The sequence below is a fragment of the Falco biarmicus genome, chromosome 8 (genome assembly GCF_023638135.1).
Source record: "Falco biarmicus isolate bFalBia1 chromosome 8, bFalBia1.pri, whole genome shotgun sequence".
In the NCBI taxonomy this organism is placed as follows: domain Eukaryota; kingdom Metazoa; phylum Chordata; class Aves; order Falconiformes; family Falconidae; genus Falco; species Falco biarmicus.
In genome coordinates this window covers 4484222-4772579 of record NC_079295.1, presented here as the reverse complement: position 1 = coordinate 4772579, position 288358 = coordinate 4484222, and the positions used below count along the sequence as shown (strand labels likewise).

General features: G+C 45.1%; 3 protein-coding genes and 1 long non-coding RNA gene across 5 annotated transcripts; 2 read left to right on the top strand and 2 right to left on the bottom strand.

The window, feature by feature from the left end:
• Nucleotides 1-29750: 29750 nt before the first annotated feature.
• NABP1 (nucleic acid binding protein 1) lies at nucleotides 29751-38985 on the top strand. 2 transcript variants are annotated; one of them, XM_056349819.1, is made up of 6 exons: nucleotides 29751-30046; nucleotides 30142-30280; nucleotides 33226-33297; nucleotides 34722-34794; nucleotides 35062-35128; nucleotides 36594-38985. In XM_056349819.1, exons 1-6 carry the CDS (start codon nucleotides 29956-29958, stop codon nucleotides 36779-36781), a joined length of 630 nt encoding a protein of 209 aa, XP_056205794.1. In that variant the 5' UTR covers nucleotides 29751-29955; the 3' UTR covers nucleotides 36782-38985. The 2 variants fall into 2 exon arrangements, with proteins under 2 accessions (XP_056205794.1, XP_056205795.1); XM_056349820.1 differs by having other exon boundaries at nucleotides 29764-30046; nucleotides 35068-35128.
• Nucleotides 38986-66847: 27862 nt separating this feature from the next.
• LOC130153944 (uncharacterized) lies at nucleotides 66848-119465 on the top strand. The gene is made up of 11 exons (XR_008823550.1): nucleotides 66848-67042; nucleotides 67969-68095; nucleotides 68982-69082; nucleotides 71879-72047; nucleotides 89780-89836; nucleotides 90427-91511; nucleotides 91808-91949; nucleotides 96676-96722; nucleotides 110404-112255; nucleotides 115217-115378; nucleotides 116110-119465. It is a non-coding gene; the product is annotated as an uncharacterized LOC130153944 (long non-coding RNA).
• On the bottom strand, nucleotides 84078-94512 carry CAVIN2 (caveolae associated protein 2). The gene is made up of 2 exons (XM_056349445.1): nucleotides 94072-94512; nucleotides 84078-86693 (listed from the first exon to the last, which is right to left on the bottom strand). Exons 1-2 carry the CDS (start codon nucleotides 94462-94464, stop codon nucleotides 85899-85901), a joined length of 1188 nt encoding a protein of 395 aa, XP_056205420.1. The 5' UTR covers nucleotides 94465-94512; the 3' UTR covers nucleotides 84078-85898.
• Nucleotides 119466-122568: 3103 nt separating the features above from the next.
• On the bottom strand, nucleotides 122569-253653 carry TMEFF2 (transmembrane protein with EGF like and two follistatin like domains 2). Its single transcript, XM_056350265.1, has 11 exons — nucleotides 253473-253653; nucleotides 252033-252142; nucleotides 245872-246001; nucleotides 242840-242866; nucleotides 176764-176860; nucleotides 156354-156502; nucleotides 155096-155155; nucleotides 131967-132090; nucleotides 130271-130429; nucleotides 124524-124610; nucleotides 122569-124115 (listed from the first exon to the last, which is right to left on the bottom strand). The coding sequence occupies exons 1-11, from the start codon at nucleotides 253651-253653 to the stop codon at nucleotides 124019-124021; spliced, it is 1221 nt and encodes a 406-aa protein (XP_056206240.1). The 3' UTR covers nucleotides 122569-124018.
• Between the last annotated feature and the right edge of the window lie 34705 nt (nucleotides 253654-288358).

The window sequence follows — 288358 nt, the reverse complement described above, 5'->3', positions numbered from 1 at the left end:
TGGCCTCTCTGGGGTTAACGTTCTGCCTAAAATCCCCGCAGCTTCCTCCTGCGAGGAGGAGGAGGAGGAGGAGGAGGAGCAGGAGGAGGAGGAAGTGAATTGTTTGCAACAGAGAGGTGAAACCACTTAGACTTCCTTGAACAAAGAGGGTAGGGTTTTCAATAGAAAATATATCTTGTACATCTTCCTATGAAGCACTGCATCCGTGACACCCAGCCTTGCTTTTTCACACCTGACGTCTGTGCTTGGGAGCCTCAGCCCCTCGCTCAGCCCCTCCCTCATTAGCGTTGCCCCTTGCCTGTGGTTAGGCTGCAGAAGGCAGAAAACCTTCTTAATGGATGCGAATGAAAGAGTCTGGCATTCTACAAAACTATTTCGGATCACATATGGAGTTGTCAGGTCTATTCTAAGTCACACAAAAGTTAATTTGGTCACAGCAAGACAGCAATATTAACAGCGTTTTAGGTCCGCTTTTCAGTAAGGTTGTCCCACTTAATTTCCCTTGGAAAATCCCAGCCCTGATGATTGGCTTTATTTTCTGCAGGTCTTTCAGATCTTTGCTTGTCTCTTTTGAATGTTTGGCAGCATTTTCAGTGACACAGGCTGTAACAAACTGCTGCAAGGGCCTTCACAATCAGTTGCTGCTTTGGAAAAAATAGGGGTCTTTGTTTTCTCGTGTGCCGTGTGCCCCCCTGAGTGTGAAATCAACCCTTCAGAATACACACAGAGTCAGGGTGCAAGGGTGACAGCCCACAGATCGTTTTGTATTGCTCTTAATTGTTAGGGCAGCAGAGGAACAGTAATTAGATACACGCGATGTTCTATTTCCTATCTATACTGTGTTTTTTCTTATCCAACTGGCTTGCTGGGAAGGCTGAGTTCTTGAAGCTGAAACCTGGGAGACACCGGGCAGCTGCTGCTGACGTGTGCGGGCTGAGAACCACTGAAATGTTCCTCCCTCTGCTTCCTCTGAGCAGTCAAGTCAAATAGCAGAAGTAATTTGTGGGCTTTCTCCAGCCAAGGTCATAGGAAAGAATTTTAAATAAAAGCAAACAAAACGTCGGCCCATTTTGGAAAATGCAAATGAGAAACCTGCTTTATCACAGCATCTGAATGGGAGCTGCTCACAAAGGAAAAGCAAAGAAAGCCAGAGATGGGAAACTTCCCGGTGAGGGCGTGAGGCGCTGGGGCAGGCTGCCCCGAGCAGTGGTGGCTGCCCTGGCCCTGGGGGGGTTCACGGCCAGGTGGGCCGGGGCTGGGAGCAACCTGCTCTCGTGGCTGGTGGCCCTGCCCAGGGCAGGGGGTTGGGACTACATGGTCTGGGAGGTCCCTTCCTGTTGCGACGGAGGGAAGACACAGTCACTCAATATGAGTGATCAGCAGACTTCGTTTATTGTACCTTACAGTCACCTTTTATGCCTTGTTATAATTAGCTCATACATATTACAAAAGTTAAGCTCATTATTGGTTAGTTGCCTAAATATCAAGCCCGCCCCTAGTTTCTCTTCTGTAGTTTTCTGTTCCCACCTGCAACATTCTTTTCCCACCGAAATCTTCCTGTTACTGTGTAACAAGGACAGCCAAAGACAGTGTATTTTGCTTTACTTCAGATAAGCTGAGAGTGATGTGCATTTTTGTCCAGCCAGCTGGACTATGTCTATGTGACCCTTTTCAGCTAGCCAGTTATCCACACCTTCCCACCAGCCAGGCTGTGGTTCTGTGACCTTCCAAAGCTTTCACCCTGGTGACAAGTGGCTCTCTGTCACTGGGGGCTATTCACTGGTGTGGCCACTGCGACAAGCCCAGCAGAGTCCTTTCCTTGCCAGCTTCCTCACCAGTTCTTCAGAAGAGATCAGAACAGCTCTGCTCAGATAACACCATGTTTCTTTTCTTTCCTTCCACCTAAAGATCTCTTTCAACATCTCCTGTGCTGGCTGCTGCAGCCTCTTTTCCTCTTGCATCCTAGTATGCACAAAACCTCCCTCCAATCCAGAGAACACACAGTTACATTGAGCTTTCTGCAGTGACCTTGTAACTTCTTCTCTCTTTGAATTCCTGCATGACCAAGGAATGCTTCTTTTCAATGTCAAGATCTTTCACGAGTCTACTCATCTTTGGGTTTTTTTTTCTATGAGCTCTCCTGTGATCCAACATTGTCCCTCTTTCTATTCCTACACAGCATCTCTGATTATTTTTATTTTTTTTCTTCCCATTCCCATTGTACCTGCTATACTACTCTGTCCTTTAGATAGTTTGGCAGCAGTCTCTTGCAACCTCCACCATCTAGAAGTGTCCCTGGCCTTCCTCAGATAGAGCAGCTGATTGTATCTTCAGTGCTTTCAGGGATTTGAGGCCAGTCCAGCATTAAAGTAGAAACCAGTTGAGGTAAAATAAAAATGAACTTGCATTTTTGCAAGCTCAACTAGCTTACAGATTTATGGAACTGTGTTTAATTCTAAACCCTGGAAAAAACATGCTCTACCTGGTTTCTGAAAGTACTAGAAGCGTTGTGATGGAGCATCTTCAAAACCAATTTTATTTATACAGAGGTCTGCCGTTTATCCAGGTTGAATTGTTTGTGATGCTTTTAGATTTCACTGATCAAATACAGTGTTGGAGAGAAGCTCATTCGTTAGTTCCATTCATGTTTAGTATGGGTCAGTGTAACATCACTTTCTTTTTATGGAACTCATAGGCTGACTTTGTATACTATATGCAAAGAAACGAGCTTTTCTATCCACTCCACTCTTGTTGTTAATGATGGTTATTACAGCAGGCACAAGAAACAGGCAACCCAGGCTGAGGTCCCATTGTGATGCACGGTGTACGAACACGGAGTGTTACACTGGCCCTGCTTTATATCACAGCCTAATTACAGCCTGCCACAGTCAACAAACCATTTTTTCCATAATGGAAACCACATATACTGTGTATTACACAGTATGCTCAAAGATCTTGGGAGAATTGGAGAAAAAAGCCCTTGACTTTTCGTTTCTGATGAATTTTTGTTGGTATGTATAATTTATCTGTTCAATAAAGGGTAGTGATTCCCATATTGACCTACAGGATTTTAATAAAGGATAACCGTAAGCTGACAACCTTCTTCAAACTCCTACTTAAAAAGTAACAAATCATGTTACTATCATGTATAATATTCTGTGAACAGGGTTTTTTGTAGCGTTTGTTTTTTTTTTCAATGAGAGTTTTGTTTGGCTTTTTAAAAGAAATGGGTTAATTTACACCGTTTTTCCTACCTCTACCATGTGTATTTTGAAGGCACAGCTCAGTGCTTGTGCAGAACAAGGTGTTAGGGCATGAAGGGACAACCATACCTCACACCAGCTGAGCAAACCAGGCTGTGTGAACCCCCTTAGCCCATCCCAGCAGTGAAGGAGAGCCCCTTCACTTAGATAACTGTTAGACTTTGGATGGCAAAAGTGCTTGCTCTGCCTGTCCTCAGTGTCTCGATGGTGTGTGATCTCCTGCTTTGCTGTTCTCTGCCCTCAGCACAAATCACCAGTGTGCTCGGGGGCTTCAGTTCCTTGGTTGAGGACTGTAAAAATAACGCTGCTAACAAAGCCGGGGTGTGTGTGTGTGTGTGTGTGTTGGTGCAAGTAAGAAACACATCGTGTTGTTTTGTCCCTGTTCTTTTCTGTGGAAACTCCTGTGTGAAGGGTTCTGCTCCTGTTTGTTGTTGCTAATTTGATATTTGTATCAGCGCTGTGGTTTGTCCCTTATATCCTGGTATTCTGCAGGGGGGAACAACAAAGGATGCTGCTTGTCAGCCTAAAGTCGAAGAAAAGAGTCTGACGAGGAAGGTTTGATAGCATTGGAGTGGCTGGGGATAGAGGGAAGGGAATGGGCAAATATTAGCAAGGAGAGTATAGATGAGCAGGGGGATGCTCTGAAATGCCAAGATTCTGTATGAGTTTGTAATTTGTTTGTTAACTAAATGAAGTGACTCTGAAGCACAAACACTTGGCAAAATCAGATCAGCAGAGGAGGCTCCCCTCCCCGTAAGAGCAGCTTTCAGCAAAACAACAAAAAAACCCTGGGAGACCCGGACCTCATGTTCATCTTTGCTGTAGCATCTGCAGTGTCGGGGGACTTGCTTGAAACTTGAGGCACCAAAGAGATTTGTGCTACAGCTCCCTTTCTCAGCCAGCGCTGCGAGCCAAGCAGGTCAGCTACCGACTCGCTCTTCCCTTGGGACTTCATCCCTCTGAAGTCACGGGGAGTCTCTGCGTTACCACCAGCTTCACAGACTTTGGAGCAGGCTCTGAAGCTTGTCTTCAGCCAGCTGAACCCTATTCAAGTTCTAAAGCGTAATATTTCTTACTGGTTTCTTCTTTCCCGAGGCTGTGAACACTCTTATGTGAAAGACAGGGCTCAGGGACTTGAGTCTGAGCTACTCCCTGAAGTGCGCGGGAACAGAGTGGGGCTCCCGATGCACCTTACCCACCGGTAAATGAGGTCCTGTGATGCCTCTCACTCGAGTGAGCAATAAGTGGCTTCGGCAGCAGCAGCAGGAGCTTATCACCATCGTCTCCTCGGCTGACAGCCACCGCAAAAGTAGAGGGTGATGTTTTGGTGCTGTTGGGCTGGCACAGGCAAAGCGCAGAAGGCAATACTTGAGCGGTGCTCTGCTCCATCCCCACAAAAACCGTGTGCTGCGCTGGTTCCAGGTGAGCATCTTCTCCTCTCTCCACCGGGAAAACGATCTGAGCCCTTTATGTGTGCCTGAGTTGGCTTTTAATTCATGTCTCACTGAGGAGAAAAGAGGAAGGTGAGGTATCACTTCTAAGCATTGGCGGCTGCTGCTTTTTGTAAAATTATTTTTAAGGCAGTAATCATTTTACACAGAGCTAAACCCAGCTAAGCAACATTAAAAGGAAGACAGTATTTAATGCAAGAGCACAGCCTCTGCAGGAAACAAAGGCAGCGCAATGCAGAAGACTGGCACAGTGGTTGTTCTAGATCAGATCAGCATCTTTCTGCTCCGGCCCTAGTAGCAGTCGAGAAGCACGGGCTGTTCTCTGCCAATATCGAAGTGAAGTCAAACTAATTGAGAACGATAGGGGAATGTGACTGTGCAGCGAGAACGATTTCATCTGTCTGGATAGGCAGCGTGAAATGGGAGCCCACGAGCACACAGCTCTGGCACCCATAGCAGTCAGGGTACGGTTAGTGGTTTAGGTGCTAATTGCTCTTCCTAAAAAAGGAGATGGTTGTTTGGGGTGGCCTTTAAAAAGAACAGTAGGGCTGTTAGGAAGCTAATAGTCATCCCTGTAAGTCACATCTGATTCAGCTTTGCTATCACTTGGAAGGAATGCAGGAGAGCAGCCTCTCCCAGGAAAGCTTGGTTAGAAAGAGCTACTAAGGGAGTCTGAAGCCACCCGCTCCAGCAGGGCCGATCTCTGCTCCAGGCAGACTTTAGCAAGAAAGTTGTGAAGGAGGCCCTTGGCCGAGGCTGGTGGGGCTGCTCCTCGGCATGCAAAACCACCGCAGACGTACTGAGGAACTGGCTTGGTGGCAGCCACCTCTGCGTAGTGCTCCAGGGAGCCGTTCCAGTAGGAGACTTGCGTGGGGGTAAAGCAGAGCTGAATAGACGCGTAAAACCCTGCATAATGCAGAACTGAGTATAGGCATATGCTGCAACACAGCTGTGCAGCAGCACGGCACGAGCTGCGACAAGCCGTGATAGAGTGCTGCACGGCTGCCCCAGGCGCGCAGCCCGGAGCGCTGGCTGCATCTCCTGCCACTGCTGTCCCCCGGCTGAGATGCACTGCCGGCGGGCAGCGAGGCAGCCCGTGCCGAGCCCCCACAGGGGGCTCCTGGCTTTCAAGACCTGTTTCTGCTGCCTGGCAGGCTCCCCGTGAGCTCTGTGCTAGTCCTGGGTAACGTGAGGGGGGCAATGGGTGCCCCAGACTGCACTCCGGCTGCCGGGAAGCCACCCAGCCCTGTTTGCATCAGCAGGTTGCATTTCCATTGCTGCAGAAGGGAGCCAGCTCAGCCCCTCCGGGCAGAGGAGCAGGGCAGAGATCAGAAAGCCTGGCCAGCTGCTGGCTAAGGAGGTCCACTACAACCTCCCGCCAGGTTTTGGTGGCACCAAGATCTTACCCACCCACCCTGCAGCTTCTGCTTTTTTCAGGTCACTGTGGTGCCTGCTCTCCACGTCCCGATGTCAGACAGGTTTAGCCCTAGTTTAATGCTCGCCTTGTAGCTGTTTGGTGAGTGTACCTACCTCTGGTGAGTGTATTCGACTTGGTGTATTTATGTCTGTGATATGGCTGTGGTGGAAATGACTACCATGTTTGCTATCAAATGTAAAATACATGAGCTACTGACCAAAAAAGCTTGATGGGAAGACAAATGATAGTTCTTCACTTAATTCAGAGAGGCCCCTCTCCCCTTGTTCTGATTCCCCCTTTTTGTGCTTTACAGCTGCTGTGATGTTTATGTTATTTTTGATACATTTGAAAGCATAGCATTTTGGCACAGCTCATACAGGAAGATTAAATCCACCGTGGGAAAACTCTAGCACCCACTGCAGCCGGTGAAAAACCTTCATGTGAATCCACTTTGGGACACTTTCTCTGCTTGAAATGGGCTCCTGACAGGCAAGTCCCTTCTTTCCTCCCCAGTACCAGGCAGGCTCAGCAGGTCCGGCCCTGCACAGGCAGCTGCCTGCAGCCCCCTGGGAAATGAAAAACCCTTCATGCACAGGTAAGAAACGTAAATACACAAGCCAGCTAAAAGCAGAAAAACAGAATACCAAATGACCTCGCAGCATGTCTAACACCTGCTCGCTGGAATTACAGAAGCAGAAAAGTAACGCAGATTTGTTGCGTTTCCAGGTGTGCACAGGAACAACCAATATCCAAATACCTGCCATGCTGAGGGATTTTTTAAAAGGCAAATCCAGCATCACAGCTTGAGCCTCTCTTTTTAATTTTTTTCTAAGTAATATTTCTTTGCTTGCTGCTGGAGCCAACCTGCAGGCTCTCTAGTGTGTGCAGGCATCCCAAGAAGAGTGATGAAGAAAACCAGGCAGAGAGGGCTTTTTTTCCCTCTGACTTCTCAGATGAACGGGGGCAGGTGAGCTGGTACTTCTCACAGGTGGCCAAGCAACCAAGCAGACGGTGGGGGCCAGGTTTTGCAGCCCTGGTATCGCTTTCTAAAATCAGTAGTGGTTTCCTTCATGCTTTCTCTTGCCAAGCTGCAGCCTGCCCGGTAGCCTGCTGCATCGGAGGGGAGATGTGGTAAAGGGCTTGTGAGTCCTTCAGATCCCTGCTAGAGTTAAGGCTGTGTGAGGCTGAAGGCTTGGTCAGCCCAGCCTGAGTTTCAAGTCCTTTCCCAGATTTTTTATATTCGGACTTGAGGCAGGTTTTTACGACGCTGGTTTTTAATCTACCTGAATGTTTTTTTCCAAATTGCAGAGGAACACATACCTGTTTGTGTTTGTGCACATGTGTACAGGCACTTTGAACATTTAGCCCACAAATGTCAGGCTAGAGCTGCTGCAGATTACTGTAACGTGCCTTTGCAGTGAACCTTCAGCGGCTGCCTACCTGCTCCCCTAAGCCTGCGATAGAAGGGGGTCTATCAATTGGATCCTGATATTTATTTTCAGGTAAAGACAGTTTTTTGTCAAAACACACAGTGAATCTCCTTCTGAGAAACTAATACAGTAAATCCTACAAAACAAGTGTTTTCTGTTGTTTTTGACGTTCCATGGTTCAGTGGCTTCTAAGTATATACAGCAGGCTGCTACAGGGGCTTCTGCTTCACAGAAGGTAGTTGCTAATAAGGCTTCAGTGTTTCTCCTTGCATGCCTAGACATCAATTGAGAACTAAAGCCATAACCTTATATTAGGCTACACTTGATTAATGAGGTAGGTCCCCTCCCTGCTGCAAGCCCCTGGGTAAGATGCCTCCTGCGCTGCTTTCAGGATGAGAGTGCTTCCAGCTCCTGGCAGAGCTTTTGGTGGGGTTGAAGTGACCTCAGAAACTGAGCAATGCGTTGCTCCTTGGCAACCAAGTCTCATGAACTCTGCTGCAGCCTAAGATGAGCTTGCTGCGTGATGGAAGAGGTGCAGTGCTGTTAGTTGAGTGCTTTGTCCCAAACAAGTAGGATCCGCTGCTCATCTGGAGTTACTGTCTCAGGTCTGGTGCCATGTTATGTGACTACAGTGTGTCCAGGTGGCAGAGCAGAGCAAGTCCTCCTCTATCTGCCTCTGATAGTAACGGAGTAGTGGTAAAAGCACAGGAGGTGGGTTCCTCATTCTTATTATATTCTTATTATTCCCACTGTTATTGCCTCTCGTGGGAATCTGAAGACCTGAGATAAAAGGGTATACTCTGCCACAAGCTGTGAAGGACATCTGATGTAGATTATTGACCGCAGGGCAAGGACAAGGGTGTGAGAGGTGCCCAGAGCTGTGGGACCCTGGCTGTGGGTGTACTGGGTGGTTCCGCTGCCCCGAAGGTATAGACCTGTATTAACCCTGCGCTGTGACTCTCCGCTGATGCAAGTCCAAATCTAAATGAGTCATCAGATGCCCCAGTTATGTGCAGAAGAAATTAGATGTATTGTGGGATTTTAGGAGCAGCTTTGGAAACTGGGTATCTAGCGGAGTAAGTGAGCAGGATTGAAGTGCACATCTACTTAATAATAAAAATTATTAATACTAAGACTTTGTTCCAGTGCTCTGTGATAGAAAAAAAAATCATTAGCTTATAGCACAAACAAATGGAAGATTGTCATTGATTAAAATTATAATTAAAGCACAGGAACAATACTGGCACTGCAGACATCTCTGCAGACTATTTGAACAGTGCGTTAAACAAAGTCAATCATTTCTTTGTAATAATGGCATTTACAGTAACACAATGGGAATGCAAGGCATTTCACTGCAGGCAGCCCAGTGTTTTGAAATACACTTACAGCATTAACATCCAGAAAGAATAGGTACGGTCTGTGTTGAAAAAATGGTTAACGCTGCAGTTCAATTTACAGATGCCAGGCTTCAGTATAATAAGCAGCAGCAAAAAAATGAAAATGAGGGAGGACGTTGAACAAGGGCTGTAAAAAGAGGATTTGCTAGAGAGAGTTTAGAGCAGGATGATTTTGATTATGTTACTGTACTAGATAAAATGACGCTGGGGGGATTCATAATTATAAACGTTATAATCCATGAAAAATAATTTAAAGATAAGGTGATAGAATATTATTAGCAACTTCAGGCAAAGCCTTCCTATTTGTGGTCATTATTAGTTGCCCTCTTTGGATCAAATTAAAAAGAGAAAAGACAAGATACAGCTCTGTTTCAGCACAGAGCAGGAAAGGAAAAACTTTTCTTTTGCTCTCCAGGGCTAAACTCCCTTCTAACTGGATGATTTTTTTTTTTATTTTATTTTTTTTTTTTTAAAAGGAGGTTTCAAAATTGGGCTACAGATTTGTTAATAGCCCTGGGAAACTTTGTAATGTACTAGAATAGAATAAGGAGTGCCACCACATGCCATGCCACGCTCTGCGATATTGTGAGGAGATAAGCAGGTGCTCCATGTCCATTTTCTCTTTTAAGGGTAAACAGGGGACATTCAAAGATAGGAAAACTGGGAAGAGTTAAACCAAGCAAGCCACTAAGTACCACTTATCAAAGAGGTTGGTATGGTGCAGGAGAGAGCGTCAAGTGAAGTTCTTGCTGTTGAGTTGTACCAGCCCTGTGACATGCCTGCCTCTTCTCTAATATATTTAAGAATTGCCTTTTCTGTTTGGTATTTTTGTGGAAGAACCTGTTACCTTTATTTTTTGTTTCAATCCAAGCAGTTGCTACTGCTCGCTTACAATTTTGGGTTGTTAGTCTGTGGTAAGAGTTCCCACACTCCAGTTACCTGATTTAAAAAAACAAACAAACAAACCAACCACAACACAACCAAACACTACCCAACAGATTAAATATGTAAATCTTTTCATCTGCTTTTTATTCATAGGTACAGATCCACCTGATAGTGAGGCTGAGCTAGCAAAGCTTCATTGTTTGTTTGGAAAAACCACGTCTCTGCTGTTCCAGCCTGCCGGGGACTCTCCCCACTTTCCAAGCTGGTCTCTGCGGGAGCCTCAGCACAAAGCTGAGAGCTTCCTCCACAGGGCAGAGGTTTGAATTCAGCAGCCTCTTCTAAAAAAGTACTGGTGCCCCCTGAGGCTGGTTCAGACAGATGTGGAGGAATGCCAGGATCAGTGCACTGCGTTGGTCAAGGAATAAATTCACTACGATATCGCCTCTCATTAGCAAGGCATAGAGTGAAGGAGCTGCTTTGCATTGAACCCTATGCAGCAATGTCATCAGTCAGTATGTCTGTCATACCCCATACAAGGGGACCCACGAATACTTCGGTGACACCACTGGAAGGCTAAACTTCTTGATTTTGGGTGTACCAAACATTGCTTTGGGCAGGTTGTGGGCCAGATGCTGATCTCCCTTACACCAGTGAATGTTGATTACAGTTGAGTTACTCCAAGCTAGAACAGCAGGAACAGACCAAAAACGGGTAAGGTTTTTGGCCATGTTTCAAGACATATCCACCAGAAGACACAAGCAACTAATAGGTCCTTCGCCTTGCGTGCCAAGTTATCAGAAAAATACTGGGCATACAGAAGACAAGGGCAAGGGACCTTAAGAAGGTTCCTTAAGGATGCTGATACCTCCTGTAACTGTTTTGCTTGTGCCTTCAGAAGGCAGACCTTCCTTGGGTGGAAAAAAAAAAAAAGCATCATGGAGCCCAGATGGTTTTAATGCCCTTGAAATCTTTTAGTTGGCTTTATAAAAAACTGAAGTGATGGAAAAAAATAGGTGTGGTGATGTACAGAGAGAATGGGGAAGACAGCATGAAAGTGCTGTTAGGAGAGTGTTGTTCTGTGCAGAACAGTGGTGAAAGAAAATATAGGCAGGAGGAATGTTCAATTAAGGTAGTAAAAGGAAGCAAATATTTGAGGAACCAGTAAATCAACTAGATAAGGGTAGAATAAATGTAATTCAAAGACCAATTTCTTGTTGTAGTATGTTACAAACATCAGAGCGCAGAGCTGCATTTGATGGGCTATACAGTACAAAGTTGGGGAAGAGGCAGTAGCTCTCTTTAAAGCTTGCTGAAAGATAAATAAATCACAAAGGTTATTGTATCATACTGTCAGTGAGGTTTTTAATAAGCAGGTACAATTATTTTAGGGATGAAGAAAATGTAAGAAATATCTGCCCCCAAGGGCTGTTTTTTTCTCAACAAATGTGCTGGCAGAGAAAGTCACGCAGAGACATAAATATAACAGGATGGGAAACCATGTGTTGAGGAAAAGGAGTTTGTGATCCTGTTAAAAGTGCCCACTACAGAGAAGCAGATCCCAGTGGAAGATTTTCATAGAGAGGGAAAAACACAGAGTTTTACATAAAGCAATGAAAATGGAATACAAGGCATGAAGCTAGGCATCAATAAATTCATACGAAACATCAGACTTACACAGCATCAGAAACAGGCTTAGGACAATCTCTGCAGTTGATCAGTGCTGTGGTGGGAGGTGTGAAGTCCCACTCGCACACGTGAGGACCAGTTTAGAAAGCCTTTGCGCTTATTGGTCAGCATGCAATGCTCATCGTGCTCCATCTGGGGTGAATAAAGGCTCCATCAGTTCAATTTTAGGCCAAGTGTGATGGCTCAGAGGAAGTTTTTCCCAGGTAATGACTCCCTGACTGGAGGATTAGAAGCATCAGAGAATATCCCTATCAGCAATATAAGTACCAATAGAGGGGGAAGTTAGGAGATTACTGAAGGAAAAATAACATTTATTTCTCTGTTAGGGAAAGTAAAGGTAAAGCAATGGAGAAATGGCTGAAGTAAAGAAAGATAAATGTGGCACAACAGGCTTTCACACTTCAAGTGTCAAGTCAAGTGGTATGGGTAAGTGGGAGGATAAATTAAATGTACAACTTGAATTTTGAAATAGTCCTAGCGACTTAGGAACGTGCCAGCTAAGCGCAGTCTAATGATACACTGTAGAGGGCAGTCCATGTATCTTGTTTACAGGGTGCACGGCAATTTCCAGTCCCACACCAAGCTTGCTCCTGGCCTACCAATGAGAACCCTAAATTCCGTGGTTATTACTGTTCTCCTTTTCTGTAGCTATTTCAGTTAGGGTTTCATTTGCAGTCTTTTAAACTTGAGCATTGCATCTGGAAGAGATTTGTGGAGAGTTTTTTTGTTGTTTTTTTTTAAGCTCTGTGGCAGCCCTGCGATGTCAGACATGGGTCCTGGGGGGTGCCACCACTGCCCACGCGTGGACCAAACGCTGCTGCCACTCTTCGTTTCAGGGCTAGTTTGTAGAGCCTGGCAGCGGCAGGTGTTTAAAGCATGTGAGCTGAGCATACTTGCAGTTTGAAGGGAAAAACCTCCTCTGTCTATCCCTTAAAAAAGAAAATCACTGTGGTTACTGTAGTAACCGTGATCTCATCTGCCAGCAGACACCGACTTCTGAACAGTCAGTACTGCAGTTGTGAGGTGTTGCACATGCATGACTGTAGCAAACAGGGCTTGGATAACATTTTCAAAGTCATCTAGGCTCCCCCTTCCCCCCAGGCCATGACTGGCTTTACCTTCACCAGGCAGGTGTTTGTCAAACTCGGTTTTTAACATCTCCAGTGATGGGGAAGGGAATGTTTTTCCTTGTCGCAGCTGTCGGCTGTTTCGTAGCCTGCAGCGTGAAAAGGCTGGCATTTCCATGCAATTTTTATATTCACTGGTGTGATCGTAGCTCATCTCTCTGGTTATTTGATAGATTACACTAATGACCAACTATTTGGGTAGTGATCTTTGTCACCTTTTAATGTGGGAGTCGGAATACAGTCATGTAGTGCTTAGGAGGTGCTAAAGAGCAGAGCTGTCCTCTTGACTTCTCATGGCTGGAGAGCACCTGGGCAGACTCAAAATAAGCCTTTTTCTATCTAGTTTATTGGGCTGTATTCCTTTATTTATAGAATTGATTCTCTCCCAAGCTTGAAGTAGTACCAAATTGTTCTAGTTCGCGACTCAGTTCCTTCATTTTGGCTTTTAAATCTGCTGTCACCAGTAAATAATAAATCCAGGATAACACCGGTTTGTGAGAACATCTAGGTCTTGAGGAAGAAATGGCCACCTAAGTAACTGCTGACCAGAAGGTGTAACATGTTTATCAGATGAAACAAGTCAGAGGCCATCATGTCCAAAGAAGAAAAAAGGATGGTTGTTTTGACCAGGTTGATACCTGCAGCACGAGCAATTCACCCGCTTGTTCAAACAGTTCAGCTTTCCATTACTGGCATGCTTTGTTTTCAGCTAAGGCGCTCCCGATTTTCAGGCGTAACAGTAAGCAAACTAGTAACAGCAGGAGAAATACCATTTCAATGAAAGCGCTCCAATCCTGTGATAATTTTTTTTCTTTATCAGTTTGAGCTGATACAGAGATTCACTCATGAAAAGGTAGACAGGGATCACTGCCAAAACCATCGTCCTTCATGGGAGGATAGACCTTCACAGCAGGGAGGAAGGGATGAGTGTGGGGAGCGCAGCAGGAGGTAAGGGCCAGGTCAGGCACTGCAGTCTGAAATGGGCAGCCTGGCCAAGGAAGTCCAGAACCAGGAATGGCATATGAGTGCAAAGCCCTTCAGCCCCTCACCGAGCTGCTGCTCCCACCAGACAACCCGGCAGAGCAGCCCTGTGACACCCTCGCCCAGCTGGGTGGGACGGTCCCCTTGCCAAGCGAAGGGGTGGCCGTGGGAGCACACGCCTTGGCTGGCTGAAGCCTCCTGTCCATGTTGTAGTGGGCCCTTTGCAAAGGACAATCCCCACCTGCAGATCAGACTCCCTCTCGTTCCCTGAGTCATGCGATCACCAAGTTTAATTTCATTTGTGACTGGTCAAGAGTTGAGTGATTTGATCGGCGCAATTCTCCAGGGACAAAGCAAAGCCATTACTGCCACTCCTGCTGTATTTGACTTTGATAAAACAACCATTAGATATCAGTGTGGTAAAGGCATCAGCTGACCGGAATTTTTGGCTGGAGTATTGCGTGTTTAAATAATAATAGGGCTATGTGAACACCTTTTGGTTAAAGGTACCTCCTACTTAATTAAGTGTTACATAAAAACTAAATTGTCCCCAGACAGTTTTAGTCGGGAGTATTTGGGTAATACACAGAGCAACAGCTTATTAAAATGGAAGAAGCAAACAAAAATAATAATGATGAAAGGGATCCTTGATTCAAAACAATATTGCTTGCCTTACAGCATTGACATTTGTGTCAATACTGTATTAGAGGTAATCAAATTTCTCATTGTCTGCTACGGTGTAACCAACTCCTCGGGTATAAAACTCCATTAATCACGGAGGTGTGCTCTCTGTGCCTGTGTTGGTGGGAAGATAAATTAGGTGGCATTTTGCAGATCTGCTGAACGACAGGAGGACATGCATTGAGTATAGATGGAAAAGGATAAGCAAAATCTACTCCTAGGTCTTCTTCCTTGACATTTCATCCATGCCAAGCCAAAGAATGGTTCAGAGACGGTAATCTCATTAACCATCCTGCATTGTTTGCTATCACAGTTTTCATTTTAGAGCAAATGAAAGTGTATTTCTATCCTTAAGGCAACAGGTTGCAGGGGGTGAGTTTCTGTAACTCTGCAGACCGTACAGGCATTTTCCACCACCTTAAAATAGGAGTAACACTACCAAATGTCACAGTTGTCTTGGTCCTGATAGAGACTGCAACACTGTCAGCAGACTCTGGAGACCTACGTCTGCCACGGCTCCGCCACGGACCTCTTGCATGACGCTGGGTAGGTCACTTCATTTTGCTCTACCTCGTTTCCCCTGTCTGAAATGCAGGTAACAGCACTCCCTGCATGCAGAAGGCACAGCAATAACAATGCCATGTTAATGTTCATGTTCATGAGACAGCGCCAAAGAAAGAACTTGTGGGTATGGTTTTTTTTTTAATATTCAGGTTTCTGAAGCTGTGTGAGATGAGGATGAGCTGCACGTGGTAGATGTCAGATGGCTGGATGGGAGGTGTTAAGGGTCTGCATCCCTGTCCCTGGCCTTCTCTTCACAGCTCTATGTACGTCCTTGTCCTTGGAAAGGCCACTCAGCAGCCGTGTAATCAGCAGGCTGCTTTGTAAATAAATGTGCAGTTTTGCTGCAGCTCAGTTTACATGTATGGGGAAACTTCACTCCAGGGGCCTTTCTTCCCAGTAATCCCCCTGTAATTTTCTACAGCCTCTTCTTACACCAGTGACTTGCTTCTGTAAGGTTCACCTGTGCTTCAGCCCCAGATGTTGTGTGGCTTATCTGAAGGGGCTGCATGTTTGAGTAGGTCATTTCAGGTACTAGAGCATTTAAACGGGTGGGGTTTGCCTGAGGGATCATTTTTACCTACGAGTGATCATACCGTCAGCATCCCCCCGTTGCAAAGCAATGACAATGTTTTTTACCTTCTGACACAGAGCTCTCGGTAATAAAAATGCCAAGCGTTGTTGCTGTGTATAGTGTGACAGAGCTCTGCTTCGTAAGAGAGTTTAGAAATCTTTGGTTGTCCATAGCAACCTGAAGGCATTGAAATATCAGCTTGCACATGCGTGGGGGTTTGAAACACTGCTGCTACTGGAGGCTGCTAGGGAAAGGCTCTCTGCTTTGTCCCTGTGTTGGTGTTCTCCTCATTGCTCCTACCCACCCCTTTGAGACTGGTGCTCTTGTCAGCACGGCGGTTTGTAGCAAGCTGCAAGCCACGCTCCCTAGGAGGTGTGCATTGTGTACGGTCAGAGAGAAGCTGGCACCAAGGTGACATGCGTAGGGAAGTTCTAACCAGAGTTAGCCCCCATCCTGCAAAGACCTCCGTGCTGTGGTGTCCACGACTACGAGGCATCACAGAAGACTTCTGACTTTACTGGTGGTGGGTGCATTGTAAAAGGGTGCCTTTATTTTAGTTCAAAGTAGGAGAGAGAGACCAGCGCCACTTTGTCTCACGCTCTCAAGTCCCTTCTCCGTTCCACAGCTAACAAGTGGGGGGCAGGGCAGCATCCCAGGCTGTAGGCAAGTCATTGGCCCAAAGTAGTGGCTGTGTGACATGAATCAACATTGCAGGGTCCCCCCTCTGCTGCAAACATCTCAGATTAACACACTGGGTCATCCTAAACCGACCTTGCCAAAGGTTGCACCCCTTGCATGCTTTGGGAGGCCCTCATGCCAGCCAGCTCTGGTAGGCACAGAACAGTGCATGCTCTGTTCTGGTGCAGAGTGTTGTGACAGCCCTGAAAGGGTGACTGCCACGGGTGCTTCGTCACAGCCTGCCACTGCCTTACTCCTTCGTACACTGCTCTGCTGGGAGCCAGAGCCTGGAGCAACTGCCCAGCTTTGCTGAGCCACTTTTGCAGTATTAAGAGTATGAAGACGTTTTCAGCAGCTTCTGTGCTTTTGGCAGCACCCAGTCCCCGCTGTAATTAGGCTTGGGTGTCTTCCAAAATGGCAGAAACTTCAAAAGCCCCAAGTCTAACCTTGGGGGAATGTAGGTGGGGCTGTGATCTCCAGACAACGTCATCCTGGGATTCTTTCAGCTCCAGTGATCCGTTTACATAGTCAAGGTCTGACACAGCAAAAAAGACACTCACAGTCCAGCAACTTCAGTTTTTTAATCCCTATTTCTACCAGTAATCCTTTTCCTGTGAGTAGGCCCTACTCGTGGTGCTCTTGGCTTCAGTGGAGTGTCTTTGACCTGCCTGTATTTAATGTAAACTAAGACTACTTTTGGCATCTGTGGAATTCTAAAAAACTAAAACAGCAGAGCGTGATCCAGGGCAATGGGCTTTATAGACCCAGGAGGTCATGCTGGAGTTTACATTTCCTGCTGGCAATTCCATGGGGTTCCTAGCACAGGCACAGCAGATGGATTTCCTTTCTGACTTCAGAATAAACATTGGATGGGGTGTAAATATGAAAGGAATTACTGTAACAGAGTGGAAAGGGAGGAGAGCGCCTTTGTCTGTTTACCTGATGTCCCCACACAGCAGACACTGCTTATTGGAGTGTTTTGGAAGCCAAAAGATAAAGCCCTAAACAGGGACAGCCAACTGCAAAGATGAGGAGCGCTCTTCCAGCTTTTCAAGTTTTGTGTAATTGTGGCCATTGCTAATTTGCATACCATGATGGTTTAACAGTTCTGTGCCTGTGATTGTGCAGCCTGATTCACATGGGAAAAGCCTAATAAGCCCTAAGGTGCTCATCTTCTGTGCTACCATGGCAACGGCGGGATGCAGGAGAGCTGGGAGGGCTGTCTGCCAGGAGCTGCTGCACCTTGGCAAGAGAACTGCCTGTTGGATGTCCAAATTGGTTTAATTACCAGCCCTGGAAAGTATTTGGTGTCTAGTGACGGAGTCGTCAAATAAGTGATACTTCCCTGAGCAGAATTAACCCTTTGGGTGCTGGCTTCAGGTGCGTTCTGGGCCTCCTAGCACAGCTGTGTGTAGTGGCGGGGAGGCAGTCCCAGGAGGGACTGCGCTGCTGCGCGCAGTCTGGTGGCATTCATGCAAAACTGTCAGTCTTGAAAAGGAAGTCTGCTGAAGCTTCACTGATGGTGTTCTGGCATTCAGTGTCAGATTGTGTTTTGGGTTTCTGTTTTTACCCCGCTTTCCCAGTGACTGCTGATGCCCGTTCCCTTTGGCTGCTGGCAGGGCGTGTGCTGACCTCCAGGCAGGGCTGAGCGGCTCTGCGCTTGTGGCAGGAGAGCTGATAACAACTAATTTTGTCCCATGGAGAGCTCTGGTGCTTTGACACTTATCTTCCCCCAGGGAAGGGACAATGACAGTCATTTTCCTTGCTGAAAAAGATCATGAGTCTGAAATGCTGAAGCTGTGTTTGCCAGGTCAGCCGGCCAGAGAAGCTCCCTGCCTGAGCCATGGCAGTGCCCGTGGGATCTGCAGCTTGGATGCCCCGTGTTCTCAGTTCTCCTCCATGACCCTGGTCACCAACAGGGCAGCATCCCCTGTGCTGCGTCCTGGCCAGGGAAACCACATGAGGCCCCGTCACTGCTGAAGAGGGGACAGCAGGATGGAAAACCGAATGGGGGAACATGGTCTATGTAAGAGAATGGGCACATGAAATAATTGAATTGTAATACCTATGAAGTACTCTGGCAGCTTGGGTAGATACCTGTTAATGCCAAGCTGAACCAAAACTAACTGGTTTTTTTTATTTCATTTGAAAAAATGAAGCAGTGTGATTGAATTCCACGGACCTGAAACTGTTTTGCCGTATCTTTACTCATGCTTTGGTAAAAATTAGCATTTCCCACTCTTAGGTCTTGACATTAAAGAAAGCAAGTGTTTTGCAGGACCCACCACAGCTGATTTCAGCTGCTTGATGTGCCTTTAGCGATGGGGTTCCTGCCACTGTTACACCTCGTGCTGCTTGGATGAGGGGAGTGATGGTTGGTGTGGCCGTGTGACATATGCTCCACGTGAGCTCTCTGCACCCTCCCCTGGTGCATCATTTGGCTGAAAATAGACAATACTTATTGCTAATTATGTGTTGCTCTAATACTGGCTGATTAAGGAAGGCTGCAAAGTTGACAAGTGTGTTCTCTGGGGTAGTGACCACCAAATTCAGTGAATGGGGAGGTGAAGGATAAAAATTTTAATAGAGAGAGAACCTGGAATGGCTTATCCAATAGCGGTTGGTTGGTTTATTGTTTGGGGTTTTTTAATCTTCTTCAGGATGTACTGATATTCCTGTTCAGAAATATAGCAGTATTGATTGGGATAAATGTACGTAAATGTCACAGTTCCTAACTCTAGGGAAGTGAACACTACCTGGTAGGAAAAACCATTTCTTCTTATCTGGTTGGAAAAGAAACCCGGTCGTGTTGGCACGTTTTGGAAAAATAAACAGCAGGGAGAGAAACAACACCGTGGCTCTGCGGGTTTGCGGAAGGGCCATCAGAGGAGGGAGCTCCCTTGCTCTGCAGGCTTCAGAGAAGGCTGAGGGGAACGGCAGGAGTGGCTCCCGGTGCTGGGAATTCAGTGGCGTTCTCTGGGAGTGGCAGCCATGGCAGGGGCTGCGCTGAGAGGGTTTCTGTCAGGCTAAACAAACCCCTCCATCTCTGCAATGTCTTCTTGGTATTACGTGATGGTCCCTGCGCATTGCAGATGGGCAGGGATGATGAGACGCATACCTCTCTGTTATGCTGGACTGGCCATGATTTCACCTTGGTTGCTAGGCTGGCGAATGTCATGAAGACTTTTCTTCATATAATGTGAATGTTGCAGTTTCGCTATAGTTCCACTATAGGTTGGCTGGCTTTCTAGCTTTCAAAACCAGAAAGGTGCCATCAAGCTTCTGAAATTAACATCTGGTTAAAGGCCAGCTTATACAAACATTTTAAAAACTCTTGTAACACGAGATAAAAATAAGCTTGAATATGGAAAACCTATAAAAAAATATTCATGATGCACATCATTATGCACCTTCTTTCATGTAGCATCTGATGATGAGCAGGATCTAACTTACTTAGGGGGTTACTGAACCCTGTTATTGAGGTACTCATGTCTCTCAGTTCTGCATCACAGCAGCTGAAGCTCAGTCATAAGAGACGGATGACGAAATGACGAGCGGATGATAAGCCTCCTAATGATCCTATGGGCAGTAAGCTACTGGACAAAACAGAAGATCTTCTGGGCACACAGATACGTCCCAGAAAGTACCTTCTCAGTTGGACTCTCTGTGTGTGAGCCCATGTGGGAGGGAGAGGCAGAGTAACTTTACCCACGCCTGTAAAATGTGCTAAGGATATCACAGGAAAATACTTTTCATCAGAGAATGAAGTACTACTGCTCATGTCAGTGGTGAGATCGTTTTGATAGTTTGCTGTTTGCTTCCTTTGGAAAGAAATAGCAGACATTGCAATACAACTGGGGAGATAGAGATGCAAGTCCCAAACTGAGCAGCTACCCACTTTCCGTAATATCTCCTCATCTGTTAACCGAATACAATATCCATTAATTTACAATCATTTCAAGAGGTTAAATTAATGTACCGTGTCTGGGTTCTATCCAATGGAAGAATGCCAGACAGGTATAAAATTTATTCATTTCATCAGTATTGCAAGATAAGTGGGCTGTTCTTCTAGGATTTTGTTTTAGTTTACCTCACAATATGTTACCAGTGTATGAAACAGCAGTTTAACAAACCTGCAGTCTAATTTATTGGAAAAAGTCCCTCTTTGCACAGGAAAAATCAAAGAATGCAGCAGAAGCTAAAACACTGCTGTAGAAGGAGGAAGAGAAAACTTTGGTAATAAATGTGTACTGGCTTTAATCTTTCACACTAAAGACCAGGGTACAAACAGGCCCAACAGATGAAAGACTTCAATTACACTAGAGCCTTCATCATATGAAGTAAATCAACACAGCAAGACCCATGCTCTAGGCTCACGGTCACCGGCCCAGCAAAAGCTCTGCTACTCAGCCATCATCTGGAGTCTTTTATGAGCTGCCTCCAGGTGGCTGCCACTTTAGGAACACCCCTTTTTTCTCTGTTGTCATTGACACTGCTTGCTCTCCACAGTTAGTCTAATCGTTCCAGAGATGTGAGAGAAAAAAAGGACCAAGTTTCAAATTTGAAGTAAGGTCATCCAGATTTTTCTTGCCGTCACATTCAGCCTCCAGAGCAAACGCTAAGGGTATTTTTTCTGCAATGGCTGGGTGGAATTTCTAAGGATTGGCTCCTCCTGGAGTTCAAGGTGCCAGACACAACCCTCCAGATTGTATCAGGTGGAGGTCAACATCCACATACAGTAAAGATGACTTACATAAAACAGTTGGACTGATACTCTTGTATTTCTTTATAAATTATAAAAGAAGCTTGGAATATCTGTAATACAAAATAGTTTTCTTGTACGATTTTGGTATTGTCTGGCTTGCCTGGAGAATTTAATGAAACTATGGCATTAGTAGATAATGCAACTGCAAACTGAACAACCTAGAGGAATTTTTGGTCCTCCGGCTACGTAACACTTTTTATTTTCATTTGCTTGTTAAGCTTAATTCCAATAATTAATTACGCTTTTGCAGAAAATATATTTTATTAAGTACTATCTAATACTACCCTGCAGCAAAGATGAGCCTCTTAGAAATAATCTTCAAATGTAACCTCAACAGGTAGATGTATATTGGCATCACTGGTGTCTTCACGGTTAAAAACACAGAAAAATTCAGTCCATGCAATAACCAAATTTTAACTGTCCTTTATATATATACAAAAGTAATAGGAAGGGAATAGAATGCCTTGGTACACAATGTGAAGACAGTATCTGATATTTTACTATTATTAAAGCCTTTTATTGGTCAAGGAGACCCAGCAGAACAGAGACTATAGTTATTTTATAGGAGAACAAGTTTTACGGTAGCAGAAATGCAGACAATTGGTAAACCCCTTCAAATAAGAGCAGCGAAGGTATCTCATGCCTTGGGATTACCATTTCTCCAGCAGTGCTAGTGAGGAATGATGCCACTCTTTCCTAAAGTGACGCTGCATTCACTGAGACATCTGATACGGATGGGGTTTGGGTTTTTTTAAGCCTGGGTAAAATCCCCTTTGACTAGGTGCTGCCTTCCTCTGGCACTGCCTTCTCTGCAGAGCTCCTGAGGACTAAATCAGGCCTCTAAAGGTTAACCTGCTGGTAGGTGTAAAATGCCAGGAGGGAATGATCACCCAGCTGGTCTGGGGCAGATGACTCCTGAGGCCAGTAACCTGAGAGCCTGTTGCACAGCTTTTGGGCCCCGGAGCTGCTGTGGGATCATAAGGAGCTGGACGGCTCAGTCCCTGTTTGTGCAATGCCCGAGCAGCTCGCCTGTGTTGCCCTCCTGAGTGTATGCCTTTCAGCTGTGTCTGAATTCAAAGTGCAACACCTATTCAGAGTAACTCCCAAATTGGATGGTCCTATTCTGAGCTGCTCTGCCTGGATTATTCAGGAATATCTGGGTACATTTGTTCCTACCTGTCAGTCATCCAAAACCTGGGAAGCCCTAGGAAGCTTTCCCTGTCCTCCATTTATTTTTCCATTCTCCCCATACCCTAACACAACACCAGGTGACAACACAGGCTGCCATATAATGGTTCCTAGAAACATGTTACCACAAGGAGTTAGGCTTTTTTTTTCTGTTGTTGTTTTTGGGGGTTTTTTTTTGTTTGTTTAAAAATATCCCAAACTACAACTTGGTTTCAAACAGTGCCTTCCCAGAGGCGCTCATCACAAAGGACCACTCAGAGTACCCATTTGATTTCAAAATTCATTGGTGACTTTCAGAAGGAATAATTTCCTTTGTCTTCCTATCTGGACAGGAATGTTGATGTTATATATGGTCAGAAAATGGAAGTGGAAATGGAAAACCTGGGGTACAAAACCTCTTCTCATTGCCAGTGGCACTGGAAATGTGCTGCACTGGGGGTTTGATGTTTGGAAAGAATGTTTTTTCATCTGCTGGCCCTTTTGGGCCCGGGTGGATGGTCCTTAGGTCCTGTCCTGATATCGTAAAGGGCAGCGATAATATGCAGCCTATGGAAATCTGCAGCAACTGTTAGGTACTCATTAGTCACTGACACAAAGCTTTGCACATTAGAATCTATCTACAGGTGCCACAGGGAGAAGGCAAGGAAGAAAAATGTGTCATACTTTGAGGTAAACAGCTTGATTCCCTATTAGTCTGCCGGAGGCTGAATTAGTAATTTATGAAGCACTTTGCCACAATGAGATTTGTTTAGTCCACTTAGGATTTGTTTTTCACTGTTAACACAGAACTAAACAACTGAGACTGTGTCTACATGCTCTTCTGCAGATACGAGCTTGCTCTGTGCCCTGTGCCTGCCAGCTATAAGCCACATCACTGGCAGCACGGCCGCGCTGTTTGCACAGCATGGAGGGTAGGGCTAATATTCCCACAGTTACTCATCCCAGCACCGCACCTCCCTTTTCTCCACCAGGTGTTGCAGCCGCTTCTGACTTGTTAGCGAAACGGCAGGCACACCGTGTGTCTGCCTAACAGGAATGCAGCGGTCACACATGGAGCGCTGCAGGGAGGTCAGGGAGCAGGGGTGGTGACTACCCTGGGCAGGGTGGGGGCCATCACATCGTCATCCAGCTCTGTGACAGTGCGAACAAAATGTGGTTCCTCTGCCTAGGGAACAGACTTGTGGGATCGTCTGTTTTTCCATCTTTTAACACGCCCTGTTGCTTATTAAGATTTGAGAAAGGTAGAAGTCCATCTTGTTAAGACCACCAACAAACTTTCAGGAAAAAGCAGACACTGCTACAGAAAAAAAAAACCACCTCCACCCCCCCACCACCCCAAAAACAACAAAAACAAAAAAAAAAAACCAAACACCAAACATCGAAAAGAAATGCAAATCCCCATTACAAAAAAATAAATCCAAACCAAATTAAATTTTCAAAGCCTCCCTTCCTGGACATAAATCCTCTATTTTTCTTTTGAAGGTCAGCATTAGATGATGCAAAACCAACGCTGAACTTCCAGCCCATTAGCCTCTGCAGAGCCAGGCAGCCGGCAGACAGGGTGATGTGGTATGTCTGCATTTTTCCCCAGGCACTGGAGAAGTCAGAAGCAAAACCCTTCCTGGGGTGGGAACAGTTAAGAGATCCTCTTCTTTAAGGGGGTCTGTTACAGCCCTGGGGGCGTCATGGGACAAACCGGTGGGCTAGCCTACAGGAATCACCCCTGGCAGAGACAGGGCTGGCAAAAGGAGAAGGCACTTGCAAAGTGTTTTTGAAATGTTGCCTCCCCTGGGTAAAACCAATAGGAAAGGGCTTGCCTTGCTGGTATTTTAAGGGTTTCTGAGCCACATCAGACACCTCCCTAGTGCTCACAGCCCTGCGCTGAGCCATGTGAATGAAGCAAGTTAGTCAGCCCACTGAGGGGAAAGGCAGAGCTCTGCGCCCCACAGGGACTGCTTTCTTCTGTGACTTGAAGCATTTGCCTCTTGTATCAGCCAACCAAAGATTGCAGCAGGGCTAGTTTAAGGGATCACTGCAGGTTTTGTTGGTGTAAAGCTGGTATCTATTTTCCCTATGTAAACAGCGGTTACTGAACCGGTTTAGGTGATTGTGACAGAGTGGGGGTTATTCTGGCATAGCTACAGTGGGACAGTGCTAATCCCCGCCCCCCCCCCCCCCCCCCCCCCCCCATCTGCACTTGTTAAACCTTTTGAGTAAAGATCCCTCAGATGAAGAAGCAAGGTTGTGAGGTCTGGGGTTTGCTACAGCACTCGCTGGAGACCCCAGAAACAGCAACTGTGAGTGTTAGTGGGCTTTCTGCCCACAAATCTTTGAGGTTTATTGTGCATAGTCCTTTGGATCTCTGATGGAAAACATGAGGAGGCACCAGCTGCTATGCCCTCCATCTGTACAGGGCAAATTTAGATCCAGATTCCTCTGGTCCAAGCCCAAATTCACAGCTGAGCAGGAAAGGTGCCCTAGAATTGCCCCACATCAGGGATTTCATGTAAATCATCCTACCGGTGTGCACAGGATTAATCAAAAGAGGGAAGTAAAGAACTTTCAGAAACACCTTGCAGGACTGGGCTCTCAGGTGAAAAAAATTCTGCTAAAATGCATGGAGCCCAGGAAGAAAAGGCTATGTCGGTGCTGCAGGACGCACAGGTGGCTCCTCTTGGAGAGAATGCTGTGAATTCAGGACGTTTACTTAGCGTTTGGGGTTTTTTTCTGTGGTACATTACAGTGCCCTGGTACTCAGTTGGCTTTCTTAGCTAACAGCTAGGTAGGCACAAAGCTGCCTGGAATCCTGGCGACGGGCACCTGGCAGTCCTTCCTGCTTCAGGCAACTTGCAGGTACACTGCCCTGAGGTGGGGTGGGGGGCAACAGGCAGCTCGGATCTGTGTCCCTGATCAGGAGCAGGACCCCAACAGAGTGGGGATTCCCCACTGCATCTTTCCCACTGACTTCTTGCTGAAGTTCCTCTCAGGCCTCTGTGGCTTCCCCTGGGGTCATTCATATTTCCTGAGTGAAATCCTGACCCTGATGGCCACATATGGTGTCCTCAAGAGATGCTGAAGGTACCAAACCACTGTTTTCTGGGGTCTCCAGAATGCCAGTCTGGCTGCCAGCTCATTAAATGGGCACTGAAGTGTCATCAGGGAGCTGAGGTGTCATTAACACTAAAACATAGCTGACCAAACCTGTAGCTTAATTTAGGAGCTTGTCAGATGTATGGTAATGGCCTGATTAGGCTTGGTTAAAGGTGGTGTTTGCAGGCTTCTGTACATTTTTAATCTCTGTATAATAAAATATTAAACATCAGCTCTTGCTCTTACTGGCGGATTTCTTGCGGGAAGATCTACTCTGGGACTTCTTTAGCACTGAATACTGAGCAACTGACAGAAAAAGGGGAGTTTGGACCAATGTCTCTGCTGGCGTAACTCCATGACAGCCGGAGGGTGGAATCCCAGCCCTGGGACTTCTGCCAGGCTTATGACTGCTGAGAACTCTTTTAACAACTCAACCCTGATTTTGCTTTGGACTGAAACCTCCATTTGAGTCTTGGCCTATAAACACTTGCATCTCCCATACAGAAGAAAAATGCTCTGCAGCAAGCAAACGAGCTTGGAAACAGATTTAACTTTGTCAGTGGAACCCTTGCTGTAGACATTCATTGAGGGCTAAATTTGGCTTCTGTGGTAAGACACTGAGTGGCACACAGACATTCAGCTCCCTCAGTGATGGAAAGGCTCCTGCTTTGGCTGCAGTCACAGTTTATTTGACATGCTCCCTGTCGCTCCTGTGAACTGCATAAGCAAAGTGTTGGTGCTGCCTCTCAATGAGACCCACTCGTGCAGTCAGTGCTCATTAACATTTTTTTAAGACCAGGAACCCTTGATACTGACAATGCATCTCTCTTCTGTCTTTCCATTGCATACTGCTGTTGCAGCTTCCAGACTTTTTTTTAGGCTTATGCATTGTTACAGGGTATTTGCGAGTCTTTTGGAAGTTCTTGTGGCTGAAGATAACACCTGCATCAAAGCCCTCTCTGTGCTCTTCCTGTTTGCGGAAGACTGACTACACCTCCAGCAAGGAGGTCAGAAAGTTGGTGCTTCCATCACCCACAGCAGAGACTTGATAGCCTTATGGTTCTGAGGTTTAAAAAGGAGGAGGAAAGAAGATGCTAGAAAACCAAAATAAATTAATAATAATTCTGATTTCTTTATACTTTATAAAGAAGCAAGGGAGAAAAAAAATGGTTTGCTTTGCAGGTCACCTTCACAGTAAATAGGAATTGTTCAATCACTGCTGGATAATACTAAGGGCACTCTCAGGGGCTGGCAACTGGAATGACGATTAAAAAAATATGAGCAAGATTTTAAGTGTCTCTTTGTGAAACAAACAGAGCAAAATTGTTCATCAGTGGCGGAACAGATACTGTAAACACTGTCTTAAAACAAATCTGGAAGGAACGCGTATCTCTGCAGAAACAACAGAGAAGATGATCAGCTCTGTCTTCCCAGCACAGTCCCAACCCCTTATGGATACAGAGGGAGTCTGTGACCTTGCCTTCCTACTCCACGTGTCGAGCTTTCTGAAGCTCCATGTCTCTTTTTGCATTTGAGAAGACAGATAGGAAATATTTCACAGAATCAATGAAGTTGTCTGGGACCTCTTGTGATCATCTAGTCCAACCTCCGTCAAGCCGGGTGAGCTAAAGCAAGTTGCCAAGGACAGTGTCCAGTTGGGTTTTGAATGCCTCCATGGAGGGAGACTCCACAGCCTCTCTGGGCAACCTACTCCAGTTTTTCAGCACCCTCACAGAGTAAATAAAATTTACTATGTTCAGATGGAATCTGATGTGTTTCAGTTTGTGCCTCTTACGCTGTCATTGAGCACTACTGAAAAGAGCCTGCCTCCCTCCTGCTGGCTGTGCTTCATCTCCTGCTTGTTGGGATGGACCTTCCGTGAGCCTGGAGGAGGTGATCTCTGAAAGCCAGCTCAGAGGACCCCTATGCTCTCCACGACTGTATCACAAGCAGCTCTCTGAAGAGGCCAAAGTCTGCTCTTCAAAATCAGAGTTGTGGTCCTGCCGTTTGCCTTAACTCTCCCCTCTTATCATCCTGAACTCCACCATCTCATGGCCACTGCACCCAACGTTGACCCCGCCTTCATGTCTCCAACCAGTTGTTCCTTGTTTGTAAGTATGAGGTCTTCCTTACTAGCTCCCTGATCACCTGTGCTAGGGAGTTGGTGTCAGTGTACTCTTGAACTCTCCTAGATTGCTTGGACCCCGCTGTGTTGTCACTTCTAGTTTAAACCTCGTCCTACCGGCTCTAAGCTTAACCTTAGCATAAAATACATCCATCTCCTTCTGGGCTCACTGTTGGTCCCTGCACTCCCTGCTGCAGGCCTGGTGGCTCCATGCTAGCCGATGAGCACCAGGTGGCCCGGGCGTAATGTGTTGCAGAGAAGCGGTCACACACACTGGCGCAAAGGTAGTCCATCTGCATGTTTGCAAATACACTGGCTACAGCGGCAAGGCGGCTCAGTAGCCCAGATCCTTTGCACCTCTTCCAGCTGCAGCGCCGACACCTGCCTTCCAGGACAGATGTTCACTTGAAACTTAGTAGTGACACATCACTAGAAGCACATCTGCGGTGAAGCGGTTCTTAAGTGTTTTCTTCTTTTGAGCTAATCACCCTCGTGACTTCCTCTCTGCCTAAGAGGTGAGGATTCTTTTTTTTTTAACTGCTTTTTCTGGCTAAAGGAAGGATTGTCCTCAAATCTCCAATGAGATTTGCTGTATGATCCACTTTCTCCTTTTGTCTCTCCTAATAAGTCAGAATGCAAGAGCCGGGACTGGAGATTTTCCATGGGGTTGCTCTCCACTAGGCAGAGCAGCATACGGCCTTTGGCTGCTCTGTCCCAGACACCGTAGTACTGAGAATCATGTTTTGTTTTAATTGAGCCTGGTGAATGATCCAGGCACAGGGTGCTACTGTGCTTGGGGCTGAAAACACAGGATAAAAAATTATTCTTTCCCAAGGACTCTAAATTGATGGACCAGACAAAAGGTAGAGGGGATGGCAGAAAAACCCCAAAACATCTGTACGGAAAAATTCTACCAGTTCTATGGATAAAAGTGTTTTTGTCCAACCTTTGCCAGGGACATTGTCATTCCTGGAGTTTGAGCTCTTCCCCAGGTGACTAAATTAAAGCCATTCATGTACAGTTGATCACCCTAAAGGTTTCAACATTACCAGATTAAAGTTATAGAGCTAGTCTGGAGAGAAGCCACCAAGGGAGTCTGTCATCCCCGCCATCTGCACCAACAAGGATTTGGGACAGAGGTGGATTAAGCTCTTGGGGGCTTTAAGTAAATTCTCTTGTGGCTCAGGCTGCCTTCCTCTCAGATTCCTACAAACAGCACATTTTATTCTGACCACCCATTTTATTAATGAGTTTCACCCAGCAGGGCTGCTCCACTGCCTACAGATAAACATTGCACAACATTTGTTGGAGCAGAGCTCCAGTGTGGCGGAATGCATAGCCAAGCATTTCACAACTGTCATCTATGGATTTCTGCTTACAGAAATAGCACAGGAAACCCCAGCTAGCCAAGTCTGGCTCTCAAAAGGAGGAACAAAGTGCACATATACTGCTCTGCTACCTTTCCTAAGGGAGAGAGCTGAATTACAGAACCATCTGCATGTCTTTGGGCTGTTCTCTGCCAGGCAGCAGTTTCCTGAGGACCTGCCAGCCAAGGATGTCACAAGGCTGATGCGGCTTGTGGCTGGTCCACCACTTTGATGGCTTTCCCCTTGGGGAAACTACCCTCCCCTCATGCCTGACCCTGCCTGTAGCCTCGCTCAGACACTTAACATCTCCCCACAGGAAGGTCCTGTCAAGAGTTCAGTGCGCTTTGACAGCCTTTTTAGTTCTCAGCAGGATTTAGGCTCACATCATTGGCACTGAAACCTTCAAAGCTTGGTACTGCATACCTACCCCTAGGCTTTCCATCTACTGCACATTTGGTGCCAGGAGCGTGAGGCCGTGGTGCAGCCCCCAAAGCTCTGAGGTACTATGCAGCACCACCGCCCTCCCGCCCAGGCAACGGCAGTTTCTGCCTGCTGGAGACCAAATCAGACTTCACCCTCCAGCCGACATCCCAATGGATGCCTCCTCCTCCTAAAAGTGTATTTTTTTTCCTCAGCGAAGGAGGCCGAACTGCTAGGAGACAGCTCTCCGGGAAAAAAAAGATCTCTGTGACAAGACCCCTCTCGGCGTTACAAATGGGTCCTAAAATGACGCGTAAAGGCGGCAAATCGTTCCCTAACTCTCCTCTGTCCCCCTGCCGCGCTCGCGGCTGTTTTTCTGAGGGGGGGAAAGCGAGGGACTGAGGGCGCTGAGGCACCGCGCCCAGCACGGGGACCGGTCCCGATCCGCCAGCGCCCTGAGAAGAGCAAGATGGCGGCGGCACAGCCCAATCAGCGCGCCGCGCCTGTTCGCGCCCGCCTTTTGCCCACTCCCGGCGCTCCGCGTGCCCCGGACGGTTCCATTCAGCACCCTCCCCCCCCGCCCGGCGCCCGGGGTGGGCCCGCCCGGTCGCTATAAAGCGGAGCGCAGCGCACATGTGCTCCTCAGTGCCGGCGGGAGCGGGAGGGCGGTGGGGTCTGGGTTGGTCGGGAGAGGGGGCGGTGGGGGTCGGGCGTGCCGCACGGTCACCGCGCAGCCCCTCGGTGCTTGTGTCCCCGTCCCCTGTGAGGGTTGCCGGTGCCCCCCTGCCCGGCCCTGCGCTGCCGCCGCTCCCCCGCGGGATGCGGGCTTGGCCCGCCCCGCCAGTCCTGCCCCCCTAGCCGGCCGCAGCATGAGCGCGGCGAGCGATACGTACTTCCTCATAAAAGACATAAAACCCGGACTGAAAAACTTAAATGTCATCTTTATTGTGCTGGAGATCGGTAAGTGGCGTCCGGCACGCCCCACCCCCGGGCCGCCCACGCGTGTCACGCAGGGGCCGTCCCGTGCCCCCCCTGAGCCGCGCTTCTCCCCGCAGGGCGAGTCACCAAGACCAAGGACGGGCACGAGGTGAGGTCCTGCAAGGTGGCGGACAAGACGGGCAGCATCACCATCTCCGTGTGGGACGAGATCGGCGGCCTCATCCAGCCGGGGGACATCATCCGCCTGACCAAAGGGTGCGTATGGGGCCGGGCCCGCCCCCCCCGCTGCCCGGGGGCCCCGTGGCGGCGGGCGGGGGCGCGGGGAGCACGGCTGGCCCCGGCGCGGCGGCACCCGCAGGTCACTGCCACATTAAAACCGCCTCCCCCCCCCCCTCCCCCGCCTAGCAGCAGCGTGGCTAGGAGGGGCTTGTATTTTTAATGAGGAGGTGGTGTTAAGAGACCTGGCTTTTTTTTTTTTTAAAAAAAAAAACAACACAGCTCCTTAGGAAAGACTTCTTTTGGGGGGAGGGTTGTGTGGGGGGCGAATGCAACAGACTGTCCTGGTCTGTAAATCAAGCATGTTATTTTTACAGCCAGTTCTTTACTCTAGCAGGCAGCTCCTTAATGAAAGAAGGGGATGATTAATGTGTCTGGTGCAGAAAAAAGTTGCTTTTCATTGCAGTGGGTTTAAGAGAAGTGATGGGCAGAGGAGGAGAACCTTGTCAGCTTCACTCTGAAAATTCATGCAAGGGCTTCACTGCAGAGCATGTTAGCTTGGTTAGGTGCAATTGATTTATCTCAGAGGTGGTTTAATTAAAAAAACACACACACACCCCTAAACATGTTTATTAAGTGAGAAAGGGACTAGATTCAGTTTGAAAATCCTCTTTCATGTCACTTAACTTGTCAGTAGCAAAACAATAGTCACTTTCATTTGAGTTCTTCATGCCATTTCAGTTATACTTAGAAATCCATTACACTGGCCCACAGCACTCCAAGAGATGGTGTGTAAGGTCCTCTTAATTTCTTCTTATGAAGAAGTAGGTAAAAGGTGACTGGGTGGTGCTGCTGACTGAGCTGGTCTTAAGTTGCTCATTTGAGTGTAATTCTTGGTTTTGGCGTGAAATGGGCTCACCCTTGCCACCAAAACTACAGCTGCTTCCTCCTATGCAAATGTCCTTTTACACGAAATGAGCTGTCTCCTCAGCAGGGGTGGTTCTGGGGAAGCCTGCTTGCGTGGAGAGCACGTGGAACGCTGCGCTGGGTGGAACTGAACAGCTCTGGGCCACTACAAAGCCCTGTGCACAGACGACATTGAAACAAATTAATAGCGATACTGTTCAGCGGCGTTACTGTGCTCTGCTCTGACTAGCTGGCTGTAGTTGCGCTGGTGTTTCAGTGCAACAGATGGGAGGGTCACTGCATCCCTTCATGTCCAAAAGTCAGTTTGGCTAGTATAAATTAAATTTATGAGCTCTCATTGCTGTTCCTGGTGGGTGGCTAAGTCATGCCCTCATTTGCGTGAATCGCATGCTCACTTAGGACTGCTTAGTGAGTGAAATGGCAAAAGCTAAAGACATTCTGGTTGGCTCTCACATTAAGAGAAATGCCCTCATGCTGGCATACGAGGTTCTCAAAACACCATTTTATACTTAGACAGGATTAGTTTGGGTGTGTGATGTTGCCAGTGCAAGGCAGGTAAGTTGCAGCTCTGTAGGCTACTCTGACTTCAGTGCAGGGTGCTCGCTGTTAATAGCAGAAAGGCTTGGCTGGGCCCCCCATATAAGCATGTCTTTCTGCTGAATTTCAAGCTGTAGATGCATTCCTTTGCAAAAGCAGACACTTGCTGATTTTTGTCATTGGCGGGATGTTAGTTCTGGAGTTTAGTGCTTTTTTGGCTGGCTCTTTCCGAGACAAAAACAAGGGCTTGCATACGTGGAATAACTTTGTGCTGGAGGTTATCAGTCGCATGATTTGCTGGGTCTTGTCCCAGGAAATTTATGTTTGACTTACATTTATCATTTCGTAGCTCTTGTCCTTTGTGCTCTGCTACAAGAGTGTCCCACTAGCTGGTTATTAAAGGTTAAGCATGGAGTTAAAGCATACTTTAAAGTAAAAGGTGGTGTTACGAAGTGCATTAATCCTGCTTCTGGATGGAGTGCTGCTGAGATGGGTACCCAAGCTGTAGATACTGTGCTGTACTGCTTGTGCTGAAGTGCGGGGAAGGTTATCTTTGCATTGGCACGATGGTCCTGTTCTGCCAACCGAACTCCTCCCCGGTGCCTCTGTTTGAGGCACTGTGTGTGGCTGGATGGCTCCCAGGCTCAGCAGATAAAGTAAAGGGCAAGAGGAAGGTTTGTTATCTATGTTCCAGAGATAGACCTGGAGCATAAGGAAGTGGTGACTTGTCTTAGGTTATCGGTGACTCCTGAGAGTGCAGTTGCTGGGGCTCCCTCTTCCTTTGCTAGAAGACACCCATATTCCTGTTAACTCTTGCACTGCACCTGGGTTTCTGGACTGTATTTTCATTATTTTTTTCACATACATGATGCCCCTCACTGAAAGAAGCGATTATGCAGAAAGTTTTGCATAACCCGAATCCCAATGCTTGAAGTCAAGTGCCACTATAAAGACTGGAGTGCACTCGTGCTGTCTTGTAAGTGAATGTTTCCGCCATCAGAAAATTATTTCACTGCATTTCTATGTCAATTGGAACACGATGATCAAACTCGTGCCTTTAAAAAAGAAAATCTGGTAAGGACCTATACTAAAACAGCGAGCGCTTCCTATTTTACACATTCAATAGCAGTATCTGTATTATGCAGTGAACAAAGGTAATTCTTCCTGGCTCCTGCACTGAGAATTGTCACTGAATGGTAACACAGATACTGCTTTCGGCAAAATGCCTTTCCTCTGCAGGACCAGTCATAAGGGTTGCTCCAGCCAAGGGAAGAGCATCCAATCTCAAAATGATTGGCTGCTTTCCTGGAATTCCCAAAGGAGTCAGCTGAGCTTCCAGTACCTTTTGCTAGAAGCAAAATGTGGGGAACTTTGTGTGGTGAACTTGGGGTCCCTGGGAATTTCTTCAGTCCTTTCATGCTGATACTTACTAACTCTTAGAAGAAAGCATGCTTCTACTTTTTTTCAACAGTGGTATTTCTTATTTGCTAAGAGACTGCTTTGCTTCTTCCTTTGGCCAGGTATGCATCTCTGTGGAAAGGATGCCTGACACTTTACACAGGACGAGGAGGCGAGCTGCATAAAATTGGGGAGTAAGTATTGAGTGTTCATAGTTGCAGTGTGATGTCCTCAGCAGAGCATCATGGTAAGTATGAGACATGGTGGCTCTTAGTAAATGGAAGCTAGGGCAGCAAAAAACTGTGTTGATTGGTCATGGGTAGGTACAGTACAGACAACTGTGATGTGTGTTTACACATGCTGTTGTGTTAATGAGCTCAGACCCTCTCTGGATTCTAGGTATGTTGAGGAAAACCAGCCTCCAACACTGGCACAGGTCTGAGTTTTACTTAAGGAGGAAGAGTTTAAATGACAAGAGATTTAATCTGCATTGCTTACCTAGGCCTCAGCTTGACTGACTAAATAAACTCAGTTTATTTTGGTGGAAGCCCTGTGTGTGTATCATGTTTGAGAGAGAGGCAGTGCAAAGAAGGAAGACAAAGGTAACTCCAGTGAATCACATATAAACAGAAGGAAGCCTCATTAACCTTCTTTAACCTTCCCACAAACTGAAGCAGTGGCGACTCCTGACTAAGAACAAACATAAGTAACATACTTGACATGCAACAGGAAAAACAGCAACGTTTTCTAACCAGAAGAGCACTTCCGCTGTTGCACAAATGCCGTGGGAGGCCTTGCAGTCATCAGGAAAGTGGGGTTCTGGGGTGGCCACCTCTCATCTTGGATAGTTCAGAAATGCCCAGTGTCCAGCTGGAGTTTGTGAGGGATGACCTGTTTTTTCGGTTTTCATGATTTGGGTTTTTTCGGTGTAAAGCCACCACCTCAAAAGTGTTGGCTTACTCTGCAGCAGGCTGGATTGAGGTGAGCCCTCACCTGGGCTGGGAGCTCTGCTTCTGCTTAACCAAGCTGCTTAATCATTCAGATCTTTCTTCCCCTCTGCCATCGTTTCCATGTGGTGAGTTGGTGGGGCCTTTTCCTCCCATGGTCCCTTTGAATGGAAAAAGGTGCTTTGAGTTTCATTCCCTGTTTTGGATGCTGTGATGTTAATAGGGCACTCCGTAACTTGGGAGCGTGTAGGAGCATTCAAGCTGTCCCTAGAGAGCTAAAGCAGTCCAGTCTGCGAGCAGGCTGGGTGACTCTGTGCCTCAGGTGACCTTGTGAGTGGGTGTTGGACAAGATTGCACAGCTGGAAGAGAGGCAGAGGGAGCCCTTTCATCACCTTTTGTTTTCTTTAGGCCATTTTACCCTTTAGAGTAAATATGTACTTGCCTCTGCTTGACTGAAACACCCTTGCCAGGAAGATGTGACAGGTTCACCGCAAGCTGTAAAGGGATCAAAGAGCCTTTTAATACCTATGAATGCTCTCTGAACTTTGGGGTCTGGATAAGTTACTTCTAGGTGATGGGATATGTCAAAGACACATGCTCTTTGAGCTGTGGAGTTGAGAAGTCTGTTAAACAGCTTTTAGAACTTCCTCATAATCTTAATTTCTCCCCAGGTTCTGCATGGTGTACTCAGAAGTGCCAAACTTCAGTGAGCCTAACTTGGAACACACTGGGCAGAACAAACTGGTATGTTAAACTTGTCTGAGGCTTCTGTCATAGTGCTCCTTGTTCTGAACACTTCGCGTTAGGCAGTGATCAGATGTGACTCTTCTGGAAAAGTGGACTTGAAGTGATACATAGATAAAAATGAGCCAATAATTAGAGTAGCAAATAAATTTGCTGTGGAATGACTTTAAGAACGTGGGGGGGGGGGGGTGGGAAATCAGCGGTTTTCTGTAAAAATGTGAATTTTCTCTGATCCTTGTTTTTTGTTTCATTTAAATTTCTCCGAAGGTACAGGGTGAACAGAATAATAGTTCTGCATCAAGTAATATGGGTTCTTGTACTTTCGGGCCACTGGGTAAGTTTTTTTGTTTTGTAGAAATGAAAGGATGAGAAACACGTAACGGGGGTAGAAAGAAATTTATCTTGCTAAGGATTCTTTGTTCTGGGGCAACAGTGTACTATGGTCTAAAAAGTCTTTTAGATTGGGGCATGAACCTGCAAGCACAGAAATGTGAACATTTCCTGAATAATGGTTTCAAGATTTCTTTCCTAGAAGAGGGAGACATTAGAATATTCAAGGTGCCTGTATCACATAAAGGGACTTCTTTTTTCATCCTAAACTGATGTGATACTTGTAGAGTTTTTGCAGCACTTGAAATCCTGTTTTTGAAACCACCTGAGACCTTAGCTTTTAAGATTACTTCTGTTAGTCTTGCCAGTCACCACGGCTGTCTTGCCGGGTTAGCTTTCCAAAATAGAAGTGGTGGTAATCTGAATTCCAATATTTGACCTGGCTGGATCATTTTGTGATGTATTTAAACAATGAAGCTTAAATGAGAAGATGCTTCAAGGACTCGACTGGGTGTGAGCTGAGAGGGAGCCTTAGTTATGGCCTGCCTACATGATACCTGGCATTGTATAGCTGAGCCCTGCTGGTGGATGGCAACAAACTGATTCTGTAATTTGCTGTTCAAAAGCTCTCTGTCACTTCAGTGACTGGCTGCTTCCTCTTGAACACCATGATTTTGATTTCTTTTCTTTCACTTCTCTTACGAGACCTGTCTGTTCCCTTGAAAATAAATTATTCTGAACAAAGAAGGGCAGTGCTTTTGGGCCAGTCTTCCCTCAGTGCCAGGGTGAGGCTTTCAGTGTGTAGGTACTTCCTTGGTGGTGTTGCTTTGGGTGGTGGACAGCTGCTTTCACTGAGATTGTGCACATCTTCTTAAATGTCTTTTTTGTCTCTTCCTGCTTCATATTCTTTAAATGCAATGATTTAATTTTGTCTCTTCCTTCCTGTCGTCATTCTGCCTCTCTTTCTACCAGTAAAATGTGAACAGAGAATGAGAACTTGGTGCTAGCTGAGTTGCTTCTGTGGCTGGACTTCCCAAGGCAGCTTTCTGTTTCTGTTTACGTGGTAGTGGGGAATGATGCAAGGAGCTCTGTGTAGCCTGCTCTTTTGCTGATTTCTCCTTGACTTCTGCCCTGCTGTCTCTAGAAAATCTTGGGGGGTGTGTGTGACCTACAAGCCAGTGCATGTTTCTGAAAGCACCAGTTTCATGAGATTCCATGTCCTGGGGAAAGAATCGGCACGCAACTCTGACCCTTCTTGCTTTAGTAGAGTGAAGTGTAGGAATGGAGTGGGGTTAACTTGGGAGCAGGGGAAAAGGCAAGCTGTGGTTTGGGGTCTTGTGGTGCCAGAGTGGCTGCTGGTGTTCAGGGTTTGCTGTAAACTCCATGCGTTCCCGCTTGCTAAACTTATGTAAGGGAGCAGTGATTTCAGCCCATGGAGCTCGTGATAACCTTTTTTCCTGTCTTTTTAGGAAATGGTTTACAAACTGGACCTGAATCAAGTGGATTTCCATTTACGTATAATCATGGCCACAGTTATGCAGGTAGTGGGAGAGGCAATGGACGAGGACCTGTAAATCCAGCCCCAGCTAACAGTGTTCAGCCTGTTCTCCCTGCTGTCAGTAATGGGAGGGACCCACGCAGAGCCTTTAAAAGATGACTATGCCAAATGTGGTTGTACAGCTTGCTTAAACTCTAAACTCTACTTGAACACTTATTGCACTTTTATTTATAGTTAACTGTGAACCAGTTTGTCCTTTGCTGTTTTTTTTACCTTTTGGTCTATGGAGCAATGTGATCGATTTCTTGTTTTGCTTAGGGAAGCACAGTGAGTCTTCCCCATATGTTAAGGGGGTAGGGGGAGAAGGTGGATGTAAGAAAGTAAGGGTAACGGGTTGAAGAGTCTCATTTAAAACTCGGTGCCCTTTGCTAAATGGAAGAAAATTTCAGTTACATGTCTGTATTTTTTGTTTCTGTTGGTCAGCCATATAGCCTTAACAGGTCTATTATGTCCTGTGCGTGCATATGTTGGCTTCCATTAGGGTTAATGGGAGTTCTTCGTATTGGAAGGGGAATGAGCGGGAAGAGCAAAGATGCTTTAGTGAACTAGGTGTCCTTGGAATGAATATAGCTTGCAAAAGCAATAAGTATAAGGAAATGGTGGTGCCAGCAACTAGTGGTGTTTCCTGAATCGGAGAATGGATAGCTTGGATGAAAGTGGAAGACATAGTGAGTGTCTTGTACCTTGACTTCTGATTCCAGAAAGGTGTGCGCTGCTCAAAAATTCTCTATGAACACCATTATCACTGTCAAGGAAAGTGACAAGACACTTTTTTTTTTTGCTTTTGATAGAAGCTTGGATATTTGTTCTTGCTGTGCATGACATAGCAGGAGAGGAGAATCTAAATTCAGACAATATTGGGGAATACGCTGTTTGTAGCCACTCATTTAAAAGCCCAAGGTTACTTTGCAGGAGTCTCAGTTTCCAGGAAAGAACTAATTTCAAATGCTGTATTACCCATCCCTTCAATGAGGCTGCCTATTTCTCCTTCCTTGATTCACTTTTCCAAATGAATTATGTATTAGATGAAGCTATATATATGTGTGGATTGCAGAGGTACTGGCCAAGCGCACAGCTGCACTTCTGATGCTGTTAAGCTGCTAAGCTTCCCTTCCTCTGTGTCACATGAAATAGGAATTATCCCTTCAAGAACACCACCACCACCATCTCCTGGGGGAAGATAGCTGTGGTTTGATTTCCAAGATCACAAATGCCTTGACTCTAGGTAAGGGTCCAGTGCCATATTTCAGATCAGGTTCAAAAACAACTCGGAAGCTGAGGTGTCATACTGGATTCATCTGTTTAACTTCTCTTATAGCTGACCTCTCAAATAAAAAATTGCACTAACCATTTCAAAAACAAATCTAACTTTCTTTCTGTCAAGCCATAAAGACTTCATTGACAAAAGGCTCTTTCTAAATTGTGAGTTGTTTCTGTGGTTGTTCATGTTAATTGAATTTACTACTGTGTCACTAATGTTTACAAGTTATTTACATTTGATACTTCTGCTTTTGGTACTCTATCATGAGGACTTGTTGAAAATTGCTTCTAAGTGGCAGAAGTTCCTTGCTTAGTCTGAAATAATGAACTTCCTTTTAAATGCAAGCAGCAGTAACAACAGACTTCTGAAGGGAGGTTTACAAAGCCCCGTGTGCCCAGACACCCGAGGGCTATTTGCCTCCAGTCTGGGTCAAGTGCTGTCTTGGTACCTGCTTCCAGACAGAACTAGGAAAACTTGTCTTGGACAGAAGAGAGTGGCACACCTTGCGAGATCACCCATGGGTGCTGTTATGGAAGAACAGTGCTAATGGGTGAACCAGAAAGCGTGCTGCGACTTCTGGGGAAATGGTGTAAGGTGGCGATGTGTAGCTCAGGGACTTTAAATTGCTTACCTATTTAAATAAGTCATGTATAGTCTAGATGCATGGACAACCTCTTAATGCTGTGCTGCATTAAGACACTTGATATACTTGTGAGAAGGAAGCCAAGAGGACTTCCAAACCTGTCAAGTGTGTATATGGCATGTTCCAGAGGTAAATGAGATGTAAGTATGGTGTGAGACGTGCTTTCCGGTAGTAGCTGTAAAGGTAGCAAGTGAAGTGATGGTGTGGGGGGGACTTAATGTTCATTGGGGTGTCTCCACCACGGATCTCAAATCCTGGTGGTCTTGTCTACAGCATAAAGAAGGTTGAAATAGGGGGAGAATCCTGTGTTGGTGTGTGCTGAGGTGCCTGATGTTTGTAGCTCTATGCATTTGAGCTTTTTTGAAGCTAATAAACTGAATGCTTGTTCACAAATTCCAAGTAAGTGAGATGATTACTGCTCGTAAGTGGCGTAAGATTAAAAACTTGCTGTCAAGTGGATGACTGGTTTGCAGTTGAGAGGAAAGAAGCAAGAGGCTGGTCTTCATGTTCAAGGTTAGTAGCATTCCTGCCTCCCTGTTTCTGATGTGAAACTATTTTGGTTTATTAATGAATTTTTACTTCTTTGCAGGGGAAATCTGTGCCCTGAAAAGTCACGTGGACTTAAAGTAAATTTAACGATAGTAATTTTTCAAGGTCTTCTGATCTTCCAGTGAACCTAAGACAATACCTCTGACTACCTCAGAGGTATCGGTGTCAAGATGGCAAGTTCTCAGCTTGCAGAGGAATCTGGAAGCCTGCCTTACATCTGTTTGGATCGTACCACCTCTGTGTACAGAGAGACAGAGATGGTGCATTTCTCAGTGTAAACAAGCAGTTGTCACGCATTACTCTGACACAACCAGGCAGTTCATAGGTGCCCAGCGGTTAGGTCACTGGGGAGTCTCTGTACAGATGTCTTACTGAGATAAAGGTAAGGCTTGCAGCTAGGGTAGTCTCATGCTAGATAGTACAGATTGCCAAGGCGGGGAGAACCAAACCCAACCCTCTGGAAGGCGTTGAGGTGCCCAGACACAAACTGTGCGGTGCCGAACTGCAGCTGAGCAGTCCTGATACCCCCCCAGTCACCGGCAGCCCTGCTCTCCTTTCCCCACGAGCTCATCTCAAAGGGCTGATGGCAGGCTGCAGCAGTGTGGCAGCGGCGAGTGTTGCTGTACCTCTGCTGCAGTCCTCCGGGTGTTCCTGCTGCCAGTCGTCAGCGTGAATCTTTCACCTTGGTCCCAAAAGTGGAAAAGCAGTCCTGTACCATGAAATACTCTCAACCGTGGATGCGTGGTAGTCATGCACCCTATGTCCACAGTGGAAAAGGGGAGGTGCCGTAACAATAAACATAAATGCTGGACCAAGGCATGCCAGATAGAATCTGCTTTCACAACTCCATTAGCTTTAGCCTTAACTCGAACCTGGGAGGTTGCAGTCCTGTGTGCTCCAGTAATGCTGTCCCTCAGCATCACGTGGATTCTGGTAAGGAGATCTGCAGCTAGTGCTGCTTGTGATGAAACCGTGTTTCTACATCGGTGCAGTCTGCACAGATGACACCCTTAGCAGCACTGCAGAGATGTCAGCCATGTCCTGGATTTCTCTCAACACGGGATTGTTTACTAGACAAATCCTTTCTTCTAGCCCTTTGGGACTTTGCATTTTTCACAGGCGTAACTGCTTGTGTTTTGGTAATGACCTGGCTGTGCTATGGTCATCCTCTGCAACTTGTGTCCGTACCCCCAAAACAAAGGATCCTTTCCTGTTCTACAAAGCAATTTTCATCAGCAGCTTCTTAAGTGCTCTGTTAGGACTAGGAATTGGTAAAAACAATGAGGTTTTGAGTGTTTCTGAGGAAGTTTCCTAGGCTGTGTCATGGCCCGTGCATTCTCAGCTGCCAGGTTGTTCCCCTGCTTCTCTCCTGTGTCTATAGATTTGCCCTTTCAGATGTGCTGTTCATTTTTAACCCTTGAGCTGAGCAGTTATTTGCAGAGCTGAGTGTGGTCTCTGGCAGTGCTTCTGAGGGGGGATCTGGGGAGGTGCCCAGCTTTCTCGCCGCAGTGCTCGCTAGCAGCCAGCTCTGGAGCTAGAGCTGGCCCATTTGAGGGATTTCCCCTTAGTTCAGCACCAGTGCATGGTACTGAGGAGGTGGCAGGGCTGTGGCTCCCTGTTGCTGGTCTGATGATGCTCTGTTGATGATTCTGGTAGAGCCATGGATTGCTGTGTCTTGGCCAGACGCTGCCCCTGTCATTTGATGCTGTGGGGTGAGCTTGGCCCTTGCTGCTGGGGAGCGTAGGGATGCCAGGGGATCCCTGGCCAGCCTGGGCTGGGCACCCTGCTTGGGGTGGCCCGGAGCACCCCCAAGGGTGGGCTCTCCAGCAACCCCAACCCCTCCACGCTGTAGGTGGAGTGAGGGGCTTGGGGTCTGTAGCTGGTCCAGGGCAGTGCATGGGTGCTGGAGGTGCTGGGCTCTGCAAGGCTCCTGCTTCAGGCTGCTGTGTTTGCTCGGCCGTCTCAGAGGCATAGCACGGTTTGAGTTGGAAGGGACCTCAGAGACATCTAGTCTCAACTCCCTGCCCTGGGCAGGGGCATCTTCCACTAGAGCAGGGTGCTCCCAGCCCTGTCCCACCTGGACTTGAGCCCTTCCAGGGCCGGGGCACCACAGCTGGTCTGGGCAGCCTGTGCCAGCACCTCACGCCCTCATGGGGAAGAAGTTCTTCCTGATATTTAATCTAAATCTACCCTCTTTCAGCTTAAAACCATTACCCCTTGTCCTACTGCTACGTGCCCTTGTAAAAAGCCCCTCTCCAGCTGTCTTGTTGGCCCTTTTAGGCACTGGAAGGCGCCGAGGTCTCCGCGGAGCCTGCTCTTCAGGCTGAACACCCCCAGCCTCGCACGGCTGCGGGGGCTCCGGGTGCTGTGGCCCGGGAGCTTGGGGGGCTCTGCCTGCCGCCGTGGCTTGGCTGCTGCTCGGAGTTCCCAGCTGGCTCCGGTTGGTGTGGGGGGAGAGGGTTGCTCCCACCCGTGGAAGCACCCAGACCTCGCAGGGCTGTGCCTCTCCTCTGGTGTGCTTTTGTTTGCTTCTGCATAAGTGGGGAGATTGGAGCTGGCTGAAGGGGGAACTGCTCATGGGGACGTGGCTTCAATTAAAACAAATAAACAAAAAGCCCTTGTGTTCCCACTGGAAGACACGTACCAAACCAGGGGGAATTGCCTGAAAACTGAGACTGATGTTTTCAGCAAAGTCCTTCAGGAATTCATTCAGAGATGCACTTTCTGACTTCAGCCTTAATCATGCTACTAATTCCTTTATTCTCGATTCCGGAGAATTTGAAGTTGTTATGCCTCTTTACAAGGATTATGCTTTTTGATTTATTCTGTGATGGACATTTGTGTGTGTGTATACATAATATCTATAAACACACACAGCATCTTGTAAATTGGAATGGAAAAAAAATAATCCTAAACAAGCTGTTGACTAAAATTCAGAGGATGTAGTTCAAAGAGATTAGAAAAAAAGTTTGGAAATAACTAAGGGGAATACTTCAGGACTTCCTTTAGCTTTTAATTTCTTTAAATTGCTAATGTTTTTTTCTGAGGAAGAAAGCAATGCAGTTATAAGATCCTCATCTAAAACTGTATTCCCACAGCCCCTTCTGTTAAAGACTGTCCGGATTTGTACATTTCCTAGGGAGCAAGATTAGGGAAAGGAGTGAAGCATCAGGATTTAGCTCAGAAAAGGAAGTCTTTGTACTGTAAACATACCTTCAGAGCTAAACGTTTCCTAATTAGACAAGTGTAAATGGGACCGTATCGGCTCTGCAGAGGAGTGCAGTCACTGCAGGGCTGAGTAGCTGCTACGTGTCAAACTGACATATAAAAGACAACATTGGCTTACTACATCACTGACTGAGACTCCCCAGGCGTGCAGTTTTGTGTTGTAGGGCAGAGCCCTCTACTAAGCTTTCTTCAGGTTCATAGCCAGAGGGTAAAATGGCCTTGCAAAGTACTGGACAGCTATCTGGGAGGTTTGCAAGCACGCCTGCCCAGCTCTGCTGTATGCCTGTTGGGACAGCCGGGAGATCCCACTGACTTGAAGCATGATTTGGATCAAGTCCTGTGCAGGTGGTAGATTCTCATCTGGAAAACCAGATTAAGGTGGTAGAGCAGATCTATTGGGTGCTAAATTCATAATTTATGAAGATGCTGAATGCTGTGGAAAAGCTGGAAGCCACAGCCAACGTGCAGATGTTTCTTTCTACCTCAAGTTTAAGAATATATACTCCTAAGCTCAAATTCTTTATAGTTAGGTGGTCGGGTTTGCTCTTTTTCCAGAGATGCCAAGGGCTGTAGTTCTGTGCCCAAAACTGGAAACAACCCACCAGTCATGGAGAGCTTGCTGGTGTGACTGGGAGAGGCTGCCACTTCCTTGGGAACTGCCTGCCAGTGCTGCCTCAAGGAGTGCTTTGTGCTGCGGTTGCACGGCTCGGGCTCTTGCGGTGCCAGTTCCTTGTGTGGGGTCTGTGGGTGCCTGTGTGCCCCAAAGCAGGTGGGGCGAGGCTGTCCCTTCCACCCCCGTGCCAGTTACCGGTGCCTGACTGCATGGTGGAAAGGCTGTGGCTCTGGCCGTGGCAGCACCGGCTGCGTGCCGTGCACAGCCGTCTGTGCAGGACCTGCCGGTGAAGCTTGGGGTTATTGCTGAAGAAAAGGAAAAAAACCCATCCTCCCAGGTGGGAAGGGCAGCCATTGGCAGACCTGTCAGAGCTGGTGCGTTTGGTTCGGTTGGGTCCTGCCGCACGTTCTCAGCAGGGCGGGGTGGTGTATCCCAAATCCGGGGGGCTGGAGGGTGCCGGGCAGAGGTCTGTGGCAGAGGGGCTGGTGGAGCCCTGGAGGACTGTGCCTGGTGGCTTCTGGGACCTGTGGTGGTGTTAAATTTTTAAAACAATTGGACAAATACCTGTCAGGAGCGGCTTGGGGGAGGGGGATGTGTTGATTCTGGTGTGGAACAAGCATGAAGATGCATTAAATGATCTCTTGTAGCCATTTCCACCATTATTTTCTATGATTTATGCATTAGCTTAATTTTTGTAATTTCCTCCTTCCTAGGTTGATTAATACTAAATTTAATTTTCTGTAATCAACTTGAGCATGTAACTTGGAGACATGAGGTTTAGGCTGATTGCAGTAAAAAATCTACCTATCCAGCCTAGCTTGAATAAAGCAAAACTATTTTTATCCCTAAATTATGCACTATTTTCATGGAGCTCTGCAGCCTACTTATATTTAACCTTTGAGTGGAGTGCTCTATTTTTTCCGATCACCTAATGCAAACTTTGCAAATGGGTTTTTTAATTATGAGAAACCCACCTGCATGCCATCAACCAAATTATTAGCGAGGCAGAGAAGGATAACCAAGAGTGCTGTCAGACTTAAGCTGAATATGAAAAATGTTTAAAAGCCAAGAACAGAAGTTGCCAAGAAATAATTTTAAGCACCAGATGCTGGGGGAACAAATTAATACAACTTATTTTATTTTTAGAAATAGTGCGTTGAAGCCTGATGCAGATAGACATTTTGATGTGCAGCAGCAGCACTTGGCTATGCAAGAGGACTGACAAAATCAACACAACCTTCTGTTAACAGAAAAAGGAAAGATCTAAGTTTAAAAAAACTCTAGGTAGGGGGAGGGAGAAAGAGAACTTGATCTGCCCTCTACTAGTTGTAAGACTCCGGTGAGCTGTAGTTGTGCTGTTGCTTATCAGAGCTGTTTGTGATGTGGTTTGGGACGACCTTGAAGCCGGAGACCCCTGTGCAAAAGCCAGTCTTGAAAGCCTTTCCCTGGTACGCGCAACCTAGTTTCATTTTGCCTCTGCTTTATTGGTGGCGGGGCCCATTGCTAGGGACAGTGAGTCTAAATGTTCTTGCTGAGCTTCTTTTCCCCAGTGGTGCTGGGAATCAGATGTAATTTCTAGAGGAAGCGGGACCCAAAACATCCGTAAGTCAGTACCAGGAAGCCAGTAAGGAGGGCATGTCAGCTTGGGAAAATTGCTGCAATAAGCTCCTGGTAGCTTTCTTAGCAAAGTGGATTTGCAGAAGCTTTCTGTGCAACTTCATCGGTGTTGTAGCTGAAGGCGTGAGTCACAAAAATCTGGGTCTTTCTAGTAGATGCAAACAGCTGGAAGCTACGTTGGAAGAAAGAGAATCATTGATGACGGTTGTTTTATTGGATGTCTAGTGACTGTCAAACAAAAAGTGGTAGTAGATCTGCAATGACCTGACGTTTTTGTGGACAGGCTTCAGGAATCTGTTTTCACTGTACTAATTCTGATTTTTCTAGGGGGGTTGTGTGTGTGTGTGGTGGTATGAGTAGATAGCTCCTCCTCTGCCCATGGCTGCTTTGATGTCCACAGCTGGTGAGCTGTAGTTGTTACCACAGGCGTTGTTGTTGGTCCAGGTGTTGAGGTGGCCCCTTAGGAATTAACTTCAGGGACTCAGGTGGTATGTGCAGCAATTTGGGTGATGTGTGTAGCCTGTGATCATAGAATCATTCAGGTTGGAAAAGACCTTTAAGATCATCAGGTCCAACCATTAATGCAGCATTGCCAAGGCCACCACTGAACCATGTCCCTAAGCACCGCATCTACACATTTTTTAAACACCTCCAAGGGATGGTGATGTCACCACCTCCCTGGGCAGCCTGTTCCCGTGCCTGATCACCCTTTCGGTGAAGAAATGTTTCCTAATACCTGATCTAAACCTCCCCTGGCGCAACTTGAGGCTGCAGTTGATGTGACCTACGAGCCTGGCAGAGGGCCCCGCTGTCATCAGGGTGCTCTGCCAGGGACGCGTGAGAGGAGGTCTCCTTGGGATTGTATTTTTAGGTACTGCAGATGTTTCTTCTTCCTCCAAAAATGTTTGGTTCACAGTGTGCGGACTTTGGGTTTGATTTTTGTCAAGTTGCAGGTGAACTTGAAAGATCCTGGTGTGCAGCTCTGTGTTTTCTCTGACTACCCTCTCTTTACCTGCTGTCCTGCTGAGCCTTCCCCTGCCTGGTGCTCACCTTGCTGTGTCATCACTTGCGCGGCTGCTTATGCCAATATTCAGCTGCTTTATCACAATTCTGATTTGCTTCTAATGTGTCACTACTTATTGGGTGTTTGACAGGTCTGTCTCTTATTATTTCTGCTTGTTCCAGCTCATTTCCGTACGACCGAAGCCATTTGCAGGCCTGCCCAGTTAGAGCCCCCACCTCCCTCCCCAGGTCGGGGTGACATTGCCTGCCCTCCAGGGTAGCAGAGATCCGCCTGCAATGCCATTGATCAAATCCTCCCAGGCTGGAGAAGGCATTTCATGCATCTTTGTAACAAGTTGTTCACAACTCCCTGTGTGCTGGGCTTCAAATTCAGCCTTTCAAAGGACTTTGATAAAGAAGAAAGGATCATTTTTTTCCTAGCTGCTGCAAATGAAAAAGCTTTTCACTTGGGAGTCGTGGGTCATATTTATGGAAATGAGGAGAGCACTTTCAATATTTATAGTGGTTACAGAAGCGATTGAATCTATCTTTTATTGATATGTATTTACATGCCCACAAAAATCTTATTGCACAGTAGCTGCGAGAACTTTATTTAGATTTAGTATTTTGAAATAATTTTTTAGTGCTTCTTTATTATCCATGGAGTGCGAGATTCAATATTTCAAGTAGGACTGTCACCAAACAGCCGGAGGTTTTTAAAAGATTTTTATTTTACATAAAGATAAATGTTGAAGCCACATTTTTCAGAGGCACCATCTGTTCCGTGTTGACCTTAATTTTCTGGATGAGTGCTTTTCTTCAAACATTTTAAGTCTTGTCTACATTTCATTTGGTTGGGAGTGTTTAGGTTATTTGTCGAACAGGAAATCAGATATTCAGAATGCAAACACACCACTACATTGCAAATTATTCCCTTTGTATAATTTAGCAAACTGCTTTGTAAATATTCCGCAGACTTGCTGGAGTAGCTCTGACATCTGGTGGGTCGGTGCTGTGTGGAGCTGGATTTCTTTCGAATGTCACCATCATGCAAGCACTGGGAGATGGGGCACGGGATGCTGAGTGACAGCTGTGGAGTACCCTTTTAATGGGTAGTTTCTGGAGACAAGGGTTGGATAATGGTTTGTCGGTTGGCTTCGTGGCCTTAAAAGGATTTGCTGTTCAGACTGTCTAAACAGTACCTGATCCTACTGAAAGGGGGTCACTGAGATAGCTCTGTGTCTACATATGCATCGTTCCCACGGGGAAATGTGTCCCATCCTTCCTCCACATTCTTCTTGCTCCCATGTCTTCAGCTCAGGTAGGCTCATAGGTGATTGTTGCCTTCCTTTGCCTCTAGCCTTGCTTTGTGGCTCGTCCGAACTCTTGCTGCTCAGCAAGTTCAGCTGCTGCCCCTGCCACCTCCAGGGGCTTTCAGGACCTTCTCTCCACTCCTTCTGCCCTGTATCGGCTTCGCAGGCTCGGCACCTTGCCCCTTCCTCAGCCCATCCCTTGCCAGCCCCATGGAAGCTTCTTGGCACCGCCGGTCGCTGTCCCTTCCAGGGCGCTGCAGCTGAGACTGGTACAGGTCTATGTGAGATCTCCTCTATTGCTGTGTGGTCCATCTGGGCTAACGCTGGCCTGCAGCAGCAACTATTTTAGGGACAAAATGTACTCCTGGCAGGGACAGTAGCATCTTAGTGGCTTTGGATTGCAAGTGGGACTGTAACTCTGCCTTTATGTTTCTTTTTGTAACGTAGTAGCCCCCTTGGCCCCTGCAAAGTTTGTAGCTGAATGCAGAAGGGATATCAAAACTTGTTTTCCCCCTCAGAATATGGATTTGGAAATAAAACTAATGATGTAGTAGAAAAAGTGATACAACTTAATTTTTTTTTTTTTGTGTACTTCAAGAAATTCCCAGAGGGGAATGCTGTGAGGGCGGCGTGCTTTTAAATTAACCATCTGGTTTCTTTACAGCTCTGCTCTGTAAGTGCCTAGTAAAGCCCGTTTCAATGAGGTGCCAAGATGAGGGGAAAAGAGCTGAACAAATAAGAAAATACCTGCTTAAACCAAGACTACAGTGTTTCCAAGTACCAAAGCCCAGGGTCTGTCTCACCAGGCTGTCTGGGTTTGGAAGTGCCTATGGCTACACCGATGCTGGAGGGAGGTGATGGAGCAGCTGCTGGACCTGTGGCTCATGCCGGTGGCTGTTTGCTCTCCAGAAGGCGAGATAGTGCTCTGCTGCTGGATATTTAGGGGGTTCTTGGATGTTCTCATGGTACGTATCGTGGCCAAGGCCCTGTGGAGCAAAGGCAGTGTGCAGCTGGGGTGGAGGAGGCAGCGGGTTGGGTTGCCTGCTGTCCTTCCTCCTCACCGTGCCCAGGGGACCAGACTCTGCTGGGAAGTTGGGATGTCGGTCTCTTGTTTTAACTCCAGGCTAGCTCAACCGATTTTAAAAGGGATGTTTTACTAATCTGCGCTATAAAATAATTACATTAAATGTAGAGTGCGTAAGTTTTGTCTCTCCTGGTTATTTCTAGAATCTAGATTTGTATCTCTGTATGCAAGGACCAGAGTGATTAGTACTGGAGAAAATGAAGTCTGCTCTCCCTCTACCACAAAAATGAATATTTTTCTGCTCTCTGCAGAAACACTGAGTCTTGTAAATGGAAAATAAGAGCGGTTTGTGGTGTTTGGTCTTGTTTTGAGGCAGTGATTTATAAAATAAAGCAAACTGCACATGTGTAAATGGGTGAAGAGTAACTCAATGGGAAGAACTACAACACCAGAACTGTCCCTTGCACCTGCAGGACAGGCTCCTTCAGAAAGCAAGATGTCTGGCTTAACTGCCGGCAGGTCAGCTGTTCGTTATTACTGTCATTAATCTCAGTTTGATCTTTTTTTTTTTTTTTTTAACCTACTCAGCAGTGACAGAAGGAACTGTTGAAGAAACCCATTAAAACAGGACTCTTCAGCAGAGCAGGGAGCCGTTCCCAGGCTCTCCCGGGGGTGGGCAGATGGGTGAGTGCTCAGGAACAGCACTTCGGGCTGATGGCAGCATTTAGGATCTCAACTACTGCTCTAGGACAGGTTGAAACCTCCAAACTATCAAAAAGTCGGACTCTGCATTTGATGTGGGAGTCTCGGGTGAGACAGCGGCATCCCAGCGTGCTAACTGCCCCGGTGGCATGAAGCCCACTTCACGGGGTTCCCATTCAAGGGTCCTGGGCAAAATCTGGATATCCCAAGACAGCCTGAATTTGCACTAAGAGGCTGTTGGAGACTACAGCAGCAGTGGGGTAAGTGAATGAGCAACAGCTGTGTCCTTTTCAAAACAGATCTAAATTAAAACCAGTATGTCTTTCTCTTCAGCGGAAAAATGTTTAGTTTTACAGGATAAAACCACATTCGTTTCCAAGCATCTGCCTTTCTACAATTGCTTAAGATGACACCTAACTTCGGTAGCGTCATTGTAGAGTAAGTGTTTTCAAATCACTTGGTGTATGTTTATCATGTTTCTGTGGATAGTTCCGCAGCATGAAGTTTGTTAGGCTTTGAATGAATAATTTGTTTGAGACAAAATAACTCACTTCTATGTGATCTAAAGAAGGCATTCTGCAAGTATGCCTTTGCTTTGATATGGTCATATCTGCACCGCGTGAGTAAGCGTATTAAAGATGATCAAAAGTATGCTGACCTGCTGGGCTGCGAGTTAAATATGAAGTCACTGTAAAACTATTTGGGAGACTACAACCTTGTTTCTTAAGCTGAAAAGAGAGGGCTGAAAACTGAGTGCTTATCCATGGGAATGCCTGAACCACCACCACATGATTTTAGATGTAAGAAAGAAACGTGTTGCAAATCTGGGGGAGCTAAGGGGGGAATCTGCTTTCCACTGGCACGTAGGATAGGTCACAACTTGCAACAACAAAAGCAACTCTATCCACTAAAACCTTCAAACATGGCATCACACTCCCAAAATTCTGTGCTGGCTTTTCATTGCTAGCACTTCAATGTTTGTTTTGTGGTGAAATCCAATGCCCTGGTGCCTGTTTAATTTTTGAGGGAGACCGCTGTGCAGTCTGTCTCATGTGGTGAAACTCTGATGCTGAAAAATCTAGCAGAAAACTGGCAGGTCACATGGGGAAGCAGTACAGATGTTGCTTTTGTTTGTCAGGGTGAAACAAGGTGTTAAATAATGGGAGGTTTTGTGTATTGCTTGATTTTTGTGTATATGACTAGGCTAACCCCAATGTGCAGATCAGGAGGATGAACTGGTAGGCAAGTGGGCAGCTGGAGTGATCGGGGAGGGGTGGGGGTGGTGGTGTGTGAGGGGTCATAGGGAAGGTTGTTAAGGACACAAGCTAATTTTTTTGATTCTCCTGGTTTGCAACAAGAAAGAAAACCTTCACCTCTGCTGATCCAGTCACGGCCCTGCCACCTTGCTTGCATCACTCCTGATGGGAAAATGAACCCTCTGACCATGATCTGCCATACAGTGCTGGCTGCCCGCGTCTCACCTGTGGGCTATTAAAACCCTGCGTCAGCAGTGCCCCGCACTCCCCCAGGGGCTGGAGCTGCTCTCCTCGCTGAGCGAGGGCTGCCGGGGCTCCCGCTACTCAGTGCAAACCCAAGCTTCAAAATGACTACCCGATGTTTGGAAAAGAGTGGCCAAAGAAACAGCAAGGTTGGTTTCCTGGGCTTCTAAGAACTGTTTTCACATTCACTTCTCACAGGTAAGAATTAAAATTGCAATCTTGTGTCCGTAGTTCTTATAAAGCAAGCTCCCCTCTAAAGAAATTGCCACAAACCCACATGTTCAAAAGCTGAACATCATTCTTCCTTATTAGACCATGCTATTATCCCATGTAATCTCTGGATTATAACTAATTAATGTAGCTACACCTAATTATTGAGTTAGCTACAGGTGAGAAGGAGCTTATTTTTAATGAGATTTTTGTTTGATGGAAATGAATGGATTCTCCAAATGGCATGTCCTTTCATCCAGAATTATTTACGAAGAACTGGATGTTGAAGTGATATGGGTTGCGTTTTGTTTTCTTTTTTTTTTCCCCAAATATGATGCAAAACGTAATATGTGGTAACTTGCTTGACTGCTCAGGAGTAAAGGGTGCTACGTGTGAAGAGGCTTTGAGCATTTTGCTAGGATTCCCGAATGTAAGAAACTTGTAGTGCAGAGATGTGGCAATAAATTCACTGCTTGGAACCTCAGCACCTAGAGGAGATGCACCATATTTATCTAGTGTGTTAAACCCCCCCTAGAATAGGGTACAGGTGCAGCTTGTGAGCAGCCCCCAAATGATGTTAATTCATTGCACAGTTGTTCTGATCTAGAGCAGGCTGGTGCTGCTGTGCCATAAACCATTTTATCCCTCCCCTGGCTGGCATTAGCACTTGGGCTACTTCAACCAAAATCTGAAAGAGAGAAGGATGTCCTTTTTGCTAGGCTCAGTGAGATCAGAGAGTGATATGCTCTCTCTATAGCATCTGTGTCAGTGATACACTCTCACTAGAACACTGGTGTCACCAACTTGAAGCCAGATTTAGGCCTAAACATCATTTATTGGTTCATCTAAATGCAGATGAATAGTTTTCCCAATTATTACAGAAATAACATTGTTTACTTGCCTTTATTATACTCCCCTCCTCAAGATAAAATGAAGATCTTTTGATTAGCAGCAACAGTAAAACGTGACTGATTTATTTGTGAGAGTTGCTGTTTGCCAAGTACATTGCTGCAGCAAAAGTACTGTTTGTTATGACATTGTACCGAGTCACTTGTTGATGCTGTTTGAGGGAGAGAATTCAGTTAAAAGGAACTGGAACAGGATGTTCATTTTATTTCAGTACTCGTAATCCCGAGTCATCTCTGATAGCTGATGAAATACAGCAACTTGCATTTTAGACAGGGCTTCTCCTAACATAATTTGAAGATGCTGTAATTTGATAGAGGGCAGAAAAATACACAGAGCTTATTTTATGCAGAGAGGTTTATTTTAGTTGTCACTCTATGTTGAAGCACTCTTAAACTTTACACATCTGTGGCACTTTACCACGTCTTTAAATACTTTGTAGTTAGGGTGAAACAAGAGCCGATGTGTGGGTAGCACGTGGCTGTGTGGGTACTGGGATGTCGAGGACTCTGTCCCAAGTGCAGGGGGTCTGGCTGTGGAGATCAGTCAGGTTGCTCCTTGGTTGATCACGCTGGCTTGCCTCATGGTTTGCTTCCACTGCAAAAACAGGAGGTCCAGAAGCATTTGGTTGTGTGCGTGGGAAAGTAAGGAAGCAAAGGGGAAGTTTATTTCTCATGTAAGAGGTTGAGTTCAAATATTAAGTGAAATTTTGGATATAATTCTATGCAAGCCTGTTCATCTGTGAGAATATGATTATTAAGGCGACTATCAGAGTAGTGTGAACCATCAAATGTGTGTTGTTATTATTTCCTGTATGAATTTATTAATGATGGTAAGATTCTGAAGTTGAGTGTATTTCCTCTTGGCAGCATAGAGGCCTTTCAAAATAATTTGCGTGTATCACTTCAGCTTCACTTTGGGGGTAGCAGGCAGCAAATCTTTAAAAGCACTGAGTACTTATGGGCAGAAAATAAAGAATATTGACTCTGTTTAAAACTGTGGGAAGAATTTATGTTGGAAGAATGTAATTATTAGATTTGGAATTTGACCGGCGTGCATGATACTGCCTTGAGTGGAAAATACTATAGGGTGAATGTTGATCAGAGGATATAAGGATGTAGTTTCATTTTTAATTTGCATACGTGCCTGTTCAGTAGTGCAGTTGATGTTCTGGATACCAAGGTGATGAGCTGGCTGGGAAAGCAAAATGATACCCCTAATCTTGTGCAGTTGGCGGTTTTCTTTTGAGATCCTGAGGTTTCAGGATAGTCAGGTTTGGTCTGGCACTGGTATGGCAGTGTGCCTGTCCAAAGGCTTCTCCTTGCACCCCTTTGCCTCCTGACATTCCCAGGAATGTGTGGGACCAGGCAGCAAAGCAGCTAAGAAGTCTCTCCACCCTTTCATAGGAAAGTACAATGAATACAGGGAACATAGGTAAAACTGTACATTTAAATTATCTGCAGTCAAGTAGTGAAATACATTCATCCCTTCTGGCACTGTTGCTAATTTATATTTAAAGCAATATGAATTTCATGAGCATTTTAAAAAATCATATTTTTAATTCAATTTGCTGTCAACTCATTTGATGTTTTGTGTAAAGTCATTTCCCGTAAACAGGTTACTGAATATCAAAAGACTCGTCTCACACATAAGTTTGGAAAGAAATAATATTATAATAAAGATGAGAATCTGGCCCTCATGTGAGTTGGCAAGCACTTTCTGGATCACTGCAGTTCTTTGGTGCTTGCTTTATCACAGTTAAAGGAGTGTCCTGGGCGAGGAACATTTGGGGAAACAGTGAACAATAATAATATTTTCTAGGCTACAGTAGGTTATTCCGCAATTAACTACTAATATATAATATATGAAGAAAGACACCAATGTATTTTTTTCAAAATGTCAAAAAGAGAGTTGGAAGAAAATGGATTAAAATATCTCAAATCTGACAGACCTTTCAAGTTGTAGAGCTCACGCAGAGTAATGGACTGTATAATATTAATAGATAAGTTGGAAAGCTAAGACATGTTTGTTAAAAACTGTTGAAGAAATAACTGCTGTGTTTTCTTGGCATGGGTTTCTTACCTGTGCTTGGAGATTGCTGTCATTTGGCAGATGCTGCGCTATGTAAAACTGAGCATCAAAGCTGGTATGAAGCTGCATTCTTTGCAAAAAGAAATAAATTGGTCTCTGGATGCCACCAATTTCTCTTCCAAGTACTGAGTAATGTACCCTGGGTGTAAGCGTTACAACATACAAGTAAAGCTGCTTGAGCTCTCACAAAGATTTGATAGATTCCTATCATAGTAAATCAGGCCAGTAAGGTTGAAATAGCGTTTTATTTATTCATTTCTTTGAGCAAGCTCTGTTGCGAAAGTGGGCTTCTCCCTCTGTCTTTGAAAACTGCTAGAAAAAGTAGTTTGCACATTTTGAATTCCTTTGCATTGTAGTTGCATGTGATGCATCAACAAAACATGAACACTGAAATAGCCTCTGTTATATTAAAGGTCATTAGTGGATGTCGCCCTGAGTACAACTGAATAGTACTTTTGCCTTTCTCCAGCAAACTGGCTTCTAGTTGATATGTATGATGCAGTTTTACACCTTAATAAAATTTGAAGTTAAACTTTGAAATCCCAAGCTCCCAAATTTTCCCAAATCAATGGTTTTTTTCCCAGCTGCTGATTGCCCTGGAAGGACTTGTGTGTTATTTCAATTAGGGAAGGAAGCTTCACCTAATTGCTAAGAGTTGAAATGGCCTAAAAAGCAGAATTTCTGAGCTTGAGGCAGCTCAGCTGAAGCCACTGAAGCATTCTGAAACAGCACCATCATGTCGCACCTCTGAACCAGCGGGGCCCCTCTCTGGTTGCCTCCGAGGTTTGCTGTGTATGTCTCGTGGCACTCAGAGACGTACAGGGCTTGGACAAAAGAGTTGTCCAGCCTTTCCCCTCCCCCATCACTTCTGGGCTGGCTCCAGATGTGGTACTTGTGGCCAGAGCTTTCTTGTTCTGAGCCAGAGGTTTCAAGCCTGGTCCTGCCTGCTGCGAACCCAGGGGCTGAGCTGAGGGCAGCGATGCCCACATACGTGTTTAGCCTCTGTCAACTATGTGTATTTCTGTATAGCGTTAATGAGGTCAGAAAAGACTCGGGAGCCAAAAGGGTTTGTAGGCAAGGAGATCAAAGCAGACCCGTGCTGCAGGGAGTAGGGGGGGAGAGAGGGATCAGTCCTGGCAGGGGCTGAAGGAAAATCCTGTTTTACTGCAGGAGATGGAGAGTGGTGGTCACCACCACAAGGAGAAAACAGCAGCTTGTCTTTGCACTCTGCATCATGCCTTTTATTGTTGTTGGGCAAATTCTCACCTGGTGGGGATTGCCTCTATTTCGTTATCTTCAGTGGAACTGATGTGACTTAGTGTGTGTGTCTGAGAAACAGATTCATTACAAGGAACAGGGAGGTGCCGTACAAATCCTGAGTGTTCATGCAGTGGCACATTCCCCTGTGTTCCTTTTATGAACAAAATGAAATGAATCCCCGAGGGTCACAGACATCTGGACCTAGTCTGAAAACGCTGACACCATTGCCTTGATTTGATTCTTGGAAAAAAATTCAGAGCAGGTAGAAAGTGGAGCATGGGCTAGGCAGAACAGGGAAAAAGGGAATAAAACCAGCTTTCCCCAGTGAGTACACAGCTTTGAAGAAGTAGAAGCATAGTGTGTGCTGGTAATGCTTAAGCCTGCAAGTTAAAATTGTTATAATATGAGGCAAATCCACAATACCCACAGCAGGAAGCTCAGTGCATTACAGTGGAATTAATACGCTACTTCTGTGGTCAAAATGTGGGGCATGCTGAACAGCAGCTAAATTGTCTGGGAAGAGCCTAGCCAGAAACCCCGTATTCCTTTTGAGCTCTCGCTCTAAGGACATTCGACATCTCCTTTCCCACTCCAGGGGAAAAGCAAAAGCAAAGCTTCGCAGCAGCCATGTGTGAGGCAGGGCTGATATTCATCTGGGTCACACCAGCTCTGTACTTTGAGAGGCCATCGTGTCCTCAGGATCACAGAGATGCCTCCTCCGCAGAGACCATGGCCTGAGGGCAGTGAGTGGTGGCCAAAGGTGAGGAAGAAATAGCATCCTTTGGTTCGCTGGTAGGCATTGTGCTTGACTCTCCATCCTATTCAGAGCTCACAGCTGCAACTGGTATTTAAAGTAGTCACCTGGGAAGGCCTCCCAAAGTAACTGTAGCTTTCTGCTGCACACGGAGGATAGATGATGCTGGGAGAAAGTTTTATGTTATTTTATGTTATTTCTGATGATACCGATGTCTGAGTGCCTGCTGTGAAGTGTGCAGAGAAGGCTCAGCGGTGCAGAACTGCCAGGGATGTATGCAACCTGCACAAGGGATGGGCATCCCTTCGCTGCAGGGATGGTGGGGTAGGGGTAAGCTGAGAGTTTCCTATATGGTAAGAATAAATTAAATTGGAGAAGACATTGTCTTTGAGTCCTTGAAACACATGGGTAGGAGGAAGAAAGTTAGTTTCAGGCAGAGGAAGTTCTCTGTTGCCAGGGCTCTTTGTGACAAGGAATCCAGAGGTGCCTGAGCCAGAGGTGAGGAGGCACAAGACGTCCTCTGCAACGCACAGTCGCTGACAAAGGGGCAGCAGCACACCTTGGCTACCCTGGGTTCTCCAGGCTCGTCCACCTTGCTGGAATAGCTGGACATGTAGGAGGGCAGAAGATACAGCCAGGTCAGGTGCACCCTGGTGTCTGCCAAACAGCTGGTGAGATCAAGCACTGGTTTTTTGAGGCATATTGTAACGTAGGGTGCTGGAAGTACAATGGTGATTTTCCATACGAAGGAGCACGGCTGCTTTGTCTTGTGTTGGGTTTCTGGCCCTACACCAACGCCTGCGCTGTGTCGTGTCGATAGGTGGTGCAAGTTTGCTGCAGTTTCTGGGTAGCCGGAGTGTTTTTTTGAAAGCTTGCAGCATGCATGTTAGGCTAATAGTGGGATCAGAGAAGTAAAAGCTAAACACTGTGCCAGCCGTAAGTAAAAGCTGAATCTTAAATATAAGCACTCTCAACGGTCTGGGCAGTACCCAAACAGCAGAGGTGGTGTCATGTCGTGTACGTTACTTCCATAGGTGCTTGGAGTTGTGCCTGGTAGATGGCATTTAGACAGGTCTTGCAGCAGAGGGACAGGGCAGACAGTGGTGGACTCCCAAGGGTAATGACCGGCTCGGTGGGAGCCCCGGGTCTGCTGCCGGGGGCTCCCCCAGCCTCGCCGCACGGCCTGGCTGCGGCAGCTGAGAGGGGTGAGCCACGCTAGCTGAAACGGAGCTCCTGGAGGAAAAAGGCTGCAGCAGGGAGGACGGCACAGCAATTAGACTGTCTCCACGTTCTGCATAGCATTAAGGGGTTTTGATGGAAAGTGAAAACCTTGCTGATGCTGAGCAGAAGCGACAAAGCCCCTGGTGTCAGCTAAAGCAGCTATGACTGCTCAAAATATAGAAAAAAGAGGATCTAACAAAGTCAGGTGTCTAACAGGTCCTTGCACACTGAACGTGCAATTGCGTAGTTTGCTGATCAGACTGTAAATGTGTCCTGTAAGGTTTGCAAATAGTTGCGTTGCAGGTCTGGGAAATCTGGTATAAATCGGAGGGGCAGAGTTAGTGGCTTGCAGGAGCATGAGGCCATCACGATGTCCGTTGCCAGAGATGTGTCCCAGTGTTTCCAGTGGTTAACTGTGGGGTTGTGGAGTCTAAATTTATTATATGGAAGTATTTGGTTCAGCTGTTTCTTCAGAATAGATGCCTATGGATAGCTGTTTGCAGGTCCACCCAACAGCAGAAGAAATTAACGCTCAGGCCGTCTGGTGTTTAATGTTAAGGAGACTATGAAGTCAAGGAGAGAGAATTGCAAGTGGTGCAGTCTGGCTGCAGGAATATTTTTCTAAAAGGGTTTACTTCCATGCCCTGTAGCTGGGAGTCATCCCGCTCACAGCTGTCCAGGTAATGATGATTTCCCTTTGCTGTGGCTTTCAAGGTTCTTAACTGTGTCTGTTTCACATTGAAAAAAACCCAAAAAATTCTTTCGGACCATTTTCATCAAAATGGAAACATCCGCTTTGGGTGTAAAAATAGTGGGTGTGTTCTCAGTGCAGTGCACATTTTCCTTCTGCTTGTCCTGATGTGCAAGGGCATTAGGTGCAACTACTGGGAGACTCAGATGCCCCCTGGGCACTGTGGCACTGACCTGCAAAACCCACGGTGTATGCGTGTGCCTGCCTGCACCCTGTCCAGCCTCCCTGCCTGCTTTCCCAAGCAGCTTGAACTGAAAGCGGTCTATCTCCAAGCTGAAAGGTTTTCTGGAAAAGCAGTATGCTTCAGGAAAACGTTGCTTGGTTAAAAATGTCTCAAACAGCAAGAGTGCTACTGGTGATAGGAGTAGGGGAGATAACAGGGTTTAGACAGCTTTTCTACCACGTTGTTGCTTTGCTACATTTGTGGATTAATCAAGGCCTTTGCCAGATAGGATGGAAGAGCAAAGTTAAGGCAGATCATGCTCTGGTATCTGTCGTTCATTCTCTCCCTCCCCTTCCTGGCTGCCTCTCGTGGCACAGCACAGTTTTGAATGGGGCAACAGCTTTTTCCTGCTGCTGTTGAAGTCAAGCCGCAGGAAAAAGCTGTCCTGCTCTCCGGTCACCGCAGCCGAAGAGCAGACCTTGCCGTCGGCCCCAGCTTCCCTGCCAGGTGGGCAGGTCCTGCTCTGGCCCACCACACCACCCACTCCACCAAGCGGCTTGGGTCGCTTCCCTTAACAGCGTGTGATTCTTTTGTTGATGAATTCAGGAATGATGGCACTCTCCAGTGAAATGCGGAGCACCTCTGAGCTGAATGGGTGAAAACGCTGCATTAAGATCTCTCGCTAATAATCCTTGATTAATGTGGTTATATTGTTGTTGTTCAAGGCTGTTGCTGGACAGGATTAAGGAAGAAAGACCTATGAGAAGCAGGACCGGTTGCGAGTTATCTCCCTGTACCTTTTAATCTCTCATGTGGTACAGCCTGATGTTTTCAAGTCTTCCTTTTGAAATGGCAGATAGAAACATATTGCCGCTGTCTAGAACCTTTAATCTTCAAATGGAAATAAGCTTTTCTTGCAGAAGTAGGCTGCTTTTTCAGATGCTTTCAGAAATGCTGATGTTGTGCCTTGGTTGATCTGGCTAATTAAAAATGAGCTCCTGTCAATCAAAGCCATTACTTTAATGGTAATGGCAAAAATGCAAAGTGCAGCTCTAGTAAATAAGTGTTAGACAGAAATGTGCTTCATTTCCTCTGTCTGATTCACTCAGGAAGAGCTGAGGGTTTTATTGTGAGTTTTGATTTTCACAGGCCTTTCTGTTAGGAATTTTACCCTTTTAATTCCTGTTGGCTGGCCAGATGACCAAGGCAAGTTTGTTCAAAATATTTCATTACTTGCCCAAAGTCTGGGAGAGGCATCGTGAGGTCCCTGCTGGGCTGAGTCCAGCTGGGTTTGAGACACCTCCTCCTCCTCCTCCTCTGCCTCATACCGTCTGAATCCCAGCCCCTTGGGAACACCTGGTTTTGGCAGATACTACGTTTTGCTCCCTGTAAAAATGGGCAGAACCGAACCTGTAGCCCCAGGTTTTCTAAGCTGCGATCAGTCCCCTAAGCTCTGCCATTCCCCAGGGTCTGTTTGCTGTCCTAAATGTTCAGACAGCTGATCCTGATGATCCTGAATCCGCCTCCAGGGAGGCCCATCTCACTGGCTATGGACTGGCCAAGAAGGCACCTAACATAAGCTCCCTGGTTAAGCACATACAGACAGCAAAGTTTTTTTACTCCCTCCCTCACACCCTTCGTGTATATTTAGGTTTTAAAAACCTATTTCTACACCAAATAGATCAGTTGCTGCAGTGAAAGATATTCTGAGTAGAGTTTAACTTCAAAGTGCACACAAGTAATGCTTGTAAAGATCCCTGATGGTCAAGGTTCAAAAGTTATAAACATGCAGCGTTAGGGGGGTTGTCAGCTCTGTCCCTGGCTAGCAAGCCTGTTTTCAACAAAGACGCAAATGAAAGCGAACATATAAAAATATATATGAGATTTCTCAAACATTGGTACAAAGGCTCCAGGTGCCTTAATGATTAATTAGACTCAAAATGGCAAATAGGACCATGTAGCGGCAGAAGTTAATTATATGCAAATAGTGATTTAACTCAACCAGAGCTAACTCAAAAGAACTCAAAGCAGCTCAAGGCTTTAAAAATATATGTCTTATCCGTGCCCCTCCCCTAAATGCAAGGAACAGACCTACAGACCTTGACCTTCCTCAGAACAGCCTCATAGAGAGAGGTGCTGACTTCCCCCTCTTCTCCTGTATTTGCTAACTCCCAGTATCTCTTTGTCACTTAAACTTTTCAAAGGCAGCATCCCCCTGCTTCTGTCTGCCCTGAGCTCCTTCCCCTGCTGGCTCCTGTTATCTCTGGCTCTGCCATTCCTCTCCCTCCCTTCTTTTGGAAACAATGCTCTTTCCTTCTGCCTGTGTGCTTGTTCCTGCATCCCACAGTCTAGCAGCACTTCCCTTGTCCTTCAGTTGCTGCCTTATCCCTTCATCTCATTCCTGCCTTAAGCAATCTGGTGCATCACGTTTCTCCTGCCTGTCTGCAGCCCCACTGCAGCTGTGAGCTAAAATCCTCGCCTGGGAAGATGTAACTGGGGCAATTTAATAGCAGACCCAAATGCATCAGGACAAGCTACCGCAGGCTCAGTACCTTTTCCCCAAGTGCTGTAAAAGTCAGTCTTCCCTATTACTTAACTGTTCTTCAGATTTAATTTGACAAGCGTGGTGGCATCAATTTCCTTCACAAGGTCCTACTTTAGCCTGTCTCCTTCTAGAAACCCTGGAAGTTAGCAGGGATCTGTGACAAAGAAGAGCTGACAGATCCGGCACGCGTGTACAGCTGAGTCTCTTGCCTTCCCAAGGTGGAGGCCTCAAAGAAAGTATCTGCTAGGGTATTCCAGTGCTCTTGCACCCCTAATTACATTCTCATGACTTAATCATAAGCTGCCTTTTGCTCAGGTCTGCTTGTAACATCTTCCTCTTTTCCGCTTCTGATGCGTGGGCTTTCCCTTTAATGTAGCAGCTGTTCAGTTCCTGCCTGAGTGATGGGATTGAAATACCTGCAGACAAGCAGAGGATCTTTCAAATTCCTTTTGAAATACACCTGGAAATTGCTAATTCAGTTCTCAGATGGAAAGCTCAACTGCCTGCTACCCAAGGGAAGAAACCAGACATGAGCTTCCTGCACAAACAGGCAAATGGCACAGATATGAAACACAGCCTCTATGTTTAAAGACCTCTGCACTTCACAATTCCCTCCTGTTCTTTTACTAGGGAGTCTTGTGATAGGCAGTATTTTCCTTAGGACTCAAGCTCCCAGTCTTGTGATCGGAGTGCTTTCATTAAATAAAATAGGCCTGAAAGCACGAGGGTGCTCAACAGGGTGACACACCGAGCTTGAAAACAAGACAAAGATACATAACCCTCCATTTTAAGGCTTTTTCACTTTAGAGGTCACGATTTCTTTGGAGGAAACCAGGGTGATAATTTTGGTGTGCTGTTGGCAACTATTCACAGCTGGCTTTTATTTTTAGGGTGGCACCTGAAAGAATGTTTTCCCCTGGTTTTGCTTCTTTGGAATATATCTAAGGGTGGAAAGGATAGTTGTGAAAAGTCTTTTTGTTTCTTCTTCTACATTGGAAATACTGGGTTTTTTCTTAGACTAGTGGATTTTTAGCCAAGCTGTTTTGAACACGGCAGTCAATACGTGCGCTTTGAGAGCGTACATTGGTTAAAGATCCCTTGCTACCAGTGAAGGTGGAGGCAGCCTTTTGTCTTTTCCTGGTCATGTCTACAATGTGTGTATCGAAGTAATTTTTCCTTTGGATGATGTGAATGCACACCAAATAAATTAAAGTCTTGAGCATCCTTTGTGCTCTGTTGGGTCTCCCCTCCAGACTTGATTTTTTGATAGTGAGAAAAGAGAATGTGGCCAAGTGGGGAAAAAAAACACCCTGTATGTAACAGCTCTAAGCTAGGATGAAAAATACATAAAATAGGCACCCTTTATTTCCCACAGGTCCTGCAGTGAAGCTGGAAAAGGTCTGCCTTATCTTTCTAAGGGAAAAACCCAAGATTTCCTTTAAAAAATCTTTCTTGAGTATTTAAGTTAAAAAGCCATTGAATTGAGTTACAAAAAAAATCGTATACATGTTACTTTTATTCTCTGTTTAATGCAAACTACAGCAAATCTGTGGACAAAGTAAAAGGCTGTGGCCTAGCAGAAAGTTGGCAATGCACTTGGGAACTCGCAAACCTTGAGAACTCTGTATTTGGATCATGCTGTCATCCAGTGATGAAAAATCTCCAGAGTCACCTTCTCGACCCTTCGCTGTATGTGATACATTTGTCATTCTACTGCATATTGTGAATTCACCTGGCTCAGATTTATGCACATATAAACATTATAATGAGAAGGAATTACTGCTGCCACCAGTGGATGTGTCTGGCCGGCTGCCAGGGAGTTCACTGATTGCTGGGGAGATGCCAGCATTTATGAAAAACGAGTATTCTTTCAAATCACAAAATTGTTTTTGATTGAGGGGGAATTATGAATAGCTGCAGTGTCTGCGATGGACAAATAAGTTTACTCTGAAATGAGGGCTTGGCGCTCTGATTGGCAAAATGCTCAACAGCTCTCGAGGTTTCGGGGCCTGATTTTCTGGTGCTCGGAAAGTGCCGGTTGGGACTCGGCTTGCACAAAGCCAGTTTGGTCCCTGGGAGACCCTTTGCCGGTGACCAGCAGCCCTGGCAGGCTGCTCCCCCCTGCGCCGTCTGCCGCTCCTTCCTGAGCTGGCTCCGGCTGCTAATGAGCAGTGGAAAAACCCCTTTGGTCTGGAGGACGTCTGGAAATATTCTGTATTTCCTTTAGCTGGTCCTTACACCTTCTCCCCTTTACCGCGTGTGATCCTGCCGTGGTCTGGCTGCCTTCCTGTGGTTTCTGTAGTTTGGCTGGGCTCGCTTTGCCCTCCTGTGGCTGACAGCGGATATTCAAGAGGTCTGTGCGGTGGCTGCCCCGACCAGTGATGCCCGACACCAGTGGCCGCCAGGCCAGGAGCTGCCCACAAGCCCGACTCTGCTGCCCAAAACAACCCCTTGATGATTGTGCTCAGTGTTTAGTACTTGCTTTTAAGGCTAAACGCAAATGTCTTATCACTTAATGAAGAGTTGTAAGCTCCTGATCGGTGTTCCCTATGTTGTTCTGAACACCTCTGGCTGGAGTAGCTAATAGATGTCATTTAGGGTTTGTTTACTCGCCCTGAAACACGACCAAATTCTTATGAAGAGAAACCCACAGCCAGTTTTACTTTGAACCCAAATAATTATAACTTCAGACAAAAGAATTCACAACAACAAAAGCTTCCTTGGTAGGAGATGAAGCATGCAAAGTCAATTCTTGAAATACGTGTAATTCTACCTCAAAATAACGTTAACCTTGTCAGTCTCCTGCAGAATGGTTGCATCCTCAGCTCTGCGGCTACTTCACATGCCTGTTGATGTTGCTTCAGTTGCTGATTTTTTTTCAGTTGCTGATTTGCTTTCAGAAGGTAATAAGATTTATTGAGAGGGATAGGACTGGGGAACTGCTGGCTGGCTCTGCGGGTGTTGCTTTCTCAGATGCTGCAGAGGCGAGCTGTGTCAGCGGCGCGCAGGATGGCTTGAGCAGACGCGTGGAAACACACCACCTCGCATGGCCCTCGTGATGGTGGCACGTGGCTTTCTCCATCTGTCTCATGCAGGCACGGGGATGCCATCTCCTAGTCACTCTGATTAAGCAGCTGGGACTGCAGGGTGATGTTAGATTGACTTTCTTCTGAGAAACTGGAGGTGTCACATGTGAGAGTGGGACATGGCTTCCAAATTTATAGCTGCTGCGTGTCAGGGTGACTTACTTGATGGAAGTGGAAGGTGGGATTTTTTTTCATTGGCAGATAGGATTTTTAATGTGAAGATAAGAAAAATCTCATATTTTAATAGTGATGAAGAGAAAATTACTGGAATAAGGAAAGCTGCTGATGTTTGCATTTGACCCAGGTGAACTCAGCAGGTACTCACTCATTGGCTATGTTTCCAGTTTCAGCATAGTTCAAGGATATCACTGGGATATTTTGATTTCTAGGTGGGGAAATGAGAAGGCAGCATCATTACACATGAAATAAAGCTTTCTTAAGAAATAACTCTTTAAAATACTGTAAATGCATTAGTAATTAACTGGTACTTCAGTTAAGATGGCTGAAATCTAAGCAGCTTAGGTCAGGTAAGGGTTCATATTCTCTGGGACATGTGTAGTTCCCCATAAATCTCTTAACTGTTTGTAAGATTTGTGAAGAGGAAAAAGGGAAGGGTAAAGGAGAACAAACTTTGAGATGTATGAATTGCAACACTGAAATACATGCAACCACTTAAGATAAATGCAATAGACTAAAGAAAGCCAACTAATAATGTAAGGAAAAGCAGTTATTAAAGCAAGCAGGGGCTCTTCCTTTCCCTGCTGTGCAAGTGCTGCTAACCCTGGGTAAGCTGATTTCATTTGATACCACGTGCCCATTTCTCTGGCTGTGGTGCCAGCCAAGGGTGACTATGTCCCATGGAGAAGTCTGCCTTGTAGATGTCTGAAGGTAGGTGAAAGTAATCCCACTACATATGGCATATGCTCCTTAGTAATAGGATAAGATTTTTAGTGGATCCTTTTCTCCTGTTTCCGAGCTTTAATTATTGTTGCAAGCATCTGCTATTGGCTGTGCATCCTCCTGGTAAAATTCCTGAAGCATGTTCTTACATTTTGTTGAGGATGAATTCTGGGGAAAGTTGGGAATTTCTGTTCAAAGCTCACCCAAAATCATGTGTTTGATGCATTTTGTTTAAAGTATTCAAGAGTTTGAGGGTAAAATTGGTTTTCCTCTTCTGCTATAATTGTAGGTAACCATGAGTTCTTGTCCACCCCTCCTACAGATACAGCATACTTGTTCTATTGCTAAGCTCCAAAAAACCCCAGCCTTGTAACTTCTTTGAGAGTGACAGTAACAAAATCTCTCCGCTTAATGCTAGAACTGTATTCCTGTTTCTCATGTCTCTAATAAAGAGGGTGTTGAAGATTCTGCACCATATGGCTTTTGCAGCCGGAAGTCCAGATGAGGTAACTGGTACATTCAAATGGCGAAGAACCAGTTTCATGGCTGCGGCAATAATGATTGCATATGGCTTAACCGAAGATGGGTGCTGTGCATTGGAAGATATGTCCCTGCCTGCAGCCATGAAATTTCCAAAGCAGGACTGGGACTCGAATGCGATTATAATGTGAGTCAGAACATAATTATGAATGCAGGAGGGGATGTGGGAGTGCAAACTGTGTTTGATATGGTAAAATCTTTGGTGTGCTGTAGTTCTCAGCCTGAAGTTCTGCACCCATTGAAGATTTCCAAAGTTGGAGCTTTGGAGTTGCTTTAATGTGAAATATTTATTTTTACATTACAAAGAAAATAATGGCTTAGGGGAAAAAAACCCAACAACAACCTAGGGAAAGTGTTCACAAAACACCAGGATTAGGACTGTGAAAAATTGCATAGAAAATTGCTTTCAGGTCCACATTTCAGAGCCAAAGTGGCACGAGTTCTCAGATGTGACAAGCAATCACCAGCTCCTCTCAGACTCTACAGGAGCTGCTGAGTGCTCAGTGTGTGTTTGAAAATGAGGCCACTGATTTAGGCTTCTGTGTAGGGACTTAATGGCCTGATCCAAGGCATCCACTTCAGAAAGTTTTGACTGGATTCACATAAACCCTTCAAGTCAGAGTATGTAATTTCTTATTTCCTGTGTCCAGTCAGAGACTTAACTCCAGTTTTGCATTTCATATGCAGAGACTATTTATAGCCCATGGAGGAAGGGAGGTATTTTAAGCAGTGTTGTTTGTGAGGACTGGTCAGCCTCTGAAAACTCACTGGGTGTTTCTGCTCCTGCAGCCTGAGGGTAGCAAAAATCTTGATGGTGACCTGGGGATAGGCTGACTCGGCAGCATCCTAGCTCCCACCCTTGCCAGTGAACACACCTGGAGGCTCAGTGCTGCAAAGGGTCTAGTCCTACCACCTCGTCCAGCTACAGGTATCTAATTCCTGGCAGGGATTTGTTCATCCTGCTCTCACTAGGATCTGATGATGGAGACTCCTCAGCCTCCCTGAGCAATCTCGCTGGTGCTTTGTGGGTGGCTACTGCTAAAAAGCATCGCCTCATCCCTTCTGGTGTTCATTCTAACTCTCTTTGCTGACATCATAGGTCATCACTTTTCCCCCTTCCTTTAGGGAGATGGTACCTAGGTGATTCCTTCATAGTTTTGGAAAGCCCTCCGTGTACCTAATAGCTACTTATGTTTTCCTTCAATCTTCTCCTCTTTGTGCAGGAACGTTGAAAGAATTTTGGCAAATGCGTCATGTCATATTTTCTGTTCTTTTGACACTCTTGGCTCCCTCCAGTTGACCTGTAGCTTTCTAAATGTAGTATTTCAGCCAACATCTAAGGACTGCTGGGTTTGCTGTTACTGTTACTCCACGGGTATTTCTTATAGATATTGCATTTTATGATGTAAGTCTTTCTGCAGCAGCATAACTTTGACACATTAATTTTATGATTCCTTACAAACATTCCAGAAGCATTTCTGCGCCGCTGCCTTGCCTGTCTCTTTTCTATACAGGTGCTTATCCTGGCCAAGTGTAGGCCACCACATTTTTCTTCACTAGATTACGATCTGGGTTACATTTTTAAGACATTTTTGAAGACTGTTCTGATTTGCCAAGATCATGTTCATCCTAGCTCTGTCTTCAAAATCCCTTAAAGCTTTTGTCATCTGCAGAATTAGTAAGCGTGTTCTTTTCCATCATCCCAATTATTTATGAAAGTGTTCAAGTCACCCAGGACAGATCATCATGGAAAATATCCTTTCAATTTGACAGTGAACCACTGATACTGCTCTCTGTGGACAGAGTATCTTCTGCACTCTAGGTTGTGTTTCCTTTTCTTTTTAATGATTATATCTGCAAAGAAATCCTTGCTGAAGGCAAAGTAATGTGTCACTGTTCCTTTTTTAAAAAGAAGGGGAGTGCAAGACGATCATGGAGGCTCATGCAAGTTGTGTCCTGGCCTACTATCTGATGCCATTATGCCAGGGACAAACAATTGGTGGACAGGCCGAGGTGTAGGGAATGTGCAGAAGGGATTTTCCTTCCTACATTCCTTTTCCTCTGAGCCCTATGGGATTTGGATGAGCATGGCTAAGACAGAAGAATACATTCTCATGCCAGTCAGCACGTAGGTGAGTCCGTTTCTCTCTGTTCCTTTGGCGTAACGCCGTCCTGAGCAGGCTGCCTTGCCACAAACCCAAGGGATGAACGTGCTGAGTGGACACGCTCCTGCCGTACCCTGCCAGCCTCGACCTAAACAAGGCCCGGGACCTCGGGAGCGCAGCACCACGCTAGCAGTTTTAATTGCTTTCAACCAGGGCTTGAAACGCAGCCAGGAAACACACCAACTCTGAAAGCTGCTGTCTCAGCAGGGCTGTATTAAAAGGAGATTTAATGAGGGGAACAGGACGGGAAGCCGCCGGAGAACCGCTGCCAGAGCGCTGGTTGGTTTTAGCCCTTTTTGCTGCCAGCGCTCCCCACGGTAAGGCAGGCCTTCGCCCCACGGCCTGCGAGATGCAGCGAGGTCTGAGGCAGGTGATGTGGAGCGGAAGGCAGCCATGTTATCCACCCCGGGCGCTCTCCAGCCTGCGGGGAAGCCTTCGCCGGGAAGGGCTTGGGCCACGGCAGCGAGCAGCTGCCTGGTGGCGTGGAGGGGCCCTGTGTGGGCTCCCATTGCTGGGGGGGACGCAGAGAGCACCCGGCAGGCCTTGGCGGGAGCCCCCCCCCCGCCCCGGGGCAGCGGGAGGCCGGAGAAGACCCTCGCCGCTTCCCGCAGCGGCTTCACCGCGCCCTCACGGCCCGAGGGAGGCGGAGGGGCCCGGGGGCGGGCGGGCGGGCGCAGGCCGGCGGCGAGGCGCCAGGGGGCGCCGCAGTGCTGCGGCCGCGGCGCTGCCCCCCTGCCCGCGGGCTGTCACCGCCTGCGGGGGAGCGGCCGGCGGCGCGGCCCGGCGGGGCCCGGGGGCGGCGGAGGCCGGGGCGGAGGGGGGCTCGCCCTCACGCCGGTGTGGGGTGCGGCCGTGGCGGGTTTGGCCCCCGGGCTGTCGGAGCCCTGTTTCCCCCGTGGGTAAGCAGCCCGTGGGCCACCCGCTATGGATGGCCTCGACGCCTCGGAGGGGGCTGCGCTTCTCCCGGGCTGTGTGCCCCGAGGGGGGCGAGGGTGGTGAGGGGGCTCCGGAGCTGGGCCAGCAGCAGCCTGTGGGGCCAGGCCAGGCTCTTCCAGCCGTGGGAGCCCGCTGCTGTTTGCCTGCGGAATGGCGGCACCGGGACTCGGTGCTGCAGGACCTGCAACGAATACTGTCCTTAGGCAACATGCGTGTGCTGGATGTACCGTAATTTCAAGCGCAAGTTCTGTGAAAGGAAATTATAGTCTTTATATGAGCATATATTGACTCACGCTAAATTTTACAGGTGCAAAAATTTGCTGCCCTGAGGCATTGGTGGCCTGAGCCGCCCTGGGGGCGTAGCGCCCACCTGCCTGGAGCTGGGGTGCAATGTGGCTTTTCTCCAGGCATTTCCAACCCGCGGTCCCTGCCGGGTAAGCGACCTTGAAAATCTGTGATGGTAGAGGAAGGGGAAATCCTGTGCACTGAGCCCCACCTAGGAGCTGAAAAGAAAATGCAGAGGGTGAATTCAGTGCGCCCTTGGATTTTGCCTGCGCTCTGCAGCATCCCACATAAATTAGTGGTGAATCATAACACAGTGACGAATTCCAGTCCCTGTGACTGCCTCTCTTCCCTTGCTTATCTGCTGGCTGCTGCCTTGCTTCGTGCTGAGCAGGTCACCAGACCGCAATAGTTCAGTGGTTCTTGCATAGGTGACTTGAAAGCAGGGGCTGGGGAAGGGGAAAAAAAAATAAAATAGTACCACTAATTATTAAAAGCGTAGCATAACTCTAGTGCTGTAATAAGAATAGACTTCATACCACGAATGTTAGTCGCCGCTAATGGGAAGCATCACGTATAAATAACATTCCCATCTGGTTAAATATTTTCCGCTGAAAGGTAATTCCCGACTACATGGCTTTTCCTGAAGCAGACGCTGTCTCCTGCTTTGGCCCGATGCTTTGCCGTGCGGGCGTGCAGTCCATCGATAGTACATAGTGAGGCACGTTAAGCATTTTGTACCATATTCTTGTCTTAATTGATATTCATAACCCTCCGACTCTTTCATGGGGAGGGGAGGGGAAGGCAGAGCTATGAATTAAAAGCACCTGCATATGTGAGGAATACAAAGAATGTTGATTTCTAATAGTTTATTCTTGCAAGGTATAATATAAGCTAAGCTGGAGAGTAATGCTAGTTGTTTCATCTCCTGAGGCACTTGACTCACCTTTGTGCTATCAGAGGGCAGATTTTCAGTTGAATTGAAGTGCAATAGTGGAACTAGCAATAATAATAATTCTTACTTTTGTATTGTTTCAGTAAGTGGTGCTAAGGACCTGTTCCTTCGTTCCCTCTCCTGTACTTTCAGGGTGAGTTAGATGGATCTGACATTCACAGCTTGTTAATCACCAGAACCCCAGGTAAAAATAACTGGATACTTTAAGTGCTGTAAGATTTTCTACTGACACTTAATAACACCCTAGATGTTTTTCTTAGCTCCTGTACTGTGTGTGCATTGTAGTAGTTTCATCATCGCAGAATAAACGTGTCTTGGTATTGAGATGGAGCAGGAAATGGAGTGGATGTTTGAAGCTGCAACAATGGTTTTTGTTACCTTTGGCAATTTCATTCCAACCCGTATTATTTGGCTTATTGTGAGTGGGGAAAAATACAGTCCTTGAAAGTCCAGTGCTTCAAGGCATACAGGAAGGAGCTATGCTGTAAGGACATTATGGACCTCAGTGCATCATACCAGTCTTTTGCGGGGAAGGGCAAATGACATGTAAATTTTATTTGTTTATTCAGATTCTGTTCCTCTTTTGACATCAGGGACACAGTTGCATTCACTTGATATTTTCACTTCGAGTTACTGTTCTCACAGCAAGAAGAAAGATGTGTTTTGCAAATGGTGAATTTCAGATGGTAGGATTGTTGTAGACCAAAGGACTACAATGGTGAAGAAGAGGAAGTTTTAAAGTTGTTTTTTATTTACATATCCGTTTGGACACTAAAATCAGAAACTGCATACTCTAATGTCTGCCATGTGTATTCAGGGTGCTCTTGTCTCTAACTACAACAAAGCTAAGATGAAATAGCTAGGCTCTATGGCCTGCCTTCTGGGGAGCAGCTAAGATATCTCAATGGCTGTTGTAAGATTCTTCGGTATCAGCTGGTGTTACAGGGCATTGGCTGACAGGTGATATTCTCGTTGTTATAGATGTGATATGCCTCTGCTGGAATCTGGCTGGCATGCAACTGCATGAACTGAGCTCAAATTGAGAGGGATTGCTACTTAAATGCTGGTTGGAGTTCCTACCTGGAAATTCAGGAAAATTAAACCAAACTACCTGGTGCCTAATAAGCTAATTTTCCTCACTTGCAAACACAAATCAATTGGTTTAACCAGCAACACTTTATTAAGGGGAATTAAGTTTCCCTAGCTGGTATTGCTTTCATCTGCCCACATGATCCCAGACAGCAGATGCTTGGCTTTTGTTTTCCCATAGATATAGTGGTTTTGCTTGTCTGAAGCCCACAGAGCACCCATAAATGCTGATCTGGTGGGAGATCCTTCAGGTGCTCACCAGTGCGGGCCAGGGCTGCCTGAGCAGAGCCCCGTGTTGTCCGAGTTGGGGAAATTCATGATCTCATGACCTTTCTTGTGTTTCTCTACTAGGGACTGCTTTCATATTGCATAGCTTTATTCACACAAAGTGTTTGGCCAGTATCCCTGATGAGACCTGACTTGTAATTCTAAAGCACTGGAAAATACTGCAGGCCTTGTGCACGCATTGTTTAGTGCATTCCTTACATTGACACTGCATGACCTAAATGTGTTCCTAGATATGCAAACTCTGCTGTAGTTGTGCTTTTCTTAGTTCTAGGGAATGCATGTATTACAGGGAGAGATTTACATGTCAGACATGTCTTTGAATCACCGAGCACTCCCATATTAATAGTTCTGTGTTTTAATATTGCTGTGACAGTTTGCTGGAAAACAGACGTATACATCCTCACAAACACTGATGCATTAAAATTTCACTCTGAGGGAAGAGGATAATTTATTTCTACTCTACCTTCATGCCTTTCAGCATCATGAGCGGCAGCGCTAGCCCTAGCCACAACTGATGTCACAGAGTCCATGGCTAACAAGCAGGAAAGAAAATCAGTGTTTTCACAGCCTTGTAATGCCTTATTTATTTATGTAATAGATTGAATGTCATGTAAAGTTTGAAACTGCACTTAGCTTTTCTCAGCTCCCTTGATCTGTCTCACAGCTGTGGTAGATGGTTCTCTCAGCTGCTGTTGCTGCCTCTCTAATCTGCACTTTGATTTTGTAGGCATTTCTTATCTGCTGGTTGTGGTCTGTTTGACACGTCCAGCTATGAAAGGAAAAACAGACTGAGAACTCGTGTGATAATACTTCTGCCCCAGTATAAAGGAACTTTAATGCTCCTTGCAAACTTGCCATATGCGTGCAAAACTGCATGTCTTAAAAAATTCTTATAAGCACTGAGTTATTAGATACCAGTGTTGCCCTAATTTATTTTACACTTGATTTTCAGTGGGTGTGAGCTGATGTTGGTATCAGCGGACCTATGTGTATTGTTGGAGAAAACCAGAGCTGTGTAGTTCCTGGAGCTTTGTAATGACCTGGTTTTACTAAACCTGCTCATGGTGATTGGTATTTTTGCCTGTATGTCTGTATCGTGAGGGCTGAGCCTGGGCTCCCTAAAGCTAAGGCTGACTCTGAAGACAAAACCCTGGAGTTAGAAGCTGCACTGGATGACGTGGGGTCCAGATGACTGAACACAGCCAGTGACTGGCTGCACTGCCCAGGTTGCCGCTGCCTGCCTGCAGGCAGTATAGAGGCTGCCCCTGCGGCTGCATCGGGGTGGGTTACAGGGTGTGCTGTGCTGTGGGTAGGCTAAAGTTTGCAGCATCATAGCCATTGGTGCTGTTTGTCCTGAGACGCAGTGCTGGCGCACAACACGGCCCTGGCAGCGGAGCCTCGTGTGACTGCACGGGAAGTTCATCTTCATGAGGCACAGTCTCTCCCTCTCTGCAGCAGCCCTCTGTGTTCAGTGCAGAAATCTGTTTTATCTAGGCTCATGCAGTTTTATAGTATAGAAGGTTATTTTATTGTGCGTGCAAATTATAATTACTTTGATGTTCATAAGGAAGTTTAAAGTTTGGTTTCTTTGGTTTGCCCCTAGCTCCATTTGGAAAGCCATCTACCAAAGTCCACTCTGATTACCATTTTGTCTTCTGACCTGATAAAGCTGCTGCAAAAGGAAACAAGCTGCTTCCGTTTTGCCTCCTGCTTTCCTGTGGTCTCAATGGCAGAAACCTGCTTCCTTACTTATCATTGGCATAAGGCTACGGGTAAGTGTTTTGCCGGAGCTGTGATATACGTAACCAGCTGTTCATCTTTTCTAAGTGGGGGAGAAAATCACCCAGAGGAGCAATGGCTCTCCCTGAGGCAACAGCTGACGTGGATTTATGAGGCTGTAGCAGACATAATCAACCTATTTAGTTTTCCCGATGCAGGAAGCAAAGCTCTCCTGTGGGAACAGACCTTCTGTACCCTCAAGTAAAATAAATCTTGCTTCCTGGGTGATTCTACTAGATGGGAACCAAAACCTGGGTGTCATGCTGCTTCAGCTGTGGGAAGCTTATTTACCTGCTTGTGGAACAAGATCTGCTGAGGATGCTCAGAGCTTTATTTCACCTGGAAGGTATCAGAGTTTGTCCTAAACCTTTGGAAATAGCTTTCTAAAGGATAGTTGCCTGCCTGAGGAAAAGGCAGTACTCATTCTTTCTTTCTGGCTTCTTTAGGCTCTAAGCTAGCACTAGTTTTTCTGAAAGAGGGTGCTGCTTTTCCCTGAGAGGTGATCTTCATCAGCAGTCACCCATTTCAGCCATGCTCCCTGCGTAGATGGCAGTGTTCAGGTACAACCAATACTGTTGGATCTGGGGGCTGGTTAGAGAGGACACTAAATCTACGGCGAATAGTGCACAAGTGAGCTGTGCTGTTTCTGATTCTGGCATTTTCTCGTTTGAATTGTTTGAAGAGCAGGGCAGGCTGAGCAATGAGGGCCGGAGGTGGGCCAGGGCTCAGGAAAGTGTGTGTAGCAGTGGCCCTTGAGAGGGTGATCTTTTCCTCCACCTCTCATGAGACTCAGGGAAACAGGAACTATTCTGAGAGCAATGCTGTCTGCGCCTCTGATTGTCTGGATGCTCGCTTATCGGTGTGAGACAAGTGCCTGGATGCAATCCTCTCGGGGGAGGGGGCAACCTGTTGTTTGCACTATTTACTCTTTCTTGTGGTAGTGTCTGAGAACCACAGTCATGGTTCAGAGCCCCCTTGTGCAGGGAATTGATTATGAGTGGGACTGGGATGAAAGGGGATGGTTCCACAGGGATGGGCTGAAGTTTGATATTTTTCTCAAGTTTTATGGAAAAATACATTAGTTTCTAAATGAGTGACAGAGCGGTTGGTATTTATGGCCAACATGAGCAATATAACTCCTTTCAGCATTTTACTTCAGGATACGAGCAGCGGAAGGCAGAGTCCTGGGAAGAGGAGCTTGTAAGCTGAGCTCTGAAAGCGTTACTGCATTCAGGTGGCATGTTTCAGTGGCAAATTCTGGCAGTTTTAGCCTATGCCTGTGGTATCAGAAAAAATCAAGGTAAAACACAGGTTTGAGAAGATGTAGGAATCATCTTCAAGGGGTGAAACATTTGCTATCTGCTGGAAGATCTATTAAGAGTGTGTTTAAACATTTGTGTGGTAAGGAAGTTGGTAAATGCCTGTGGAAACTTTCACCATTTTCTCTTTAAGTGTGACCTTTTCTTACAGGTCTTTTTCTATTTTATTTTACTGGCTGATTTTGTTGTGTTGTTATGTTTGGTTGGTTGTTTTTTGTTTTTTTGTTTTTTTTGTTTTTAAAAAAAATCAAAAGAAGCTGCTTGGAAGTTACTGTAGGCCTACTTCAAAATTTCTTTGGAAAGTACTGGGGTTTTTTTGCTTGTCTAATTCAAGCTGAGAAGCAGTGTAGTCCACAGGAAGCACTGTTAATTTCAAGGAACCAGTCAGCTTTAGTAAGGCTGATTAGTTGAGAGTATTAGGTGAGAGCTTTTGCAATATTCAAAGTGTCAAGTTATTACTAAATTTTACATTGATTTTTACCAATTGTCACATTTTCTGACAAGTGTTTTAATTGTTGTCTGGAAAAGGAAATAAGTATTCTTGTTCCTTTCTTTTGCTGCTTCTCTGTTTTAGAGTGAGGAGTAATTCATTATCTCACAGATAGAAAACAATTAAAGTGTTGTTTCTTTCATCACTGTGTGATAATGGAGTAACAAGATGATGTCTCAGACCTGAAGTCCTTACTGGAGTTCTTGGAAGGGAGGGGAGTACTGCATGCAGCTGAGCTGGCGTAAGAAATGTCTCATCTGTCCTGTGCTAGGGGTGATTGAAATCTCTCTGTAAGCTACTCTATTAGATATGCTTATGCACTCCTGAAAAAATGCAGGCTGTAGAAGAAAATACCACTGCAAGCAAAGCCTGAATATAGTAATACCTAACTTGTAAGCAGTGCTCCACTTACCTGGCTGAGTGCCAGCTTTTTTATGATACAGGCATCAGTGTTTGTTTAATGTGTCCCTTATCAAATCCAAAAGCTAATATTTGAGTTAGTCCTCCATGAAGATAAACAGGAACTGTTTGAGTGAGAATTAAGATATTGTGTATCATACTCCTCAGAATAGTATCTCGGTACTTTACCTTGAATCCAAAGAAATGTCTTGCAGATGTGTATTCAATCTGTGCTCAGAGAAAGTTCTCTTAAAAGCTAGTTTTCGTAGTGAAAGTATTTGGGGAAGTTACAGCAAAGAAGGGGATCTTGATTTTAATCAGATGCAAAGCATGCTGAAGTTGATTTGAATCAGTCGATTGGCTCTCAGGTCAGGCTTTTAGTCTTGAAGGTAGTAAAGAGACTGTCTTTTGAAGAAGCTCAGATAGGGCTTCTGTATTCCTACAAACAAGAATTCTGTAATTCCAGCCTAGCTGTGCCGGGGAGTCTGGTTCACGATCATCTTTTCTGCTACACAGACTAGGCAGAGCTTCCACAGCTCCACTGGCTTCAGTGCATTCATTCCGAAACTGCATCCCCCTATACAGGGGTAGAATTAAGCTCCCCATACTTACCTCTCAGTTTAACCATTGATGATTGTGTTTCTGAAAATGGCACTTTTGAGTACCTTAGGTACAAACTCAGATTTGAAGGCAAGCAGCGACATAAGGAGTTTTACTGTATGGTCGGAATAAATGGATGACACAACAAATGATTCCAGAATGCCATTGCCGATGAAGGTCAGGACCCCACCTCCCCTGTTGCTACCACAAAAAAAAAAATAAAGTAGTATAGTTAGGTGGCTGCAAAGTTTAACATATCTTACTAGAAGCCTAGTGAAAACCGACCTGATAATGCAAATCATGGTGGTAACGGTAGCGAAATATGGATGGAAAACAAGCAAGAGACTTAGAAGGCAGCAGCTTGGGAAAGGAACAACAACAAATGGTCACTGTACTAAATCCAGTTAAGAATGAAGCTATAATATGTATTGAATGTAGCAGGCTTTTCCTCACCAGGCAGTATTCATGTAGCTTTAAAGGTGAACATGAAAATCTGAAAATATCACAATGCTATGTAAAGAGGATTATTGTGCACAAGAAATTTCTATTAGTCGGGGAAAAAAAGAACATTTCTTACTAAGGGCAAGCTTTAACTATTGCTATAAGAACAATAACAACTGTTAATGCTGATAATCATGAACATTTTGACATCTTCAGGTTCTTGCCAGGCTCACTACATGCTTTGTCAAGTTAAATGCTGGGAGGGAGCAATGTAGCTGGAACTTGCTGGAATGCATTAGGTGGAGGAAAGGAAACCCTATTTCCTGACAAATAATTTTTTCAGCTACTGCTTTTTTGCAGTGTTTGGCCAGCTACATTGTTGAGTGAAAATAATATTTGGAGAAAGATGGCAGAGCTCACTGAATAATATATAATCTTAACGAATAAAATGTCTCCATCACAGTGGCGATATGGAAGTAGGCTAAAGCCTTGTCATTATCTACACAAAGTAATTATTCTCTGTAAGCATCTTGGCACTTCTTCCACCTCAAGTCCCTGTGGTCATCTGGATGGCAGAACTGCTGCTGGCAATGAATCTGCTAGTGACCTTTGCCCAGAGCCCCAGTGGATGGGCCCCTGTATCATGGAAGGGCAGGCACACGCCTTGCTGCTGAGTCCACCGGCAATTTTGCATGCCACATTCCCAGAGGATTTTGACCAGAAGAAAGCCACTGAAGAGCTTAGCTGATCCCTTCTTTACTGTCTTATTGGAGCCTTGTACAAAGAAAATGTGAGCAGACACCAAGCACTGTATTGTAGTGTGATGATTAAGATTTATAGAGCCAAAAATAATCTTTCAGATTGCTCCAGTGGCATCAAAGAGGAGGTTTCTCTATAACAAGCAAATCAGATGAGTTCTGAGTTGGAGAAAAAAATGATTACTCAGTACTTGCTACATGTAAAATATTTACCAGATGTGTGTGTGTGTATATATATTTTAACTATAATCTGGGGATCTATTTTGTTCTTGGGGTAGGTTAGGCATTAACGGAGCAGCAGTGGAGTAATACCCCTTGCAACTGCCTTGTTTGTGCAGGCAAAACTCTCTGGCTATGTTGCCTATCATTATTGTACAGGCAGAGATGATCTCACCCTGTCTGTGTTTTGAGCTGACCAGGCATCATATGGATGTAGTTAGTGCAGTGCCCCATTTGAGCTAACAAGAGACGTGGCATATTAGCTTGGGGCAACATCTGACATTTAACATGTCTTCCAGTTGGCTTGAAGCGTGGGCAGAGCGAGCTTGCGTCTGTCCGTGTGGACATTGCCTCTGCCTGAAAAATATTGTGCAAAACCGTGTGTGAAAGACTTGCAAAGTGATTTTGTGAAATCCTTATAAAGTGAAACACTCTAATACAAAATTGCTCCTATTAGAGCTGCAGCTTGAGTAACTCTTACATATGATCAAGAACCACCAAGTCAAGTTCTTTTGTCCCTGATTTTCTCTAAACACATTTGGATTTTCTTAGTCTCCTACTGCTGGCGTAGATTTGGACTACTGTCACAGGATGCAAAAAAAGGATCGCCTGCATTTGTTTAGTTTTTCAGAGTAGATGCTGAATACTGTGATAGTATAGGCACTATAAGAAAAGTCAGGAGGATAACTTTTCAGGGACTTTGTATGAGTTTATAGAATGAGTTACAGATGTGCAGGTGTCTTCAAAATTAATGAGATGGATTAATGGATGCCAAATATGTTTTTTTAGGGTGTAGCACGTTAATTCTTGTGCTAAATAGTACAGATGGATATACAGGTATGCATACAGAGATACATGTGTGTCACACGTGTGTATATATATAGGTGTAGCATGTATATATGCACATGTATGAGATACATATGTGTCACTGTAAAGTTGTATGACAAAGAATCCATACAACTCCTGAGTTTCCACTGTCTTTTTTTTTTTTTTTTTTTTCTCTCAGTAATACATTTCTCCCTTCCTCTCTACAGAAGGAGACTTTCTTTTCAGGCACTGAAGTATGACAGCAGTAAACAAGTAGGCAAGGAGACATTTCCCTTTTAAAGCGTCCTAGTCCAGGTTTGCCTTCCATTGGCTCCAAAGCTCGTCATCATTTTTTCCGTTTCCCTCTTCCGTGTAGAAAATTATCCAGGTACGGCAGGTACAAAACCCCCTGTATCCTATGAGCCATTAACAAAAATTCATAGTAATGCCTTTCATTTTAGGAGAGAATTATACAGCAAACTGGATAGCTTCTGGAAAAGCACAAGAAACGGTCAGGAAATAACCTAGAAGATGTTAGGAGTGGAGCAGGAGGAAGCTGCTCCTGATCTGGGGGCTGCACGGTGGGAAGGGGATTCAGCAGGTCCATGCTGGCATCAGAACAGAACCTGGCCTCTGTTGTGCGAAGTGGCAGAAAGGCACCACTAAAAAAAGAAATTGAGGAAAGCCAGAAAGAACAAGCTGTTTCTCAGCAGATATGTGAGAATGGAGCAACTCCCACGGGAGGCCAAGCACGAAGGAGAAATGGCCCAGCCAGCATGGCTGCCTAGTATCTTAATATAGCAGACTTGGCAAAGCAAGGGGGTGAGGCTCGGTGGAGGAGGAGAGCTGGGTTTGCTTTCCCAAAACCCCATTTGCAATAGCAAAGAAATCCCTTTGGCTCTGTTCCAGCAAACCATTAGGATTCAGTGATCTGGCAGGGAAATCCAGCTGCTGGAGGTGCATTCCTCAGTGTTTCTTGCACACCCTGCCTGCCCCATGTCTGCAGAAGGTCTGTACTCAGTGGGGGATTAGCTAAATGTCTGGACAAGCGGAGACCCCATCCTGCTGTTACCAGCATTTGTTCTCTCTCCTGCTAGCCCCCGCCTCCCCACAAGCATTTTTGGAAGCAAGTCGACATGGCATATGCATGGTCTTGTGCGAGCTTGTGCAGCAGACCTGGGAAGGGGCAGTTCCCAGCATGGGCTTCTGCAGGATCAGGCTGAGCTTTTCTGATGTGTGTGAATAAGATACTGCTTTTGCCTACTCCTGACTAACTTTTCTCTCTCAAAACAAAAATAATACAAGCAAACCAAAAGGTATTGACAACATTGCACAGTAAAAGTCACTTCTAGACCTAAATCCAGGGCACTGCCTCTGCAATGCTGATTGGTAGGTAGGGACATGATATATTAAATATTGTGCTCTTTCCTCACTGTTACTGTCTTTTATATGGCAGCTATCCCACAGTCTTTCCGATTCCCTGCTCTCATTTCCATCCTTTTGAACCCTAGACCTTACTGACTCTTGTTTTTCTTTGTTTTCCCTGTTTTGTTGGTGCCTGTTGGGTTCTGTCCCATCCTTTGCTTTGAGGATTTTGTCTCTGCCCTGGCACTTTGCCGGTGTTTCTTTCTCGGCAGCCTTTCAGCTCCTTCCTTCAGTTCCTCATCCTTCCCACTGACTCCTTCCCTCACACTTTCTCTCTCTTATGCACATCCCACTGTTTCGTTTGTTACCCACATTTTCCTATTTGTTTTCTCCTCCCACGCACTTCTTCCTGTCTTAATGCCTCCCTCCATTCCCAGCTGGATGTCAACTATTGTATCATTAAGAAGGAATGGGAACTGATCAAATAAAAATATCAGATGGATTGATTTTTAGGACTGGATCCTGTCAGTCTTACTTTTTTTTTTAGTGAAAGAATTTACAACTGCTCCAAAATCCATGAAAACTTTTCCAGGTTCTCACCTTATTTTAAACTGGGTGTCATATATATTACGTATGTATGTCATACATAGTATTTTAGTGCTACTGCATAATACGATCTTGCTTTAATTGAGATCTCCATGCTGTTAAACCTAACCCAGAAACACAGGCTTCGATGTACTGCAGGCTTGCCTTTCATTTGAAGAGGTGTGCAGTGGCACGCGGAGGATAAAGTCATTCTTCCAAAGAGCTGACACCTGGACATGCAAACAGAAACCCCTTTCTTCTCAGATTTACATAGGACCTAATTACATGGGTCACAGGTCTTTCATGACATATCACCTCTTAATGTTTTCAATCATAACCTGCTCACTGACTTCCAATCTCCAGCAATCATCAACAGTAAATAGTAAACCTTGTAGGAAAATGAAGGTTATTGAAAAGAAGTCACATAGTGAGTATAGCTTTCACTGTGATAGTGTGGAAGTGACGATCGACTGCAAACGCAGACAACTTCTGTGTGTTCATAATTTGTTTACCGCTAGTCAGACGTTCTTACTGTCCCCTTTTCCATGTCTCTCACAGCCCTGTGTTGAGTTGTAATGATGCAGGGACCAGGCAGCTGGTTAATGCAGCTCATGTTGTCACCCTCACGGGGCTTATTTGCCTACAGGCATGTCAGAAGGAACAAGTAATATAAGGGCATATATAACTGTAGTTGGCAGTGTACTGAAAAGATGGTGAAGCTTGCTTTAAATGAATAGCGTGGGACATCAGGAGCTAAGTAGCTGAGAAATAAGATAAATTTGCTTGAATGGAGTGTTGTGTTTCTGTAGTTAGGCTGTGCCTGGTACTTGATCTAAATGAGGTATGTGTACATGGTGTGCAGTGCAGACATCCCCTGTGTGCGATTTGTTCCTAACACTGTCTTGCACATTTTCGGTATCTAGCACAGTTCACCTCACCCGTACTTCTACGCAGCTTAAGCCTGATGGGAGGAGTAAAGCAGGCAGAGCCAGACTCTCCTCGCCGGAGTTAATGGCATAGGGCGTTACAATGACCTGCCTGTTACAATGTCCTCCCTGTGTTCAGGACTTTGAACGTTTGGGGTTTTTTTTCCCCCCAAACCTTTAGGGAGGAGTGTGGAGCGATTGATACTATGTTAATTGGTGTTCTGGTGTTTCGTTGTGTGCCTGCACAAGCCTGAGCCTGTGCGCGCTGCTGCTTCATCCTGGCAAGGTGATAGTGAGCCATGCATCCTTTGTCAGTGCAATCGGCATTTGGTTTAGCTGTTGGGGATCCCATTGAGAGCTTGCTCTGTCTCTCCGTTTTGGGTTTTGACTGTTGACTGAGTGCATGTCCCCTTGGGCTTGCTAACTGTTTTTCCTAATTCTTCTCCTGCAACAGGTGCTATAGGTTTTCTGACTGCTTTGCACTAGCGCACAGCAGACTGTCGAGTAAGGGGAACGTAGGAGGCAGTTGCACCCACAAAAAAGTCTTACAATCTCTTGTGATGATCTGGTGTGATCATCTGTTAAGATATTCCAAGAAGCTGTATGGACAAGTTGTTCCAAGGCCAGTACTGAAGGGAGTAAAGAGAACCATGTTTATTACTAAACCTGGGCTGTGTATTGCAGCTGCGTTCCGTGGGAGAGGAGGTGTTGGAGAGTTTAAAGCTATCGACTGGCAGAGGAGCAATGCTAGTGTCCAACCTTGCTGCCACCCAGTATAACACGGCTTCCAGTTTGGATCAATTCGAGCTGTCAGACCCCAATTTACTAACCATGGTAGAAAGGACACGAGTTTTCTTCCAGAAGGTCAGTATCATTTAAGGTTACTGAAAGTGAGGAAATCTGTTCCACCTTTATAGGGAAAAGATTGCTGTGGAGTTTTTAGAAGCTGCACAGTTATAATGAATAATGAATGTATGGTACTTTGTGTAGTGTTTAGCTCAGTCTGAGAAAGGGAAAATAATGGAAGTCTCTTCTTTCTGCCTTTGTGTTCAAACGAAGGAAAATCAAAGCTGTTATACCAGAGCTATATATCAGCTAACATATTTTAGGAACTGTGGAATGATCATAATTACAAAAAAGTCCTCCAGAGAGAAATTATGACTCATAGTTTATGTTCTCTTTAGTGTTGCTATGGAAAAAGAGGTTAGTGCCAACGGTCATACAGCAATATTAATCTCTGATCTGAAAGAAAAATAAATAACAATCTCTAGCTTAACCCAAAGCGGATTTATTCTCAGTTACCACCGCACACTCCATTAAAGGGGATAACCGTGTAAGAAAAATTAAAGATGACATTGATTATCAGTTCTCAACATGCAGTTAGAGTGAGTTCCTTATTTGAATGTGTGCACTTCAGACTCCTGCAAATGACTTGGCGGAGTGAGAGGAAGAGAAAAAAGGCATTTTGATCAAAAGGAGGGCATAAAGATCAGCCGCCACCGACAGCTGCAAGTATGCTGATTAAAATTTCTTTATGCATGCACTTAGGCTCAGCCTGGGGTTGATGCTGGTTCAAATGCAGATTCTGAAACAAGACCCTGGCAAACGGGCAGTTTAAAGTGGTGGAAAGTGGCTATCAGCCTTTTTCCATTTATTTGGGAAAGTAAGGGCTGTGAGTCAGAGCGGCGGATACTTATGTGCTGAGTCAGCACCCTCCGGGCTGCTCTGGCAGTTGTTTCCTGCCAGTTGTTTAGTTGCCTAGGCAAAACCCTAACCAGGACTGGGGCCAAACAGCTGCGCGCTTGCTTTGCTCCACCGGTCAACCTTCTTTGCATGCAGGAAGACTACTTGCCAGCGTTCTCTTGACACCCAGAGCGAGCATGTGTGTCTTAGTGGGTCACAGTAAAACTTGTCTACCTGCGTACGTGACTTTATTTTCAGGAGTTGGAGCTACGCTTGCTCCGTTGTTTGCAGTTACCGATAGCGAAGACCCTGCGGTCAGAACTTTGCTTGAAATTTTGCTCACAATGCACCCTGCAAAGCAGGCTATAGCTTTCCTTTCTGCCACACTGTTGCATCTGCCATGCTGATGGCAGTAAAACTTTTTATTCTGTTGATGAGCTAAGCAGATTGGATTGGGGAGATACACGGATCTCATGTCCTGTATCTACGCGTGCAGCTCTTACTGACGGTCACAGGAGTTGTACATGTGGCCCAAACACATTGTACGGCTCAGAGAGTTGTCTGAGCCAGCTGAAGGCTTTCCATTGACATTCAGGGTTGGACTGGTCCCTTGGCGAGCAGTTTGCCCTCTAGCAAATTGCCATTGCTTCACTAATTCTTCTGAGTTTACCCCTTTTTTTTTCTTTTTTTTTTCCTTTTTTTTTTGTTGTTGTTTTGTTTTTTCTTTTGAAGTGTGTGACTATCAGGCTTCAGCTGTGTAACTGTGTGGCATCACAGCCTGTAACGACAAATGGGTTTCACTGCATCGGTGTAAAAGGCATACAGGTATATTTTTACCTTCTGATCCTTTTCTTCTTCCTTTCTTCTGTCTCTTTAATTGTCAAACACGTTTCAGTCAGGCCCGTCTGAGGGCTTTTACTGCACTCTCTTATTTGACAGTGAAATGGTCCAGAAAGCCCCTATCTGTGCCTTTTCACGGAGGAGCTGGCTCATGGATTAGCGCGTGGGGGTCAACGGGATGCTCTTTGCCCTTTCCCCTAAAAGGGGACAGAAATGTCAGCTGGATTTCTGGCATTGAAAATGGAAGTATCAGCAGCTGCTGAGTGCTGCTAGTTTAAATATTTATACCGTAAGGACTTCATCACACCCTCTTTCTTTGTGCAACGCTCCCACTGATTTCAGTGGAGGTCAGACTCTGAATCCGTGCAGCAGCTAACAGGTCAGGTCTTCCAAGTAATAATGGTACGAGCGGAGCTCACAGGCAGGCGCCGTACTCGTGTTACTGTGTCAGGAAGGGTAAACAAGCAGTTTTTTCAAAAAGTAATTATGTAGACAAACCTGTCAGCACAAGCATGGAATACCCATGCGTATGTGTGACATCTGCCAGCCTGACAAGATCCAGGCACATACTTCAGATACTTGAAAGAATACAGTGCTGCTGGTGCTTCAGTCTGTCTCCTCCCCAAAACAGTAAGTTTTGCAGACTAATGTTTTCAGTCAAGACTCCAGAATAGGAGGAGAGGGGAAGAAAGAGCCTGGTGACATCTCAGGATCCTGAGCTTGCTTCTTCCTCTGGTTTATAGGACAGCACCAAATCAGACATTCATGAGTTGAGCAAACATTTTTCTCTCTTGCAAAGCATGGTTCCTTATGTTAGGATTACAGGCCTGCTCATCCTTGTAAATGTGTGATCATGATGGAGAAAACATTTAATTCTAGTCCTGCAACTGATGGCTGTGTGCGTAACGTATCCTGAAGTGGGTATTTGAATTAATTCTCACAGATGCTCGGTATCCGCATTTCCAATGGTTTTACTGGATGGCATTGTAATGCTCTTAACACACTGCGCATGGGATTCGTTTCAGCATCTCTCAAACTGTATAAAGCGTGGCCAGGGGTATTGTTTGCATTAAAGCTTAGCAGGACAAACAAACCAGGCATATCTGAAAGGGAAATGTAAACATGATGTTGGGGTTCCTGGTTAGCGCTGGGTGGCTGTGGGAAGTTGACAGCTGTTACATAAAGGTTAAACGTGCATTCTTTGGACTGTCAGTAAAATTAAGCCTGCTAAAGACTATGTGGCACTCTAGAAGACATGAGTTTATCTGTGTGCATAAACAGAGTATACACTTCAATATAAATATGCTTTAAGGACTATTTAAAGTATTAGAAGTGTGCTGCAGTCCAATAAAAAATGCAGATGGAGCTAGCAGATTTTGGAAAGTGCCTGACTACATTTGGATGGGCTAGAGATCTGACAAGTGTTTGGAAAGCAAAGCACTGCTGTTCACGTTGCTAAATAACAGCAGAGGATGAGAAAGAAAATGGTATAGGTACAATAGGGACGTGAACTTTAGTAATAAATGCTTGACCTTTAAATTTCATCTTTGCCAGCCTCTCAGGCTGCTTCTCCCAAAGACTGACGTGGCTGTGTGCTTTATGTTATGCTTTTATTTGTCATTTTTGTAGTTAGTTACAAGTAAAAATGATTGAAATCCATTGTAGTTAATACAAAATAAAAATATAGCTGCACGAGTTATGCCATGATTTTTCTTACAGACAGTATCACCTGTATGATACCACACACTTAAGAGCTTAACTCTTGATAGTACTCGCCTACACTAAGCTCTTACCAACTAACTTCCAGTGTGATTTACTGGTAACAGATATTACCCCTGTGGAGTAATACCTGTTAATCATATCATAATGATATTTTTGTTTTTTGTAGTTTTTATTTCCCCTGTAATTTGTGGTACTAAATACAAGTTGAAGGAAGCAACCTTTTAGTGCAATGTTAAGTATCAGTAGAATTTTATATATATTTTTATATATATATAAAAAAATAATCCACTGCATAAGCAAACAAGGATGTAAGGTAACTGTTGTGGGCATTATGCTTCCCTTTCCTCCCTTCCCCCTTACCTTTGTTAAGTGACAAGAATGAACATTCATAGTGAACAAACTACCCCGTAACCTCTCAGTTTCAATTAATTTTGAAAAATCACAGACTGGTAATTTTGAGAGTAGGTAGGTGGCTTTGATGAAAGTTATTAGCAGAGAATCAAATCTTGTGGCTTTGCCGAGTCATCCTTACGTAAACTCATCCCTGCTATGAAGTTCAATCCGTAACACTTTGTTCCCTTTTAGACGTGCTTAAAAGAGTATTTAACTTTTTTTGAAAAAATTGTCCTTACATCCCTGTAGTTATCTAAATTCTGTGTAGATATAGCTCTATATATGAAATACTTGTAAAAAGATAAATTATGCTATTTTCAAAATACTCTGAGATACAAAGTTGTGCCAGGTGCAAAGTTTGATAGTATATTGCTATAGAGACTAAAAATTAATTAGTGTTATCTAAGTATATATACTTTAAGCTGGGAATATAGATTTAATATTTTGGGGTTTTATTTTTGCCTTTTTTTTAAAAATTACATTTCATAGCATCTCATACTTTCTTCAGACTATCTCCATGTTCCTATCAAATTCCTTCTGTGTTTCTATTTTTTTTCTTCTTCTCCATTTCTCATCCGTTAAAGGTACAGTAACTGATCATACATTCATGCTTGTCACTAACGTACTTCCATAACTCCGGTAGATTAGAAAACATTTTTTCATTTCCACCTAAACACAGTCATTTCTTCTAAGTGAATGGCGAGAGACTACTGGCAAAAATCCTTCCCTGACTGAAATGGATGAAGCCAACTTTTCCTCTGCTCTTTTAGTCATACAGCATCGTGGAGCAAAGCCCCAAACCGACCATACGTGACTGCGTGGTTACTGAGGCTGTTGGTATTCACGGAGCATAGCAAGGAAACCCGAATCAAATGTTCTCGTTGGTATTTCTACATTTACATACAAAACTACTCACAGTGCTGTGAAATACTGAGAGAAGAAAGCAGAACAAAAAAGTCTGGGTTTTGACTACTCTCCATGCGTTCCTTTGACCTAACTATGAGGAAGCCAGCTGACCAGCTTGCTCCTAGTAGACGTGCTCGTTTCCTGATAGTCTTTTATGCCAGCTGACAGCATCTCTAAATTCATAAACACTGGTGACTTGGCCTAAAACGGAGCATGTTGCAGCCTGTGTCATTGACCTCGTTCACTCTGCATTCCAACACGATGCAATAAATTACCACTGCAGAGAAAAGGATGGAAGAAGCTGAATTACTACGACTGGCTGTGTAGCAGAAACCAGTTACTCGCCTAAGTAAAACTGTGCATCGGGAAGGCGAAGGAAGGCTCGGGTTGATTACGCTGTGTGGTCTATCTGCAGGACAGCTGCTTGGGTCGTTTCTTCATCAGATTGTTCCGTTTGCCCGCCGACTGGGTTGTTTCTTTCATCGTACAGTTTCTGGCTAGAAACTTCTAGAGGCACCCCATACTCTTCATCATCTTCAACAATGGACAGCTCAATGTTGTTGTCCATCCTGGCATTCCCTACCATTCTGGCTTCCTTCTCTAGAGAATCGGCTACTGCTTTGCCCTCCTCAGCCAGGGAGGTGGTAGGTGTCATATCGGAGTGCATGTCGGCGAATGACATTTCATCCTCGTTTTCAGCTTGGTCGTTGCTTGTAGTTTCTGTCGGTCTGTCCTCAGCTTCAGCGGGGCTTTCTCCTTCACGGGCTTTCTTCACATTGAACGCGATGGGAGATACTTTGAAAGCTGAACTCTTTGAAGAAGAGGATTTCTGATGATGTACAGTAAGCGATTTCTTGATCTTTTCTCTCCGTTCAGGTGAGACAATCTTTGTGCTGATCTTGTTCATCTTCTTCTCGATGTTTTGGCGGGAAAATGCTTTCTTGAGGCTGTCCACCTTCTTGAGGCTGGATCTTTTAATTTTCTCAGCTCTTGATTCCTCTGTTTTCTCCTCTGCACTGTCATCCACATCATCTTCCTCATGAAACATTTCATCATCTGAACACAACTCCACTGTGTGCAAGGTTTCTTCCAGTGTTTTGTTCTCATCCACAAGCTCCTCTTTTCCTTCTGTAATGCTGGGAATAGGCTCTTTTGCAAAAACACTGGCAGGGATCTCATTTTCCTCCTGAAAGAATTGACAATATTTGAGTTTCATAGTTCACACGGCACAAATTTAATAAACAAAGCACAAACCCTGTGCTTCCCCCCTCCCCTCAGTGAGATGAAGAATGCTGAACACTTCTTGTTGTTTCAGTATATTTAACCAGTAACAAGCCACTCAAAGCCCACTGAACCATTATCTGGTAAAGTTTAAGACTAATGAGCTGTCAGCTGTAAGATTTCTCTTTTGGAGGGACTTGGAATGTATACAGAATGGAAATCCTGTTCTTTGTCATTTAAATTAGACACTCTTGCAATAAGAGTTTAGCTGTGTAGTTGTACACCTATCCCTGGGGAGAAGGGATCGTGTGGTGGCTAAAGGGGTTGTGCTACAGACCCCTGCCTAGTCCTACAGAAGTCATATACACCCCCTCCCCACCCCCCGGCCCAAGATTTCAGTTTCTCAAGCCAAAGACTGGAAATATCTCTGCAGAGGTGTTAGTTGCATCTGAGAGGTATCTTGGATGTCAAAATTCAGTTAGGGCTTTCACTGGATTTTTAGAAAAAAGTATGTTGCTGTTAAAAATGGATTGCTGATACTGAGAAGCCATGCAGTCCACGATGCATAGAGTATGTGCTATTTTACAGCTGTTTACAGAAAAAGTTGGCAAATTTGGTTGGTAAATTGGTGAATATGAAAAATATGGACAGGACGGCTCCTTGAAAAACAAATGTTTATGGCACACAAAACCAAACAGACACTATACCACCTAGAAAACACTAGTAGTCATTTCTAGGTAACAGGAAAATTACTGCTTTTTAGAAACCAAACCAAGAAAGGGCATGGAAAGAAAGAAGGTATCTGAAAACAACACGCTGAACAAAGGCAGATGCTGCAACTTGTAATGAAGGACCTCTGTGACTGCCGAGTGCAGAAGCTCTGCAACCCCGAGAGTTCAGAGGCGGCACAATAAACACTCTGTTCTGCGGTGGGTTTTGCAGGCATCTGCCCATGCAAAGCAAGCGAGGCTCCTCGCACACTCCCTTTTTCTTTCAGGATTGTTACGCCTTAGATCTGCATAGTCTCTTTTCATTACCTTTTTTATCACTTTCAGACAGAGTGCATGCAACATCACTTGGTCATATGGATTTTCTCCCCCACCCCCCGCCCCCCCCCGCCCTGACATCTTTAGATACAGAAGGTGGTAAGTGCTGAGTGAAATGGCTGTAATAGTCTCAGATCTGTCCCAGCGGGCTGGAGTGTACAGTTGAGGGGAAAAAAGGCCACATGCACTTCAAAGTTCACGCTCATTATTTCAGGACTGAGCATGCAATTGTGATCACTGGAGAGAACAGTGGCTTGGGTTAAATTTGCTGTCAAGGCTGTATAAGGATGTTGTACATAGTTGTTTTTAAAAACAAAATAGTCCTGACTACCTCATAGTGCTTCTGGTACTCAGGAATATGCACGTGGGCAAGCAGAATCATTTTATACCATATAGACGCAGTATATAATCGTATATGCTGGGATTCATGCGTGTTGATGAATACACCTCAAGGATATAAAAATGAAAAGCATCAAAAAAAGGGATGGGGTTTTGGCAGTTGGTATCTGCTTTCCTTGTACGGTTTCCACACACCTTTCTGGCCCAGCGGCTTCAGTCAGATACGCTGGCACAGATGAAAGCTAATAAAGCCAGCGCTCTTCTCCCGACACCTATAATGTTGTTGCAGCTATCGGCAACAGTGACCAAGATAACAAAACAAAGACAGCCTGCACCAGCTTTAAGTGAAGGCAGCTGTAACTGCAGTACAAATATTTATATTTTCTCTCCACTGCAGTTAATGAAATGTGGATTACATGAGTGGGTGCAGTGTTTAAATAATTCCCCAGAGTGTGAGAGCTCAGTATAAAGCATAATTCACGTATCTTGTGCGTTCTTTCCAAACCCAGGTAATCACGTACATCTGAACGTTCAGGTGAAAGTGCCTGAATGGCATAGAAAACTCTGATTTTAATGAGTGAAGATGGGTTGTAACTTTTAAAGTATCGAATCTGGGAAGGTAGTGTCATATGAGATTGATCACGGTGCAGCCTGAGCCAGAGGTGGGCCTGTGTGGCTCTTCTCAAGGTCAGTTTAGCTGTCTACAGTCTTCACATTAAACTAAAGTACTGCGTGCAGGCCCTAGAGGAATGTGGACACAGATTTTAATTTGTAATTTTTATCAAGTTAGTGACTGAGTAGAAAGGAGACTGTCAAACTATCCGTATTTATGGAGAAAACAAACCAAACAAAAAGACACTACGCAATGAGCTGATGATTCAATTAAAAGCAGATCCTAGGTGGCTATCGGACAGTACTGGCATTCAAGAAATCACCTCTCCATCTAAGCTTCCTGCGTGGCCTGGGGAAAACATCAGCCTCTGGGCATCTATTACTCCGCTTGTAAAATGGGAATGACCTGCTTTCCTATCTCACCTTTCTAAAAGACCTTAGTATCACAGGAACAATTAAAATGCAAATGAAAATAAATTAAGTAAAATGCTTTGGAAATAGGGTGGTGGTATAGCAGGAACGCTCTGTGGTGGAACAGACGTTTCTATTTCAAATACAGTTACTGATAACATGTTGTAAGTGGGCTATTGGTAACTTTTTGGTCTAACAAGTTTATATGACAGCTATATTTTGTTTTGATACATTTTTCAAGCAGCCTGGTACTTCATTTAGGAAGACTAGAACAATACACTGAGAAATGCCAACTGTTACAAACTGCACACCTATTTTCCATGCCAAAAAAAGTAGAACTTTGATCTTTTCTTCTTGATCTAATCTAAAATTCTGAGAAAGCAAGACATCTTTTTATTTTTCACATCCGAGTTCAACAACAGCGCTTTGTATTTTCTCAGATGAGCTTGACTGCAGGTAGTTAGCTCCTCTGAATTTTAGTTTTCCACATAGGAGATGAATAGAATAGCGCAAGTTCCCCGTGTAAAACAACTCTTGCTAATACAATACTTGCAAAGTTAAAATCAGTGCCTTCCCTGTGGCCTTGATCAGCCGTTCTCGGGAACTTCCTATAGGTCATAATCTCATCTCTATCTTTTACCAGAAAGGAAGATAAGATCCTTAATGGTGTACTACAAAACTGGACAGCTGGAGTGAACGGGTAACTAATTTACTCAGAAGTGCTGGATCTCTGATGCTACAAAAGAGAAATCAGTGTGCTTTGGTTTGGGTTCTGTTAATTGGATGTACGAGGCCATGGCCTTCAAGAAGGGGAGATGGCATTTTCCCATGCTGACAGCAGTCCAGGCTCCTCTCTACTTTGTAGATGCTGTTATATGCCTAAATGATTACTAGTCTAAAACTTGTTTTGCAGCACAAAATTTATTGAAAGATGACAAATCCTTCTAAAAACAGCTATAGCTCCACCTATTTTCCTTTGGACAAACGCATGCTCTGCAGCCCGGGATGCTGCCGCAGGGAGGGAGGAGGGTGGGGAGGAGGAGGTTGCTAGCTGCCCATCTGCACGTCCTGGTCCTGTGTAGGCTGAGGCATTGGCTGCACCGTCCCCCAGCCGCCCAAACCACAGCTGGGTCAAGTCCTAGGAGCCTCGAGAGGAATTTTTGTCATTAGTCGATATAAGAGTATTCTCCCTGCAAAGCTCCACTGGGAAATTTAGTAGTTAGATAATAGCATTAATGGCCTGTAATTCTTCTGTTTCCCTCACTTGTTCATTTTTGAGTTTTTCAAAAGATGATTGGAGCGACCCAAACAACAAGGTACAATCAAATGGCAAATTTCCTGTGCCCTCCTCTTGCTTCGTTTCAGCATGAAAACCAAGAGCAGCATCTGGAAGGGACTTGAATTCAGTGTACTTGACCCCAAGCTGTAATTTTGACTTATCTCTCCTATTCACTAATAAACATGACATTTAATTAAAAAAAAAAATTAAACATGAGCCTTTTTTTATCTTGCATCTTGCTTTTGCAGCTAAAAAAGCAAACAAAACCCCCACCAAACCAGAACCAAAAAGCTGAGCATGTGATGAGAACAAAACAGAGGGGAACAATGCCAAAGCTTAACAAGGATTTTTAAAACAGTCACTTTAGTGTTCTGCTGAATTGCTGTGTCACTTGTGGCATTTGTAATAACTTTTGCATCCTCAAATGCTTGGAATGGAGCTCCCTGAAAATATGTCACCAATTAAAGAAATATATGCAGACAGTCTAGGGAGAGAAAACTAAGAGCATTTTAATGGAAAATATGTAAATAGATGAACTTTTCTAAACGTAGTTCATTCTCAGCGTGTACGCTGAGGGAAAGCTGATGCTGGTGGGCAGCAGCACGGTTTCAAAAAATGCAGAGCTGAAGCTCAGTCATGTGTTTTGGCTATGCTCAGTGCTCCCACCAAGTATCAGGGAGTTTGAAGTATATAGTGAACGCAGAACCAACTCGCAAACATGAATTTTTATTTTCATGCCGAGCTGTCTTCCTAAGCTGGAAAAGCAGGTCTTAACAAGAAACATGCTGTGTGAAGTTTGGGATTTTTTTTTTTTTTTTCAGTGGAAAAAAAAGAATACCCCAGCTGAAGAGGAGCCTCAGACATCCAGTTTTCCCTTTTGTTTTTACAGAAATCTGACGTCAGTATAACTTCTCCTTCCTGCAATTGTTTTTCCATAGATTCCTGCTTGGGGCAGGACAGAAACGCAGCCAGCCTTTCTGCTTTTCCTTCTGTGCAATTATGCCAGCAAGGTGGTGGCCCTGCTGACTACCAGGTCATCCCACCTCCAGCTTGTAAGGAGACCCCACGGGGCGATTTCAAGGAGGTGGGCACGCAGGTAAGGCGCCTGCCCAGGCCAGCAGCAGGCACTGGGCACAGCCCAGTAAGCACCCACTATCCCTCTGGGTGCGGCTGCTTCCTCGGTGGAAAATCCCAGCTCCTCCCAGGCTCTGCGGGAGAAAGCCCTGGGTGCTGCCCACCCGGCCACCCTCCTACGCCCCGGGAAGCGCTGCTGGCTGTCCTGGTTTTCCAAACAGCCACACTGCCTGTTAGCAGCAGACCAGTGCCAGGAGCAACTCCCGGCGGACAGATGAATATTTTTACTGAATTTAACTGCAGTATTTCTTTTCAAAGGCTTGTGCTCCTGATCTGCATCGGCTTGGGATCGGTTATGTTCATCTCCCCCTGCCACGGCAACATATTTTCCAGTGAGAGGTGGGAACTGAGTCAACTAAATCCTTGTAAAAGCAATGAAGAACAGACCTGCTGTTCAAAGGTACCAGCCCAGTGGTGGGTGGCGGAGAAGCAGTGGATGTTATTTAGCCATCGTTCTGGGACACAGACCTGTGTCGTTTGCTTTGGGTTTATGCACTTTAGGATCTGGTATTAAGGAAAGACTTGGAGGTTTAGAGAGGCCTTAGCTTTGCAGAGATGCTACGTAGTGTCAGGAAACAAGCAAAGCTAGCTCTCCCCTGTTGGGATACTGCTTCACCCTTCAAACCTTCTTGGTGAGTTTTACCATTACTTTCACCCGGTCCCTGCAAATCACTGCTGCGGGCCAGCAGCAATGGAGATCCCTAGCCAAGGAAGGTAACACGGAGTGCCCTGCACGCACACACACACACACACACATGTGTTTTAGTCTTTTCTTTCCGCATTATGTCATGTTAAAATGCTAAAATTTGAGTTCTGTAGAGGAAGATGCTGTAGTTGCAATGGCAAGGCCTTAATTCTCGTGCTTGGAGGTATCAGAAACGCCACAAGATTACCTCCCCCAGGCCACGCTGGTGTGCCCTCCCTATGGGAAACCTTCAGGGTCTAGGTCTGAACCTGGAGGGGGGAGCCAGTCATTAGCTAATGGGGCCTGGGAGATGGCAGTCTTTTGACTTGCAGTAATGGATCTTAAATTACTTGCAGAACTGCAGAGAACATGTGTCTTTTAATTTACCCAGTCCCTGGAATAATTTCCACATTCCTTCTGTGGTGGAAACCACTGTGCTCGTACAGGCTGCAGCTCCTCCTCTTCTGGCTTGACAAGCCTGGACTGTAATTTGGGAGAACAATAAGCAGGGAGGTGGGAGCTTCCTTTCTGGGGGAAGTGCCTGTGTACTACCCAGGCCTGCCAGCTTTTAAAATCTAATACTGCTCTGTTGTTTTGGCTTTGTTTAAATTGAAAGAAAACACCCAGCAACCCAAGGAGCAGAATTAGTGACTCGGCCAACAAGCTTAGCATGAGGAGCTGGTGATGTGCCTGAGCTGTGGCTTACTCCAGCCTCATGTTTGCTCTCCCTCCTTCCTTCCCCCAGGGTGTTGTGGAGGTCTGTTTGCTTTTTTTAATTTTAAAGATGTGAAAGTCATGTCCTGTGTTTAGTTAAAGCTCATGCAGTGTTCTATCCAGCCCATTGCTTAAAAAGGGGAAAATATGCAAACTGCTGGTATCACTGGATGGACTCCCAGGAAGTGGAGTTTTTAGCTGCATTTTTAGCTCATCCCTGAATGGGCCAGAAGAGCCTGAGGAGCAAAGCGGGGCGGAGTGAGCCTGAGCGGACAGGGAGCTGCAGTGCTGTCTCTCTCCTGCTTCTGAGGGCAGATGGGATGGCAGTTTCTAGGGGCACTGCTATGATTTAGCAAAATGGGCTCTTTTCTCAAGTTTTCTGAGTTTGCTTAAAAAAAAAAAAAAAGGGCCCTTTCTTCAAGTTTGCTTAAAAAGCCAAAACAAAACACCACAAACCAAAAAACATCCACAAAAGAACAGCTCTTCTCCCCGTGTATGCTGAGAATGAGGAAAAGACGGCTCTTTCCCAAGTTTGCCGAGAAGAAAAGGCAGCACTTTTCCCAGGTTTGTTAAGAGCAAAACAAGGGCTCCTTCCTCAGATTCACTAACAGTAAACAACAGCTCTTTCTCCAAGTTTGCCATGAGTTAAAGGGGGCTTTTTCCCAAACTCTGCTAAAAGTTAGCAAAAACAAAAGGCTCTTGACCCTTGTTTGCTAGGAGCTCACAAAAAGATAAAGAACTTTCCCCCCACGTTTGTTTGCCGAGAGAGCTGGCAAACAAGACTGCTTAACTTTCCTCAGGTTTGCTAGGAGTTAGCAAAACAGGATTTCCCCTGCAAGTTTCCGAAGAGTAAAAGCGGGCGTTTCTCCTGAATTTGCTAAGAATTGAAGAGGGCTTTCCCCCCAGGTGTGCTAGGAGTTAGCAAAAGACTGCTCCTTCCCCAAGTTTTTCAAGATGAAAAGAAGGTTTTTCTCCCAAGTTTGCCAAGTTCGCACAAAGACAGCTCTTTCCCCAAGTTTGCTAGGAGTGAGCAGAAAAGGGCTCTTCCCTCCAGTTCAGGAGTGAGCTCGCGGGGCCGGGATGCAGGGATGCGGGGCGCAGGGGTGGCCGCAGAGCCTCTCACCTGGAAGATGAGCACCTTGAAGCGGTCCCGCCGGAGCAGCTGGGCGTGATGCTGCTCCAGGCGTCGCACCTGGTCGCATTGCCTCTCCAGCCGCTCCCGCACGGCACGGGTATGGGCACACACCTTCCGCGACTTCTCCAGCAGCTTCTCCACCGCTTCCCCGGTCGCCCCGTGACTGCGGCACAATTTCCCTAGGTCTCCCTGAATACCCCGCACAGCCCCTTCCAAACCCCGCTGCCTCTGTTCCATCTGCCGTTGTTGCCCTTCCACCGCTTCCAACATCGAGACCAGTTTCTCCAGTAAGGCCAGGACGGTCAGGGCATTCACCTGCCCCCCCACCGCCTCCGACGGCGGCAGCGGGGGTACCGCGCTGCCTCCCACCGCCTCCCCCATGGCCGCGCAGGGATGGGGCGCTGGATGCCGCCGCCGCTCTTAAGGGCTGCGCCTTCGCCCTCCCCCGGGGAGGTTTCGGGCAGAGCCCGGCCCCGGTCCCGGCCCGCCCCGGGCGGCCAGGCCGCCCGGGGCGGGCCGGGACCGGGGCCGGGCTCCCGGTGGCTCCCCCCATCCCGTAGCCCCCCCGTGTGGGGCGAGAGGGGGGGACCCGCGCCCCACGCGTGGCGAGAGGCAGCAGCCGCGGCAGCATCAGTAGATGGCAGGAGATACCGCCGAATGGCGGCGGGGGGGGATGGGCAGGGCACGGCGGGGGGGGCGGCTCCAGTCGGGAGTTTGGCTGATAACAAAAAAATTGTTTACCAATTAAGATGCTGCTGCTATAATAATCATTTCAATGATATATTAATATCCACGTGCCGCAGCAAATCTAATAATAACAAAATTTTCTAACGTTAATTTTTATATATATAATAATCGTTTATTAGTATTAACACTATATTATTAAATATAATAATAAAAAGTTATTACGAGTATCAATATGATTGTTATTTAAAAATATCTTAATACTAATGTGCTATAGCAAATATAGTAAGTTCTTAAAAGATATTACTAGAACCAATGTAGTTATTATTAAAATGATACATTAATATTAATATGATATAGCAAATATAAGAATAACGAAGATTTTAGAAATTCAATTGTTACTAGAATCAACATAATTATTAAAATAATATAGGTATATTAATAGTAATATGCCATAACAAATATAACAAAAATTTAAAAATGTAATTATTACTAGAATCACCATAATTATTAATATAATAATATGTCATGGCAAATATAATAAAAATATATAAAAATTAAATTATTAATAGAATAAATATAATTTGTATTAAAAGCATACTTTGTTAATATGCCATAGTAAATATAATAATAATGAACAATTATTACTAGAATCAATACAATGATTATTATTAAAATCATATAATAACGTTAATATGCCATAGCAAATATAATAACAAAACATTTTAGAAAATTAAGTTATTGCTAGAATAAATTTTATTATCATCATTAAAATCATATATTAATATTAACACAACATAGCAAATATAAAAATATAATATTGGTATAGTTGTGCTTATATATTATTAATATCTTGATAATTATGTGCAGGAATTACCATCATAATTAGCATATGTAAATACATTCACACATGGTGAATCAAATCTCCCAGCAGTCCTTCCACCGAGCAAGTGCCCCATGCAACATCAGACTGGTCTTTAAAGATAAGTATTTAAACTCTCCCTCTTCCCCTCATCATTATTTTTATTATTGTTATTTTTAATAATATTTTAGACGATGATTATTCCATTCCATTCTTCTCATTCTTATCTTATTATTTCAAAGGAAGAAGGCTGAGGCCGATGCTGCCTGGGCCGCTGGATGGATGGAGGGAGCACCAGGAGATGCGATTCACTGCCCGTGATGTGGCAATTAACTGGGCGCTCTGGTTGCCCAGACTGGATTCTCCGGGACATTTTTTTTTGATAAAAAATCGTAGGGCTAGAAGGGCTGTTTTGGGGGAATAGCAATGCACTGGGGGTGGTGGCAGCGGGACAGTGTTTTCAAGCTTTTGCGAAGCACCAAACGGAGCTGCTTGGCATGGAGAAATACCAAGCTGTTTATTTAGAATAATACATAACTGTTCCCAGGTCTGAGCCAAAGCTGTTATCGTCAGGGAAAATATTACAAAGTTGCACAGACTTGGGTTGCTCATCCATATACTGACATTCTCCAGCACAGTAGATTTCTTTTTATCTTCTGTTCTTGATGTTTGTCTGGTAACAGGACTTCTCGCCGCAACGCGGATGTTTCTAATACCTGGGCATATAAAATTCTAATACTCGGGTAGTGGAAATGCGTTACTGTTGAATACTTGGGTGTATAGAATTCTTCCACAATTTTCCTGCATCCTGTAGATTAAAAACACCTACTTGGAGTCTAAATGGCTGTGATCCTCATTCCCGCCCCCCCCCTCCCTTTTTTTTTTTTGTACGCAGAAAACAAAGTAGTTTAATTATTTTACCATGAAAAGGAATAGAAACTAATGACTTCAGAATAACGCACATGAATTAGCCATTTCAAGCACTGCATGTTTGAGCCCCTGAACGTTCTGCGGTGTGACTGGTTTTGTTCCTTGCTTTTTTTCAGGCTGCAGCTTCTATTCCTTGAGTTGTGGGAGCCTGAAAAATGCTTTGGTGAGTGAGTTCACTTAGGAAAAAAAAATTACCGAGTCTGCCAGAGTTGTCAACAAGGAAAGTATGCTGAGACTGTGAAATATGCAGGCTCAGAGGGGAGTGGACATATTTTAAAGGAACAACCTAAACAAATCCCTTCTGTTTCCTTCCACTGGTGCTCCTCAGCACACTACCTGATCCGCCCTTCCTGAGCCATGTGTGTTTCCGAAGGATGGCTGCTGTCGGCCCTGCTCCTGCCTCGCTCACTTCCTTGCTTTCTCCCTTCTTTTTGGCCAGGACCTCAAGAGCCTGGGTGAGGAGGAGGCATTTTTGCTCACCTTGCTCTGGTGGGGTCTCGCGCACCGTGGGAGAAGGGCAGGAGTCTAAAGTGGTGGCAGTTTCTAGCAGAGGTGGCCCAGGCTGCTGCCAGCCTCTCCTGCAGCAGAGGTGTGAGATGCAGGTGGTGGAGGGGAGGGAGGGAGGGAGGCCACTGCTCCCAGCAACACTGCTCAAGGCTTTTGCTCTCCCAGCAGCCTTCTCCCTTGCAAAGCCAGAGGAGCTGCAAGCCCAGCTCTCCTCCCTGTCACTGTTTCTACTCCAGTCCTTCTTCCTCTCTCTCTCTTTCCCCATGGAAGGAGCAACCCTGGCCATACTCAGCTACGTACCTTTCCTGTAGTAAAATTTCTCCCCCCACCTTTTTTTTTTTCTTTTCAAAATTAATTTTTCTTTGGTTTTCTATGGCCTGGCTGTAGTCCCGGCTGCTAGACAAGCTGGCTTTCCAGCCCCTTGCTGGTTTGCACTTTGCAGCCTGTCTGCCAGAGCCTTTCTGTGTCAATGTTCCACTGTACGTGGTACATATGGGTGACAGAGAAGATAGGTGTGTCGTCTTTGTAATCTAAATAAACACTCCCCTAACTCCTGTCGTGAGCCTTCTGCAAAGGTTCTGCAAGGTTTTGACTGTGTAAAACTCCCAGCCTTGTGTGCATCCTAGGGAAAAGCTGCAGCACCCCATGGCAGCCAGCACAGAATCCGAAGCATGGTTTCCCTGTTAGCCCTCTGACAGAGTAAAGCAAAGCCAGGGGCGGCGGCGCTGATGTAGCTGCAAGGCCCATTGCCACCCACGCGAGAGGATTCTCGGGGTCCCCTGGCTTGGGAGGTGCCGTGTTGCCCCTGTGCTCCCTGCCCAGCCTTGCCTCTCCGGTCACAGGCCCTGAGGTGATGCCATGGGGGAAAGGAGGGGTGATAAGAATAAGAATAAGAATAAGAGAGCCCCAAACTCGTACCTATCCCAGCCTGCCGCTAAATTCCAGCTGCGGGTTTTGACACCAGCTGTCAGCTCTGATTACCTGTCACGTTTGTAACTGCGCTGTCAGGCTGGCTGAGCTGCCAGCGCTTGGAGGAATCGGAGGCTTTTTATGCAGGTTTAGGTTTTTCTTTTAGTTTTATTGATTTATTTGGCAGAGTAATAGAGGAGGTTTTTTGCCAAGTTGCAATGCAAGTTTTACTGGTGAGAAACTTTGTAGAGGAAAACATTTTACATTTATTTAGAAAGAAGCAGCATTAAAGAGATTAAATTTATCAGGGTCATCCAATGTAAGTCAAGAGTTCTTTTCATGTAAAATCAATGTGCGTGAATTACACGGACAGAAATTGGAGGTTAACTCACTCATTAGTCACGTGGTGCTCAGGATAATAAATGTTTGATGCTGCAGCATTAGTGGTAATTTATTAGGCATGGAGTAATTGGTAAAACAATATGATGGGAAAAGAAGGAGAGAGGAATTAATAGGGAAAGGAAGAACGGCAGGGACCGTACAGGTCGTCCTCAGCTTATTGAATTTCAGTCCAAGCTCCCACTGACTTTAAAGGTGTGGCGTGAAGCAATCTAGCTCGGTGAAGGCAGGTGGGTGAAGGGCTGGTTAATGAGAGGAGCTGTGGCAGCCATGGGAGGGGAGCCCAGCAAGGGAGAGTGGGCGCCTCACGAATACACATGGGATGGGAAGAAGTGATGCTGCATCGACTAGCACCAGGACCAGCAGCGTCTGCACCCAGCGAGTGGTTGAGGACATGAAACCTGGTTACCTCTTGCCAGAGGGTTTCTCTGAGGGCTGCTCGTGGGTCACCGTAACATTTCCCTCCCATCAGTCTGCTCCTTCTATTGCAGTGACATTTGTCATGCCACTGGAGCCTCTGCCTTTCATCCAGGGTTGTTTGAAGCCGACCAAAAGCTTCTGGGGAAGAAGAGGCCAGACTGGCTGGTTGGTTCAACGTGCACGGTGATGGAGTGGGTTTTGTGATCCTGGGCAGTGAGGCTCAGAGTGCTGATGGGATTTGTCCCAGCAGAAGCCATTTCCCACCTTGGCCACAGGCTGGTCTTTCTAGTGGCACAGATCACAGAATGTCAGACTGGTCGGGGTCAAAGGTACCTCTGGTCCCTCCCCTGCCAAAGCAGCGTCACCCAGAGCAGGTCGCACAGAGTCACGTCCAGGCGGGATGTGAATGTCTGCAGGGAAGGAGACCCCACAGCCTCTCCGGGCAGCTGTGCCAGGGCTCTGCCACCCTCCAGGGAAAGAAGTTCTGCCTCACATTCAGATGGATTTTCTTGTGCTGCAGTTTGGGCCCGTGGCCCCTTGTCCTGTCGCTTGTTCCCTGGGAGAAGGGACCGACCCCCCCTGCCCACAGCCCCCAGTGCCCCCAGCCCCCCCATCAGCCTTGTGCCCCAGCCCCTTCCCCAGCCCCCAGCCCAGCTCCGGACACGCTCCAGCCCCTCCGCGTCCCGCCTGACGTGAGGGGCCCGAAGCTGCCCCGGGGCCCGAGGGGCGGCCGCGCCGGTGCCCAGCGCAGGGCACGCTCCCTGCCCCGGCCCTGCCGGCCACGCCGCTCCGGACACCAGCCAGGGCGCTGCCGGCCGCCTCGGCCACCCGGGCAGGCCGGGGGCTGGTGCCCAGCCGGCCCCAGCCGCCCCCCCGGGCCCTTTCCCCCCGGCCCTGCCCAGCCGCTGTGCCCCGGCCTGCGGCGCTGCCTGGGGCTGGGGTGACCCGCGGGCAGGGCCCGGCGCTGAGCCCTGGGGACCCTCACACGGTGGCCTCGGGCCCTGGGCCCGGCCTGCCCCCTGCCCCTGTAGAGCCCCTGGCTGGGTGCCAGCCCCAGACTGAGGGGCCTGCCATCCCCTCGTCCATCCTGCCCGTAAAGATATCAAGCAGAACCGGCCCCAGCACGGAGCCCTGGGGGACACCATGAGTGCCTGGCACCAGCAGAGGTAACTCCATTCCCCACCACTCGGCCATCCCGCCAACTCGTTACCCAGCGCAGAGCGCGCCCAGCCCCGCCAGCTGTAGCCGTTGTGTTTTGGGAAGGCGTCACGATCTCCACTGTGCCATGCCGTGGTGGGCTGCGCGCTGGGGAGCAGGACCCTCACTGCTTGGCAGCTCCCGGGGCACCGGACACAACGTGGGAGGCCGCACACCGCGTGGCAGGTATGCAGAATACTTAGTGCAAGGTGAGCAAGTGGAACCCCACCACCTGTGTGCAAGGTGGATTGGGATCTGGGCAGCCTGGGACTTCTGCCGGCAGTGGGGGAGGTTGGGGAAAAGGCAGCTGGAGTGGGAGGATGCAGCAGGAGTGTCCCCGGTGCCCCGGCAGCGTGAGCCTCGGAGAGGTGGAGAGAGGCCCTGTCTGGTGAAGCTCCATGCTCCTGCTGCAGCGGCCCTGGGGTGCTGCACCCCCCCTGCCAGGGCTCTGCTTGTCCCCACGGCCACCCAACCCGCTCCCCCGGGAGGGGACCCCAGGGCCCGGCTTCTGGCTGGCAACTCCCTGCAAACAAGAGTAACGGCCTTCGGCGAGGCAAGATGGGAGTGAGGGGGGGAAATGTGGAGTCGCTGCTGGGAGAAATTTTAATATTTGGAGGAAGAGAGAGATGAGGCTGCCTGACGGGAAAAGTATCATCATAGAAGAACATGAAACTGCAATTTTACTCTCTTGTGCAAATGGTATCCGGTAGAACTTAATATGCAATGTAGAAATCCACTTCCACTTTATCGGCCAGGCTAAATCATGTTATGCACAGGAGACCTCCTTTTGCTGCGTGCCAAATAGTAATGATTCTGTGCAGACTTGTAGACAAGTTAAAAAAATAAGCCACATAAAAATACCATATGTGCCAGGCATTTTCTGTGTATTTCCTCAGATATTTGAGGAGCAAAATAATAAACCACTTTTTTTTTCTTTTTTTCTTTTTTTTTTTCTTTGAAAAGCAATTTAAGTTTTGTGAAAGGGGAAAGAATAGTTTCCTTAGCTTCAGATAAAGGAGAATATTTCAGCCACTCGGTTGGACTTTTTAGCAGCTCGGACAAAAGCGAGGTCAGGACACCAGCGGATACAAATTGAACAGCATATGGCCAGTCAGACCGGACTTGCCAATTTATTGTATTCATCTAGCGAATATGTGGGGCACAGAGCAGGATAAGCGAGTCCATTAATATTGGAATAAAAAAAAGATGTGGAGGTGATATTAAAAGGCCATGAAAAATGGCAGGATCTGCAGGATGGGCCGTGAGTACCTACAGGGAACTAGCTCTGCTTTTGAAGCAGAGAACCAGCTTCATCCTCACAACCTGCTCCCGTGGCCGAGCCTTTGTGATGGGTGTGAGGAGCTACAAGGTCATGGGGACTGGGGAATTGGAGCCTGAAGGGAAGGTTTTATTGTTGTTCTTGGTGAAAGCCCTTTCCAACTGGAAAACGGGCTTTTAGGAAGGTGATTAAAATGCTCACCGATGTTTTAATTTCCTCTAAAAGTGCCAGGTTCTTTGGAAGAAAATGCTGGGTTTTTTTCTGAATTTCAGATCAGAAACTATCTGTGGAAATGGAGCTACTTTTCCCTTCCATTTTTGGATATTTCTGGAAAAAGAGGAGGTAATTTTCAGTGAAAGGCAGAGATAACCTGTCTGCTTTCCCTTTCCTCTGCCACTAAAAGAGAGTAAAAATTAGAAAGCTTTTAATAATTCAGAGTTGAATACACATGGATGCAGTTTCTTCTAGGATACTTTTTATTACAATCCATTCTCAATGATTTATTGTCTTTTGAAGTTTCTCAAGGAACATTTAAGAGAGCAAATCTCATTGGAAAGGACGAGGACGGTCTACTCCTCTGAAGACTGGCAGAGTGTTCCTGTGTTGCTTGAGGTGATGCCTTTTCCTAAAGGAGGGGAGATTTTCTACTGGTAAATCAGGGATTAAGATCAGTATTGTGCTAAAAGGGAGTCTGTCTCTACCCAGCACATTCCTCAGGACTGTTATTATGGGCAAAAAGCTGAAAGAAAGGCTTTTCCTACTTTGTAATCAGGTTGGTTGGTAGAAGATGATGATGAAATCACGTTTAATGGACCCAAATAGAACGTCAATTATGTGAAAAGCAGGTGAACCGAGGAGATCTGTTTTCTGCAGATAACTGGGGAGACTCGAGTCACTTACGGTCTGCAGACACACTGTCGTTCGTATCCCTTGAATCTTTTATTGGGGATGAGCTATAATGGACCTGGAATCTAGAGAGTGTCTTTCCCTCATTGCTGAGGCATCTGTCATGTTGTGCCATGCGACTTCATGTTGTTCAAATGACATCGCAGGCAATAACAGTGCAATGCGAAGCCAAGCATGATAAATATGACATGGCATGTCCAAAACAATACTTGCTTTTAGTAGATCAGTTATCCTTTAAAAGCTAGCATTTAGCTTTGTCCTTAGATAATTCAATAGCTCCTGTCTTTAGTAGGAATATTGTCAACCTGAGTTACTGTTTCTGATGAACAGTGGTGATGGGACAAGATGGCATGAAAAGGACGAAGGAACAGCAGACTCTGGGTGTGCATCCCAGAGCTCTTTTCTGAGTACCTGGTCAAGGTGAGGTTCGTGGGGCTGAGCACTATAGCTATGTCAGAAATAGTCGAGCGAGATCTGTCAGGGGCCAGCTGGCCTCAGCGGTAGCATTTGCCCACTGCAGCACCCTTGATTTTTCTCTATCCTTTTTATCCTCAGGTCACCATTAGCGTGTCTGTGATAAGATAGTGAAAGAAAAGGGAAAGAACACACACACACACACCCACCCACCCACCCACCCACCACATGGTAAGTTGTGTGAGCTGGGTAGAGGAGGAACTGATGAAATCAAATGTTTAAAAAACCAAACTAGGACTTAAACCTTGACCAGCCATGAAATTTTCATTTTGTCATGAAAACTGCATCTGGTGTGACCTGGCAGAGCCTGAGGGAGAAGCCAGCGTCTCAGCCCCCCAGGACAGCCAGGGGCAGAGAGCATCCAAAAAGTAGGAGTGCGTTCTGGACCCCCAGAGTTACTTCCTCTTCACAGAGGAATATTTTGAAAACTGTTTGTTCTCGTACATGAAAAACAGAAATCTAGGCTGGAAGTATCTTGAGTATTTGACAGTATCTTATCTTCTCTCGTGTTCTCTCTCTCTCTTTCCTGCACTCTCCCCTTGTGGTCTTATATATGCCCTGTGCATGCTGCTGTCTGTTCATGATAGTAATTATTTCCAGTGATTGAAAACACTAAGTTAGTTATAAAAAAAGTTACATATTTTTCAGAGCCCCGGTTGGGGTTAGAAGAAAAAAATCAGGGACCGAGCACCTGTGGTGCGTAGTATTAATACCTTATTTATTATTGCACAGCTATGAAGTGTTTTGATTCAGGGTATTGAATAAGCAGAAAATCAGCTACATAGGACACAGCTAAAATGTCAGGCTGCAAATTAGTTTGTTTATGCAGCAAGCACTGAGGATTTCAGACCCTCTCTCTTGCTGACACGTTCTAGGTTACAGTTGGTGAACCCACATTCAAATCAAAGCCATGAGCAGGGTGAACTTGGTTTTTAACCCGAGCACAGTTCACCAGGAGTTATTTACATGCATTGGCTGCAGAACTGAACTCATGGTGCTGTTCAGTGTTTCAGATGACCGCTGGCTTGTGCCCTGCAGCAGCCTGTAGCTCGCCCCCGTGCCGTGTACCTCCTCCGGCACCATCTGAGAGTTTCCCATTGCTTACTCCAGATGCAGAGGGGCTGCTGCAGCTGTGAAGTGGGTGCATGTCTTTCCCTACAAAGATTTTACTTCCCTTTTAGGCCATGGATCTTTAACTACTAGGGCCTGACTGTCCACAGTTCTCCAGGCTGTGTTGCCAGGCTTTTTTTGGATCTCTCAGACAGTAAGCGCAACTCAGGGTTGCAGCCACATAAAGGTGGAGAAAGTGGTGAAGCAGCTGCACTGTGTGCGCTCTGCCACTAAGGATCCTTTGCCAAAGCCCATTTTGTTTTGCCATGTCGCATGTGTTTGAACAAGATCATGGAAGGATTTTCAGTTGTCTTGATGGCTGCAGAAGTGGTGTGGCTGGGGAGCTGGTGGGATAGCCTTCTTCCAGGCTGGCCTCTTGCAGTGCATCAAATCTGGATGTCATTCCCAAGCAGATCAGCCCCGAGATCTCTGCTCATGCTGCCAATGCAAAGATCAATTAGCCCCTGTCATGCGGGGTACTCTAAGGAGGAGACCGGTGCACTGCAAAGTGGTCTGGACCTGCAGAGTCATTTTGTGTCTGTCACCAAGGAACTATCAAAGAGTAATGACCTTGTCGCTAGTATGCAACTGAGATGGATGTGCAGCGATGACCCAGATGTGTGAGACTCCATCCCATAATTAGTCCTTCAAACGAACCAGCTGCTATGCCATTGCTTTTCAACTGGCTTTCGCCCTGATTTCATACCCATGCAGTGCTGCTTGAATTATGTTGCAAAAATTTCTCATTAGTGGCATATAAATCAGTGGCAACTGTACCTGTCCCTGGCTGCGCGATGCCAGCTGTAAGCAGGTCCCCCGGTCTCACGGCTTCCCCTGTGAACGGAGATTCATCTCTTCTGCTCTTCATCGCTTAGGAGGGGAGGACGAGGGGAGCTTGGGCATTTAGGGCACAGGAGGAGTACATGGGCATCTCAGCTAGCTTAGAGTTTTCCTCAGCCAAGGACTTTTTGGTTGTGCAGTCAGTCCTATTGTTAAGGGGACATCAACCCTCCAAGAAAAAAACAAAACCAAAGCATTTTCCTCTCTGAATCTTCTGGCAGCATTGCCAATTGCTGAAAGAGGGCTTGAGAAAACTGATCTGCCATCTGGTCAGGGCTTTTTCCTCTAGCTTGCTTTGTCCACAAAATCTTGCTTCCCAGCTTCTTTGTTGCTTTCTGGGAGCAGTAGCCACAACTCCTTTACTGAACAGGAACAAGGAAGACCATGGAAGGGAAAAGTTGTGATTGAAGAAATGAAGCATCGGGATTTGTTTTTTTTTTTTTCTGCAGATAATCTCCCTTTTATGAAATCTACAAGGCCAGAAAAAAAAAAAAAAAAAGTATTCAATTGGCATTGTGCTTCAGTAAGGTGTGTCCTAAAAAGTAGTACATTTAAAAGAATAAAAAAATTCTGATTCCTGACTGCTCAACACATTTGCCCAACTTCAGAGCTTTGCTAACAACTCCACGCTGTTTCTTAGCACTAGGCATCATAGCAACTGTTGTGCAGTGTAGTGTTTTACAGTGCTGCGGTGGGTTGGCTTGTCTGTTTGTTTCTGAATGAGCTCTAGGCATCGGAGGGTACCCCAAGTGGGTTAAGGCAAGAGAGATACTGCAGTGTTATTCTCGATGCTATTTAGCTTTTAACCCTCCTGCAAAGAAAGCAAAAAAGCTGGCTATTGTAGGTTAGGTACATGTAACTCCAAAACCTATTATGAACAGAATTACTGGCTTCTTTAGCTGACTTGTGATGCAAAATATCATTGAAGGGACTCAGAAGAATATCTTTTGCTCTTGGACAACCCCCAGCTGAATGGGAACTGTATGGGTAAAAAACCAAGCTAAATTCTGCATTAAAACACAGTTTCTATCCTCTCGCCTTCTCTTTTTTTTTTTTTTTTTTTTTAAATGCTGATAAACATTTCCCCCCTGTTTATTGTTACAGCAGTCTACAGTTATATGTAGTGCAGCAGCACATCATTCAAGGTAGCACAATCTGAAGAAGCAGCATGTTTTAAAGCTGTATATTTTCCCAGATTCCACATTTACTGGTCCAGACAGCAGGTCTGCACCTTCTGTGGCTTTAAAGGGGTTCAAGAGGATCAGGCAGACGGAGCAGTGTTGCTCTTCAGCTGAATCTTCTCTATGTCATTTGCTATATCTGCATTTATGAGAATCCTGTATCCATGAGAGCTCTCCATCTTGAGATGTAAGAGTGTGGGTATTAATAAATATGAAGTGGTTTAAAGAAAATTTAAAATTAAAAAGAAAAGCTGCTGGCCAAGGTACACTCAAGGTATTTGCCATAGAGATGATGCAGGAGGTTTGTGGTGAGTTGTTGGGTGGTTTCAGGAGTTAAGATCCAGACTAAAAAGAAAATAATCAAATTTTCTCCACTGAACGCCTTCAGCAAATATTTTCCCATCTTCTCCAGTTACTAAATATGGTAATATTTGAAGAATTAAGAGCTGAATGTAGGAGCATAAGAAATATCGGGTCGGAGGAGGTTAAAGAAGTCTCTTGGAATCCAACTTCCTGAATAATTTTCCTCTTGCAAAAATTTGATTGCCTTTCGAATAACCCTGTTTAGAATGCATTTACTGATCGTTATCTTGCGGGCTTGCATCCTGTAATGAAATCTTCCCCGCCGTCATTCGGAGCGTGGTCCTTCCGGAGCTGGCGGGCTCGGCCGTGGCTGTGGCTGGCGTGCTGGGGCGGTATCGCAGCTCCAGCTCACCCCCCTCTCCTGACACCAGCCGCTTCCCTTCCTCTCCTTCTGCTTTTAAAGGACAGCCAAAGTGTTTCAAGTGTTGAAATCCCTGTCTCACTGAAATTGCTCTCAACTGGCTGATTTCCTCTGCCTTACAACTCGTAATTAATTAGGAAAAGGTTAATTCTGCACCTTCTAGTACTTTCTCTCTGATATTACTCAGACCATGGTTATCTGTCCCTGTCTCCCTCATTCCTCCATCTCTCCTGTAAAAATGGGTTTTTAGGATTACTCAGTTTCTGATCTCAGTATTTTTGTATGTCATCTTGTACATCTCTAAAAGCATATTACAGGTGTCGCTTCATGTGAAATCCGTGTAATTATTTTTTAGATTTGAAAGGTTTTTGCTTTTTAAAGGGCAAGCAACACCTTTCGGCAGTGCTTCCAGGTGCAGTGAAATGCGTGGGAATTTCCAAGCACAGTGGGGGGAGAGGTTTCACTGTCATCAGTGCGGAGCGTCTAGAAAAGCTAGCTGGCGTCCCTTGACATTTTCTTTGTGGAGGATGGTGGTCATCTGCAGATGCTTTTCAGAACCTATTTTTAAGAGCATTTTAAAGAAATCTCTCCTTTGGTTACGAAGGGAGACTACCCAGGGAAGGATGGACATCTAAAATCTGTTGTGTGTGCCCTTCTAGGGAAAGCCAAGGTAAAAAAATGAAGCTTTAGAAAATGTCAAAACCTTTTTGAGAGTATTTATTTCTGGATGCAGGGTTTTGTTTTCTCAATAAATGTATTAATCAAATTCAGCATGCCTTCACCAGTTGACCAGGTCAGTCTTAGTTGTCATTGAAGTTTATTCACTGTCCCCAAATTCTGCTGGGTATGTCCAGCAACATTAGGGGCCTTGATATGTTCTTCTTTTACAGGTCCTCGCCCTACAGTAATTTTATTTTCTTTGTGCTAGGAGCAGTGGTGTGGTGTAGTTGTGAACGGTGCTGAGTTAGGGGCAAGCCACCAAACCCTGGCTGATGGCTGGCGCGTTGTGGCAGCTTGCCCTCAGGAAAGAGCTTCTGGCGTGGGATATTTTCCCTTTGTGACTGCTGCTCAGCTGGCGGGTGTCTCTCTGCTGCTTCCTTTAGGGAATGGCTACAGAAAGTGGTACAGGGGTGGGGATAATCCATGTTTGAGACTCTTCTGATGGGACCAGAGATTTAGTACAGGATGATATGTCTTAGTTTACAGGAGGATAGTGTTGTGTAATGTTGGTATTGTTACTCCACCATGCTATGATGTACATGTTTTGTAATCAGAGAACGTTAATATGCACCAGAAAAAAAATAATCTCATCTAGAAATACTAAATAAGTACATAGGGCATCCAAAGGTATGGTCATGTGGAAAGGCAGGTCAAGCCAGTGAGAGGACCACGTCTAGCACTTATCGGGGCTTTGCAGATCCTAATACCTCACGGGGAGGCAATACTGTTTTCACTGCTACGGATGAACATTGGTGAAGCTCTGGCAGTGTAACGTAAGGCGCCTATGCAATAGGTGATATGCAAAACATCCTGCATCCATTGAAACGACCTTTAATATTCTCAGAATCTGGTGTGTTAAGCAACGGAGCTCCACCAACCTTCTAGCCCCTGGAGCTCTCACCAGGGTGAGATGAGGACATGGTCAAGAGGTTCCTTCACAGTCTTTCTATTTTTGATAGGAGAGGGTTGGAAGTACTTCAGCTGTGCTGCTGAACTCCTGTTTTTGCGACAGTTTAGTATATTTCTTAGTACTCTGGTTTTTTGCTTACTTTATTCAAGTACTAATTATGGCAACATTAATATAGACCAATTTTAATACTGAACAAGCATGCACCAACATTTGTGAAGACATACTTCCCAGTGACTTTACAGTTGTCCTTGATGTAGGATGGGATGGAGGTGTACAAGGAGAAGAACTGGGAGGATTGGAAAGGGCTTTAGGGAAAACCTTGAGTCTGAAATTCAAACTAATTAGACAGGGAGAAGCAAAAGAACTGTTGGCAGGAGCAGCAGGAGCAGGAGGGGGAAGTGCCTGCTCTAGTGAATCCCTGGTTACAGGTGAACGGAAGTCAGGAGGACACAGCAGAAAGAGAGGAGGAAGACAAGGTCCCTGCACTTCGTGGTGTTACTGCTCAAAGCAGCAGTGGGCTGTTCACTGCAGCATCTATTCACCCCAAAGTCCACAGGCTGCCTTTTCCCAGCGTTGACCCAGTAGTAATGGAAGAAGTGTGCGGGTGACTGCTAGAAGCCAGCAGCAGTACGTGCTCCTCAGGGGAGCCCTGGTGAGGGACCCAACATTCTTACCTTCTGCTGGTGACTCAGTTGGAAGGCTGCCTGGACCTTTGGTATGCCCTGGTTTGGGGGGTTCCTGTGTTTTTTGTGTAGCCTCTGGCACAGCAGCTGTGACTGTCTCAGCAGGTGACATGTGCCGGGATGAAGAGGTTCGGTTCCCTGGGAGAGAAATGACAGTGGTCCCAAAAAGTACCCAGGCTTTTATGTACCATTCGGAAGAGCACATGCATTTAAAAAAGAATATTGTTGAAACAACAGAGCTATATATGTTGTATTACTGTCCTCTGAGGATTGCCTTTCTCCCAGCTTCAAGGTATCAGCCCTGTCCTGCAGGCACGACCCCAGCCCCATGCAGCTCTCTGAGAAGCACCTCCTAAACATCACTCAGCCTCTTCTGAAATGATTTATTCACTCTTAAACATGGGTTTTGACCTTCAGGCTTCCACTGCCAGCAGGACAAGGCTTGGCAGCTTCTCGTATATGGGCTGTAGATGACTCCAAACTGAAAGGTTGCCCACTTGTCTTTTGAGCTTGTGCCAGGCTGTCCTTCAGGTTGGAGCTGGGCTCCAGCAAGTGCAGCACAGGGAAACCAAGGTATTGCTGGTGTTTGCAGAGACTGCGGGGGTCTCGTGGTGACAAGCAGACTTGGTAAAAGTGATCCTATGCGAGTCTGAAAGGCAAGGGGACAAAACTAACATCCAAGGGGTTTAATTTATTGAGGTTATTTTCAACTAACTTCATTGTTTTCTCACTGTCTTCATGCTACCTGTGATTTTATTGCTGCCTGCAGGCTCAGGGAGAATTGCTCGGGAGCAGAACAGATGTGAACTAAGGGGAAAAGGGGGGATTTGGTGACCTCCAGCCTTCCATGGGGGAAGGGGCAGGGGTCAGTGAGTTATGAAGAAGCACCGCAGAGAAGCAGTGAGCATGCTCACCCTCCTGTCCATGCTTTTCTTCTTTGCAGGTTTCTTCCGCAGCAGCTTTTGTGACGACCACTAGTGTTGTTTTTAATATAGGTGGGCTCTCTGTCATTGTGACAGTCCCGCATGAGCCCAGCTCCTCTAAATTGCCAGGGCAGGCTGGCCCCCCGTCGCCCCGGCGAGCTCCATCAGCCTAATTGGGGCTCCCGGCAGGGCTCTGCTGCGCAGAGCAGCTGGTGCAACCAGGGCATCCTCGGCAGCAATCGCTGCTCTTAATGAGTTTGTTGCTGTTTCATTAATGAGTGAGTAGCTGGGATTTCATTTTCCCCCCGTACTAGTTTTCCAGACCTCTCCTTGAGAAAGCAGACCAAATTCAGATGAAAGGGATAGTACAGTATTCTAGATAAAATTCCATTTCCCCCCTCTTTTTTTCTTTCCTTTTAACCAGAACAGAGTCTCTGAAGGCATCAAATTGATACTTTTTGCATATCAAGTGCTACTTCATTTGAAACTATTTGCTCTTATTAACTAACATAGACATATCACTAAAAGACATTGTTATTCCTGGCTGAGTAGCATCAAGCATTTTTGAGGAGGAGAGGGCTTTATGTAGCCAAACCCCTAAGAAATACACATAAAACCCACCACCTGGACCATGTGTTTTTCTTCAAATGTATTTCCCATAGAGTTCTGCAAGGTCCTTTGTGAAGGGAGCGAGAGATGGGCTTTGTGCACCGCAGATGTCCGCAAGTGAATGAACAGCAGCAAAATATTTTCCTCTTTGAAAAGTGGGGATGCTCTCCTCTCCAGCTGTGAAGCACATGCCGACACAGTCAAGACTGGGGTGAGCAAACTGCTGAGCTGGTCTGCAGAGCAGGGAGTTGACCCGCCGTCCGAGGGAGCCTGGGGTCTGACGGGCTGGGGGATTAGCCTGCTTATCTGCTTTTCTGGCTTTCAGTTAGGATTTAGTTAAGAATTTCCTGCATCTGCATCAGCAAGAAGAAATGGCTGTGCCCAGGATTTGGAAAGGTCAGCAATAGGCCAAAGATATTTAAGCACACAGACTTTTAAGGTGTTGGAAATGTGTAGGCTGGAGGCAAATCCTGAAAGTAGGTCCTTGGCATCAGAAAAGTAAGTCTTGGGAGCAGCTTCTAGCTAGGACTGCCTGTGCGTATGCACGTGCAGGAGATGTACGCGTTCCATTTTGTGCCAGCTGGGTGTCCTGCCACAGCAACCCCCCTCCATGTGCTGCTCCCTCTCAAACCGGCCGCAAAGCTCCCGTGGGCTCCTGTGCTGCTGGGTCTCGCTGGATGCGTGGCGTTTGGGTGACCGTCCTCCGGGGCCGGGGTTCCCCCTGCTGCAAAACCCAGCACCCTGACTTTTTCAACCCCACCTGCGTTTTGACCCCTAGCAGCCAGCTGGTAGGTGCCTGCTTTGAGGCAGGCAGAAAAAGCCCCTCAGATTAATGGTCTGCCTAAAAGCTAAAAAGAAAAAAAAAGAAAGAAAGAAAGAAAAAAAGAAATAATTTAAAACATCACATTAAAATGCCACTCCACATCTGAAAGGATCCATTAAAACTTTTATAGAGCTTTTTACATTTGTTTCCCATTTTACATTTTGTTCTGGATTTGGGCACTCCTCTTTTATAATTCTCCTTTGTAATAAACATTTTTGCCTTGGTTGGCTCTGCACTAACAGGGACTATTTGCTGTGCAGAAGGAAACGTGGGATTTTGCCTAGAATGGAGCTTTTTCTTCAGAAATCACCATTTGCCGGGATCCAGCCTGGGTGGGAGCCACAGGCTTGTGGCAGGAGGTGTTCCTGCAGCATCATTGTCCTTAAAAAGCTGTATTTTTTTGAGGGATTTGGAGAAGCGCATCCGGGCTTCTCCCTCTGGTGCTCTGCCTGCAGCTCCTTCAGCAGAAGCCCCATGGTGGCAGGGGCAGGAGGAAGGGCTGGCACTGGGAAAGCTGCAGCATCGCATGGCCAGGCCTGCGTGTCCCTCTCCCTCGTCCCACCACATTGCTCCTGGTCCTGCCACCTCCGTGTGTGTCCCTGCTGCAGCTGCCCAGCTGCCATCCCCACTGGTGGGTGCGCCCCCACCGCCTCTCAGTCCTCACGTCTTTTCATGGCCTTTCTATTCACAATAAAGTAAATAATTAATTTCCATTAAAAATAAATAAATTAAAAATAAGTCTGCTGCAGGTGGGTGAAGGAAAAGCTTCTAAGGTTCAGCAGGAATTGCCAGTTGTCTCTGCCTCCTCTGGAATGTTGGCAAAAAAATTATAGCTTTCACCTGTTCAGCCTTTTTTTTTTCAGAAAAGATTTTGACTCTTAAGTATCGGAAGAGCATCCGGACAAGCGCTGCTGTCTGTGGTGGGAGCCAGGAGCAGTGGGACATGTCCTGCACCCCACCCAGCTTGTCCCCTCTGACGGGGCCTGGGGAGATGCTTGAGGAGTGCGGGGCGGTCCGCTGCTGAGGCAACTTCAACCTGCTCGTCACGGCACTGACATGTGTGGGATCTATGATGCCAGCTGGTATGTTGTTACTTTGAAAATAATTTTAAGACCTCAAATTTAGGTTAAAGTCAAGTATCCCTGTAGTCAAATGCCAGCAGCTTACCCAGTTAGTCACAAGCGACCCAAGGGAGCCTGTTGTGCCATGTGTCACCGTTGCCTTGCCTTTTCCTTCTTCTCGTGCGTGCATGGCATTGCAGAGCTGGCTGGATGAAACCCCAGACACTACTCACCTGTAGTTCTCAACTAGGAGATCTGACAGGGTGTTATTCCATCCTTTGCCTTGCCTTGTCTGCTGCTCTGCCCCTTACATGGGTACGTATTTCTGAAAGTTAAATATTTGCAATGAAGCCTTGTACACTGGGTATGGCATGGCCACCCCAAGGGGTGTTTCTCAGGAGCAATAAAGGGTTAACACTGGCATTGCTGGGGCAGTGCTGCTCCTTGCATGGCTCCTCTTCTTGCTGTGTTGTCTTGCAGCTGCACCCGCTGCCGGGGCTTTCCTCTCCTGTCTCCGGCTGTTTGGCTTCGGCACACCTGAGCCTTGAAAACGGAGGCCTGACTTCAGGAATGCAAATAATGTTCCCTATGCATCCACACCATGTCTCTAAAAACCTTTTCATCTTGTTCCTTGTTGCCCTGGAGGATAATTACTTCAAAGAGCAGCCCTGTTGCCTGGTATTTCAGTTTATCTCATTACCATTGTGTTTGCCAAGCCAGCCAGCTTTGCCAAAAACAGAATCAAGGTTGCTGGCAGTGCTGGCTGGCTCGCGTGTTCGCCCTCTCTGCTGGCTGAGATGCTAATTTTTCCTTGATTGCAAACCCTGCATTCATCTTTTGTGAATTAACCATGCCTACAGACACAGCATAACGGCTTTAAAACCCCAGGCCCGAGCCTGCAGGCCCTTCTCCACAGGCCATCAAAGGCAGGGCTAATGGATGCTGTTAGAATATTTACTTGCCACTTTTTTGGCCAAAGGGAGCAGCTGCCTGGCACCCATGGTTGGCAAAGGGCAGGCGGGAGCGCCGTGCGCGAGCTGCTTGGCAGGCAGTGTGCCGAGGGGAGGTGCTGGGGGGGCACAGCGATGCGGCCGGGTGCGGGGATGGATGCGCCGTCACAAAGGTCGTTTCTTGTGGTGCCAGTGAGTCGCAAGCCTAGAGATGCGAGCTGACAGCTTCTGGCTGTAGGAGCTTCCCTGGGCTTCAGGAAGACTAGAACAGCCCCAGGATACCCTCAGGGTGGTCTTAATATAATCTGATTTCCCTCTTCTAATCTTGAGTTGATTGCAACAAACTATGTGTAAATTTTTTACAAGTCTTTGGTGCAAGATGCTGAGCCAGCAGAGGCATAGCCACAACCTGAGCAGGCGGTCATGCTCACATTGACTCGCATCGGCATTGCCATCATGGTCAGAATGGGGCACCGAGCTTTGAATTGCTGCTTAAAATTAGTTTAACGGGTGAGAATTATTTTACGGTTTTTTAAGATTCCTAAAATCAGACACTGCTCCAAAAAATAAAAATAAAATGAGCAAAGTTGGGCTGTGTTAGCCCAGGTCTGAGCAGCTTCGGCAGGGATGGATGACTTGGGGTGGCTAGCCACATTCCGGGGTTTTACATTGCTGTTTAGGATAAACCTGCCATAAGTGATGCTATGGCTGTTGCTAAGCAACAAGTGATGATTGCTATAGCCAATATTCCCCTCTTAAAGGTACATTTGCAAAGAGTAATCTTTTGTGTGCATGAAATTAATTTGCAGATGTATGGATTTATATTAGTTAGTGGCAATAAACTTCGGAAGCGCTTCGGTGCGGTGTTAAAAAGGAATACAATGTAGCATGAAGATATTGCGTAGCAAAAACATTAAGCCCTCCCCTTTAATTAATTGGAACTTAAAGCTGGGATATCTTACTCACCAAAATAAATTAACAGTAAATCAGGTTACAGAATAAATTAACAAATTAAATCGGGTTACTTGGAGAGCTTGAAAAAAAGGCCGTCTGCGAGCTGCTTGCATTGCAAATACAGTTAAGAAGTCTTGAGCTGGAAGGGAAGGCGCACCCAGAAAAATGTAACTGTCCGCCCGCACCGCTTGAAAGTGGCTGATTTTCAGTCTTTACCATCAAAGACTGGATCTGCTTTCAACATGGATTAAAACTCAGCCGCAATGTAAAGCCCACCGAAATCAAAGCAGCCACACCAAGGACGGACTTGGGCTGCTTATTTTCTTCTGTTTTTCTGCGCAGTTGCCATAGGTTTGCAGAGGATGATGCTCCTTTCACAGGCCATCACAAATATCCCTTCTTCTTTTTTTTTAAGCTTTTTTTCCTTCTCTTGCTTTTTTTCCACTGGTAAGGACTTCGCTTTGCCTCCTGTGCCTGCAGAAGCTGCTCCCACCCTTCGCTCGCTCCCCGCCCCCACCTGTGCACGCAGCGACTCTCACCACCCACAGTACCTTGGCCAAGGTGGTGGCTTTTGGAGATGCACGGAGCCCGCTGAAGGCTGGGGCTGGGGGCTGCTGGCTCTCAGGGGCTCCGGGGGGGACAGGCGCGATGCTCCTGCCATGCTGCAAAACTTCCCTGTGCGCTTTTGGTCACCCTGGGCTTGCTCCGTCGCGGCGGCACGGCTGGAGAAATGGTCATCTGCCAGCAGCTGGGAGAAGGGGAACCTGGCAAGGTATTTCAACTGTATTACTTTCAGATGGTTGCTACATCTTTTCTAATTAAAATAAAATCATCTTAGGACTCCTGAAATGAATATTTGGTATAATAGATTCAGAAAGTGATGAAAATGTTTTCATTAAATAGTGAGAGAGGGAGAGAGACCCTGCAAGGCATAGCATTTTATCTCAACTCTCTAATAACATTAATAAACTCTTTAATCTTTGTCACGTTTATGACTTAATGGCAATCCTTAAAGACATGACAGACAAGTAAGAGCTGCCAGGTTCCTTTAACCTATAAGCATTCATATTCTTTGCAGGATTTTGATTAAGTGGAAAATTCCTCTGCGATGGGCTTTATTCTCCACGTAAAGCTGTGCTCTGTGGTCGGCGCCAGCGGCAGAGGGTGCGCAGCCCTGGCCGGGACCCGGCGGTGCCAGGGGATGGGGGTGGCATCTCCCTCCTCCATGACCAGGAGCCAGGTGGGTGCTGGCTCCTTCCCTGCTGCCGGCCGCGGGTGTTCAGTGCCAGCCGGTGTGAGCAGCCCATGCTGTTTCCCCTGTCCCACCCGTGCTGTCTGGGTACCAAGCTGACCCTGCTGATAGGGACCCAACCAACCCGTCTTTGGTCACCTGGGGGACTTCATCCCTTTTTTCCATGAAAAATGTGTTTAAAGTGATTGACGGTGAGCTTTCTCTTGTATTCTCTGCTTTCTCAGGGCTACAGAGTGCTGAATAATAGCCACTCCGGAATCTTTGCTCACATATCCGTGGGTCTGTGGTGGTCTGTCACTTCAAACATTTGCTAAGAAGTAGCATTAAAAGTGTCACTTGGTTGGTGGTCAGGCACTACAGGTGCCAGGCTGAGAGTCACCAAGCCCAAACTTCACTCTGGCCTGTACGCCATTGTCCTGTGGTTCAAAAGAAGCAGGTGTCCAGGGGAAAAATAGTACGTGATGGGGTAATTAGGGGGTTGCACGACGAGACAGGCACAGTGAGGAACTGACCCCAGCCTTTGTATTCTCTTTCTTTTTTAATTTTTATTTATTTCCAGACTTCCAGCAATCTGGTATTTTCTAATCTTTGAGTCCCTGAATATAAAACCTAATTAATGCTCATTTAATGCTAGGTTTTTGCATTTAATCTCCTAGGGTTTTTTTCCTTTTTTTTTTTAATGTTACGTGCTAGTGCAGCCTTTTTTCTTCTTTTGCCAGGGTTTGGACCCAGCATATCCATTACTGCAGCAACTGTTCCCCAGCTGGAAGCAGACAGATGCTCCACTGATGGGGTGAGTCCAGAAAAGGGTCGTCATCAGCAGCTCGTCCCCTTTGGTGCCTCCTGGGGACCCTGTGTCCCTGGGATGGCTGGGGCAGCCGCATTCCTTCCCTGCCTGACTCGGGGGCATCTACTGTGCCCAAAGAGAAAGAGCTCCACATGGTGCAGATGATATTTCATACAGATTTGGTTCAGTGTTATCTGCTGTGAACATAAATACCAGCTCGGTAACTTCGCTCTTGTAAATGATAAACTGAAACCTCTTTGGTTGTTTCGCAGTCAAATGCCAGTAACAAAAATGAAAAATCACCATTAAACCCCCTCCTTTATTTAGTTTTGATGCTGTCAAGAAAAGACAACACTCATGTAGCATAAGGAGAATTTTTAAATAGAAGCATTACATTTTAAAACCCTAATAAAGATAAAAGCAAAATAAACAGCGGAATTTGAATTTAGAGAATGAGAGAAGAAAGATTAGCCTGTACTGGTGAGGTAATGAAGGTAGTGGCTGGCAACAATATTTAATAGCACATTAATGCTGAATTACTTTGGAATTTCTGCAGGAGTAGAGATGACATCCACATAAACACCAAATGAATTCCAAATGATTGGTATTATCATAAAGAGCACCAAATGAATTAATAATGATGGAACACTTAAACTAAAACGTTATCTTCTCTGTTGTCTCTTTTATGCACTGTGCAATTCATTTTTTGCCAACTATGACCCTTTCTTTCGTTTGTCTTTTAATTTAAAAAAAAAAAAAATTTATTTTTGCACAAAGGTTCTACTCCTGTACCGTGTGAACTGGGGCTTGGACTAGTCTGTCTTCATAAAGTTTTGTGTTGGCATCGCAAAATTTAAGAGATCGATGGGAAGACATCTGGATGTGAGATGTATCGCTGGGAAAATGACTATGACTAATAAGAACCATAATAATAACGATTCCGCCTTGATGGTCCCACATGTGCAGAGACCTCAGGGCACCCTTAACAGCATTTAATAAACTAAATGGCTCGCTTTACTGCAGCGCAATATGTCTCCCCCTCCCATGGAGAAGCCCAACAGGAGAGGAAGCCTGAACTCGCAGTCTGTGTCACAGCCAAAGAAGATAAATAAAAGAAGAAAAAAGAAGGTAAAGAGGAGGCTGGGGCTTGTTTTGTGTGCTGGGCGGTGCTGCCCATGGGTGCCAGTGAGGAGCTGAGCTCTGGCGCTGTGGTTACATGTGTGGGGGCTCTTTGGGGGCCTGGATACCTGACAAATGTGGGCTCTTCAGGGTGGCGGGCAGGCAGGCAGAGCCTGGGGAGGGGGACCGCAGCAGCAGCAGCAGCAGCAGCATTGCCTTCCTGCGGGCAGCAGTGCCCCAGGCCACACCAGGTCTTTTCCCGGCACTGGGCTGGGTGCGCTCGCTGACATATTAGCAGTCAAATGACATTTAGGGAGCACAAGTCTCACTCTCTCCTGCAGGCCAAGTAAATATCATTAGTAATGATATTAAATCTCGAATTGTGCTCCTGCACTATGGCAACCACTCAGCCAGCATGTGCTATTGCTGGTTGTTCCTAACAATTACTTTCAGAGACTTTATTTCTTAGAAAACTATTACTGACCATAATCCTCTACATGGCATGCCGTGAAAGTAAGAAAGAATAAAAAAAGGAAAGTCAACCCAGCTGTCAGAGTGAGGTTGTAGAGGTGCCCAGAGGCTGGCGTGGCAGGTTTCGTCTGGGTTCGGAGGGTGCTGCTGCTGGGTGCTGCCCCGGGGAGCTGGGCAGGGCAGAGCTGCGTGGCTTTAGAGCAGCACATGCTCCAAGGCAGTCAGCTTGCTCCCCAGCGCAGTATCCGTCAAGGAAATACATATATATATATAAAATTACTTTTTTAAAATATATGTGTATGTATAGATATGTATATACATGTGTGTATATGAGTATATGTATATATAACACAAATGTGTGTATATCCATCTGTGTACATGTGTATATAAATACATGTATGTGTATACATGCACATGGAAATCCATACATATAAACGTATACACACACACAACCTCTTAGCTGTTGGCTTTTTGCTGCTGAAGTGTTTGCTGGGCTGTTACAGGCTGCCGGTGGCAGCGGTGGGCCGCTGGCCCGTCACACGTGCTGTGCTTTTGTGACAAAAGCAACGTATAATTATATTACAAATTAACTTGCAAATGCTGGCAGAGATGTACTCCACAGGAAAAAAAATAATAATAAAAAAATCAGTTTCATCTTCTCTTGTGTCTTGTAGCTGGTCCCTCCAGCACAGTCTGCATCTGTCAGAATCCATGCCCTGGGAGCACTAATCATTTTTATTAACCATTAAACAAGAAGATCCTTTTTATTTGAAAATGTAAAACATGCAGGAAGCACTATCTATAGCCGCTAATTCAGGTCACATTAAACAGCTCTTCCTCACCTCTCGGCTCGTCCCTGCTCTGCTGAAAGCTGCTCACCGACCAACCTGCCGCAGCACCTCTTCCCCGTCGGGGTGATGGTCCATCGCCTGCATTTGCATTTTGAAGCTGGATTTTTTATCCTGAATAATTACATTTCATTTCCGAGTGACCTGATGTAAAGCAAGCCCCTTTTAAAGCTTCTCTCATGGCACATTTATGAGGCGTTACTACATTTTCTTAACATTTTTCACCTTCCCATCGTTTTTATTTCACGTTGGGGCGGTGACAGGTGAAGGCACGGTGGCCGCTGCAGAGTGAGCCGGAGGATGGCAGCGGCCGGGGTCACTCTGTGTCTGTGGACTTTGGTCACTGGTGGGATGACACCCCACTCCTGTCCCCCTCGCCCCCCGTAAGGAACAGCCCTGTGGGCTCCCACGGCCCTGGGAAACTGGGAGAGGGATGGACATCAAGGCTCCCACCTGGGGGTCTGCTCTAGCTGAGCAAAAGGGGTCTCAACATTTTATTTACAAAGCTGAGGCTGGTGCTGCCTAGTTAGCATTATAGAGCAGCTTCCTCACATGCTTTTTTATTATGCAGCTTGGCGGCTGCTGTGTGAGACTGCGGAATATTTTACTGCTTTGTGGCTTGCATTCAATACGGCAAAAAAAAGGAGAATTTGACAAAAATCCTGCTTTTTTTTTTTTTTTTCAAAATGCATCTTTGTTTTCAGTAGCCCTCCTGCTGTGACAAAACTGTTAATTAAACTGAAACTAAAATAAATTAAGCCCACCTAATATGGAAACATTTGAAGGCAGAGCACCAGCCTAAAGGCTGGCTGGGGTAGGAGCTGGCTGTTCCTGCCCGCGGGTGCCAGCAGAGGTGGCTTTGATGGCATTGGCAGGGTGCAGTGTCCCAGCTGCCGCCCGCGTGCGGAGCAAAAACCAAAATTTTTGGCTCCTGTGTCAAACAGAGCAAATTTAACTGGCTCAGTCTGCTGGGTTTTGGCCCATCCAGAGCAGAACTATAGATAAAATATTATTATTAATAATAAAGTGGCTCTAAAGACCTCATTGTAATGGCTCAGCGCATCTCCATCTAGCTTGAAGTCCCATTGGGGTTACTGGTTATTGCGAGGGGGGAACCCCGCCAGCACCAGCAGACGGGGGCATTCCTGCCTCCAGCTTGCCTTCCCGAGCTGTGCGGGCTGACATCTGCAAACACCTTGCGGCCAGCCCCCACGGCCATGCCACATACCTATAAATAAAAGCAAGGGCAGGCCTGGCCCAGGCGCAGTGTCTACTTTGATGTGCAGTAATGAACTTTGCTTTTAATTCGGGGTTGTAACTTCCATCCCGACGCAAAACGGGGAGCTGCGGAAAAGCTGCATGCATAATAAGGGGTGAAAGCAAGGATGCGGCGCGAGATGCGTCTGATGTTGGATGAGAGGGAAGATAGCCTTTAATCATTTTGTTTTCAAAGAAGCTTTAGAGAGCTCTTTGAAGATGAGGCTTTCTGAGAGCTGCTTCTGGAAAATAGGAGGCAGCTATACATGGCACCCACCTTCGGCTCACGTCCACCCGCCCCCTCGGTTGACCTGCGCGTGGGACAGAGGGACAGGCGCCCTGCCTTCAGCACGCACCCCGCTCCACTGGCACCCGGGACACTTCGGCAGCGCTGAGCCCACCTAGTGCTGGCCGGCAGCAAGGTGAGACCCTGGCAGCTACAGCAGCGAGGAAAAACCACCCCAGAGTCTTCACATTTGTGGTACTCGCGGCTCCTCAGCGTGCAGAGGCAAGTGAAGGGGGGGAGCAGCAGCTAGAATAGGATGTCCAGCCTTCCTTTATTAATTATAATATTTTTGCAATGACAATATTCTGTAAATCATGTCTTACCATCCTTGGATGAAAGGGAATGGTAATGAACATCTGATCCAACTTTATTTTAAGGAAAGGCATCACAATGGCAAAGCATGGAAGCTCCCCCTGTCCTGTAATGCAGCTTTTGGGGTGGGAGGAGGCGAGAGTTGTGTGTCACCCACCCACTGCACCCAGGCTGCATGGCAGCTACATGTGCCACTGACTTCTCTGTGGGCTGGGACTTCTCAGCGGGCTTGTCTGCCTGCATCCAAAGGCACCGAGGGGTTGAACATCGTCCAACATCCCAGGCTGGGCAGGGAGGGTGAGCTCTGCTCACCAGCACTCAGCGTGTGCCAGGGTTTATTTTGAGGACCTAGGTCAGGCTGCTGTTGCGTTAAATGCATCACGTACAAAATAAGCACATGGCTTCTTGCTCCAAAAATGTTACAGGCTGAGAAGAAAAGCCTTGGGGAAAGGTGTGCCAGCAGTCCTGGTTTTATCTGGTTTTACCAAGTGGTTTGGCCTCAGTAAAACAACAGCCAGGCTGGCAAGAGCCCACAGCTGTTGGGACATCAGGGCGCGAGCAGGGGGTGTTGCCCCTAAGCAATTGCCCGAAGTGTGGTATCACTGGTCTTGCAAGTGGTTTTGTACATCTACATCTTTTGTAGTTAGTAATTCAGTGTGTGCTGGTATTTGAGGTTTTTTACAGAAATCACAGTGCCATGGCAAAAAAAAAGCCCATGAAACAGCCAAAATAAATGAATTATTACCCCCACCCCCACCCCAAGTAAGGAACAAGCTCATCCCCATCAGCATTGCGAGGGGCTTTGTTGTGGTGGTGTAAGAGTGCATGGAGAAGTGGACAAACAGCAACACATCAGCATCTTCCACGCGACTCTGGAGGGAGCTGGGCTCTGCCTCCCACGTGGCACTAGCCTCATGGCCATGGCTTTCCCGGCCAGGCCCTCATGTGCCCAGCCCACCTCCCTTCGCTGGGTAATGTTAAGCTGCACAAAGATTTTCACATCTCAAGTTCTGGCCAGCATATGGCTCTAGCAAATGCACTTTCCAATCCCTTCAGAAAAGGAAAAAGCAACCCCAAATCCACGTCTCCAAATTTGCTGTTGCACATACAAGTTCTGCGAATATTTTCTACAGAAAACTCCATTCCTGTAGGCACAACCCCCAGACACTATAATTTTCAGAGCGGGTGCCCACACCAGCATGTTGAAGTTTAAGTTTGAAAGGCCCAAAGAGGTCTGATACTCAGCGGGACCTGCCCTCTGTGCATTATAACCACGGTCCCTTCCCCTCTCTGCCCGCTGCTCTGCAGCACGTGCGTAAAACTCTGGTTTTCAGAGGCGTGAAGGCTGTGAGACACTGCTGCTGGGGCTGCAGCTGGCAACAAACACCGCCTCGCAAAGGCGGGCTCTTTAGGGATTAGACGTGGTGTTGCACCATAAAAGCAAGGCGACTTACTTTGGGAAGTTTAGAGAGCATATGCCGGACTCCTGCCTTCACTTCTAAGCGATGCTATATGCTCTGAGGCCAGGCCAAGCCTTGCCTTTTTGCCATTAGGTTTACTGCTATAACTACATGGCGGCGCATTATGTGTTAATGTTTGATTTTTGTATCTAATGTGACTGAAATAAGCAATCCAGATCTGATAGTCCCGGTGGGGGGACACTGACATTTGGATTCGGCTCAAAATCTGCAGCTTCGATGCTTGTTACGACTCTGCCATGTCACTCCGAAAGCACAAAGCGCGGCCGGGGGATGCAGAGCCACCTTCGCCACCCCCAGCCTGAGCCTCATCCTCACACTGCCACGCTCCTCGGAGGCATTCGCTGCCATCGCCGCACCGGGTTTAGCTGATGGAGGGATGTAAGCGGGGTGCTAGAATGCCACTTAGGGATCTGTTTAATTAACAGAGCTTGCAAAGTCTCCTTAGATGGGATCTTGGAGCACCAAACCTGCACAGCTCAGCGCTGTCGTGCCTGGGCTCCCTCCATGGTGCCACCTGTGCCAAGCCTGTGCGTGGGAGACACACCAGCAGGGACGGGGACAACGAGGAGGATTTGATGGTGGGTTTGAGAATGGAAACGTCTCTGTGGTCCAGCGGGCTGGGATGCCGGCTGCTCGTGCTGCGCACTCCTACCCTGCACCATCACCCTTCTAACCTGAACAGGAGCTTCAAGGAGTGGAGAGCTGGAGCTTGGGCTGAGGAGCCCCCTCTCCCCCTGCCTCGCCCCAGCCAACCGCTCCGCGAAGCCGATGGTCCCGGCAGAGCTGCCCCGTGCCATCAGCTGCCCCGCTGCCTGCGAAAGCACCGCACTCCCGTTCCCATCAATCAGCACAGACCAGGTGCCTGAAAGCATCTCTTGCCAATCGCCTTTTATTACCTTTAAAAAGCCAAGAAACCCAGAACAAGACAAAAACTGAGACCGTGTGAACATCATGCAATGGATTCACTTTAAAGCAGGCTGGGGGGGGGCGGGAGGTGGGGGGGGAGACTAAAAGCCATGTTAGAGGAGAAGTATCACTTCACCCATGCCTGAAGGCCAGACCGGGTGGACCGTCACCGGTGGGATTGGCGGTGACTGCTGTGGGCGATCAGAGCGATGCTGAAGCAGGAAATGGAAACACACTCATGAGACATCATCCCAGGTAACCCCAGATCTGATTCTGACCCGAACACAATTTCTTACGTGGCAGTGACAGTGAGAAATACTCCTGACTCTTGTCATGGGTACTTTCTGCCTAGGCAAGGTCTCTTTGGAAAGGAGCAGCGCAATGAATACCGTTACAAGGTTGTTTTTTTTTTTTGTTCGGTTATGTTATTCAGTGTGACTAGGAGTCCGGGAGTCAATTAGTGGAGTGGATGTTATCTAGCAGGAGTGAAGTTACTGCACTCTGCCCTTCAGTCTCACTCTGTCGTCTTAAAAATTCATAGCACAAACTAGAGTAATATTACCTTCTCGAAAGAACGTGTTTTGGAGAGTTTCAGCTACCATGGAAATAACTTTGCATCTTGTCCATCATGTGGCTGTGACAAAACCCATGCCCTTATTTTCCTGAGGTATAGCTGACATTGGAGTTCATTACATTTAATGGAGTAGGGTCACCCATAAAGTTATTCATAAGGTACTTTCTGAGTGGTTTTCACCTTCTCTTTGAAAAAATAAATTATATCAGCATGTTCGCGAGGTACAAATGGTGCTGGCATTTCAGCTGTTATTATGTTATTAACTTTTTTAACCTAATGATTTTCAATCAACAGTAAGAAGCAATTTTCACGCACTCCACTGACCATAGTTGGAGATTCTGCAAAGTGTTCTCGTAGGGTTCACCTTGACAGACACCTAATTCCCTCCCAAATCGAAACATTACCCCCGACACTCTCATCACGGTTACTGAGAATTTCCATTTCCCCTTCAGTTAGGATTTAATTTAGAAGGCAAAGACTTCCTAAGCTATGGGAGAGTAAAGATAGATGGTATGGGAGAAGAAGGCTGATGAAATGTAGTTGACTCCGGATCTGAAATATTTTATCCCTCCTCAATGTAGGTTAAATTATTCTTCACCTTTCCCACATCCATAATTGTCGCTGATCTTGGACCAACTCAAAACCCTACTACTGAGTTCAGTAGACTCAAAATTGCCACTAGAACTGGAAAAAGAAAAAAAAAAAAGAAGAGATTTGTTAGTGTCCACATACAATATCCCAAGACTATACACAGCTATGAGATACAGCAAATTTAAGAAAGGCAATTTTTTTCTCATCACTGAGTATTTATTATATATAACAAATACATGAAAAAGAAAAAACTATATTGTGTGATATAAATAGTTTATTTACATTACAGAAAAACATCAAGACAATGTATACTATTTCAAATATATCCATACATAATCAAATATAGCTGTAGTACATGTTCTCATTGGTGTAGATTACCACAAATGCAAGGCAACATGTGTAGATCTTGTCTTAATCTTTTGTCTATAATACTGTATTTTGTAGTCCAAGCTCTCTGCAGTTAGTTTTGCCATTGTGGAAACATGCGCTCTTTAAATTAACCTTGTCGATGCTCTTGTTGTGTTGTCTGAACTGTAGTGCCCTGTGTTTTGCTTCTGTCTGTGGATTCTGTTGCTCCTGGGACATTTCCTGGAAAAGAGAGTTGTGAGAATACACAGCTCTTAACAAGGCGGCTGCTCAAGCGGTGGCGTGGGCAGCAGGGGACGCGAGGGCGAGACAGGCATCCTCCGGCCCTCAGCGTGTTTCCTCTTCGATGACATGAAATGGGCTGGCTAATGGCAACCCCCAACAATCCCCCACAAAGCCCACAAAACATGTTGTAAACAAAAACATGGCAAAGGAAAACATAAGATTCCTGCTCCTTACTGGTGAGCAGTGGTGACTCTGCTGCGTGGTGACAGCCCCAGCTACACCGCATCTCTCCTCGTTAAATAACGCATTTTTTTTTGGTGGAAGATTTAGGATGGTCTCCTGCTCACCTGCTCAGCGTCCCAGGTCTGTGAAGTATTTACGAAGCGGACATGGGGCCTCTCTTTCCGAGGAGCTAAGCGTCCGCAGTCCCTACGAGTCTCCATGGAAATGCTCCACGCTCAGCTCATTAGCGAGCAGCTACTTTACTACGGGTGCCTGCACTGTGCTACGCTCCTCACGCAGCGGCTTGGCTTGGGGTGAAAAGCAATTGCACTGAAAAGACCAAAAATTTGTTTTTTTCTTCCTTTGAACGGCTGTGAAAGGAAATCTCTTTTGCCTCAGGACCTCATGGTGCTCCTCAGCAGGGGAATGTTTCAGCCTTTTACTTGCAGCAGCGTCAGCTAGGGGGATGCTACAAGCGTTTCCCCCTAATGGAAAGGTAATAGTACGTTTCTGGTTTCCTCCCATGGAAAGGCACCCTGAGACAGAAAGCGTGGAGCCGTTTAGCCCCAGCTGGAGGCCACAGGAGGTTCTAGGCAGCCGAAAGCCAGGGGGGGTTATGGCAGAAACTCTCAGGCAAGCAGAACCACAGCAGGGTGACCAACACCCACTAAAGATGCTGGCGCTTTTTGCGTTTGTGGTACCAGTAGGAAAATGGTGAGCTACAGAAAAACAACTAGCAATAAAAATGGTCCTTCACCCAGCGTAATCTAGTTACCATTTCGCCCAGGAGGAGGAACAAGCTAGTTGCAGTTCGGCCATGCATTAGTCCTCTTTCTTCAGCTGAAGCTCAGGGCAAGTTTCTAGCCTGGGTGCACCTCGTCCTGCCCCCCCCCCCCCCCCCCCCCCGTGGGCAGCTACAGAAGAAAGACTGAAACGCCTTCTTGGAGTGGCATGGCAGAAAGCCCCCCGATACTCCAGAACATACTGACATGGCAGAAGGTTCCCTTTGTACTGGGCTAACTCGCTTTTCTGTTCCAGGAAGGCTTTCGGCTGCACCTTGTGAAAGGCCATGTGTCAGGCACCGGGGAGAGCCCACCCCCTCAGTGCAGCGAGAGCTCAAAGCACTTGTCTTCAGCTCTGTGTCAAGTAACTAACAGCAAAATAGAGTAAACCAAATTTATACGGACTCCTTAAAATCAAAAAGGCCACTTTTTCCCCTCCTGTTGAATGAGAGTGATGCTATAGTTTTGCAGCGCCGGCTGAAAGGCTGAACAAGAGCACAAGGACTTATGGAGCATTTCAAAATGCTGAAATACAATTATGTAAGAGTCTAGCAAAATATGGGTCAGATTGTCCTGACTTGCCTCACTTTTAAGCCAACAGGACCACCCCCTCATGAGAAACTGTATGGCTGTGCGCTATATTTTGCCTCGTTCCTTTCTTGGAAGCAGTAAAGTAGGCTGCTATCGTTACTCCAGGAAAAATAAGCCTGCGTCTCCAGCGCTCGCGGAGGTCACAGAAGAGCTTTCATTATGAAACTAACGCAGACTTTGGCTGATTTGCGATTTCATGACAAACTCATCATTCACTGCACCTTCCTAAAAAGGCGGTCAAACTTTCTGAGTGAGTCAGGGAGCTGTTGCTAGCAAACACAGGGCTGATTCACTGAGCCGCATGTCATGGGCACGCTGACAGCATCCCGGCCCCGACTGTCCCCAAGCGGCCCCTCCTGCCCATTCAGCCGGAGACGGCACAGCAGGACCTCGCAGCGCTCCACGGGAGACGGCACCGACACCTTGACATGCTGAGAGACAGCCCTGCTAAATCCTGCTGGCAGCCAGGCGGTATGGCCAGGCTGCTGGGCTTCCCCCGACTCCCAGGGGATGAGAATTTACACCGCAGCCCCACTTTGCCCCCGCACTCAGCCATGTGAAGCAGGCTGGTTTTGTAAGAAACGTGGAGGTACCAGGTGGCTGGGGGCTGACCAGGATGGTCAGCAAGCCCAGGGGATGCAGACGTGCATTCCTGGAGAACAGTGGATACCGACTGCTCCAGCTGGAAGCAGGGAGATGAGCACCTCACCGGCGCTTTCCCCAAACTGACATTGACAGTATCTATGCAGTCACTTAGTCCAAGGTCGAGAGAAATAAATTAAAATGTAGAGATTACTCCAATTAAGATGATGAAAAAGCATCTTTTAACCAAAAATGCCCATGTTTTAACCGCATCATACACCCCGCTACCAACTGATGGAAGCTTGGGAAGGCCCGGGGTCCAAGTACTGACAGCAGGACCGCCTGAATGCAATGCTGCTGCACCTGCAGGTAGGTTGTGTCTGAAGTACATCTGGGTTTCCTAAGAGGGGCGTTGGCATTTAACCAGCTTTTTAGACTTAATCATCTGCTAAAATTGAGTGACAACTTTTCCTTGGTCCTTAACTCCTTAATCAAACAGTCTTTGTAGTGCTCTGTGTGTGGGATGCATTCATTTATGAACACAGCAGTTATACCAATGTAAACTAGGTACGGAGCACAGGCTGCCTGCCCTCCCTCCATTGAAGCTTGCTTGCAAGCTTGAGTTACTCACAATGTGATTCATAGCAGGTAAAACACATTACGCATTCATTTTTAATCAAGTTATTTCTTCACATAAATAAGCTGCTGTGACTAAACATTAGGGGAGCACAAAAAATGCAAAGCTGTAAAGAAAACTGCTGAGAATCATTATGACACTAGGCCATACCTATATTATTTACCACCCTGCTTTTATCATCGCTTCTCTTGCGCCTTACCTCTAAGCTAAAAGCCCTTGGGTTCAGGGGCTGTGCCTTACTGCTCCACTCCCTTCCCTCCGTACCTCTTGGCCTCCGGTCCCCTACGCCTGCACTCCAGCCACTTATTCCCATTGCTGGCACTAGCAATGAGTAGCCAGGTGGCCAACTCCATCAAGGAATCGAGCTGCTTACAACCAAACTACCAGTTTTGTCGGCTGAGTTTTCAGCTGAATCCATCCCCTGACCGGGTTCGCCGTGTGCCTACAGGGATGCTAACGGTGGCACAAGAGCGCTGGCAGGACCCAGCGCCCAGGAGCCGGGGAAGGGCCGAGGGCAGACCACCCCTGCCAGCAGCACAGCTCATTTATTCAGATTAAAGTGTCTGTGCAACAGCGGCCCTACAAGCGCCCGGGAATTGCTCAGAGCCTTCCAGCAATGGAAGACACCCCATCGACTTGCACCACTGTACAGGTATGAGTTTAAGAGCAACAACAGTAACGGTAGCTAAAAGATTTGCAACAGCAGCCTCATGTGGCTCCATTGCAGGGTTTGGACACTGCACTCAACTCCTTTGATAAATGAATTAGGTGAAGCTGCACTGAAATGAGCAGCAAAGAATCTGGCTGCAGTGGCCTCTGAGCAAGTAAAGTTTCCCTTCTTTCTCCCAGGAACCTGGCGGGGCAGTTTTAGCAATAGGATGTGGAGTTCAAACCAGTACAGTCAGGTTCTCCAAAGCAGCTGACTTCAAAAACTCAATTACTTATGCACATGCTGCCACAATGCTCTCTTGTCATGTGGATTTCTCTTAGGCCACTTAGGAGTACACTTTTGCAAATGTATCTTGAATCATTATGCCGGGATGGAGGATGCTCCGCAGTAATTACGTGCATTACAGAAAAAAGTCAAAAGATCATAAATTAACTTGGTTACAAAGTGTGCGGGAAAGGGTACCATCCACCTATGAAAACAGTGCGATGGGTGATTTGCATGACAGTACCAGATCACTCAGCACACTGCCTTCGTTCTCCGAAGTACTCTGAGGGACTGCATCAAGGTGACAAAAGTAAAGTCACTTGACAAGATGATACAGAACATTTGTTCCATTATCAGTTACTACACCATCTTCTCTTTCTTACTACACCCTACATTTTTGGCTGTTTGAATTATTTCTGTGAATACCAGCCTAATCTACTGCCTCATTAGGCATTTGCCATTGAGTGAGGAGCCCCAAAGGGCACTGGGGGGGGCTCAGCCTGGAGAGGGGGCAGCTCGGGGGGGGCCCTGATCGCTCCCTGCAGCTGCCTGACAGGGGCTGTGGGCAGGGGGGGTCGGTCCCTTCTCCCAGGGAACGAGTGACAGGACGAGGGGAAACAGCCCCAAGTGGCGCCAGGGGAGGTTTAGGTTGGGTCTGAGGGAACATTTCTCCACCGAAAGGGCGGTGAAGCCCTGGGACAGACTGCCCGGGGGGGTGTGTGGTCGCCATCCCCGGAGGTGTCCAAAACCCATGTAGACGTGGCACTTAGGGACATGGCTCAGCGGTGGGCTTGGCAGTGCTGCATTAACGAGTCCTGGACCCGATGATCTTAAAGGTCTTTAAAACCTAAATGATTCTGTGATGACTCAGCTTGGCCAAAAAAGCATCTGCCTTTCATCAGATGGTTTTGGTTTATTCCTTTAGGCCAGAGAAGGATTTGTGACTTTTTTTTTATTTTTTTTTTTTCCAGGAACAAATGCTACACTTGTCTTCCAGCTTCCAGCTGGGTAGGGACTGCAACACAGGGACTGGAATATAATAAAGATTTTATCTTCTACAGAGGTACGATACCTGGCTTTTATTTTTTTGTATTTTAAAAATAAAATTATTTTTAAAAGAGTGATTTCTCTATGTTGCTAGCTGAAATAATTTAAGCTTGTGATTTCTGAGAGAAGCCTGAAGATGCCTGAAGTTCAGAACTTACCCCCAGCCCTCCTAGAGGCAGTTCAGTGGGAAAGCAGAGCAGCACGTGTAGTAGGGGAAGGGGATTTACCCATTTACTGCCTTTGCCCATCTCACTCTGAACTACCCTGGGGCTGTCATTTCCAGCTACTCTTGGAAAATAGCGAAAGTTACTACTCTTTCCTCCTCATTTAAGAAAAAATAAATAAAACCTATATGGCTTGGCATGCCACCACCTAGTGAAGACCTTAAACATGTGCGGTACCTTTGAACATATACACAAGCCTAATGAAATCATTTAATCAATGGGATTGCAAACAGGCTTCAAAGTTTGTATGCTCTGCCTGATTATGACTAAGGGAATGGGCCCTTGAGGAAACCAGATGGAGATATGATTAGTTTTATTAAGTGTTGATCCAGCTGCTGTATTTATATTCCCCTTATTTATATGAACAATATTTGTCCAAGCATCTGAATACAAAATAGGAAACTTCATTTGCTGTAGGCACCGTTGCTACCTAAGTTTGATTAAGATGGAAGTAAAAATTCAGTCATAATAATGAAGCAGCACTGGCTGGCTGGCCCAGGCGATATCTTCTGTTTGTTGGTGAATTAAACAGCATTTGTTATCAGTGGTGTCACTGCAGAAATCTGTATAATCAGCGCACAAAGTAGGAAAAACAAAAGTCTTTTCTTTTTCTATTGCAAAGTACCAGAGATACTGACCTTGTAATACAGAGGACTACAACACAGATGATAGCAATCTGGATGGTTCCAATCACAGCCGCTATTAAGACATACTGAAATCGTACTGGACCTGGAACCACATATAAAACGCTGTAGTCCTTTTTTTCACAGTGTTGTCCAGTATAGCCGGCATCACATCTGAAACAAAATATATTTGTTCTGGTTATATCTGCTGCTTTCAAAGAATGCTGCAAAAAAATTATATCAGAAAAAAAATAATATATCAGTGTCAGAAGTATAAGCTTATGTGCTTTTTTTGCAGGATGGGCCCCCCATAGTGAGTACCAGAGTCTCCCAGACCTCTCAGAGGGAAGACTTCAGATCCTCAGCATCACCGAGGTCTGTGAGAGTGAACGACACTGCGATGGTGCCAGGAGGTGCCCAGGGGACTGGGACTTATCTAGCATCAAGTGGAGCTACTTGCACGTTGTGATGAGAATCCATTTAGTTCCTTGCACAACATCTTTTAGATTTCTCCCTTTCTTTGGAGAGGTGGGGGAGGGTGAAAAGCCGTCTAGTTGTGGCTCCTTATGCAGATTACCCCTAAGGAGGTGATAAGCAATCATCCATGCTCCGTATGAAATGTGATTAGATGTTCCTGCAAGTGGATACATCATTTACATTTTGTCTGGTTGCTATAAAAAACCCCTCTGTTGATGCTGCAACCATCCACGCCAATGCTGCCTGCTGCACTGCTCACCAGTTCCCATCCTGCAGCCTGACATCTATCTCCCCTCTGTGATTTTGGGGAGCAAACAGTGGTTTTCCCATTTCAGCTCTTGCCCTGTTTCCCCTAAAAAGCCCAAGCAAGAAGATGCACAAATCCAGGTCAATGGCAGCAGCAACCATAAGAGACGGAGCCAGATTGCCTGGGCTCCTCTCAGAAGTGTTAGTGCTGTGCTAACGCTGGCGGGTTAAGCCTTGAGCACCCACCCTTCTCCTCTCCTGCCCTCCCAGAGCTGCCAGCAGCTTGAGAAAAGGACATTTCCAGCTGAATGGAGAACCTAAAACGCAGCAGCTGCAAAGAGCAAAATGTGCCCTGCCTGTTTGTGGGAGCTGGGAGAAGCTGGCTTGAGGGTCTGCCCTGGGGGATAAGTCTGGTCCGTATCTTTGCTCTTCCAGGCCAGTGTCCCAGGAAAACAGTGCTTCATGTGTAATAGTCCCCTTCCTTGCCACCAGGCTGCTGGTTGGACTTTGGAAGTAATATCTCCACCCCTGCAGGGAGGCACTCGCTGCAGAAACACGTCCTTTCAGTGTTACCCTTCCTCCCTGCCCCAGCCTCCTCCAAAGCCCTGGCATGAAGGAGCCACCTTCACCCCAGCTCACTGTCCCACGAGCATCGCTCCTGCCACAGCAGGGCCATACCCCTGGTGGCCCTCCTCTCCTTCAGGCTGAGGAGGCTACCTAGCAGCTGCCTGAGCACCGGCTGAAGTGCTTTTTAAAATATATCTAAATATAACTGAAGGTTACGGAACGGTTTTACAATCAATTAACATTGTGCATAACTCAATACGCTTTTGCCACATGAAATGGGGACTTTGTTGAATAATTTACATCTAACGGGTTTTGTAGCACAAAGGGCCACGGTTACCATTATTTTCCATAGTTTATCTAGATCAAGTGTTTTTGTAAGTCAGTATTTTCATGCATGTAGCCTTGGTAGGAGAAGGATTACCTGCAAGACGGCTCCAGCATGTTAGTGGAGTGCTCACACTTGCCATGCATGCAGAAGCCATTGTAATGCTCTGGACAAGGGATGTAGATCCCTCTCGCACTTTCTTCCAGTTTATTCGCATTCTCTGTGAACACAGGTGAAGGGAACATTAACCCGACAACGCACGATAAGGTGAAACAATGGAAAGAACTCAGCGTATGAAAGAAAGGAAAATCAGAAGAACAAGATGTGAAAGATGTTGTTTACAGGAAGCAAGAGCAAGGGTTTGCACCTTGAAACAGGTGGGCTGCTGTAGGTACAAAGCTTTGCAAGGTGTTCTGTCATTCTACTGGCTGTCTAACTCCTGGTAACTGTCAAGTTACAGCAAATGAGACAGCAGGAAAAATAATTTGAGTATTCAAACCCAAAAATATTCAAAACCAGACGAGCACATGAAAAACGCCTGCTCATTTCTGTTATCCTCTACAGACTGCCTCCTCACACCCAGGCAAAGCTAGGAGCAAGGCTCTGGACGTTTGCATGTAACATACCATTACAATACATTTGGTCATTCAATACAACATATTTGGAAAGATAATTTTACGGCTGAAGTGGAGGAGCAGGAGTCCAGAGCTGACATTTCTCACCAGTGCTGCATGCCCCATGCCGCAGAGCCTGCTGGCCTCCTCCCCATCCCACAGCCTGGGCACTGCTAAACTAGTCTGGCTTTCTGTGCCTACTTCTGCAGCTGTCACATAGCCACCGAGACTGCAAATCCTGCAAAACTTTTCCCTCCAGGCAGCCAGGAAAATGGAGGTTTCATTTGGTTTTCAAACAGGCATGTGCTCAACATCTACACCACGGGCTGGAGTGCAGAGTGTTACTTGCAATAAACTCACATGAACTTTGTAGGCCACCGAGGTGATAATTACTCTAGGTAATTTTGGCAAATTCTTCCATGTAACCGATACTTACGATATCTCAAATGGTAAAAATCCCTTTTCCGTGGTAGTAACATCTAGCCACAACTAATTAAAAGCAGAAGAAAAAACCTCTCATGGTAGATGTCTGAGGAAATGTCGTTTGCACACAAATATGCTGAAGCATTTGCACCTTCCGAGAGGAGTCCCCAAGTGTCAGGAAACAACTGCAGGTTGTGTTCTGCCTCCCAGCCAGCCCTGCCGGCAGTAGGTGTGCGCAGGTATTATCCCACCTTTGGGAAAAGTGTGTGCGGCAGATCCAAGATCCAGATTTTCATAATGAATTTCTTTCCTGTCATTGTTGTCCAAGGAGACTTTTACGAGTCTCTTAACAACTTGTGCTACTGAAGTTCGTTATATTGCCCTTACGTTAAACCAGGCGAGGACAAGCTCCCAGCAAATGAGAATGACAGGGCAACCTCTACAGCCCCGCAGACAGCATGAACTTCTCTTTTATCGTTAGGACCTTCAGGAGCCCTGCACTAGGGACCATTGCTTTATCTTTTCTAAACGCACAGCCTCTCCTGGCTCCCTGCTCACACTGGGGTGTCTGCGCGAGGCTGCTGTGAAGGCTGTGAACGACAACGCGGCGCAGAAGCGGGCATCACAGTGCAGTGACGCCTCTGGGACGGCACAGGCAGGACGGGTTGACAGGAGACGTGCTGTAGGCACAGTATAACTGCCTTCGAGAGCTGGCCCAGGAATTTCTGCTACTGGAAAGAGATGGGAGCAGAAGGTCCATTCGGTCTGGTGCTAAACATTTTTGGCGACCTATCAACCCTCTAGGTGAGGCAGTGGCTACCAGCACGTGAGATACTTATGCAGAGAGTTATCATCCTACCAGGACCTCATCTATGTTCCTTTTTTCCCCCAGAAAATCTTCCCAGATCAGAAAAAAACGTGTATTATGTGTGTCAGCTATCAATGGACTTGCCCAGTGCACACACACAGGTCCAGTTGTGCTTGGGACTTGCTGGACTCCGTACCCACAAAATGATCATCTATGCACCATGCCCGACAATTTCTGGGTGTGCTGGACCTCTGCTATGGTCCATACTCAAATATATTTCTACCCAGGAAACTGCAGCAGGAAATACAGGATCCTTATTAATACATGATCCTTATTAATACACATTTTTTCTCTTGTGGAGAATATTATGCCATTTCCTTCAAATCTTCCACCATCCAAAGGAAGTTTGATTCCTTCCTGAAGAACAGGAGACTGTTCCGCGTGTGCGTGCGTGCGTGTGTGTGTGTGAGAGAGAAATTGTTACTTCCAGGACAGAGTAATGTGCTAGGACTTGAAAGGGGAACTGGGACCTGTCCCAGACTGGCAGATGCTCTCACTGCGTGTAGACTGTAGGGCTGGTAAAAAGAGGAATGATTTTTCCTCCTTCTGCAATCATGTGGGCAGAAACCGTGTTTACTTTAAAAATGTCTGTAGTATGCTTTAAAGTAAATCTAGGTTCCTGCAGAACTTGTAATTACACCTCTAGGTGTAATTTCATGATGGAAAAGCCTTTACTGAATCAAAAATGAGCTGGCCCAAGCTTTGCTAGCACTTCATAGGATAAACACTTCATACGGGAAGACATGTCATCTGGCTAGGAAGGCACCACAAAACCCAGACATGAATTGCCTGCAGTCCCTCATTTCGACTGATGACTCTTCTAAAAGACTTAGGGATTGAACATAAAGGCAGAGAGGGGGAAAAAACCCCGGTATTTAGTTTGACTTGCCATTTCAGATGTTCAAAAGATAGACAACAATAAAAGCATCACTCAGTTCAGACTAAGAAGTTCCCTTCTTCCAGCACATTTTGGATTAATCCAAAGGGCTTCCCTGCCTCAAAACAGGTTATTTTCCTCATTACACAAAACACCTTTTCAGATCCAAAACAGAGACCCCGAACACCAAGACATGCTTTAAAAGCTCCTTCGTGTTAAAACTGGCTGCTCACATCTCTGAAGGATCTGAGCGCTTCTCAGTAATCCGGCCGTCGATGAGAAACTAACCCTCACGAATGCATCACAGGGTTTACATCACTATGGAACAAGAACTACAAATCATCTCTAAAAAGAGAGGATATGAATAAAAAACAGGTTCAAATTATGAATCAAATAGGAACTGTACAAATTTTAAAATATTAAACCTAAACAAAATAAATTAAGACTTCTCCCCCCTTATTATAATTTTGGATTGCTTATAAATTCCGCACTAGAGGCAATCCACACTAACTAGGTTACAGTACCACTAACCTAAGGAGCCCCTCTACCACACCAAGCTCACACATACAGAGAACAAAGCTGAAATACAAATTTACCCACTTTTTCCCAAGCACAGCAGAGCAGTATTCATACAGCAACGACCCAGACCAAATTCACAGTTAGCCAGGTTTCAGTAACCCTGAATTCAGTAGCTCCTCTTCAAACATTAGACTTGCTGCATTGTCATTGGCAACTATGGGTGAGTTTTATTTGCACCAGAAAAACCAGATTTTACCTTTTTGTGATGGTTAGAATTTGAGACAGAAGCTGTAAAGCCTGAAGATAAAAACTGGACTGACTAGGTCAGTCTCTCCTATCTCTGGACAAATCTAATTCCTGGCACATTTCTCAAAATGCTTCTCTTTTTTATTTTAAAAAGAAATACACCCTCACCCTCCAGATCAACTGAATTCAGAAAGCTTCTTCTTTGAAGCATTTCTCTGATAGAAAATGCCACTTTGACAAAGCCAACATTTTTTGCATTTCTGCAACACTTTTTGCATCTTTAGCCTAACATGACATTTCATATTCACATCTTTTGTTAGTGCCAGAACATGACATGATAGCCTATCATATAAGCTACACTAGTCAAAACAGATTATTTTTAAATGCATTGAGGCCAGATGCTACTTTGTGTAGACTGAAACAGCTTATCATCTTGCTTACGAGAAGAGTCTCCCAGTTGAACACTTGTTCTCCAGCCCTTCTGTGGATGGCAGGGAGATGCTGAGACGATGAGCTATTTTGCTGGGATAAATTGGATCCTGAAAAGTTATCCAGGGTGCCTGGCCACCCACTCAGTGATCTTTCTTTTCCTGATGGACTACCTTGCGAAATGTTAAATACATTATTTAAAGCTATCTTGCCTAAATCTTGCCTTAACATCTATGGCTGTTCCTGTCCTCTATTAAGGAGCAGAAGAATTATTTCAAACATATTTTGTATTCTTTTTATTTCATTTCTGGTTTAGCTATGTGCCTTTCTTTCCGTTTTTGGCAGCTGAATGTGCACGAGTAGGATTCTCAAGCACATATTTCAGTGAAGGCTGAAATTCAAGAGCTGACATGGTCTGCCCAGTTGCAGGACCATGCAAGCAATGAACACAATGCAGCAGCCAGCCCCTTCCCTGGGCAGCCCCCCGTGCCCAGCCCCCAGCTGAGCAAGCGTGCAGCTTCTGCCACACAACCGAACATGTGGAGTCGTGCCACTGACACACGGATAGATCTGGTAGTGCCCTTGATGAGGATTATATGAAGTACTGCCTGGAGTGCCCAGCAAATTCCTTCCAGACATAAGTTCCCGCAATACACTTCGGAGATATTAGATAACAAATCTAAGCAAAAAAAGGTTTCTTACATCCAAAAATTGACTGCCAGGCACTTAACGATCAGTTCTGCCGGGCTGGTAATTCTGTTATTCTTTATGTTTGAATCAGTGAGAACTCCCTGGTGATTTCAAGCAAGCAACGTAGAGGGCCACAGCCTGTAAGTTCTCATGTTGGCATTTTCACTTGTACAGTGTGTCACGTTGGAGCTTATAGAAATAATAACTGAGAGGTTATGCCCATATGAAAAAATACTGGCTCATGTACAGTGTTAATACCTAGTGTGCAGTCATCACTGGACCAAGGGAGGTCCTAAAAATACATACATATATATATATATATATACACACACACACACAACTCTATTTCACCAAGTAAGGGATGAAGCGGTGAATGATGTGCAGCAGAAGCTATTTTGACACCTATCTCATTGGCAACAGTGGTTAAGGAGAATTGACTTACGTAATAATTTAATCTTTTAATACCGCTGAGGTCAGTCAAATTTGCTGCCGAAAGCTCTCGCTGATATTGAGGTAGTAACTCCTTACACATCACATTATCAGAGGATTTGTAAAGGAGGAAAGGGATTCTTGGGTCAAATGTACATCCTTAACTTTCTCAAAGGGGTTGCCCTCATGGCAGGTGTCCCCCCCAACTCCTTGGCAGCTTTCCCAAAGAGACGCCGCAGAGCATAGCATTGGGAACTTAACAAGACTCTTCTGCTCTGCACCAGAGAGACTCGGTGTGCAGCTCTTATTTGAAATCAAAATAAAGGTCCAGAGAGTATCAACCTGTGGAGCAAAGGCAGAGGGTGCCCTGAGTTCTGTGGGAGAGTTTCAGTACTGACCAGGGGGGAACCTGAATCATGTGGCTGAGCCTAAGGACGGGTGACGTTACTCATCTGCAGTCTTCGCTGCTCTTTTTGGGTAAAAGAGAGCTTCCTCAGCCCAGGAACGTTTGCAGGAACAGGTCGAAGGTCCCTCTGCAAAGTCAGGAGGAATGGGGTAGTAACGGTGTTGCTCCCTCTGAAAGCACAGAATTGCTTTAGCAGGTTTGCTGGTACTTTCCCTCCTCTTTACGAGCATCTAAGAGGAACTGAGGTCCCACAGCAGCTTAGCAGGAGGAGGTCCTTAAGCAGGAGTCCTACCTACTTGTAATGAATAACCGTGGTGACAAATCCCAGCTCAGACCCAGCTGTGGTGAGAGAAAAGAGATTTCTGCTGCGTCTTTGCTCGACAGCTCCAGACACCCTGCCCTTGGGAGAGCTGCCGTCCACCGGCACAGCCGCCCTCGCCGTTAACAGCTGCTCGGGTCTCACCTCTTAATTGTCTTGATTAGGTTCCCTTCCTCTAAAACCTTTCAAACCTTGCTCTCGGATCTTAAGAATATAGAATTTCTCTTTACAACAAAGAAAACGCGTGGCAAGCAAGTTGCTTGAAAATCACTGGGTGGGTGTTGGAGCGAAAATTCCGAAGGAAGCGCTTGCTGCTGCTCTGCGGGAGCGCGCCAGCCCCCTCGCCCCGAGAGCTCGTGGAAAGTGAGACACCAAATGTCAGCTGAAAACGTCTGGCACCACGGTGCTGCAGCCCTAACCTAAATTCATCCTGCAGCCACTTCACGTACAAACTTCCAGTGAGTCTTTCTACATAAACGGCACAAAAAAATACCCTCCCTGTATTAGCTATTTTACCGAGAGGGAAAAAAAAAAATGAAATGGGACTTTGTGAATTAAATTGCATTCAGTTCTTTTCTCAGGCACAAAATAGGCCTGCTCAACACAGTAATTTATTAATTTTAAATGTCCCTATGCAAATGAGTTCCCTGGAATAAGATAACATCCACTTTCCTTTTTAAAAATAATCTAGTGCTTTTTATGTTTGAGATGATGGCAAGATGTCCTAGTGCACTTGGAAAAAAAAATATTGTGCTCTGTCTTTTGCAAGCAATGTATCGTAATTATTCAGCCTGCTGCCATAATTAATAATAGAAACCAATGAATTAAGACACTAATAATCCCCAGATGTTCAAACGGAGAACAAAATACTTTCAGCTTGTCAGCATGTATATGGGGGCTATGCTATATATGTTAAAGCTATCTCTGAACTTTTGAAACAGAGAAGCACTTTTATCTAAAACTTCTGTGAATGTATCTTCCTTATTTGAGAAGACTGTTTGAAATTAGGCAACTTGTTAATCATTTTCCTGCACAGAACAAGACCATTTAACTACTCAAAACTAAACACAACATTTTTTTTAAACTCTCATTTGTTCTTTCAGTGGCCATACTCCACCCGTGTTCAGTGGCTCGCCACAGGTGCCTTATCCTAGTGATGGTGTAGACCCCTAGCAGCCCAGGCTCCTACACACACGAGTCGGTGCTACCAAGTAGCTACAAGGTGCAACACAACCCCAGAACGGCACAGTGAGAAAAGCGCATACTAGCAAGCATTGCTTGCATGGCTGAACAGGGACCCAGCAATATTAGCCAAGAAAAGAAAAAACCCTGCTGTACGGGCTAATGCGTTGCTCCAAACCAGCACGTTCTCAGCGTACAGGGGCTCTCGGCAGACACAGCTCTTCCCTCGGGTGACCGTTCCACTCAGGGAGCTAAGGCAGGCTGTTGTCTCACCTTGCCTGACCTCCTCTGCTCTCTCTCCCGTTTCACCCATCACCCCTACCAAGGCCACCAAAACAAAAGCAGTGTTGCTGCTGTTAAAAGCAGATGCTGCATAAGCACCTCCACACTTCATTTGAGGACATCAAGAGGTGACACACTGACCTCTTCCCTCAGCAGCTTCCTGGAGTGGTCCATGGCTGCGTGTGAATGGCACCTGCACACCTCCCAGTCGGGTAGGTGGGACAGGTCCTCAGGTCCCCAAGTCGCCTCTGTGTGAGCCGTCACCAAGCCATCTCAATAGTTTTGTGGATAAACTACACCGATGGAGCTCCTTAAGAGTGCCGCAGCGACGGCTGGTCCCCAGGCCTGCAGTCGTTGCTACGGATGCGATGTAATGATGCAGGGCTGTATTGTGGATTTATCAAAGCCCTGGGTAAAGGGGCCCTTCGAGTCTGTGCTTCCTTCTTTTGTGCCAGGATTGAATAAATCTGTGTTAACCCCATTCCTAGAATAGATTAAATCCCTCTGTGTGCTAACTCAGCTACTCTTTGTTTTTGGCATGCCACTAACGTTCCCTTCACTCGGATTCCCATGTCTAAGAGAGATGCTGCTGGCCCCGTGGGAGCGGCCTCCTCCCCCTTCAGAAACCAGCCATGTCAAGGAATAAAGTAGCAATTTTTCTCCTTGTGTATGATGTCCTTAGGCAGCCCATGACAAAGCCCTCAGAGGATGAGTTAACCTTAATATTATTGTAATTCTGTGTTGAAAAAAAGTCGGTGTCAGTTTAGAGACTGGTGAGGCTCCCTCCAATTAGGCTGCACGCCTGAAGGTAGAGGCGTGAATGCTGTATCCATCACACGCGGCACGGCACCAGCCGAGCGGGTGTCACTGCTCTGCGAGAAATTCCTCCCAGTGGCTTGGCTGATGGCTTGCTTTCCCTCCCATCCGCCTCTCCTCCAGCTACTCATCAGTGCCAATGCTGGAGGGGGTCAAAAATGGGCAGCGGGATCCAGCCCAAGGCTCCTCTCTCTGTCCTCCCCTCTGAAAAAGTATGCCTGAGAGCTGCAATTTACTCTTAATACCAGATTAAAGAGAGATGGAAATACCATCCCAGTACGTGGATGTTAGCAGCAGAAGGTGCTTCTTTATATGACCAAATTGTGTCTCCTTCAGACCAAACAGGCACAGATCTATGGAACGAGGCAGAGGGTGGCTAGGAGGGATGCTGGCACAGGGAGCATCTGTGTTCAGCGCTGTCTTCTGGGACAGGAGCCAGACCGTGGTCCCTATCACACAGCCCCATGCGGCATGTACAGACACATGTGTCTCCCCAGCAGCAAAAGCAACAGCAGCTATTCGCAACCCTTCCCGGCCTAACACGCAGCAACGCAGCAACATTAGTTAACTTAGTTAAGTGGCGATTAAGGAATAGACCTCCCCGAACTTGGCCAAGTGGTGTCCTGCTGTTTCTGCTTTGCGTGCTACTATGCAATTTCTCTATCAAAGCAGCCTTGCTAGTGCAGCACTCGGAAAGCAGCTTATTTATATGTAGATGCGGCTATATGACATTTCCAAATGCCATACATTTGCATATGAAGGTTCCACTTTTTTCCCCCACTTCGAGTAAACAGATTCTGCCACGATTCCAAAGCCATGCTTTCACTCAACTGGAGCTTTCTGAGAACCATCCTCCTTAAGAAGCTTAAAACCCCCTGAAACATCTCATTTTCATAACTTGGCAACCTTGGCTATCAATAGCGTCTATGGGCAAATCTTTTGATTTATAGTTTTACCTTTGATACCAAACTGAGCGCAGAGAGCAAAACTGCAGGACCTTAAGATTGCATATGAAATGGCTACAGATAATCTGCAATACAAATCAATATTTGCAAATAGGCCTCAGACATATGACGGAAGCTTGTGGTCATCCGAAAAAAGGCTGTGGGTCGCATTCATTATAGCTATGAGGATGGTATTGATTTTTGTCACTGATCTTTCACTTGAAAACACGAGCAGGAGCTTGCTGCAAGCACTCCCGAGGAGCTCCCAAACTGCAAACCTAACACAAAACCACAAACTTACGTAACGCCGGGGGAGCCAAGTGGACATTATATATTCAGCTTTCTCGTTCAAGGAAGATAAGGCTGAAGCAGATGGTATGTGGGCAAAGTTTCAACCTGAATACATTGCCTTCTAAAACCCACCAGTGCTAGAACAGTCCAATTTTGTGACACAAGGTGGCCGAACACGCTACCTGTGCATTGAAGCGCTGCCCAGTGCGGAGCCTCAAGGTACGTGCTACAGAGGAGCTGCAAGAGTTTCCCGTTGGCAATGCATGTGTGGAAAAACACAAATCTCAACACCTCTCCCATACCACCGAGCATGAATAGTATGAATTATGTATGATACACAGATTGAGCCCTGTCCTTGTGCCTATTGGTGCTGGGATGCGCAGGCATGGGTGTGCGCTGAAGGAAGCGGTCTTTGGGTATCACCCGGCGGTGTGGGAGTGCTAATGGCAGGCAGAGCGGATGGCGGAGCACCAGACATCAGCTGTCCTCCTCTCTCCCAGCTCAGCCCTGCGCCACGGCTGCGAGCGGACCTCCTCGCCATCCCCGCTACCCCGTGGGTGGGCAAATGCCAAGGTGAGGATGAGCTGCTCCCTCGAGGCCCTGCTCCGCCTGCTGTCGGGGGACCGTGACAGGTGCTTCCTGATGGCGACAAAAGGCACAACAACCCCTGGGAGTCACCATCACTGCAGTCTTGGCTTATGGAGTTTCACCCATCTGTCACTGCGTTTCTAGAGGACTTCATCCTCCTCCCCTGCCAAGTGGCAGATAGCATCAAATATGACAAATGGGATGAGGTGCCAGAAAGCCGATAAATACTTTTGATACGGCCCTAAAAATAGCAAAGGGATATTTGTACCCTTGTGACACTTTTTGAAGAGTAGATGGATATGCATGACCTAAGTTTTAAGATGGGTGTCAAGAATATTGATGTGTAGAGGGAGCAAGATTGTTTCGCTGGTGCCGCCCCGGGGGACAGTCGCATGATGAACAATGTCTCCCATCTCCCCGGCGCGGGTGCGCGGGGAGGGGGCTCGGGGAGGGTTGTGCTTCAGCTTGCTAGTACAGCTCTGCCCACCTAGGACGTGCCTTTTCCTCCATGGGGATGATGAAATGGGAGAAATGGGGTGCAAGTGCTCTTGGCGTGGCTGGCCAGCAACGTGGCTCACGCTAGGGCAGGCTGTGACCAGCTGCAACTACTGTACAGCTCTGAAAGGCTGTACGGGGATTAAACTGTCTAAGCATATCTTTCATAAATGCAACGGAATAAAATATGTATATGTTCTGATGGAAGAAAATGCTAGATAGGCTAAGAGTTATGAACAACAGTTCTGGTGCAGATTTGTTCTGAAGGACTAGCAAAACAGGGCGTTGTAGTGTCCTAAGTCCTTGCAGTTGCCTCCAGGCTAATTCGTGCTTCCTACATGATTGAGCCTGGCGTGTTTCTGGGAGGGAGTACACCTGTAAATTCGATTTAGAACTTCCAACCCATCTCTGGAAAGGTAAAAGTCAAGTGCAGTTTTTTCCTCTCCTCTCCAGTCCCTCCAATAACAGAGCCTCCAAAGGTCTCCAGTTCACACACGCAATCCCAGTGTCCTGAAGTTATTTTCTCTTTGGCACCTACGCAGGTGGCTGGCAGGAATTTAAGTACTGATGCAGCTAGCAGCTCTTCCAATTTTTAAGGACTACATTGATAAAAATTGCTTTTTAAGCAATGTAACTGTGCATGAACAACGCATGTTTCAATGGAGATGCACTTACCTGTACCTACCTGGTCATATCAAAGGAGCACACACATCTTATGTAACAAAACTGCATTTTCCATCAATCCTCGCCCTGTCTCTTCAGCTATGTGAGTGGCTTTTACTGGCAGAAAGATTGGGCAGGCGATCAATGAAACAAAACTGGAGTTTCATTTTGAGAAACTACTGCAAATACAAGCGCACCCTAATCCAATTACCAAGCTGTCCCCTAATTTCCAATAGGAACTCCAGCTCCGAATGGATTGTTTTCTGCGGAGATCAATGGATGGCAAGAAGCAGTATTTGAAAAGGTCTCCGACTTATATTTAGTCCTGCCAGCGTGATGCTAGGAAAATTTACTTTTTGGTTGCACACTTCAAACAAACTCAAAAAATTACAACTGAAATCAAGTATGAATGGCAAAACTGTCAGAGGGGTTTGATGGAAGGCACGGAGATGGAAAGGTTACCCAGGTACGTGACAGCGTGGGCATGTAGGTCAGGGACGTCATTTCAGCCAGAAGGCATTTCCTTCAGTCCTTTTGACAACCTGAAGGTTTTACAGCCCTAGTTTTGCACTAATTTTATATTCAGGTTTGATTACTAAAAGCAGTCTTTTTTTTCCCCTTTCTTTAGTGGGGGCGCATGTTGGTAAGGTGCTGCCAAGCTGAAGTGTGACACCCATTTGGCTCCCTTCCCTCCTTTCTTTTTTTCCAAGGTAGCATCTGTGCTTGTAAAAACATGCTGCCTGAGAGATTTCATCCAGGAAACTGAAGAAAGAGCTGCAGAATTTGCAGGAAGTGTAAGAAAATAGGAGACTGAAATAAAAATACTATCTCCTATATGTGGTATTTTTGAATGCTTCCTGAATCACGTGCCTGGCAAATCCCTTGTGCATATCTCGGTTATTTTAGTTGCCAGACTATGACCCTGAATGGCCCGTGACTATTCAGAAATATGCCTGCCGCTGGCTAAAAGCATGGTTTCAGCCATGCTTGTCACTGCTTTTGTTTGGTCTATTCAGAGAAGTTTTATTATGTTCAGAAACATCTTATTGGCATGTTGCAAAACTGTGGTCACTCCTCTGTACAAAGCAAAGCACTGCACTTGCTGAGGGATGAATCCTGCTTAGTTTGCCTCTATTTTTACTCACCTGTCTCCTCTGAGTCCTGCATTGTAAAGCTGCGATGGCAATGGGTCCACACAGCCTACAGCTTTGCTTTCTGTATCTGCCAAGTTCTATTGCTAAAATATTTTGTGGCTGCTCAGAGGATCAGTTTTTAGCAGAGCTTATGTTAGAAATTCCTACTTAGTAATCAGGAGTTCAGTATGTTTCCCTTCCCATGCCTGAAGATGGGAAGAGATCCCTTACTATTCCCATAGCATAAGAGAAAATGGTAAAACAGTATCAAATGCCACTGCAGCAAAACCTGCTATATTCTTTCACCTGATTTACTGAAGATACACTTTGGTTCCCACCTGTTGTGAAGCTCTGCGATGGCAGGATCAAGCCAAAACCTTTGCATGTTCTTGGTTTTGCAACAAAAGTGTTCAATCTCGCCATACAAATTTAAACTTTTTGTCTATTACTCAATGCCAAAGGTCTATCAGGCTACAACTGGTCTCTGAGATGCAGAGAGGAGACCACCCAACGCTGCAGAACATACTCTGTGCCTACCAGTAGCCTCAGAAGCTGAAAGAGACCCCTCCAGGGTGCATGTTGCCCTGAAGACACGGTTATGGAGCCCCCACCTCTCCGTGGCTGATGACCGCAAACTCTTCCAGAAGCACAATGTCCTTGAAGTGACTTCTCCATGGACCCAGTTCAGACTCTGCTTCCTGCGCTAAGCCAGCTGCAGATAGGCTCTGGTTGCCTTGCGATGTCCACCTCCCATCAGACCCTTCTCTTCAGCCCCCATGGCTCCCCCTGCCTATACACGTTGATGTATTTTGGCGTGACGGGACACAGCGCGAGTGCAGAGCTTGCCCTGCCATTTCTTTCCCTAAGGAGCAGAACAGCTTCCCTGCACCACAGAGGTCCTGAAATTCATCAGTGGTCACGCAGCCCATTTTGAAGCATGGCCAGGAAAGTCTATTAAGGACATCTTTTTTATAAATGAACACCTGCATTTACTATTTTTATACCCCCGCACCTGTTATTATTGTCTTCTAGAAGAGCCACAGAAGTGAGCTGTAGAGATGGCCTTTGTGTAAATAAAGGGTTTAGTATTTTGTCTTAGCACTATCTTTGAACTAATATTCAAAGTGGGAGAAGCTGAATGGAAAAGAAAGGGCAATTTTGGGAAATGGAAAATTTAATAAGAATAAAAATGGATGAAAAAGATGTATAAAGAAATCACAGAGCCATTAAACTCGATGGGCATTCTCCCACTAGCTTCAGGAAGGCCTGAATTTCACCCACTGCCTCTTTAAATCTTATTCACTCTTATAACAGTATTTTAAACGAAACAGCTGACATCCTTCTGCCCAGCCAAGGCCCTTTAAATCACTGAAATGCAGGATGGAAAAAAATCTGCAGTGCCAGATGTGTCTAAAAACAGTCACAGCTCTTGTTGAGGCAATCTGCAGAGGAAAATGTTTAGCATGTATCATGCCTGACAAAACACTAATAGTTTATCAGTTCTGATATTATAGACTAATAACAGGCCCTTCCATGGCTACTTCATTTGCAGAGCACAAAGACAGGCTAGACTTCTGCTACTTGATTTTAGAACAGCGCATTTTTTTTTAATCCTTTCCCATCCTAGCTAGATGCAAGTACGCTTCCATTATGAAATGAAATTGTAAATGAAATACCCTGGGGAGGGGGTGTTTTTGATGTACACCTGACACAGCTTTAAACCACAGACAGAATAAAAGAGGGAGATTAAAACCATAGGGAGGGTTATAATTTTTTTTCCTTTTTCTCCTGGAAAATATTTTGCCATTATGTAACGCTGTCTAAAATGGCTAAGGCTGGGGGTAGCAGTAGGCAAAGTGCATTTCGATTCAGTGCCGATAACATGCTGAAATGCGCTGCCACCGGTTCCGTAATAGCGCATTTCATTTAGAGCTGTTGTATTTCCAGGAAGAGAGCTTCACACTAACTTAACACGGATGGGTCCATGGTAAAGTGACAGCCTGAGTGTGTAAGAAGTCCCCTTGCTAAGCAGGTAAGCGCTGCTTTTCAAACCCGCGTTACTATGAGTGCCTCCCTTGCTGGTGGTACAGGTGCGTGCCGCAGGGTGCCCCAGCGCAGGGAAATGCTTTTGTGGACGGGAGTACGGCAGAAGGTATAGCTGATCCTCAAAACGCTGCATCTCCCACAGAATTCCTACTTCCTACCAAGCATTTCCATTTCTCTTAATAAATTCCTGTCACTAGTGGTTTCAGTGTCTCATACACTAAATGTTAGGAAATCAAAAAAGAATAGTTATGTTGCATTGCTCGAACAAGTGTGGGTTTTAGCAGATGTAGTCAATGAAAAGAAGTGGAACCATCAGCAAAGTGAAACCGATGTGGCAAGATATTTGTCTGTCTTTATTTTCTTTACTCACATCTATTAAAAGAGGCAGAAATTGCTACTTGTCTCCATGTAGTCTAATTCTAAAGGTCTATTAAAAATAGACACACCAGCTCCTTTTCTCCCCCAACCGCATTTCTTTTCACTCTACCAGACGCATTCACACTCCCTGAGCCTAGGTAAAGCCTTTGTTATCTTAAGGTTCAGGTTACCATTTCATGTGTCTAAATGATCAAATTATCTTGTGTTTGTATTGTAATTTGACATGATGATACTTCTTCTAGAAAAGATGATGTTTCAGGCAGTTATAAGTAGCAACCTTCCTTACTATACAACTTATTTATTGCAACTGTCATATGCTTTCATCTCATAGTATTTCAATATCTAACATTTCATGAAGAATGCCAAAACATCCCATGAAACAAAATTCTGAAGAAATTCAGTTCTATGAATATTTCAATTTTTTTTTTTTTTTTTTTTTTACATTTCAGACTAGATCAAACACAAATGTTTAAATGTTGATGTTTCCTGAAAACAGATATTTTAGCATCTGATTATAACTTTAACTCTCAAATCCTTGGGAAGGCTCTGTAATTCCTAACAGCAGATTTACAGAAACTAGGCCTAAAATAATGCTGCTAGGCATAAAAATACACTGTGGTACTCCTTAATATCCATTAACTAATTCAAACTAGCACTGTGGATGGCAAACAGCTGCTGTGCACCACCACCTCAAACAGCATCCTTCAAGGCCAACTCAAGCTAATCAAAGTGCCTGGAGCCCAGAGGATGGGTGGAACCAAGGGTGAGCAAAATTCCTCCCCAAATCCAGACAACAAGATTAATTTTCCCAGCCTTTCCCTTGGGGAAGATTGACAGAGGCTTGTCTCAAATACTTTTTTTTACTTTCCTTTCTTGTAGGGGAGGCAGGGGGTTAGAGAAGGGAAAGAAGATGCTGTCAAGAGGGAAATGCCTTCACCAAGGTGTCGGAAGGCCAAAGACAGCTGGTATCTACCAGCTTTCCGGCATGCGGATGAAGTGCGAGGAGTTACACACCAATACCTAAGTGAGCACCGCAGCTGGCACGGTGAACCCCAGCCACCGCAGCGGAGCATCGCAAGAGCCACGTGTGCCACTGCTCTGCGTCACAGCATGCCTCAGGCCGTACCTACGCGCTTTCGTTGGTCCTACAGAAGAACCAGGCTGCATGTTTTTTCCCGACCTGGTTTTCTGAACAGTGGTTGTAGGCCATGCTGCTGGGTCTTCATTTCCATAAACTTCTGAAAGCAAAGGTTGGGAAAACAAATTCTGGAAGTGGCTTTCACTAGAGCATAACAACTAGCACGACTGCAAAGCACGAAAGTGTTTTCCCAAGGGGCCTTCCTGCATTCATTTCATCTGGGTGTCCCCTGCCTTTACAGGTCCTTTTAGAAAGAAGGCATCTGCTTAAAGACAACTGAGAAAGCAGGCACTATTCAAGTTGGATCGAGGTTTAGGGATCACATTTTTATACGCAAGCAGGAAAAAGCCTTTTTTTCCCTGCACGCTCTACCTCCCTTGGAACTTACTCATTCTTCCGATCAAAACACAGGTACCAAGTAGGGGACAAAAAACCCAGTGGGTACTGAACACTCAGGTTTGCTCAGGAAAATGGGCTTCTATGCTCCAAACAAGACAAAACATATGTAAATGATACATGATGCGTTTATGGACTGGGACACAAACGGAAGGATCTGTAGAAATGCCTACATGAACTCGGGTCTGCTCACCTCTATTGCACAGCCAATTTCTGTTTTGATCCATAACCTTTAACAGAACAAAATGTTACAGAAGGCTGCTTACATGATAGTATAAGGGAAAAAAACCCCAGTAAGGTACAGAGTCTTGGGGAAGCAAAAGAAGTGGGAGTCAGTATTTGGAGAGAGCTTTATGAATTTTGCACAGTTCTGATGGAATTCCCAGATGGGAAAATATACTCGCATTACAACCCCCACTCTCACCCTAAATCTTATCTCAACCCAATATCGGTGTGGCAAGTCGGTACTTGCTTTTCCTGTTTATTTCCTACGGATCAAATTCTTAGCCTGGACATACAGAATTTTCAGGCTACCGAGCTTCTACGCAGATCAAATAGCTTTCTTGATAACGTTCACTCACAACATTAATCCAAAAAAGGATTTGTTTATTAGGGGAAGAAAGCACAAATGAATTCTGCAACTTTTGATTCCATTCATTAGTGACTAATTTGAGGGCTAAGCTTTAAAAACACAAATGGAAATGCTCTTTTTCCTTCAGCTACATCAGCCTAGGTAAAGCGACGCCTAGCAGTTCACCGGAGACCTAATTTAAGTTTTAATGCTAACAATTACAGGTTCCATGAGCATGACACTGGGAAATTGTAAGTAATGAAAAGAATTTCTCTCATTATAAAACCACAAAAAAACAGAAATCCAAAAAACCAAGGCATGTTTTACCAACCTTAGCATATGTGATTCAAAGTTAAAGGAGAACTCTCATAAAAAGTGAGGTATTCTCTTGAGGCTGGCAGATTAAATGAACAATATTTCTCTCTCCCTATTGCTTATTTTTAAAATCTCCATAAGCCTGTTTCGATTTTGCATGTTGCTCAGGAAAAGACTGTCAGGAGTAAGTGGCGCGGCACTCCAGAGTGTTGCAGCTTCTTTCCTGGTATGGGACTTGTTTGTGAGGCTGTTCTATGATCCCTACAACAGTGTTTCCATCTCCTATTCCAAAAAAAATTACATAGATTTCAGTAAGATGGAGCCAAGCAGGATCTAAAGGTAAATTTGAGAATGTTCTATAGAAGAAAAAACACTTGGGGTAGCCTAGGCTGCTGCAGTGCCCACTGCTATAAAATTGCATTAATGCCCCATAAAACCTTGCACTTGTAAATGCAACTAACAATTGTAGCAACATTTAAAAGTCTCACATTTTTTAAGGAATGTAGGAATTGTATTATTCTTGCACTCCCCAACACCAGGAGTGTGTGTGCTGATGCGTGTGAGCACAGGTGGACCCCACAGCTAGACAGCATTCATGCTGCCACACAGCTGGTCAAAATATTAAAATGTGGATTTTTTTCAATTTTTAAGTGATTTGATGGAAAAGCAGGAACGCTTCCTAAATAATCTATTTGTTTAGTGTGACAACCTCTGACTTGAAGCCTGCGGAACTGAAAGCCAAGCAAATCTGCATATGCAAGGATGCAATTTCCCCAGCGTTTTTACAAAGCTGCAGATGAGAAATGGTTTCTCTAGCTGTGATGGATGCGTGGTGCTCAGGTCTATGTCTCACTTGCTAATTCCATTAAGAAGAAAGGAAAGCCTGGTTCACAAAGGCAGAGAAAAACTGCACGGCAGTTTATATCCCATTGCTAAGCTCTGGGGCTTTATTACTCTGCACCAGGTTAGGAAAGGGCTGACACGGTAGTAGACACAAAATTTAATTTAAAGGGACAATGTCAAGTGGTTTACACTCAAAACTTAACCTACTTGAAAAACGTTACAATCTGGAGAAGGAATCTAGTCTGAAGTTCTCATACTTTATTCCTAGTGTGGGAAAAAAAATTAAAACAGTCACTCGATAGCAATCTAGGACTGCTGTTCTGGCTCCTGACCACTCTCCAGGCCTGTTCCAGACAATGAAGATGACTGTGACTGCGTTCGGCGGGCTCTGGATCGAGCCTGTGAAGAAAGGGAGGCACCGCACCCCAGCGCTCCTCATGAGCTGGGCTGGTGCATTGCTGCCAGTTCTCCTCGAGAGGCACAGCTTGCTCTCCCGTGCAAAGGAACTGGAAGTTAGCGATGCAAAGTGTCGGGTTTTGGTAAAGTTTTAGTATAGTTGCCTTTTGTCAAACATGAATGTTACATTGTATATTGTATGTATTTTGGAGGCCAAGACTCTTGGACTTTTGAAGAGACTCTTTGAAGAGTCCAAGACCCTTCTTTATCCTTGGCGTGGGGAATCTGCGATGGCTCCTGTGGCCTTATCCCACGGCCCCAGCCCAGCCGAGGGAAGATGATGTGTTGACACAGATGGATTTTGCCCCTTTTGGTGGAGTGTTCAGTTTGCTTGGGCAACACAGCCATCTGCCGGATTACTCGCCCGAGCACCTCCGGCAGTGCCAGGAAGGTCCCAGTGCCAGAAAGCAGTCTGAACAAGATCCAAGGCTGTCATGTAGATTTGAAATCCCATGGGAAACCAGGGGGTAGAGCAGGGAAGAGAACAGCCATGAGCAGACACGCAGCATTTTGTGCTTGTTAGCGCTTCCCGGGCACAGCAACAGCATCAGCAAGAGGGGCCATGGCACCGCCTGCAAGAGAGTCCCTGAGCTAGCCAAGACCACAGAAGGCACCACTTGCCAAAGGGGAGTTTACCACCATCGAGCAACCCCAAAATACACCTCAAACTGACCATTTCTGGGTGTGCATTTTTCACCAAAGGAGACTATCGGGGCTGAAATGCCTTCTTCCCCTTCCCATCAGCTTTGCCGCACTGCTGGTGTTCAACTGCTGAGACTTGATCTAATCAATGCTCATATAGGGAGGTCTGTCTGGCCCGGAAGATGATATTATTGAGTAGGTCTACCAAATTTGTCATTGTCTTCGCTGACAATTTTCATGAATATATAACATTGAAATATGGCTCATCCATACTGACTTACTCTTTATAGTGCTCAAAATGGCTTGGAAAAAAATCTTTGTAATTTGATAATGAGAGAGGATAAAATCAGTTAGGAGAATAATTGCTAATATCCAGATCTTAAGAAGGGAATATAAATATAGAAGAATAAAAATAAATAGGTAAATGAATAAACAAGATGAAAACTCCTTGATTGCCTAGACCCTGAATGCAAAAATGCCACCAAACCCGCCAACTTCTTTACTCCTATAATGGGAAAATTCAAGAAAACATCAATCACAGGACTTTCGGCTCAGACACTACTTTCCAAAACACACATTACACTTAGAATGTTTAGAAATGCTCTTTCATACAAATCACAAGATAAAGTGTGTTTCTATAACCCAAATCTTATTTCACAAACCTGACCAACACCAACAAACTGCCATTTGTTGGAAAGAGTGAAAATCCCCTCCCCCACCCCCCCACCCCCAACAAATACTTTAAGGTTTCAGAAAATGGAAAGAGGCCAGAATCGTGCAAAGAGAGACACAAACACGCCCGTGTGCGGACACTGTGCTGACGCGTACTGCACTCGCAGCCATGGCAAGAGCAGGTTGGTGAGCCCGGCGCGGCGGGCACTGCCACAGAAGAGCCACCTATGGCTCACTCTCCCCACGTCTGCTGTGCTGAAAAAGGGGATGCTGCTTTTCAGATGTCTCTGACATTAGGCATTTCCAATACTACAGTAAGTCTTGCCTGTATAAAGTAAGAGCCCTTAAAAAGCCAAGGTGATGCAAAAAATGTGAAGATTTATGTTCTAAAGGAACAAGTACTCTTGCTTTTGCAAACAGATTTGTGCGTTATTTGCAAGTACCGATGTGCCTGAAAGAACAGGAGGGAGCAAAGACACTGATTGAACAGACAGTTTGAATAGTTCAATATGAAAAAAATCAGCTGGGTGTTGGGACTTGTGGTTGTTCGCAAAGCTGCTGCCTTCCTGGGACCCCACGTTGAGCATGCGGGGGTGTTTATGGAAAAACCCACACCACTCTGCTACCACAATCTCTGCAAAGAGCATTTGGCACTGCTGCATTAGCATAATTGACAACATCAATTATGCCCACTGCTATTTTCTCCCCTAGGAAAGTGAGTCCATATGAGTCAATGTTTTAAAAGCGTGTAGTGCTCATGGTCTCGGTGATTTTTAGTGCCATTAAATGGCAGAGAACAAAGGTATTCTCTGGAAGGGCGCAGGCTTGGGGAAATTGCTTCAGAGGCACAATGGCTGAGGAACTGCGGCTTTTTCACACAAAGCTCCCCATGGCCAGGGCAGAATTTCCCTTCTGAGGAGATACAAAAGTAGGAAAAAAGTAGCACATACCACATTCTTATAATAGACATCATCAAATGTTTCTGCACTTGAAAGAACAGGAGGATGGCATGCAGCTTCCTGCCTGGCAAACGCTGAAGCCTGAATGTTCGTGGAGCCTCTGTTTTATACTGCTGTCTTCCTTTTCACCAACTATTTCTGAAAGGCTGGAGTTGTTGCTGCTTTTGAATAACAGCTGTCCATTTCCCCTGGGGTCTCCCAGCAGGGTTATGCTGCAAACATTTGGGGACACTGGAGGCACATGGATTGCCCTGCACGAACTTGCAACTTTCACCCTACCTGCTGTCACCGTATGTAAACATGAAAAATTTAAGCAAGAATAATAGGTGTACAAAAAGAAGACATCAGCTGGCACAAGCGACTGTGGTTCAGGTTAAATCAATGGACAGTACCTGATGAGATCCATCCAGGGGACACAGTCGCTGCCCTCAAGAAGCCCAGTGGGGACTGAGCCATACCAGAAGCCTCGAGGAGCCGCTTGCTAAGGCACAGTGATGGTGCCTGTCTGTGCCGAAGTGGTACCTGCTGGACCTCAGTGCTGATTCAGGATGTCTCCATCCCTCCCCACAGCTCTGGGGGAGTGAGGTGCCTTCTCTCTGTTCCATAGACGCCCATCACCTCTCACTGGACCATCTCTTCCCACACTCCTGACCTCTTGGCACTCAGACACCATCTCCACTACAGACCCACTCCTCTGTGTCATAGCTCTGCCCTCCTCCCTGCCCAGTAACCCAGTTTCCTCCTGACTTCCCTGCTTGGTGCCCAACTCCTGACAATGTTTTGCTGCAATCAGTTTTCTTCTAGCCGCTATCTTTCTTCTCAAGCGTGGGCTAAAATATCATCTCTCTCCTAAGCCAAAGCTGTTCTCTTCCTCCTGCCCACTTGAGCTGAAGGTGCCTTCTGTGTGCCTCTTCCTCCATCACCCACGACTTGGCTATCTTTTGTCATCCTCCTCCTCCCTAATCCTCAACCTGCATCTCCTCCCTTTTTGCTACAGCTCAGCTGCTTTGTGCTTAAATGCGCTGTCTCCTCTCTAGGTGATGTAGGTCGCTGCCGTCCTAACACTAAACCACCAGGCAGCAGCAGACAGAGTAGGACAGGTTGCACAACATTTAACAAGGGGCTGCAGGCCTTCATCTTGACTTGGGCATGCAGTGCTCTCCTCAGTTCTCCAGGAAGGAAGATGAAGGATTTAATACAACAATATTACTTGCCCTTATTTCTGACTTAAATAATTTTGGCCTACTTGGCCATGTCTCCTGCCCATCACAGGATACAACCTCAGCCATTCCAGCCTTTTAAGAAAACCGGCTGCTGCCTTGCAGAAAAAAGCAGAGTAATCGAGGGTTTGGGGGAAAGACAATGAACACTCTCTCTGCGTGATCCTCACTTCGCCTGTGGAAGGGCTCCTTGGCAGTAGGAGATACTTGGACTGTGGCTCACCTGTGATCTTTTGGAAATTAATTTCAGCATTTACCTTCCGTAGACATTTCCACCCTCTCCGCTTCGTGCTGCAGCCACCCCCAACACCTAGCACTCCTCTGCCTCACCGAGGCATCATTTATTCATAGCTCTATGTTTTAATCATCACACACCATTTTTAAGTAGGAACAGAACAATCATTTCCAGCGGCTGGGTACCCTAATAACTCAGGGACGTCATGCACAAAGGGCCCTCACAAGGGATGACCAGCTGAGTTAACGGCTGCCAGAGGGCTCTCCAGGTAAGACATGTTAAGACCTGTGAAACCATCAGCTGGATTTCATGTAAGCCATGCAGCAAGCTGCTCAGCTAAACCCAGTAACCTGCACCTTCTCTCTCAGAATACTTTCAAACCACAAAAAGATCACAAACTCAAGCAATGAATGCACCACCTGACCCATTTTCACAAATACCTTCCCAAAGGTTTGAATTCTCAGTGCGAGCTGTGAAAATTTGCATGCACGTGCGCGCGCACACACACATTCACTTTCTAAATCAATCCTCCCAGGCAAAGGGTATAAAAAATATCTCCCAAGACTCACTAGTATTTACATGTTTTTAATTTCAAATGCCAAATAAGGCTATTCAGCCATTATATTTTATTGTAGCTTCTAAATAAATTAAAACCATTTATCACTTAAAAAACCCCAAACATTTTAAGAACCTTATTAACTTCATAGTTAAACACCGACAGGTAATATTTTCTATTGTGGCAACGTTTCCTGGTATCACAGCTGTGCTATGCTGTGGATATTCTGGATTTTCACTTTCTTAAACCTGTATATCGTGACAAAGATATGCACAATCCAGCACACCAATTCAATAATTTTCAATAATGTCTGTCACTTCTGGCAAATAGCTTACAAATGTTATGGCCACTGTCAGAACAGGTATTTTATGGCCAGAACATCTGTACATTGACAAAAATGGAAGCAGCCCATTTATTAAGAAGAAAAAGAGTTTCTGGCAAAAGGAAGAGTAACATGAAGACAGTGATTTCTTAAACCAAAAAACCCCACTGGAAGATGAGGACACCTCACCGTAGCAAAGGGAGGAGAGAAGAGACTTACACAGCTCCCGCGAATTATGAACCTGACAGCATAGGAACCGTACCTGCATAATCTGTTCTTGCGTAATGCCCATCTTCCGATTTTGTAGTTGTTGTAGTATTATCTGTGTGAAAAGAAATACGTTGAATTGCCTGGGGAGCCTGTCCTTGATACAGCCTATGCCCCAGTCACCAGTGCCCAGGCAAACCCAGCTTCGCTTGCATGCACAGCATCGCTGCTGGCTGCAAGGCTCCCCTGGGCTGCCAGGTGAAAACAGGAGGATCTGGCTTTTTGGAATCAAACATGAAACATCTTCCATTAAGAAAACACATTTTTTTCTAACAATATGTGATAACAGATTGCAGCTGGGATAAATATATCAGTATGAAGCAGGAGCTGTCATTTCTGCTCTATTTCAAGTAATTGGGGAGTTTTAGTATGTACCCTGAAATGAACTGCAACATAGTGTGGTTAACTTTAAAGATACAGGAATAAACTAGAACGTGTTTAATACACCTGTATAGTACGGTCTTGTACATAGATGTACTGAGGATTTATAGGTCAGAAGCCAAGGGGGAAAAAAGCTATTAAGAATCTGAGCCTCAGCAGACACTTTATTTACAGGAGCTATTTAAAGGCAAATTTCCTTCATTTTTATTTTAGAACAAAACAGAGTTTTCGAAGTCAACTCAAGGGTTACAGATGATGCAGTAGCCCATGAGCAGCTGGGCACAGAGAAGCTGGCATTCGTGGAGAAACACGGAGAGCTTCTCTGAGCTGCTGTTGGCAAAATTTCCTTCCGGGCACCTCTGGCACCCATGGGTGCCGCGCAGGTCTCATGAGAAACCAACACCAGCCCTGTGCTTGGAAGCAGCCTTTGGCCTCCTGAGATTGCTCCCTGCTGCTCCAGTTAAGGGAGCAACACAGGATCCATCCATTCTGGGTGGCAAAATGTACCTGCGGGGCTCTCCTGCTGTCCTGCTCCGACTCCTTTGCGGAGGACAGGGCTCTGGGCAAGCTGCTCTGGGCAAAATCCAGGCGCCTGCTTTTGAAAGCCCTGTGGGGCTGGAGAGTCCCCTGCTGCTGCGGGCAGGGTGTGGGAAGGGTTACGCACACCGCTCCTCACGCCTGGCTTGGCACCTGTGCTGCAGGGAGCTCTGCCCCCTCCCACAGCCTGTGCTCTACAGTATAGACTGCGAGAGTCTAATGGAAATGTAAGAAGTGCCAAATAAGAAGCCAGCCTTGGTTCTCTCTCTTTTTTTTTTTTTTCCTGAACAAAAATTGAAAACATTCTTTGAAATGAGTTTTGTTGTGAGAGTTACCTTGACATCGACCCAAAGACATGACTTCAATTTTCTCCTGTTTCTGGCATGATGCCTCTTTGATTTGACATGCATTATCATAAGATTTCCCATCGGAAGCACAAAGAGGATTGAAGTTGGTTTGAGAACAGTCAATGTTGCACACACACCTGAAAAGATAAAGAAAGAGAAAAAAGAAGAGGCTAATATAAGAAAGCTTCTTCATGACATCATAAATATATCTCAGAAATAAAAGTGTGTGTATTTTCCTGACTGCGCAATGCAAATTGACAGAACGAAAGTGGAAAGTTATGTCAAGAGGTCATTTGTATTTCTGGATGTAAATGAAATGCAAGGAGAGGCAAGAGACACAGAAAAGCAAGCAAAAGGAAAGGCAAAAAAAGTGTTATATGTGGAAAACTATGCCACAGCATTACCACTTGTAATTTCTTGTAAACCAAAGAACGCCCAAGCAGATAGGCAGATAATTCAAGCTTCTGCACCCTCTTGCAATTAAAGAAGCCACAAAATGCCCTTCTGTTGAGGTGCTGCCCATCGTATGCAACACGGTATAAATGTGGGTTTATACTATGATTTAATTCTGATAATAATTACTTAGAGGCATTCTGGTCCTAATAAAAGATGTGATACTGGAGCCTCACCTCACCCCACTGGGATAAAACCACCTGCCCAGATGGCGACTGGCAGCAGGGATGTGGCTGTCCCCTCTTTGTGCCCGGGGCTGGTGGGATCCCCCCAGCTCCCGCACGGGAAGCAGCGAGGCTGCTCCGTAATAAAGCCAGGGGAATGCTGTTCTTAGGAGAGACTTTGTGCACAAGCCCTTTCTGAAGCATTTGAATAACTCGACAACCAAAACGCCTTCCTCAGGTGTCACCCAGGAAGGTCAGCGCCCACTCCCAGCCTGGGGACACGCTCTGTGCAGGGGGTGGCCCCCACAGCTGTGAGCAAAGTGCGGGCAAGTGTGGGTAAGGCAGTGGTAGCCCTGTCCTCGGGGAGCTTAGGGGCATCTCCAGAGCCACAACGACCAAACTCCTGAGCATCTGGGATGCCACAAGATGTGAACCAAAGCTCAGTGGGGGCATTCACTTCAAAAGTCTGGTCTGGAGCTGAACTAACACACTAACGTGGATATGCCCTGATCCCAGCAAGCCTCAGCATTGCTCATAAGATGGAGAAACCTAATTACTTCCATCAACAGCAGGCTGCAGCCTTTTTTCTTTAGGTTTCTCCTATTTCATTATCATTAGCGATGTCAGACACCCTTGGGCATCGGCAAGGGAAAGGCATGCTAATCTGCTGTCCCCCGACTGCGCCACAGAACAGACAGCTCAGCTTCAGCAACGCCTGCATTAACACCGATGTGCTCCTGCACAGGGACAAAGCCAGAGGTCTAACCTGGCAGCTGCTTCAGCTCTTCTGAGCACGTAATTGTGCACATGCTGCTATCTAAACTCTTCCCGGCTCCTTCTGACATTTAAGGCAAAGGAATGCGACCGATGCTCTATCTCCAGCCCACTGGTTGTGCTGAACCTCACGGCGCCGACTCCACAGCTTTCCCTTTGGAAAGTTAAGTAATGGAAATGTCAGCCTCTAGCCTCACTGCTTGATCTAAGAAAGCGTTTAAAAGTCAGTTCACATCCCATTCACAGCAGACATCTGGACACCTTCAACCACTGGAAATGCAGAGGGATACAGGCAAGAGAAACCGCTGGCAGAAAGAGGAAGCATAGGAAATCAGACAGCGTGGGTGGGATTCCTCCATCACCCCCTCTGGCCTCTCGCCTCTTCAAACATGCCCAGGGCGATGAAAATCAGTGGGACTGGTGCTTGCCTTCTCCTTTACATTGGGTAGGTCTATTTCCCCCAAACGTTCAGAAAGTACAGAAAACTTGAGCTCAAGAAGAGACCAACAGTGAAAAGCTGTGGTTATAAATTAAATTACATTTCATAACTAGGGGAAGAAGAGAGTCTACTCCCTGCGTAACCATTTCCCCACACTGATGAACATATGGAATATAAGAAAAAACCCCAGTCCATTTCCTAAGAACCTCCTTATCAGCGGAATAAGAATGTTCTGCTCCACCGAGATATTAACCATCGCCATTTCTTCCCACAGTCGTTTCCAGCTTCCCACCTTAGTCAAACTCACTTCATTAGGAAACATTAGGAAACATTTACTGCTCAAGTAATAGTGATTCTTTCCACGTAGCTCCACCATTTGCATTTCAGATGGGACACAATCAGCCATATGCTCCTTTTTTGTAATAAACCAGCTCAGAAACAGCTTCGCTTCCCTACATTTTGCTACAAAAAATGAGTGTAGGTTAATATATATTATGTCTTGAGTCAAGAGAAAATTAAGTCAATGAGAAAACTAAAACAAAAGGGTGCTCTTTAGGGGAAATCTAAGCAATACTGGATGCAATTTCAAAAAAGCCTAGGGGATGTAGGAACCTGTGCTAGGAGTTAGGCACTTAAGAGACATATTTTCAAAGGTGTTTAGATGCTTAAAGATGCATGCAAACACTTTGTGTGGGATTTTTGAAATCTCAGAGACTGATCTCCCATTGATTTCAAAGACCATTTCAGAGCCCACTAGGCATTTATTTGCATCCTTCGATACCTTCCAAAAAACAAAGTTCCAAAACGACTTTTCTAACCTCTTTTAGTAAAAGTAAGAAGAGAGCCAAGGTTTTTCTCAACTCCATTCTAAAATCTTCACTGCGAGACCAGCCTTTCTCTCCAAGCAAGGGCTCCGTAGCTGCATGCTGCACTGAGGCCGCACCACATGAGCACCACGGACCATGTGCAACTTGTGCCACCGTCAGGTTGCTCATGGGGGAGGGACAGAAGAAAGGGACAACCTCGGGATGACGCTATCTTACAGGATCTCCTGTGTGAAACCTGATTTTTGGGGCTGACTAGAGGGCGGTGAAAAAACACTACAATAAACCTGTCACCCCAATCTCCTTGCAGCAAGGATCTGTGCGTCATCCACCCCTTGCACAGCTTTCAGCGGGCGGCTTCTAGCTTGCATCTGCAGTTTCTTACTGCTTTTGCACTTATATACTCAAATCCTACTTTAAGGCTGCACAATTAAGTCAACATCAAGTATACGTCAGGAAATGCTAAAGGTAGGATTGCATCAGGAAGATTAATGTGCCTGGGTTGCTGACTCTGTTTAATTTATAGCGCTCATCTTATCAGGAAAAATGACAGTATATTCAAACACATTTTTTCAAACTAGAGGAACAAGCAGTCTGCCATTTCAACCATGCCCCCAAATTCCAGAAGAGTAAATAACTGACAAAGAGGTGGGGCATTTACTCCAAATGTGCATGCCCAGGCACCCGCGGTCACAGAGCATACATCATCCTTAAGCGGGATCCACTGGCAACGTAATAAATACAACATGAACAGCACTTAATGCATTTGATTGAATGAAATCCTGTAGCCATAGGTAACGCTGCCTTCACTTCCCGAAGCATTACAAAATGCAGAAGTGTGGCCGCCTCCCACTAAACAAGCAGAACCAAACCGTCACATTCCCGCTTGGCCCCCAGGGCGCACCTTAGGTGGGCGTCCCAGTGTCCAGAGTTCAGATCCTGCGGGACACAGGAATGCCCTGCCCCAAGGAGGTCCTCGCCCCAACACGTGTCAGGCCCAGAAATCCCGTCCTGCTCCTGGCTAGCATCCAGCCCTGGTGCTTCTCCTCACACTCAACCTGCAAATTTGGCCAAGGCCAGGCTCTGCCCTGTCATCTTCTCGCTCTCCCACAGGTGACACAGCCGGAGCGGCCTCATCTCTTTTGGGTGCTGGCTGTCCTGGCCCGGGGCTCCCCGCAGGTCCCCTTGCCTGCACGGGGCTGGCAGCATGCATCCACTGCCACGTGCCTGCAGCTTCCCGGTCCCCGAGACACTTCAATACGCCTCTAATTTTAAGTAATTTGATCATTTGACCATTTTATCATCCTGACTATGGCTTCTGATTATAGTTCTATCAATAAATCTATTTGGTTTCTGTGTTCCTAAGCGCAGCGCTGAAGAAAGCTTGGCAATATAAAGGCTGACTGAGCTTTCCTTGGGCTCAAGAAGCTGTGAGAGGGTCAATGAGGTCTCCTAGGGGGGTCACAGGGTGAAACTGTACCCAAGAGCATACACCAAATACATGTGTAAGGCTTAACTATGCCTTCTGCAGTCAGAAAAGCAGCTTTAAAAGCATCTGTGAGGAAAAAGTGCTTCCAAGATGCCAGCTGATACCCTGCAGCTCCCTTGGGAAAGGAAGAAATACTGAATGCTGTCCCACAGGCCCATCACATCTTTCAAGTAATGGGCTCATATGTTAATTGATTAAAATTTGGGCTGTCACTATAAACAATCATTAAACAAGGCTCACTTTCTTATGTCTATTCTTTCAGGTCATTATGACAGTCTCTGATGAATTCCACTACTTTTATATGGTTTATTTTATTCCATTTCATTTCATATGATGAAAATCTTGGAGGAGCTGAGCAGCCAGCAACCCACTTAGTTATGCTGGTGATCAGAAAAGCAAGAAAAATCAAAACAAACTAAAAAGACTGTCTGACGGGCATACCTGGGCACCTCCTCAGGGGATCTGGGGATAATTCCCCCAGGGGCATCCTGCAGCACTGCTTGGTGGCTTTGCCAGACCCTCTTGTGAGAACATCATGTTCAGGCACAACTGGAAGGTCTCTGCAGACGGAGGGGCAGCTCGCAGCTAACATGCTGGAGAAGCCCACGAGGCTGCCTGTGGGAGGGCTGGCAGAGCTGAACCGAGCCCGAGGCAGGTAAGATGCTGACAGGCACCTCCTTGTGCCTCTCTGCTGACTTGCGGGGTGCAAGTCGCTGCGCTTCGGCCTTTGAGCTTCTGTCAAGGCAGTAACTGCTGTAAATATACTAAACAGCACAAGGGAGCGCGTGTGCCTTTGGGTTGTCATTATTTCACCTGCGCAGCGTACTTCTCCCCTTCCCAGGGAAATGAGAGAAGAGCACAGGGTAGACCAGCAGTGATTTCTTGCACAGATCTTGACCAGGAAAACCGCTGCCCAGAGCTCAGAGGGGTCTGTGTCCCAGCAGCGATGGCACTGTGCTGCACCGGGTTGCTCGGCCACACTGGAGCAGCTAACTTGGCTTTCTGTTGCATCAGCCTCTGTAAAGATTGATGGGGTCAATAAACCAGGCACAGGCAACTACACTGGTGAGTGCACAGGCTCCTAACGCCCCACTTTTCTGCAAATAATGTATGGTATTATTTTCTGGGCACAGAGAGTACCTTTGCCTGCAGAGAGCACGCCACTGAAGAGAGGATTCATGGCTATGAAGTGCTGTCCCTGGAGGGAGGAACTGCGTTTTAAGGCAGCGTCTCAATAAAACGAGAGACTGGTGCTTTGCCCATGAAGTGTTGGGGAATGCTATAATTATATTTCCTTAGTTCATGAATAAAGTATAATCATTAGTGACACAGTGATGATAAAAAGAGCCCCACTCCACACTTTATCTTTAATCCTAAGACAACTATTCAGTCTCCCTTCTCAGCAAAGTATTACTGAATAATAATTTTAAAGAAAGCACTATGCAATATCTGCACATAGCATGAGGAAGGTTTCATATGTAGCTCTGATGGGAAGGAAGGAGGATAAATGAGACAATGCTTCTAAAAGAGCGGTTTTACTGGGAACAGATGCAGGCACATTTTCGTCAGAGCGAGATGGCAGTGGCAGTTCTTCCCTATTCAACATCTTTTAATTAGCTCTCTGCAGTTTGGAAACCTGAGAGCATTGTTGGTACTACCTCTGTTTATTAAAGATTCATATTCAGACTTTGCTGGCCATGGGTCATTTGCTTTTTGGAAGCAGAGCAACAGAAAATTGTGTCTGAGAGATCTGCAAAAAAGTACTTAATGAAATGACTAACGTCTTCAGCCAAGTGTCTCGTTGATTACAGGGTCCAAACAGCAGAACAGCAATAAATCTGCCACAAAGAGAATTGTCAGTCAAGAAAAAAGGCATAAAACCAAACAGACAGGGAAGCGAGAGCTAAAAATGTGAAAATGCAAATATAGTGTTATTTTTACTAGTCAGAGCTCTGATATTTGAGCACATATGCTAATTTGGTCAAGTGTGAGATCCCACCATGTCTCAGTGAGCACTACTTTACAGGGAAAGTGATGTTCCATTCTGCAATCATTTTAAATGTCGTATATTTTCTCCAGGCAAAAAGAAAAAAAGGAAGGAAAAAAACAACAGCATTTTGCAGTATAAAAAAGCTCAAAGCCTTCCCTTTGCCATAAACCAGTGTATAAATAAAAACACGGTTGTTGTACGTTTATGATATTTCCACCAGAGACATTTCTTATCTTCCTTTGACCAGAAAACAGCGAGCAGCAACTGAAATTTCTGGTTGGTTGTCAGTACAGTCCTCCCCAAGCCCCCTGCCCCTCCGAGTAGGACATTAAACATCCATTTAAAGCAAACCTGGCAGTATATGCCTGCATAAAGAGCCTGGCAATCAGTCCCAAATGCCTTCTCTATCATTTGGATTCCTGCAAGGTTTTTCTTTCTGGTACACAGGGCATCTTTGTTGACATTACCAGCAGGCAAGTTGAAATGAAGCCAGGCTTAACATTACGCCTCAACATTCGAACACACATTGTACCATGGTTCAGCCGCGTGTCAGGAGGCTGGTGGGAGCGCTCATTTACCCAGGCAGCTTTGGGTATGTTTAATATGTCTCAACACAACACCACGCAGAGATATCTGAACCAGCTCTAAGCAGGGACTGGCAAGGTTAACCAGGCTGGGCAGACCCAGCCTCTGGGAGCTCAGCTAGCCCGTTCCGACCGCCTGTGTGCTGAGGCATCGTGCCTTGTTAAAACACACTGCCTGCGATACCCCTTTAGCGGGGAGCAGCCAGAGGTTACCTCTGCTACCCACCTCAGCGCCACATCAGTCATCCTCAAAGCTGCGCCCCCCTCCCCGGCACCTACATGGGACTGTTCCAGGGGAATCAAACGCACCTCCGTGTTGACATCAGTCTTGAAAAGACCACAGAAATACCAGCTTCTTCCTCCGGCCCTCCGCCCGTTTACCAGTGCACCATTAAGCTTTACAATAACCTCAGACAGCCCTATAGCAGCAATGACCTGGTACTATTACACCCATTTTACCGAGAGGTAAGTTGCAGCGTAAAGTCCTGGTACCCTCAATACAGAGTCAAGGTACCTTCTGGTAGCTGGGCCAAGCGCAGGTGCCCTCGCAGTGGTCTCTGCAGCACGCGGAGCACAGCCCAGGAGGGTGGCACCTGATGATGCCTCCAGCCGGGAGATAAAACTGCCTGGCATCCTCGCCTGGTTTCACATACAGCTGAACATCAGGTACACAGACTTACATATATAAAATATATTGATAATGCACTCAGGCACACAATATTTTACGCTTTCTATGAATCATCTGTTACAACCTGCCTGTGCTTGCCAGGAGATTGAAATCCTATCACCGCACTTTTAAGAACATCATTAAGAGGCTTAAAGAATAGAGACACTGCGTGTCTCCTTCAAACCAAACTTTGCTGTATTTTTGAAGCTGATGCAAAACTTTAGCTGCAGTGCAGAACAATAAACAATACATATTTTATAATGGCAGCACAAAAATAGCATGCGATATTTCTTTCCCGGGCCTGCTACTTCTTCTTTTCTGCTTTAAGATCACAAGAGAAGAAAAAGCACAGCTTATTTTGAGTGCCTTCCATTCAATGTTATTTATTTATCTAATCTATTTTTATTTTTTGTCCTTTGCAGCTCAGCTTCTGCACTAAGGGCTTTAGCACATCTACTTTTCAGTGGCTTCCCTGGGATATTTTACCTATTTCAGCTGTTCAAATGTTTATCTTCATCAGGAGTAAAAGGAGAAAAGCTTGATTCCCTCAGGGTGACGCAATGTTTCTGCATGGCATTTCAACAGCATCCTGTTATTCAAACAATTAGGAATCACAGAGACCATGCATGGAATTATCAGCATACTGCTTAGAGATTTTTATTATTATGTAGTGCATAATGAAAATGATTTGAAAGACCCCAAAGCATCATAAGAGAAGGAAGCACTGAATAATCAGGTGATTTTAAAAAAATTTTTGTTTATGACTGCAAGAGACCAAGATATTTTTTACTGGACATATGTCAAGCTAAAATGCACTAAAGTGGTGAATATATTTATCGATGTCCTTCCTTGCATACCAAATGCAACATACTCTGGGAGCCTACCTGGAGCGCGGAGTCGGGTGCTCGGGCGATGGCTGTGCAGCTGCCATGCTGCTGCTGCTGCTGCTGCTTAATAGCAGGGAGTGACTGGCAATGCTTAAAAACGCATATGGATTTTTCAAAGCACATTTGTTATGGCAGCTCACAGAGGTTGTTTCAAAACGGTTCTGTGGACCGCTCCTGGAGGCACCTCACCTCACAGCATGGGGAGAGCTGCTGGGGCACTGCCTTCTTCCCAGAGCTGGTCCCATGCTCCACCAGCTTTCAAGGTTTCATTCTGGAGACTGCTGCTCATGGAAACTGCTTTAATCTGCTGTGCAAGACACTGCAACTTGATTCTTAATTCTCCTTGCGTTCCCCCCCCCCCCCCCCCCCCCCCCCCGCAACACTTGCTTTACTAAGTTTTTGACAAAAAACGTCACAAACTTCACCTTTGCTTCCTTCTTACAATTCAAAGCACCAATTATAATATGACCTTCACCTGGGTTCCCGATGCCTCTAGTGCCCTCAACAGTACATTGAATTGTATGCTAACACCTTTAGGGCAAAATAAATGTCTCATTTTATTTTTTTAAAAAGTATCATTCCTATTTAAGAGGAACTAAGTTGTGTAAAGCACTCTTTGCTAGACTGGATGCTTTAAACTCAAACAGAGAAATGAGAGAATTACAAGGCTGATGACTGGGCTTGAAGAGCGATTGAAAAATCCTCAATCTAGTCCTAGCTGTGTGACTAGAGAAGAAAATTCTAATTCTGTTCACATGCCAATTCAAACGTCTGCAGGTATCTAACGTGTGAAGTTTATTTAAAGCACATAGAATAAAATAAATGCCTTTTTATGGTTTGCCTACACTCACTGTCCTTCATGTCTCTATGGTCTCTGTTAAAACAAAGCTTTGCTGACTGTTTCTCTCCCTCTGTAAACATTTGAGGCTGTCCTTCGCAAATGTTGTATTGTGTGCCTCAGTCTGCTGATATTGTTTGCTTCTATCTTGAAGCCAGCAGAATAATGAGAATTGTTCCCACGAATCCCAGTGTTCCACCTGGAACAGCCAGCAGGAATATTGCAATGTCTGGCGGGAAGCATGGGATAGCATCTAGCTGCAGGTCCTGGCATGGATGCAGGACAGCTTGGTCTGTTGAGGAAGAAATGAGGCACCAGCCGGGACCCATGGCAAATTTCTGGGTTTTGTTAACCGCACTAGCGGCTACTCCTGAAAGCACAAAGTGGACTCATCAGTGAGAGCAGGGGCTGGTAGCCTTCAGGCTAGCAGAGACCAGCGTGCTGCAAGCCCCATCCCATGCAGCACGTGAGCCACCCACTGCCGGCGGGGAAGGCAAGGCTTAGGAGTGGCCTTCCTGCAATTAGTGAGAAAAACGCCCATGGTAAAATAATTCCTTCTTGTAAAGCCTCCATCCACATGGGCAGAATCAGACTGCCTCTCACCGCGAACTGCTCTGCACCCTCAACCATGTGTGCCTCCCGCTGCCTGAGGCAGCACCACCCGGACTGGCTCTGCACTCCAGGCCACCCTGCGTGGGAAGATGACTTACACTGCAAACCAAAAGCCAGTCAAGGTATGTAATGAAATTTTAGGAGGATACTTCCAGGCTTTCCTTCAGGCACTGTTTGCACCTTCTGCACAGACAGAAATAAGGCATGATAACCTCGTGTCATTATCGCTCCCTGCAGCTGCCTGACAGGAGGCTGCAGACAGGTTGGGGTTGGTCTCTTCTCCCAGGTAACAAGTGGCAGGACAAGTAAATGGCCTCAAGTTGTGCCAGGGGAGGTTTAGATTGAGTATTCGGTAAAATGTCTTCACCGAAAGCGTGGTGAAGCACTGGAACAGGCTGCCCAGGGCGGTGGTGGAGTCACCATCCCTGGATGTATTGAAAACCCACATAGATGCAGTGCTTAGGGACACGGTTTAGTGGTGGCCTTGGCAGCCCTGGGTTAATGTTGGACTCTATGATCTGAAAAGTCTTTTCCAACCTAAATGAGTCTACGGTTCAATGTAATCCCACACTGTGATGAAAGAAGATCTCGGCCCATAGATGGGCCCAAGCAAACGGCTGCATGTGCAAGACGGAGGGAGCAGCAGCAACCCTCTCTTTCCTCAGAGCGCTCAGCTCTGTAGGTTAGAGCTGCCGTACCAGGCCAGGCATTATTACTGGCTGGGGATGCTGCCCCTTCTTTTGCTGTCTCATGGTGACCACAGTGGCTGGCTGCTTTTGGGAGCAAGCCCCAAGGAAAAGTACTGCTGCCAGAGAAATGAAGACCAACGAACAAATGAAATGTGCCATCTCAAGGACACGTCCTTGCCCACAACCTAACGAGATGAAAGCAACCTTCTTCAGGTCTGGGACAGAGAGCAGTGGAATCCACCTGCAGCTCCTGAAAGGGATGCGCCACAAGCACGGGCATCCCTGGGGCACCTGTGCTCCTCTGCGTGGGAGAGCTTCGTTACAACACGGGCAGGCTGAGAGACAGCAATTAAGCCTGTACGTCTGGGCACATCTCATGCAGGCTTTTAGCTGCGACTTGCACGTGGGAAAGGAGAAGGGCAGGAGATGGATGCTGTGGGGAAGGGACACCTGCCACCCCGCAGGGGCTGCGCGAGCCGAGGTCAGCCCTGCACGTCAGCTCCTATTGAGTTTTCCTCAGGCTCATATTTAATGCATGGGATGTATTTTTAATGGCTTAGATGTGTGAACAAATCGTGGCCTTGATGTTCCAACATGGGTGTGTGAAGGAGCCTCCGACCTTCTGCAGTGGATGCAGTTTTAATTTAATAGTTAACATAAAGTGGGATGAAAGAGATGAAGCATTCTATTAAGACATTTGATAATAAATTGGAAAGTGCTTTCCCAGTGCTTTACATAGTTATTCTCTCTGCTGATCTATTTAGCCAACACATGTAATTCTGAGCTACAAAGTTGTATTCCTGCTTTCGTAAACATACTTACATAAAACTCAATAACAACACAGTCTATTTATTGCTAAAATGCTAGTAGGAAATTGGAAAAGGTATAAATACAATTCATTGCTGGTGATCTCCTGCCCCCTGAAGGCACTGTAAGGCTCCAAATCTTGCTCAGTTCACAGCATCATAAAACTGAAGCAATAAATGTCACTCCTTTCTTGATTGCGCATTAGGCCAATCGGCTTTTTATTGCGACTAAATAGGCCGTCATGAAGGCACCACTCAGTTTACTACTAGGGTATGACTTTGGCTAAATGGGGGGCCAGGGAGGGAGGAAAGCTTATTTTTAAATAACAAAAAAGGGGAAAAGAAAACCAGTAAAAAATGGTGCAAAAAGTGCACTGCTCTCCAAGGTCCCTGCACTTGCTCACTCATGCTGTCACGCCCCGACGTATGCAGACGATTATGTGTCAATGCACATTAATATCTGATGTGCATTATCATATCATCCCCTACGTGCACTTTTACAGCCAAAGCTCTCCCAGCCATGGGGTTACACAACCGAGCGGTGGCTTCGCCTCGCAGCACCCGCGCACAGCTCTGCCCTTGCAGAGCCCAAAGGGATCCTTTTGTGTGCCTCCCACAAAGCGGCAGGAGCCAGGCATGATCTTCCCAACACTCTGTACTACAGCAAGAACACAAAACAGCCTGCCAAAACCATTCTGTCAAATGCAAATCAAGGCGTGCGCTCAGAAGGCTGCTACCTTTTCCTACCTAGGACTGAAAACCGCCGTCTCAGATAGTGGCAGAAGAGTAAAAAAACCACAACCCTGGGTTCATTTGCTCCCCTGTTAAGCTGGGCAGACAAAATGGTTGCTCTCTGCTATGCTGTCAGGCGTATAGGTTGTATATAGGCACTTCCTGAAAACAGAGAGAGGGGTGCTGTGGCTGTTGCACTCAATGCCCAGCCACACACATGCGCCCTTGTGACAGACACGTGCAGATCGGCGTGAACACAGCCCACAGCCACACCACCTCAATGCAGTTGAGCCGCTACCCCCACACACCCTCCAGCTGTCCCTGCAGTATAAATGTTTAATTCACCCGCTCCGTGCTGGCTGTGCCGCTTCAGCCTCCCAGGCAGGTGAGGAGGACCTCCCTGCTGCCTTCAGGTAGCATCCCCCAAACCCTCCCCGAGCCCCTGCACGTGGGCAGTCACTGCGGCTCCTCCTCGCTCTCCAGCAAACAGCAAAATGGACTAGCTGCAAGTCAGCTTTAGGTTTTCTCCGTGCTTCCACAGTCCTCTGTCCTTTCCCAGTCCACCCCTCCAGCCTCCTCTGCCACAAGCACCCATCCCTCTACGCCATGCCTCTTGTCCGCACACCACATGCTGAACTATAGCATCTTCGCCATGGAAACCTAACAGGAAAATCTGGCTATTTTGAGCCATACTTTTAAAGCTATTGCAGCTTTTTCCTTTTTTCAACTCTAACATTGTCAAACTAATAATTATGAAGACAAATGGCAGTTCTACATGTCTCACAAGCCTTCCTCCCCTTAAATTTCAGAAGAATTTGTATCTTGCTCCGACAGGAGCATGGCACCATGATAAGACAAGAAACCCCTCCAAAATCTCAGAAGTTATTTTTGGCTTTCCGCAAATCAATATGTCCTCTGAAGCAATAGGAGCAGTCAGTAAGCCAAATTCTGCTTTTATCATCACAATTTCCAAGTTATTCCCTTGCACTCTGTGAACAACTGTGCATTTACACTCAAGCAGTCTGTTCTCGCTTCTGCCAGTGAAAGGCTCCACTGGCTACCAAGAAGTTATTCCACGGTTATGATACCGGGAAAGAACTTTTGTTTCAGTGAAGTTAGTGGAATAACTTTCATTGACTTCCATAAGCTGACACTGAAACCCAAGTTTGGATCAGCATCTGAAAAGAGGAGCACAAGGAAAAAAAATAATCTATAAGCTTTATGACTGTGCAGGGTATTATCCCCTGGACACAGAGCGAGTTTTGCTGTAACTGCAAAAGATAAAACCCATCTTTTTTATTACAAAGTCAAATGTTAGGGATTCTAGTTTTTGGATGAGATGGATGTGTTGTAAAGGGTCCCTAAAAGACCTGCTTGGGTGAGTAGTACAGATGGAACACAATGTGGGTTTGCATTTATCTGAGAACATTTAGAGCTCTGATATACAGTCTACATGACAGACTTCCTCGATGTATAGAGAAAATATAGCCAATTTCTTTGTGTAAGCTGAATTATTTACCAGAGTGTTCCAAAGTGTATTGGTAATAAAACACTATGAAGTATAAGTAACTCCAGACAATCTTGGCTTACATTAAAACCAGTTGGTTGGGGTTTTTTTTGTTTGGGTTTTTTTTGGGTTTTTTTTTTTGTTGTTTTTTTGTTTTTTTGTTAAGAATGTTATTAAGAAAATAAATCCTGAGAATCTGGGAAGGTAGGACTTTGTCAAATGAACATAAGCCTCTGAAGGACTGCGTTGAGTCAATGGATGGAAAGGTCAAATTCTCCAAACCATCACCCTAAGGGAGTTGGGAATCACTCTCACTTCAAAATTAAATAGGCTTTTTGGCACAGGATGAAGGATGAAAAGATGGTAAGGTGATTTTGTGAAACTTATCTGCCTGGGAAAAATGGCTGTTTTTAACTAACCCCCCCCAAAAAAGGTATGCAGAGTAAAACTATTTCGCCAGATGGCCAAACAAGCCATCGTTTTTCCATTGTTCTAGCCCAGCCACTAGTAGCACATTCAGTTTAAAAGTACAAGGCGCTCATTCCTGCCTCCTACCCTGGAGGACTGGACCATAAGCTGCTCTTAGAGAAGCTTCCCCTGAAGATAAAGCTAACTTCTTCCCATATCTTCCCTTGCTCTTTCAGCAGACTCATTGCTAAGAAAGAGGAAACCCACATCTTTTTGGCTTGATTTAAGGTCTTTTAGAAGACGGTGGGGATCTTTCTCTGGCTAGGGTTGGGCACAAAGTCACTTTCTCACCTGGGCTAGCTTTAAGTTGAAACTGCCCACTGAAAGAGTCCTACAATATCTCAGTAGCTTGCCATCGAGAAACTTGATAGGAACTGTGGCATTTATGCAATGCTCACCTGGGGACCTCATTTTCTGACTCTTAACATGATGGCTAGACACTAGCTTCTAGTAAGCCTGAAGCTTTCACCTCAGCTGGAACTGCTGCAACTTTGTCCTTTGCGCTGTGGACAGCAATTCATGCTACAGTTTTGTGTTTCGCTAGTTTTTCCACTTTTGTACCAGTTCACACGGCATTTCTTTCCACAGCCCAAACGAAGGAACATGGTTGGGTTCTCTATTCAACTCTCCTGTCCCAGAGAGCAGATCTGGCTGGCCAGTCTCCCAGAAAAGCCACTGACCTGGCCCTTTCACAGCACAGGGTTCATAATGAAAATAAAACATATAGACAAGTAGGTGTCATCTTACTTTTTCTAAAATCCCTGTTCTGTCTTTCACTGCGAATCCTTCATTGACCAATTTCCAGTTGCTTAGGCTACATTTTTACAGCATCACTGCCTCTTAGCCCACTGCACCATATTTCTACAGTTATCTCAACATGGTGTCACAACAGTTACACTGGAAGTCAGCTGCTTGCTTTTTATTTCAAAATCTTTTAAATCAGAGAACATGCACCAAATGAAACATTAACAGTTAACAGAGCCAGAATTAGGCTAATTTCTGGGCAGGCACTGGAGGTTGCTCTGTTACTACGCTGGGCCTAAGATAAGTGACACGGGTGTAAGAGGGTGTAAACTGCTTGGTCGTCTCTTGCTGTGCAATGCAGAGATTGCATGCTGCAGTGCCTTTACTTTCCTCTGTACACCCTTGCCTGGACTGTTATTAGACATGACTACTAAGATCCACATGAAGATTTATGCAGCAGCAGCTTTACTTCATGCCTTAGGTATGATCTCAAGTTAAGCAGAAATTCAAGTCTTTGCAGGATTGCATATTTTTAATGATTTGATTCCATTTCTGTGTTTGTTTGAACCACAAGTGCAACGAATATGTTTAAGTCTTACACATAGCCATGAACAAAGATCTACTTTTTCTCTGAAAGAGAAAGGAAAGCAGCAGCAACTGGCAATATATGTACTGTGTAATGCATGGGGCACTGCAGATGTTAAAGCAGCTCGTTGTTTCTGCATCTGGAACAAGTAGGTCACACATAGTTATTACACACACTGCTGAACATGAAGCAGCCAATACCCATGTAATGTATGTGAGCTTTCAAACTACCTTTTAGTACTTTATAGTAGCACAGCATCTTGTTTGCAGATGCTCTGGTTGAGAGCAACTGATGGAACAGTGAAAGGGCCCAAAGCTGACTGACCTAATTGCTGTGTGGATTGAGAAGCTGGCAAAATCATTAGTTTCTTTTATATGCTTTCCTTCTATACTATAATAAAGATAAATATTGATTGCTAGAGCAATATCGATTGTAGAGGTCGCTGCAGATGGCAGCTGCATGATTTGCACAAATATCTCCCATGTACAGTGCTCCTTATTTGCATGAGAATGCAGTTTCACCATCCTCATGTCTTGCCTTATAGGAGCATTTACCCAAACTATATATATATATCAGTGATTAGCACTGAAATATGAAACAAAGGACTGAAATAGTACATCTTCTTAATACGTTTTGTGTGTGTGTGTCCATCTGTCTGCCTGTCTGCTGTGGGTAAGTGGAGTTGGGTGTCCGAGCCACGCGGCCAGAAGCACAGGCCGCAAGGGACCTGCTGGAATTTATGCTGCAATGTCACCACGTCACTTGGGAGTACCACCCAGCCACACAGCACGCCTGAGGCCACGCTCCCTCCTCCACCCGCTGACCTAGACACTGAAACTGCCAAGCCCTTCATTCAGGCCTGGATGCCTTCCTCCAAGCCGCCAGCTTTGGGTCCTCAGGGACACAGTGTCCCTGTGGAATGGCTTCAGCATCTTCTCCTGAACTGAACCTGCCCAGTGGGATCCTCGCCTACTTGTGAGAAATGGAAAAGGCCTCTCCAGCACGGGCCAGGGTCGTGGTGGGGGAGGAAAATTGCCTACCATGAGTATGGTGCCTAGAGCAGAGCACAAACCCCTATGCTCAGCCAAGGAGGAATCCTTGGGGTGTGTGGGACCGAGCTGCAGGAAGCAGCAGGAGTATTTACGTCCCTTTTTATCACTGGTGCAAGGCCCATTTCAAGGTCAGGCAGCGCGTGGCAGGGCTATTGCTGCCTCTGTCCTCTACCTGCAACCTCCAGGAGGGAGGAAGGGGAAGGAAGAGGAGCAATCTGTGGAGATGGCCTCCTCACCTCCTCGGACACTACCCGGCTGCAGGGAAAGCACTCTCATCTGAGCACATCGTACATCTCTGCATGCCTGTCTTACAGCTAGCAAACTGCATCTTATTGCGGGCAATGCTGCACTTTGAGACTGCTGCTGGCTGACCTGCTGATATTGAAATTCAAAGGAAAAGCATGCATATTTAACCCCAATTCATCATTGTGATTTTGATTAACTCTACAAGTCAGAGGTTTGCAGGCTTTAATCTTGTTATAAGAAAATACTCCTGTCCTGTCTATTGGTGTCTTCCAACAGGAGACTCAACAGAGGGCTTCTTCCTATTATTTATCTCCTTCCACTTACTTGGACGCATTGCGGACCCCTGAAATAGCTGCCCAGTATCTCTCCAAACCATGGCTTGTCCAGTGTACAGAGTGCTCTTATTTCCTCAGTGGCCCATAAGGAGGAGATTAATACTGGAATCCAGGTTTCTGATGTGGTTATGTGCTGACACTAAGCCACTTTAGCAGATGAGTGGGCACTCCATTTGGTGAGTATTTCATAGATGTTTTTTGGAAGATCTTAGAAATACACCATGGTTCAGAATGTTATGCTTCATTCTTCATTTCCTTTTAAGAATATCTCTCGGGGTGTTACGTTGAGTAGCCCTGTCTTACAAAATCAATTATTCCTTAGCGAGCTCAGAAATAAAACCCCAAGTAAGCAACACTAAATGTCTGATTTACCAATAGATTGCAATCCAGTGCTAAAGAGCATAGCCACTGCCCTGCTTTAAATATTCATGAAGCCCACTGGTGCAAAATGCATTAAAGGTGGGAATAATGCCAGTAATACACGATCCTCTTAGTGACAAGAAGCTTTCACATACTAAAGTAGCAAGATGTTAAAGACTTTCAACTGAACAGTCTTTGTTTTTAACCTAGAGAAAGAGATTCACTAATGGAATGCCAAATTGCATTCACTCTCATGATATTAGGCTGTAGAATAAGATAATAGTACACGTATGCTTTACCATGCCGTACAAAACTTGTTATTACGGTGGGTTCGTTTCCACCTTTTCTCTGTACTTTCCAGAAAATGTTCACACACCTCTTACGCCTTCGAGTAGTCTTCTATGTGCCAAACCCCCTATCAGAATCCCAGGAGTCTAGCCATTAACAGATTGGTTTTACACAAATAAAAAGATTTAAAAATAGTGGTGGCACAGTAGAATAGCACAATTTAGCTGACTGACAACTGGCAATGAATAACCAAAAAAAAAAAGAAAAAGAAAAAAGAAAAAATAAAGAGTTAAATCAGAGACAAGGGACTGCAAAATAACAGACTGTGGCAATGTAGAATAATGTTAATTGTCACTTTAAATCATCAGCAGCCCAACCACATCTGCTATCACACCTGTGCTCTCTTCTCTGATCTACTCTGGCACCCTAGCAATATTAGGCGAAGAGCCAGCCTCACATCTCCAGCTCTCTGCGGTCTGGCTCTGCTACCAGCCTGCATCCCTGTCACCTGGAACGGGTCAGGCAGCTGACCCTGCACCCTCAAATCGTTCCTGATTGATGGGGGATGCTGCCAGTGCTGGGCTCATCATCCCCTAACAACAGGTCCCGGGGCCACCGGGAACCACTGACCCCATTTGGATTTCACAAACCTCATCAGTCAGGTGAGGTAGCTGACGGAGCCCTGCTTACATCTGAAATCTGATCCGCATAAAACCAGTGATCAAATAACGAACGGAGATTTCTTTTCCCACTTAATCTAAGGACGTTTTCCGTACAACACATCTTGGCAGGGGGAGTGGGGGAGTATGTCTAGCTGGTGCCAAACATGGAAATTCAATTAACGCACATTTGAAAGGGGGATCTAGGACCTCCGTACATAGTCCGCTTTTATTCTAGAAATAAGAATAACAAAGAGCTAACACCAGAAGGCTCATTTTTTAGAAAGACGTTTATCCAAGACTAATCAGGGGGCAGAGACAGGAAAACAGGGCTCTGTTACGGCATATGAAGTTGTTTACTTCAAAGCAGACCTTTAACAGGCTTTACATGGTCTTTGTACTTCTGGTTGGAAAGCTGCTTTCCTGCCTTTTAACAGTTTGTCTGGCAGCATCTTCCCAGTAAATGCCCTTCCCTGCTTCCCGCCCCAGAAGCATCTTGCCCTGCAGAAAGACTGCCTGTCAATAAAGATTGAGAACTTCAGCTCCTGCAGTCATTACACTGCTCCGTATAAGCCAAGTTGTTTCAAAGGGGAGGAATTAGATAACACAAAAGCTGCAGTGGGAACATTACTGGGGTAAGTTGGATCAGCTTATTTTACCAAGCTATTTCTGGAAAAAAATAAACACTGCTACTCAGTGCTTATGATTAATAATGTTATCTTGTAGCTAATTTTATTCCTTGCCCCTCTCTTCTCCTGCCTTCCAATTTCGAAGTGCACTTAATTATGAAAACACGAGCACTAGACTGTGAATTTTGATATATTAATTTTACCATGGTTTTCCTTCTACACTGCACCACCAAAACTCTCAAGGACAACCGGTCAAGGAGACAATGAAAATCCTGATACCTGGGGTAATTTTCTTAAGCAATCAACATTAAGCAATTTCTTCCACACAACTCTCATTGCACCTTGCTCCTGTTTTTCAGCACCACAATCCCTTTCCACGATGGCAGCCAGAGCCAAGCTGCTGTGGTTTGTTTACTTGGTGTTTCTTAAAGACTAGAACTGGAGATTATTGAAAGCCTGGCAAGAAAAAAACAAAATGAGCCCAAATGGATGGCTGTGACCATATTCCTAAGCTTCTTCACTGAACAGCAGAAATGTTCATTATTCCATGCCTGACCAACAGTGCAGGGTGAGGTCAGCTGCCCAGCGCTGGGCCGAGTTATCATGTTCACCGTTCATTCGTTGACTCCTCTCTGCTCTAAGCCTACTGTCCAAGTTACAGTTTGGGCAACACTGCTTTACCGACACCTCACTGCCCAGTCTCTGCCTCCATCCTTCACCGGCCACCAGCTCACAGCTTCAGCAGCAGCAGCCAGAAACAGCTCTAACATTTGCATGGTTATTTTGTTGTCTCTCTACCGTTGTATTAATTACTTAGATAGAAAAACAAGGCTTGGTGTTAAGGCAGCGTTAGAAGTACAGCTCTGTGAATAGCGGCTTTTTTGATCTATTGGCTGCTCCAAAATCACAATGAAATGATTAGTTTAAAGTTGGCTTAATGTATGTTTGCATAGTTTCTAGGCAAAATGAATAAAAAAGAAGTGAGTAGATAGAATTATTTCCCTTCAGCTTATGTAGTTAAGATTTAAAATAATAAAAAAACCCTGAATAAATTTGATACCTCTTTAAAAAAAAAAAAAAAAGTAAAACAACTTCCACCGAGAAAACATCTAAATGTACACTCTAATTATTTCAAGCATTTGAGGGTGAGGTCTTCAACTTCAGCAACTAGGAAAAAGCGAGACAGATTTCCCAGCATTTCTAATGCCAGATAAGAATTAACATGATGATAATACTAATGATACTTTTTAACCTGAAAAGCTTTAGGTCAATTGTTTTTCCCAATTCTATTTTTACCAAAGTATAACGCTGTAAAACCCCAGATGGAATGACATAAGTTATAACAGCAACAAAACGGATAACTGTGTTTCTAGATTTTGTCTAAATTGCATGTTCCAAAATTATTAACCAGACTGTTTTATACATTTTTTCAGAGTAACAACCACCTCAATCACTGTACAATGAATCTCTGGGTGCAGAAATTTGAATATCTAATATTTGTAATGCTTTCTAAACCACAGTACCTTTAAATATTCTAACATTCATTAAAATAGAAGAGTAGACCAAATTACTGTACCAAACATCCTCTGCATCTTCGTCACACTCTGCCCCAAACTGGCAAATGTCACAGGTCGATGTCTCTTTTTGATTGGTTTCACCTGAGCCTTCATTGACTGTTTGATGGAAAGCAAAAGAATATACATTAGTAAAGACAGCACTGTAGCAAAGCACTTCTCTCTAGAAAAATCTATGCACTGCGTCAGCTTAGTGTGTTGCTCACAAAGCCGACGGGTGGCCAACAGTGTTTCTGAACGGAGCCAACGCAGAGACTTCCACGTTGGCCTGTGATAAATTCCCTGACTTGCGGAGTTAAAAAGGAAAGTGGAGCAAGACCCTTCCTCTTCCTTTTCCACTTAACCCTGACCCCTTCGAGCTGCACCCGGGAACGCTGTGTCACCGCCATGCCTCACTGCTTTGCTCCCAGGGACAGTAGCGGAGGTGTATCGATAGCATCACGTGCTGCCTGGTGTCCTTTACCGCTGAAGGGCCTTGAGATGGACCCAAGGGGATGCTTCCCTCGAAAACGTTTTGAAATTACCTGCCGTGTGGTGCAATCTAGTCCGTTCCAAAGGCAAAACATTTTTCTCTTCAGAAGCACAGCCATGAGCCCCAAGGACTAGTTATCTCTGGAAGGAAAGATTTAGCACTGTCCAGAGGAGGGGACGAACTCCAGCACAGGTTGAATTTGAAAGCCAGGGAAGTCAACACCAATGTCTGCAATTGTGAAAGGTTTGCACCTGGCTCTTAAGTCAAAAATGTGAAGGGACCAGGGAAAATAAAAAATATGGGTGGAAGAGGACTGCTAAAAAATATTGATGGCTGACAACTGACAGGGAGAGAGACCACTAAGGCAGGCACCAAGAAGAGGGTTTGTTACAAGATCCAAAAGAAACATAATCTGTTTGCATTAAAGTATATAAGCACCTTTTAATATCTTTCGAAAGACGCTGCTTTCTAGCAAGACACTGTACCTCACGATATCCTTCTGCCAGTTAGAGAATAATTAAAACAACCCAGACTTTAAGTACCAGTCAGCTTTGACTGATGTTGTTATCTGCATAAGCAGCCTCTGCAGTGCCATCCTTTCATTCCTCTCTTTCACTTGGTGTCAGCACTGCGGTGCCGGCTTACCGCACATTTGGATCCAACCTACCAAAGCTGGTGGATGCGCTGAAGTGTGTTGGTAGCCCCAGTGACACTGATGGGTCAAATCACCTGCCTGATGTTGTACATCCACTGCATGAGACTGTTAACCCAGGTGTTAAGCGGGTTGTTACTGCAGGCTGTCGTGTTGCAGTGACCTTGGGTAGGCTGCTTTTGTTATTTACTCAAGAAAATACAAGTCCCAAGCTTTCACAGAGCTGCTGGAGGACAAAGGGCTTTAGCCCATCGAAGAGCAAGTGTGACCCCAATACTTGTTTTTCAATAGAAATGCTCTCTTAACTCTGGACAAGCCCTCTGTCATGTTCTCCTCAGTGTAAAATGGGGAAAATACCACTGTCTGCCAACACAGAATATGTAAACGAGTATATTAAAAGATGGTGATATGCTGATACACTACAGTGATACGGACCACAGAAACACCTAAAGTAGATGGCTTGTCTAAGAAGTTTTTTTCCTGAGGCTTAATATAGACAAAGGAAGTGTTGGTATGTTTAGTTATGAGCTATGCTGTGGCAATTTCTTATCAGTCATGCTTGAATTTAGACTATATCAAACTGAAAACCTTCACCTATGATGAACATTCTGATTATCCTAAAAGGAAAAAAAAGAGGGTTTTGCCCTATCTGTACAAGTTTGCTCACCTTTATATCCATAAAGTTCATGTCAAAACTCCCAAAGTGGAATCTCGGAAAAGATACACTGGGTTTTTGTTCTGCTGCATTGTCAGGCTTTGTAGGGAGGGTCTGAGCTGTGGGGTTTCTGGTTCCTTAAATGATTAAGGAACCGTGTCAGCTCATATTTTGTAAGAGCCAATGTAAGAGTGTGGACAAGGTGTCCAAGTGCCATGTTCTCATGCCATTAGCATCTCTGTGTCGCCTGTGTGATCCTGACCCAACAGCACCGGGAGGCTCATGCTGCTGTACACCTCCTCCCCGCCGCCCTGCAGCTGCACCCAGGCCTGCGTTTTTCGCTAAGTTTCATTTACATTTTAAATATAGAAATCTCTCTTACAGAGGAGGTAACTTTGACAGCCAGTTTTGGCAGGGGATTTCCAGTGGTGAAGCTATTAGACAGAACATGTAATGAATGACTGCATGCAAAGGACAATGGGACCTACGGGCAGAAGACTTCTTATGACAGCTGAGCATTCCTCACCTATCAGGAATATGACCAACTGCTTCAGTTCAGCAGGTTGAGAATATATTCTTTATGGACAAGAGCTATAATTTCTTTATTTTGTTATTCTGCAAATCACTTCCTTTCTATTTCCTTTTAATTAAAAACATATGCCCTATTTTGTATCCCTCCCTGGAAAGTTTCCATTTGTAACCGTCTAGCAGGTGTGGTTGGACCAGGGACTTCACACCGTTCTGCATCACAAACTGAGTAAAATAGCTACTTAAGTCGTTAAAGGAAGGCATTTGAAAGATTGCGCATGCTGAAGAGAAGTAACTGATTTAGAGAATAACATCCACACTACAGCACAATGCAATTCTTACTTTCTACTAGAAAATAATAGGTCACTCCTTCATACTTTTCTGAAGAAGCTCTGCACTGAGCATTCCATAGTCAATGTGCACCTTGTCATTGTCCAATGACCAAGCATGCAGCAGTTTTGATTTAAAAAGACAGCCGTTTATCTTTTTTTCCTGTTTTCAGTAACCACAGATAATACTATTCTTTGCATTTCCTAAAAGTGTGTTTTGTCTCCCAACACAAACATACACACTGGCATGTGCACCCACACCCAGGACTGACACACATAGGGGCTTGTATTCTCCACACTATGCACGTAAGTGCTTTGATAAATCTGGACATCTTAGAAGGAGTTATTTTCCCAACATTTCCTGCTGCTTTATAGCTCGAGGACCAGTGGATGCTCATTTTCTAAGGTGACTCTTCTTTTACTTCCTCGCTGCACTTGTTGATTTGCACTTGCTTTCATATCCCAACTAAAAAAAAAAATATCCTGCTAGCAATAATAATCTAATTTCTGGATTCCACTTCTAAAAATAAGAGGAGTACGATCCTCTTTTGCTCACGCACATTACAGAGTTCTCATATTAGCAACTGTTGAGGTTTGACACCAAGATCCTGTAGGAACATAGCAGGGCTCTAGGGAGGATAATCGCTGAAGCCCACTGCTTCTTACTCACGCAACTGAGAAATGTTAAGCTGCAAGTTTCTATTTGTATTAGCAAGATTAGCAACTTCCAGAGTTCAAGAAAATGTGCTAACATGGGTTAGAAGGTCACTAACATTATCTGAAAGTCACTTCAGAGACTACCTCAATCTGCTAAGCAATATAAATTCTTTAGCTGGGAAGGCACTACACACAATTTAGAGTCAATGAACTGTGGTAACCACAACAGCTCCTGTTTTAATCATTTGGCCCTTTTCTGGCATTCTCACTGCACTCACATTAGATGCGATTTCGAGAATATCAGTACTGCCTGCAAATCCCACAAGAAAAAAACCTTTTTTGAGACATTTTACTTTGTTTACATAGCTGAAAAAACAGACAAAGTATCATTGATAGATTGGTCTGGCTCTGTGCTTATCTCCTGTAACATCAGGAGAAAACTACAAGTCCCAAACTGTCCCCTCACCATAGACACCTCTACTTTCTCTTTGCACTTCCATCTCTTTGAGTCAAGAGTCCTCTGTAGGTGCCACAGCCCCAACAGATCATGCCGTGACTTTATCCACACAGCTTCCCAGGCTCATGCTCTACTAGGAGTTGATGACTGGTGGTTTAGCTGTTTTAACAAATGGACATCAAAAACTGTGCTCAAGCTTCTGAATAGCCCTCGGTCCAAGTCTTCCCAAGTTGCTCAACAAGTGTCAAAAGCAGGATGGAAAACAACTCTTTGTAACTTCCAGAAAAGCAGCTCCAGTGGGATGGTTAGGAGTATGCACAGCAGCTCACAGTCTTGATCTGATATTCAAAGTGTCACCTATTTCCTAAGTGGCACAAGGGACACACACATATCTTGCCTGAGGGTCCACCATACTGTGAGGAGTAAATGGAAGTGGAAAGGGAAGCCAGGAAGGTGAGAGACAATTAGGTGGCCACACTTGCTAAACACAAAGATCTCAATATCTCTTTGCTAATGCACCTCTGAAGGCAACAGGGCAAACTCAAGAGAGTCTCAGTTCACTTTCCACGTGGCTTTGCAGGACTACTAACACTATTAGAATAATCCTTACCCAATATATTGTAACTATAGTGGAGAACACAACAAAGGAACAGTATAAAACATCACCACCGTATACCTGAACATACAGAAGTATCACTATAAGGAATTGCTATGATTGTCTTTCGTATTACATAGTCTTCCTTTGATGGGATCAGACGTGTTCATTGCAATCCCTGATTCTGACTTCAGTCCTCATGGTGGGACATCTTTGCTATTGTTGAAAGAAGACCTTCAAACAAAGCTTGCTCTAGCTCACCCTACCAGCATATCCACTTGTTTTTAGCTATAAAAGCTAGGTAATAACAAAAATCACGTTGAGATGAGGGTTGATGGCCATTTTAATATTTTGGAATGAAAGACAATATGCGAATTAAAATGTGGAGGAGGAGGAGGAGGAGAAGAACGCTTTCCAGAGCAGCTGAGGTGATCCTGTCACATGCTTCAGTCCTAACAGGGGTGCCCTGGGCAGGTGACAAGACGAGTGGACAAAGTGAGAAAGCTTTGAGAAACCAGGACAGAGAAGCCAGCAGAATTAATAAAGTGTTAGAACAAACACTACCTGCACCTCTACCAAATGGCTAAAACCACCTCACAATCTTGACCAGTAACAGGCCAGATGCTGCAAGCAACTTCACTCTGATCAATAAGTCTTTTTTCCTGAAAGCATTAGCTCAGTCAAAACCTGCAAAGTGAGAAAAATGATGGGTGCGAAGCAGGGGGTCGACTCACGAATGACTCTGCTCTCGAAGTCTGGCAGAGGCTCAGAACGGCATTACAGTCAAAATGAAAAAGAAAACGGCCTACCGTATCGGTAATAAATCCAAACTCTGACAGGCCTTATTCTGCTTTACTCCTGCCGTCCGGCTCCATCTCAATAAATACAAATTTGCTCTTTCACACCCACAAACACGCTGGGGAAATTACTTATGGCACAAGAAAGCAATGTCTATCCTGCTCAGCACCTGACTCAGAACTACTTAAAGAGACCCGACACACTCTCCTTTGTGCCAACGGGCCTTTGATGGGTTTCTCCCTAGCGCCAAGGGTCAGTCCTTGAAGCCACCTCTCCGCTAGCGATGGGAAAGCTATTTAAGCAGGACCAGGGATGTGCCATACCTGAGCTGGCTGCCCTGGAAACCAGCCCATCTCTCCCAGCCTTTGTATCGCTTCAGGTCCCATCTTGGGTACCTCCACGTTGCCATTCTCAGCTATGTGCTGGAAAAGGTTAACGGGATGAGTTCAGCTCGATGCAAATACCTAACAGGCTTTTCAGGGAGGAACAAGATGTATCCAGCCAGCTCAGATTGCTGATAAAATGTGCTCTTATCTTCTTGCTAAAGACCATGTAGATACAGCCTGGCACTGCTTTGATGCCAGTCAGACTCAATTTGCAGTGTTTTCCAGCTCTCAGACTTCTACTGTGACTCTCAGGTTATATTTTCTCTTAAAATCACAGCTGGTGGACTATCTCAATGTGTAAGGAGCGCAGTTTATATGTATATTTGTTTTGAAAGGTATGTCTAAGCCTTAGAGCTGTGGAGAAAAAGCCTGTGAGTATAATAAATATCAGAAACCATCAAGTATATGATTTTTAAAAACAAATTATTTTTGTAGGGCTGATTAATGATTTTTTCTGGGCAATGCTGAGTTTCTGTTGGAAAGGAAAGAAGCACTTCTGAAAGACCTCACTCTCGTGCAAGGCCCCGTGCTGAGCTCACCCGCACCTTGTGCCGAGGGCCCTGATTCTGCCCTCACACGGTCTAATTAGTGCAGTAAAACAGTGCCTGGGAAGTGCCCTGAGTTCAGTAAATACTAATATAAAATTTTCTTCACCTTATTGCTAAGCACCTCTCTCTAGTTCCATCTTTATCTTCTAACTCCTGTCTTCCTTCCTGCCTTCCCATTCTCTTTTACCTTCTTTCCTTTCCCTCCTCCCCCGATTTCTCAGTGGCAGTTATCCCGGCACGGAGCCCAGCATGGAGCAGCTCCGGCAGCCTTGCGGACGAGGTGCTGCTGCTGTGGGGAGAGACATGGGCCCATGCAAAGCCACATGCCTCTCAATTCACTCAGCTCAATGTCTTAGGAACATCAGAAGCCACTTCCAGCTATCATCCAGTCCGGGGGCTTGGAGGTGAGATGGGTAGGTAGCCTTCACACCTCCTGAACCTCATTTATTGTGGCTAAAAGTGGATGGGACAGGAATAGTTTCACCGGAGCAGAACTGCTCCTCTGCATCTATCTGCTTGCAGTTCTCTCCTTCTGGCAGGCACAACTGGAGGTCTCCAAGTGCATCTGGGTCTGAAATAAGGAGATGAGCCCCTACAGACTCTGTCGGGACTTGCCTGTGGCTTGTACAACTGTGGCTAAGAGGAAACAGATTCAATTCTTACTCAAAGTTTATTTGTTCTAAATAAACACCATTTGCTAGTTTCTGTCTCGTGCACATCCCCGCTGCTCCCACAGTGCATTTGATAAAAAATTAAATATGATTAGCCTAGGCCAGTTTCTCCTAGCAAGTATCTCTAATGGCATTTCAAAAGGAATGGCTCATTGAATAAAACCCTATTGTAAGCTTTCTGAATGCTGACACGAAACAGCTGTGATTATTGCACCCTTGTGTGGTCCCCTACAAAATTTGATGTTTGCCTGGTGTATGTGGGATGCCAACACTGCAGATTTATGAAGGTGTGCGATGACCAGCATTGACAGTATTTGCCAGTTTGAGGAAGAGGAGGCTCATTTAATTTTGCCAAGAGCCTCCCCTCATAAACAGCTTTGAGTAAAAAGCCAAATAGCACATGGGGACTATTCATCTCCGCCTTGTATTAATTTAATTTTAAAGAGAAATCACTTCCTTGCAGGAGAATTTTCAAGGAATAGATACAGCTTGTTGTAAAAAAATGCCTCTGATGCTGCCAAAGCTTTTGTGGCATCACTCCCTGCTGTCATGTATTTAAATATGCACAACAGCATGAACAAAACATCCAAGTGGACATGCCCACAGCTGGATGGATGCAATGCGACGAGTCACCAATCAAGGCCATTATTAAAGAGCCCGGAAGGAAATTACTGTAGTCCTAACTGCAAGGACCAAAAGATTTCTCAGGATCAAGGAGAAACAGAAAAAGATGATGTCAGATTCTTCCCTCAGGTTGACTTGCCTGGCCACACAGATCATTAAACCTCAGCGCTGTGTCAAGGGAGATGGGAAGCTGCAGTCCAGGAAAGTACCCGATACCGCAACGCTCTTCTTACTTGTCAGAAAAAATGGCCGTCAAAGGTTCCTCAGAAGGAAAGTCAAGTGTGAGCCACCTGCGGCTGGCTTGGCTCTCCATCCATGCCAGAAGGGAGGGGAGCAGGCCAGTCTCAAAACCCTCTTCATCCCTTCTGTGAACTGCCAAACACCCACTCCCTGCAGACCTGCAAAGAGCCCCAGCATCTTCGTGCTCTGCTGAAAAGCAGGGACTGGTTCTGGCCCCTCCTCTTCCTCCTGTATGTCTGGGCAGAAGCTGCATCCCATGCTGCCTGAAACAGTAGCTTACTGCCGGGTACCTTACGCTTGATGCACGAAACACAAGACACAAAGATAATCTGACGGACAGAACATATGGACTGTACACATGCTGTAAGACTGCACTTACAGCAAATTCTATCAAGCAAATACTGCATTAGACATAACTTCAGCTGGAGGAGTACGAATCAGCAGTGCCTTCCTCTGCAGGGGAAGAGGCTACAGCTGGATGTAAACCACAGAAATTACCCTGACCTCTGTCAAGAATTTGCATCCCACCTGAGGTTCTAAGCACTTCTATTCAGTTTAGACAGAGACGAACCCGGATCACTGAATTTAAAGAAATTCAGTGGAAAAAATAAGGAAGGATCCAACCCAGGGTTTCACAAAGCCTGCAAGAAGGAACTCCCAAATGGGCGATGGGACTTTCCAGGGCTTTCTGTGCTGAAAGGATGCTTTTGCCAGCTTCCTACCTGGTGGAAAGATTAACAGAAGGCTTGAATGTGAACCCTTACAGCTACTCATCTTTCAAGAAACAGAATGAAAGGAACAAAGATAAAACCTAAAAGAGCTGTCTAGCATCCACTTGGTGACTACTTCAGTTTTAAGGTCTTTGTCACTTTGCTATTGATTTAAGTCTGTGTATCCTTTTGAATATTAGTATTGCTAGCAAGATAGCAACATCATACATAAAAATGTTCTTTATTCCGGAACAGATGAAACTCCCAGTGGTAAAAGAAGATTTAGGTATCTCTGAAGATTTCTTATCGCTGTGCAACATAACTCTCTAATGGTTCAGTGCCTTGGAGGGTCATCTGAGATCACTTATCGCATAAATCAAATAGGTGGCAGGCTATAAGAGTGGAAGCCTATAGCAATTTCATGTCTTTGCTTGCAGACATCAAATCTATCTTTTAGGCAGACTATAGAGGAGATAATACGCCACTCCATTTAAGCCACTGAAGAAACCCAAATCTGGGTATTAACCAATTTTAGGAAGCTGCGCCTAGTCTTGACTGCACCACAATTATCTTGGGAAATGACTGGTTTTAAATCCTAGAACGCAGACCGCAGACACTGGTCCTGGTTCTAATTTCCACTAAGGCTCCTGTAAATCACTCTGGCAATGGAAAGGAGTGTCAGAGCAAGTGAAAGTCCAATTTACTTTATGTCCCATTTACATATTCAGGGTGGTGTAAAGTGACTCTACTGTAAAAATGACTTGAAATTTACTTGAAAGTAAAAATACCTTTCACTGAATTTGAGAAGAGCATGGCAGTTTTCTTCTCCCAGTCTGCTTTTCTTCCATGTTATACTCCTTTCTGTTTATTTCTGGGGTGCTAGTGCAGGTTACATGCACGTGACTGAGCACAGGAGCTGCCCCGGAGCTCAGAAGTGGAGAAGGCAAGTGCCATGCTCTGAAACAGGCTCTCCGAAGCAGGGAGCTCAGTCAGGTGCCAGAACTGGTGGTCACAAGCCATGCTCAGCCAGGCAGTACCCTTGTGGTTGGGAGCCACAGAGTCACAGAATCATGTAAGCTGGAAAAGACCTTTAAGACCATCAAGTCCAGCTGTCAACCCAGCACTGCCAAGCCCACTGCTGAACCATGCCCCTAAGCACCACACCTATGCAGTTTTTAAACCACGACAGATGGTTCCTTATCTGCCTCTTCCTCCGCCAGCTCAGCGGTCAGCTTGCATGCAAAGGGCAATCCCCAATCCCCCTTCCCAGCTCTTGCCCCAAAAGAATTTAATATTTCCGCAGCAGCAGTCCCTGATCTGCAATTGTCACTGCTGAGCTGATCCTCTAAACCTGTAAAACCAGGGCTCATCCCTGCGTTTGCTTTCTCTGTGAGAATTTCTATTTAACAATAAAAAAAAAAAAAGGAAAAAAAAAAAAAAAAGAGAAATCCAGCTCAGAGCTAGTTGTAAAAACATCTCTCCTGACACGTGTAAAGGTCTTTCTGCCTTCCCAAGCCCGTAGCTAGCTAACAGTCCTTCAGCCTCTGCTGTAGCTCAGGGTGTGCAGGAGTGCAGGCACCTAAGAAACTTGTTAGAAGCCAAGACGAGGGCAACTGCAAAGTTTCTAAGTCCTGCAGAAGAAGATGCACATTTATGTAACATAGATTCTGTCTTTTCTATAACCCTGTTCCTCAACAAACAAGAAAACATACTGTGTCAGTTAATTGCATGAACACGTTCAGCAGTAAGATGACCTTTTGGGACAAATAGGAAAAAAAATCAGTCAAACCATGGTTTTTGTTTTCATTTCCATTATTAGTGGGCAGGCTCAGGCACTGCATGAGTAGCACCGTTACTGGCTGATTGTACTCCTCGGTTTATGCAGTGGAATAGTCGTGCCCACAGCACAAAACCCGTAACGAATACTGGCAGCCTAAGGAGAAAGGCAAGGCAGTGCAGGAGTAGCAGAGTCACTCCTGGAAGGGTGGCAAAGATTTAGGAGAAGGAGCCTCCACGGGCTAGGTCTGTGGATAAACTGGGGATCTATTTTTCTGCTGTCAACTAAAATTTACATGACTGTGTAGGGAAAAACCTCCCAGACCTCCACTAAGAGGACAAACAGGTTGAGTACAACACATCAAAACTCAGCCTTGATGTGAGCAGAGGAGAAGCGTGGATCTGAATCCATTTACACCAGAACGATGTTGCCCTTTTGAATATAATTTTACAGATGTGTTTATGATATAGGGGGAGCCATATGGCACGAAAGGTTTAAACATTTAATCTCACTTAGCTTCAATACACTGCATATACAGAAAATTGGAAGCCCAGCAGGAAAATGCCAGATTTCATTCTCACTTAGTTGTGATTAACCTTTATGAGCTCGCTCAGAGTTTTGTCACCTGTGAAGTCATTGAGGGCAGGCAGGCTGCGAAAACCTCTACTTTCTGCTTTGGCCAAGGTGCCGCAGCTGCTCAGCTTGAGCTCTTGGAGGGCTGTGCTGCCCAAAATGTGGACCCCTCCTGCCCGAACAGCTGTGCACCCGGCTCCGTCCCGTCCCTTGAGTATGGAAAATGTAGGAAGGACTACAGGGAGTGAATGACCTGGAGAGACTTTCCCCCTTCTCTTCCCGCAACTGCGCTTCCCTGCATTGCTCCGGTGGGTCCGGTTTAGAGGAGCCTCACACTGGCAGGCGGATGCAAAGCAAACAGCTGATACATCCCACACTTTGCAAATATGCTCTTTTTCATTAATATTGATTCCCACACACAAACACTTTAGCTATATTCACTGATTGCATTACCATTGCAGAAGTGTAATTAACAAATTAAAAGGGAGGATTGTGATTCAGTCTAATTTGGGAAAAATCTTTAAATTAAAAAAAAAGAAAAAGTCTGATGTTTGAGGATCATTCCCCTCTGCTTTTCATTTTAATGCCTTGGCCATGCTCTAAGAGAAATGCTTTCATCAAAATAAACACCTTCTGAGTACGCTGCAGTACTGGCATACACGAGTGCTTAAAGAAGCATCAACGAGACAAACAAATAAACAAATGAAAGAAATCCTAACAGATGCTAAACCAGATACTAGATTGCAAATGAAGGTGTATCATCATGGAGAGAGGAAGGGAGAAAACGCCAGTTGGAAGCTGCTCAGACTGATCTGAGACTGCCAGCTTATTCACAAAAACTCAGGAAAAGCGACACAGAACACGCACGCCATCAGCCCAGGTGAAAGCCAACGCCACAAATGTTTGTGGAAGGAGGGAAGATCGAAAATCTCCCATACTTGCTGCCCTTCCAGATGCTTGAATGATAAAAAAACCCAGCTCCACTAAGTGAATCAATGTTTGCAAGAGCAGTCAAAACTGGCTAGCCAAAGTCTGACTGCTTTTCTCTCCAAACGCCAACTGAGCACACCTGGAAGAATGGCTACAAAATGATACCTACTTCCCCTCCTATCTCCTATGAAAAACACCTTTCAGGTGATCTAATATTATGAGAAACCATAATCATTAAGGACTGATCAGGCTAATATAATTTTCTGGATGGCTTATTAACCTACTAAGACATGTTTTTCTCTACTTCCCTTCATTAGCGACAGCAATAATTAGGTAAGGACAGAGCAGCAAAATTGATCATATGCTACTGCCGAAGGGGACAGAGAATGTATCATGGACATTTAGCATAATGTTCTCCAAACTCCAGATGCATTAATTATCTTTAGTAACACAGCTATTTTCTGCCTTTGACAGAAGGAATCCATTAATGTAGATACTGTGTAACAGAAGCTTATTTTTCTCCTATTCCAAAATGGAATTCTCTTTTTTCTTTAAAGTTCGTAATACAAAATGAGATGAGACAAGAAAACATCACTGTCTCAACTATCTAGCGATACCACATCCTTTCCTTATTTCAGTCTTGACTACCAGTCTCCCCATGCAAGTGGCACCTTAAAAGCAGAACGGCCGCAGAGCGTTGGCTAGAGAGCAAAGCAGTGAGTTCTGCTGTCACCTCCCGGGCGAGGATCCCCAGAGACACTTTCCTCATTTTTCTGGGCCAGCTTCAGACAGCCTTCCCGCTGCCTGCCACCCCTGGTCACCAGAAGAAAGCACCTACAGCTTTCACTTCGGCAGCACTGCTCAGAATATGTCTACACTTATAGGTACAAGTTCTACAAATTTACAGCGATGAGTGAATACCAGGTGCACTCTGAGCCCCCGTTATGGTCCCGTTTCCCTGTCTGTAGCAGCAGGAGCAGCACAGCGTGTGGGCTGGGGGATGAAGGAGCAGCCGTACGGAGCATCGGTGCCTGCGTGCTGCCCACCCCCTTCCCAGCCTGTGACCCCAGAGCCACGGCCCCAAGCCCCAGAGCAGCCACCCCCACCCTTGAAAGAGAAACTGCCGGCTAAGCGAGGACCCTGGGCACATCTGTGATGCGCGGAGATGGGGACCAGTGTCAACCCACGATGGGGGCTGCCAGCTCCCTGCTCCAGGAGACCTCCAGCATTAACCTTCCCACACCACTCTGCTAGCGTGGGAAGCACGTGTAAGCATGACAGCGACACAGGGATCGCAAGCGATGATGAATTTTTACATATTTTTCCAAATGTGAGCAACTGGCTTTCCCTGAGCTCTCCCCCCACGTGAGCGGTAGGCAGCTTTCTGTAGATAAAAGCATTACAGGGAGCTGAAGAGAGTTGACATTACAAACTTGGCACTTCGATGGCATGCTGCACAAACAGGGACAGGGAGGATCTGCCAAAGCGAGAGCCAGAGATAATATGAAAAGCATAAACCCAACATATTGACCTTATTTAAGTCCAAACCGCACAACGCTAGGATACTTAACACAAAAATGTCGAAAACATTCTTTATTCCACACACACGCATGTTTTCTTTAAATATGCAATTCACTTGATATCTGCAATCCCCCCTCTTCAGATGCAAAATCCAAAATAATGATTATATCAGTCATTGCTTAATACATTCAACTGTGGCCCTGATTTTCATGCATGAATGGTCATTTACATATCATTACCCATCATGCCATCCACTCAGATTTTTCTTTCTAAATAGAGTAATACATTTAAAGTTGTCATTTTAAAACAAAAATGCTTAAAAAAGGGGACTTTCATTTTTCGTTATCTTATCCGTGCTCTTAGTGGCCAATAGACCAGAATATTAAAATGGAAAAGTCTCAGTGTGTGAGACAACTGCCACAGTGAGAAGATCTTAGAGAAGGGACAATTATCAAGGGATTTTTCTCAAATTTGGAAACACAGATAAATACGAACAGAAAAGCCAAAGCAAACCAACCAGAAGCAAAACAGTAATTATAGTACGTCCTTCTAGTTTCCTAACACAAGTCCTTGTTGGGAGCAAAGCTAGCTCCACATTAGGAAAATCACTGCAGACATGAGGTGCAGTTAGAAGCTTTGCATGAATAAATTACAATTTTTCAATTAATATTGCCCATGCCCACAATAGAGGGAGGATTTTTTTTTTCCTCCTCCTGCTACTTTTCAAGTAATTTTCTGCAATGTTTAATTAGGAAATTTCTCTACAGAAGGGAATGTGATAGAAGATTAATTCTCTATTTTCTCACCCACTGTGTCAGTAGACTCAAGTGGACACTATAAACCCCAGCTAAATACGACGAGGACGATCAAGCACGGAGCTCCTTTCAAGAGGTCGCATCCACAGACTGTAGATCTCATTTCAAAACAATAGAAACGAGTTAGAAAATGGTGTCTCTCTGTGGTGCAGCGCCACAGAGGAACGATTACAAGTGCTTCATGGTGCGAGGGTTCACCATGCCAGCTGAGAGGGTTTGCTATCATGGCTAATGATACCAAATGCCGCCAAGTGAGAAACAGCATTTCCACAACCACTGATGTCTGGGGTTCTTTTTCTTCTGTTCCCCACTAATAATTATTCCTCTGGTAGTCACATCCTATTTTACATCTTTTATGCCAAGTATGAAACAGCAATTAAACAATAAATAATGAAATGTTCGCTGGTGGGCAGAGTAAAAGGGTGGAGGTTTTTTAAAGGGAATAGACAAAGGGTGCAAATCGTATTTGTTTTTAATGAACAATGAAGGGAACAAGCTATATACCCTCAGGACATAAAATCCTATGAATGGTCTACTGCTGCCAACGCTGAGTAAATATTGGGTTAATGCTTTTTTAAATTGAAATCCAAGCCAGAGTAAGAACACTTATTTAGGGGAAACGCAGACCTACAAGATATGGAACATACAGGACACTATCCTTTGACAGAGAGGGTAAGCAATTTTCTCAGACGTTTTATTAATGAAGTGGCTGAACATCAAAACAGAAAAAGCATGAACGATTTAGAGGAGGAAATGCAGACACGTAGCCCAGTACAGACTGAGAGCCTTGCTCATTGATTAACTAGGACCAGATTGTTTTAATACAATAGAAGTTGTCAGTACATACCTCCTGGGGACAGGAAAGGTCAAAACAGGACAACTGGCAGAAAAAAATGTGTAATGCAGAAGAAACCTCAATCCCAATTTTATTCTGGGCTTGAAAAAATAAATCAGCATTTTGGCTAGTCTGATGCCTTATTTATGCCCCACCTCATCCTGTTTTGACGTGTTTGTAAGACATTCTTATCCCACTCTGCGTGATACTGCTCTGGTTTCATGTAGAGAAATGCTCCAGCAGAGCATTTAAGAAGGGGCAGCCACCTTCACAGAGTGCAAGGGAGAGCTGCAAGTATGACATGATTCAGAAAACACGACTTCCGAGGTGAGCTTAGGGGAATGGAAAATTTTTACTCCAGAGAAGACTGAAAAGAGACTAGTTGTCTGATATAGAAAGGAACGTTAAAAAGGCTGCTATAAAAAGAAGGATAATGAATTGTTCTCCACTTGCACTGTTTCTGAGACAAGAAATAATTGATATAATTTACAGCAAGGAAGATTTAAGTTAGATATTAGGTTTTTTTTTTTTTCACCCCCAACCTCTAAGTATTACCATGTGCTGGAACGGGGCACAGCAGAATGAAGCTGGTGTGCTCAGAAGTGGCTTCTGAGACCACTCCGTGTACATCTCTGCAAGGGACCATCTAACTATAGTTGTTCCCATCAGAACTGAGAAGGATGGATGAGAAGCCACTTCCAGAACTATATGTCTCCGACTATATCGTCACTTTTCTGCAGGTTAGGCAACAACTGGTCTCCATACTATGCATGGCTCAGCCTTTACTTGTACAAACTCCCATTGAAATCAAGGGGCAGTTTTTGGTAATGTAATTAAAATGTCCTTATGTCAGCTGGGGGTGTGATGTCTGCCCGTGTATGAGGCCAGTACGTATTTTTGCATCATCTCTAAAAGTTCCTGGCTCCTGTAGATTTGGAGGATTTGGTTACATCTAGGAACTTGTGGACAAGACTTCAGCTCTTCTTCTGATCCTGAAGAGGCAGGGGAGCCAACCGCATCTTCTCCCTCTCTCAGGAGAGAAGTGTCTTTTTTTAGACAAGTGGTTTGAAAATACCTGTTCCAGTTGACCAAGTTTTTGTTCCATTACAATAAAACACCTTTCAGAGAAACGGCATAGATCTCTTTAACGGGAAAACATTTTAAAGTGTTCTGTTACATGGGTTGCAAAACCTACGTTGGTACAGGAACACCGGTAACGTACTGCCTGTCCCGGAGCAGCCGGTAATGGGTTTCCAGCGCTATCGCTCACGCAGGGGGACCCGTCCTGCCCGGGCCGGGGTCCTGCCCAGCAGCCCCCCACCCTCACGCCAAACCGATGCTACCCACCACGGGCCCTGCGGCGGCGGTGCCCCCGATGCGAAGGGCAGAAGGTGGTGGAGGGAACGAAGCTCCTCGTGCCAGCTCCCTATCTGCGGACAGCAAGGCCGGGCAGCCCCGGGAGCCCTGCTTCCAGCCAGCGCAGCCTGCACTGCCCGAATGTGTGTCAGGAGCCTCAGCGGCCCGTGCGAGAGCCCGGAGTCACGCGGCGCAGAGGGCTCGCAGCCACCTTTGTTCTGCAGCCCCTGGAGCTGTGCTCTCTGTGCCGCATCTGCCGGAGGCACAGCACAAAATCTGTCCCCTCCGTTCCCGTTTCCAAGGAGCGAGCAGCCCTTTTACAGCCAAGCTGGTCTTCAGAGGTTCCTCAGCCTCCGGTGTTCGCAGCTAGCACCCACGCTACACGGGTGCGCTCTGTCCCCTCCTTTTTCCTTTGTGAGCAGTTGGGCCCGGGGCAGAATTACAGTTTATTTGCACATTGATAGCGGAGCCTTTCAGAAAGGAAATATGAAATGATGAATCAGAGGTCCGGACATATCCATCTGTCATATCCAATAAGCACGCATGGGCCACATGAATGCCTGGTCACTCTTGTAATTAGCTGTTAAAGCTGAATGGGCAATTTTTAGCCAGAAGTGCATGAAATGCATGAACATTTTAATGACGCACAGAACAGTTAAGAATATTACATGCACGGCTCCTGATCACCTTGAGATTTTTTCCCTACTTAGTGCATTGGGGGAGCTCAACCTCTTTAACCCTATTAGAGCAAGAGGGCACAGCTGGAGTCAGGAAACGGTGAGCTGAATAAATTGCAGCAAGGCAGGCTCTTTTTAAAATGCAACTTTTCCTTCCAAAAATTCTTAGATAATGATGGAAAAAACGTCTGCAGTGAACTCTAATGAGAGGAAAAAAAAAAAAAAAAAAGGCCATCATAATAAATGTGTCCCATGTGACAGCTGGGGAAAAATGAAGGGTCTGATTCAGGTCCTGTTCTAATCAATGGGACTCTCTCCATTACCTCTGCTAACAATCACATTAAACCCTTTATGTTTGGTTGAGTAGATACAGCTCAGAGGTAAGGAAGCAAGAAAGCCTAGTCCCTGAAATGGCAGTTAAGCATCAGGTAAGCCACCTGAACCCACCCCAATGCAATAAATCTGTATGTATGAATACGTACAGAACACATACAGATGGTACGGATGCTATTTCAGCACAGACCAAACCCCTTGTGTCTTCCCCTCAAACATGGGCAGAGGGGATCTGGACAAAAAAAAAAAAAATCATATGGAAGGCAGCCAGGCCCTGTAAGCACAACCAAGCAACGTAAACGTAGCTAAGGAGTACAACCCCATGTTTACATACACAGAGACAGAAAAAAAGGAGATGGCCCCGTATGGTGGGGAACAGTTTCAACATTATCACATATTAGGTATTTGCAATAGATGATGCAATGTTGTTCTTGCTCATAACACTGTAAATTTGGCTTCAGGAAAACCCCTGGGAGAAATCCCATCCACATGTGGTGGTCAAGGACATAAGACATGCGGTGGCCTCTGACGTACAGCACCGAGGGGAGGCCACCCTTCAGCTCCTCTCAGGTGGATGCCTACTTGACTGCAGCAGAGCAGAGCTGCTTCCTAACAGGTTGAGACCAAGCTCTGGGTGTTCACCATGAACATTTCTTAGGAAAAGTTAATTAGCATACGGTGGACATGGGTACGTTTCTCTACAAAAGCCTGTTCAGAGTGGAAGAATTGTAAACATCACCTAGCCTAACCACTGCTTTCATGTACCTTATTTTTACACTGAGTTGCCATAAACTATCCCCGTAGTATTTTATTGTAATTACATGCAGTAAAAGGAACAACTGGGTAATTACCTCAGACTCTGCAATAATATTTCCACATTAAAATGTAAGTGCAAGGTGCATAGCTCGTGTCTGTGTTTTAACCGTAGGAAGAACAGAAGACTACTCATTCAAGGGAAAATACACATTAAAAAGCTCTCTGCCAGCTACCAGCAGTCCGGGGCTGTCCCAGTTTAGGTTGGGTGCCTGCCTCTGCTTACATCCCTGTCGACAGCAACGTGTGGTTGTGTCTCCAAGGGGCGTTTATCCTCCCTGGGAGCCCAGCACCCCTGAAGCATGCACAGGCGAGCTTAAAAGAGACCATTTGCATGTGGAGCGAGGCACTGGAGAAACTGGCTTTCTGAGCCTGGTCCACTGGCGCATCAAGGGCTGGGGTTGCCGACCCTCTTGGGCAGCAATTGCAAATGTTGTGGGGCAAGGTGGCGTTGGATTAGCTGTATTTCACTTCCAGAGGGTTGTCTTCCACGTTGAAGGATTTTGTGTCTTTCATGAGCTTTTGCGCTTCATTTAAACCCTAAATAAAGCACAAATAGCCCACGGGAGTAAACTTTACTCTCTACCTGTCAGAATAATTTCCTACCTGAATTAACTTGTGAATACACTTTAAAAAAACCCCAGACACATCTCTGTAGCCTGATTATTTGCCTGCTTTATTTTCCAAACTTTTTTTTTAATGCCGCTTTTCCACATTGGGTGCAAGTAGAATCATGTGAATGGACTGATGGGGTGAAGAGCAAACCCAGGCTGGGACGTTGTGCGGCATGTGCGCTCTGGTTTATACAGCTGTTGCTTTATACGGCCCCCTGGGATGACTCTTCACTTAACAGCACTCACACGGGCTCTGTGCCTGCCTAATTTCTTAGCACCTGTATGCTCTGCAGACGTATTTGCAGTGAGTTCTCACTGTGGGAGTTGTGAGTCCCCTCAACCATTTTTCATCAGGAAGGGCTACACAAGCCCCCCCAGCCTCACCTGACTGAACCTTTCAGGATACCCCATCGTCACAAACCTCAGAAAGACAAACTTCAAAGAAGAAAAAGCATGAAAAAAATAAAAAGAATAAAAAATGTTGGTTAAATAGCACTGTTCGAGATGCAGATAGTAAAAATTCACAAGAGGATCACACTGAACAGCTCGGTTTGTTCAGGCTTTGCTCTGAGAGGCAGGGACCGTGTCAGCACCTTTCTCAGGGGTGAGCCTGTCCCTGCTTGTGCCCCGGCAGCCCCCTGAGCTGCGGTTCTCCAGACAGAGGTGGCTAGTCCAACCCACCAACTGATAAGACTTCTTTCAGCTTAACAAAACTTGGTGTCTGCATCACTTCTTTTTTTCAGGGATTTCAAATAAAAAGCTCTGAGTGCTGGCTCTGCCTGCCTCTCTTTCACGGTGGGAGCAAGCCCCCACCACCTGCCATCAGGCTTAGTTCCCAGCCCCAGGCAGCACCGCCTTTCCGATCACGTTGGCCAAACAAAACAGAAACCGTTACCAGGTTTGATTTATGCTTTCAACTTTCTTTTTAGTCTGAACACCCATGGGGGAGAAGTTTGAGGACAGCACAGGTTTTTGCATTGCTGCCTGAGATCTGGACAAGCCACAAAATCTCAGCCACCCAAACCAGAGCTGACGGCCCGTTTCTAAGAGACCTGTGGATGTATGAAGTTTGCATATGGCCTTGCTTTTCGGGAGAGCAGAACTCTTCCTCTGCCTCCAACATTTTGGTGAGAGTATCCATAGCACGCCGTGGCCGGCTGCAGAATTTGGGAGAGGGCTGGTGGGCAGCAGGAGGCCATCTGAGAGGATCCAGCTGCACCACCCAACCAGCATCTACCAGATGTTCTGCCTAGCTCCATGTTACTGCTTTATTAATGACAACAGGAATCATCTCTTCTAGCCTTACTATCACAGGTAGTTTAATCAAAGAGCTAACAAAGCAAGCAGGGAAAACACAGCCACGGGTTGTGCTGGTTCCAAGAAAGATGCTTTAGAGGAACAGAAACCTCCAGTAACCCACCGGTTGGTGGTTGTGCTGGCTGCAAAACAGGCAACGCAACTGCCAACACGATGGGACACCTCCAGGAGCCAAGCGGGCAAGGAGCTCCAAGTCCCCACAAGTGTATTAAAAACCCTGTAGCAGAGCATGAAACGTGATTTTCTTGTCTCTCAAAGAACCTGGTATTTATCACTCTTAAATCAGCCTATTTTCATGACATCCCACCTTCCTGCCTGGATCAGGGTCAGCAGGGTTTGGGTCTGTGTGTCCCAGATGGTTGTTCTCAAAGACCTGTCCCCAACTTGCAAATTCCCTCAGTCATTTTTCTTTCTTAGTTCACATTTCTAAAGCGACATTATTTTATGGGAAGCATCTCCCTAACATCCGAGCAGCTCCATGGTCTTACGCTGTGCCTTTCTGCTTCGTTAATGCTGCTGTTTTCCTAACAGTATTTCTATGCTAAAATGAAATTCCCCCACTTTGCATCCCTTGTACAGAAAAAGACTTTTCAGGGGATAAAATATAATTGCTCAATGCATCAAGCATGATTGATGCCTCTGCATTTCCTGGTAATTACCCTCAAGAACAGCGTGCATTAGACACTCTCTGCTATCGCAAGTAGTGTCTAGGGTCTTGTGGTCAGGTTTGCTAAAATACCCCCTGCAGTATGCGACCTATAAGACACATATGCATATGCTACTTAAGTGGATTCTGTTTTACTCTTGGGTTTGCATCCGATCAAGGGAAAAATGTCCATGAAGCTATTCTACCACACTGTCATTAGAACAAGTGGGAAAAAAATAATAAACCCCCCCACCATTATGATTTCTATCAGCTTCTACATTTTTTTCTTACTTATTTTATACTTGCCATTTACAAACAGAAGTCCATACTTAGACTTGATTCTGGATATTAACCTTTACAGAGCATCTATCTTCCCTCTGGAAGCATAAGGATTTTTAATGGTTACTTTTTATTTACAAAGTAAACAGATTAACAGAAGTTATACAGTATCAGAAAGCTTCATCTCAGCTTTGCGTGAGGGGTGCCTATGGCATAGCTTCCTAGCTTTTCCCCATTTTGTACAGCACCCTCTACACCTACCGAGCATCACTGCCTCTCTGACAGGTCTGGAACAGGTTATTCTTGCTCTGAACCAATCCCTGTTCAAATACAGGATCTGATGCTGAAATATATTACTACTTACCCAGTAGCCTATTACTTTAACTTTAGCTTTGAGTATTTCCAGTCCTTCTACAACAGTGACAAACCTAAGCATCTGAGGAAATGCCATTCTGTATCATTTATGCTCTTTCCCCATTGCCAAGGTAAAACAGTGCACCTGCTTTACATTCGCTTCTCTAATACTTGGTTCAGAAACCTTTCAAAGCCAACAAGGACATTAAGCAGTTGAAAAATGCTATAATCTGCTGCAAAAATCCTTGCCAGGCCATAAACGCCATGTCCTTGCGAGCTACTCTTCCCTCTTGCTACCAGTAACCACATGGATGGATCTAAATAGTTCAACCAGCTGAGATCTAAATCACATCGAAGGTATCATTAACAAATGGAAAAAATGATACAGGTCCTTCTAGGAGATGCTCAGTTTCCTGCAGCCTATCCACACTCGTTCTTTGCACTAGTTTAGCTTGAGATCCCAGAGGCTTGACCGGAGTTCAGTGATTTATTCCCAGAGAGTCTTTGGTCACGTTGTTCCATTTTTTATTTATCTTTTGCAGCTGGCCTCACGCCAGCAGACATTCCCCAGCACCTATATAATGTTTCAGTGCACCGTTCACCGGTGCACACTGTGCAAAAGGCTGGACCCTCTTGATGGGATTCTATGATTTTATGATATTCTCCCTTTCTGTGCTGCTCCGGCTGAGCAGTCACCAGCACCCCTGCTTGCTCACGCTCTCCAGCAAGCCCATAAACCAACCCTGCAATCCTGAACAGGCCTCGTGACACCACGGCTTCTGCCTTAATTGCTTCCACAAATTTTAAACATAACTATTGACTCTTACTTTGGAGTTAGATGGGAAGGAGTGAACCACTGCTTCCACTGAATACTCAGAACACATCTCTTTGCAGACCTCTTAAGTACACCTATGTCCCGGTTTCAGTTGGGATACAGTTATTTTTCTTCTCAATAGCTGGCAGAACACTGTGGTTTGGATTTAGTGTAAGAGTAACGTTGATAACACAGTGATGTGCCTAGTTGTTGATAAGTAATGTTTATGCTAAGTCAAAAGACTTTTCAGTTTCTCAGGCCCTGCCAGCGAGGAGGGGCACAAGAAGCCGGGAGGGAGCAGAGCCAGGGCAGCTGACCCAACCTAGCCAAAGGGCTACTACATACCATAGAACATCATGCCCAGTATATAAACTGGTGGGAGCTGGCCAGGGGCCGCTGATCGCTGCTCAGGGACTGGGCAGGCACTGCTCAGCAGGTGGTGAGTGACTGCGTTGTGCATCGGTTGTTGGGGTTTTTTCCTTTTGGGTTTTATTCCTGTCTTTTCCCCCTTTGCATTACAATTATTATGATGACGATGATTTTATTTAAATTATTAAATTGTTCTTATCTCAACCCATGAGTTTTACCTTTTTCCTGATTCCCCCGCCACAGCTGGGGGACGGGGGGAGCGAGTGGGTGGCTCTATCTACCCAGTTGCCAGCTGGGGTTAAACCATAACTTGTTTTTTACCGCAGTTTTGTACCCTGCCTTCACGGAACAGATAATGCTTTCATGCTACTGCTAACCTATTTTTCTTCTCCCTGTACTCTAGCACCCATCTCCATGCCCTAATTGGGTATGGGATTTTAGGTGCTGAAATTACTGCTCCTAGGACTAGGCAGCCATTTGTAAGCTTTGAAGGTAACCCGTCTGATACCAGATGAAGAATCTGCTAGAAAAGCTCAAAAGAGAAATAAAGATGTCACCTGTTGATATGTGGTAGCAGATCCCACTATTATCACGCCAGGGCTAAGTGCCATGGACCCACACCAAAGAGCTGAACCGCTGAAGGGGTGACACTGCAGGTGTCCCTTCAGCCCAAGGACATCTGCTCTGGCAGGACGACTATGGTAACCAAAACGTAGCTACCACATTCTCATTTACATGTTACCTGCTCTCAAAGCTGTTGAATGCCAGAGCACTCGGCAACAGCATCAGGGAAACACCTAGTGCCATGCACACGTTAGCCATTGTGAGCCCTGAGCTAGAGGAACCTGGTGGCTTTGCACAGAACAGCAGTTGCTGGATGCTGAAGGCAGTGGAAAGTGACAGAGGACGGTTTTGATGGCTATTCAGTGTCTCACTGACTCTTCGTTGCCTTTTTGGCTCCTAGCTTTCTATTGCAACAGACTCCGAACTCAAATTTGCAGAAGTCCAGGCTAACGCTCTCCCTGCCGGCCAGCATTCCTCTTGAAGATCAGCACCCCAGTGTGGGGCAGAAGGCTTTGTAGAAGACAGGGCTTGCGGTCATGAAACAGGGTAGATGTTTCACACACAGGTAAGAAGAAATTACTATGGCAACACCGCACGACTTCATTAGAGGTAGAAGAGCTCTTTTCAGGAGAGTGGCATGTTCTATAAGGCCTAACGCAAACATCTTCACGGCTGCAGTTGGAGAATACCTGAGAAAAATAGGTGGGTGTGTAGACAACTAGAAAATTGGCCTATACTGCCAGAGCACTCAGAAAACACAGTATAAAAGGACACAGAATACCAGAACCTCCATCATCAGGTTGTGGAGGAACTACACTAGCTACACCAAGATTTGTGCCTTGCCCACCTAAATAAGACCATATACCTTCAGCTGTTAAAACTACCAGCTTACTAAATTCAACTATACAGATCATATTTCTACGACTTCTGCATTTCTAAGGCAATCCAGAATACTGCCAGCAATTTTATAAATTTACAGCAAATACATCCAGGCCTACGGTAGCAACACTGTCTGGGTAGCGGTTTTGTATGCTCTGAATACAAGTGCTTATTAAGAGGGCCAAGAGCAAGAGTTAATTATGGTATTTTAAAAAAATGAACAACACAAACCACCTCTGTCTATAATTCATTTCACAGACTTCAGCACCTATCTTCACAAATCTAGGCACGTAGTTGAGTAAACAAGCCTTGTAGGCTCAACTTGAAGCATTTGTAGAAATGAAGAAGAGTGGTACCATGTTTCCTTGGGTAGGGAAGGAAAGTCATCGCATTCAGGAAGGGGGCTTGGCTGCGTGTGGCTAAAACCTGGCTGCCACTGTGTGTATCGGCACACGATCTGCAATCAGATTTGCAGTTGTGCTGCCAGGGGACTGAAGAGGTTGGCTGTTTTATAAACCGCCGATGTTTTCTCCTGTCCCTGCATGCTCCAGTCTCACCAGAAAGCAGCATGATGGATGGGAGAAGGTCTCCCTTCTCCTGAAAACCCCTGCAATGGAGGCTGCAGGCAGGCTGTCACCTCTGCCCATCACCCTGCCAGGGCAGGGCACTCCAAAAAACCCTCTGTGCCAAGGGTCCCTGATTAGCCCCACATTCACCGCAAACCCATCATTTTCATTGCTCCTTGGGCCATGATTGTTACACCCGACAGTCCTCTAAAGACATTTATAAGTTGTGTATCAAATAATATAATACTGCCGGTTAAGTGGTAATGCTTTGTAAGACAGGAGACAGTACTGCCTGGAAAATGCCTGCACCCCCTCCGCAGGCAGCAGGTCTGCTGGCCTCCACATAAGCCCTACAGAAAGATACACCACTGGGACACATCAAACACCGACCAGGTTACGTGCCCATGAAGAGGGGCCACAGGCTCGCGGTAGAAAAAGGGAAGAAAACTTCCCCTGTCTGTATATATGAAAGACTGAAAACTTTCAGACTTTTTGGATGAAAGGCATTTTTAAGCATCTTCTCTCTGTAGAGACTGGCAGAATAAAGACGCTGTTGGAGCACTTGAGCTTTCTACTCTCAAACTCCCTGAAGTCCACAGGGAGCACCGCACTGCCTTTGGTCAGCTTTGGATCAAGCCACAGATGCCAGCAAAAGCCATCCCAAGAGTAGCATTGCTTGTGCTGGCGCAGTCTGCCTGCATCCCACAAGAAAAAAAATCAAGAAGTACAGAGAATTATCTGAAGGGAAAAGAATCCTGAATTTACACTTGGGCAAAGCACAAAGCTTTGTCTTTACTACCCCTCTCCCTAGGCACATCTTTTATTTCCTCTTTCACATTCACCCTTGAATTCTTTGTTTTCTGGGGACACAGGCAGGTTTTGACTCTTGCGGTAGGTTTTACTGGGAGAACAATAAACAGGTGATTTTCTCCTTCGGGTGCCTGAAACTTTCCTTAATGTTTCATTACAAGCACATACGGCTGGCTCACAGCGCACACAGTACAACTTGAAAAGAACCGCAGGTCGAAGTATTTCACAGCAGAATATTACTGTGGATTTAGCACTAATTCCAGCTTTATTCCTTTCCTAATTCCTGTATCACATAGCCTTATCTACACAGATAAAGCCCCTTGAAGTGCACTTGCTTTGATGCATGGATGGAAGACTTCTGTCAAAAAAATATAAGATTTGCTTAGAAAACAATCACTGCTATATTTAGACCACAGTCCACTCCAAACTCCCCTGACAGGTTTCAGTGCAAACAAGCGAAGACTTCCCTTGGCTGACTACAAAAGTTACGTTTCAGACAAGCCGGTATTGTACCACGGCGATGCATTTTAACCTCTCGCAGCATTTCGAGCGTAGCCACGGTCCCATAAAGCTAACACCACCATTACCAGCACAGTATTTGCACACCATGTAGCTAATTCCCTGACTGCCTCAGAGTATCAGTGTCCCTGAAGGGCATACTATTGATCCATAGGTAGATTACGTTAGTTGCTTGGCTTTGGGAGATACGCACTCGCTCTCTGGCATCCTTGCAGAAAATGGCTTTGTTTAATGCACGCTGTACCTAGGTTTTCAGGAGCCCTTCAAGCCAAATCATAATGGTGCAAGGCATAGATCTTTTGATGTCAAATCCTGTATGATTTTACAGCTGGCAACAAAGAAATTTTACATTTATAGTAGACAGCAACTTTCAGCCGGGAAGATTTCAAAGCACTTTACGAACTATCATTCAAAACAAATAATGCCGAATGAAGACATTTCTGGGTTGAAATATAGAAAATATTGAACAGAACTACTCAGCAGCTCAGGGTAAAGGTGAAGAATACCCCATCCAATTGAATGCGTGCAATGCAATTTTAGTTAGGCAGGATGCAATTACAAAAGCTGGAATCTGGCCAAGCCACCAAGGTTAACTACTCTACTTTTTCAAAAAGTATCGTGGGATTTTTCTAACGACCACAAGTTAATGATGTTGTGTCTGAAAGTCAGCACCTCTCCCCTTACAGTGGCCTTTACAACCATTTAATAACAATGGCCTGATACTAGGTCCAGTGAGAAAATCCCCGATCACCATTCCCACCACCTCAGAAATGTGCTCCTTTTAGAAAAATGGGTTTGGAAGGGATCAGATGAGTCACTAGGTCCAACTCTACAGAATCACAAGAAAGATCACACGCATAATCCCATCACTGATATTGAGTCTAGAAAGTTCGATACACCTTCTTCAAGACTGACTTCAAAGTTACGAGCACCATAAACGTAGTACCTTCCACAAAAGGAGCTACACGGACCTGAGACAAATTCAGCTTAGTAGCATCCTTCAATACTTTAAAATATAACATGTACCATGAACTTTGTGGTAACCTGCAATACGTATATTCTTGGACTATGCAATAGAAGGATCTAAGACTAAATACACAATTACCACATCAGACTGCTATGAAACACAGTAGGAATAGTTACACAGGTTACTTAAGTAATAAAGGGACTCTGGCAACCTATTCTTTATTAATCCATCCAATCAGAGATAATACTAATACTTATTATTAGAGAACACATCCCTGTATCCCACATCAAATCTTCAGCTGAAAACCCGACAAATAAATCACGAACAATTTCTATTTTGCCACGCATGCCTTTGGATTTATTTTGGCCAATCCATTTCTTTTAAATGGACTTCTAGGCCATTCATTCCGACAAGCGGTGACCTGTGTTTTCAATTATTTGCTAGATAAATCATTACAAATAAAATGCAGAATTTAAATTTGATAACAAATGGTACTTTAAAAAAGAGAAATGGAAAAACTAGAAATCCCAAAGGGCTTTATAATCTTCCATTCAGACCTTGAGTATTGCTCATGCAGACCAAACCATCAGCTATTAACTTGCTGGCGAACGTATACAAGATTCTTTGCTACCAGATATAAACCCCGTATGTGACAGTTAAGCCTTAGAAACAAACGGCATGACCCACCAAAGCCAACAGGTGTTTTCATGCTGATCTCTGTGTGCTTTGGCCCTCATGTACCAGATTACAACAGTTTACCATCCACAGAACAGCACTGGCACAGATCCTTGTCTCATGTCCCTTCGTTGAGTGTTGATCTGATGAGGTAAGTGAGGTATTATGCCTGACCTTTTATAAAGTTTTGGTTTACTCTTTTCTTATGCAGGATATTAGATAAAGAAATCACAGTAGCCCATGGTAGCCTCGCCTCATAAAATCTAGTATTCTAACCCAAACAAAAGCAAAATAAATCAGGCTTGGAGAAGTTGGGGCAATTTCTCAGGTGGAATAAATCAGAGCGCTCCTCTGCCAGCCATGAAGATCTCAACTGCCACCAATGAACCAAGCACCTAGCCTACAGGATCTACACCATACAATAGTTTCACTGTTCTTTTTAACACTTAGCACATTATACCACTATTTGCCAACAGTTACTTTTTCTTGGTGCCAACATTAAACTTGCAGTCTTAATGAGAGCTTCACGGGACTGAGATTCATATCAAGTTTGCCAGAAATTTTGGGGTTTTGGCACATTTTAATGTCATTGGTAGATGGCTTTTTGAGTTGTCACTGTTTAATTGTTTACAGGTGAAATGCTAAATGTGATCTTTGCTCTTATGTTAGCTCTAAGGGAGCATACATTTGTGAGTGTCTGTCAAGAATTTTTCACCTGGAAATTTGTTTCCTGTAGATGAAAAAGCTATCTTCTGGTCCTAATACTCTGATGTTTATTTCATTAAAAGGATTCATCCAGATTTATTTCATTGTGATTTTGCATAATATCACGCTGCCCTGTGTTTCGTGAGATCTCTTTAGACGTCACTTCTTGGCCATCCTCTGAGTCTCCCACCTCAAAAGTACCACTGTGGGCACACAGCTCATTTTGCTCACAGTCCTGAAATATGTGAAGGTGTTTAAGTATGCAGGCAATGCAGCCAAGCTATATTCAAAGGTCTCTTCTGTCATCCGAACGGAAAACCTAAAACCTGATGTTAATACTAATCAAAAATGGTTCATGAATTTAAGTTCCTGCTGAAAACAGAGGGATGTGCATATTCTCTGAGTTTGGATCAAACCTTTGATGACTGAAATATTTCTGAGCTAGAGGGACCAAACAGAAACAAAAAGAGATTGAAGAATCAATCCTTGCTCCTGTTCTCCCAGCAAGGAGGGTTTTACAGCTGTGCATTTGGAGAAGGGGAAAAAAAAAAACACCCAACCCCACAATGTTTATGTACCTTGGTATGACTGCAATAACTCAGCAATAACCCAGCACATAAAAAAGGAACACAGAAAAGGCTTCAGGTGAAACTCTCTGCTGTGCAGATTGCTTGTCTTCTTTGCTGGTTCACCCTCCAGCTCTCCACAAAGACAGTTTTAGGCCTGGGAGATGGAATGGATCACGCTCGGGCTTTGCCCATTAAAGGCAGCACTGACAGCTGTCTCCAGACATCTGGCTCTCTATACTCAAACCCCAACCTGAACGCAGCAACCAAAGGCAGCGTAGACACAGCTAATGTGCTTGATGAATAGATCGACGGATAGATGGATAAACAACAAAAGCATGAGAAAGTAAATTTGACTGAAAATTTAACATGTTTCTCCAATAAGAATAATTTCTTTTTAACAAAAATGTGGCTTTCAGTGCAGAAGTTTCTGCTTTAAATGAAAACTTTCAGATTCTTTTTTGTGCAGGAACTCAAACTAATTTTCTTCTTTAGGTGACTCTAACCATACATTTTACAAGGGGGCCATTCCAAATAACTGGTGTTTTCAGGGTTTCTTCTTAATGACACCCCCTGTCATTACAACATATTTACCCTACTGCTGTGCTAAGATTAAGTGAACAGCCATAAGCAGCAGTTCAGTTGGCATATTTCTTATATTAGAAATATCTGGGACCCAGGTCTGTGCTACAGTTTTTTAGCGTGGTGATGCCAGTAGGACTCGCACTTGTGTATCTCTACAGACAATGCAGATGAAAAAGTATTTATTCTCTTAAAAGATAATCATTACAGAACTGTAACTACAACAAGGCAGAAGAATAAAGGTCTTTATATTCAAAAGCTAACACTATCTGGGAGTGTCTGAGAATTCGTGTTCATTAAGAGCCTCAAACTTAAAACCAGATTTTTTTGCGATCTAGCCACTGGAAAATTTTTGAAAAATGAAAACAATAACAAAAGTCAAAGTGTAAGTGTAACTTCACATCTGGAAAAAGTTGTTCCTTTTTCCTCTTTTTTTTCTAAGCAATACTCTCTCATGTTTGTGGAAAGCTTGCTTAGCTGAGCTTTCCAGGAATCACAGATCATTCTGCTTCCGATTGCATCAGAAACACACACTCTCTCTCTTTTTTTAATTTTGGCATGAAAGCAGAAGAACTAAACCCTTAAGTGGTATTGGAGGCACAAGTTTTAAATCTCATAGCAAACAAAATATTTTTGTCACTGCATTTCCTTTCAGACATGTGGTTGGAATTAATGTGGCCCTTTCCCCTCACACCTCTGAACAGTCATTTGAAGAGGGTGAAGTATGCACACCGTACATGCTTGTGTATCAAGTGAGAGTGGCGTGCCAAAATGTCAGCAGAGCTTCCATACACATGAAGACCAGGCAAAAAAGAGCTGTCAGTCTGGTAAGCAGTTCTTCAGACACCAACTTTAGGAGAAGAATATTCCAGCAAATGGAATAAATCCCAGAGACCTCCCGCTTCCCCAGGAGGAAAGAAACCACCTGCCTAAACCCACCACCGAGCAGAACTTTTTTGGAGTTCCTGCTAATTGCGCCATGCAGTGGGGATCTTCCCCACCCATCATTTCTTGCTCCCAGAAGGAGCCTACCTTATCTGAGATTTCATTACTTTCCACGCAGTCCTTACAGCCTAGCCCTCTAACGTTGCAAACACAAACAAGACTCTGACAGTGAAAACGTTCTCAAAGCAGTGTTTTGAGAAGCCCTCCCTTTTTCCAGGGTACAATACTGCTTTTACATTACCCCTCCTTCAGCAGCATGACGCTTTCCCCCCAGTCCTGCCATGCATTTGAACCCCTGGCACTTTCCTGGTTACCTGGTGTCCATCCCTCATCCTTCCCATCTCTTTGGCTCTTACAAACATTACAAACCCATACACCCGTTGCTTTGTTGCTTTCACAGACCTATAAAATCAATAGACCTTCACCGCACCCCTCCTGAACATCGTTTTCTGATGAGAATCATACTTGAAAAGGGAAATAAAATCAGCAATGCAGTCAAAAGTTACTACATTAGGGTGTGAGCACGAACAATTTTTACACCTTTGCTTGCACCCTGCAGCACTTCTGCAATGACAGTCTCCACTTACTCACCTTTCTGCTTTAAGAATTTGAACTCTCTGGGTCTTTTTTTTCAGCCAGAAGGAATTTAATGCAATATGGATATTATCATAATAAATAATAAAATAGTTGTACAGTATAGTAATCTGGATCAGTAAAGGAGCACAGATCTTTTCTAGGTGCTCCTACAGAGCATTTCTTCTTTAACTCTGAACTGGGATTTATATACTAAGGCAAGCTCCGATCCACAGACGTATTAGACACCACGGTTTTAATGGGAGTTTAACAGTCTGATGCATTATTTGATTTCCAAATGCAGTCAGCGCCAGCCCATCATTAGACATCAAGGCAGTAATGTGGCCCCAGGGAACGCTTCCCCCTAGGCCCTAGTAATCACTATTGGCCCTTAAATGTCATGCCAAAGTGTTAGTTCATTCAACATTTTCCTCTTTTTTTTGTTACAGCTTAAAGAAAAGGACAGAGGGTAATTTCATACACAAATGTGCAAGAGATTTGGTGCTCATCTGGTGTGAAGAAGGTAATTTAAAAGCTCTTTTATTTAGAAAATCTAAATATAAGAAACTTTGGCCTTCGTTTATTGGGATTCAGAATCAGGTCTGGAGACCAATAATAGTTCAGCTCACAAACCATAAAGAGATGTAAGCCCCACTAATTTCATGCTCCTTTAATCTGCTTTCATCAACTGTGTGGATTTTGTAAAAGCACTCAAAAATTAAATGTTACCATTTAGTAAAAGCATTGACTGATTTCCAAAGGGTTAGCTTGCAGTACTGCTGAAAACATTAGTGACACGGCAAATAATCCAGGGCTATGAGCTTCCCAGCACTACACGGTTTCTATTCTAGCAACATAAATATGACCGTATGAAATATATTCCGTTCTCTTAATAAAGGGAGAGAAAAAAAGCTTGGCCTGGATGTTGATCTGCTTCTGATGAGGTTATAAATAAACTGTTACTCATAGTCTCCAAGACAAACCAGTTTGGATATGCTCAAATATAATATTCATTAACATAGATTGTATTTACACAAAAAGAAAAAAAGACGATGGTGAACAAGGCCATTGATTTCAATGTAACAGGCAACGCAAAGCAATTGAATGCTGTTAAGCAACAATGCGAGCAATATTGCTTTTACCAGTTTTATAATACATTTTTTCAACATGTATTTCCTTCATTCCTATGATCATGGTTATCATGAATAATTGCATTAAGAGTGCCGTTTCATCAAATTAACTTACAACTGCAATAACCTTTCATGAAGATTTTTAGGATAATAGTTACTGTGAATATATAGAGAGCTGAGTTCTGAGAGAAAAAACAGACAGCTTAGCACAAATGAAAACACATTGCATACAGCAGACGCTGGCACCGTGCAGTACAGTTACAAAGAGCATTAATGGAGAACAAGCCTGGTGCCATCCAGCTCATCAACTATCATCTGTTTCTCGACTAGAAAAACCAACATCATCTCCATCTTTCTACCTCAACTCAGCAAAATGCTGAAAAAGCTTCTATGAGCAACAGCCACAGCACATGTCAAAGCACAGCTCACTGTTCATGCTATCTATCGCGACGTATGTGACAAAATTAGGAGACCCCCATGCGTGACCCTATGCCTGACCTGCATTCATCCCCTCCTTGGAGATGAGTGACACAGGAGAACAACTTGCCACCAGCCAAAGTGGCAGATGCACACTAACAAATTTGCTGTACAGTATCTGGGCACAAAACCTCCCCTTGATGTCCAGAGGAAAGTTACTTCCACTACTGAGTAACTTTCAGTGATATCTGAGTATCCAGACTTCAGAGTCAAATTCAGGCGGCAGCAGCAATGACCGCAACTCCCTAGTCATGAGAAACACTGAGGATACAGCAACACCACAAGGGGTAACTGGGCAGTGATGGGCAGCCCAGGAGACATCTGGCTGGGATGCCACTGTGAGAAAGGTGACAAAATCTTAGGATTTCTGGGATGGCACATTTTCACCATCCAGAGAAAGCGCGATAAATACTGTTATTGGAGTGCTGTGTTGAGCTCTCATGCTCAAGGAATCCCAGTTTCTGAATCTAACTGACTATGGATAAGGGGAAATAGAGAAATTACCTGAGACTTGTTTGACCTAAGAGAGAGGTTGAGAAGAAGTGCAATGGCTATCATGGGATGTTGTGGGAGTGGGGAGAGAGGACATGTATCAGGAAGTGGCAAGAACTGGGATCAATGAGCCATTTTGTCCCTGCCACCTCTGCACGCAGCTGCTCAGCTGGCTCTCATCGGAAGAGATCTAGGAAGGGTGATCTTGACCAACTTCTTTCCTGATGGAAGATCCACCCGCAGGAATTCCCATGACACTCAACTTTTCATTTTGAATATTTACAGTAAACTTTTCCCTCCTCTGGAAAAATTTATAGCATTTCTGTGAGGTTTTAAAACCTGCTATAGAATCTTCCAAGATGGGGGAGGAAAAAAAAGACAGTGCAAGAGAGAAGAAAACGCACATGGAAATATTATTCCTTGCTGAAATCAATGGATATTGATTTTGATAACATTACACTGTATTTGTCATGCCCCCTCCCCTCCGCCAAATGGGGCCAGTGAAATTCTGACATTATGAACTCAGCCGAAACCCTGCTCTCGTTACTGTACGATCTCTGCAATAATGAAATCCAGGCTGGGTTAATGTGTTAAGGAACGGAAGGTGTTTAATAATTTTAACTCAAAGACTGCTGCTAAAATTAGTAGCATGTTCATTTTGATCGCTTCAGCGTTCAGAACAGACGGGCTCTGGTAATTTTATCACAGACCCAGTATGGCTGAAACTCACTGGAAAGAAAAATCACCCATTTCACAGCTGCTTCGAGAATCGATTGATAAAGCCCTTTATAAACACAAAGCAGGGCAGGTGAGCAAAAGCACTGCATGTATTTGTTCAAAGTACAAAACGTGCAAGTCAGATCTAAGGAAATATTACATGACGACTGGGTTGGAACTACGCAAGGCCAACCTTTTCTATACTGTCTAGAGATCCCTTGTTCATAACCTCGGGCTACTATCAGCACTGTGATGCCTGCAACAAAGTACTATGTGCATATCAGTACTTGATGAACTGAATGAATAAATGTTAAATCCCAAAGCAAGATGTTCCTTGTGATCTCTGTTGAAAGTCTACAACCCTTTAAAACAAGAGCCTTAACATCATAATCTCTGTGGCATCTAAATCATCATGAGTAATGAGTTCATTTTCCATAAACTGTGTTCTGCCAAGCAAAGTTATCTTCCCTAATACTTATTACGTAACTGTTCAAGGGGAAAGGCGAGTGGAGCTAACCCCATGCATGCTCAGTGCTCAGCTCCGCCTGATGAGATGCCTTCTGCTTCTTGGAGCAAGTTCCCGTTCAGGTTCCAGACCCTCCTTTGGCTCTTCAACATCTTTGTACTCTCTCAATCAAAGCACTGGCAGAGGCCGTGAGCGATAAGCAGCTCCTCCACTACACGGGCAGTGCTGGATCAACTGCCTTGTGCTGGGAACCTGCTGTTTATTTCCCAAAATGCATTCATGTCAAAGCACTTTATCAAGGTTCAGACTGAAAGAAAGAGGACATCTGTGTCCAGGTTCCGATCTGCAATTAAAACATTTCTGTTGAGATGGATGTTTGGAGTGAATCCCTGAAGCTGCCTTTCCACAGCTACTTTTCCCCATTTTAGCCACAGGCTTCATCCGGACCTTTCTGTGTTTCCACTCTTTGTACTTACCTTGGATGACCGTAAACCGGCTGAACACAGGATAAAATACGTTAATACCCAGCACTGTTAAGAGGAGTGAGAAAGCAAAACAGCGTGACTGCAGAGCAAAGGTTCAGTGAACAAGGACAAGAATTCAAGACTGATGAGGGAGGACCCAGGACCTGTGAGACCAGCTTAAAAAACGTCTTTCATCAAAAATAATAAATCTAAGGCCCACCTTTTCCCCCCTGGGTTTCCAGACTGCATTGCCAGCTTGCTTTCTACAACAGAGGGGCAAGAGCATCCCTTAAAAACCATCAAAGAAAGCTCAGATCTTCACTAAATTGCATTGTAGAGGATCCTAAGCTTGTGTATGAATTCAATATACCACAGAGCCCACGATGAAACCTCAAAACTTGGCAGCAAGTGCCACCCCTTGCTATGCACAGTTGGGAAAGAAGCCATCTTCCCAAAGCACTTATTTACCGCTCTCTTGACAATATATACCTATGCCTGAGCCCATTAAGCCAATATCAGCATCCCCAACGCTTTTAATGATCTCCGGAGCGGGCCTCTGGAGACAGCCAGTCTCTGAGCCACAGAAGGGAAAACCAGCATGTTGAGACGGGGGTTTTCTCAGACCCCAGCTCCCAAACGGTTTCATTTCCCCGATGTGGACCCAAAAATGAGGCTGTACTCAGACTAGACCAGTCAGACCGAAATCATGCTCTGATGCTGGCATAAATCAAGAGGAGACAGAACGAGGCCTATGGGGAGCAACAAAAAGATGGAATCAGGAAACCACAATTCATCATTTATCTTCTCGGTATCCTGCTAACAAGAGAAACTTCCAAACTAATGATTATTTCAATGCTGCCTTACATGCAATGTATCATCACTGAACAGAGTATAAAAACATCAAATAGAGTTCTAAGATTAACAGGATGTTTACAAATAATTATTAGGAAGTGATTGCCTAATTTTGGACTTTGGTTTAGTGTATTTACCATCTTATATTCAAATATATCCATACTTCGCAATATTTACACATATCTAGTTTGTGGCTTCACACAGTATTGCTACAAAAATGCCGATTTAGTATTTATGTAGACACAGTACACATTTTACTGTGCTGCAAATGCAATTTGCCAAGATGTTTCATTCCTCCTTTTGTAGTTGTGTGATTAATTATTCTGATTTTCCTTTATTTATTTTGCTTAATAAACTTTCATGCATTTTGCTCAACAAATAACACAAAGTTTGGTTCTTGTTAAAAAAATACAACTTCTAAAAAGAAAAAAAGGTCTTTCCTGTCAGCCTTTAGGTTTACCACTTGGCCTAAATATTACCCCTCTACAAGAATTACTGTGTTGAACACTCATAAAATGTCGTACTTAATATATGAACCGCATTATTTTCTGTCCAGCTTTGGTTATGATCAGTTGCAAGAAAAAGAGAACTGCTGCATACACAATCCAATATTGGTTAACCTGATTTACAGGCTGATACTTCACTACTAAAAAGACTGGAACATGCCCTCCCCAGGCACGAGGGCCAGTGGTGATGTGGGAGGTTCTTGCTGTGTTTGAGGACAGTCCGTGGCTCTGTTGTGCCAAGCACCATACAAATAGGTATGTTCCAGCTATCGCACTTATATTTAATTTCCCTGGGTACCACCGACAGATACAGTAAATTGACTTTAACCCATGTCGATGCATATTGCCCTGCCCATCATATCCCATGGGTATCATTCCATCATATCACCAAGTCCCTGAGCATCTTCTCCACATGGACCTCCTCACAACAGCACCAAGAAGGTCAAAACTTGCCCCACACCATCTATATGGGAGACCAATGTAGGACAAACTACCCCTTCTGCCCACCCTGAATTACATCTTTCTGCACAGGGAAGGGGATGGCAACGCTTGCTCTGGCCAGAAGGGTCCAGCATGGCAAAGGGACCTGCTCACCAGTGAGCGCAGGGGTAACCGCAGAGGCTAAGCTGCCCCTGCAGGCACCTACATTTAGAGGCAACTGGAAAATGCAACTGCCTCCCTTTGCCCTGCGATGAGCAAAGGAGGTGGGGATCTTAACACCTCATCTCCTTTGCACGAGTATTGTATCAAAAATGACACGTTATCAAGGGAGAAGCAGGTAAGGAGCTGTGATTCTGCGTGATTTTTAGTTAACGACACACCATCCCTTCAACAGGCAAAATATAATTCTGCCACTATGCCTATGTGAAAATGTACATACACACCTGTGTTTATGATGATCAAAATCCAGTAGTAATTATTACTACATGATTTTGATCCAGGAAGAGGATTAATGCACAAAAACATTTTCTACTCCACTGCAGGAAATCCTTAGAAACCAAGTACTAGGTATAAAGAGCGATGCTTCTGAAAGCACCAGTCTGGGGCTGTTATGGATGTTTTCCTACACACATCCACTCATTTCCACTTTTTCTATTCTTGCATAAATCTTTATCCTCCATTAGCTCATTTAGTCAGGGTCAGATTTATGAGGGGTGAACTGGCTCTCTCAAAGCTCCTTTTGCAATCTCAGGAATACTATTATACTTATCTGTATCTCAATTGCTTATCTGTAAAATGAAAATAACTGTACTCTTCTCATAGAGGAACTTAACTTCATCACAAGAAGACATACACTCCGACTGCTAACACTGTAATGTTCTTCTTTAAGCCGTAATAATGCTGACATTTTACTAGTGTTTCGCTCTTCCCCTCTAAGAATTGTTAGAGCTAAAACCCAATGTTTCATACCATATACCAAAATGCCAAGGAAAAGAGTATGATATAAATATACAGATATGAAACAGCATCTAAAAATGATGATTTTGATCTTTCAGAAGACAAATCGCTAATCTCTGGCTCTAATGAGATATGGGATAATAAAGGTCATGCTGAGTAAAGGACTAAGCTGACGGATCAGTCCAGAAGTTTCAAAACTGGTATTGTTGCTCTTGTCCTGTTGGGGGAAAAGCGTGATCCTTTGTATGTACGGCAGCAGACTGTTACAGGCACGTTAAAGAGACCCATTAACTATGCTTAATGCAAGGACAATTTTAAACTCACCCAAGGATGTGCAGACTGAAGTGTGGTACTGTGGTATTCTAAATGCTGCAAAATCATTCCATTTATTCTTTCAAAATACACTTTCAGTCTGAAACCAGTAAAAGGTCCTTCACCTCTGCACATCTTTATGAGGATTATTAATGTGATGCAGTAGAAGTTGCCAGGTGACTATGAAAGGACCTTTGGTCAACAGTAACTTGAATTAGCTGCTGACATGAAAAAACAAATGAAGAGTAACACAGCTTTATTCAATTTGGGACTTGCTAGTTTGGGACTTGATGTAAATCTGATACAGAACTGCCAACAAATAAGAGCACCTCAACAGAGCACTGCCATAATCCTTGACTTACATCTTCCATCCTCAACATTTTTAGCATTTCACTGCTGCTCCCATTGGGTTGCCAACTGGTGTCTGGCACTCTTTGCAGAGTTCTGTGAAGAGTGGATCTCTTTTTTCACTGGCTGATGGGTTTTTTTGTGTTTACTTTGCTGAGGTGAGCAGGTTTTATAAAACCCAGCCCATGGTGCTCTCCTCTACAATAAGAGCAATAAAGATCTCTGACCTCTCACACCAACAGAAGCTGGTACAGAATTGCTGGACTTTACCTGCCACTCCTTTCTGCTTAACCTCCACTGAACTGGCTTGTCCACTGCTTTTAAGATCTTTGATGAAAGCTGATTTCCTAACACCAAACAAGCAAAAAGTCTGAGAAAACAGCCAAACCTTTTCCTTTGATGAATTTATTGCTCTATGTCCCCGACTGAACAAATGCTGTAAGGTGTAGCTGAAAAAGTGTCTTGCTCTCTTCTTTCAGAAGCCGCTTTAAGCTTACTCTGGGTTAAATTTGCCATTATGCTCGTAGGTAAAGATCAGTTTGCAATACACTAATCAGGTTCAGCAGACTGCGCAAAGAGTGAGGGAAGCTGCTCTGCAAACCAGAGAAGGCAGAGAGAAGAGGAAGCGGAGAGGAGAAAAACAGGGTACATTTTTGGGAAAACTGTGAAACGAGGCAGTTTTACTCTTCTGTTTTCTCTGCTGCCCAAGTGAGTTCATTATTGCATGTAGAATTTGAGGAAGATTCATTAGTTTCAAAAGGGCCTAGAATGGGCATGGTTATTGTCATTTAATGCTAAATAAATAGAGTATCATACAAATTGCATCTAAGGGGAACAAAAAAAAATCATCTTTTGTCCTTTTCAACACTAAGGAAAATACAAAGTAAACATTGTTAATAATAGAAACAAAGGGATGGAGTCTAGCAGAGCTTTGAGGTCACTGACTCCATTCATCAAAGGGGGAAAGAAAGGAGGGTAAGGTACAATCTAACCTAATTATAGCTTTGCAAAAATTATTTTCAAGCCATTAACTGAGATTTGGCCTACTTGGATTGTAAAATTCTGGGGGCAAAGACTCATTCTTCTCTGTACCTGGGTGTCTTGCAAAATGTGGTCTGTGCCCCCGACCGCAGTAGCTGGGCCCCAGCGCACTGACCCTCCGAGAGCAGGAAGGCGAGCCCACCTCGGCTAGCCACGGGCCAGCGGTGTGCCCGCTGCTGGAGGACCTCTGAAGCTCTTGCTTGGCATTAACAGCTGGCAAGGCAGAACGTGGTTTGAGATTTATGAGCTATAGTGGGAAGAATTATGCTGTTCAGTTTAATAATCAGTCCTTCCACGAAAGCCCGGTGTCTCTGGCGTTAGAACAGGTAACCATCCTAGGTAAGCGTTCATGCAGAAATCAGCGTGAGTCAGGAGCCAAGCCAGGAAAAGCCTCTCCTGATAACTCATGGTCCTACCCAAAATCAGTCATCCAGAATCTGGGTCAGCATACAAACAAATTGGAAGAGTTACAAAGATGAGGGGGGAAGACCTCTTGGGGAATGATCCCAACTATCTTTCAGGCTGAAAGTGCTATTCACTGAGAATGAGCACATTCTTTTTGATTTTCTATTTCTTCCAGGTCAGCTGCTAGCATAACCTGCCATACACGGAGAACTGCTTATTGTCATGGTTCTGTTGTGAGATGTATGATACCTGCTGGTCTTGTGGAGGCCTATGGTGCAGGAACCAAGAAAACACACAAGTGATTTCGTGGAGTGGTGGGGGAAGGACTGGGGGCGGCCGCGGAGTCCTGCCCAACTCTAACTGCAGAGAAAAACCCCTGAAAATATGAATGCACCCTTAAAGATTCTGAAGCTGCAAGGGAATAACAGAACCAAAACACATTCTTTTAAAACAAGCTGATGTAGAGTCGTTCCCGATTTTCAAATGTGCTGTGAGGGAGTGCGCAGTGTAGAAATCCTGTGTTATTAAATGGCCCGCACCTCCCAGCACCACGGCAATTACTTTTCAATTGCAGGTGAAGAAGTTCCATGGTGTAATTTATAAGTCATCTCCAATCTCTGGAAAGCTGTGGTATATTATGGGTAAAAGCGCCTCGCTTCTTACACAGCAATCATCAGATGTCAGTACAAGTGCTTGGTTCTACCAGTATTCAGCCTCATGCATAGGTTTGAAAAACACGTGCAGAAGATTTGGCCAGGAGCATTATTTTTTAATTAAGAGGGGGAAAAAAAATCTTTAGAAAGCATCTTAAACTGACAAGGTGAGGTGTGCAGAATGACCTAAGACAGACAGGCACTGACTGAAAGCCATTGAGGTAATTCCAGAAGTAATTAGATTTTTGGACACCAAAGTGATGGAACAGGACAAATGACCTTTTCTCATTCGCACACTAGCAGCTTATTTTTCTGATTTGTTTCACTCTCCAGGAACAGTATTTCTTTTAAATACTAGCGGAAAAAAAAATATGGCTACAGCACTGAGCTGGGATGCAGAGTATCTGGATTCAGTGCCTGGCTCTGCTGCAGATTTCCAATATGACCTTGGGCACATCCATTAATCTCTTGCATCTCAGTTCTTTAGCAGTAAAACGGAAGGAGAGCTACTACTTTTTCCTTGCCCGCTTGCTTGTCTTCTCTGCGCAGCCCGTAAGCGTTTTTGGAGCAGAGTTCCCTGGCATAACCACGTCTATAAATTTAGCAGAGGCCAAGTAAGTCAAACGCTGGGCTAAAAAGTCAAGCACGGCAAGGCTAAAGGCAGCATTTGGAAGCACTCCCTGGTGCCCATGCTACCTGTACCTGGGTCTGTGCTCCAGCCCGGGAGCAGGTCCCCAGGCTGTCCCCTGCCCAGCGCAGCACTGGCAGAAGACACCTTGCCACCCACCTGCCCGCCCGCTGCAGATAACCCAGCAGCGGGTCCCATGACCTCAAAACCTCACTTGAACTCCTTGAACTACAGAATTTACCGACTTCTCGGAGCACAGGAGGAAGGCAGGATTTAGGCCTAAGCCACATGGTAACTCTTATGTAAGATATGGGATCAGATAATTACAGATTGGCCTGACAAAGTTATTGTGAAAATTTACCATATCGGGTAATTACAGATTGGCCTGACAAAGTTATTGTGAAAATTTACCATATCGGGTAATTACAGATTGGCCTTACAAAGTTATTGTGAAAATTTACCATATCGGGTAATTACAGATTGGCCTGACACAGTTATTGTGAAAATTTACCATATCGGGTAATTACAGATTGGCCTGACAAAGTTATTGTGAAAATTTACCATATCGGGTAATTACAGATTGGCCTTACAAAGTTATTGTGAAAATTTACCATCCTTGGCATCTAATCACCACTTTGCTGCATCTGTGAGAGAGCAGATACATAAATATGCACCCAGACACTGACATACACATTCTGTCTGTATCCAATGTGCAGAGATACCTATGTGTGTATGCACACATATCATTACACACCCACGCACGATCATATTTCAACACAGAGAGGCATGTCAGAGTTCATTTACCATCAGAATAAACATCCAACTTGACACATTTTTCGCAAGACCTCTGTGAATTCAGCATAATTACATTTTTGAGGATGTATTTTGCAAACGTGCCAGATAATGCCAGAAGCACAGCTTTGAGTTGACTGCATTCTTACTCCCACCAGTGTCCTTGCTATGACAGTTTTGATACAAACAGTGTGTATTAGATCGTTAGTACAGAGACAACCCTCTCTCCCTGCTATGCTTTTGAAGCTCAGTCTGATGAATGGGAACTTGCTCCTTTTGCATTTAGCTCAGCCAATATATCAGAAAGCTGCGCCCAGGGAATGGCATCTAGATCGTCTCTGACCATGCTTCTGGGGGGTTCCCTACCAGCAGAAACAAACAAACAAAAATATACAACATGCCTGCAATCGATCAAAGTATAATTTTTTCAAAGCATACAGAAGGTCATGTATTGACTAATAAGGCAGACAGTTATCCAGGATCCATGAAGTAGTGTGAGCACTCAAACCTCCACCCACATCTGTAAGATTTCTCAGTGCGCCATGCGGACAGGACCGTCTTTGCATGCTTCCCGGTGTCTGTTGCAGTCCCCCTTAAAAAGCAGAATGATAGCTAACTTATGGAAATGTGCAAAAGATAATGAGTCAAAGATCTCTGCGCATGAAGCAGGAATGAGGGTGGGGTGGTGGTTTTTTGTTTTGCCCTTTTTTTTTTTTTTATTTTAAACACTCCCAGAATATTTCAAAAGGCAAAATTTGTGAAGTCTCTCCCTTTGCATGAAATGACCTGGAAGAGGTGACAGTAATTACAATCAGAAGTTGTCCAATGATGCAGCCTTATGCTCTGCATCACCCTTTTGCTAATCAAGTCACTGTATTGATCACCTCTCCTTGGATGCCTTCCCTTTTACCCCGGGGGCCCACGCAGTGTTCTCTGGATGGGCTGCAGCTTGAGCTTTCAAAACTCCCTAATATCAAGGCACTGAATTTGATTTGGAACCAAGCGGGGCAGCCCTGCACCACAAATACCACAGGTACCCACAAATACAAAAATCTTTCTGCTCTCCTATAGTTACATTTGCCCTCCAGAGATCACACGGCATTTCCATCACTGTTAAGCACGGTAACTTTTTTATTTTCTCTTTCCCACACTCTCTGCACGGCTCCCACAACTTTTGGATCAGATTTTGAAAGAATACTAATTCCCTGCAAGCCTCATGAGAATAAGCAGCTTCATTCAGGCGAGATACCCCAACTGGAGCTCCCACTGATGGAAAGGCTGCGCTAGAAACTGTGAGGTACTTGCAACATTAAGGAGCTTTGCAGGAGAGAGCTGCTGTGAATCCACACCACAGGAACTGGCTTTATATACTCTACTGACCATGAAAGCATTTGGAAATCTGAATTTTGGCTATTTTTGCAGAAAGCAAAAAAAAAAAAAAAAGCCTCCTTACATCTGTATTTATGGGCATAAACTGGCTCTTCTCTGTTGACTTTGCAATTAGACACAATGCTTACACTGGCTCCACACAGACCCTGCTGATCCTCCCTGTCATTTCTTCCTGACTTGCTCCTGTGCAATCTCTGCTCTGAATACCACAACGATGATCAGTTGCCTCTTAGAATCAGTGACTGGTTTAAAAAGATTTATTCCAACTTTAAAAGACAGTTACTACAGTTACATTTGAAAACCAAAAAAAAAGCACCCAACACAAATCAACACAACCCTCAGTTTCTTTTTGCTATGCTAATAAAATTAGGAAAATTCTGCTGGAAAATTCTAAAGATAGCATTGTATATTTAAATTTCAAGACACACTAAGTTTAGAACAAGATAATGTGGCATTTTAATTATGGTTTTTCCATTTATATATTTCCTACGTGGCACAAGACCCCTTTAATGAAAGCATGTTTTAGAGTAGCTTCAACACCCAGCATTATTGCAAGTTTTTGAATGTGCCAGAAGCTTATCAGCTAAAATATGTTAATTTCTCTAATGGGGTAATGAAGTCTAAATGCTTTCAGGAAGACATTGCTATGATAATGGGTCTACTTAAAACACAACATTAGGAGAACCTTGATTACAGGTTGCTCAGTAGTTTCTGACTTCCTTGGGAACCGGGGTTTGTTCCATACCTAATTTGCTGCAAGAGCTGCTGGGAAGGAAGCTCATTTCCATTTACTTAGTCAATCACCTTCGACAACACAACCAAAACAGTTACCTGCTTGCAAAAATCTGCTAATACAATTGCACAGCCCAGAATTAGAGACTGACCTAAGAGCTGCAAAGGCTTTGAGGATGAAGTGAGTCCAAGCCACGTGCAGGGGAGCCCGTGGATGGTAAGAAGCAGATGGACAGTCAAAATGAAGTGACAGGTTTGATGAGAGGAGAAAAAGGCAGGGGAAGAGTTGTGTGGAGCGAGAAGATGGCATGCCCACTACGAAAACACCTGGTTGATGCCTGTGCACATCTCTGGAACAAGACTCCATTTCTATGTGTGCAGTACTTGGTAACTGGGAGACTCCACCATCAGAGCTTCAAGACACTTGTGTTTTCTAATGGGGGAGCTCAGCTCCTCTTGGCTTTATAGAACTGTTGACTTCCCAAGACCTGAACCTTATCAACAAGTGTTTCTTCCATCTTCAACACACACCCACGCAGCCCTCAGCACTAGCCTTTTAATTCTCCTGTGCTGCGGTCCTGCAGGAAGCAGGGTAACCTCTTGCTCCTTCTGACCGGGAAGGCACAGAAACAGAGCTGCAGTACCTGCTTTGTGCCCCCCAGCCAACACCTTTACACAAGACACTACCCAGCAAAGCCCTGGAGAGCTTAATCCTGCACCCACCTTTGCTTTAGGGCTGAGGGATGCAATGCACCTACGTATTTTGCCACCTTGCAGCATCAGTAGAAGACCTTTTCCCCCAGCTGCTCACCACCACAGCTGCTGCACAGCCAGCGACCACTGCCTCGCACCTTGGTTCTGCTGGGCTGTCAGCTGCCCAGCCTGATCACATCCACACGCTTCTTCACTTCTCCATGTATCCATCCTAGCAGCTGCAGGGTCAGGCCACAACAGGATCACTCAAGCCAGCAATGATTCAGCTTGTTACTGAATGGGAGAAAAGGAACACAGTGCGCAGAGAAGCCTCTTGTCTAGCAGCACCCTGCATATAAGCTAGCAAGCTTATACTGCAAATTAGATTAAAACCTACTAAAAAAAAAAAAAAAAAAGAAAAAAACAACCACCAGAGAGATACTTCTTCCCCATGTATCACAGCAAGTTCTGACCTCAGACATCACATCTGATTTCCATTATAGGAAAATCAAGAAAGTCTGACCCTGTCGTACAGATACACTCTTTGAAAGGAAAAGAGCTTGATATTTGTCTCAATGTGTTCAGCTGGGACTATGCTCTCCCTCGTTTTAGAAACAAATGGCTCTGTAAATCCAGCAGAATCGAGTTTAGCGTGATCTAAGTGACCTAAACATTCTAACTTGGTATTTGCATTTTGTCTTATCAAAACAAATAGTAATCCACTCTTTAAATCCAGTATTTCTGTAATTAATTTGCAGTCGCTACAAATCACCTTTAATTGGATTAGTTACAATTACAATTTTTATTGTACTTATGTATGATTTCTCTGAAATCATGAGTTATATTTGTGGGGGGGTTTGGTATTGGATTTTTAGAAATATGAACTCTAGGTGAACATACGAGAGATGGGAAACATTAAAGAGATAAATATAAAGGGTAAATATTAAATATAAAGGGTAAATATTAAAACCCCCTTCACTCTTATTTTGACTGAGCTCATCATCTATGTATTCCCTCCTTTTTTCCCCAGCAATCCTGTCCTGTACCTGGACTCGACAGACCCCAATTAGCCACAAGAGTGATTCACTGCTGCTCCTCTGCTGCCTGACCTGCCCACGCTGCAGCGCATGGTGGCAGCTGGCGGGGACCTGCAGGAGTCTGATGGCCATCATGACTCTCCTTTCCTCAAGTGTCAGTCCGTCCCTGGCGTTAATCACCTCGTTCTGAGGAAGGAGGATCAAAGACATGCCTATGTTTTAAAACCAGATAGGTGTTTTCCTGGGCATAGCATGAGATGACTTGAAGGAGCCGACTCCTCTGAAAACTCAAGTTTTTCTAGCAAAACATGTCCCCTCATGACGTCTCCAGTTAGGCATCCACAAACTGCTTACCGCGCTCTGGGACTAATCACTGTGTTAATAGTGCACCCTGGCTCAGGTCTCCAGTGTAGATAGTGCCATGATTTTTGGCATGAATTCTAACCCAAGTCACACTCTGCTTTTGGGAGGGGTTATTCCATAGCCAAGGGTACTGTCCACCACCTACGAGTGTACGAAGTCACCGACACATCTCCAGTGACCTCAGTCAACACTGGCTGAAGGTGTGGAGCACACTATACACAAAATGGACATTCCCTTGCACTGTACGTGCTTGTACAGCTGCAGAAGCCATCTAGGTTTCTCTACGCATATTCTGAGATGAAATCAAATGTCGTGTAAGGAAAAAATCAAACAAAAAGAGGGCAACAACCTATGGGCATAGCTGACCCTAGACAAATGGAATAAATTTACTGGAAATACAGGGTTCTCATTCAAGACCTTTCATTCTTAAAATAAAATTACATGGCACATTGGCAGGAGTTCTGGCACTGCTGTAGCACCAGTTATAATTTCACAATTAATACATGCCATAAAAACAGCACATTTGATTCACATGAGCATGTCCTGTCACATAAATGTAACACCATGCTTCGTTACATTTTCTATCACATATATGAACATGCTGCCTTCCTTTCCACTCCCTCCAGCTCTCACAGCTCCTTGCGAACAAAAGTACAGCAAGATTTAATCAGGCATAGCAAACTGAAAATTCATTCTTTAAATTGGTGGAGTCAAATTAGCTACTAAGAAGTATAAAGCACAAAACAAAGTTCTCCGGAAAAAAAAAAGAGAGTTCAGCCAGGTGCTATATTTTAAAAAAACAACCCAGAACTCATAAATGATGCACATTTTATGCAACCTGACTTTTATCTAAGGCTCTAGCGTTTCTATTTAACTAACCCCTTAAACAAAATGTGTCTCTAAGGCTTTTAACAGCCACCTCTTCTTCCACCGCTGTTGCTAATACATATACCTCTGGCTTGAGCCACCTCCTGCTCCCCATTTTCCACAACAGTTCGGGGCTGGTGGGTGCAACACTCGCTCTGGTTATAAAGCCAGCTATTCCGCAGGGAAGAGAGATCAGCGGGACAGACAAGCACGATGCCTGCAGAGCGCTCTATGCAGCACAGCAGCAGACACAGGCTCACCCATCCTCTCCAGCTCCCCTGCGCCCTCCTGCCGGGGAGAGCGGGCTGCTGCCCCCCCAGCCCCTCCCCCAAGGCGCTTCTGGCCCGTGCCCAGCCCTGTGCTGAGCCACTCGACTGCAACAGTCAGCAGAGGATGGAGCTGCGGCCGCAGCGGCGGCTTTCTGTGGGGTGCTGTACGGCAAGCGCACAGCAAGGGGCTGGGAAAACAGCAAGGCCAGCGAAACGCAGGGCAGGACCTCGGCAGCCCACGGTGAGATGAGCCGAGATTGCTGCGCTTGACAAAACAGCCGGATCAATATGTAAAGGAGAACGAGGGTAGAGAAAGAGTAATTGGAAAGAAACATTACTTTCCTCAGTTTCTCTTCAAGTTCCATGGCCAATCACGGCATAAATGATGCGGAGCTTATATATTTAGCATCTTTGTTCAAGAAATTGCATGGCCCAATTCATTTTGCTTACAGTGTGTATATTGCTTGAAAATACAGCCTCTGACTTGATGCTCAGACACTAGGCAGACATTAAGTATGTTAATATTGCAGTTGTAATTACATGTTTTTTTCTTCCAGTTTTGGGAAGATAATTCTTTGGAATAATTACACAGAGGGTAACTAAGTTCTGGGAAACGTTTGAGTCACCAAGAATCACATCTGCACTCGGGAAACGTTTGAGTCACCAAGAATCACATCTGCACTCCAGCAGAAAGGCTTGTTGAAATCCTGAACATTTTTATCCCTGATAATTATAAGAGATGGGAAAAGCAAAAAGTTGGTTTATGCCTTTTAGGAGAAACACATGGAGTCTGTTTGGAAGATGCTATAGGGATTTCCTCTAATGGAAATAGCATAGCTGTTATGACAAGTTTCTGACTTAAGATTTGCTGAAGATTTTCCACTTCACAATTAGAACAGTATTTTACGTTTACCCAATACCTCTGTGCTTAAAGGGCACACAGCCAAACTACAAACATCTCTCAAATCTTATGAACTTCCCAGGCAGAACTCCTGCCTAGAGCCAGGGATGAAATGCAGGAGGACGTGCGACCCACGGTACGCAGACAACTTTAGTTTGTAGTACAGTCACTGCGTAACAGGACACTAAAGCACTCCACAAAGAACTGAAGAAGAAAATTACATACAACCGAAGCTGCCACTTAAATATCAGGCGTGCAGAATTCCAACTCTGAAGCTGCTTATTTCAGAGCAACCAAGGACCCGTGAATAAACAAATGAAAAACAAATGGAATTTTTCAGTGTTCAAAAATGGGATTTTAAAACCCGAAGGTTTAACATTTTAACAAATTCATCAGTAGCTGAAATAAGTTCAAGTGGAGCTGCTGTACCTTATTCTCCTCCTTCCCTGTCCAGTTGTAATGCAGATTATTTCAGCAGCCCAGGGTCTCTCGGTAGTGTTTGTGTGGTACCCGTAGGTCTGGAGTCCTCTATTCATTCGCATTATTTAAATAATAATACATATGTATAATCCTCCTTCCTCCTGTAACTGTTCTACTTGAAGAACCAATTAATTCCATTTGTTACTTCCTGGTGTATTATTTCTTCTCTACAAGCTGGAATCCCTTTAGGATCCCTGTCTGCCCTTGACTGCTAATGATTTCCTTGGCTTTTCAATCATCAGAGCCTCTTCCTGTGGATTTCAGAGCATTATTGTGATTGTCAATTTTAATAATGTGGGTTTTCACAGTCTGTGCCTACTGCAGGCCTTTAAGGAAAAAAAAAAAAAGAAAAAGAAAAAAAGAAACCATCCTGCTTTCCATTGCTTTAAAATTAAAGTAACCAATTATTTTGTGTTTGTTTTTTTTTTAATATAAGTAACTCAGTCTTATGTAGTGTATGTCCATATATGACGTGCTACATACACAAACACTGACACAGCTCTTCTCTCCTTCTGTTACTGGTCTGAGCAATAACCATAAAACGCCCCAGTCTTTCCCCTTACACTAAAGAAAGCCAGCTTCCAAAAGAGCAAAGCAGGGAAAGGATCAGCCATTTAAATGCCTTTACACAGAAGGTACAAGGCGCTGTTTTCATTTGCATCCAGAACCCCCTTAGGAAGGGCAGAACCCATTGTATCCGAGGAGGCTACCTCAAGCTTCTTTTCAAGAGATTATGGATGAAAGATATTTAACATTTTCAGGAATTTAGCTGTTGTATAAGCACCTGATAAATGATGTGTAAGCACTTGAGTAACTATTTTGAGGCCCACAATTCCGAAACAGAGGCATTTCCTGGGGCATCAGGCTTCAAGGATCCAAGTTCCAGATCACTTGTACCGCCTTTTGCACTGCTAGGTGATCAGGGAGAGCACGGAATGCCTACGTACCTCTGTGGCTGGGTAGATGGATTATTTGAGCTCTGAGGTTTCAGGCAGAGCTACACCACCAGATTCACTCCTAGAGCTGCACTCTTTCGAGTTACAAGTCTCCAAGCAATGTCACTGGTCCTGTCTATTAGCCTGCACCCAGACTGCTCTGCACGGATGGGGATTAAAAAATCTTCCCTATTCTGCTTAGGTGAACAGCACAGTGCCACCTTCAGCCTCAGCAAGGGCTTCTGCTGATGTTTTTCATAGCTGAATAAACACCATAAATGCAAAGAGAATTGACACGTTCTCTTAATACTCTGCCCTGTATTGCTACCACCACTTGAAGTGGTGCTCGGGAGCTGAGAACAGGAGAGAGGTCAGTGGGAAGTTTCTTCTTTTCTTTCCATTACTTTGGCTGAGGGACACCAGGCTCTGCCACACGTCTCCTGTCCTGCTGCCTGAGCAATGCTAAGGTGCCCACACAGGTGTTTGGGTTTTTTTCAAACTGTTCATTGTGGCAGTGCAAAATTAGGTGTAGGTCTGAGATTCCAGTTACATCTGTCTGTAAATAAGCAGCGCATCTGTTGTCAGAGCTGCACAGACACCAAAAAGCTGACGTTTGTGAAGTTACCCAGGACCAGCTGAGATTCAGCTCTGCCCCATTTTGTCCAAATGATTATTTCCTAATGAAACTCACCATAAGGTTGATGATCAGACCAAGCGTGAGCTTTCAAATGCTGCCTTAGTTTCTTCCTTTTAGTTACTGATCAACCCAAGCATACGAGTTCATCTGTTTTGAAGGAAGCGTTACTAAAAAATGCAGCAAACCGCAGTCAGTTACACCAGGTTATGGGAATGCACTGCAGTCAATCACCTAGCAAGTAGCAACAGTACTCCTATTGGCATAAAAATAGTGTACAAAAAGCACAGGGAGGAAATAGACAAGTTGAAATGCTAGGAAAGAAAATGTTCTGGAGCACAGAAGTGCTTCCCTAAAGTGACAATCCCTTTTACGAGGGAGTTGAAGCTGAAAGAAGCAGACAGAGGCAAACAAAATAAGGGCCAGCAGTGGGAAGGGTCCTTCACATCCCGAAGGAGCTCATGTTAGCTTTCAGAATCCCAGGAAAAGAGGACATCCAGGGAGACAGGTTTCATTCCAGCAAAGGGATCACTATTAAGCTCATTATCACATTGCCAGACCCCACCATTTAGGCATATTCACAGCTGATTCTCACATCCAAACACATTTTTTTATACAAGACCCTTCAAGTTCACATTCACACTCCCATCTCGGCACACACACCAAGCATTTGTTGGTAGGTTTTAGCAAGCGATTTCCCACTAGGGTAGCTCAAGGATGAAGCTTCTTTCACCTTCTTGGGGAACAGCTGCTCCTGGCTATCACCAGTGACATGATTTGGAAATACACTGACCCCAGTCTGATTCATGATGAATATGCACATAAGAACATAAAAATTGTGGGCATGCATTTATGCACAATAACGCAAACAAAATATGCATTAGGCTGCCTTGTAATGCTCATACCTACAAAAGGTTAAATAGCCCTAGGTGACAGAGAGCTATTTAAATGGACCTTTTTATAATGGCAAACAATAATGCATTCTGGTTACCTTCTGACATGGCTTTCTTCCAGTCAGCATTAAGGAAAATTACTACCTGATTTTAATATATCTTGGTTCAATTTCATGCAGGCTTATTGTCTTCTAATTATCAACACAACAATTTGATCCGCATCCAGATTAAGGCGCTGCCCTGACTTCTAACACCAGAGCAACGCCCGTGGTGGTGTGCTGATTTCTCAAGCAGTAAGCAGTTTGCTGTTGTCTCAGATCCCCAAGGCACAAATAAGCAGATGCTGCATTAAAGCTTGTTTTACAAAACTGCTTCAGTTGTGATATACATTTTTAATATAATATACTGAGTGCATTACAGTGAAAACTGCCAGGGCCAGTAAACTCATACAAATTCATTAGCAAGACCAGCTTCTCAATTAAGTCTAGCTGAAGACTAGCTCTAGTTGAAAAGAATTGTCCAGAAGCAGTTGAAATGAGTGAAAAGCTTGTTCGTGTTTGCCACACGTGAGCACGGCTTAGTTTACCGTTTCAGTTTTCCGAACGTCACTTGGGATTGTTTCTCATCAAGGACAAGCTTCAGCGACCTTTCTCTTCTTTTCATCACAAGGATACTGTGGTTGGCTTGAAAGCTTGAATTTTTTACAGTATTACTATTCTGAGCATAAAAGCAGAGGCGCAGGTTTTCCTACCCAGAATGACTTCTACATAGGAGACACTAGTAGCCAAATGTTTTGCAACACCCATTGACATGCTTTCATTTACAGGCAGGTTTAAAGGATCAGAAATTATCTCTTCTGGTTTTGAAAGACAAGCCAAGGGAGAAAGCAATGTTTTCACTCTCTTTGGCTTATTTGCATTTCTTACCTACACTCTTCTCCCTCAATTGACATTGTCAGCTGTAGGATGACAAGTGAAGAGCGCCTCTGGAGTACTCTGTAGCTTAATCCTCTACAATGCCTGTAAACTATATAGTGAATTGGTGGTTACAACAGCAGCTCTTAAAAAGCACAAAATTTCACCCTTCCTTCAAACTGAGAGGAATCTTTGTTGAGCACTTTGAAGAAACTCAAGCTAGCAAAGGATTAGTATTCTAAATGTATTTGTTTAAAGACAATGCAATGTAAAATATACCAAAAAATTAATCTGGCCAGCAGCAGACTAAAGGTTTACACAAAGCATCTGCTGGTTGCCTCTGGTAAAACACAACATTTGTCTCGATGGTGTTTATGGCATAACTGGCTGCTACTGCTGAGAGCCGTGCTACAGCAGCCTTCCGCAACAGCTTACCTTAAAGGAAGAGAAGTTCCGGAACATGGCCTTCTCCACCATTTTCAGGATTACTGTCTTTTATGAAGCCCTCTGGCACCGAGTCTTTCCAGACAATAACAATGCAACCGTAGCAAGGGGGATGAGTTGAGGGAAGAGCTTTCCCTCCCTCACTACTCTTTTTTCCTGCTGTGCTTCACTGTATTGCTTTCCAGCACACATCCCTGAGCGGTTTTCCCAAAGGCTGATCACCAGGCCAGGGTGCTCTGCAGCATCTTCTCCCTCTCCTCTTTACATTCATACGTGATCATGACAGCGTGCTTGCTTTTCTCTCCGCAGGATGATGGCACCTGCATAACCACTTTTTCCCCCTCATTGGAGGTAACAATGGGTTGCTGGAACTTCCAGCTTGTTTACAAGCCCAGCTGACATCCAGCTGAACCAGTCTAACCCCTTACCAAATGACACTAAAAGTGACACAAAGTCCTAAAAAACACAAAGAATTTTCATCGCCTGCCCCACTCTGAGACGCTGCCATTTGACAAGTGACATGGTTAAATTACTTCTCAGGGCCATTAATTTAAGACTGGAATTTGCAGAGATTTACACAGTGACACTTGTATCGTATATGCTAGCACCTACTACCACTGTACAAGTAGCTGGGCCCTGATTTAACCTGACCTTAGCAACTTGCGCAATCTGACAGCTCCCCATGCTGTTCACCTGCTGTCAGATCAGAGTCTGCTCAGGATCTGCCATTCCCTCTACATCTCTTCAAATTAATAGCATTTCATCAGTTAGCTCTACAATGCCATTAAACACAGAAACAGCAGAGATGACTTTTCAAGGCCCTGATCCTGAAGTCACAGCACTTTTAAGGGAGGGGAGAAAATTAAGATTATATGCCTCACCACCAGGTATCATTTAAGACAAGTGGGGGTGCATATTCCTAATTACATAGCTTGCACAAGTAATCTCTTCAAGAAAGAAGAGAATTCTGAAATGTCTTATGAAATAGGATGAAAGACTGTTTGTGCCGCCCTTTTTCCTGCCCCTAGCAGCTGCCCAATTCCTTAGTTTAAACAAAGCAAAAATCTCTCCTTCCTATGAATTAAGGTGAAAAGCAATGAAGCAGGAAGACCTCAAGATGAAGACAGGGAAATACGAAGCAGCACAGTGAATATCCAGGCTGCTATGTGTAGAGGTTTCTTCCATTTGTTTATCAACTTTGAACCTTCTTGTGTTCTATGTTTGTAATTGTTTTCAAATAACTATAATGCTCTAGAAAGACTTCAGATATTCTTTCCAATACATAAATTACAGATAGATTTTCTCAGCATTACTTCCAAAGTAGGGTACTTTTTTTGTCTGCCCTGGCACTGGCTTGAGACTGTGACAAACTGCAGATTATTCTCTACCTAGCTGACCTCTGTAAAGCAGGTTTAGCTTTAACACAACTGTCCGATTGCCCAGTGAAATTGAGAGAATCTTTTAACCAACAAACACACAGGAGCTGAGATGGAAAGAAGGTACTTAACCCTCAGGTAGAGGGTGGATGGACAGGCACAAAAAAATCCATAGAAAAATCCTGTTGAAGGCTGCCCAGCACTACCACATGCCTGTTAAAACTGCTGTTTCCAAGTAGTAAGAACAAATGTCTTCAAACCAAAATCTTTCACTTCATATGTACTATTGTCAATTCAAAAACTGGCTCATGGTACTGTTTTCAAATAAAAAAAGAATCCAAGAAAATCCTTCTGAACAATATAAGGAAAATTTTAGTCCAGAAGCACCTGTCATCCAGCTAAAGATATCCAGAAAGAGTACCTTAGAGCAGAGGATCTAGGGCACATTGCGGCTTTCCAACCCGAATCCATAAGTAACACTAAGAGGTTCAGATACAGATTTACTCTACAGGTGAGAGGTGAGAAGAGTTTCTCTCCATGTAAAGTCTTCATGGCTGGCTTTTTTTTGGGGGGGTGGGGGGTGGGGGTGGGGAGTGGGGATGAGGGGCGGCAGAAATTACTGCTGCTGCCTATAGATACTGCTTAGGCATCTGCCACCCTCACCTCTAGGAGAATGCTCAAGTGTTGAAATCGAGGGTCTCAGATCTGATGCACCCCACAGGATACCAGCTGGTAAGAGTCTACCATGTGAATGGTAAATGAAAAATCAAAGGAAAATACCCAAGCACATTTTTCCAGGACCCATGGCGTAGACCCCTCTGACACAAGGGATCCCTGCCTGGCCAAGCTGCTACTGCCACAGCAAGGGGACAGTCATCACCAGCAGGGCAGGAGGGGAGAAACCCCAGGAGGAAACCAGAAAGAGTTCTAACAGCAAGGATGAAGCCAAGCCTGGCGTGGCCCCAGCACCTGAGATCGCGTGGTTTGATCTCGTAACTCGCTGAGCACCCTTCGGGAAATGTAAGGGGTCAGAACGCAGCTGTAGGCAGCAGCTGAGGGAGCTGGGTCAGAAGGGGGTGTGATGACAAAGGTGCCTGGGCAGGTGTCATCTGCCCTTTTCAGTCCTGTTGTGTAGGTAGAAGCTCACAGCCTGATTCCCACACATGCACAGCTTGGCCAGGCTGTATTTGCCAAGAGCAAAGACTAACAAAACTTTACAGTCGCCTGCTGAGCCTCTCCAACGCTGCCTGCAAAGACTTCACAGGACAACCCTCCCGCCGGCTTTTAAAGGTCCCCTTCTGCTGCTTCTGTGGCACCCAAGTGAACGGCAGGGCAGGACCCTGCCCCCTGAAGCCCTGAGCTGAGCTTCCCTATCCAGCACAGATACACAGGGGCATCACCACCGATCCTGGCGCATCAGGTCACGGGAAGAGAGACAGGACACCAAGGAGGGGGGCCACAACCCCACTCAAGTTCCTCACACAAATGGGGCAGGCGAACCTGCCCATACTCCGTGACACCCCGTGCTTTGGGGCCGAGTGGCCAGCTGAGAGGGGACAGCACTGCCGTGCCATGCAGGAGGGGAGCTGGAGGCAGGAGCCAGGGGGAAAGCTCACAGTATGGCACATACTCCAATCCCGTAATCTTAGGGAGTGCTACGCAAGGGCAGGGGAGCCCTCTGCACATTGCTAGCAAAAGCCTTCGGAGAGCCAAGGAAGAAAGAAAAGACTAACAAAACTTTTCAAAATATTTGAGAGAACCTGCGCCAAAATCTCCTTAGATGTGTATCCACAACTAAGCATGAGAACTAAATCGGTGCTGCTTCCTGGTCACAGTCTAAAAGCACTGATGCAGCAATAAGGACAGCTTAATTGCTGAGAGGCTTACATATTAATAGCAGAATTTTTGTTCAGAAACATGTGAAAGCCTGTAGGCTTTGGAGCAATAAAATAGAATTGGGGCCGTATGGTGGCAGAACAAAGTCTGCTGAAGAGTGTTGTATTTTCTGCCTTTGATAGGGACTTTCCAGAGCTGTCAGCTGAGCTGCAGAATTAGAAACCTGACATTGCAGCAGTCAGTTTTTAGATTTCAAGCTGTTCAAATGACTTGCCTCCAGGGAGGAATATCTAGCACACAGGAATCAATAGCGAAACAGGTAAAGATGCCAGCGTGCAGGGGCAGCCACCCCAACACCATACCCCAGACAGCCAGGCAAATCTACTGAAAAGGAGTCGTGGGAGAGGACGATGGAAAACCTGGCTCCCTCTGTGAATCAGTGTAAGAGAGACGCTACAGACATTCACTACATTTGTGAGATTGCAGCTTGATTATATTTGATTCCACATCACAGACTGATCATCCACACACCCTCGATTCACACTATGCCAGTGCTCCAAGCCACTTGCTGAAGAGATTATAAAAGAGCCTATTTTACCATAGCCTCACCTCTGAATGCGTTACAAGTGACATCGCTTAATTTTAGCCAATCTGAACAGCTAATTAGATGTAAACAGATTGAAAAATTGTACACACAGGACAACTCATTTTTCAAAAGGCCACTAATCTAAACACACCTGAGTCCATCAATTTACTTCAACATTTGCCTAAATGAATTACAGCATAGACTTATCCTGCACTGGCCTTGTGATGCGCATAACTGGCTCCCTCGTCTTCTGATGAAAATCTCAGGCATTGTACAAAAGAATACGTTATTCGTTTATCAAGGCTCTATTGTAACAAAGATGAAGATGCCTCTCTGTCTGAATCTAGTGGACGACATGTATGAGCCAAAGCAATTACAGCCTGCTCTGGTACCTTCTCGCTCACCTCCCAAACCCATCACATACACTAATACATCAAAGCCAGGGAGGATTCTTTGTAATAAGAGATACAAATCAAATTATATTTAATCATGGTCAGTACAGGTTCCAATTTCAGAGCTCTCTGGGTGTGGTCCCCCCCTCTGCTCTCACCCCCTTACACCAGGAGAAATGGGAAGAAAAAGGTTCCTGGACAGATCCTCCAGGGAGAGCTGGCCATCCTCCTCCTCCCCAAGGCTCCCTCCAAGCAATAGCTGGGGTAGGCCAGTAATTACACTGGGAATCAGAGCAGCACCCCAGGGCAGACAGAAGCCCAAAGGGGCGTCTCACGAGTGAGATGAGATGAGGAGCCACCAAAGTTATCCAGTGCCAGACAACGTAAAGAAGTCTTAGGAGGAAATGCAGTGTAGGATGGCCTATTTTTAAACACAGAGCAATTAGCCCAGCATTTTGCATAAGGTTTTCCTCTTCTGCTAAAGCCCACATCTCTTCCATTACCTGCATATGTAAATGTACACAATGAGAAGCGAGAGGGCAGAGAGAAAAACACTTGTGTGCATTTTGAAATGAACAAACATACCCACATAATCAATCCCTTCCCAGACTGCTTAACAAAATAGGCTAAACTCAGCCTATTTCATGTGTAAACTAATTTATGGCACCTGGAATTAATGGTCCACCAAGCACTTTCTGACCTCCCACGTGACAGAGGCCCCTGACTTCCAAATTGATGCTTGACTGAGCAGAGCAATCTAGACATCCAAGTGTCAAAACCTCAAGTGACGTAGAAACCTACACAACTTTTAATCACTTCTATGTGCTGTTGCCTTCATTTATAAACATGCATCTAAACTTTACTCCGAGTTTGTCTAGCTTTAATTGCTAGCCTGGCATCTCATTAGACCTTTGTCTGTCAGCATAAAGAGCCCTGCTGCTCATTTGTGTTCCCCACACCGGTATTTACTGATGGTGACCTACGCACCCCTTGCCTTTGCCTTGAAAAAACTCAGGGCAGCAAAGCTTTCACGGCAAAGCTTGCTGGACAGCCACTGCCCTCGGCTGTGCACAGCCTTCTGCTCTGCTGCTCAGTGCCACTGGAGCTGCAGGCACCACGGCCAGTAAAGGTGAAGGCAATTTGACATCCTTACTCCTGCTCAGGAGCCTGCTTCTTACATATACGGGGATAACGGTGGCCCTTTGGCCCATTGCGTTCACAGGGGACTCTCGCAACGTGCCCACTGACTGCCAAGACTCCAGCTTTCTTCCTAGCATCACTGTTTCCAAGACCCTCTTCCCACCTCACTCCTCTGGTTTGCTGTCTTTGTTCTAGGGTCATGGCTTTACGTTCGGCCACGTCAGGCGGCCTGCTCTTGCACCATTGTACCTAGTAAATCAGGTTGCTTTGCATCGGTGAACTGTTGGGTTTCTTACTTCCCCAGTGACATCTGCTGAGAACTTGATCAATGAGGAAAGTATGCGCCCACCTAAGTCACTGGTAAAACAAACAAATAAATAAACAGCATGAGGCTGATCCTTGTGCTGTCTAACAACAATAAATCCACTTACAATTAACTTGTGAAAGGCAGTTTTTACTCCACTAATTGTGTACCATGTTAATTTTGCATGATTCTTGTTCCTTAATCATAGTGTCATGTAGTGGCATGCCAAATACTTCACTGACATCCACGTACACTACATCAACATTGTTGTCTTTATCAAGAAAACCTGTAGCTTCATAAATAACATTTCATTTAGTTGACAAAATCTATTACATCAGCCCATACTGCTCAGCATTAGCTCTCATTTATTTATTAAACAGGTCCGGGTCCGCATATCCTGCTTTACCTCGGAGTCAGACTGACAGGCCTATAAATAATCTGGATTTTTTCCCTACCCTTTTTAATACCCATGCACCTACATTCTTTCAGACCTTTAGAACTTTCCCATGTTATCAGACTTATCAAAACCCAACATTAAAGTTCCTTAACTAGCTCTCTTTAAACTCCTACCCGTGAGATATTTGAGGCTGCCGAGGTAAAAAGGGTCCTGCTTCAGTAGCTGCTTTTTTAATGGGTTTAAATAGGCACCATCATTATCTAATTCCCATGCAGCTAGAACAAATGAGATCAAGAAGTCCAAGGCATTAAAAAAAAAAAAAATAATCATGTGAAACATCATGGAAGAATTCTGACCTCTTCTTTCCTGAATCATGATATTTTCAAAATGCAGTTTGGAGTTCTCCCTATTGTTGAGCATTCTGGGCTTCTGTTCAAGTATTTTCCTGAGGACTAAAAGCATTTTATGTGTTTGTTTTAATTGACAAATTAAGCACCTTCTATAAAACTATTCAAAAACCTGGGCTGAAAGACTTGTGGCAACTTCTTAAGAACTGGTAGAACTGTACTATAAAATTTGTACTTATCTGGATTTGATTATGAATTGGTCTGGATTCTTGGGCTTGCACCCAAACTTGTCCTGTATACGCATTTACATAAAGTAGGTGGCAATCTCCAGTTTGCTAAGTGTTTGGGAATCAGTCATGCCCTTCCTTAAGATAAATTCCCACTGACTTCAAAGACAGCAGGCAAACTTTCTGGTTTTATTTCCCAATCTCTGAAAGGAAAGAAAGCCTCTTAGACAAAAGGGAATTAAAACACCCAATGCAGAATATATTAGATTTGCCAGGTGCAGCTGAGGTCTGAAATGTAGTAAGAGTTAAAGAAAAGCAAGTACATGAACCTTGAGAGAGACTTGGCAGTTTTCATCCCATTTGTTCTTTTTAAGATCTCATGAGAGCATCTCACAAAATCCTATGTCATGCCAAAAAACGTTCAAAGCAAGCGCATAGTGAATCAGCTTGTTCAATCGCTAAACTACAGAATATATAACCAAGAGATGCACAAGGATCTGAAGAAGTTCTGGTCAATCCGAGACTGCCTCAGGCCCCACTTGTGCAAGACACCCACATTCAAAAGAAAACTGTGAAAGCAATGGCATTTAATTAAGCATGTGATAAAAATTAAGCACGTGATAAAAACTAAGCATGTGCTTGAACGCATGCTCTTACCCCATGAAGTAAGGTGTTTGCAGCAAGCATGACAAAACCATCTGAAAGCTTGTGAAACATTTTTCTTCCCTGTGGAAGACTTCCCTGCATAGGAAAGCAAACGGTGGGCTAGATTCGCCTCTCACTGTCATCACAGCTAATCTCTAGTGACTCCACAGTTGTCACAAGCAAAATTAATCCAGGTTTACAGAGATGTAGCAGACAGCTGTAATCCACTACATCTCTCTCTTGCTGTGTTTACAATAATGGACCAATAAATGAGTATTTGTGATTAGATCCCCCCTTTTTAATCTGTTTGCTGGAGTATCATAGGATTTGTTTGCTGGTTTGATGACTTAGTTATTTGTGGATTTACAGATTGCACATGATTAGACAGCATATTTTTGATTTTATTGCTCTGTTTTGATGTGGACAGGCAGTTTTGACTTTTAAAGCAAAACCAGAGCAACCTCAGTATTTTTTGATGTAGGTGAGCACCCTCCCTTTCCGTCTCCTTGTGTAGCTCTGAACTACTTACAAGAAGCGTTAAAAACCATGAAGGTCTGTATAATTTAGGCAAGAGGCTACAAACGGACAACATTCCTACTTCCCACCTAAAAAAGTCTGTGGATCTTCACGGCACCTTCTATTCATTTTCTTAAGTTTTGCAGGAATGGCTGAAAACGGACCACAGATCATTCACTGTGGGTCAACTCTTTCCCACAGTATTTCTCTGTGTTGATAGCCTGCTTGACGGGACCTGTGCATTCACACCTCGCACTAAGGACACAGCCAGGACTTTGGCCCATTCATAGCAAAGCAAGCACAGGGATAAAATGCATTACTTCACATTGGATTTTTGCATTCTAACTTCAGAAGCAGCAAGCGAAACAGAGGCAGAACCCAGGTGACTAAATCCAAAACCACTACCTCCCGTACCGGTACTTTACATACAACCCTGGAGAGCTTCAACTCCTTAGGGGCTGTGGGGATTTGCTGAAACATCTCAGGCAGGCAGGGTCGATTAGCTGAGTACTTAGCTCAAATGAGAGGCTGAGAGGAGTCCAAAAGCTGGTATTCCTGACATTTCCATACCTTCCTAGGATTTCCAAAACCGTTAATGCATCTTACCCAACACAAGGTGCATGCGGCAGCGGCCTAAAATTTCAGTACTTGTGAATGGTCAAGTGCTTCTCATCTAGTCAACAAAACCATAGGAACTTCATCCTCTCCTAATATTTAAAGGCCACAAAGAGACATTAACTGCCTTTTCCTGATCTAACTCTTACATAGGTCAGATGCGCGCCAGCCCTGAACTAGAAGTCGTGTAATCACGTTAGGACAGCAAAGAGCCTGAGCTAATAAACCCGGCCTTTCAAAGAGCTTATTGGTTTGGGCTCAGTGCCACGCTGAGGTTAACAAGGTAAAAAACTGTTTAACAAAGGAGACGTATATTTGACCATCCAGAGTCAGGTCAATCATTTAAGATTTAAACATTCCCTCCAGAGGTATTTACCCAGTCAGTGCACGTTGCTTATAGTTGATTCTGTACCTTCTGATGCTGCTTTAAATTACACCTCCCAAATTAAATTAGAGCAGAAAAAGCTTTCCTATTACCTTATTGCAGCTGATGATAGCACGTGGGGTCAGCAGATACTCGGAATTCACATGAGAGAAGGATGTATCACCCATTACACCCGAGCAAAGAAAGGACGGGATCTGTAGCTCAAAATATGAATTCTCTTTCTTTCACAGGTTAAACACACTCCCAGTATTTTCCCATATACTGAGAACATGTGTGTATGTGTGTGTTTATCAGTATTGCATTTTATACACTCTTTCATTCAAACCAATACACACTCCAGGTTTTATGGTGTATTTTGGCTCAAGTGTTATTGCTAGGACAGTGTTTACAGCAATATTCATTGTGTTCTGCATAGCCCTGCCCATCAATCAACCTTGTAATAAAGCAGAAAGGGAAATCAGTGGAAAAGCTGCAGAGCTGCCGAATTCAAAGTTAGTCATACAAAACCAGCACAGAGAGAAGAACAAATGCAATTAGGTCAAAGTGTCATTCGCCTGTTGATTAAAGAAAAAAAAGATATACGTGCTGCATTACAGTTTACCTTAAAAAATAATCTAGGCTTCAAAGCGTTAATTTTTCCCTCCCTATTTTCCCTGGGTTGGTGTTTCAAGATGACTGCTGCTTCGTACAGATTTATAATATGTATGTGTTTACCCACACATCTTTAAGCCAACAGGAAAGGCAGACCAGAATTCAAAATCTATCATTAAATCTACATGTTGGCACCTACAAAGAGCTGTAGGACTTCAGTTTTTCTGGATAAGACTGAAGGGATAAATTGAAAGAATGAACAAACAAACAAGCCAGTCTCGTCCTTAAAATACACACACAAAGTGGGAGACACAGACAGAGGGGGAGAAGAAGGTGGCTTCTAAGGTTGTTGATTTCCAGGTTTATCTAAAAAATTAGGAATAACTTAGGGAGCAGTATAATCTCTGATTCTTTCTGGACTTCATATGGGTATGCTGACAAACAGCGTGGTTCAAAAGATGCAGCACTGGTTTGGCTCTGAAGCAGCATGTGTTATTCCCAATTCAGCCGTTGAAGTGTGATGCCTTTGCCCAACTTGGGTATGCAGCCGCTGCTTCACAGATTTTATTCTCTCCCTCAGGGTGAAGAAGTGCCTCGCAGTATCAGGGTGGACCACACTGGAGTCCTAATCTTATAATTAGCACCTCTAGATGCCACCATAATAATAAATGGTGACGATGATATTGATGAATCATGACTTGTTTTTTCAGTCTGCTTTAGTCTAGGTCATAAAGAATTAATGTAAAAATCAAACTAGGATAAGATCTGTGTACCCAAGGGCCCCATATAATTCCCACTGGAGTCAGCAGGACTTGAATGGAAATTGAAGGACACTCGGAAAGTAACTCAACGTAGGTGCTTATGCACTGCTGTGCTGGGGGATCTCCTGGCGCGACAGTCACCCACAGTCAGCCCATCGGACTACGAAAGCAAGCCAATCAACAGAGCTAAAAATACAGATAATGCAGGGAGGGGAAAGGAGGGTTCAGTGTAAAAAAGAAACCAAGGAGACATGCTCTTAGCACATTAAGAGCCGTAATGAAATACTGCATCTTGAGTTTGTCGCTGTCTGCAGAAAGCTAGGAAATGAGCAAGAATTCATTATAAAGCTGCTCAAGACCAAAACATGAATCACTGGGTTCTAAAAAAACCCAGTTGTCTAGAGAACGGCGTAGATGAAAATGAATGGAATCTCTTTAAATTACTCTCTGTATAAACTCTTTCACATTCATTCTTTCTGCCATTGATTAGTATATCTTTCTGGGATACGAGTTTTTAAATAATTCCACACCACACTCCCAGCTTCTGCAATCAAAACACAGAAACGGCTTTTGATCTGCATTTTTAGTCTTCATTTACAGGGAAAAATGTCTTCTGCAGTAAGAAGCTTGAACACCTACTGCTCTTACCCATTTTCTGGATATCCCCAAAGTGCATACTGAAGGCTCAGTAATCAAATGAGATTAAGATTCCTCCACCACTTTACAAATAAGGGGACTTTTGTATGCTATTGCTGCATAAAGAAGGATTAAATCACCTCTGGAAAGCCCTCAAGATCATTAAAGTGCTAAGAAGCTGAGACCTCTCTGATCCCAGCATCCCTGACAGGAAAGCAGAAAACCCCACTTCCTAAATAATGAATTGAGAAGACTTCTCTGCAAACCCAGGTAGGAATGTGTGGAAGGGAATCGTGGCCGGCAAAACACGGCCTCTGGCTATGTTGTTCCTTGCTCCTACTCTGTCCAGTTTTCTGAGAAAACAAGGTTCGTACAAACACACAATGTGTTTTTGTGTGTCTGCCCATCGCATCAACCTCTTTTCAGCAATTTCTGAACACTTAACCAATTGTAACTTCATGTGACAGGAGCATCCTTGAGAGAGAAGCATCACTGAGAGCTGAACCGGTGTCAGTCAGCGGAGAAACCACCTCAAAGCAAGAAACTTGCCATGTTTCGAGGACTGGAGAAACACGATGCCCTTTACTAGTTCACAAGCTCAGTTAATTTCCTATTAGACATGTATCTTATCAGACCAAAGACATCCAACCACGAGATGCAACTCTGTTGAAAAGCTGGTTCCCTCATCTCACAGCTTGCAGAGCGATACACAAGAGCACTAAGGGAACCCATGGGAATAATACGGAGGGGCTCCGGTAAGAAGCAACACCCTTTTCCACCTACAAGTGCTGAGAGGCAGAGATTCCCACTGCTAACGGTCCTCAGCAATTCAGACTGAAGGATCAGCCATTATAGGTGCCTTCAAGTAGAAGCCCATCTACTTTTTGTCTTTTTAACCAGAGCCTCCTACTCCGTGCCCTGGAGGCACTACTCACCCTGCCTGTGCCCACAGCAGTCCCACAGGGCTCCCTGTCTGGGTCTCCCTGGCTGCAAGGAACCTCCCAAAGACCGACCACAACAGTTGCACAAGCCTGAACCTTGCCAGAAAGTCTGCTAGCTGCGAAAAACACAATGTGTGGAAACACAACACAGAGCAAACAGCAGTGCTGAAGTGTAGCGCTAGCCTGTGCCCTGCTGGCACTCCAACAGCAACAAGAAAAGGGGCAAATCAGCAAGAGAATGGCGGCTCCTGCGGGCTGCCAGCGGGTACCTTGCTGCAGATGGACCCAGCACGCCTGACAGCCGTGGCGTCCAGGACAGCCCCATTCTGCTGGTTGAGGCAGAGGCATGGCCAGCTGGGAGGGTCCCTATGGCTTATTTTTGCAAAATATGATGCTGCATTGGTTAGCAGTTTGTTAGTCAAGACTGATGCATGAGAAGCATAAGAAACAAAAACTTTCATAAAAACCAGAAAACACAGAAGATTGTCTAAAATTTCAGGCTTCTCACAGAACAAAACATCCCACTCAAGATTGTTGGAGTGGGTTTTACAAGACTTACTGTGATGACATCCAAAATTTATTACAGCTTTTACAACAAGACCATGTCTAGTAAAGAGTGATGTAGTGACAACATTTACTTGGCTGGATTTAGCTTCTTAGGGCACATAAATATACTTTTGTACTTTAAGAACAGCCGTAGCTGCCTACTAAATCTTGAATAATACAAGGCAGCTTTGTAGACCTTTAAACACATGCACCAACTTGGTTCCATCTCCTTCACAAATCTGCTTTCTTACTACCTGCCCAGTCAGTCCCCAAGGTCCTGTTCTGCTCATATCTCGTCAACCTTAGCTTTTAAAAATGAAACTATTTGGAAATTCTGTTTTTAAATTCCCATGGTTTTGAGTATGGAATTCATTACTTGTAGAAAGCAGCCAAGTTTGTTTCCTCACCTCCGCAGTTATAAACCGAATGGGAGATCTTCTGTTTTCCTTGGTACGTACGTGATTAATTTCGCACAACTTCATTGAAAACTGATATATTGACCATATGTGTGAAAATCTTATCATAAACATAAATTGAATTGTAGATTTCAGTTAAGCACTGAATAAGGAATTTCTTTGGTGTAGTAGTTTAAAAAGACAATTTAAAAGGACATTAGAGTTAAATAGGAATAGCTGGACAAAACTTTTGACAACAAATCGCAGTATTTAAGTTTCTGGGGAGCCAGATTTGAAGCATATTAAAGAGTCCTGATTTCCAGGAAGCAGCCTGCATCCAATCTTGGAAAATTAGGTCCCTTGCAAGCTCCTTATATGCTCATGTTGTTGGCCACTTCATGGGTAAAACTAATACTTTACCTATACATTGTGTTCTCTGATATACTGGTTACCAAAACTACATGAGGACTAGGTGATATTTTGCCAAACAACAGGGTTGCATTTGAAAAACCTGAATCCAGCCAGGGCCAGCCATAAAACCAGGTAAGAGCCCAGACCTGCTGTGCCTTATGCAGAAAGTTGGCTCAGCTCCGGTGGCTGCCCCAGGCTGCGGAGCCCAGCAGCAACCCTGCCTGATGCTGACCTTGCCCTTCCCCTGCTCCCAGAGCTCACTGAGGGGGCTTGGGCAGAAATGAGGGTAACGCTTAAAGACAACCTTCCACAGCCACCCCAGCTAGCCCTGGCCCTCCCAGCCCCCAGCGCCACCTGACCCACTGGCCCCACCATGCAAGTAGCTCCCAGCAGTCACGCTCCCTGTCCCGGGGGAGGGCACTGCCCAGACCCAACACTTAGACTTCCAGGAAGGACCGACTGGTCACAAACCCTAGAACCAGCGTTAAACAAGTAAACCCATAAATGACTGCACCTAAGAAATAATAATAAAAAAACCAATCCCCAACTCTGAACTGAAATGCAAGTTTTCCTGCATTTTACAGTATCCCCCTGTATGCAGTGAAGGGTTTGGACTGTTTCCACGTTCATTTTTGCTGCTGCTGTTCTTATAAAAGCACATTGTTCTTTCCCTCTGACATTTCTTCATATCTTTGAAAGAATGCTCTCCGTTACCACAAAATATTTGGCTTGAATCCTCCAGTGAGGAGGAGCCAAGGGTTTGGCTCATGTTTTAAAACAAAAGAAATATTACTCTAAACATAAAACAAATGAGTGCAACTGTAACAGTAGATGGAGATAGAGCTCCTAGCACAAGCTATGAATAATTCCAAGTCCTATTAAAAATATCACAGCTTTCTGAATTTCCCTAGAAAACAGCATGTCATTATTAGGTTCCAGCTTGACTAAAACGCAAAATACCACTTTTTTTCAGAGAGAAAGCTAAACAAAAGACAATATGCAATGTCACAAGTAAACTGCAAAGCCTATCCACTTACAATCTGAAACTGTGAAAGACAACGTGTGTACACATAACCACAGAGATACTAAAAGATGACTCTTACCTCCGTCCCCAGATCCCGAGCCAGCATCTGAAGAAAGAACAGAAAGAAATTTATATTCATGTTCTACAGTATGTCCTGTAAGCATGCAAAGCAAGACTGTTAAGTGTATTACAGTGTACCTCACATTTGGTATCATCCCTGGGTAAATCATCGAGTTCTAATCTGAATGTAGCTCACTCGAACCATCTTTTTCTCATGTCTTTTCTTTAAAGTCTCTATATTAGACTAAAATAACCTAAGCCCTGGACTGCTGTAATGTCCTCATCAGCCTCTACCTCATTTTGTTGTACTGAGACTGATAAAGCTTTGTTCCTAACAGCTGTGCAAAGTTACTTCCCTTGCCCACTACTCACCATCAAAGACAATTTTTAAACCCATTTTTTTAAGGCCAGGCCAACTGGAAATTCATGTCATTATCGTTACAAAGCAACATCAGCTCATCAGATCTTAACTAGTTGGAATAAACCATTGGAATTATTGGAAAATATTGGAAAAATTGGGAAAAAATGGAAATTGGAAATAACAATCAAAACCTTTAGATAAATTATTAAAATGTCATTTTTCTCAAGGTTGTTGCTGAGTTTCAAAATTGAGTGAGTATTTCATATTTATTTTTCCTCTGCTCAATGTCTTGTTGGCTGGAATGACGAGAGTCACAAATTTAGAAAGTGCAACATCACGACATTGCCAAGCCCGGAGCTTCATTACAAAACTTTCCAAGCGAGGCAAAGCACAGAAATGCACACACATGTAGGGTTACCAAAAATAATCCATAAGAGGAATTTCTTTTTCAGGGAAGGGAGGGAGGTTATCATCCCAACCTCCCCCTTAGTGGAGGGGTTATCCATTTATCAGCATCAAGATTAATAGACAGAGTTTGGAAAGGCTGCTTTGGGATCCAATTACCCTATGAACCGTTAGACCTAATTTACTGACAGCAAGGTCTGGTGGACCTGAACTGGCTTGCACACGCCATCCTTGCTCAAAGTTAAAAAAAAAAGGAAAACCTTTATTTCAATAAACGTGGCACAAAAATGGCTTAAAATGGAAGATTTACACAGCAAGACTGCATAGGACAGATGCAAAAAGGGGCTGGAAAAGAGAACAGAAAATGGTGGGTTTTCCCAGTGACCATCTCCTGCATTTTCCTGATCTGATCTTCTGTCCTGATGCTCTTTCCCAAATGAGCTACTGGGGAAAGGAGCGTGTCTTCATTAGAATGCCCTCATGGCTCTGGGAAGTACTGCTTTTCCAGGTGTGCCAGGTCTCCCCAGCACAGAGAAAGGAACGAATGCCTGCTACCACCGGCCTCCCCCAGTGAACTACCATATTCTCTGGCACTTTGAATAGATGCAGTGCTTGGTGACATGGTTTAGTGATGGACTTGGTAGTGCTGGGGTAACGGTTGGAATTGACGATCTCAAAGCTCTTTTCCAACCTAAATGATTCTGTGATTCCATGAAAAAAACCTTGTGTCTCTCCTGCCCCTACCCTTCAACAGCCAGACGCCTGCCGGTCATGGCCAGGAGGGCTGCCCACTGCCAGACCTCTCAGCACCCCAGGTCGCTGCTGGGGGGTCCTAGGCACCCTCCAGAGATCCCTATCCCATGGGGAAAACCTGAGGTGCATGGCTGCTCCCTTCTCGGCTGGAGCCTCCTCAGGAGCCTCCTCCTGGGAGAAAGAAAAAAAGGCCAAACGATCAAGACTTCAGGAAAGCCTTTTTTTTTTTTTTCCTTCTCTGTTTCTGAAATCCAAAATGTGTTTCAGAGAGAATGCTTCCAACACAGCCATTGCCAGTAGGCATGAAGTTTAAGAAAAGATGTAGCAAAGCTTCACAATTATCCCTTTAATCAAAAAGTTTGAATGAAAAAAGACCGGTTGCTGCGCTGAGAGAATTCACCAAGTTGAACAAATCCTATGCCACAATAGGCTTTGTCAGCCTGAGCTCTGCTTAATACCAATTTATAGACAAAAAAATTGCAGCGTATGTTTTTTTCCCTCTTGAAAATTGTCAGGTAACAGCTTCAGAGAAGAACAACATTTCCAGAGAAAGGAGTTTATTTTCTCTCAGGTGTACAAAACACAAAATTGCGGCACTGCAAAAAGTTTGTCTAATGCACTTTTTATTGACTCCTCCATCCTCAGCCAGGAAAAAAATTCTGCTTTAAGTTTAAAGAACTCTCTCAAGAACAAAGAGTTATCCTCCTGCTCTTTTCAAGTTAACTTCACTGCCCACCTCTAACAGATACTGAGCACAAAAGAAAAACATCAAGAACTCCTGCACATAAGCAACTCAGTTTTCTGTGACTGATTTTGCTCATTCACCTTTCTAGCTGTTTCATAAAAGCGGAGGTACAAACAGCTCACGATGCTCAGAGTTAAGCAAAGATGTCTCAAATGCCAGTCAGTTTTCACATATGCTCTTTAATGAATTCTTCCAGCAGGTCCAGAAGTAAAACCTGTTGCCTAGACTTGTTTGTTAAGCATCTTTCAGGCCAAATCTTTAGCTGGTATAAATTGGCAGGGTGCATTACAACCAGGGGTCTGCTGAACTATACTAGCTGGGAATCTAGCCCTACGTGCACAAAGAAAAAGCTAAGAAACTGGATTGCAGGCAATAATGCTCCAGTTCTCTCTCTCCAGATTACGGAGGGGTCTGTGGTAATCCAGATGCCCATTTATCAGACATCTGCTCATTTAATCTGCTTCCAGTTACTAGGCGTAGCAGCTCAGAAGTGTACGCAGCGCACAGGATGATCAGGAGCACAAGATACGTATTAAAAAAAAGAAATCAACTTCTGTGCTGGCTCTTCAAAACAGTGTCAAGGGTATACTGTATCATAGATGGTGAGCCTGTGCTAAGTTAGTGACTTCACAGGGAAGGATGGCAGCAACTTCTCATGCCTAAGACTGCAAAGAATTCTTCTGTAATGAATTCAAAGCAGGCATTCAAATAGCTTTCGCCATCCACAGGTTCTTTTATTCAGGGGCACGGCAAGGTCTGCAGGCAGCCTGGAGTGCATTATACATACCAGTCGCACATGATCCTTCGGACACCAGGAGTATTTCGCTCTGCTGCTTGCAGGCAGCCTGTTTCAAGTAGCATTCATTCTGGTAGGTGTCGCCGTTGGAGCCGCAGACGGGCACGTAGTCATTGTTACACTGATGGGAAGGGACAGAGAGCAGAAGCATTGGTCACACAAGTGGGGTGGCACAGGACCCATTTGCGTGACCCCCCCAGCCCCCTTCCAGTATTAAACCCCTGGGAAAACCACAGAAAGGGAGACACTCTTCACCTTTACAGCTACTAGGGGAGAGGGAGGGGGGATTCTTAAAAAAGGCAAAAGGCAGAGAAGTGTAAACCAGACTTGATCAGGTTAGGGAAAAGGTAATGTGAATGGGCAAAGTGGTCAGTAAGTGCCCCCAGAGAGGCCTCTCCCTGCGAGGAGGATGTGGGGGCATCCCCAGGGAACTAAGATGGGCAAGGCAAACAGCTCCTCGCATCTGCAATAGCAGCTCATGTGTTTCCATTGGATGGCTACAGACAAATTGCAACGAACAGGCTCACTTTTCCCCTCCTCCCGCATAGACACCCTCGCTGCTACACAGACAGTCTGCATACACCAAAGTGTCTGCCTGTGCATGTATATAACACTCTATTTAAGTACTTAGCTATAATTAGAACTGATTGGACAGAGGGAAATTATTTCTGAGAGACCTATGATCAAACCCCATCCCTCTTTCTGCAGAGCTGTTTCTGTTCCTGGCAAGCTCCGGCCGGGATGCTCCACAAAGGTCCAAGCTCTCCCCATGGTGGCCAGCGGGCAGGAGCAGCAGCACTGCAGCACGCTCAGCCCGCACACCAAAGGGCGCTGAAGTTACTCATGCTACACACCCCTCTTTTGGCTCAAAACTCCTGCTCAGCTCTGCAAACTACCTGCTTTGTTCCCTCTACCACTGAAAGACAGCTTTGCCCTCTGTTGTTCATTTTAATAAAAATAATTCCATTTTATATTGAAAATTGGGCACCCACCGGGTGCAGTTATCATAAGATAATCACCCTCTGAGGCTTAGAAATTCTTGGATATACCCTGTACATGGTAATTATACTGGGGATATGATTATCTCATGATTACTGTACTCCTGGTATGCCTCATTGTTTAATTATAACAAATGGAATGATCACAACTATTATTTACAAATGCTCACCTCTGTTTAAATCAAAGTAAAAATTAAAAAGAAATCGTACTTCCTATTTAGCTGTACTACGCCACAAAGCATCTGAGGTGTGTTCGTCAGGCACAATGTAAAACACAGAACTGAAATTCCAGGGATATAAAAATCAAATATGCTTCAACGTGAATGACTACAGAAGTGATTAACACAAATGATTGCATAGATTGCATTAATTGCAGGCCTCCACACAAAGCAGCTGCCAAGAAATTATTCATAGTTGGTCAGAGTGACATTTTGATTGGGCCAAATCAAATGACATTTTCCTCGTGCATTGTATTTTCTTGTCTTCCCAAGCTGCTGCCCACCCCCAGCACTCTCTTCCCTTGGAACAAGAAAGGAAACCAGCAGCCACAACAGTAGAAATCCTCTCCTTCCGCTTCTAACGAAGGACTCCTCCACGCAGAGATTTTAAACAGTTCATTAAAAAGTGTTTCTATGCTATTTTCACCATTATGTTCCAAATCTGAGTAATGTTGCAAGCAGAAAATGCCAACTTCATCCAGAAGCTCAACGATTGCTGGAGGCTGATCTGGAATACTTAACCAGGACAATTAACACAATGGTGCAATTTTTTTAAAGCAGGAAGGAGCAAATCATGCTTGCTTTAGACATATTATCTGCTTGCCACCCATGGGACCTTTTCCCAGAGCAATCTAATCTGTGCAGAATTTGGCCCAAAGTTTCTCAACAGGCTCTGTTACACGTAGAAACAATGCTGGATCCTGCTCCCCAGAAACACAGCAGCAAACTCTCTGCTGGTTTTGCCCAGAGCAAGAGACGATCTTTTACACTGACTCAGCTGCAAATCTGAAAGGCCAGACGGCCCTACATTAGCAGCACACAGCATCAAGAGTGAAATCCTGATCCACAGAAATGAGTGACAGAGCTGCTCTGAGCTACGCTGGAGCTTATTCCAAAGCTTGGCAATTTCAAAACACTTTTGAGAGACACCAGGGCTCCAGGAAGGATTAACTCTCCTGGCAGAAGCTTCACCATCTCTCCCGTGGCTCCTGCCACATTCAAGCTTGGCTTTGGGCAGCAGAGGTGGGGGGTACTCTGTGATGAGCACAGGTGATGCAGCCTTTTCTTTTGCAAATCATGCTGGTCAAGGATGTGTTTCTTCATCTGCTGCCCACTTTTCCTACCACTGCCTTTGGACAACCAGTATTAAGACGGAAAAGGCAGGAGCCACAAGGAACAAAAGAAGTGAGATCTTCCAGATGGATTCTCCCTTGGCTTTGAGCTGGGATGGCTCTACGAGCCACCAGGACACCGTACTGGAAGGTAGCCAGGAAAGACGACCACCGATGAGAAGGTTGTGATGTTAGTCACCAGGTTACTCCTAACCCACTAGAGCCAGACTCTTGTACTTGACCATGCTAAATCCAGTACTCGCAGCTCTTCACATCACAAAATACTTGCTAGTACTGGACAATTAGATGTTGACTATCAGTTTCCCCAGTACAGTGACACGTTTTTGGCATCAATTTTGGGCTCAATAAAACAAGCTGTAGATGAGGGAATGATTCTCCACCCCTCAAGTAAAGGTTGATCAAGCACCCAGGGGAATGCATGTCAAAACTCCCACTAAAGCAGCAGCATAGTGCCATACTGTCCCCTTCTCTCTTACATATGCACATTTATAAAATTCAGCTGTAGAGCAAGAAACATACGTATGCAATTCAGCCAATATCATACAAAGGCTGCCTTCCTCACCTCTAGCAGCCCGGAGTGCCCACTATCACAGCCAAGGACAAACCAGCTCTGCCAAGCGCTGGGGGTCAGTGCTAGGCACTGAAAGCATAAGGTTTGTTTTCTAAAGAAAATGATAACTTGCATAACTCCCTCTCTTGGTAACACTGTTAAAAGTTTGACTGCCTCCTACTTAACTAGTCCAAAAATGTCACCTACATCTTGAACCAAGCAGCATGAAAATATATTCCAGAAATATGATACAAAGCTTCAAGCTGGCCAGGTGATGTTCCAGCACCACAAACACTGAGGCACGTACAGGATTCAACATGCATGCAAGGTCTCGTGGTGACCAAAGAGAAGAGGCGTGCAACATTGATGGAAATACCCTGAAGTATTTTTAGATATGTACATGAAATCTAAGATGGAAAAAAACCCCAGGTTGCCAGACCTGTGGCTTTGGGCAGACTAGGGTGCAGACCCCAGTGAGCCATGTCTCCAACCACATGCCTGCTGTTCTGGTGGCCCCGCTGAATTTGCTCTGTGCAGGGGGGGCAGCGGTGGTGGTGCTTTCTCCCACACTCGGCCCCACTGCTGGAGCCAGCACTGGCCCAGCGCATTCCTGCCCTGCTGACACCAAGGTATGGGCTTGCCCTGAGCGGGGGACAGATCTGCAGTTACTGATCAGAGCAGGAGAGTGTTTTCCAATGCAATACACATCTCATTGTGAGGAAGTAGTGAAGGGGCGATCATTTTGCAGTAGAGTACGGCAAGAGAGCCAACCACGATGAATCCCTTTCTCAGCACACGTCTGCTGGCTTTCCAGGGATGGAAGCCTAACTCAGGTGTTCCAGAATCTCTGATCATATCCACCCTTTCAAACAAAAATAAATTAATTTTGACTCCACTTGGACAGACACTGTGCATCTGTGATTCCGGTTTGAAAAACCCAAACCAAGACTGCAAACGCCCTGCTCCCCACTTCAGCCCCTCAAGACACAGGCTGGCCAGCCCAGGGCTTTTCAACAGTATGGAGGCAAAATTAGCTTTCCATCCTTGTCTATTCTTTCAAGCTGCAGTTAAAGCCCCTGGCAAATTCTGGAGAAAACATAAAATATGGTTATAGTGATGAGGACTCTGCTATTGATTCGCTAACCATCACCCCAGAGAGCTATCATCAAAACAGGGGACCTGAATTCTGACGGAGGACCCCCTTACCCATGACACAAACTACTTGGCCAGCTCTGCCTTACTTGGCCAGTCTCAGACACCACACTCAAAATTAATTTTCTACTCTGGTGGCGTATCTTTTTGGCTTGTCACATTATCCACTGATGTTACAAGAGAAGTTAACATCCCCCCAAGCTCTGCCTGTATCAAAGTGGACACGTTTGACTACAGAAGCCCCCGGCACCGCACCGCCCTTTGCAGCACCGGCACAGGATCAGCCACAGGTAATTTGCCCTCCAAGGTCACAGCCAGCCCTGCGGCTCCACAGAGGGCTCAAATCAAGACAAAAAGCTCTGAGTGTTTACAGGGCCTGATCCAAAGGGCGCTGAAACCGAAGATTACTGTTGATTTCAACCCATTTATTAGTGGGATCAGGCCCACAACTGCCCAACTTATACTTTTAATTTCATTTACATATTCATATATAAGTTCTCAGATTATCTTAGATTTGTTTCAACTGCCCCCTACAGCACTGCTCGATGCAGCAAATATATAGTATTCACCTCTTGAAGAGGAGACAACACAGCACAAAGAGGTTCATTTGGCTTCATTTACTGCAAATCACCAGGGACCAGCATCCTGCCTTGGGGAAACAGTGCTCCCAATGCCTTCTTCCCTGCCGATGGCAACGTCTGAATTTGCTCCTTCTAGGCCATGAGTCCACTGCTTTATACCACATGGCAACACCAAACCAGGACCAAAGACAAGACCCAAGCATGTCCTGTGGCTGCTCCAAGTTCAGTGCTCATGGCACAACATCTGCCCTAGCTTACCGCCAGGCAATGGGACAAGTCACAGACGTCTCACTGCATTACGGATTTTTCTTGAAAAGAGAAAACAGACCCACCCTTAAATCACTGCACATCCTGAGCCAAGGCAAATGCTCAAAACAGCATTCTCACATTGAATTTTTGATTGCACACAAACTAGAAAGAAAATAAAAAAAACAAAACCCCATGGCCAATATGAATTCTCTCCCAACACCGGAAACACAAGCATTTCAGCAAACAACTGTCTTGTTCCTATTACAGAAAATTCCTTCTTTGTTTTAAATGAAGGAATTTATCATTTGGGGTTTTTTTCTCTGAAGACACATTTGGCTCTAGAAATATAAACGATACTTGTCATGCTTCAAAGCAAATAGTCTATCAAAGCTCAATAACTACTTAATCATTACAGATGTGCACAATCTTGAACTGTGCACTATTTGGCCTGCTCTACTGTAAACATACAAATCAGTGTTACAAGTTCCACAACTTCACAAATCCACATTAAAATGCAAGAAACCACAGGGGCATAAATGTACATACAACACGTGCTGATACATGCTTAAAACTCTTTTAATTTGTTCCGTTTTTATTCAGGTCATTATGTAAAGCACAGCTGTTTTGTGAGTTGGCTAAAACATATTAAATGGAATCCTTCATAATGAAATCATCTGACTTTGAGAACGCCTGAGGTTTAGATGCAGCTGGAAGAGGGAGAGAGAAGAAATAGCAGGAAACCCCCCTACTACTCAGTAACACCCCCCCTAAAACTATATAAAAGCTAAAGGAAGTTCATGATTTGGGAACAGCGGGATTGCTCCTTAATCTGATCAGCTGGGCAGATAAACAGGCAAGAGCATTGTCACTATGCAGCCCTTCCTGAAAATATTGCATAAGCACATTACAGATCCATTTCTTTAACTAGATCAGAACTCCGAATACAATAAGCCATGATCTGTATCAAAAATGAATTTAGAAAGGGCTCTAAATCTTTGTTAAAAGGGCAGAGACAAAAAATCAGAAATGCACAACCTGAAACTGCAAACCCAAAGGGACATTTAAAGCCACAGCATCTGCATTTTCCCAGAGAAACTTGTGTCTTCTTGACACCAGTTGGTTCTCCTGTCAGCTTTTATACATGCTGCCAGGTTTTCCCTCTAACTTCTCTGCACGTAGGGAAATAAATTGCCAAGTGATAGGTTATAAAGGGAGATCCTTGATTTGTATTCTCATTAGTGAATTAGAGAATGAAATATCAATCTTCTTACCTTGAACTGACAGACACAAGTCACACTGTCTCCAATCCTTAAACACTCCCCATCAAATTTACAGGTATTGGTGTCGCAGAGAAAGAGATCATTTTCTCTGTCATCATAACCTCAAATGTAAAGAGGGGGGGAAAAAAGATATCAGCTTTGGTCTAGCAAAAGGAACAATACAGAATGATTGCATTTTAATGCACGCAGCACAATAACCTTGTTGACGAAATGACACAGTCCAGATTTTCTTTTGTCCTTCCCCGTCCTCAGTTTCCCACTTTTTCTCTTGTTTCTCCCTCGGTCTTTCTCTTAGTTTCTATTCCCAAATGCCTCATGCACTTTTTTTCTATTTCACAGACTCCGTTTCCTCAAAAGTCACCTGGTAATTATGCTGTTTCTTTATGTTAGGGTGGAAATGTCATCAACTTATCCCCATCTGATCACAAATCTGTTGGACAAAAGTCCAGATTGGGATTTCTCCAGCCCATGATGCAATAAAGCCCCCAATAATAAAGACAAACAGGCTGTATGTTTTCCGTGATGGTCTGCCTGATCCCAATGAAGATTGATCACCTCTAAGTTAACAGAAGTGCTAGGTTCCCCACAAGCCGCTTGAGCGAACCTAGCTCTTTGCCTTCATTTTCTCTGGGAAAAACCAACAGATCTGACTGAAGATTCAGTTCACGAATACAAGCGTGAATTTCAGATTTCGCTAGCTGACTTCCCACTCCAACAACGTGCGGCAAGGTATTAAACAAAACAGCTCTATCAGACTCCAAACCCATTAAGATCTAAATCCATCGATTTTTTTAAAAAACACATCCGAGCGCTCTTAACCGTATCGCTACATGTTTGAAGCGAAGAGCTTACAGTGCCAGTGCCCCCCCCCCCCCAGGTCTCACACGTTACGTGCGGGGCACACGTTACCCCAAAAGGCTCTCTCCCTTCGGCGGCTATCGCAGCCGGATCCAGGCTTACTTTGGGTTTCGGGAAGGGCCGGCTGCTGCCCTACGTGAGAAACTCGTTCTAAAGGTCACCCGACTTCAAGGAGCGGGCGCGGGGCTCCCGGTGCCCGTACCCCGCCGCGCCCTCGCCCCGGCGCGCACGGGAGGAGCCGCCGGCAGGATGCGCGCAGGCGGCCCGGCTGCCCGCTCCCGCGCCGAGGTGCCCCGCGGCAGCGCGGAGCCGCCCGCAGCGCTGCGCACCGGCGGAGGGCGCGGCCGGCACGCCCGGCCCCGCGGAGCGGGGGGCAGCGGGGGGCAGCGGGTCGCCCGGGGGCTGCGCGCCGCGCCGGGAGCGACGGCCGGCACTTTTCGCCGTCTCCGTTCCCGCGTACCGACCGGGACGCGGCATCGCCCGCTCAAGTTGTCTTCCCCCGGGCTCGCCCGCGCAACTTTGAGCGCCCGGCGGGGCACGGCGGGGCCAGGCGCGGGAAGCTCCGGTGCTTACCGGAGCAGTTCCAGCCGGTGGGCGTCTGGCAGTCGCTTAAGGAGGTAGGGAAGGCCGCCAGCTTGTCGGGGCGGGCGAGGACGAGCAGCACGGCGGGCAGCAGCAGCCAGCAGCAGCAGTCGCAGAGCGTCCAGCCGCCGCCGCCGCACTGCCGGGGCGGGGAGGGCTCCCAGGGCACCATGACTTCCTAACTCAACTCTCCGGCGGCGTGCCCCCCGGGCGGCGCGGCGGGCGGCAGGGACGGCCGGCGGGGCCGCTGGGCATCCCGGGGCCCCGGCCGGCGGCGGCAGCGGGTCAGCGAGCGGCGGCCGAAGGCGGGCGCGACGCTGCTGGGGCTAGCGGCGGAGCCCGGCGGGGCGGTGCGGGGGTGCGGGCGGCGGCGGTTCGGGGAGCGGCTGCCATAGGGGCCGGGCGGCGGGGAGCGGGGGGAGGGCGCGGAGGGGCCGCCGCCGCGCAGCCGCCGCCGCCGCCGCCTGCCCCGCTCTGCCGCCCGCATCCCTCTGCGCGGGGGAAGCAGCAGGTCCCGGCCCGCCGCGTCACGTGCCGCCGCCGCGCCGCCCCCATTGGCCGAGCGGGATGCGGGGCCCGGCGGGCGGGGCCGGCGATGCTGCTGCGCCCCGCGGCAGCGCCCGGGGCCGGGCCGGGCCGGGCAGGAGAGGGGGGGCCGGGGGGGCAGCACGCCCGCGGTGACCCCCGCACCCCCGCCGTCAGCCCTGCACCGCCGGCTGCGGGTACCCTCGACGGGGCGAGGGCCGGGCTGCTCCCCTCCTGCGCGCCCACCCATGTGTGCGCCTCGCCCCCCGGCCGGCGCGTAGCCGCGGGTGGGCTAGCTCACCTGGGCGCGCAGGCATGCCCGTACGCGACCCCGTCCCCCCCATCGCGCACACACGCCCGGGCGCTGCTGAAGTTGCTGGCCTCGCACCGGTATTTAATCACGCGCGTCTGCGACGTTTAGGAAAATAAAACACTGGCACAGCTGCGGGGTCTGGAGCGGGCGAGGTGACCAGGGGAAGGAACGAGCGCAGTGGGGAAAGCGGGGAGAGCCTGCCTAGGGTCGGCTGGCAGCACCTTGCCTGGCTGCAGCACCATCCCCGCGACGGAGCCGGAGGAAAAATGCACCATCACCGCGGCACGGAGGGTGCGCTGCCCCCCAACGCCGAACGCACGCTCGGAGGGCGCGGAAGCCCCGCCGCAGCCTCCCTCCGCCTCCAGCCGGCGCCTTGCCACGGGGCTGCGGAGCCGCCACTCACTGCTGCGCCCTTCGCCGCGGATCCTCCGCCCCTCCGGGGCTCTAGTTTTCGGAGGCGGCGGTCGGGACGGACGGTGAGGGCTGCCCCCCGCTCCCGGGGCGGCGGGAGCGCAGCAGCAGCGTGCCCCCGCAGCCTCCCCAGGCGGTGCTGGGAGCCGCTCGCCCCGGCCCCTGCCCTGGCCCCGCCGCAGGGCTGGGGGCTGTTCAGCCTCACCCCCCTCCTCCTCTCGTCTCCGAGCCCGCAGCCGCTCGCCGCACGGGCGTAGCGGAGCCGACACACACCTGCTGCCAGGTAAACGGGACCCCTTGCCCCCCGCCCGGCACTGCACGTGCGCCGCGGGACGGGGCGCTGGCGGGGCGAGGGCACGTTAGACGCCAACCGAAACGGAACCATCGGCTCAGGTGGTGCAGACGGCAGCAGGGAAGCGCTCCCCGGGCACGGCCGCCGTGATTCGGGCCGGAGCGCGGGGGGAGGCGGGAGCCGCCGGGCCCATCCCAGCGGGCAGGACCGCGGGGGGAGGCGGCCGGGGTCGCCCTGCCCCTCCTCTGCCCCGTCCCCTCGCCGCGGGGCAGCAGCAGCCCCCGGGGGGGCAGGGGCGAGCCCTGAAGGGGGCCGCTGCGGGCGGGTCTGGAGACCCCCGAATGAGTGGGAGGAGGGGCCCTGCTGGAAGTTTGCTTTTCCCGAACGCGTGACCTCCTTTGCGACCCCTAAGGTAAAGATTTAGGACTCGCTTTTTAAAAATACTGGCTGACGGTATTTGATGGAACCGCACTTTGAGGGCTCTATGCAAATCCAGACAACAGTACTACTGCTTGGGATCCCTTCATAAAGACGGCCTGGTACGCCAGAGCTGAGGAATATTTTATGCTTTTGTAATTCCTTTCTGGCTTCTCCGTACGCTCCATGACAGGTTTTCTTCTGCCTCCTTTCTGCCCCATACTTACACGGCTGGTCCCTGCCCTGGCCCTGCCCGCCTGCCACGATCTGTGTTGACCTTATCTACCCACCTGCAGTCCAGAAGCCTTTGCTACAATTAAAAGGGTATCAATTTGCACATTCCAATATGTGCTAAGGCTCTGATGAAGATCCACACAAATCCCTGTGCCTACTGTTTCCTATTGACTAATCAAGCCCTAAGCAGCACCTAGCAGAAAGGAAATATTAATTTTTACTGCCTGCTAGTGGTTGCACAGAATCTTATCCTTCATCTTCTGTGGGCTTACAGAGCATCTGCCAGCTGAGCACCTGGTGTCAGATTAAGGTTTTTTTTTTCTTTCCCTTTAGCTCTTTATTTTTTTTGTGTGTGCCATTCTGTTATTCCATTTACTATCATATTCCTTCTATTTCCCCTCTCACCTCTTCCTCTTTGTTTTCAACTTCTTTTCTTCTTTCTCATATTCATTATTCGCTGCTTGCTGAAGCTCAGCTCTCTGCTTGGCTGATCATTGAGGTGCTTAAAAATGAAAAATGTCCTGGCTGTCTAGGTAGCACAGTCGCACAGCCTCACCAGGGGAATGTCCTGCTTGCTCTTTTCCTTTCTTCTTGCTCCCCCCTGGCTTCTTCTTCCCACTCCCCTGGTTCCTCTATGTGGTCTCACTGCTCTATTTTCCCCTGGTTGCAATTACCACAGCCTACGGTTTCTATTCTCATTCTCTCTTTTTTTCTTTTCCTGCACCCTCCTCCTCCCTTCCTCCACACCAAACCCCCTTCTTTCCACATAGCTGCAGTTCAGAAAGGTACCACTGGCCTCCTTATTTTTGCACCATTTTAACCAGATGATACAGGGAATGAAACAGTTTTTCCCAGTCTTGCAGCGAGACCCTCTCTGATCCATCTTTCCTGTCACTATAACTCACACCCAAGATGATACCGCCACTGTATCTGGCATTCACAGAGTATCATTAAATACAGCAGCAGAAGCCCCGCTACGGCCCGTGTTCTCCCCAGAGTGCCATATAACACCGCAGCGACTGAATCTCAGGCACATGGTTCTGACTTATATTTACCCTGCTTTATTTTCAGCCACTCAGACAACAGGCACTGCCTGGGGAGAGAAAGGAGTCCCTCTATTTTTATGCTTGTTTTCTGACTTTGGAATATGGAAGCTCCATCAGAGGTCCTGTAATTGTCACAACATGATGCTTGAACTATGAACCTGAAACTGTCTGAAGGGCAATCTGCTTAAGGCACAGTATTACGTTTTTTGCTGTGACTACCACTGGCATTTTCTTTAAAAAGATTTTCCTTGTTGATATGAAAACTTTACTTATAAAAACATTTTTATGATAAAAATACATCTGACACTGTTCCAAGCTAGACCCATGAGCCCAATTTCTCCATTACTCTCTCTAGCAATCTCTTTTGAATTGTAGAGACTGAGATACAATCATTTTTCTATGTAGTTCCTGGCTCCAGAGCATACATTCTTCTGCCCTGTTAATGCAACACTGCACACACAATCTCTTGGTAACGCATTATTCCCAGCTATACTTCAACACTTAGGCTAGTTGACACCTGCATTCTTGTACTCCCTGATGTTCCCATCCCATCTCACCGCTACATAAAACCTACTCCTTGTAAACCATGTGGTGGGTTCACCACCACGCAGGCAGCATTATGCCAATGTCACATACAAATTGCAACCAGTATCTTCTCAGTGAGATACTGAGGTCACAGCATGTGTGCCCTGGCTTCCCATTCTCCGTGTCCAAACCAAGTACCGAAGACCAACAGCCACTGGTATAGCTCCTTGTGGTTACGTGTTTGGCTCCAGCACCAGAGAAGCAGAAAAGCTATCTGAACCATTCTTGGAAGGGCTCTTCTAGGATGTGATGGGGGGAGGCTACATCTCGAGTATTAAACCCATTACTTGTAGAGCTTTTCTGAGGCTTGTGCCAGTTTTAAGATGCTTACGTTACAAGAAATAGGCAGATGAGAGGCCTCAAAGGCAGCTGATACGAATATCTATCCAATACACATGGTCATGATATTTCAATATCACTGAGGCTGATAGTTTTATCCAATACACATGGTCATGTCACATGTACCGGTGCTCAGAGGAGATCAGCTCCCAGATGAAAAACAGCTGGTTGAGATGCTTCAGGTGCTCTGAAAGCCTCAAAGCAAGGGCAGGGGTGCCCTGGCTGTGTTCTGCAGTGGGCAGCAGTAGCCAGCAGCTGAGCCCTGGGGCCAGACTGCACCTGATCCCAGTCCCACGTAGCCACGTCTGTGAGTAATGCCTTCTGTTGCTGTGCTTGGCTAGGAGCTGGTGTACTAGCGGCAAATTATGCAACCTTAGTTATTCACACTTGTATTATATCTTGGCTGTGCTGCTCTTGGAAGCCTGCAGTTTCGAAAAAGTTTCCCAGAACTTGGGAGAAGCCAAATGGTACAGACAAGTATAGCAAAACCTCCTCAGCAATGCAAGTTATAGGTGCACAACACCCGCTCTCTTTCTGCTCTATCTACCCAAAGACCACAAAGCTGAGTTCATGGATCCTTATCTCTAAGACACTCTCTAAAGGCCCTAGGAAGGTGACCAGTGTCAGGAATACCGATGAAAAAAGGCTTCTTATGGCCCAGCTAATATTTATCAACAATGTTTTCCTCAAGTCAGCACTAGAAGTACAGGATAAGGTTCCACAGCTGCTAAGGACAAATCCTAACAAATGTCCAAGGGACATTTAAGTTAGCCTCCTCACCACTGACACCATATTGCAACAGGTTTATGAAACACACATGTACAGATTTTGAAAAAATAAAATCCACTCTGCACAATTATTGAGAGCATGAGAGCCACACCACATTCATGAGGAAGATGCCTCCATCAATGTTAGTTTCGGGGGGGGGGGGGGGGGGGAGGGGGGAAGAAGTAGGGGAAAAAAATTATTTAAAAGAGATTAAATGACCAAATAAAGTCCTACCCAGTACTAAAAAGAAGGGAGTGGAGAGTGGAGGCGTCACCTCTTTCTGATGGCAGTTCTTGCCAAAAGAGCAGGTCTGACTCCAAAGACCACACCAGAAAAGGCTTGGGAGGCCAGTTGCCACTTAGAAGACCCAGCCCAGAAGGAAAGGATGCTTCTTGCTCCAGCAGAAACCAGCAAAGCACACACAGCCTGTATGGACTTGCTGAGTATGAAGCTGGAGTCTCTCCCCCCACAGAAGAACAATGCCTGTTTCAGATTTGTGTATTTTCAGGCCTGGCTTGACCAAAAGTTGGCAGCCTTAGCCTACACACATGCTCCTGTCAGAAGTTTGTGAATCTCCAGCAGATTTTATGATCATCTATTTTTTATGTGCTCAGGAAAAGTACACATGGCTTCACTTGAACACACAGGCAGTAGGTACTCTTTGCCTACATGCAATTTTACAGATTTTATACAGCTTTCAGCTAAATCCCGTATCTCAATGCAAAGTATACCACTCTTGGATATCACATGGATTTTTAATGCTCTGAGGGATCCTTTGGGTCTATAAACAACAAGCAGATTATATTCATCTACATACTGTCAGACTTTTTTTTCCCCTTACTTGTGAGAGAAATATGGCTCTCACTCTTCACTTGAACTAGTGTGTAATCCAAGTACAATTCATGGCCAGTTAGGAGAAAAGCATGCTGTATTTTTCATTGTAATTAACTGCTTCAGAGCAAGACTTCTCATGTATAAAGATGAAGAAAGGTCTCAGCTTTTCCTGAAAGACAACTTGCCTTTCAGCAATGTGTCTCACACTTTGAGTTTTGACTGAAACATTCCACTACTTTGGTGACCTGTTATGCCAAAAAAGCTGTCTTGTATTACGCTTTACTTTCAACTGAATGTGCTGGCACATGCCAAGAAACAGAACAAAGTATTGCAATATATACTGGAACACTATTTTGTGCTGCTCCACACATGAAATTGATGTCAGAAAAAATTGCACAAAGGGCATGGAAAATGCGAATAAATACTGTGATACTTTTACCTTCAGTTTTAAATAGATGTATTGAAATGCATGGATCCTAAAGATTTATGCATCCGTTTATAGTCCATTCTGGAGTTTTAACATTTCATGCAGCTTGTAGGGAGCGTATTATTTATATAAAGTCATGGTTATTCAGCAGTGTTTATTCCTGAAGAGCAACAAAACATCTTCAAGGGAGAAGAAATTCATAACTCTGGTTTACTACCAGGGTTAGCCAACTTAACAGTCTTATTTCATGACTGATTTACAAAGAGCTTTGCTTTTACAAGCACCTTTGTAGCACTGGACATTTTGCTACCAGCAGTAGGAACCACCTCCATCTCCCAGGACAGACTGCACTACAATGGATTGAGTGGCTTGACAGCTCTTCAAAGAGTCGGATACAGAAAAAGGTGGTGGTGGTAGGGACCTTTACTGTTGTGGGGATGCTCGAGCTTTGTTTTTGCAGCTGTCTTCCCAGTGCAGCACTGAATAGAGATGCAGAACTGGGGCCTGTGAGGAGAAACCCCAGAGCGGCGATTCACTGATGTCACTTCTGTGTAACATCAGTTTCTTGGTGATGCAAACTATTTCTTCTGTCCAATGCAGTGTAACATCCATCTCTTATTTTCCTTCTCTATCTTTGGGCTCTTTTGCCCAGAATTGTTTTCAAGACAAAGAGCATGAAAGTGTTATAATGTGAAAGAGTGAGCGCAACCTTAACACACCACTGGTGTTTCTAACTACCTCATTGGAATTGTAGGGGTTGCTTTTTTTCCATAGCAGACAATAAAATTGTTTCAATAAAAAACAACCTGGAGACATAAACCAGCATTTTCAAATGGTGTTTCTCAGTCAACTTTTAGGCTCACCTTCTATAAAGGTGGGTCTTGCAGAAGTTACATTCAGCTCACCCCAACCAACCGTATGGTATCCTTCTACCTAGATATGATTCCTGCAGATCACCAAAGGGAATGAACAGTTTAACTGAATAAATCCCAAGCAGTCTGACTTATCCGCTCCTGTCTCCATGTGGCAGTGCTGTCAACAGAAACACCTGAACTGCGTCTGTCTGCAGAGGAGAGAGGGCCCAACCACAGACAGATGTAGTAGTAGTGCTCAATGTGCAGATGTGTGAGCCTTTTCTGCTTGCTTTCGGTAGCCCCTTAAGGATAGGTAGGTAGTACTGCCCAGCTGTTTAACAGATGTGGCGAAGGAAGAGTGCCGTTTCACACGAGAGAGGCAGCATTGCTGAAAGCCCGTGGAAGACACTACACACTGTGCTGAAATACCTTGTATGGGTCCTCTGATGTGTAGCTAAGAGTGGAACATCAAAGGAAGGTTACAGTGGTGTTTCCTTCTTCCAGGCAGCTGGAGGCTGGGGCTGCTCAGGAGCAAGAGCTAGCATCTCTGTGGTTAATAGCTCCTGGTAGATTTTCTTTCCATGAATTTCCCATGAACCACACAAACATATGGCAGCCAGGAGGACCTGTGGTCATGAGCTTCACACACTGTGTGAGAAGATAACTTTCTTAAACTTGGCACCTGCTACCATCATTTGATACTCCTACTTCATGCATTATGAAACAATAAACAATCATTTCGTATTCAGCACCTTGTGCCAGCCCATATCTGTAAGCCCTGCTCCATGTCTCCTGATATATTGCTAAATCATTCTAACAGATAACAGCCTGTCCATGCTTTCCTTTTGCATATGGATGGAGATCTAGCTTGGAGCATCTAGATGGAGCGTCCCTGCCACAGTAACTGAGCACATGATGAGGGTGCCAGAGCATGCACCCAAAGATACCATTCCCTGTCACACACAAGGGTTTTGGGGACAAAGGACACTTGTATGCCCCAGGCAAACACCATGCGTGTGGACTTCAGTTCAGCTACTCTGTCATGGTATCGTACCAAAGCGACTATGCCAGAGCAGTGGTGTGGTCCCGTGCGCTAAGCAGTGAAAGGCTGATGATGGGCAGCCTTTATCTGGCCTGTCTCAGGTCAGAGAGTGAAGGGTTGTGGGAGTATTTCTGACTGTTCTTGGGAATGGGGCATCAAGGAAAATTAAGTATAACAGAAAACATGCTAAGACTCTTGAAGGATTTGCGTAAGAACTAGGATTCTCACAAGGATCAGAAGAAATCTTTTACACATTTTTCAGACACATACATACCCACACACACGTGCATAAACATTCATGATTTAGGTATTATGAAATCAGATTCTGTACCTGAGAAGGGAGAAGTGCAGAAGAGATATGGTCCTGAATAACAGATAATTTGGCATTTTCTATCTAAGGATCTGAAAGGGATGTTTTGTTGATACTGATGTTGTATACAACAGACTACCAACAGCTGGCACAGAGGTGATCTAAGGAAGACTAATATTGTTTCCCATTTAATGTATAGCACCAATAATTATCCAGGTACAGTATTTTTATCAGGCCACGCTACTCTCTCACCTGATTTGCAAGCTATCATGCATATATTTAACTTTACCTTAAACGAAACAAAACAGCAATACAGAAAAACATTGTTGAAACCTAAAAACATTTCACTCCCTATCATGTAATTAATTTTTTATTCAAAATGTCATTGCTTGTGTGTGATAGAAACATTTTTTTTATGATCAGTCAGGCAAAAGTAACTATTATTTAGAAATTATTTGACGGCATACCAACTCAAAACAGTAAAAAATGTAAATGAAGATGCTTCACTAGCTAAAACATTGATGTCAAGTGATACATATAAATGGTAACTTAAAAAAAAACACTTGTCAAGTACATCAAGTAAAGCTCTGTAATAATAAAGAGACCCTTGCTGCCTTAGATGGAAAGTTTAATAGCTTCCATTTAAGGAAAGAGGAATTAAAGGCAGAGTGCAGTCCTAAATACCACTCCTATCTACTCTGAAAATGGTGGCACAGAGTCATTTTTCATAGGTCTGTGACATGCATAAACAGAAGCATCCTGGGTATTCACTGCCCAACATGTGAAAATAAGACTGGCTTCTGCATCTGCTAATACTGGAGGACGCAAAGTGAAGGTGAGCGAGATGTCTTTGCACTTGTGATGCCCGCAACATTGCCCGTCCCTCTCCACAACCTCTCAACTGTTTTTTTCCTCTGCCAATGATCAGTGTCTTCGCTGATCCTGCTCCACTCTCAGCCCTTCTCTCCTGTCATGTCTCGAGACGTAGCACGCACCCTGCTATCCAGTGGTCCCATGCTTCTGGAAGAAGTGCGACCTTCTGGCACAACAAGCTGGCTCCGTGGGGTGTCCACCCTCCTCCTGCTGCAGTCCTAGTCGAGGTCTCAAGCCCAGCTGGGGGTGCTGGGAAGCAGCAGGATATGACCAGCAAAGGCATTTGCTTCCTATGGAAACAGCACGCTCTGCCCAGAATACAGCCTCGCTGCTTGTTTTCCCTTTGCTTCATAAAATGTGCCACAACTTTGGAGCAAGGCAATAACTATTAATCGCTGTGCAGGAGAAATACATGGCAGGTATGAAAAGTTCTTTGCAGTCCCATGTCCTGCATTAGCCACTGCCTCGCTGTGTGCCTGTGGGCAGGGCACAGAGGGGTCCGGCGGTATAAGGTCTCCAAGAGATCCCCTGCAGATGATTTATGAGCTTAGACTGCTTTAAATAGTTCTTCTTTATATCATAGCAGGAAGATTTAAAGTCTGCTATGTGTCAGCTCTGTAACTGAGAAGGGTGTGTGGATCTATAATATGTGGATAATAGATAAAGTGCCAGTAGATGGCTCTCAAGATATGAGGCCTATGGCTTTCATAGGACTGAGACAACTTCTTGGTTATTGAGTAATAGCTGCTTTTGCTACATGCCAGGAAGAAAATAAGCACTCAAACCGTATTTTTTGGAAGGCGACAGGGCAGAGAGCATGAAACTGGGGCATCTTCTCTCCAGACCTGCCCAAAAGTATCGAAGTTCTTAGCTTAGTTATTTTTGATAATTCAAGGAAAACACATACCCCTCTTTCAGTAAAGCATGCTTGAAATTCCCCTCAAAATCTTAAGTGAAATTCAGGGCTGTTTAAGCAGACTGGAAAAAGCTGAGACAATACTTCTGCAGTACCTCTGTTTCTGTGCAAGAGGAAGTATTGCCAGTCCCAGTTATGTAGTTAGCAAGTTAGATTTCCTTAACTAGCAGTTGAGCTATGTCTATTTAGAGTTGATTTTCTCAAGCATATATGAACTAACACCCCTAAGGGGAGGGGTCCAGGAGGGAGGCTTACACTTAGCAGTTCTACAGAGGACTGAAACAAATTTTTATGACTGTATGAATGCAGTAGATAACATTTAATTGCCATTTTTGCTTTCTGAGAAGGGAGATTTCATTCTCAGTCTGGGCAGTGATTTATATTCCAAGCCTAAATTTTGTGAATTGAGTAAAGACAGATAACAAAAGCAAAAGCAATCAAATTCTTCCAGCTATTTAATCACTCCTAAAAGCAAGGGGGAAGAATTGTACAACATAACTTTATTCAGCCAGCCAGCCACATAGTATGTGAACTAGAAATTCTGCATGAAAATTTATTCAAAATTTAATTAAATTTGATTCTGTCAATGCTCTAAATGCATTTTTTCCACATAACATGTCCTGAGGCCTACGCCACCCAACTGTGATATATTTTCCTGGTCAGCAACCTCAGCCTATATTTATTTTACTCCTCCTGTTTCTTGGTTTCATGGCAGGGACAAGCAGAGTGATTGCCGCCTAAATAATTAGCCAAGGGAACACTTTCTCTGTATGTATCTGTACTCATTAGGCTGGTGAGAAAATGTAACTTACTTTCATAATCTCTTTCTGTATAGGTACCTGGCACTTTCTGGGAGCAAAGCAGGGAGAAAATGTAATTGCTAAAAGCTCACACGCTCATTATTAGATGAACGATACCTTTTTTCTCTCAATCTTGCCTGATAAAGGCAGCTATAGAAACAAAAATATAGAGCTGCTGCTTTCCATTATAATAGGAAGGAGAAATGTAGCCTTGTAGTATCTTACCCCTAACAAACAGTAGCACAAATATGTAAAATATTACAGCATCATATTATATAGTACAGTAATAAAATAATGTAGTATTATTGTCATACACAGTGTGCTAAAACCACGTACACAGCCACAAGCAAAATAAGAGTGAAGGCAAAAGGGCATATACGGACACCATCCAACGCCAGGAGTCCCCTGAGCGACCTCCCTTCCTGCTGTGTCCTCCAGAGGGACAATACTTCCCAATTTCAGGTCCTGCTTTCAGGCAAGTTAAGTTTCCCACCTGTTTTGCATGATGGTACTTCTCCTATTTCAGCCTATTTTTTTCAAATAAAGATGAACTTTAGCCAAGGGGTTGGGCTGAGTTGAGCTAGGGTCAAATTGCTTTATGTGAGTTTCTGCACTTGTGCTTTTTACAGAAGAAGAATGTCACTCAACCCATGATGCTCTTCAAAACTTTGCATGAAACTCCGCTCTCGTCTTTAAGAAAGAACTGTTGAACTGAAATTACATCAATGTAAATTACATCCCTGAACTGCAGCCTTTAATGTATTAATAAGTGTACCATACGCTTTGGGAGTCAGGTAGAAAAGCTTCCACTCTTCCACAAGGTCATAACTTTTTCCCAAATAAGGAGGTCGAGACTGGTACTACCATTGGTAGAAAGCTGGATGACACTCTCAACCCGCTGAAATCAATGTAAGTTAGTTATTCTAGTTAGCCAGGTGGGTTTTTTTTTTTCTATCAGCTTTCATGACTAATGCAGTTATTCCTTGATTTACATACTATTATCTCCCTATGAACTTTGGAGAATCTTGCGCTCATTTCTTTTTATTACAGCGCTAGAAACTATTAAAGAAAAGCTCACCTTGAACTGCAGAAGACAAGGTGGTGGTTCTGCAGATATGGCTATCTAATGAATTCATGGCTTCCCCTACAGAACCGTTCTGGAAGCAGTAAGGGATGATGGGAATTTTTGAACAAAAAATTCATAAAAAGGCAATGCAGTGTTTCACTTATTATACTTCTCATTTTATAGATCCTTGCCCTGATTCAATCTCCCATTCTGAACATCTGGTGTGCCTTAAAAAGAAGATTCTTCCACGTGGATCCTGGTTCCCGATTTCCTCAGCTATTATTTATTGCATCATTTGGGCTTTAGAAGGGATTGCTGAACCAGTGTGGATAATCTAAAAAATAAACTTAATCTAAAACTAATGCAAACTGTACAGCATAGGAGATTTAGAAAAGCCTACTTAGCAGTCAAGTAAAACCTTTTCATTTATCTTGGTACTTCCCGAATCCAGCGCTGAACAGATATGGGACCACAAGGAAAAAAACTAAGTAGTTTCTGAGTGACCAGAAGGCAGAAATTGTGCTCACAAGACTACTTGAAAAAGATTGTCCAAGCAATGTGTAGGGATCAGAGTGGTTTGAACTTCCCAACATTGTTGAGCATCTGCCCTCTTCAGTCTGCTGACCCTCCTGAAGTCAGCGCACCCCAGTTACACCCAACACCACGGTTACACCAGGGAGGTGTGAGCAGCAGGAAAAGCTCACTGTGTGAGCACGGGGCCCTGTCTCGGTTGTATCAGGAAGTTTCAGCCCTTGTTTTGAGAACAGTGCCTATTACCCACACTTAAACCAAAGCATCTTTTGTAATTTAAATGATGGCTGCCTTGATAGCTTACTGCCTGAAACGTTCTTTGATACTGAGGCATAATGCTTTCCAACTGTGACAATCAAATATAAGGGTCCTGTTAATGCTGCGTGCTGGCACAAACCGTATTTGGGAGATAGAAAGGTGATTAGCACCTTCTAAGCTCTATCCAAATAGAAAGCTAAAACAATCTGGATTGGCTAGGAACATTGCATACAAAATTCTTTAGCATCACATGTCTTCAGAGTCGAGGTTAGTGCCAATGGCTTCAGCAAATGGAGCAAAATAATCACAGATTCAAGGCTTTCAGGAGTGCGAAAGGCAGAACTATTGGTAACAGCAGTACTGCTGCTACACTGCTCATTAAATGCGGTGTCATAACATGAATGCTCAAGAGCTCGTGGGTGTTTTTTCTGTAGCCTTGCAGTAATGGACACTGACTCTGTGCAGGGACAGGTGACCCTTGTACTAGGTGGTGTACAGCAGACCTGGCAGTGTTGGGGATTTTCCACGCCTCAAGCAGCAAGTTTTATTTAGAACTCTTCACTTTTTTTTTTTTTCAGAGTAAAAAAGCTGCTTCTTTTGTGTGTCAATTGTACTTATTTCAAGTAAAGATTATTTAGATGTAATAAAATAATTGTTTCTTTTTTCTTAGGCTTAACCATTGTGAAGAGCTTGCATTGCCATAACGGTGTATTGCCTTGTAATAAGAATAGAGAATATCCAGTGCAAACGCTCCTCCCAATCATATTCATCTGGTCTACATATACCAATGACTTCTGCACGCGTCATTCAGAGAATGTAAAATGGCTTAAAAGATGTGGGAAGTGAGGTCTGGATTGCCTGGTCAGATCCTCTTTGCTGTTGTTAAAAGCACATTTGGGCGATTTCCCTGACCCAAAATTAACTATTTTCTTTTTTGACCTTCTAGAGCACTTTTAACCAACTTGGAACCTTGAAATATAGGAAAAACACTTAAAAGCAACGGTATGACTTCACCATTACGTTTCTGTGTGGTACCTCTAAAGACAGTGTACAAGTGCTTTATTGCAGAAACTTGTTTTGTGCTAGAAAGCAGCCCCAGCACAGCTTTAAAAGACAGTGTCTCCCTCTGTCATTAGAAAAAGCTGCACAGGGCAGACCTGAGCTGCCCACCATCACTCACCTGAGTCACGTCTGCCGGCTACAGATGACCCAAAGAGATGGGAAGCTGTGGCTGGATCTAAACTTGGGAACGCTTCCTAAGTCTGGGTTCGAACGTGCTTTCTGACCTTCCACTGCAGGAAGACTTGAGCACATGGCCCGTCCCTGCCTTGTGCCAGGCAGTTCTGCAGCAAGCGTGGCATGAAGGCCACGAGGGCGGCTGGGCTGGGCTGGGCTGGCTGAGATCCCAGCCCAGAGCAGCAGCGACCAAGGGCATGCATGAGCCTGTGGAGGACCAACAGAGCCAAGACTACTTATCTAAACAACCCCTACCCACGAGAGATGGTGCTCCAGAGGCGGACGCTCTATTGCGTTCTGTAAATGATATGTTTGCTAAAGACCATCAAACAGCTTTAGAAGTAAGATTTCTGGAAAATGTACAAAACTAAAGCAAAATTACAGCACTGCTGTAGATAGTGACAAAGCATGAAGATACATCAGCATTAAGTAAACAGCTAGCTTGGGGTTTTCAATTGCAATTACCACATACTCTCTCTGTTTGTAATACCTAGGAGACCCATAGCACATTACAGAATTTTGTTAATTACTCAGTAAGTGAAGAAAGAGAGAGAAAAATACTGTGACCAAAATATATATTGTATATTGATTTAGAGAATTGTAATTTAAGTTTAATAATTCATCATTCTTCTTATCAGGCTACACTGTATTTTGTAAAAAAGTAATGAAACCTTATGAATACAGAGGAAATCACCCTCTGTCACTTGATCTATGCTGAGAAATGGGAAGGAGTGGTTTGTCTTCCCCTTGCCCTATTTATAAAGCGTGCAGTTTGGCAATGAGTAGATTAGCAAGATTACAGACTTTTCTTTGTTGTTATTTATCATGCAACAGTAGACAAAATAGTAACTAGTGTTTGATGTTAAGAGAGTCCTCCCAGGTAATACCCTCAAGAAGCAATCACAGGAGCACTCAAAATGATGACAATCATTGTCCCATCAATTTCAGCAGTTCAAACCAGGAGAAGCTGCTTGGCTCGTTGAATGATAATGAGATCATCTCTCTATTGCTAGAAAAGCCAAGTCACTCAAACAGGAACTTCCACTAGTACTCGAACACTGCAAGCTAGTAATGAAATCACCACTGTTTGCATCTAACTGGAGGAACAACCACTAGAAAGCTTACTTGTCATGAGAAATTGCTTAACATTATTGTAATACATGTATGCGCATCTGCAACCTTAGTGTGTTTTGAGTGTATGTGCCCATTTGGGCTAAATGATTTCATGAAAGTGCACTCTGAAAACTTCAGGGCGAAAAAAGCTTCATACAGAACTTCAAACAAAGAGCAAGTATTAAGTTCTTATGTGTGCTTTCTCTGTAGAGGCATTAATCGTTTTCAGCCATTGCTCATTTTCAGCACAGATAACTACTGCCACATCCTCGCTGTTGAAATCAGAGATGTCAAACAGCTTCATGGGACAGTGAGGAGGTCAGGTCTCAGCCTTGTTTCCAGTGGAAACAGAGCTTATGTGATCACATTGATTATGAGCACGCAACTCTTTCCTCCCTCATCCATTATTTATTTAATTGGCCGCTTTCAACCAAACTGGAGAATCACAGATTTCTCAGAAGTAATTAAATTCCTACAAGTTTCATTGAAGTAGAAAACCAGGAAAAGGACAGAGACCCTAGACATGCTCTGAACTAAGCTCATTTGTAATAGGCACCGAAGAACCTCAAGAGGAAATTCTCAAATGATGCCAACTACAGGTAAAATCCATATGAAACTTTGACCTTTGTCAAAGACCATTAGACACAAATTAGACACCAGCAGACAAAAATCTAATACTGGTACTCTTAGAGCTTGTCATACACAGGAAAGCCTGAGAAGTTGAGCTGTATTTGTTATCTTCTGAGTCCAAGACATACTACCAGAGTGCACAGAACTGGATTGAATCAGCAGTGTAGGAATGGTAAAGGCATAACATCCTCCAGCCGTGCACTCTGCTGTTCCTCATTTCTCATCTTTTTTTTGACCAGATATCCTCTGTCACCAATTATTTCCTTCCAGGTGATTCAACATATGCAATCAGACTGGGAAGCACTAGAAGAACAGCTCGTAGCTGTTCTTGAGACTCTAGGAAAGAGGCCAAAGCATCTGAAGAGGTGGTATCTCGGGATGGCTGATACACTTCTGGAGGCAATGTGTATTTCAGAGAACCACTACTCTGCTTACACCCACTGTTGATTGCTATGGTATATGCACAGGAAATTTCTCTTGAGACTTACTCATTATAAGTATGTATTATAAATACATATTATATATAACTCATATACAAATATATACTCTTTGAGACATACTCATTAACTTCCCTAATTTTAAAAATTTGAACGGGTCTCCAAACAAAAGCATCACAAGTAGGAAAAAACCCATTATATGTGGCAATCACCTATTAAGAGCCATAGACACAGGGCATAGCATCTAATCCACTAATCCCCAACAGCTGGAGAAAAGTCATTACTTGTAGACAAGCAGAGATCTTCCTAAGCCCCAGTGTCCTTTCATAGCTACATTTGCTTTTCATGTACTATGTTTTCAGAGATGGATGCAATAGCAGAACAGAGGCAGCTTTTCTGATTGGGCACACACACTACAAAGATATATCTTCAAAAGTATGGCATATAGCTTTTTTTTTTTTCTTAATTCCCCTCCCAATTAATTGATTTTTTCTTTAAAGCTCAACATTTTATAATTGGAGTAAATTCTGCTCTACTTAGGATCATCTTTTTCATTTTCTCTTCACTTTTTGCTATTCTCAAACCATCTCCCTTTCTGGAAATGAAAAAATAAATCTGAAATGTCAAATGCTTTGGTAAGGTGACTTCTATTTATTTCATCTAGATGAAATGAAAGAATTGCCCATTTCATATACAGTAGGCAGTGCAGGAGAAAGACAGAAACTAAGTGGCTCCCCACAGATTCCTTTATGTCTAGTCATAGATCATCTTACTGTTGTGCAGAGGATAATGAAAAGTAACAAAGGCACTCCCATATCGCCGGATCACTTCTCTTTTGCTTAAAACGCATACTTAATGATATAACTATCCACACATTTTTTCATATCGAAGCAGATCAACCAATTACACAGTTTTCAAATAGCTAAGTGGATCTTAAAAGAGCAGAACATTCCTGGTGTTATACTTGGGTAGCGTTGTCTGTTACACTGCCAAACTAATGAAGCCCAAACCAGCAAAAAATTCCGGGTAGCGAAACAAGGTATATCTGCCAGCTCTAGATGGACCACTGAATTATCATTCATCTGCTCATAAAGTTTGGTTCCAATTACACCTCTGAATTGCTCATTCCTTGAGGACATCTGGTGTAAGTTGCTTTCTGAAAGGTAGCCACATCTTTCACGAAGTTATGCAGATACAACAGCTGTTGTATATATGGTCACCCAAAAGTGAGAAGTGGCATTCTGTTTCTCCCCCATCTTGGAACATAAACTCAATTCTTTGCGTCTACTGTGCAAGAAGTTGGACTTTTTGCTGTTGTTGGATTTTGTGGTTTTGGTGGTTTTTTTTTTTTGTTTTGGTTTTTTTGTTTGTTTGGGGTTTGGGTTTTTTTTATTTTTTTTTTTTTTTTCCCTTTCCTGCTGGCTCCATTTCCTTACACATAAACCTATGCCTGCAAATTACAGATGCTGTGTTGCTAAATTCTGGCTTTATACCTAGAAGGCACTTCAAAAAACCTGGCTGGGGTTATGCTGAGTGCTATGCAACTGTTTTGGTAGCAGCTGTTTTCTCTGAGTCAGCTGGAAAACAGCTGTTAGTTAGCTACTTTCTCCTTGGTCAGAGGGTGCTCACTAGAGACAGTTTTTGGCTTTGTGATCCAGGTTCATTTGCAGGAGATTGCTGGGCAGATATTGCTTTTCCCACATGCTGGAAGGCCACCTCTGCAAGCAGCTGTTGTGCGATTTGGAAGGTGTTACAATGTTCCTGCTTTTGAGAGTTTGATTAATCAATATAATGTGAATTTTGTTCAAAACTGTATGGGTCCAACCTAAAACTCACAGTTACCAACAGGAATGTCTCTACACACTTCATTGCACTTTGAGTTAGATTGTGCTAAATACAGCATCTCTATTTTCCCAGCAGATGACTGCTGGAAATAAAATTCATCTGTGTGCAGAGAGATCAGAAAAAATCTATACCCAACTCAAGCAATGCATAAACTTTTTCTTAGTTAGCTACATGGTTTGATTAATCTGTCAGACTGGCTTGGTATCTGTGTAACTCCCCTGACCTCAGCCAAATGACTTTGGATTTACCTTGAAGAATGGGGACAAAACAAAGGCCAATGTCTTAAAAAAGCATAATCTGGGCTATCGAGGTGGATCCAAGACACATAACAGTATCAATGTTCACTAATAAAGGACATTTTGAGAGAAAAATGAGGATGCTATTTACCTTTACTGACCTACTGTGAAGTGGAAGGGGTGACTTGGGCCCTGGCTCTACAATAGTGAATAGCAAACACCCCCCCCCCCCCCCCGCCCCAACCGAAAAAAACCTGTCACAAATTTTTAAACTTAATTTCTAGGGTTTTTTTCCTATGACAGATGAAGAGGTATCTTTTCTCACATTAATTGAAGGCCTCTTTAATAAATTTGCATGAATTGGCAAAATATACATTGATGGTATACTTGTCTGATTTGATTTTATATGAAAGGAAAAAGGGTGAGAAATTTATTTAACACAGAAAACCAAGCACAGATCTAAAATTATGATATTTATCCCAGCCTTTACTGTGATCATTCAATTCTACATGCTCCCCACACCCACTTTTGTGTTTCCGTGTCTACATCCTTTCTAGATTTTAATCTGACTCTGAGACTAAGCTTCTGCCTCTGGAACATAGATAGCACACCTGGGTTACTGCAGTCTAAATAATGAAAAATGACTATTAGTAAGGTAATTGTTGCAGGAAGAGAAAATTGTGAAATGTTCCAGCTGCACAGTAAATGGCATAGCGTGCTACATGCAACACAAACAAATATGCCTAGAAATGTACAAAACCCCACGGACCTCTTCAGTTTTCCCCAAATTCTTGGCATTACAGATTTTTTTTCAAAATCCTCATCAGCCTGTACCACAAGGGGCATGCAAAAATATAATCATACAATAAGCTATCTAAATATTTATAGTACCAGGGGATGAGAAGACATTTTAAACACTTAATTGCAGTAAGAAGCCGACTACAGAAGCCAACACATGTACCATTCCTTAATCTCCCTCTGTTAAGGAGAGGGGCGAATATTAAAATAACGTATAGCGAGAATAACACATCCTCAAACTGGATCGACCCTTTTCCCAGGGCGCTGACAATCAGTGACTCTTGATGAAAGGTGTTAAAATGGATGTATTTCCAAGAAGTTCTACACAGCCGGAGGGACAGATCTGCCCCTTCCCTGGGCTCAGCCTCCACAGCTGAGCAAGGGGTTGGTGTGGCCCTGCCCTCGCAGCCTGCCCACCTGTCCAGCCACCCGCCCCAGCACAACGCAAGGCCCTGCTCCTGCTGAGGAGGTGACATAAGGAGGTGGAGCAGAAGGAAGGGTTTTTTCTTCAGGGGAAAAGATTTTTCCAACGACAGAAACCCACGTGTTACAGACTGGTACGTGCTCAGCTCCTGCTTGCTTTCAGATCGGTTTCTGCTCTCTGACACATACTGTTGGGTTTTATTTTCCCACCCCTACGTCATCACTAAAAATCAACTCTCCTAAACAGGGATTTATTTTAGGGGAAAACCCAACACTGGAGTCCTTGCAAAGAGCAGCAAAACTCCTTTGGAATAAATTGCCACTGTGACCACAATCTGATATCACACTAACACGGAATTACTACTACTCCCGTAAAGTTTATGGGATTTGTCTTGTCTTTGATGAACCTTCGGCTGCTGTTTCATATTCTAATAGAAATTAAAGACCTAATTACACACAGTTTAGACTGCACATGAGGGACATAGGCTCAGCTTCCAGCTGAGCTGGGAAAATTTTAATTGTTTAGTTAGAAGAGCAATCTATTCCGAGACATGCAAAAGCAACTTCTGATTCTAGGTTAAAAGTCATTAGAGCAAGTTATGATCTTACAACTATTAGTTTCCTAATTTAGAACGAGGAATAACAACTGTAAAGAAAAGGCAGTGACTGTGCAGATTAGATCATTAGACCCACAGTCAGCAGAACTAATGTCCATTAACCTAAGTGGCAGCATTAACACCCTTCTTCCTGGCACGGGCCCTCCGCCTCCCTGTAATCTGTGTTTCTGGAAGAACACCTGGCTACAGCAAAGTGAGCCAATTCCAGGAAAAAAAACAAAAAACACTAAGCAGGAAAACAGCAACTGTACTTTTTCTGCTACCGGATTTTCCACTGTACCTGGAGCCCATCAGTGACCAGTGCAAGGGGAGCGGGTCCCATCCTTCCCAGCCAGGCTGTTTAGGACACTGAGGATCTCAAAGCAACTTCTTTGGGAAATGATGGTGTGAAACTTCAGGCCAGAAGGAAAGTGCCAGTTCTCTGGCCAGCATCAGTATCACCTGAGTAACCACCTCTCTTCTCTGGCCTGGTCGGGCCACCCAAAAACCTGACAGATGGCTTCCAGCAGAGACAGGCTACTGTTCTGCCACCTCCGGCTGCGGGCTTATCGCATAGGTACCAGGAACCACAGGACATTAATATACCCAAAAAAATGAAGCAGAGAAAATTCAAAAGGCATTTTGTTTTTATCTTGATGAAAAAAATGTCTTCACGTTTCAGTAGTGAATGTGAATACATGGATTGTAGGGAACTTTTAATATCTGTTACTTCTTCGCTATTCTCTTTTCAGAAGCACACCCCTCCATCCCTCCCCCTTCCTGCGTCTGCCACCATCAGCTGTGTAGAGTCTGCAATTACCAAGGGACATTATTTAAAAACTGCTAATGTGTAGGATTTAAATAGCATCTTTGTGTCGACAGATTCTGTGTTAGTGTGCAGAAGGGGGAAGTAACAAAAAACAACAATAAATTAGAAACTTGCAACAACAGTGGGATTTAACGAGAGAGCATTCGCATAGAGCTGCTGAGGGCAAATTAAACAAACCGGGATGGATTACCATCTGGTTTGGGCAGGCTCACTTGGCAAGGGTCTAAGACCAGAAGGGACTGGTGTATCTCTGCTGTCTAGGTCACCACACCATGCTGCCTAGAACAGGCTCGACCCTGGATTGAAACGAAAGAGTCTCCTTCAACTTTCCCTCACGCCAAAGCCCCACAAAGCAAATAGCTTCTCAAGGGTTATGCGAAAGGTATCTGCCATATTAATCTCATGATTTGCTCAGTTGAGTCTCCAGATTTATCTGTTCTATTTTAATTGTGGCCATGATTCAGTCTTCACATCCATTTTTGGTGGTATCAGTGAAACTGTACCACATTTATTCAGTAATATGCTCACTTTATTAAAAAGATAAGGAAGCAAATATAAAATGAAAGCTATTAATAAACATAGGACTGACTTAGTGCATCAAACCACCATCTGAGTACTCGTAATTTAAAAGAAACTAATCACGTCACTCACTGAATTAGTCCATCTAAGGATCCGGGCTCCATTTTCTAGGGACTATACAAATCCATTATAAAAAAGAAATACACAGCCTCTGCTTTCAGGCAAAAGTATTGGGTATCTGTTTCAACACCAATCATCAGATCGCCTGACATGCTGGTGGAAAGTGCTCTATATTACAGGTCCAAGAACAGCATAAACTGTATAAACCAGAATAAAACAGGCTGCCCCCCTCAACCCTTCCACAGTACTGCTGAACTGTCCCTGAGCTTCACTTCTGGAGTGAAGATCTTGGTGAAGGGACCTGTGCAGGTCTAGAGCACTGTGCTTCTGCCATTCTGCAAGAAACCGCAGGAGCCCATGAAGGTAAAGCATCCAGTGTGTCCCCTCTCCACTCGAATGACCTGGGAACAAAGTATTTCAGCTACGAGTGGGCTGAGTCTATGGCTAGTGGTCACTGCTCAGGCAGAGCAGCTGTGACTCTGGTCTCTCAGCTGGTGTGGTGGGATAATAGATCTGGATCTTTCTTTTTTGCCTGTGCTTAGGTGCACAGGACAAACTTTGCCTAGAGATTTCCATTTCTTACCCATCACAACCAGTGGAGACAGGTGCAAGGCGTCAGGATGTTTTTATGTGACTTCTGGTTAAAATCTATGAACAGAGCACCATCAGTGAGCTCTCTTTGGAGAGAAACTGCTGGAGTATGAGAGCACTGCTTAATACGTACTCATATAGTCCAGTGACAGAGAACCATCAGGGCAATAAAAATAAGAATACTGTCTTTACTTTTTTCAAAGTTTCACCAGAACAAGTGTCACGACCCACTGTATTCCTGCTTCTTTCTTACAGAAAGGTGGTTGTTCTAGGTGAGCACGGCTCTTTTTTTCTTACCGGAGAAAGACAATTATTATGTTAGGATGGTTACCTTCTCTCAGTCCTTGTTGCTTCAGAGTTAACACACTGCTATAGAAAGGGAACATTGCTAATGGGAATATTTTATTTTTGGCCTCTTCTGGGTTTTGGAACGGGTAAGTGAACATATGCTGTCCCTCAGTTCACCTGGGCCTGATGAGACTTACAGCAAGGTGTTCCTGCCCCTTGCCCCCCAGCCAGGCAATTATTCCCCGTAGGGAGCAGTCTCCCCTTCCTAGCACTGGCACGGGTGCCTCCCTCAGCTCTTCAAGCACAGTGGAAGCAGCTGATAGCTAGGAGAGCCCGGGCTTTGCAAAGCTCTGCCATTCAGCAGTCACCAGAACCGCGTGAACCGGGAGTCGTGTCCATGACAGCGAGATGTGTTGCTTACACTTCCCACAATCCTGGTGAGACGGGAGAGTGCAGCTCCTCCACCTGCGAGGGCCATCAGTCCGCTCTCATCATCAGCCGCTGGCAGCATTAAGGGAGAAAGCATGAGCCTTGCCGCGTGGGTACATTCATCAAGCCTGGATGCTTTGTACGGGATAATTTTTCTGAAGCCTTAACTAGGTGCGTATTTTCTAAGGGACATCTGTAAGGTACCTGAGATCACATAGATACCAAGGTGAGAGGTGACTCTGCACAGGGAAGTGAATCTACATCTAACTCCAGGGTGTTTGGATGCAAAGTCTTGATTTTGCTCTTTGTAAAGGTAGAGAACAGCCCCTGCACTCAGCTTTACTAACCTCCAGCTGGCAAACAGTATGTGTCACATTGCCTAAAACCACAAGGCTGATCAAAACCCCCAAGACATTAATAAGTAGAGAATTGCCCCCTTGCTGCCTTTTGAGCCTCTAGAGAACATGTAAGTTATTTTTGCAAACTTTTCTTCATATTTAAAAAGTCCAGAAAAATACCGTCTTTAAATAAAAACAGCGTTTCATATAACCCCAGGATTCTTGGGCTCTGGCTAGAAAAAAAAAAATATCCAAGTATTGAAAGTGTCTGAAGAAAGAAAATATGAGAAATCGGAGCCAGCATTACTAGCATTTTAAATGAGAATGTGAATTCTTCCAACATGTGGGGATAGTCAAAGAAAAGAGAAGTTGAGGATCGTGCTCAGGGCAGACAGGGCATTGCTGGAAAGTGAGATGAACAAAGAATTTGACAGAATTCAATTCACAGGCTGCCTCAACTGAAGCAGGTAAAACTTGCCCTTTTCTTAGGGACCTGTTTTTATTATAGTTTTAAAACTTTTTCCAGCCTCCTGCCTATCTTTCTGCTGCAGATTTAAAGAAATAGGAGGCGGGTGCATTGCAAGATGAAGAATGGGAGGGAAAAAAAATGAAAAAAGAAGCCCTTATCATTCTCTGATCTCTTTCCCAAAGCTATGGAACAGGCTGCAAAATAGCTGCTCTTTAAGAAGCCATCTGAAGAGAAAGTGCCTGGTGCAGCCTGTGCTGTGCCTGACCCCTCGGAGGAGGAAGCATCCCATCCCCCAGGACCACTGCGGTGCCCAAGCCCCTTATCGCATTCCGTGGCAGAGCAGGTACGGGGGAAGGCTGGCAAGGGAGCCAGGGAGCAGAACGCCAAGAGTGGGGAAAAGGAAGCAGGAAAACTACCAAGACAGACAGAGTGGAGGAGGCTGGATGAGAATTCAAACAGTCACAGCCAAAAGGAAAGGCTAAAGCAGAGTGCTATATTTAACAGAACTGCTCAATTAAATGTTGCTGGAAAGCTTAAGTTTTGAAGGATCATGGAGTTACAGTGTACCTTTTAACTTTTGTGCTTCTTCCCTGTTCTGTTCATGACCTTCACTGCTCACACCACATTTGAATGTCAGTGGCAACTTGTCCAGACTGCCTCTTTGCACTTAGCATTCCATTGAGCAGTTGTACATACCCAATAAGCCTTTCCAAATATTATGTATTGCTTAATTTAATGCTACAGTCCCAAAGTAACTAACTACGGAACACATTTTAAAAATAAGGTACAATAAGAGCTGGGGAGCACTGAGAGTTTAGTAGCAATCTTAACTAATTTTAAGACATTACCAAGCAGGATGGAGAGAATCTTGAAGAGAAGTTAGGAAAGGGTAGTTATGTGGAATTCCACTACTTTTGCTCACAATTTTCTGATTTCTGATTCTTTCCAACAATTGCAAATAATATAATTAATATTATAACTCTGAATGTTACACCATAAATACATTCTGGTGGAGTTGCATGTAACTTCAGCCAAATACTCCATGTTGCCAGCTTCATTTAATTCTAGAGAACATCCTTAGATTCAATAGCAATACACCGATCAAGCCCTATTTGGTACCGATATACTGACTGTCCTACTGGAATTTGTATTGTTGAATAGGTATCTGCTGGGTCGCATTAGATCACATATAAGACAATATTAAAGATTCCTGACAAAGTTACACAGGATTACATCAAGGGCTATCAAAATAAATCAGGATGATAGCAAATAAAACAGTTTAAACAAGTGTTTCATATTTGATACTGTATTCAAAGGAATCTTGAGAAGCAGGCCAGGTTAAGCTTGAAGAATTTGAAATAATTTATTTGGAATGTCTTTATTCAATCCACACAGTAAAAAAACACTGTCCAGAGTGGGCTCAAAGCCATGACACAGACAAATTGCTCCGTTCTATTTCTATACAAGGGGTGAATTGGATATTGTTTAATTAGGGAAAGATATTTTAAGATGTTCTGACATTAACAGAGAGCTTTCAACTTTGCTGTTAGAACTGAAACACAACAGTGGCTGTAATGAAACAACTTGTTTCTTCCCTAGGAATGTGCCATTACAGAAATTACTATGTGTTATAGAGCCACTTCCTTGTAGACATAATGTCCTAAGCCAAAGTCCACTGAAGCTGGTGGATCTGGGAGCAGACTCATAATGACCTGTCTAAAAGTCAGAACATTGGTGGATGGATAGCATCATATTCTACGTGCTTTGGTGGAGCTAAGCCAGCTACATCAGCTCAGAATATAGCCTTATTCATCTCAGGCAACAAGGCAGCATGTTCAGAGCACCGATCAGTTCTTGGCAGGTGAGTAACCAGAAATTTCTGAGATATGGCAGAACTGTATTTAACGATTATCTTCTCCAAGACTTAATGATGCTTAATGCTCTTCTGTGACAGAGCGAGGTGGTAAGAGAAAATTTCTCACGATTGTTTGTCAACAGAAATACCAGAGTTAATAACAGTAGTCTCTAATAAATTCCATCTTGAACTTCAGAATATGACCAGCTGCCATCTTCTCCTGGCCCTGCCGGGAGACAGGCACAACCTGGGGAGTGTGAACTCCCACTCTTGATTATTGGACAAAGAAGTTGCCATGACACAATTGCTTCTCCCACTATGTCAGGTTTTACCAATGTTTTCTGAATACCAGGATCTCTTTTCCTTCACAATAACAAAGGTCTAGACCCTTTCTAGACCCTGCGGTAGCCACAACCCTGCTGCCGAGCTGCAAGAGACAACACTGGCACTGCACACGTTTCGGGGGGTGTGCGCACGCGAGGGAGAGGATGAGTACACAGTTCAATTCATGCTGCTTGGTTTCCATCCTGGAACACAAGGAAACGTGTCCGGGATGACTTCAGCTGTCACTTCTCAGAATATCAGACCCCATCTGTTCTTTAAATAACAAAACAAAACAAAGCCTTCCACTTAATGTTGGAAGATATGGAAGGGTTTGATTGTAAAACTGATTAAGATTCTTTATTTGTAAATTCCACTGGATACTCAAGAATAAAGCCATTCTGAAAGATCATGGAAAACAAAAGCTTTAGATCTGCTTTGTATCCACTCTATCAATGAACCGGAATGGGGGAAGACAGGTGCAGGTCTGTGTATAAACACCAAACTGCTCAGACCCGCCCAACACAGTGGCAATGGCATCCTAAAGACTGTTGGGGTGCCAAAAAATGAGTGAGGTAGGAATAGCAGGAACACATTCTCAGAGTATTTCAACTGTAAAACAGTATGTGTTTTTGAAGGAGAAGAGTGTTTATTTAAAGGAAGGACACAGTCACTTAATGGTTTGTGATCTGGATATAAACATGGGCTAAGACTAATAGAAGGAGACAATATCCCTGAACTTGTCTGACCTTCTCCCCTCCAAACAGTCTCCTCAGCTCTTCTTTCCTTTCATGAATCTGTTCCCAGAGTTGAAGGGGTTGCAGCATTTTGCCAACTGATCTCTTAGCCTAATCTTCCCAACACAGGAAAGAGAGCCACCTTTGACCCTCATGCCAGGATAAAAGGAAGGAGAGCACTGGAGAGCTATCACAAACGACTCGTCAAGCTCAGTTAAGCCTAATGTAGACCACAGCCAGAAAAGTGGCTGGGGAGAGAGCTTGGACCAGCACATCCCTGATAGTCCTTTTAAGAGGATATGTCCAGCACATCCCTCCCCTTGTTCCCACATGGAAGCTTGAACTGCATGACCCTAAGAGATGCCTTGAGAAGCTGGAGATGTTAAGGGAAACATGGGAACAATGCAGGCCCCCGACCAGGGCACGGCTCTCCTGGAGGAGGCAGCAGCTTGCAGCCAGTGTGGTTTGGCAACCTGCTCTTGGTGCATACAGTAATGCAGTGAATCACAATGCTCTGCCTTGCTAATGGGAATTTATTGAGAAATCTTAGAAGAATTACACGAAGCTTTGACAGTTACAGCCAGGGCTACAAAGCAACCTCCCAGCGGGAACCGCTCGCTCGCCAGGTCTCTGGCACAGCATGGGACTTGATGAGCTCCTGTCTCTTCCGAGCAAGTAGGGCTCAGTCATGCTCGCTGGCAGCACTCCTCCCTGACTCCCATCTCTTCCCCACGATGTACAGACTCTGACCCAGAGCAGGCACTGGGTAAGATAAACCCTTAGCTCTTTCAGGTTGCAATGGTGAGGCTGGGGGCCACACTCTGCATGTGACAGGGCATGCAGAGGAGATGTGCTCTCTTGCCTTAGCCAGGATCTTGTCTGTCCCACCACCCCACATATAGCACCTGATGGGCATCTTAAGAGAAGATGCCCGAGAGAGCTGCTCCTGGACAGCCACAAAGATCTCGAGAATTGACAGGAACACCCAGGGGTCTGGGATTTCCTGACACTTCTCACCACAGGACTGACGAGGGTACCCAAATCCCACAATGCAGAGGACTGGAGCCCCTAAATTGCAAGCCCACAGAAAGATACTCAAGCTGGAGATGACCAGCACTTCTCACATGAGAAGTCAGAAATCACAGACTTCCAGCCATGTAGAGGCTGCAGGCTGTGTGCTCCACATACAGAGGGAGGAAAAGAGAAATGCAGTATCAGTAATTTTTCTATGGCTTTTTGTAGGAGATTTGCAAAGGTGCTAGAAAGACTGCTTTACTCATTCCAGTTAAATAAGACTAGCATTTCTTTCCAGTAATTTCTAGTAGGGAGTACATTTGGTTTCCTGTAAGCTATAAATTCATGAAGACAAGCCCCCACAAACCAGCATGAGTAGGAATCATCTCAAGATTTATGTGTGCATGTCATTTTCAAAAAATTCCTGCAAATCATTTATATGGCAGGATGCATACATGCTGGCTGTAAGCAATTAATCAGGAAACAACATTTTACATCCCTGCGCTGGCATTTGAGGTGGGGCCTGAAATACAGTAGGGTGGAGAAAAGGGAACTTAAACGTCTTGTAAATCTAGGAGAGTTCTCCATATAAGACTAGACAGGAGAATTACGGAGGAAGCAAGACTTGCCTTTGCATTTGCCAGGGCTGTGAGGAAGGGCTGCCAGCATTTGCTGAGATTCCTCTCCGGGCAGCTGCCTGGATCTGTGTCTATTTCTATTAGAGCTGTGCCAGTGATGGACAAGCATGCTGAAGCTACAGGAGCCTCAGTATATCCTCACTGATCTCTTCCTAAACATTTCTGAGCTGTGTTCCTGGATCCTCTAATTCATGGATCCAGAAGGATTCTTCAATTATTCCTCATTCCTCTCCCATAGTAACTTGTTACGCAGCCCTTACAGTACATAAGAAAAGAGCACTTCTGCTGGAAGTAACTGACAGATAACTATTTACGGGTGCTCAAGTACCACCAGGAGAACTGAGATTTGAAGGGAAGCACCGGCGTTGCTTACATTTTGTGAGATCAAGTGCAGCTCATGGCTGTTCATTTGGATACTAAGTTGATTATAAATTCACGATACTTGTCATTGCAGGAAATTGTCATCACATACTCAGAAGCTAAAAATCTTTAAATGCTTTTTTAGTGGGCATGGAGGGAATTATGAGCCATAATTTTGTGACAAGAGTAACTAAAGGCTGGCTATCATCCCAGTTTAACTCCTACTGGAAGGAGTCAGGGGAGCATGAAAGCAACCATCAGCCTGGAGTCAGTCTGCTGAGAAGGGAGGAGGAAATATTCCTCCTTTTGCCTTAGTAGACCAGCCTTCAAAAGCAACTGGAATAAAGCAAATTTTCAACCATACAGTAGAAATACATACAGTTGAAAAGCCAGCCACTAGCCCAAACCAAGTGTTCAAAGGCTGGCTGTGGTTTCTGTACCCGTGGTTGCAAATTCACCTTTTTAAACTGAAGAGGCTTTGCACCCGCCTCACAACACCCCACCCAAAGGTGACAAGCTGGCTGCAGCAGCCATGATTTGAACCCAAGACTTTCAAAACCAAAACCCAACTTCTTCAAGCTCAGGATATGTCTGATCTCTTTCAAGCTAGGATAAATAATACAGATCTGTTTAAATTTGAAATATTCTTCTTGTGAGCTTTCTTTTCCAGCAGCAGCAGATTCCTATCCTCCTTCCCCAGCTAAACCGAGATATTCCTGAATATTTTATAACTAAAAATCTTTTCCTCTTTGCCCTCCTATGTAGATTCCCACACCCTGCAGCCCAGCATGACAAGTTCTTTTCTTTGAAATATTCAGCCACTTTCAGTGGGTCTTGTCAATCCTTTACACCTATTTTAATTGAATATTTCAAAGCAGAGAGAGATCAGAGCACACTGCCTGGGTGGGCACTCGCTGACGATGTCAGACTCTCCCTCCTCACCTCTAGCTGAAGCCATCAGATATTTCACTGCTTTATGCTAAGGGTATGATGGATGTCACAGCCTAATGGGTGAAGAGTGGTGATGAGGGAGCTTGAAAAAGAGTAGATAACGCATGCTAAAGTTAGAAGCTGTTTGTTTTCATGAATGGGTTTGAACTTTAAATCATACAAAAATCGTGTCTCACAATTCTGCAGTTCCATGAGTTCCTTTGCTCCCCAGCTGGGGCCAGGATATAAACTGATTTGGTGTATTTAGTAGTAACTTTCACTGGGTTTTTTCCTCCACTTCTCCAAATTTGAATACCTGGATCATATCAGTAGATGCAGTACCCATGTCTGCTCTAGATGCAGTGTAGTAGCTGCATCCGATCTGAGTTCTTTCCGAAGAAAATAAATGGGAAACACTACAGACTTGATATTATCCACACCAGAGTCAAACCAACGAATATATAGGCTTCCATTCTGGTATAACATTTAAATCTTTTAAAATAGAATCTGAACAACTACTAAACAACTATTAAATTTCTCAAGCAACTTGTAAAACTTCTGGATAAATAAGAAGGTAGCATAAAATGGGATCCCCTGTACCTCAGTTGTATTTCTTAGCTTACATGAAAAGCAGCTTTTTAGAGGGAAGGACTGGAGAGGGAACAGCTGTCTGAACCCAAAAACTCTTGTCAGGGCATTCTAAATATTGATGACCATCAGCTGCATCAGCATCGGGCCACAGGCAGACAACTAAAAGAGGCTGCCACAAGAAAAAGTTCTGAAACTAAGTGCAAGCAAAAGGAGGATAGTTTTTCCTGAAAGAGAGACAACCAAGGTAACACCGCTAAGACACTTTAACGTAAGAGTTTTTGCTGTTTGTTTTTGTGGTGTTTTCTTTTCTTTAGTCCTTTCTTTAAATCATCAGTTTGTTTTAGCTGGCAATGATACTGTGAAATTAATTATTTCTATGTGTTGTCCCAGGCAGAATCCCCTGCAATTCCTTGATAAACTCCTATCTCATGCTCATGTCTTCATCAATTTAGAGGCTTTACTTCCCATTAGAATTAGTTGTTTACGGTTGACAAATATTATCTGTATTTTCCTTGCAAAAATGATCATGGGGATAAAACTTCCATTTTTATATTCACAAATAAAGCTGAACAATTATATGGCTTTTGGCATAAACAGGAACATGACAAGATTTCTTTTCAAATATTTTTCCTCCCTTAGATTCTCTATTGTGGTATTTTGGATCCAATGCCTGAACATTCATTGTAATTAATTAAGCTTTTTATTCTCAAGAGTATTTTAGCATGATTTGCCAAAAAACGTTTGGAAAATGGCTGTGCATTTAATAATACGTGCATTGGCTACTGTTCCAGCTCTCTGTAGGAGAGGATGGCCACAATAAGTCTAAAACATTAGTTACGTCTGGGAACCATGGCCCTGTTATGTGAACATGGCTTAAAAACAAGAGCTGAATGCCTGGCTTTTCTATTATTCCAAATGATAAATAACATATCAGACTGAGAACCCAATTACGTGTGAAATAGGTAAATTTACCCAGACTGTGAAGGGTAGGGTGTTAACCATTTTGGTCATGAAAAGGTTGAGGCAGTAAATGGAAAAGCAAAGAGCAAACTTAGTGGAGATGACTGAGGCAGCCCGAGCACTAGAGGAACTGGCTACCAAGACCAGAAGAGGGCTCCAGAAGCTGTTCAGCACTTCACTACCCTCTAGCAGGTTTCTGCTTTTCATAATTATCTGGGTGCAACCTCCATCTCATGAAGCCTTACACTCATTTTTATATTTGCTTTCTTCCTTACATTTTAATTCTACTCTCAGTCACTGGAAAACAGAATAATAAAAACAGGTTTCAAACCCAAACAGAAAATGCTAGTGACTTCACACTATGGTCGCTAAACCCTTTTTTTGGTATCCAGGTTATCTAGTTTAGAGCTAGGAATCTCAATGCTACAACAGCGTGCTCTGCAACAGAAAAAGCTTTTACTCGTTGTCGCTACGATCTGGGTCTGCCTCTGAGCATCTGTTTGCACAGGATCCGATGTGTTTTAGTCTTACTACTACCGTAACATCAATAGCGATGAAAAAATAATAAATCTAGTCCCTCTGTTTACAGAGGTTTTCAGTCAATGAAGACATTTGGGTTACTGGTTTCCCAGTCCTTGAGCAGATTTAAGGTTTCATTTCATTGGCCCCAGAAGAGAATAAATCAGTGCTAACACAGTGCAATAGCATTGTCTGCAGTTGCACAGAAAGGAAAACCATGACGCATACAGCCCTGTCTGCAACTTTTTCCTGTTATGCATAACATATAATAAAATAATAATTACAAATTTGAAATCCTTTAAGTGCCGTACGTGCTTTTTCAAACAGCTTAACTTTATATCATTCTTCAATCAAACGTGTAGGAAAAGTGCAATGGAAGCTGACATATGTTTCAGCACTAGTAAAGAAGAGATCATATTGATCTTTGATGCAAGCATATGCATTTCTCAGACCATGGCCTGCCACTGATAATTGTTTTGCCCCGTGCATTTAGAAGTGTTGGGGCAGACTCTGCTAGTAAGATACCCTACAGAATATGGACCTGACCCAGCACTTACTGAAACTAATCGCATTTTTTCCATGACACTAGCAGAGATGATTTCAAGCCCCTAGAGCAGAAGCTGGCTTGCAATTGTCCATTTTCTCTCATCATTCACAGAAAATAAATTCTACTGTGCCTTTTCAAAAATGATAGTTAAGTTTTAAATTCATGCTTTTATTTTGCTTAAAGAGAACTAATTTCTTTCAAATAAAGTAGTCTTTTTAGCAGAGTTGTGGCCTATGTTTCCAGGGTCAACTTCTAATAACAGCCTGCACAAAAAAATCCAGTTGTGACATTCATTCATCAGTGCAGCAAACAATGAGACTATAATGATGATAATAATCGTGTTTATTTTTGCTTCTGGACAAATGTCATCCATTCTCCATCCAGTCCCATTGTGCAGTAGGCCTGAGCCACAGCCTACATGAGAATCAGCCAGCACAGTACCACACAGCTCAAATTTACAACAATATGCTGAAATACAGCAATTTATTTTTTTTCCTGTGCTTTTCTCACTGTTGAATAGATCTTCTGTAAGAACCATTACCTTTAATTTATGTTAAAATATTTTAGCTAAGGATAAGCTGAAATAATGGGTGCTAATGATGCATTTAAGATCCTCTCGCTGTAGAGGATCACCTTGTATCTGTTACAGAGGTCCTTCACCCACTCAGTGGAGAATTACCTTCAAAAAGTAAACCTTTGTTTGCCAGAACCTTCCCCTCCTCCAGTTGCCCTACTGCTCCATTTTTAGAGCGTGCCCCATGCAATTCCTGCTACTGAAGTTAATTTTTCTTAATTTTATTTTTAACTGTGGAGTGTTCAGGAGATGTTCTTGCTTCAATAACAACGTTTCAGCATTTGCATTTTGCAATTCAGCAGCACACATGAACATCCCTTTGTGATGCTTTTTCAGAAAACTTTGTGCTTCCGTAACTAACCCTATGTGGGAAGTTATGTCTAGGTTTGTGGATGCCTTATGGCCCAAATGGTCACTAATAGCGATCCATTGTCTGTTTTTGACAAACATGAAACAAAACTGGACTTCCGAATTATTAAGAACTGGTTCAATAACCCTAGGGCTCAGGCACTGATTTAAGCTCAAAATATTTATGATCAGTTTCCATCACGTTACTTAATCCCTCTGGGTTCACTCAAGAAATGTTTGGCATTCAGATCATGAGTTGTGTGGGGCAGCAGCTGTCTCATGTACATGTATGGTAGAAAAAGGGGGTCTCCAGAACTGGCTGGGGATTCTTATATACCAACATCTTCTGTGCAAGTGTCCTGCTACAGAAATTCAGTGAACTACCCATTTCCAGGAGGTTTTTTCCACTGAATTTTGTTGTAACCTGTGAACTAGGTTAAAAATATTACTTAGGACTGTGCCAGAAAGTAATTTATCCCAGAAGACAATGGGAAATATTGAGCAGTGAAACAGGTTTTATTTTTAAATTATTATTTATTTTAAACTTCTTGCAAACTGCAGATGGCCACTATTTATGCCTGGCATGTGGTGCCTGGTGCTTAAGGATACAAAAGAAATCATTTTAAAGAGAGAGTTTTCTTATTACTGCTTTGAGTGATCTGACACCTCTTTCAGAATTCTTCTAGGAATTTTACATCATTTTAATACCAAAAGGAAAAAAAAAAAAAAAAAAAAAAAGAAAAAAAGAGGATGTTTCTGGTGGAGCTACATATATATGTATTATATACTGACTGCAGCAGCTAGGTATAGGTTTCAAAGATAATTTACAAGCACGGGAGAAATGCAAGCAATAACTCTATCTTCAGAAGTGGGTATTTTAGAATACTCCATATTACCCCACTCATCCCCCTATTCTCACTGTACCCCACCTGTGGTAACTTCACCTTCATTTCACAAGATTTGCTCTCACAATATATTTTCAAATAGTGTGCAGTGATGATCATAATATATATACTTTTTCTTTTGAGATTAATGTATGCTACTACCTCTGACATGGTCCTCTAGATGTCACGTCTACATTTCAAAGAAACATATTAGTGTGATTAAGTGTTAGACATGGGTAACACATTAAGACTTCACCAGCTGACTCAAAATCCATTTTGGTCATTACTGCCATGAAATTTGTTCTCACAAGTAGTGCACTGGGCTGATATACCAAGAACTTCACAATTAATTTCAGTTCCTCCTTTGCCATAATGAACCAAAACCAATTTCTGTTCCCACTGAGAACAAAAAGTCTTAGTCTCAAAACACACACACACACACACAAAGCCTAGAATATTTTTTTTCCTTCTAAATAAAGATGGATTCTTCCACCAATTGTTTTTAATGCAATTGAGGAATCCAACCACCCCTTTCCATCTACTATCTCCACTGCTTGCCAGACAAATAACCTGGACAAAATGAAATGCAAATATTCAGTGAGTTTGTTTTTCCAGCAGCCTTGAAAATTGCATTGCTTTCAGCTCTGCTTGTATAGCAGGTAATCTTTATGATCCTAGGGAAAAAAAGTAAGGCTTTATCCCACTAAATCTGCATGAAGGAAAAGCATTTCTAACATGCTGTGAAACAACAGAATCACACAATTTCTATTGTAAACTAATAGTTCCTTTTTAAAAAAAAAGCTATGGAAGGCCATCTGCATATAGTGTCTAAAGAGGTTGTTTCAGCTTCTTCTGGAATAT

What these genes read in the sequence shown, in the direction of transcription:
- TMEFF2 (XM_056350265.1), bottom strand. Translation starts at nt 253,653, where the DNA reads ATGGTGCCCTGGGAGCCCTCCCCGCCCCGGCAGTGCGGCGGCGGCGGC. An exon ending in CACCGGCTGGAACTGCTCCG is followed by an intron (nt 252,143 to 253,472) that starts GTAAGCACCGGA and finishes TTTACATTTGAG; the next exon opens with GTTATGATGACAGAGAAAAT. An exon ending in GAAGATGCAGAGGATGTTTG is followed by an intron (nt 156,503 to 176,763) that starts GTACAGTAATTT and finishes TTATCTTTTCAG; the next exon opens with GTGTGTGTGCAACATTGACT.
- CAVIN2 (XM_056349445.1), bottom strand. Translation starts at nt 94,464, where the DNA reads ATGGGGGAGGCGGTGGGAGGCAGCGCGGTACCCCCGCTGCCGCCGTCG. An exon ending in TCAAGGTGCTCATCTTCCAG is followed by an intron (nt 86,694 to 94,071) that starts GTGAGAGGCTCT and finishes CAATTCTTTCAG; the next exon opens with GAGGAAAATGAGATCCCTGC.
- NABP1 (XM_056349819.1), top strand. Translation starts at nt 29,956, where the DNA reads ATGAGCGCGGCGAGCGATACGTACTTCCTCATAAAAGACATAAAACCC. An exon ending in ATCATCCGCCTGACCAAAGG is followed by an intron (nt 30,281 to 33,225) that starts GTGCGTATGGGG and finishes TCCTTTGGCCAG; the next exon opens with GTATGCATCTCTGTGGAAAG. An exon ending in TTGTACTTTCGGGCCACTGG is followed by an intron (nt 35,129 to 36,593) that starts GTAAGTTTTTTT and finishes CTGTCTTTTTAG; the next exon opens with GAAATGGTTTACAAACTGGA.